General features: G+C 51.6%; 1 protein-coding gene across 17 annotated transcripts; it reads right to left on the bottom strand.

Moving 5' to 3' along the window:
* Positions 1-19,059: 19,059 nt before the first annotated feature.
* On the bottom strand, positions 19,060-213,074 carry NFASC (neurofascin). 17 transcript variants are annotated; one of them, XM_045841370.1, is made up of 34 exons: positions 212,959-213,055; positions 203,101-203,237; positions 124,072-124,217; positions 97,733-97,911; positions 89,466-89,483; positions 88,592-88,697; positions 86,656-86,852; positions 86,103-86,225; positions 83,473-83,643; positions 78,941-78,991; positions 73,639-73,750; positions 73,043-73,227; positions 71,405-71,536; positions 66,983-67,126; positions 66,273-66,384; positions 65,743-65,909; positions 65,111-65,258; positions 61,874-61,998; positions 60,990-61,034; positions 59,704-59,805; positions 59,211-59,408; positions 58,353-58,423; positions 56,811-57,033; positions 54,716-54,831; positions 52,934-53,138; positions 51,650-51,772; positions 50,465-50,638; positions 47,636-47,650; positions 42,234-42,455; positions 38,744-38,860; positions 37,386-37,538; positions 30,399-30,530; positions 28,255-28,324; positions 19,060-25,184 (listed from the first exon to the last, which is right to left on the bottom strand). In XM_045841370.1, exons 4-34 carry the CDS (start codon positions 97,821-97,823, stop codon positions 24,953-24,955), a joined length of 4,080 nt encoding a protein of 1,359 aa, XP_045697326.1. In that variant the 5' UTR covers positions 97,824-97,911; positions 124,072-124,217; positions 203,101-203,237; positions 212,959-213,055; the 3' UTR covers positions 19,060-24,952. The 17 variants fall into 17 exon arrangements, with proteins under 17 accessions (XP_045697326.1, XP_045697327.1, XP_045697333.1 ...); XM_045841371.1 differs by lacking the exon at positions 203,101-203,237 and having other exon boundaries at positions 212,959-213,074; XM_045841377.1 differs by lacking the exon at positions 42,234-42,455.
* Between the last annotated feature and the right edge of the window lie 34,533 nt (positions 213,075-247,607).

The following is a 247,607-nucleotide window of genomic DNA, read 5'->3' as shown; positions in this document are numbered from 1 at the left end:
CCCAGCCCAGAGTGTGGCAATGTGTCTTCCGGAGTGGAGGGGGCGGCAGGGGCCCGGGAGAGCCCCGGGCTGAGTGGGAGAGCCTGGAAAAGGAGGAGCTGTGGTGTCGGGGAGTGCCAGTGGCCCAGCCTCCAAGGCCCGGAATGCCTGCCCAGGTCCTGTGCTCTCTTTCCTCCTGTCTGTCCGTCCATCCCTCTTCTCCCCTGCAAAGGGCTTTCCCAGCTCTGGGAACGTCTTCTTTGTTTCAGATAGAGAGACATCTGTGCTAATGACGTTTTTTCAGCTTGGAGTGCCTCTGCACGAATCCCTCCCGGGCGCCTCTCCTTTCCTGCCTCTGCCCACATTGTCCGTGTCTGTCTGTCTGTCTGTCTGTCTTCCTGGGGCTGGCGCATTGGCCCTGAGCTCCTGTGGTGGGTCTTGCCCTCAAGCACTGCCTGGCTCATCCCAGGCTCTGCAGAGAGGACTTAGAGTTCTCTCCCAGCAGAAAACGGTGCGAGGGGAGGCACACCTGCCGTGGTGTGGCTGAGGGCCAGAGGGCCCGCTGACCTGGGCCGAGGCTTGGAGCTGCCGGCAAGGGCTGCTTTACATTGAGACAGCTGTTTTGGTGACTATTTTCGGACAGCCACTAACTTTGTGGCAAGGGCGGGGTCCTTGAGGAGGGCCACACTTCCCCCGCACCTTGGCTCAGGTGACCCTGAGCCTCAGGTCTCAAAGCTTCTCAGATTCCTCTGCAGCCCATCTGCCCCATCCCGCCCCGCCCGGGGGGCTCCTGCAGCTGCAAGCAGCGACAACTGAGAGCACTTGCTCAGCAGAGGCCTGGGCCCAGGAGACACTTCCCGAAGTTTTGTCTTCTCACCAGTTTGAGGCTCTCGCCTAAGTCTGGTGTAGTTGGTTTTGGGGGTCACCACCAGCCTCTGAGGCACTCCTGCTTCTGACAAGAGTGGGTGGACATTGGGGGGTGGGCTGAGGTTTGCTTGTGGGGTCCATTAGTTTGATAATGACCAAAATGTTTTATAATGTCACTAATTTTTCATAAATTATTAATAACAATTTCAGTGTCTCCAGTCCAATGTGTCAGGAGCCGTGCTAAGTGTTTCACCTAAATCGCCCGCCCAAGGAGCGTGTGTTATTGTCACTGCTTTCCTCCCACAAGCAGTGCACGGGGAGATCAGGGGCTCGCTCCCAGGGAACAGTAAACAGTGGAGGCTGCCGGCCTGGCCCCGGCATCATGGTTTGACCTCGGTGCTGTGTCTCCCACCGTCTGCTGCCTGCCCTTCTGAGGTGGGCACAGCAGAGCACAGGACGGTTTCCTTTGATGCGGTGCCTGCCAGACCCCAGGGTCCCCCCAATACAATTGAGTACAAGGGGCACCGCCACTCTCTGTGGCTAACCAGTGTCTCCATGTTGTACAGAGAGGAACACCCCATCCCCAAGTGGAGTCTCCACAGACTCCCAGGTGGGGCAAAGAAAGGCCGCTCATTTGCCTATGAACAGGAGGTGACTCCAGAGTGGGAACTCCCAGAAAGCATCCTGAGGGCCACCGACCCTTCTGAGACCGTGTGCTCCTGCCTCCAGCAGCCCCACCAGATCCATGGCCCCTGGGGACAGTGGGGAGGAGCTGCGGCCTGCCAGGGCCCCGGGAGGGCTCAGACCCATGCGGATATCTTTCCTCATCCGCCGCAGCCTCACGTCTCCTTTCCTGGCCTCTCTAGCTGCCAGCACCTCTGTCTCTGGTTTCAGACTTCTGCTTCTTCTCTAGAGCTCCCATGAGGCCATGCGTGTATGGAACAGCTTCTCTGCCTGGAACAGTGGGGGATTCAAGGGCCATAGGAGGTAGTCTGTCTTCAAAGGGCCTGTAATCTTTCTGGAAGCAGCCCGATAGTGGTGCAAGAACTGTTCACCTGTAACTGTGGGGAAGAGCGACAAGCAGGCTGTGCAGAGCTCTGAACTCAGACCAACTCAACACATTGACCTGCTACTCGTGAGCTGTATGGCCCTGGGCAGCCACTTATCTCTGTGAAGCTCCAGGTTCCTCATCTGGAGAACCTCACCGAGTGGAAGTGAGTGTTGCATTACATGTGAAATATCTATCGTGGTACCAAGCACGTAGTAAGTGCTCAATAAATGTCTATTCTTCCCTCGGGGCCATGTTGGCATCCAGCCTCCCCGTGTGCAGCGCAGGGATGTGCGCCTGCTACGGGCCCTTCTCTGCCCTGATGGTTGAGATGGCGCAGGGTTTGTGGTCAAGAGAACTGGACTCCTCAGCCCTGTCACTCCTACCTGGATGACATCGGGCAGGTCACTGAAGCACACTTAACTGAAGGGGGAATGTATTTCCTCGTCTGTAAAATGGGAATAACCCTACTCCTACTTAGCACTGTTTGAACACTTAGCCAAGTGTCACACGCAAGCCTGATTGCTACTCCCTGCGCAGTGTCTGAAGGCAGTGGCTATCTCATCGTTGCCACTATTTTCCCAGCACCCCCTCCTGCTTAGCACAAAATGATGGAGACTCGGTGAATCTGGTTGGCTGGCAGTGAGGTGAGTGGAGGGGAATGACCACTGTAAGAGCTCAGATGGTGGTGGGGGAGGGAGCTGGGAGTGGGTGGCGGTCTCGGCTGGGGTGGGGGCGCATCTCGCACTAGGCCTGGACAGGTAGAGTGGAGGTGAGAGTGAGGTCCTGGCACGGGCTGCAGGGGGCTGGGCAGAACAAGGCCTTTGCAGGGCTGGGAGGAGCCACGTGGAACTGAGCGGGGGTGCGGGAGGGCAGTCGAGGTACTCTGCCTGTATTTGCCTTTCTAATTTCACTGGAGGGCCCAAAGGCGTCTGTGGCCTGAAGGGCCTAATTATTCTCTTAGCCTTTTCTACCCGGGGCTCTTGGAGCTTCTTTTTCAGGTTTATAATAGGCAATGCTAATGTCATTATTAATATTTAATAGTAATGATGCTAATAATGCTTTGCATTTATGTGGTCTCTCCAAAGAGCTCAAAGAACCCTGTGTTCTTTTTTTACGGAATAATTTGGCCAGTGTGAGAGGTCAAAGAGCGGGGGGCGGGGGAGGGAGAGTCACAGAGAAACCAGAGCCCGGAAGGTCAAATGACTGGGCTAAGGTCACACAGCAGTGGAGGTAGACCTGGGCGAGGGTTGGGCGCGTGGTTTCTCTGGCGGGAGCTCTGCCGTGGACTTCGCTGGGCCAGGTCTGAGAAGACGTCCCTGAGGGGCAGCAGCTGTGGCCCTGGATGTGGGCTAGGCTGCAGAGGGCTGGCCTCTGAGCGTTTTGTATTTTATTTTATCATCTCTTATCTTATTTTATTTTATGACATTGACTAATAGGACCACAGAGATTTCTGAATGTTCTTTACTGAGCCTGCCTAGGGTGGCCACCGGGCAGCCGTGACACATGGGAGCAGGACGGGGCGGGTGGAGACAGTGGGAATCCGCGGCCAGATGCTGCAGGGCGCCCTGAGCCTCCAGCCCTGCCCTGTTCTCCCTGCATCTGAGGCATAACCTCTTGGAAGCAACTTCAGTCAACCCACGCCCGAGCACAGACCTCTCTCTAATTACTCAGCCTTGTACCGACTCTGCTATCTTTATATTTCCCCACTACAGTTTGTCAGGGCCAAAAACATACCCGAGATATATAGTTACAAAAGAGCCAGCACATTAGAACTTCCTGGCTGAGTTTACATAAGAACAGTGGTGGGGGGGTGCCCTGGAAGGAGCCGGTGAGGAGCAGAGTGGAGGACGGCAGTGAGCTTCAGAGTCAGACGGTTCCGGTTCCACCCACCCCGCTGACGGGCCACGTAAACTTAGGCTTTCTCTGCGCCTCACTATCCTCATCTGAAGAGGCAAGATGTGGCTTCAGAGGGCTGTGTGGACCAGCTGAGGTGATGAGCGGCAGCGGAGGGGCAGTGGGAATCTCAAGGTTCTGGCTCCTTCGGAAGGAGTGTCCAGGTGAGGTGGTGTCAACATGGGCGTCCAGTGAGGGCCGTTCCCGAGGTGTAACTCTGACGTGTCTCTCCTGGCTGGTCTCCTTCGGTTCCCGCCCATTTCAGAGTTGGCTTCTTCAGTCTTCCCATTGATTCTGCAATTTACCTGATGGACTCCTGGTGAAGTCCTTTTCTGCTTGTGGTGGCCAAAGTCTGCTTCTGCGGCCTGCAGCCGAGAACCTGGTTTAGCCCCGGTCGGCGTGGCTCCGTTGGTTGGGCCTTGTCCTACAAACCAAAAGGTCACTGGTTACATTCCTGGTCAGGGCACATACCTGGTTTCAGGTTCCGTCACTGGCTGGGATGTGTACAAGAGGCAACCAATCAATGTCTCTCTCTCACATCAATGTTTCTCTTCCTCTCTTTCTCCCTCCCTCTCTCTCTACAATCAAAAGAAAAAAAAAAAGATCTGGGTTTATTCAGGACTTAGAGCTCCTAGCACCGAGCCAGGAACAAAGGAGTGCCCGCCAGAAACGGTCAGAAGGCTGTGGCATCTGCCCTTGTATCCAGCTACCCACCCATCCGACAAGCAACTGTCGAGTGCCTCTTGTGCCAAGCACTGGACCACGGGCTGGGGACCCTGAGGAGAATGAGACTTGGTCTATATTCCTGAGATCACAACAGAATGATTGGATGACACGTGAAAATGATCAAAATACCATCCAGTAAGTTCTGTAACCCAAGTTTGCATGAACTATCATGCCTTGGCCCAGTGAGGCTCAGAAACAGAAAAACCCAAACCATGTTAACTGAGCCCTGAGCTGACTGGGCAGAGCAGGCTCCTGTGGCCCGGGCTGGGAGGGGGAACAGAGGGCGTGGCTCCAGCAAGAAGCAACAGCTGATGTGAAGGCAGCAGCACCGCAGGGCACAGTGAGTTTGGGGAAGGGCTCGGTCAGCGGTCAGCGTGTCTGGAGCTGAGGGTGCAAGGGGCCAGCGACACCGAGGGAGGGAGTCAGGCCAGTGCTCGAAGAGCCTTGTGAGCTGTGCAGGGCCTTTCTCTGAGGGCAGTGGGGACTGCTGCAGGGGTCTGAGCCAGCAAGAGGCGGCCGAGGGTTCACTTTGGGGCGGCAGGGAGGGTGGGATGACCAGGGAGCAGCTAGCCAGGCAGGGCCTGCGGGGAGGTGCGGGGACTCCGGAAGCGTTCTGGGGCCTGGGGCCCGGACCTGCACTGGCCGGTCAGCCACCTGCACCTGGATGCTCCAGGGCCTCTTGCGTTCCTCCGTGGGACCCAGACCCCCACTCCCGTGGTCAGCGTCACGTGTCAGCGTGGCTGGGCCACAGTACCCAGTTATTTAATCGGATGCTGAAGGAGGTGTTGCTGTGAAGTTATTTTGAAGATGTGGCTAATATCTCTAATCAGTTTGTCGTAAGTAGAGATTTCCTGCCATAATGTGCCTGGGACTCAGCCAATCAGCAGAAGGGCCTTAAAAGCACAACTGAGGTTTTCTTGGGGAAGAAGAAATGCTGCCCTCGAACTGCAGCGTCAGCACTTGCCTGAGTTTCCAGCCTGCTGGCTTGCCCTGTAGAAAACGAATTGCCAGCCCCCACAATTGTGTGAGTCAATTCCTTGAAATAAATCGTGCGTGGATACATATATGCACACACACACACCCACTGCTCCACCCACCTGCTACCCTGCCCTCAGGGGGGCCTTCCAGACAGGCACCTTTTCTGTGGCTCCACCCCCGACCCCTCACCCCTACCCGGAACCCCGTGGCAGCTCAGTCCTGCGTCTCTGCCTCCCAAAGTCTCCTCCTGGGCCTGCCCGCCACCCCTGCCTTCCCCGCCTCCCTCACACGGTCTTACCTTTGACCCTCACCAGTTTCCACCTGGATTCTGAATTTTCACTGTGGGCTCCTGGGCTCCACGGTCAAGCCCTCCCACCGCCCTCCAGGCTCCCTCAGAGTCAGCAACCTAAACTGCAAGTCAGGTCACTCACTCGCCTGCTCAGGAGTCTTCAGCTTCCCTCACCTCCACGTTTCTGAGCCCCTTCCTGGGACGCAGGTCTCACTGTCATCCCTTGTTCTCTCTGCCCTCTTCTCTGGCCTTTCGCCAACTCACTCCAAGCCACATCGACCCGCCTGCCCTTCTGGAAAGGGCTGGAGCTTCTAGTTTTACTCTCTTAGTGCTGTTTCTTGTTTGGAGTGGCCTTCTCTCTTCCTCCGGCGTACCTAGCCGAATCCTCCTGGCTCTCAAACACTGGCCCTGCCCTGGCTGGGGCGCGGAGCTGGTTAGAGCGTAGTGCCCAATACGCCGAGACCGTGGGTCTGACCTTCGGCCAGGGCACAGTTCAGAACAAACCAACGAATGCATAAACAAGTGGAACAACAAACTGATGTCTCTTTCTCTCCCTCCCTCTCCCCTCTTTTCTTTCTCTCAAATACCACAAAATAAAAATAAAAGAAGAGGCCCAGTGGTCCCCACTTCAGGGAGCCGAACTTGCCCTCACTCTCTCTTAGGCACACCGTGTGCCCCTTCAGTTCTTGTCACGTGGTAGGCATCCCTCTCACCTGTCTATACGGCGAGGGGGTCTTCGCCCCGCATCGTGTGCCCTGGCATGGTGTCTGCGGCTCCATGTCTCTTTCTCACAGGGACCGACGAGCAGGTCTTCTGTTTGTCTGCGGGGATTCACATGTGGGTGGAGGAGACCGTGTTCTTTCCCCCACCCAGGGCACCCTGGAGGCAGGGCCCCTACCAGCCCATTTCGTGCAGACTCCCACAAGCAGTGTGACATTGCACCGGACGCACAGCTTGGCAAAGGGAGCAGGGCTGGCTTCAACCCCCATTCGCACCCTTGGCTGGTGTTAGCGCGCAGGGCACAATCACAGGGGCAGCCCGGCCTGAAGGCCCAGGGCAGGTGCTGTCCCCTGGGGTCAGAAGACCGACCCCATGTGCCGGTTTCCTGTCTGGCAGAGGCTCCACTGAGCAGGCCGCTGCTGCTCCTCCTGGGAGGAGGCTGAGGTCCGGCCCAGCTTCGTGGGTGTGGCAGCCCGTGAGGCTGCACAGGCTGTTCTGCGCAGGCCCCTTGCTTGGTTTAAGGCTCTCTGGCTGCTTTCGGAATTATTAATAACTTTTTGAAGCAGGGGCCCAGCGTTCTCCTTTTACACTGGACACTACAAATTATGTAGTCCATCTTGCTGAGATCAGTGGGGTCGCCCCACTAAAAACAGTGCTGACGACTTATTGGGCTGAAGGGATCTGGGGTGACTGGTTCCCTCATGTCCTCAGAGGAACAGGACCCCATTCACAACATGAACTGCGCCCTCGGCTTTGTTCCGGGCTCTGCTGTTGGAGCCTCTGAGGCCCTGGACGCCCGAGGTGTGGTGGATGCGCTAAGCATGCGTTTTACATCTTCAAATGGTTGGGAAAAGATACAAAGAAAAATGTTTCATGACACATGAACATAATATGAAATTCAAATGCCCGTGTCCATGAATAAAGATTTATTGGAGCACAGCCACGCCTGTGCACTTACGTATTGCTGGGCCACTGCCTCGCCACCCCAGCCGGTGGGCAGTCACAACAGAGACGGCGCGGCGTGCAAAGCTGGAAGCGTGTGCCATCTGGCCTGCACAGGCAACGCGGGCCCACCCCCAGCTAAGCCACTCCTTTGTCACCTGGAGCCTGGGAATCAGAAATGGGGCGGTTGGGGTGTCCGTCGCTGACACTCAGGGTTAGGATCCTTTTTTGGCTGTAGTTCAATGACTCTCAACCAGGGGACATTTGGCAATGTTTGGAGACATGTTTTGGTCCTCAAAATACTTGTGTGACTGGTCTCTAGTGGGTGGAGGTCAAGGATGCTACTAAATAGCCTGTAATGCGTAGGGTGGCCCCAGCCTAGGAATCACCCAGCCCCAAACGTCGGTAGTGCCGAGGTTGAGCACCCGCTGCAGAAGCTCGGGACGGTGGGGCAAGCCAGATTCCCGGTAGGGCTTTTGGCCCGAGGAACCAGCCATAGTTTCCACTGCCTGGGAAGTGAGCAGCCCGAAGTCGGCGAGCAGGCCCCGTGCCTGGAGAGGGACAGCGGTGAGGACCGAGCATGAGGCTTCCTCTCTCCTCGGCCCCCTGAGGCCCCTACCTCTTAGGGGCCCTAGGCAGGCCTTGGTTGGAAGAATCGCCCCTTTCCCGGCGGTCGCCTGAGGAATGGGACAGGCTGCTCTCTGTTGAGGCAGGTGGGCTTGGTCCCAGAAGGGGGGATGATTATCAAGGCTGCCAGTCGTGGCCATGGAGGGGCGGTGGCGTCAGGGGACAGGAACGCAGAGAGGCACCGAGGTGCTCCCAGGGGACCAGGTGAGCGGCACCCGCCCGGACGGAAGGAGCGTGAGGCAGGAGGAGCCTCAGGGAAGGGGCTGGCACGGCTCCCACCCGACCTTCTGGAGAGTGAGAGGAACAGATGCTGTGATTGTCAGATGAAATGCTCCTGGCACTTTGGGAAATTGCAGAATTAACAAAAGGACGGTTGCTTTCAGGGAACACAAGCAGGGGCGCAGTGCACACAGCTGGGCTGGGGGGACTCCCTTTCCTTTAAGGGCAAGGAGCGGGGGTCCTCCTGCCTGGGCCCTGGGCTGACTGTGGGTTGGGGCGGGGTGGGGGGAGGGCAGAGGCAGAGCTATTGGGCCTAGGGGTAGAAAGAGGTCAGGTTAGAGTCAGGGCCAGGGTCAGGGTCAGGCCAGGCTGCACAGAGCTTGGAGTTTGGGACGTGGCCGGGCTGTCTGGAGGTCATCTCATCTGCCCTCCTGCCTCTGGGTCCAGCCCCAGCAGATGGCATCTTGCCAGCTGAGGATCCAAACAGAGGGGCCCTCAGCAGGAATGAGAATTCACCAGCTGTTATTTGCAAAACCCTGAAGAAGCAGCCAGCTCTCTCTGGAAGATTCACGGACAAAGAGGCATGTGTCTGGGGATCCGCAGGGAGCCTGCACCTTCTCCTGACAGAGGGTGGGCAGCGGGAGTGGCCAGCGCTGCTCTCCCCTCATCCTGGCAGCTCACCAGTTCACCAGCTCACCGGCCTGTGCTGGGGCTAAGGAAAGTTCCAGGTAGAGCAAGCTAGAGGCAGGAGGAGTGAACTCCATGCCCCTAAAACCTATTAAAAGAATGGGAAAAGAGGACAATAAGCAATATCCCAAGGGGGAATGGCTTTAATTGCAATGTAGAGCTAATTTAGACCCAAAGAAACTGGTTCTAACACTGCGGTGTGGGGTGCCAGGTAAATGACAGAGAAGCTGCAGAATCTCTCCCAGGTGCCAAGGACCTGCCTGCCTGGTCTGGTGGCTGAGGCTCACTGAGGTTCTCCCAGCCAGATGGTCCTGGGGCGCAGCTTTGTCCTTATTTGGCAGACCCTCCGCTTCCTTGCCCCCGGATTTGCAGTAGCCAAAGCAGAGATGAAAGGGAGGAGGGGAGCTTGGTGCACTCTGGAGGCCCCTGGGTATTTGCCAGAGAGCCCCCCAAGGAAAAGTTCACCCCATTTGTCCTGGAAGGGCTCTGGCCATCCACTGAGGGGCAGCCCCTGATTGGAAGGGCTGGCAGGGCCAGAGGGGCAGCAGACAGATGCAAGGGGTCACGCCCCTCATTTGCTGGAGTGCCATCCCTCTCCCTGTCAAAAGTCTCTCCAGGGGCCAGCCCGCCAACAGATGCGTCTCGGAGGAGGGGGAGTTGAGACGGGCCTCCTCCCCTTGGCCAGCCAGCCCTGGCTTCTTCCCCTTTCCAGTTTCCCTGGAGCCCTTCTAGATTGTTAGCTGGCGCCCCAGGGGACAGACTTCAGATGGAGGGAAGCGGGTGTGTGTTTTGTTTTGTGGGGGGAAGTCTCTGAACCAAGAACCTATTTGGCTAATGAAGTCGTAATTACTCCCGGGCTCACTAATAGGATGAAAGCGGGGGCCTCCTTTAAAAGCCACTGATGGACCCACGAGAGTGCGCCTGACAGCTCTGGAGAAGGGCCGGGGGTCGGAAATGGAACTGGTGGATGTCAGGGTGGAGGAGAGAGAGGAAAGGGGGCTCAGAGACTCCGCCCTGGTCTGGGGTCTGCCTGCGCGTAGAACTACAGTTATGTCTACGTGGTCTTCAATATAGCGTCGGATGAGATTCCTGAGAACTACCACATTACCTCTTCCTGTCCCCAACGTCCCCAGGCCCAGCACAGCCCCCACTCTCTGCTTTGGCTGGAGGATGGAGGGCCCCAGAGTGTCTAGGGCAGCTGAAAATCCGGAACTCTTTCTATCTGGCTCAGAATGAGTACATTTGTGAGTCTGTGTGTGTGTTTTAAGAATAATAAAACGAAATCATTGTTTGTCTGAAATTTAAATTTAGCTGGGCAGCTTGTCTTCCTTCATCAACCCACTTCGGAAGTGACATTTGTCAGGACCCTTTCACTTTCTCTCCGGGTGGCATCTAGGCAGAGGGGGAGCCCCACTGCATGGCTGTGAGGCTGGGGAGCGTCTCGTCCCCACGTTCATTCTCTGCTGGCTCCTGGTGGCCTCTGGCTGAGGTGAGGCTTATCTTGTACCCTGTGGGTGTGGCTTTCTGTCTTTTTTGATCCGCTGATGAACTTGTGTGGCTGCCAGAGCTTGGGATCCATTGTCTTGGCCTGAGCTGTGCAGAGACAGCTCTGAGAATCCCACTGTTGCTCGCTGATGCTGGGTTCTCCCTATGGGTGCTGCTTGGGGACCCGGGAGCATCTTCCCCGCTGCCCCAGCCAGGGGACCGCACGGGCACATCACTTTGTGCTGTCCCTGCAGCCAGGGAAGAGGGAGGCACTGAGCTGGACAATCAGATTTTTCTGATGAAATCAGTGGTGACACTTACAAATGGAACTTTTTGACATCAACTCACTCGCTCTGAGCTCCAGCCCTGGGGCAGCGGCTCAAAAGGTGCCAGGGACATACAGGGAGGAGCTGGACTGTCCGGCTTCAGGACAAGAGCTGGAGGAGCAGCTTTCTCCCAGGCAGAAGTGCTGGCAGAGGCCAGTGCGCCTTTGCTGAGCCCTCCGCCACGGAGACAGCAGGCCAGCGATGTGTCTGAGTCTTCATCAACCTCAAGTCTGTGCATTTTTTTTTTTTTGAGAAAAACTCTCAGCCCCTTCAAATGCAACCTGGTCAGCCATAATTTGAAATGTGCCCATTATTTGAAATTCCTTCCCAAAGAGCGTTAGTGGATGTGGGATGGGGGGAGATACACTCACTGTGGGTGAGGCGGTTTCAGACTCAGCATGTGATGTGGGGAAACTGCAGAACGAGGGGCTGGGCCAGGGCTCACCCCAGCCCTGCAGTTCCGTGCCTGAGGCGGGCACGTGACTGCGAGGCCACGTGACTGCGAGGCCACTCTGAGGACCCTGCTGACCATACTGGCCCGATGGCCTCGTGCACAGCCAGTCTAGCCTGTGTCCCCTGCCTGCAGTTAGCCTGTGGGCCCGACTGTCCCCACCACACCAGGGCACAGCCCTGTGGGAAATTTGGGAGGGAGGCCTATGTGGTTCAGGACAAAGGACTCTGGGTTTATTTCCTGCTCTCCTGGAGGTCGGTGAGCAGCACTGGGAAGGAAAAGGAGTTCTGACTTTAGCTCCTCTGAACCTTGGAGCTGTTTGCATGGATGAGGCTGCATGGAGCTCTGTCCATCGCCCCTTCCCTCGGGAGAGGTGCCGTCTGCGGGAGGTTCTCATCTTACGCCTGTGGCTGGGAAGACATCTTTCTCCTGTGCTTAAATGTGAGACTTGGTCTCCTAAATCTCCAGGAAAAAGACCCCAGGGAGGTCCCTACGCCTAATTATTCCATCTGGGCCAGGACAGTGAGAGCTTGTGGAGGGGGCGTTGACCGAGTCCTGTCCTGTGGTCCTTCTCCCTTGGGACAAAGCCAAGCCTTCTGGAGATCCAGCCTTATTCCCCTCTGCCACATGGGTAGAGGGCTTGCTGGGTGCTGACAGCCAGGCTGACGCTGGATGGGGCAGAAGGAAGGTGAAAGCTGGACAGTCCTTTCTGATAAACGAGCGTGGGCTCCTAGGCTTGAAAGAGAGTCACAAGAGCACTTAGGGGGCGATGGGAAAGTTAATTAATGGGGCTGTAGAAGAAACCTCCAGCTCTCAATACTCATCATGGACCCTTACATCTGGCCACTTGGAACGTGGTAAACTTGCTTCTAAGAGGACAAATACTGCCTACCCCCCCCCCCAATCAACACCAAACCACTAGCTGGGCAGTGGATGCAGCAGTACAGACAGCTTGAATACAAAGGGGCCCCCTTGCCCTGTGGGGACCACTGATAAATCAGTGGATGATCCCATTGCGTGAGGTACAGGGCTGGGCGCCACAGACGCACAGGAGGATGAGGCATTGGTCCTGCCCCCCAAGAGGGTTGTTGACTGGCCAGGTGTGGAAGGGACAACTTGGGAGTTTATGCCGAGGGCCAAAGGGTGGGGGGAGCAGCAAGAGCAAGAGGAACTCAGGGAGAGACAGCCTTGTGTGCCGAGGTAGTTATGAAAGGTGGGTGTTGGGAACCGTCCTGCCTGGTCTCAGAAACTGTAACCCCCATCAAGGCTAAGGCTGAGGGAGAGAGCGACCTTGGACCGTAATCCACCAAGGAGACAAAAGCTTATCTCCCTGGCAGGAGTGCCACTTCTGCTCCTTTTACTTCACCCTGCCTGGCCCCCAATGCTTGGTCGGTTAGCCAATGATGGGTAAGATTTCCCAAGGGGGGAATGATCTAAGACAGGCACGATCACGTGGGAGGCCCCCAAGGAAGGACTTGGGGGCTACAGCAAAAGGGGGTGACGGACCCTCGCCCCTTGGCTTTGACATAGCCTGAGTCCTCTTTGTCTGTGAGAAAATCTCCTAATCTCTTGGCTGCCTTACTTCCCTTGCTCCACCTAAGCCTGAAACAATGACGGAGGGTGGTGCAGCCCTGTGCTGGAAAGGGCTGGTTGCCTGGGTGATCAGGCCTAAGAAAGAATATGTAAAATCCTGTGAAATGTTTAGAATGCTTTCAATTAACTGATAAGGGTCCAAGCAAGAAGTAAGTTTGTTCCTCAAAGTTTTACAGCTCTTTAGCTATCTGACCCTGACTCAAAATAGGCCCTCAGAGTTCTTTGTTATCTATTGTTTAATCCTTACTTCCTGGCAATGATTAATGAGCTTTACCTGAATTCCTGTGTAAAGGAACTCAATAAAAGCCCATTGAGGAACAGGCTCCTGGCCCTTCTCCTTTGAGAGATCAACCACCTTTCCTCCCCAAGCAGATCATGTCTTGGTAGACTTATTCTCATCCGTGGCCACAGGGGAGGGGAGGGAGCCCTGCGGGCAGAGCCCCCCACAAGTGGGATCTGAGCCTGCCAGGAAGGGCGGGGAGGACTTTTGAAGGAAGAAGGAGAGGCCAGGGAGAACATTCTAGGACGCAGAAGAAGGGGAAAGTATAAGAGATTCATTCATCCAAATTTAACAAATTATTACCCAGTGCTTACTATGCGTCAGGTTCTCTTAGAACTTTTCACATTTCAGTGGATTTGATCCTTGCAACAACCTTTGAGGTAGCTACAGGTATAATCCCTGTTCTATAGATGAAGAAACAGAGGCAAAGAGAGGTTAAGTAACCTGTCTGAGATCACACAGCAGGGCCTGACCTCCCTGCAGGGCCCTGGCTCTTCCTTGGTGCTCAAGGCAGCCTTGGAGAAGGGAGAGCACCTATGGCTTTGCTGCCCCTCACCAAGTGACCATGACCCGCAAGGCAGCACGACCTTCCCCTGGGCTCTCCTGGGGGGAGTCAGTAGCCTGAACGTCCTACTACAGCAGAGCGGAGTCGTGAGGGCAGAATTGTTCTCGGACGTTGGAAGAGCTGGCAGGGGCTGCTCTGGCACGATGCCTTCGAAGCGCAGACGCTGGGCTCCTTCAGAGAGATGCCGCTTACACCCAAGTGCAGTGGTGAAAGTGGAGGTTTCAGAGTCGGACAGACCTGGCAGCTGGCTCTGGCTTTGTCAGTTACCTCGGGCAAATTATTCAGCCCATGGAGCCCAGGTTTCCTTGTGTGTAGTAGGATGTAAAGCTACCCGTGTCAGAGGGCTGGTGTGAGGGTTAGCAGGGACAATTAGCATAAAGCGCACAGTGCTTTGCCTCACACAGTCAGCAGCATCCCTATTATTAGCTCCCCTTCTCCTGGAGTCATTAAAAGCATTGTAGCCAAAATACCATCTGGTGCCCCCTTGCCTCTTTGACATAAATGTACATTGCTTCTTTGGTGTCACTCCCTGCCAATTCCATGGTCTGCGGAAGTCAAAGTCTCTCCCACAATTTTGCTAGTCCCTGGGGGCTTGCTCTCTGACCCCTACGTTCTCCAGTGGTCTCCGCTTCACCCTGCATTAATTTGGACATAGACCTCACCGACTTTGCTAGTCTGTACACAACATCTACTCACATGAGGCAAAGGTATTAGCTGGGCAGACGGACAGTTTGGGGGCCATGGGGAAGGGTCACGTCACAGAGTGCCCATCACTCTCATCGTGTCCCTGAAATCCAATGGTCCTCCAACTTCAGCCTGGAGTGTTGTTAAAACATAGATCACAGAGTTTCTTTTATATATATATAATCTTTATTTATTCATTTTTTATTTTTAGAGAGAGGGGAAGGGAGAAAGAGAGGGAGAGAAACATCGATGTGTGAGAGAAACACCCATTGGCTGCCTCTCGCACGGGTCACAACCGGGACCCTCCACAGCCCAGGCCTGTGTCCTGGCTGGGGACTGACCTGGGGACAACACTCAGCCAACTGAGCCACTCGGGTCAGGGCTAGATTCCAGGGTTGCTGACACGGTAGAGCCGACAGGGCCCTAAAATTTGCATTTCAGAAGCTCCCAGGTGATTCTGTGCTGTAGGTCTAGGAACCCTACTTGGAGAGTCAGTACTCTGTCTAGTCTTACCTCTGCTGGTCTCGGCTTCTCCTCTGCACCACCCACCCCCATTGCCCAGGAGCTCCGGAGTCCCGCCCTCTGTTGCACTGGACTCTCTGCTACTGGGGCAAACTCCCTCCCACATCGAACCCTGGACCCTCTGCTTCAGCCTTGTTAGGGGCCATTGTGATGTTAAATATATGCTGATGTCAACGTAAGAAATGTCCAAACCTGTGAGAACTTTTATGAGTTTATTTGAGCCAAACTAACAACTGCCAGGAAGCAAAACTTCAACAGACTGAGAAAATACTCCAGAAAAACGGCAGTTTTGCACCTTATTTTATACAAATGGAAAGAGAAGACATAAGGGTGTTCCATGAAATCCATTGGTCATAGATCAGGGAGGCGACCCCTGGGACTGGATGAGAAGTAGAATGATAGACATGTACTTTTTCTACACAGGAGGGGGGGGCAGTTAGCAGTCAACAACTAACACAGGAACAGTAGCAGCGTGGGGGGGTTCACGGTCTCCCTTGGGGCTGTGCCTGTGCTTTCATGGGTCTGGGGAAAAGGAAATCTGAAATTCCCAATGCATGTTATCCTAGATGCGCAAAGACAACACACGGCTCAGTTAAGGTGAAGACTGACTCCGTCAGGGAAGATTCCAGCCTAGGACGTGACTGTCCTCCGTGACCTGCCTCCGGTGAGAAAGCTTTTAACTTCAGGCCATCCCGTGTGCTTGCTTTAGGTCTCCGAGCGTGCAGGGCCATCGTGTCGGCCTCCCCTGAGCTTGTCAGGTTTAATGCGTGGCCCCTCATGTATGTATGTATGTATGTACATATGTATTTATGTATTTATCATCCTTACTCAAGGACTTTTTTTCATTGCTTTTTTAGAGAGAGAGGAAGGGAGAGAGAAACATTGATGTGAGAGAGAAGCATTGATTGGTTGCCTCTCGTATGTGCCCAGACTGAGGATCATACACGTCCAGACTGGGGATCGAACCTGCAACCTGTGTGTCCTGACCAGAAATCAAAACTGCAGCCTTTTGGTTGTGGGACGACACTCCCACCAGCCGAACCACACCGGCTGGGGCAGCATGTAGACTATCTTTGCCCACACTAAGTAATTTTGTGGGTTTTAGGGTGAACTTCTCCCCTGCCCTCTAGCCATAGGTCATCCTCTGTGAGGATGAAGGGTCTGAATTGCTGTTCCCACTGAGTGTGGGGAAGGTGAGCTCCTACTGAACCCAAGCCAGGGCTGAGAGTGTTTGCAAACCCTACCAGACTATTTCCTGGTCCACACAAAGCCATGCTTCTGTGCTGAGGGGTCTGGGGTTGATCAGCAGCAAGTTCTAGGGCGGAGGTGGGGGCTGGGGGCTGGGCAGTTGGGCCGCAGCTGTGGCTCCAAATTGCTCTGAGGCCCACTGCCTGGCCTGTGCTCCAGCAGGAGCTGACATCAAACAAATGGGCTCTGATGCATTAAGTGGGGAGGAGGACGCTGAAATGGGCCTCCCTGCCTTCCTCCACCTAATGCGGGCGGGCGGTGAGCAGTAGTGGCTGCCTTGGTAAAGGGGGCTGTAATGAGTTCCCAGATTCCATCCCTTTGGGGGCAGCTGGGCAAGACAGGGTACAGCCTTCACTCTTAATAAAGATTGGAGATGATGGTCCCCTCCCACTGGGTGGGTTAATCCAGCGCTGAGCTGGAGATTAGCATTTCTAATGGGCTGGGAGGCGCAGCCTTCAGGAAACAGGGATGAGCGATGACAGACATTCTGGGGGTCCCTGGGGCTTCGAAGGGAGGCAGCGCTTTGTTTGGCCTCCGTGGCATTGAGGTTGGCTTTCTTCAGATAAGAGGCTCGCTTGTCTCTTCACTTCTGTCCCCGAGTCGTGGCTCCTGCTCTAAAATTGGGCCAGCGGACCCCCCCCCCCGAAATGTCACATCCAAGTCCAATATCCGAATGTCCAACATCCAAAGAGGGGGACACAAAAGTCTTGCATCCTCCCAGCTACTGCTTTCAAAGGAATGGTCGTCTTGCTCACTCACTCATTCATATTCATTCCTTTTGTCCTCGCTTTGTGCCAGGTACTGGTCTCTGGGCGGAGATGGAAAAAAGGCGTCTTATGCTCCGATGTTCACACGATAGTGAAAGAAATGAACAATAAATGTATGCCTACACCCTGGGAGAGACATAAAATAGGCGTTCCGGGCACAGCGAGGGGCTCTGTATCAGACCTGGCAGGTGTGTCTGTGTGCACTTGTGCTTGTCGTACCAGGTATCAGGGAAGACATCCTGAGACAGTGTCACCTGAGCTAATTGCTCAAGATGTGGCCCAGGGCAGAGGCCGCAGCCTGCCCTCAAGGAGCTCAGGAGAGATGATCCATAAGGAGAATCCGGAATGAGAAACCGGAAGGAGCCTGAAACCGTGGTCACGAAGCCTGGTTGTGGGCATCTGCGCCAGAGGCTGCGATTTTCCAGAAGAGCAGGGGCACCGAAGGTCAAGGGGAAGCTGTTCCAAGCAGACCCACCTTTGGGTCAAGGTCCATTTGTTGAACCCGCCTTCATCTGAGCTCGTCCCCGACACTGTAACACTGCATTGGCTTATTTGACTGTCTCCACAGCACTCTGAGCTTCCTGAGGACTGGAACTTTATCCTACATATTTTATGTCAATTGGCCGAGTTGGTTATTAATAGGTGCTTTTCAGTTGAATTAAGTTGCCAAAGCTGAGAATTACAAAAACGTATTGCATATCAGCTGGAGCTGGAACTTGCTTGGTGTGGCCGGAATGTGGGGTACGGGTGAGGAGTGGTGAATGATGGGGCCACAGCAGTAAAGGGCAGGTCGGGAAAGGCCTGAGATGCCAGACCAAGGAGTTCAGAGTTTGTCCTGTTGCAGCAAACTGCAGGTATTACAGCAGACTTGCAGGTTTCGAGTAAAGGAGTGACACACCGGATCTGTATTCTAGGAGCTGCTGTTGGCTGCGGTTACAAGGTGCAGTAGGCCACACAGGAGGCAAGGAGACCAATTCAGGACAAGGGACTGGAGTCATGGTGGCATAGTGCAAAGGGACATGAGGATGCATTTCAGAGACCGTGAGCTTGAGAGTGATGAGAAAGGGTCTTTCTCATATTTGAAGGTGAGAATGGGAAGAGTGAGAGGTGTGTGTCACATACCCAAAGATGTTACACAGACCCAAAGAGATACCCAACGATTCAGGAGTCAGACCTGGAAATAAAGTCTTTTTTTTTTTTTTTTAGATTTTATTTATTTATTTCTAGAGAGAGGGGAAGGGAAGGAGAAAGAGAGGGAAAGAAACATCGATGTGTGGTTGCCTCTCACCCAGCACCCCCCCACCCCCCGGGGATGCAGCCCACAACCCAGGCATGTGCCCTGGCTGGGAATTGAACAGGCGACCCTTTGGTTCACAGACCCGCACTCAATCTACTGAGCCATACCAGCCGGAGCTAAAGTCTTATTTTAATGAAGCAATAAACCCCTCAATGCTCTGTTCTGAGGACTTTTGAAGGGAGAGTAACCACAGATAGGTTGGATACTTACTTGGTCGTTCTTTGCCTAAGAAAGTTGAGTTTGCTTTTTCAGGGAAATCCTTTTGCCCCTTCACCCCCAGTACTGCCTACAGACCACCAGTGATCAGAGCCTTCTCCCAGCCCTGACCACTCCCGAGCCCCCTCTGTCCTGAGGACAGGGAGCCACATTGCGGGGGGTCGCTCACCGTACTTCCTGCCTGGGTGGCACTCCGGGGCCACTCCTCAGTGAGAAGTAGCACACCTGTAGGCCCCCCAACCTTCAAGTCACAGGTGTAGCGAAAGAAAGGTTAGTAGTCCCTCTCCACCAGCAGCCCTCGCTGTTTCTTTCCCATTTCTATTTGCTTGTTGATTGAGATTCCTTTGAGTCTATTGAGAGGGGCTTTGGTCTGTTGTGAGTTTTGATTATGCAGCCAGATGAAGTGTCTTCTGTGCCAGCACAGGGCAGGCCCATGCTGGCATCCTCTCGTCTCAGGGCAGGGTGCAGAGGGAGGGGTAGCTCTGCCTGCTCCCCCACCCCCCTTCCAGTCACTGTACGACAGAGGCCTAGAGGCACGTGCTGTCTGGCACCCGTGAGGAACCCTTGGATCTGTTCCTGTCATTCACCCCCGACATCATCCCTCTCCCAACCACCAAGGAAAATGAACACAGGCCCAGAGTCCGTTTTGAACTTTTATTATACGTTTAGTGTTCTCTATACAAAAGAAATCAGTGTTTTTCTTTACAGTGGTTCAAAAAAAATTCTGAATAATTTGGCCTTTTCTTTGCTCATGCAGTCAGTGTATAAGTCCATGTATTAGACGGTCCTCCACGGCCGGGACGTCTTCCCTGCTGAAGGTCGTGCGCGACACCCTCAGAGACGCATCTGTCGCTGACAGCGCTGGTTAATGCAAAAGAACTCACAAAAGGAAAGGACACGATGTGAGAGGGGTTAAAACAATGTCTGCCACAGCGAGTTAAGTATTTAACCAATGGGAAACAGATCAGACGTGGGTGTGCACACAGGTGAGAAGGGATGGAGACACTGGGAAAGCCTTTTCCCACCGAAAGGAACCAAGTGGGATGGCCCCGCGTGGGTGGGGGTGGGACCAGGACGGAAGGCGGCACGTCCGTCGCAGGCGACCGACGCGCAGCTCAGAAGGGGTGCGCAGGAGCTGGCGAAGAGCAGGGAGGTGGGCGGAGGGCCAACACTGACTGAGGACGTGGCATTGGGATCAGAAAAAAGAGCAGCAGGGCGGGGTCATCTGATCTGCATCGTTTTAGAAAAAGAAACAGAGCAGTGCACAAAGTTCCGGGTTGCTCGTCCCGGATTTTTGTGTTATTGCTTCACCGAAGTCTCTGCGTGTGCTGAACCGCAGCCCAGCAGACCCCAGCGTGGTGGGGCTTCACGGGCCCCGCTGCCCCTCGCGGCCAAGGGTGGAGTGGACAGAGAGCCCTTCACACCCTCACTTCCGAGGGGCACAGCATGCTGGGGGGCCGATGTGTTACAGGTCTAGGCTTCACAGTGACAAACACCAGCTCCCTCGTCACCCTTCTCCTGGCCTGGGTCTGCCCTGAACACCACAGGCTACCACACACTGACTGACCCTGGACTCAGAAAAATCCTGTGTCTCCCACTTTGGGAGGATACGGGGATGTGGAGAGGGGGGTGAAGGGGTACAGAGGGCGAACTGGAAGGACAGTTAAGTAATGCCTGTTTCCAAGGAGGCGCTGGAGGAGATGCAAGAACACTAGAAAAGGAGTGATGGGGCCCGTGCTCAAGCCATGACCTCACCTCCATCTACTGGCTGTGTGACCTTGGGCAAGTCCCCCCACCTGTCTGGGTTTTAGTGCCCTTGTCTGCACGAGGAGTCACTTCAATCAGACCAGCTTTGGACTCCTTCATGTGCTGAAATCTGAACCCAATCCTATGCTAGACGCCTTTCCATCTGGTTCAAGTTCATCCTTACCGTCAGGGAACACCCACTTAATACTAACGCACTGGTAGGGGAGCACTGGTTGGGCTGCGGCCTCCCTGGGTGGCTGTGCGCCTTTCCCGCTGACCCTTCCCTGCGCCTGTCTCGGGAAGGCCTGTTCCGGGCATGGGGGTAGGGACAGGTGCTGCTCTGGCTTGGGCCAGGCAGGCTGGGAGCTACCCAGGGGCTGTGTGCTGCCCAGAACACTGAATCTCCTGACACGTCAAGCTGTTTTGTTTGACTCTGACTTAAAAAAGATCAGATGCCTCCTACATGCTACCCCTAGGTCACCCCGCGAAGCTCAACCAGGATCCACGGGGATTTCTTTCTAGGGGCCCTAACTGTGTGCTTGGCAGACTCTCCCGGGGGCGTGATCAAGGTGTCATGATGGGGGAGAGTGCTCTGTGCCTGTATTGCAGGCACTTGCCACCCCCCACTGAGAAGGGGCTCCCCGGCCCCGGCCCCTGGGGACCAAGGCCCAAGGAGCCTCAGCTTGTCAGTGTTAGCGAATGAGCCTTGTAAAGGCAAAGGCAGAAGCATGTCAAACCCCTGCTCAGTCACGGGGCTGTTTGTGCTGCTCTGGGACTCGGCCCTGAGTTTGCAAAGGGCCCCGGGAGCCTTAAAGAGCCACTGCTTGTGCTGTTCCTGGGAAAGGTTCACTCTCCCTTGCATCAGACTTGTTCTCTCTTCCTGTTGCCCTCTGGAATCGCCCAAACGGGCCCAGCCTGGGCAGCCTTCCCTCTGCCCTGAATCGGGCGCTGTGCCCCACACAGCCCTTCACATCTTGTCTCAAGTGGGCCAGGGTGTGGGCTCGGCCCCTCCAAGGCACCGCCACACTCTGCACCGTTCCTTCTGCGCAGCCATTCTGCAATGCAGTCTCTTTCTGCTGTGCATGTACCCACGCCCTTGTGAGGATGCTGGGTGTGGGTGGGGAGAGGCAGTCCCTCAGCTGGGAAAGCCAGACACTCTTGGTCTGTTTCTGTCCCTTTGCTAAGGCCAAGCGTGTTCGGGAAAACAATAAAGCTCTCTGGTCCCAGGGGGCAGATGGCCCTTGCAGGTGAGCAACGCTGGCACTGGTGGCCGCGCAGGCAGGTGGGCCCTTCTCCGGGCCTGGTTTGCTAGGAAAGGGGTGAACCAGATACTTCCAACACCTCACGGCAAAGGCAATGGACAAAGGAAGGAGCCAGTTTGGTCTTCCCTTTAGCTTAAACTCAGCCCTCTCCCCAAAAGCAAGGTAAGAAAGAACAGGTCCCATTTTCCATAAGCCAAGCGAGGTGGAAGGCTCCCCAGGCACGAGCCTCCTGGCTCCTCAGGTGGGGCCATGTCTCTGTGGAGAGAGGCATTCAAGGAGGGACTGAATAGGGGAGACTGAGGCACTGAAAATACAGACAGTTTAAGCCCCTTGCCCTGGGGGTGCAGAGCAGAGGGCTCAGGACGCAGGGCTGCTCCTCCACTGCCGCCCCCCCTCCCCCCGCCCTGGAGCTTGGATGCCCTGTCTTGCCCAGCCTTATAGACCGATTCTCCCTCTGAAGGTTCTCCCTTCCAGCCTGAGGCCACTGGAAGTTCACATGCTCAGAGTGCTCCCAATCAATGCCACTGTGTCCCAAGACTCAGGTCCAGGACTAGCAGCCCTGAGAGGGCAGGGGCCACACCTGACTCTTCACCATGGCCTCCAGGGCTCTGAGCCTGGTTCACACCGGATGTTCGAGGGTGGATGCTGAGCAATCAGTGGACAGATGAGGGCGGACAGAGGAAGCCACAACTCTTGCCCCCGGGCATGCACAGCAATGGGACTTCTGGTCACTGTGAGAGGACCTGTACTTCTCCCCCCGCCACCCCCCAGCCTGGGTCCCCCAGCCAGATGGGCCGAAGCTCCAATGGTACCTCCCTTTCCAGCACTGGTGGGTATTTTGGGGGGTTGCCTGAGAGCCCCGGCTGGCGGGGAGTGCGGGACAATACTGCTCTCCTGCTGAGCTGGGCGGACTCCGGCATGATGCCATGAAAAGTGGACTTCCTTCTCCCCAGAAGGGCTGCTTCCCTAACCCTAACACTGCAACCCACACACCTTTCTAAGGACCTGCCACCTTTGCTTGGGAACAGCTCGGTTCTTCAGGCCCAGGTGTGCTCTCACCTGCCAGGGGGGCTGCGGAGGCAGGGTGGTGTGGGCCGCCTCCTGATGGGGCCAACAGCGCTATCTTCACACGCCATGAGGGATGGTGCAGAGCTGGGCAGGATGGGAACGAGGAACGAAGACGGACCTCCCCATCCCGAGACCCAGTGGTGGCAGAGGGTCCTCCCTGGTCATCAGCGTGCGGCAGGCCTTCTAGAGGCAGGGGAGGGGCACGGTGACCTCTGCAGTCCTTCTCTGAGTCCTAAGAGACTGTGTTCAGCGCAATTAAGTTCACTAGTGCGCAAGGCGCAGCATGGACTCAGAGCCTGAGAAACTGCCTGCCTGGCGCAGATCCAGTGTTTTCTGAAAAGGCTGGTCTTCCCTGCGGCTCGCAGGCACACTTCCCCGGCAGTCCCCCAAGGACCCTGGGCCTGGGCCGCAGGAGTGCCCAGCTGTGTCCAGGCAGAGGTCAGAGCAAGCCAGGCAATGGGACCCCTGAGCTCACCCCCCAGCCCCCTGCTATTGACCTGGTCCCTGTCACCATGAGATCTGCTCCTTGGGCTTCTAGGCAGCGAACCTGACCATGGCTAAGGCCAAAGGACAGTTACTTGCTCTCAGGTTCAAACAACGTAGTTGGCTGAGCTCTGGGCTATAGTTTCTTTCCCGCAGGCAGAGTATGTGTATCTATGGGTGTGACCTTCACTGACTGCTTACGAAGTGATACAAGCACTGCTAACACCTTTGTGGCTTAAACACGTGGCAAATGATGCTTTCCTAAAGTCTCTGAAGGACGTAGCTCCATTCCTGCCCAGGTCCCCTGGCAAGCAACTGGTGACCCAACTCAGAGGCTATGTCTGTGGCAGGTGGCCCATTACTGGGGTCAGCTTCCCCCTCCTGAAATCGACGCGAGCTGCAGCTACAGGATTACTCTTGGGCTCCAGATCTCCCTCCTCTGAGACTAGGTACCTTTGGTTTCAAAAGTGGATTAGGTGGGGTGGATGAAGGCCGTGCCTTCGGTCGCTGAGAACTGCAGGTCTGCGAGTGTCTCCGCCAGGGGCAACGGCTGCAGGGCTTGTGTCAAGTGGTGCTTCTGGTTCTGCTGTGACGCTTGCATAGGCCGCCCTGTATCCCTTGAGACAGACGTCGCCAGAGGCTTCAAGGCTTGCGGGAAGGGGCTGGGGACCTGGGAACCGCAGGGACAGAGCAGAGTTGCATAAGGCATACGAAGAGCGCCGAGTCCTCCAGGCCAGGCTTCACAGCACTGTCAGGGCAGCGGCCCTGCCGGGTCCCCTGATAGGAAAGGACACCGGTGCAGTCTCAGCCTCAGCAGGGCCCCGTCTGCATGGGCCCCAACCTGACGGAGCTGACCGAAGAGATGGCACCTGCCGGAGGTCCAAGGGGCGCAGTGCTTCACGCTCCCAGATGCACCAGCAATGCTTCTGCATCACAGGGCTCCATCTCCTTGAGGCGGCAGTGCCGACCCCTGACCAGGCAGGGGGCACCCTCTACTCTGGGTGCAGTGGGTGTGGCCCTCACTCCTACACCCTGAGTTTTACTGATGGAGAGGAAGGAGTCCAAACCCAGTCTTTTTCTCCTGTCTTGAGGCGAGTGTAGCTCCCCAGGAACCAGATGCCTGGTTTTCTGCTGCTTGAGGTACGGGTCACTGGAGTCGGAGCCCCTCCCACCAGTGCCCATTCTTGTGCCCCACGCTCCCTCGTGGGAGTGGGTGCAGCTCTCCTCTCGGACACTCTGGAGGGCGGGGCAGGGGAAGAGCGAGGAGCAAGAGGGAAGCCCACCTCCCACCTGAGCCAGAGCGAGGCGAGGTGCCCTGTCCCCCCCTCCCTGCCAAAAATACTGTCATTTTTCCAGAAAGGAGCCAAGCCCAGCTCAGCAAGTGGCAAGGCTGAGGTGGACGGGCTGTGGGCACAGGGAGGCATATGGCGAGAAAGGCATCCTTCGGAAATACATGGGCCCGGCGCGGTGTGAATACTGCAGCTTTCCCCTGTGTTCTTTTATGGACCAAACTTTTTTGCCTATCTTTGCAGTTTTCAGGGGGCGAGGGGACGGATAATCCGCCTATTTTTTTTCCAGAGATATTTCAAAAGGAAAATAAAGAGAGACATTAGGTCTGGAGGAGAAGATGCATAGAGCAAAAATAAAGACAATGAGAAGTATCAGAATCAACAGAAATTGGTGAGTGTGTGTCAGGGTCAAGGGCAGGCAGTGTGGGAGGAAGGCTCAGGGTGCCTGTGAGGCTGAGCGAGGGGCTCAGGCTCCCTCCAGCTGAGCTTGGCCGTGGGTCGAGCTCTCCCACACAGACAGCACCCAGGCGTGTGGGGTCATCGGGAGGGGGCTTGTGGTTGGCTTGGTGGTCGGTGGTCCTCACAGCTTGGCAGACCCCCACGTTGTACCCTTGTCCCTGAAGGTGGTAGCTCTGTCCCCCCATCTCTTCTCTCCCCACTTGCAAAGTCGTGGCGGTGCCTGGGGGGCTCCGTTAGGCCAGAGAATAGATGGCGTTGACGGGCGACGTGGCCTCTGAGCTCTCGTTGCCTTCGGTCTCCTCCTTGTCCTTTTTGACCGTGTACTGGCCGATGAAGGAGCCGTCCTCATTGAACTGGCCCTCGCCGCCCTCGCCATAGTCCACCAGGCTGTCGTCACTCTCCTGCTGCTTGATGGTGCCGTCCAGGGACGTCTGGCTCCCCTGCAGGGGCTTGTTGTCCTCATCGCTGGCCAGAGAGAGACAGAGAGTCAGGGCCTGGGCCGGGCCCACGCTGCCCAAACCCAGGCGGGTTCTTGCCGAGCACACACACTGCACGCGCCACACCCCTCAGAGAGGACAGGACCTCAGGGGCCGCCGGGGCCAGCCCTCCCCTGTCCAGCCAGTTCTACAGAAGGGAAGCTATGGCCTAGAGGACAAGCAGCTCCCTGAGGGAGGTGGCAAGCTGGTACAGAGCTGGGACAGGAGCCCACACTGGGGGCTCCTGGTCTGCAGTCCTCTTCATGCAGCTGGGCCGCTCTCTGGGGCGGACCAGACAGGGGACTGCCTCCCTGAATCAGAGAGAGCCAACTACTGTGAGGCCAGGCAGGACGGGGAGTCAGGATGGAGGTCTAGCCACCAGTGTGTCATTCTGTGGTCCTGTGGCCTTGGCAAAGCCCTTTCACTGGGTCTCGGTCTTTCCATCCAGAGGGGTTGGAGCAGTGATCTGTGACTTTGTCTGCAAAGGCTCTGCCCTTGCCAAAAAGCCAGGGTCTGGGCCTTAGAGAAACCAGCCTCTACTTGCCCCTCTCCTTCTCGTCTGATGCCGTTTCTCTCAGCTCTCTCTGGCTTATGTATAAACAGATGCTGTTGCTCTGTGCCTGGCAAGTGAAAGAGGGTATGATGTGCAGGTAATAGGTGAGACCAGAGTGTCCAGCCAGCTCCCTCTGAGGCCCCCAGGTCCCATCCCTTATCTCCTTCTGGGCCAGAGGGTCCGGGAGGCTGGTAGTTAGGCAGCTACCCACTGTGCCTGCCATGCCCCTAGCAAATGAGATGCCCAAGTGAGCCAGGTGTCTGCTCAGGCACCACATCCTGTCTCCTGGCTGGAGAATGCTCTGCCCTTTCAGCTCAGAGGGTGGCCTGGGTGCTGCTGGCTGCACTTCAGAGGGGAAACAAGCTCCTGGGCAGGAGGCAGTGGGGCCAGCAGTGAGAATCTGGGTCCTGGTAGGCAGGACCACAGCGGTGCCAGGTGGTCTGAGCAGACACACTCTGCCCCAGGCTACCTTCAATACTGGGCATGTGGAAAACATTATACTGGGCAGTGGGGCTCTGGCTTCTAACAGCAGTGCTGGGCAAAGACAGGAGAGGGTGAGGGCAAGAGCCGGAGGACCTGGGCATTAGCAGAAGATAGAAAGCTATTCGCCCACTCCTCCCAGGCCACAAGTGAACGCAGCCCTACAAATGCAGCCTGACTGTGTTCTCCGACGGGAGCACTGTGGGAGATGTGTGCTGAGTGAGGGCTGTGGGTCCATGGGGTTTGTGCAGGAAGTGGAACTCACCTTTTGAGAACCAGCAGATTTTAAAAAAATGTAAAGGTCTAATTGGCTTTATTGAGTGGCTCATGAATGGGGCTGCATCCCCTCTGGCAACTAGAAGCGTGCCCCCAAGAAGTGGCAGGTTCTAATTACCAGGCTCCTTACCCCACCTGTGAGGCTTTTTCACCTGCTGTCCCTCCCCGGGCCCTCCAGCCCACCTGCAGACACACGAGGACTGTGTCTTGGATTTGAGGGAATTCCAGGAACCTGAGCTCAATGCAAATGCTGGACAGGAAAGGGACGGTGCCCTCCAGGCGGGAGGCAGACAAAAAGAGGACAGACCTTTCCGACGGGAAGCTTGAAAGAAACCGGAATGACTGGGAGCCCTGGTCGAGTCTCCTGTCAGCCTGCCTTCCACGGGAACTTCACGCACCGGGTGGGCAGACAAGGGAGAGGGAAGCAGAGGGAGCCCCACTGGGAGGTGCTTTGGGAGCCTGGCGACAGAGTGGGGCAGAGTGCCCCCCACCTTGCGCCCAGGCCTGTCTGTCTAGAAATTTGGTTTTTCCTCTGATGTATCCATTTCAGCCCTTTCCCAGTTTAGGACTCTTGGGCTCATCCCAGTGGGGGCTCTAGGATGGATGCTGCAGACCCCACCCCCTGCCCTGCCTGCGCCCCGCCCCCAGACCCAGAGCTGGGGGGCGGGTGTATGTGCATGTCCAGGTGCTGGTGTGGTGTGTGGCCCACACGTGCCTATCCAACCTCAGTGTCAGGAGGGCACGGTGGGTGGGGAGGAGGCAAGGGTTTTGCCCACCAGCTTTGGGGTCTAGGGGAGTAGAGGTGCCTGTGGAAGCAGCTTCTTACAGCACGGCCCTCTGATCCTGTATCTGAGGAGGTCTGTGTCCCTCCTCTGAGGCTACACTGAGGGTCGGGGAGGGGGCAGAAAGCCCACAGCCCTCGGAACCCATGACCAGGGAGCAGCTCTCAGCTGATGAAGGAGCTGGGCCCTCTCCACGGGTCCTTGGGACAGTCAGGGGAGGGGCCTCTCGTGCTTGCCCTTTGGGGGGCTTATGGGGATGTTAGGACTGGATGGATGGACGTGGTCCCTAAGCCGCCAGACAGGCTCCAGTGTGGGCTGCGGCTGTGCTGCCCACTGACCTGACCCTGTGTGCCAGGCTGCTGACGGGCAGAGGGGCGGAGGCCCAGGAGGGAACCTGGAGGTCAGAGGAGGACAGGGGCAGCCTGGTCCCAGAGAGTGACTGGGTGGGGTGGGCCTATTTTAGGCTAAAGGCCAGAGATATTGTTCAAGTTCATGAGGAAAAGGCCTAAGTCCCCGCCCCACACACACTGCCCTTCATCCTCCCCTAGTCCATGCTTTCTTTAGGACAGCACAGCTTGCCTGGGGCATTATTGCCAGGTGGGGTGGGTGCTGGCAGAAAGGAAGCTGAGAGCTTCTCATTTATCAGCAAAGAGGCCCCGGAGCTCATTTTCAGAGTAAAAGGTGGGAACACATATCAGGAGCTCAGTGAATCTGAGTTGTCAGCTGAGTGGTAAGTGCCGTTCACTGAATGCGTGTGTCAGGCCGTGTACGGGCTGCCTGGGCTGGCACAGCCAGGATGGGCAGGTGCTGTCGGAGAGGCAGAGGTGACCGCCCACGGCAATGGGTGAGGACGTCCGTGGGGTGGCCTGTGGGCCAAGCCCAGTGCCCAGAGGGCAGGGCACTGCTCAGGGCAGTGAGGGCGGTCCACCAACAGGGGTGTGTGAACAGGAGCCAAGGAGATGACGCACCTGTAGTCAAATGAGCCATCCTCTTCTTTAGGGTCTTCAGGGCCAAGGGGAACATCCTTCTTTTCTCGCACTTGATCAGTAAGAGAAGCAAAGACAGAGAAAGCATGACTGAGCATGTCCCTGCTCTCCAGAGCCCTGGCCACAGAGCCGGGAGACACCACCTTCGGGCTCAGTGGCACTCTCCCTTTCAGGGAGGCGCCATCGACGCCTCCCTTGTTCTTGTTCCCACGTCAGTCAGTTGCTGAGTCGAATCTGTCTCCTCCTCCTCCTCCTCCTCCTCGCCAGGGCCTTCCTTACATCTCCAACTGACAACAAAATTCTACCCCCGCCTGGCTCCCCACGCCTCTACCTGAGGTCTTCCCCAAACACCAAATGGATGTGAGGCTTTCCTGGGTACCTTCCTTGTTCTGCTCTGCATTATAATCACTTGCGTGTATCTCTCATGCCTGTGATGAGACGCTAGCTCCTTCCTTGAGGGTGGGGAACTAACCGCGTGTCTCTTCCCGGCCCCGAGCGAGCGTTGCGACCTCGCCCGTTTGTGGGGCTCCCTTGCCCCAGGCCTCCCCCGGGGATCGGAAGCTGCCGTCAGGGCCCTGTCTTGTGCTGTGGTCTTCCTTCCGCAGCAGCGGAAACGTCCTCGAGAGGGAGATCAGCTTTCCTTCTAGAATCCTTACCGCCCTGCACAGAGCCAGGCACTCAGCAGACACTTACATAAACGACTCTTTCTGTATCTTTTTTGGGGTGTAAGAAAGGGTAATCAACCCCATTTGAGGGGAGGAAAACAGACTGTGAGAGGTGAAGATCACCTCACGTGACAAATTGGCAACTAAGTCACAAACAAGGACGTGGCCCCGAGTTCCCTTATCTTTCCGATGGACTGGGGGTAGGGGTGACCCGTGGCTGGAGCGGGGGAGGGTGGCTGCAAGAAGAACTGGAGCGGGTGCTTTCTAACGGGCACAGGAAGGCTCAGAGTGTGCCTGCTGAGTTCTTCAGGTGTTCCAGCTCCATTTGGAGCAGGGAGGTGAGCTCAGTCAGACCGCCCATCGCCCTGACTCTGGCTTTCTCCCTGATAGAAGAACAATCCCAACACAGCACAACGGCGTGGAAGAAAACGTCATTCACCAAAACAAGAGTGGTAGTTTCTTGCCCTCCCTCCCTTACTTCAAGGGGAGGCCTCACTCTGCAGATACCCACAGTCTGGGGTAAGAGGCAGGGAAAGGGAGTAAATTGCATCTCCTCTCTCCGAGTTTGAGGCGGGTCCTGGAGGAGGGTCTGTTCACAGAGGCGGGGGTAGTGGGCATTTGGGGAGCACAGGACACGTCTGGCTGCTGGGGCTCTGTGGGGCAAGGAGCAATTTCACTCTGCAGCCCAGCAGGACTTTTGCTCTCGGGTCATCCATTATCCTGTCTCCTGTCTCCCTGCCCAACCCACCGCACACAGATGGCTTTCTGGCCCGTCTGAAAAACAATCAATATTTCTAGAAATGAGAATGTCAGAGGTCCTTGTCCGTGACCTTGGTTTATCTGGGCTGAAGGATCTGAGGCCCAGGGAAGAGAAATACCGCTTTGGGACCCAAAGGAAGCCCAAAGCCCTTGAATGGCCAGGAGGGTCCCTACCCGTGCCACCTGCCCCTCAGCTTCTGCCTGCTCCTCACGAGGGAGCTCCTGTTCTCTGTCAGGGTGTTTGTAACGATGCCCTCGCCACCTGGAGTGCCCAACTCTACTGCTCTCCCGTGGGCGTGCTTCCTCTGCCCAGACCCCTCCTCACCACATTCTCTCACGGTTATCTTTCCTGCCTCTCTTCCTTCCTCCTTCCCTGGGACTCAGGATTCTAATGAGATTCAGTCTGAAAACAAATCCATTGACTGAGCGGATGGATAGTGAGTCAAGGGAAGGGAAGGTCATTCTTAATAGGGACTGGCGTTCCTTCCTTCCCCTCTCTGGAGCTGCCTGGACCGCTCCACCCGCCCACCTCAAGCAAACTTAATTAAGTTAAGTGCTTTCTGGCAGATCTAAGATACACAGAACAGGCAGGAAGAGGACTGCTTTTAAGCTCGGCTGGGGTTGGGCTCGCTGAGAGAACAGCCCGGGCGCCCCGGCTGTGGCAGCGGACAGTCCCCAAGCCCCCTCCCCCGACACTCTCACCTGGGTACTTGCCACCGCGACTCCTCTTGATGAAGCAGACGATGAGCAGGATCAGCACCAGGAGGGCAATGGCACACATGAGCCCAATGAACCAGCCCTGCGTGGCGATGTCGGTCTGGTTGTTGGTGTAAGCTGGGGGGCGGGGCACAAGCAAACACGTGAAGGGTTTCGGTGGGGAAGGTGAGGAGGGAGACGTGAGGGAAGAGCCTCGGCTACTTCACATCCATGTTCCTGCTGGAGCCTAATGCTACTACCTAGCAGCCCTCTGGCCCACACGGCCCAATACAGGGACAAAGAGAAAATAATTAAGGAGCCAAGGTCAAAGGTCAGAAAAGAGGCAGAGGAAGTGGGGACAGGGAGCAGAACAAGCAGGCCTGTTAGGAAGGGGAAGTTTCCCTGAGAACAAGGCATGGCATTTTGGTAAACCACATCCGGTGAGAGCCTGGCGGGGACTGAGGGGAGGTCAGGACCGGCCACAGGGGTCCAGTTCCCCGTCAGTGAGCCAGGAGCGAGGAAATGGGGCCTGTGTGCTGCCCACCAGGGAATGCGGCCATGGTCACGATGCAATGCCCCTTGTAAGAGCACCTTCGGGGGCGTGCACGGGCCCAGGACACCCATGCTTTCTCACACCTCCCCAGCCAGACTGCACACTCCCGGAAGCAAGGACAGGCTCTGTGCTGGTGGCCTAGATGGCCGGTGGCGAGGCTGGGGCCACGCCTTCAGCGCACCCCGTGCCCCTTCGGACCACGTCCACATGGAAGACCCACCTCCCCTGCCGCAGTGGTGACAGTTACCTGCTGCCCCGTGACAGTGAGTCTCTCCAGAGGGGCAGACCTCTGTATGACTGCAGGGGCATGTGCGTGAGTCTAAAAGACAGGCGTTCAGGCACCATCTGAGGGTTCCTGGGTGACCCAGAGGCTGGGGCTTGGGCTCGGGAGGCAGTGTGAGCTGGGTAGGACCCACTCGCCATTCTCCTTGCTATGGACCAGAGAATGAAAGCGACACCTCCAGGCACGGGCCTCCTCCAGGGGAGCAGCACGGGGAACAGAGTGGGTGCTCCAGGGTCTTCATCAAGTGCTCCCTTGTGCAGCAGGTCCCACCTTTTGCTCCCCTTGGGCTGAGAAACCGTCTTCCCAGAACCCAGCCAAGGGCATTGTACCAGGACGGCCTCAGTCAGTGGTGGAGACCGACGACCAGGCGCTGCCATGCTCTCCGTGCCCTGGCTGAGAGGCAGGCGAGTTCCCCAGAGCATGGCCGGCTACCTTGACCTACACATGCTGCGGGGGAGCTCCCATCCCTGCCCCCACTCCTGTTCCCACAAACCAGCCCCCACAGAGTCAGAGGGACCCTCCCCCAGTCCCCTGTGAGACCAAATCACTACCCGCTCAAACCTCTGCTGCGTCTCATCACCAGTGGGAAAACCTCCACTCCCCACGCCGACCTGTCAGGCCCCGTCCGAGCGGGCCCCGGCGCTCGGGGCCCCTTCTCTGAGCCCTGGCCACATGGCCATGCTCGTCCCAGCCTCGGGGCCTTCGCTCATTCTTCAAATCCATCTCAGCAAATGCCAGCTACTCAGAAAGGCCTTCCTGGATCTTCCAGCTAAAGCAGAGTCCCTCTCCCTAGCCAGTCACTCTCAGAACTCCATCATTTTCACAGCACTTGTCACCATTTGACAGCCACCCAGCAGTACCCCTTGTCTGTCACTCCAAGACCCCAAGTAGGTGCCTGAAAGTGTGGATAGTACCAAACCCTACGTTTTTTCCTATACATATATATGACCTATGGTAAAGTATAATTTACAAATCATACATAAAAAGAGATTAACAACTAATAATAAAATAGAAGAATTATAACCACACACTGTAATGAAGGAGATGTGAATGTGGTCTATCAGAACACCTGAATGCACTGCACGCTCCCTTCCTGTGGTGGTGCGGGACGATGCACGCCCCCGGAGGTGAAGTGTGGTGGACGGCGAGGGCGTTGTGCCTTAATGTGAGGCTCTGCTGGCCTTCGGACAACACGACAAAATGGGGACCACCTGCTTTGGGGATCCTGGGCCATCGAGCTGAGATGCTGTCAGTGGCTGGAGAAAGGTGGTATTTTCGGACCGCAGTGCCCACAGACTGGGGGCACTGCGGGATCACCACCACCGCCGACAGCGCGCTCTTATCAGCACCCCCTACGGGCTGTGCTCGCAGTCCTTCCCCACACTCTCCAGCACACCCCTCGCAATCACCCCACGGAGCGGCGGGGCTGTGTCGTGCTCCCTGTTTCACAGGTGAGGAGACTGAGCCACGGAGGTCAAAGGATTTACTCAAGGTCACAAAGCCAGTAAGCGGTTGAGTTGAGATGCGACCCCTGTCTGTGCCCATTCCCACTCTCGTCCTTCCAGCCAGAAGACCAGCTCCTTGAAGGGGGATGTCAGGTTCACTATTGCCTCCCCAGTGGCAGGACAGAGCCTTACACTCAGAAGGCACTCAATTCACGTCCACTCAGTGGACGTGCCCTCCGCTTCCTTCCCTTCCCCGGCCCACTAGCCCTCCCTCAGCCAGTGGGGCCTCTGTTGACCTTAAACACCTCACTGTCCTTCCTTCGTCGCCCATCCCTGCATTTTTCAGCTCGTGCCCTGGACGCTGCTGGACGGAGACGTGACACACGGCCGCACGGCCACCCCTGCCTCGTCTCCCACGGCTCCTGCAGACTGCTCCCCCGACACGGCCCCCGCCCCAGGCAGCGCTGACCCCCCTTACCCCGCTGTGGAGGCCAGTGCGGCCTCGGCCTCCACAACCGGCCCCTCAGAAGCCACTCCTCCCCAGCGGTGAGACCCACCCTCACTGCCCTGGCAGCTCAGTCCTGAGAGGATCGCTGAAAATCCTAACGTTTTCATTTTCCTCTTTTGCTGTCTCCTCTCTTCTGTTGTTACATACATTGAAGTTTCCTGTATCTTAAAATAAAAACCCTTGAGGAACCTGCCAAGCTTTTCAGCTCTGTCCTGTCCTTTTTTAGGTAAAACTCAATCTTCTCTTGTTTCCAGTTGCTGCCAACTCCTCTCTCCACCCCTGACAAGCCAACTCAGAGCCCCTCTGTGCTCACTGGCGCTTCATCCACCACCAGGGCGTGGCCTTCCCAAACCCACCTCCGTGTCCTTGACTCTGACCTTCAGTCCTCCACTCCCAGCATTCCAAGGGATGATCCTTGTATTCATCTCTGTGTCCCTACAGCCAGTTCCACACCATAAGCCCAGTGCCTCCTCCCTCCTTGAATGGCCCGTATGCTTGAAATTCAACATGGGTCTTCCTTCCTGCTCCCTGCTCCCGCCAGTGACCTCACCATTCTCCCGACCTCTGAGAGTTACCAGTTCTCCTTCCAAACCGTCTCTCACATTCACCTCACTGCTCCATTCCAGAGGGTTCCCCTCACCCTCTGCCCATCAGATCCTAGGGTACAATGACACATTACGCTGTTCTGTTTCTAGCACACTCCCATGAAGGCCAAGCACCCTGGTCTTTCCCTCCCTGCCTGAGGGCACCTGCAAAGCCACCCCTCTTGCTTTCCTCCCTTCTCCCTCCTTCCCGAATCTCCCATTGCTCCAGCTCACACGGATCTCTGAACTCCCTTTGCTCACGTAACATTTAATTGCTCTGTTTCCTGGGTCCTGATTTCCAGTGACCCTACTAAAGGCTTAAGAACAGGGGATTCTTTGAGCCCCCTAGTACTTAGCATGTATACTTAGTCAGTGACTACTTATTAATTATCCACTTAACCCTAATGTGATATGGTTAACTGCTTTAGTTTCTTCCCTGATGCCAGCTCGGGGTCACGGGGCTACCAGCTTGCCTGTGAGCCACACCTGGGCACTGGGGTGAAGGAATCACTTCACCTTGTGTGGACGGTGGTTCCCCCTTTCGCAGAGAAGCTGGCGCACATGTCTGTGGTGGCCTGGTCGCCCCACCCCCTTCCTGATGCCGGCTCTGATGCGTGCTGACAGCTCTCTCTACAGACTCCCTTTTCCATGGGTGGGGGGAGTAAAAATTCCAGGAGAAGTGCCCACATGGGCAATTCAGAAGCAAATTTAGCTTTCCATTCCTGACTTTACCGTGCAAAGTTCAAATGCTATCTTCAGTCCTTACCAAAATGGTCAAAGAATTTTCTGTGCAGTTTGCACACATAAGTCTGTTCAAACTTCAGTGAAGTTTATAACTAGGCTTGGTGACGGACATTAATGTGGTAATCATTTCACAATATATACAAACAGCAAAGCATTATGTTAAACATCTAAAACTAAGTGATAAATGCTATATGCCAATAATGTTTCCATTAAAGATAAAAAACAAACCAAGGGACGAGGTGGGCTGAGCCTGGCAGACACAGGCGCCACGCCCCTGACTCTGGGCCAGAGGCCGTTCGCCGTGTGTCCTCCACACCACAGCCTGCAGCCCTGCCCAGAAACACACAGGTCATCCCCAAGGCGGAGCACCCGTGGCTCCTAACCAGTCAGGAGGAATTTGGTTTGGCCAGTCATTGAGGTCAGCAGAAGTATGTTTCAGAAGTAAGGCCGGATGAACAAATAGAACAGGCATGGACTTTCTTCAAGTGCAATTTGGCTCGGCTGCTCTCGCTTACGCGTCAGTTTACACGCCCCACTCCCACCTTGCCCTGCCCTGGGTCTCTCCCCAGCACAGCAGGACGAGGCCGACTGCAGCCAGGGCCCTGAGTGCCCCCGCCCCCAGCTCTCCTGAGATCTGAGGTGGGCTGCTGTCTTGCTGACCCCACCGTCAGATCCACCACGCTACTGCCTCCCCCCCGCACCGCCCATCCACGATGGAAGAGCTGACTGGACTCTTGGAGTCCAGGGCTATGTGTCTGGAGCCCCTCAGGCTTCTTTGGCTTCAAGAGCTTCAAGGAGGTGATTAACTCCCCATGGGGGATCTTTCTGGTGAGGAGCAGGGAGCCCATCAGCATGCCTAGTGTTTTCCGCCCTTCTTTCCTGAACCACTAAAGCATGTGTGAGTCTGTGCACTACAGTGATGGCCTGTGGTTGCCTAAACGACCAGGGGTCAGGTCCAGAGAGGCTCACAGACTCTTACTTTGATGAGACACGGGACCTGGGGGAACCTGTGAACTGGGCTCTGGAGCCCACCCACAGGAAACACTGTGTTTAATTGCTCTGCACAGGCACACACGAGCTTCAGAAAGTGACAATGTTTTCTTTCCCTATGTAATTTCCAGCTCACCAGGGGGGTAAGCGAGCACTTTGTGCTCAAAGCTAAGGTCCTATATTGGCTCTTTCCAGCTTGCAGTGGAAGGAAGCAGGAAAATGTGTAAGTGCTAAGTGCCTCACTGTAACAGCAAGCTATCAGGCCCGGCCTCTTCAAGTCACCCACCGGAAGAGAGAAATGAACATTTGAGTCAGTGCTCAGAAGTGTATTATCAATCATCATTTTTTTTTTACTGGTGAGTTTAATACCTTGAAGCAGATTGGGACACCCCTTTCCTCTCTGGCTCTTTCTTCCCACCCCCACCCACGGCACTGGGAGAAGTCTCTCTCTGCAGCAGGCTGCGCAGGCTTCTGCCGCATCCCCAGGACGGAGCTCAGTCCTCGAATCTTGTCTCTGCTTCCTGCCTCTGTGCTGGACCGGACTTTGTAACGAAATGAACGCACTGGTGAGCAGCAGCTCGGGACCCCGACCGGGTTACAGAGTCCAGCCACCTGCTCCGCTGGTCACCTGTCCAGTTCCCTTTCCCGGCTCTAGGACAGCCTGGCCGCTCAAAGACCTCCTGCCTGCGCGGGCCTGGCTAGCTCCAAGCAGCCTCTGCATCTCGATGGCACAGACATATGCAGGACAGGTGGAGCCACAGGGAGGACAGGATGCCCAGGCTAGGAGGGGCTGGGCTAGAAAGGCAGGAGAAAGACATTTATGCAGATGGGCAGTGTCTCACAAGCTGTGACTACCAGGATCAGCCTCACAGGTCCAGGCACAGGAAGAGCAATCAAACATTTCAGTCAACATTCAGAAGTTCACACAAGTCACTGGGGTGGTTCCCCCCGCATCCTTGTCTATTAACCTGCATCTGATTAAAACTTCCCTGGGGGCAGAGACCAGTCCTTTTCTCCCCCTCCCCCACTCTTTAGCCCCAGGGCTTAGCCTGCCACCTGCCTGTCTGATTCTAAAGATCCACAGAAACGGACAGGCAAGCACACTGCTCTGGCAACTCCAGATGGCCAGTGGCCAGCCCGGCAGAGAGGCTTCTGAGCCTTGGACCCTTTAAGACCCCCGCCGCCTGCCCACGTGGCGCCATGAAGATGCTCCTCCGTTTGCCGCTGGAGCCCGTAAGAGCCAGGCGACTCCAGTCCAGCTAAGCTCCTTCCCCTCCCTCAGCGTGACGAGGAGTCACCCACTTCGAAGCCATAACAAACTTAGGACAATAATGAAATCAAAACAAATCCCAAACAACTTCTATAACACAGCTTGGAATTGTTTAACAGCAGATGACAGTGGCAAGGCAGAGACATACACACTGACCTCTCCCTTGGTTCCTGGGGAAATCCCTAGGGCAAGGCCCTTTTGGATGACCCTGTCCTGGAGTCCCATGGGCAGGAAGCTAGCCTGTGTCCCCCGGCCGGGCTGTGCTGCACGCCAGCAGCCCCACACCCACCCTCGGGGACCACGTGTGCACACACACCAAGCCCCTTTGTTTTGAGCACAGCGGGGAAGGCAGGTCGCCCCCTCGTCCCTATTCTGCGTTTCCTTGTGGCCCCACTCATCCCCACAGGGTTAGAAGCACGGTTGCCTCTCCACTGTGCATGCATTTTTGGCTTGTCTGGTTGGGAGCTGCAGAGTATAAGAGCTGAGAAACGCCATGCAAGGTGGGGAATGGGTGGGGAGGGGTCTTTTTTCTGAGGAGCAAATTCAAGCAGGAAGCTGAGAATGAGGATGAAATGCCCATGCTTGCAGGGGACGGCCAGGCCGGATCCCCTCTCACCTGTACTGGTCATAAAGGTGATGATGGCACTGCTGATGCCCTCGTTGTCCCGGGAATAAATTCGCAATGTGTATGTCATCCCGGGATAGAGGTCTGTCAGCTGCACAGGCTGGGCCTGGGCCTTAACAGGGACAGTTTTTTTCGTATGGTTGCCTGGGGAACAGAAACCTCAGTCAGCCCAGGGCCGGGTGTGAGCAGCTGGAGGGTCAGTGCTTAGGTCCCCGCCACCTGTCGAAGGTAGAAGCGTGGGGGAAGGGGCTGGGGCTGGCAGGGCCAGGCCACCGCACGGACCAGGAGGTCGCCAGGCGGCTCCTGCACCAGCACCTCTGGGCAGTGCCGACTCCCGTACGGGGCAGCCCTTCAGCAGAGGGCGCTGTTCCCTCTCCCGGATTGTCTTCCCTCACCAGTCTTAGTACTACACCTCCTTCCCAAACTCTCAGGGTGTCAGCCAATGCTGTTACCCTGAAGAAGGCCAGTGGGCCAGGCAGCATCCCCCAGTTTACCCGGAGATGCCTCTTATCTTTCCCCACGTGCAGAACGCACCCACCAGGAGGAGAGGGTGCCTGCGTGTCCGCGGCAGTGGGTGGGAGGAGGCTGAAAACGTGCAGCCCAAACTCGGGATTCTGGGCTCTGTGGATGTGGATCCTCTCCACCCACGGAGAACGAAGGGCTGTCGTTTTCCCCCTGGAGGCCTTCGGGTGGCCAGCCCCGCCGGGGGAGCTGGCCTACTCTCTTACTGTCCACGCCGAAGAGGCCTGCACGGTGGGCCTGACCCTTAGAAACAGGGGCCTTCCCTCTACAGTCCAACTGACCTGGACCCATGGTCCCAAGATCTAGCAAAGCATGAACAGCTCAGCTCAAGCTACTGGCTCTGAGACGAATTACCCTGGTCTGTGTCCCCATGGCCACTGGCACCCCTCTGAGCAAAGCACAGCTGCACCCCGAGTCTGACCCAACCCCGGCTATCTAGTGGGGATATCAGAAAACATGGATTCTGAGTTAAGGAGATCCACGCAGAGGCGAGATTTGGCACATCTGGGAGGCTGTTCAGAACCCTCATCCTGGGCAGGAAGTGGATGGAGGGCCCCACTGCCCAGGGCCTCCCCAGCACACACAACCCCAGACCTCGCTAATGGCTGCAGAATCCCCTTCCTTCCCCGTAAGCCTGCGCCTCCCACCTCACTGCCGTCTGAGCACACGTCAGTTCCATCAAGTCAGTTAAGCCAGGCCAACAGGCCTCTCCAAGCCTGGGGGAGTGCACAGGCTCTCTGGAGGGGCTCTCTGGAGCGGCACCTGCGCTGCCCGCTGCAGCGGCCGCCGCTGCCGCTGCCGCCGCCACCCCACACAGCAATGCTTACTGTCGATGTACTCAACCACAAAGTCAGTTCCGGGCCCGAAATTGTGCTTCCAGGTGATGTTGGCCCATTTACTGTTGGGGAGCACCGTGACGTTCCATATGGACTGCTCGTCGGGGGCTGGTGGGCAGGTTAGAAGAGGAGTTAGTGGTGAGGAGGGAGGCAGCGCTGGGGACAGAGAGACAGACAGACAGACACACACACACGGCCAGGAAAGGGAAGAGCCACGAGTGGCTGTGCACAGGGCCCGACAGAGCTCCAAGCTGCAGCCTTGGAGGCCAGGCCCGAGGTTGCCATCCAGGTGCAAGCAGGTGCAGTGGGGGTGCATATGTGAGGGAGGGCTGTCAGTGGTCTGTATGTCCACCCAGGTGGGGTGGGAATGACAGGGTGAGTTTTGAGTCACATTACTGCAGGCTCTAACTTGGGCTCATTCCCTTTTAGATCAGCCATGGATGTGAGCGGCGTGGTCAGAGGGGCCAGGGAAAGCCTTGCTGGCTCAAGTGCAGATAGGGCGAAGCAGTGTGCCCACCACCTTCCTGCAACTACGGGCGTTCTCCGGGAAGGAGGAAGGGACCTTTCAAAGAGTCACGGTGAGATTTGCAGGAAGGACAGGACCAAACATGGGAAAACCTCTATGGGCTCCTAAAACCGGAGGAGGAGATGGTGACCAGACAGGGACTCTGGTCCGAGGAGCCCCTGGGGTCGTGCTCAGCCACGAAAACCCCGGACGATGTGGGGAATGGCCTCAGGTTGTCTGCGGGGACTTGGGGTCTTAGCATCCCGAGCAGGGACAGCATGAGCCCTTCCTCTCCCTCTCATGGGCAAGGCGGGACCAAGAAAAGACGACTGCTTTTCGACACCCAGCCCTCAGTGGTCCAGACACCAGAAGAATCCCATTCTGTTGCCTTTGCAGCACCACAGCCTTTGAAGCTCGATCTCCATGCAGCACAGAAGACATTAATTATCTAGTTCCTATGAGCTACTTTATCAAAGCCACGGCACTGTCTGCAACCATAGCCTGTGGACAGCAGAACGGTGCTAATCTTCAAACATAATCATTTTTCAAGAGTCCCAGCAGTCTGATTACCTCATTTCCGAGCAAAGATTTAATAGTGGAGTGCTAGCATGGGGCCTTGTATTTCAAAGACTTTATAAGTATGGCTCCTGTATATTTTATTAGCATGCAAGGGGGCACTGTCGCCAACAGCCCCGTCAAACACAAATGGAGTACATTGCTGACGCACCTACTCATTATCTATTTGACGTGTTACTGAGTCTGCAGGGCTGGGGAAGTGATAAAAGATCTGGTGTTCACTTCAAAGAAGTGCCTTCTCTCCTACAACCTTGTCGGCTTCGGGTTGCCCCAGGTGATTATGATTCATGTTCCGTGACAGACCAAGGAAGAGTGTTCGCTGACGGCACCGCGGGGCACTCTCCTGGGGGAGGGCAGGGGGCGGGCTTCTTTACCTATCTCCCAGATGCTCCCGCCGCGCTGGCTGCTCTGGGCCACCCTGACCCCCGCTCTGGGGGGTCTCATGGTTTTTGTTAGTGAGAGTGAATTAGGATTAGTCATAATTAAGGGACTTGAGTTTCCTCCTCCTTGGCTCGGGGGCCTGGAAATAGCCCGAGAATCAGGTTTAATCAGTTTGGCCACTAATACAACATTGATTAAAATCTCACTGTCTTAAAGGTCAGGTAGATTGGGGCACCATCAGCAAAGGTCGAGTGACGGGAAACCAAAACAGCTTAGAGGTGGGAGGTGGAGGAAGGCACCGCCGTACAGAGAGGCCAAGGTGATGACCACTGAAGACCCGAGAAGTTCAAAGAGAGGGACCAAGAGGGAGAGCTACCGATTTCCGACGAAACAAGAAGGCAAGGGAGGGGCAGCAGGGATTGTTCTGCTGACTCCTAGCAGGTGAGAATTGGGGAGAATCCCTTGAAATCTGAAAGAGACGGTACAAATAAAACGTCTAATTTTACCCTGAAAAAAGTAACCTTTTTGTCCTAAGATGGAAGACATGATAAAAATGAAAGTTTCCTTTAAAAATCCTGGGCAGCAGAGCCATCACGCTGCATGAAGGGAAGTGAGGATGGTGGAGGGGGGTTCCCAAGCTCTAAGGGCAGGATTGGGGGCATGGCCGGGCCCCCGCAGTGTCCCGGCAGTTCGGCAGTTCGAGGTTGGGCTGCGAGAGTCCGCGAGGCCAGTCCTTCCCGAGGGCAAGGGACGGCTGGTGGGCGAGCCCCACTCTGTGCATCCCCCTGTGGACTGGGGCACTCCGGTGGGATGGCGAGTCCCACTCTAGTGCAAAAGGCACTTCACTGCAGGGCTGCAAAGAACAACCAGCACCAGGTGCTGGTGGCAGCTTCTAACAGCCTAGCAGGTTTCTCCTCACCCAACCGCTTCCCCAAGTGCATGTTGTTCAGATTCTGGATATTGCACCTTCAAGGCAAATCCGCGTTTCCAAGGTCCTAGGAGCATGTCAGCTACAGGTGTCATCACTCCGTGTCACTGAATTAAAGAAGACACGTGCGGACGAGGCCTCCATCCTCACACTAGGAGAGGCAGGTGGGCGGGAGACAGGCCTCGGAAGGTGAAGGGACTTGCGCAGGAAACAGCTGCTGGAGGAAGGTTACGGGTGCTTCCCACCAGCCCTCTGGCCGCATCACTGATTTTATAGCTGGCCCGTGGGCTCTGCAAGCTGGAGGCCCCCCTCTGTGGTAATAAGAGTGTTCAATGCTCCGTTCTTAGAAACATGGCTGGATTCCCGAGGGGTCTCCTCACGCCCGAGGACCAGAACGGCCTGGCCTGGCTGGGCGACGCAGGGGCAGCACCTGCCCGGGCTCAGCAGGCCAGCCTGCGGTCGACTCTCGCCAGGAGCCCCTAGAAAGGCTGTGATTTTCCCAAGTGTGCCTGGGGCGGCGTGGGGAGTGTGAGTGGGAGGGAAAACAGGGCACCTGCAGGCGGCACTCTCCTGGAAGCTCTGACTTCTCAAGAGAAAAGTCTGTAAGTGCGACCTGGGGAGAGAGGGGCTGTGGAGGAGCGGCCCTGGGGACAGAGCTGCCCGGGAGGCCGGCCACATGCCGCTCCTCAGCCCTCCGTGCTGCAGGGTCAGATGCGACTCAGCCAGGCAGGGAGCCTTCTCAGGACAGTTGGCCAGGGTCAGGCTCCTGTCCTTCCTGGAGCACTCAGCCCCAAGCTGACTGCTTGGCACACAGCTGGAGGCTGCCCTACTGGGTGGGACCCAGGCGTCCTGCCTGAGGCGTGGCCCTCTGTTAAAGGACAGGGATCTAGGGCGAGGACGAGGGAGATGAAGTGGTGGAGAACCATCTAAGGGGTGGGCGGGGCTCCCCTGTGCCACGACGCTACCAGACTGAGAATCCAGTTGTGTTTCTAAAGTAGGAACAAAGGGGGGCGCTGGTTACCACCATCCCAGATCCTCCGGTCTGGGGTGCCTGCGGGTGGAGGGCGGGGAGCATGGACAGTGGGCAGTACCGGATTCGTGTGTCTTAGTCCCGATGGCGGGAGGACTCTCCATGGTGGCGGCGGCGGCAGTGGTTGTAGTAGTTGTGGCGACGGTGGTGGCAACGGTGGTAGGTGCGACAGTTGGGATGATGGGGACTGTTGTGGCTTCGGTGGTGGCAGCAGTGGCAGTAGCATCAGTACTGCCCACGGTGCCTGTGGCACCCACTGTGGTCGGGGGCAACGTGGGAGGAGCTGAGAGGAAAATGTAAAACAGCCGAGTCTGGTTGGTTTGGCTGTTCCCAGCCTGGACACATGGCCCCCGAGTGGCTGGCAGGCAGGCAGGCAGGCAGGCAGCCCAGTGACGCGATGGAGCCTAGTAATCAGCTGCCTCCCCAAGCATGACAGACGGGCTGGGTCACATGATCACAGCGAAAGGACAGACCATGTGACAGGAAGAGAATGAAGCCCTATGTGCGTTTCATTTTCTTCTCATGGTCTGTGGCTCAAAGCACCCAGCATGCATCTAGCCAAGGCAGGGATGAGGATGGGAAGGGACATGTACGGAATCGCTCAGACTTCAAGCACGGCGGCACGGGGCCCCAGGCCGAGACCACCCAGACACAGGCCGCACAGCACGTCAGCCCAGCCCCCCAGCCTGGACCTGGAGATGGGCCGACGGCCGGGTCCTGTCCCACAGGAGCCCCAGGAAGCCTGCCATTCCCAACCACTCACTCCAAAAGCACCCTTTCCCCACCTGCATGAGCTCTAATGCCACCAGAGGAAGCGGTCTCCACCCTTTGGAGCCAGCAACATGGTTGCCTCCGCCGCCCCACAGCGACCCACCTGGCCCCTCCTCCCTTCTTCCCCGCCCAGTGATGGTCCCCCCTGCAGTCACCCATTCCACCCTGGACTGTGGGACCTGCCTCTCTTTTCAGGACATTTAGGGTCCAGGCATCATGAACGGAAGCACCTCTTCCCAGCCCACAGCAGACACAGAAACCCCAGGACGCAAGTGAGATCTGTGCTGTATCTTCTTTTTTGCACAGATCTTCAGGGGGTTCAAGTGTGTGCTGACTCTCCTGCTCTCCTCTTCCATCCAAATCAGGCCGCCCACACAGGTCAACCCTTGGGGCTAAGTCTATGGAATGTGACCTGTTTCCTCCCAACCAAGGGCTGCCCTATTACTCTCTGCTGCTACAGCTTGAGGGTAAGAGAAGAATAACGGGGCAAATCAGAGACACAGCTGCCTCGCCCTCTCCCAGCGCTGCGTCTCCTGGCACCTGATCATGTCTACTTGCTAGTGTCCATGCTAAGAGGCTGTAGGCAGGAGGTTAAGACACAAGTAGGCAATTCTCACTCCCAAGGAAGAGTGACATGCCACCCTACCGCAAATATCCATAGGTTCGGGAACACGATGTTCCCACCTGTGCAACAGGCGGCCACGCCAGGGCGGGAGCCAGAGAGAGAACTGTCTGAGTGCTTTTTTTTTTTTTGCAGGGAGAATTAAGAGATCCTAAGCTTCCTCAACAAGAGCCTGACCAACAAAAGCCTTTTCATTCCCCTGGGCCTCCAATATTACAAGACCCCACAGAGCGGGGACTGTTCCTGGGCCCCTTGCTACTCCCTGTCCACAAGATCAGAGGCATTATTAGGCCCGGAGGGTGCTCACCACGGAAGTCACGCTGGGCAGCCGATGAACGCGAACGCGTTCCGGAGATTCCCGGGCAAAAGTCAAGCAGGCAGTGCTACGCTCCTCCAGCCCCAGTCAGCTCTCGGGCCTCGGGAAGGCGTGTGGGGGTGTGGGGTGGGGACAAATTCCCTCCACAGTCATTATTCAAGGGTACATTCTGTCCAAGGGGACCCGGGCCTGGGAGGCTCAGGGCTGCACAAGCTCAGCATGAGGGAATTCGTCCGTCCCACCCACGAGACAGAAAGGCAGACGTGGAAGAGCTGAGAGGTCGGCGCTCTCCCAGGCCCGGTCTGGTGGTTCCCACGGCCGTGGTCACACCCGCGCCGTGCTGTTGGACGGAACCTCCAGACGCTGCTCTGTCCGGCTGGCCCAGGACTGCCCCAGTTTGGTTCCTTATCAGCAGTGCATTTTCTAATAGTTTCTGGCAAATACAATGCTTTTCGATGATCATTTTAAAGGTACCATTAAAAAACACCTTAAAAGACTCCCTTTTAACTTCAATCACCCCACCGTGCATGGTGCAGACCTGGGCTTCCCTGCCCGCACACACTGGGCGGTCACAGTTCCCAGACCATCCATTCGCTCACACGCCCCTCAGTCCTCGCACCAGCCGAGACACACACACTCAAACGCACACAACCAGGCTCACACACGCCACCCTGTGTGTCCCAGCGAGCAGCCTCAGTGACAGGGGTGCCGAGATAGGCGGCGTTAGAGCGAGCCCTCCCGGGCCGGCTAGTCAGACGCCAGAATGACAAATGGCTTGAGGACGCTTCCACCCAGCTGCGTTCCCTCCCTCTGGGGGTCCCTTCTGCCAAGTGGGACCGAAGGGAGTGATTCTCTCTGGTGCTGGCTGCCCAGTTGCTGCTCCTTTGCTCAGGGGCACAGTTTCAGGGCATGAGAGGGACCAAAAGGGACTCGAGAGGGAAGGGAGAGCAAACGTGCTTGCTTCCCAGGCACCACTGGAGTGACCTTGGAGGACACAACCTCAGCTGCCCCAGGTAACAGCTGGCAGGCAAGCATTCTCTGACCACTCATTAGTTGCATCTCTTGTCCCATGGCTGGACGGGGCTGGAGAGACGGAGGGCAGAGACAAGGACAGGCTCCAGGGGAAGGGACAGAGTCAGGTGCATGAACTGTCAGAGGTGTGAACAGACAGGAGGGGAAGGAAGGTTTTCCATGGGGAAAGCGTCCTGCGCTCGGGTCAAAGGGGGTTCACGTGACTTCGTACCCTGGGGTGGGGCTGGGCTAGAGGACAGAAGGGGAATAAAGCACAGAAGTGGGGCTGACATAGTGGCCCCCAAGCTAGACAGACAGACTGCCAGAATGCCGCTTCTGGCCACAGCAGGAACTGCAGGCTGGAGAAGCACCCTGGTCACTGCCTGAAGGACCGAGCCCCTAGCCTGGTGACCGAGACAAAGGGAGGCCCGCAGCCGGAAGCAACGGCCCCAACCTGAAGGCGGTGTCCACCTAACGGGTGGCCTGACACCCACGGGTGGCACCCTGCCGCGGCCGAAGGTTTCCCACCAGTTTGGGAACACCGAGTAGGAGGTGGGGAAACAGAGGAAAGATGACGCGTCTCTTATTCGTCTTCCTGACCCTGGAACCCGCCACGGAACTCCCTACCACACGCTTGCGGATCTGAGTGCAGTCAGAGACAAGGACAGCCGTCTGCAGACACTGCCAGGCGGAAGGCTCAATCCAAACATGCCCGCCTGGCACACGGGCCGCTCTGGCCAAGTCACAGATGGCCGGGACAGATGGCCGGCTGTCCTAAGAGACAGCAGGTACAGCTGCACGACAGGGATCATCTCCACTGGGCGGGATACAAGCAGACCAGTTTGGGGACAAACCACCCAGGTCTGGGGAAGATGAGAGGGAATGCAGCAGTGGGCCGGAGGCCGGGCCCACGTCACACACGTGGAACCCGGGCTCCGCACCTCACACCTGCAGGCCGTGCAGAGGTTCTCGTGCATTTGAGGCTGAGAGCAGCCGATGATCTCGGCACCTGCCTTTACAAAGAAGGGTGGCGCGCCTCTCCGACCTCGTCCCGTGGAAGCGGGAGCCTGGGAAACGTGCTGACCAGCGGCTGGAATGTCTGTGCTCACTCCGCACACCACGAACCTGGATCTTTTTGAGGGACGCACAAAGTGGGGCGTGTGGATTCACACCCATCACCCTCACGATGGCCACTCACAACAGGGGCAGCACAGACTGGCATGATGCCCTGCACCCAGACCCACCAGCCTTGGGTCCCCAGGTGCTAGAATGGGGGAGGTGGCCCAGGAGCTGCTAGACCAATGAGCTTCTAGCTGCTTCTCCTGGTGCCTTCCCCGTGTCTGTCTTCCCTAAGCCTGCTCAGGCTGCCTTGCACCCTGCTGTTACAGGCCCCGGAGAGACCCTTCTGCAAACTTGAAGCAGGAGGTAGGAGCAACCCCCAGAGCGTCAGATCAGCTCTCTCCCCAGTCTCTAGGACATCTCTCTCGTGCCTGGCAGAGGAGTTCCGGCCCTGTGGGGAGGCCCTGGACCCCTGCCAGCCTGGGTTACTGGGGGTGGAGGGTAGGAGAGGGCTAGGGCAGGGGAGGAGGGTGGCAGCGCACCACCCAGGGGTCTGGCTGACAAACACAGGCAAGCCGAGGAATTAGGTGAGCAACAGAAACAGAACCAACCTAAAACGGGGCGGGGGGTAGATGAGCGAAGGTGGGTAGGAAACCAAACTGGGCAAGGTGGGACGGTCTCCGTAGCCAGCCCTCAGATTCTTCACCTGAGTCTGTCTCTGTTCGCCCCCACTGCCTAGAGCCTGGGCGACCCCTGGCCTTACACCCTTTGCTCTGCCAGGCGCTCTCCTTCAGCTTCACAGGAGGGCGGGTGACGGAGCCCTGCGGCCCCCTGTCTAGTGTCTCTGGCTTGATGCCTGGCCTTCTGCAGTGCAGCGCCCCTAATGTCCCTCAACCCCGCAAATGAGGACTTGAGAGGAGGAACACGGTCAGCAGGCCTGCTTCTGTGCTAGGACCTGCCGGCCTGACTCCACACTCCCGTGCACCAGCCTCCCAGAACCCGACATGGAGACTGTTCTTAACGCTGAAGACTGCTAGGAGCTGGGTTTCTGAAGGGCGAGGAGTCACTCAGCCCACAGGGCCCAGCGACTCCAGATCCTGGAGCACCCGACTCTATCCGAGGATGTGCTCACGGTTCTCACTGACCAGAACCCACAGCAGGTGACAGAGCTGGTGCCAGGCCCCCATGCAGCATGCAAGGCCAGCATGCACGGCGTGCTCACCCACAGGTCACCCTTTCAGGGCATGGCAACCTGACCAGAGGACAGGGGCCAGCTGTGCCCACTTGCAGCAAAGCATTCCTTCTCAGGGCACCGCTGGCCACTCAAAGGCTGCCGACCCTCTCTGTGCTCTGAGATGTCAAGCCTAGGCCAGGGCCCAGGTGTTCAAGGGTGTAATCACTCAGCTTCAGAGAAAGCTCCAGCTCCAGAGAACAGTCTGCAGCCCATGTGTGCGGGGCCCCTTCTCAGTCACTCTCCTTCTCAATAGGGGCAAACAGTAAGTGGAGGGAGAAGACTGTGTTGGATTCTGGTCCCACCCTCCTGGGCGGTCTGGCTTCCCAAGCACCGAAAGGGTGAGTCTGGAGCATGCTTTCATTTCGAGCCTCTCCCTCCTTCTCCGCCTTGGCCGGGCTCCACCTGCATCACCCCATGCCATGCCCATTACCTCAGCTGCTGGTACGGTACCTGCGGTTGGAGTAGCTTCAGAACACAGCGCCCAAGATGGCCAGAGAGAGGGAGAAAGGATAAGAGAGGGAAGAGAAAACAGAACATAGGTGAAATCACAGGGCAAGCAGGCAGAGAAGGTTCTGGCTCAGACCTGACCCAGACAGTGTGGCCAGATGCTGGCCACTGCCCTGGGGATGCCAACTGGTATTCAGGGCTCATGTTCAACTCCACTGGGATCTGGTACGTTTCTATAGAAAACTTGCCACCTGGGTCTGGGAGACCTTTCTGATACACTCTGCTTCTACTTCTGTTCAAGGACTAGCAACTAAGAGGTGGCAGCAGGCACAGTCCACCTGGAGTGCTGCGTTTCGAGGTCTTTCCCCCAGAAGATGTCCTTCCCTGGCCAGCTGATCTTTATGATGCAGGCTGGGTGATGCTCTGTGATGCCAGGAATTGAGGGCTCACGGTGTAGGCGGTACGGGAGAACACCAATCCTGGACAAAAGAACGGTGCCGCTATCTTTGGGGGATGATGTCAGATAGTGTTGGGGAGGATGGCAGGTTGGGGAGAATGTTTGGCTGAATGCTCCTCCCACAATCTCAGCCTTGAAAGGCCTGGGAATGGTGACAGACTGCAGCCCCGAGGCCGCTGTCTTGTTTTGCTGGCCCAGTTCTTTCCCACCAGTTGTACTTTATGAAATAAGAAATGCAACTGTGGACTGAGCCCCAAAAAGAATTCCTGAATTTCCTGCAAATATCTGAGTTGAGAAGAGTCTTTGTACTCCTGCTGCCTGGGGCTGCAGAACTTTCCCTGTGTGGTCCCTGGGACAATGCGTCTCCATCTGATGCTCTGCATTGGGGTGGAGGTGGACAGGAGGAGAGACTCTCTTCATGTATTTCCTTAGAGTTAAGTAATCAAGTGAGTGCATCAGCCGTGGCTGGTGTGGCTCTCTAAAAGGCTGCTGGTTCAATTCCCACTCAGGGTACATGCTTGAGTTGCGGGCCAGGTCCCCAGCAGGGGGCATGCAAGAGGCAACCGATCAATGTATCTCTCACACATTGATGTTTCTTTCCCCCTCTCTTCCCCTATCTAAAAGTAAATAAATAAAACCTTTTTAAAAACAACATTTAAAAAATGATAGCTCCCTGGCTGGTGTAGCTCAGTGGATTGAGCACAGGCTGCGAACCAAAGTGTCTCAGGTTCGATTCCCAGTCAGGGCACATACCTGGGTTGCAGGCCACAGCCCGCAGCAACCACACATCATTGATGTTTCTCTCTCTCTCTCTCTCTCTCTCTCTCTCTCTCTCTCTCTCTTTCTCTCTCCCTCCCTCCCTTCCCTCTCTAAAAAAAAAAAACAAACAAAAAAAACCCCCAACATTTAAAAGAAAGGTGCATTATCCTTTGGTGATAAGGCACATATCAGGTGCTGACCCAAAGTCCCCTAGCCCTAATTAACTACCCAATGGGTTGGAAGGCCCAACTAGAGGAGCTTGTCGTGTGGCTCACTCCTGGTTTAGGGGACAGGAGAGGGCCACAGAAAGGACTGCAAGCCTTTCTCCAGCTCCTCCCACCCCCCACCTCGCTGCTGGCCCACCGGCCAGGGAGCAGAGGCAGCAGGGCCTGCAGCCCAGGACAGGAAGCACTGGTGCTCTGCTGGATGGTGGCAGAGGCCCTCGGAAGTTCTGACTTGGGCCAGGATGAAGCTGCTGAACCCCAGCCTCCTGGAGAAAGCACTAGACATGATAGCCTGCTGTCAGCCTCAAGGATCCCTACTCACTTCATCCTTTCTTTGGAGGCTTCCCTTACAGACTTGACCTCCCCTGCACCACACAACCACAGCCCCTTCCTTGCCTGAACACAGCATTTCTCATGTTAAACTGCAACAAGCTACTCTTGCCGACGTCTCCCTTTCTAGACTGCGTGTGCTCATTACCTAGGAATCCCCCATTTTCGGCACAGAGTGTAGCACTTCACATTGTGGGTGCTTAAGAAACGGCTTTTGAATAGACCACTGTACCTCTGGAGAGGCTGTGGGGTCCCGCTTTCATAGGGGACCTATGAAAGCTCCTGCCCATATCAAAGCTCCTATAGTCCGGAACCCCCAATAGGTTCCTGGATGTCAGTCAGCCTGTGCAGGTGGGCCCAGAGCTCCCTCTAGTGGAGTCCCCATGCAGGTGCAGCTCCAGTGGGGATTGCTAGGCTCCTGGAAGATGTCAGGACCCAGGAGATGAACCCATTTGCTCTTCCTGAAGCTAGTTTGGCCAATGGCTGTTTCCCAACGCCCTTTCCTCTCCGCAGCTGCAACTCACTCAGTTCAGGCTGCAAGGAGGGACTACATCTACTCACAATCCGGCCAGGTAGCTTCAGTCAAGGCTATTTCCCCTCCCTCCTTGGCCCCACATGCCCTTGGGAAAAGAAGGGGTGTCCCTAGAGCCCTCATGGGCACTGCCAATATTCACACCTCCCTCAACAGGTAAGCATGTTCACTAGTCCTTGAGGTTCATTAGCATATTTACTTCCAACACACTTTCCCTCATCTCATCTCCGCTCAGAATTCATGCTCTCTTCCATATTCCCCCACTAGAGCGAAAGACGACAGATGTTAAGTAGCTGAGCAAGTCAAGGCCAAGTAGGGACCCAGGTCTGACAGCAAGTCTAAGGAGACCCGAGTTCCGCAGACACATTGCCCGTACCTACCTGCCGGCACACGAGACGGGCTCTCTGCTTCGAGGGCCGAAGGGCCTGTGGCCTCCTTCCCGCCCCATGCCAGGAGGCCGGGCAGCCAGAGGCCAGGTCAGAGTGTCTCGCTGGGGCCTGCTGTCCCCGCAGCTGCCACAAGGCACCTACCTTCATTCGGGGATGCTGGTGACTCCTCCGTGACTGCTTCCCCAGAGCCCACCTGCGTCCGGGCACTCAGGGTGAAGCGGTAGCGTGACACAGGGTCTGCTCTTTGCACCGTGAACTTGGTCTGATTAGGAGAGAAGTTCTCCACTATCTGCTTTCCTAGTTTGGTTCCATTAACTGGGGAGAGATAGGTAAATGAAATCGAACTTTGGCAACATTGACCATGGAGGAGCAAACCTCCCAACTCTGCTGGAAAGGGCTGCAGTGAGACCTGGCCATGCACTTGAAGACTAGGGGATGGGAGACTTGGTTCAAGGGCAGAGTTCGGGGCAAGAACTCCTTTCCAGCGCTTGGATGACATACCAAGGTTAATACTCTTTCACTGAACTGGTTCTCTCTATCTCACTGCAAAGTTATGTGGCAGATTCTGAAAGACTCAGTGTGTAATCTCCAAGCCTTTTCAACAAGGACAAAACTTAGGAGTTTCTTTCTTCCTTTCAAAGAGAACTAGGGCAAACCCACTAGAGCTTCAGACAGTTAATGCCTCCTTTGTAGCAAGCCTATTCAATGTACCTCAAGGTTGGCTCCAGAGACGGATCTGGAGCAGCATGCAACACACAGTTGGGTATTAAAGTAGTCAACACAACACCCAAGCCTTTGAGAGCCCAGTGGGGTACAATGTCACCTACTTTAGAAGGCTTAATGTTTTAAAAATGTAATGACACTTCTGTCCCCGCATGGTGACACTGACCGCCCAAGGTGAGGTCTTCCTGACTCAGGCTCCTGACAGGGTCACTCCAAGTTAGGACAGGTCTATACACAGCTACCCGACACCTTGTTGGGGAGTCCCTGAGTCTCGCGTGGGCTCCTGTGAGGGACTGTCTGCCCCATTGGGTGGCCGTGCCTCCGGAGAGGAATTCCCCTAGACTGCCAGCGTTGGAGACTAAGATCCCCGAAGGCCGGCGCTGGACCAGAACTTCCTTTTGTCTCCGGGGCCAACGGGAAGCTCCCTGCAGGAGGGGCTGTGTCAGGAAAGCAGGGTCTCAGCTGCTCCCCTAATCCCATGGGGGGCTTTCTCCCTGGCAATGTCCTGCACCACAGGCTCCTTGGTCCCTTAGGAAAGGGGGTGAGAATGGGGTTCCTGATCCCGATTACCTAAGAGAAAGATTATCTAAGAGCAAAACGTACAGGCCAAATATCTGAGAGAATATCCAGTGAGGATCCCATTGGGGTGCTCCGGATGGTCCCATTCCAGGCTGATTGTCTGCAGGCTGGGCTGCCGGACTCGGAAACGCCTGGGGGCACTGGGTACTTGGGGAAGGAGAAGAGAGTGGGGAAGGTGAGGGCGAGGTGGGAGGCGGGCAGGGCAAGGAAACAAAAACAGAGCACAAGTATGAAGGTGCTGATCCGAGGCTGCCCCCCCTGCCAGCCAGCTGCTGTGCCAGAGGCCACGGCCCACCCGGACCGGATGGCGTTTCCCTCGTGCAGGGCGAGCACGGCTCAGACGCTGTTTAAATGGAGGAAGGAGATCGAGGGTTTCTTTAGTAACTGCTGTGGATTCTGCGCATTCGGTTTTGATTCTGCAGAGATACCTCCCAGCAGGGCAGAGCAAGTCTCAGGCAAGGAGACAACTGTCACTGTTTCCTACAGAGGCTGCAGCTCTGGATCCTCAGACAAGGATTTCACTGCTGGGTCCAAGCAGCAGGCGCGTGCCTCCAAGCTGAGGATGCTGGGTTCAGGGCGGAGAGGAAAGCAAGCCCAGATAGAGCTCGTGGGCAGGTGAGGGGCAGGAGCACTGGGAAGAGGCTGATGGTGAAACACGGAGGAGGAAAAGACAGGAATAAAGAAAATAAGAGGGAGACCAAAGGAGAGTGGAGAAAGGAGCAGGAGTAAGAAAGTGAGGAAAACAACAGTCGAGAAGGGAGGGAGGAGAACCAGACACGGGCGGAGCAAGTGCCACACTGCTGAGAGGACTGGCGAGGACAGGAGATGATGGGGGGAGTCTGTAGGCATCAGCCCCCCGGGACCAGGGTGACTGTGAGCTGCAGAAGGCAGGCGCCCCTCTGCAGGGTGCTGCACCCATGGCCGACAGTCTCAGCAAAAGCTTCCTGCTTGCAGTGGTGAGAGCTCTGCAGGTCGTGGGTGCTGGTACACAGACCGGGTGCCTCTGGGTGTCAGGGCAGCAGTGCTTCAGCCTCAGAAGGCGGCAGGCAGCCTAGGCTCCTGCAGGGCCTGGGTGTAGCCCATCTGGGGTTATGTCATACAAGTCTTCTCTTGAGGTGCAGTCTCGTCAGGGCAGGCCACTGAGGTGACACAGTGCTCTGTGGGAATGGTGGGAGCTGCTCAGCTCACGGGTGGTCAGCCCCTTGAGGTCAGGCCGAGGTCGACTTGTGCTGTGGGAGCTGCTCCAGGTCCTCCTGACTGTGGCGCCCTTGTCCTGCCCCACCCTGAGGGGCTGCAGGCCAGACCTACCTCCTTCCGGGGTGGTGAACTCCTTGGTTTCACTGCGAGGCCCATCGCCTCTCCCATTGACCACAACCATCTCCAGCTTGTAGTTGCTGTAGGGAAAGAGGCGGGACACCACACCCCGGAGGCGGTCACCAGGGAAGCCGGCTTGCTGTCTCTTCTGAGACACCCACAGGCTCTTCAGTAAGCTGCTCTCCCTCCAGTAGTAGGCCTTCAGGACAGAGGCAGGCCAGTGAGGGCGCGGTCAGGCAGAGCTGGGTTAGTGGTTAGTGGTGGTGGTAGCGACCGGTCTTCCCTTTGCTTGCCACAGGCTCCAAATCCCAAAGGACCTGTCCGTCCCACATGGGGCTGGGGGAGGGGCCTGAGAGTCCCCTTCATTAGCCACCAGTGAGTGTGCACTGATGTCCAGCGAGAAATGCGGTTTTGGTTCAACCACCTCTCTGGAGGAGGGGCAAGTTGGCCCGGCGGGCACTGCACTGCTCCATCGTGAGCCTTATTTCCAAGCCAGGGAGCAAGTTGCTCAGGGAGCTGGTGCCCAACCACAAATACGAGCCAAGGGCCCAAGCGCGGAAGGCTTGGCGCTGCGCTCAGAGGCCACAGCCGCTCGAGGCAGAGTGCAGATAACCCACTGCAGCAGTGGGTTATCCCTGGAAGTCTGCATCTGAGCAAGGGTGGATTTAATCCTCTGAGGTCAAATGTTTCTCTTAATACTGTCTGGAGACCTTTACAATGGGAGAGACACGTGTCAAAGCGAGCGAGACTCCAGGCTGCCCGGTGGCAGGAGCTCGGCTGGGACGGCCTGTGGGAGGCGGCAAGTCACAGACAAGACTGAGAGAGTTTTGGACGCAAGGTCTGATCAGCGGTGGGTGAGAAGCTCCAGATCAGGCTGCCACACCAGCGTCACCGAGGCCTCCAACGGCAGCACCAGGAGGAAGCGCGGACTTAAGAGGGGGACCCAACGGGACCATTAGCCAGAAACATCTCCAGGCAAATGGGTTAAGGGTGCAAGCCAGTGGTTAGGGAAGGGCTTCCTCAAGTGTGCACGTCATCTTGCCTGCCATCCCCTACTTACCAAATTCGCTTCCCAAGAGGAGACTGACATCCTCCACTCTGCTCCTAATTACCCATCAGCCCGCACTCCATGACCGCTGAGGTCACAGAGCCCGTTGTTAGCCCCTGCTATAGCCTCACTCACTTTCCCGGCAACTTTTAAATAGCACTGCCCATAGGAGGAGACTGTGCACTCTGGGTGTTCTCACTCTTTCCCCACCTCAGCTCACCCTTTCAAAGAAGATTGAGATTGAGCAGATACTGCTCACGGCAGGAAGACCAGAAGCCGAGAGCCTCGGTAATGCACATGCCGGATAACTGGGAGTTGGCTGCGACAACAGGGAAGGCGTTTGCACCCTTTCAGTGGTTACCCCTGTTAGTTGGGACTTCACACAATCAGACTGGGTGAGGCAGGCAGCCCAGAGGGGCCACTGAGGAGCAGGCAGGGTGTAGCTCAGTGATGCATCACCAGAGCTTCTGAGGATGCATGCACGTCCACTCAGGCCTTCCCGGCACCTATGAAATGTCCACCCAGACCCCCCACCCTTCACGGGATTCCCTGCTGAGCAGAATCTCTCAGCATCTGTTGTAGGACACGTCTACATTACGTCTAACCCTAGACATCATCTTGAATCAACTCTGGACTCCTTCCGAATATCTCACGGCCTGCATCTGCTACCCCCTTGCCCTGGTTATTGAGCCGGGTGGTTAGGCGGGGCTGGGAGCTGGCTTCCTCACTCGGTACTCTCTGAGCTGGCCCTGCACCGTGTCGGAGTAGACGCGGTTCCACTGAAGGCTGATGGCTGTGCTGTTCAGGACTCGGACTTTAACGTCAGTGGGCGCAGCCCTGGGATCTGCAATGTGTTGGGACAGAGAGCAGGTTATGTGGCAGGGCTGGCCCAGGACCTCAGGTTCCCCTCGACTTGTTCTCTGCCACCCATATCTGCACCCCATTCCAGGCCCTGGGTACACCATGAGGGCAGGGACCACGTCCCCTCCACCAGACTGTACGTGGAGCGGTGGGGAAAGGCTCAGAACAAAATGATAGCAATCCAGGTAGAAGGGCAATTATTTGCTACCCTTACATGCTGGTGGTTTCTGCTTGCCCCCCGACGCCCACGCCATTCTCCAGCCTTCCCCGCCCTGCTCCATGTCCCAGGAGGCTGCCCTTTCTGGATCGTGTCAGCTGGGCTCCCTTGTTCTCAGGTTTCCAGAAGGGTTTGCCCAACAGGAAGCACGGACAGGAGGTCCTGGGGCAGAAGGGAAGGTGGCTGCTCCCCTGCCTGTTGCAGGCCTGAGGGTTGACAGCTGTTGCATTCTTCTGCCCAAGGCCATGGCTCCTGTGGACGGCCCTCAGTGGGTGTGGTGACTCACCCATCCCTTGCCCCTTCATGGCTCAGGGTCCTATAGTGGCGTCCCGCTGTGGCTAGCCCTCCGGCGGGTTCACCATGCCTTGCTGTTCTCCCTCTAACCCTGTTGTCACATTAGAAATAGTTCCCATGAGGGGCATTTGTTTCCTGCCTGGAAACATTACCACCAGACTAAAGGTGCCCTATCCGTGGCTACCTGGAAAGGGAGGGCCACTCGCTCCCCCATAACTGACTCCCAATCCCCCCTCCTCCATTCAGGTGCAGCCCTGCCCATCCCTCCACTCCGTCAGAGCAGGGGCCACAGTGGGAGGCAGATGCGATAAAAACTGTGGGGTAGCCCATGAAGTTCACGACCAGATGCTGCCCATTCCATACGTACCCTCCAGTACTCTCCTGTCCAGAAGTGTCTGCGACCGTGGAGGTGAGAAGTGGAATGGACAGAGGGCCTGCTGACCCCTCTGCTTGTCTCCCAAGTGGGTGCAATCGTCATGACCCCCAGGAAAGCAGGCACAGGGCCCAGCCCTCAGCCGTCCCACCTCGTCCCACCTCGTCCCACTTCGCTGCTGCGAGCACAGTCGGCCCGACTCTGGACCCAGCGCTGCGCCTGTGACTCTGCCCCTCCCCAGTGCTCTTCCCACCCCCCGCTTTGGCCGCTCCATGATTTCTCCTTAGGTCAGACCCAGACCACTGGGGTGCAAATCACCCTGACCTGGGGGTGGGCTTCACTGACCCTCCTACTCTGCCTAGCAGCCTACTGGATGCATGGGGACAATGATCTCACCACCATCTGGGAAACCAGTCGCACACTTCCACATACATGTCTAGAATCTTACTGATTCATCCAGTGCGAGCCTCCAAGGAACTCTTTTTATGCTCCATTGAGAGGGCCAAGAACATCACTGGGAAAGCTGCCAGGAGGCTGGTCTGGGTGCTTCCAGTCTGGGGCTCAGCGGACCTTCTCCAGCCCTGAAGGCCCCCTCCCCCCACACCCTGGGGAGCCTGGGGAGGAGTCTGGCCCGTGGCCCTGCTTCCTGTGCAGGAGCCTAATTATGGCTCTTTGGGATTCCAGTCCCGACGTCTTTCTTGGTGCCAGCAAGGGTTGGCAATAAGGCAGGTCAGAGGGGCCAGTTTCTTTTTCACACCTGACGTTTGCTACTGTGTGATCTCGGCAAGGGCTTTCCTTGCATGGTCTCAGTTTTCACATCCGTCACATGATAGCATGGGACTAGGAGATGGCGCTCGGCAATTTCAGCCAGTGGTCAGATGACGAGACCTCCACTCCTGACACCATCAGGGGCCCACCTGCTACTAGACAGGTCACCATGGGGATTTCTTTTTCCTGGGAACCTCCAGGATGTTCCTGGAGGTCCCACAACCCACCTCAAGGCTCCTAGTCCGTGAGCATGGCTCTTATGGAGCCCAGTGGGGAGGTCCCGGGTAGAAGACAAGAGGAAGGTACTCACAATCTTCTCCAGAGTAACCGATGACAGTCTCCGGCTCAGGGCCCTTCCCAAAGTCGTTCTCAGCCTGCACTCGGATCTCGTAGGGCACGTAGACAGGGGTTGGCCCTACCACGTAGCGGGAGCCCCACACCGTGACATTGTTCCAGCTCTCCCGAGTCTCTCTCCGCCGCCACTTGACGATGTAGCGCAGGTTGGGGCCAAAGGCGGAGGTGGCATTCATGGGCTGAGCAGGGAGAGACGAAGGCAGGAGTGGAAGGGCAGGTGGGGAGCCCAGACTCACCCACTGCGCGCACTCTCTTTCTCCGCTGGGCACCCCTTCCCGATCTGCCCGACGCTGGCCACCCCCTACTCCGCTGAGTTCTCCGGGAGCCCAGAATCCTACAAACCCACCCCCTACCCCGCTGAGTTCTCCGAGAGCCCAGAATCCTACAAACCCAGCGGCATGTAGATTTTCTGTGACAAAAGTGTCACCAAGACCTAGTCACTGTGACTCCCACATTGGCAAGTGCATAGGAAGCAAAAGCTTTATTTTTGGCAGGACTCTTTCTTATGACGGAGAAACCAGAAAAAATACGGATGACGATATAATACTCCCCAAAGTCAGAAAGGCACGACTTCTGGTTGAACCCCTGCATGCCTTCTGCCAATGAACTCAGAACTGCAGAGCCGACTACTAGTTCCACGGAGCCCAGGTGTGCCCACTCTGTCCTTGCAACAGGCCAGAGTGCTCTGAGGGTGGGCATGACTGTGCTCTTTGTTCCCTGAGGGCCCGTTCCAGGAAGCAGCCCCCTGGAGCGGCAGGATGGAACGTAGAGCACGAACTGACCCCTGCCTGGTCCTGAGGATGTGCCTTGGCGCCTGGCGCCTGGGCTTGGCCTCCTTCTGAGGCTGCGGTGAGACCAGGCCTTCCCAGCAGGGGGCGGTCTGCATTCCCAGCACGGAGTGTCCTGTTTCCACGACTCACGGCAAGAGCACAGTGGTGCTGATATTTCAGCAGCCGGATTTACACCTCTCAGACTTGGAAGTGGTTTGCGGAAAACTCATTTTGAGGTGACATACCCACTTTTGATTTGGAAAATGTAGTCAGTGAGCCAGAATGAGCGTGGGATTTACTAATCCTGGCCTGGAGTTGTCTAGTCCAGTCCCCTCCTCGACTGACAGGAGAGCTACATTGAAAACGCCATGGCGAGCGGTCCCGCCCGATCCCAACAACCTCGGGTGAAAGGACCCAGAACACAGTGGAGCGAGGGCTGGTGTCTGTGCCGAACCTTTCCCAGATCCTAACCGCAGTCCCTCCTGAGGAAGAAGTCCGTTTTACTTTGCTGGCTCTATGATTGTGCCAGGCACCTCTGCTCCTCTCTCCTGTCTCAGATCTTGTTCTAGACACGCTCCTGCTTGGTTCCGGGATGCCCAGTGCAGAGAGGAGCGGCCACCAAACCCACCAGCTAGGCTGAGCCACCCTGTGGCCTGGAGGTGACAGGGCTATAAGGGGCGAGGCGGCGCGGGTGCCCTTTGGGGGCTGCGCCGGGGGGGGACACTGACCGTCCACGTGATCTCCATGTTGTTCTTCCTGGTCCCCTCTCCCTTCACGTCGCCGGGGTTGGACTCGGGGGCTGGAACCCAAATTGACACAAAGTTCAAGCCCAATCTGTGCCTGACCGGGGCGTGGTGAGCACTCTCTGCTCCTCCCACCGACCAGCCTCTTCCAGGCTTTTCCCCAGCACCTCTCTTCCCTTGTCCCATGGGCAAATGGGCTTGCTCTGCCATCTCTCATGTGGGGGGTGCGCCTTCCTAGCTAAGATGTAAACCCCCCAAAGCAGCACTGACTTCTTTTCAATTTTAATCCCTTACCAGATGGGATTTATTATGAGCTTTTTAACATTTTAGATGGCCGTGTAGCCGGCTCAGTGCAGATTAACCCCTTTTCGAGTTACCGCTGAATATGTTTGCTATGAGCTGGTTTACCTCCATCATTTAACATTTTGGGGGATGTCACCAAGCTAGTGTGATTTCGGAAATCTAAATATTACCCAGGAAAAGAAATCCAGTAGAAGAGCAGATTACTAGCTGTACTGCAGATCTTTGCTGTAGCTCTTCCCTTTAAACCGTATCATCAAGAATTATTGATAACATTAGGAATAATAAAAATGACAGTGAACATTTATTGAGTGCTTACTATATGCCAGGCATCATGGTAAGTGCTGGAATTGCATTTCAAATGCCATCCTCACAACAGCTCTATGCCGGCAGGTGTTGTTGTGACTCTGTGTTTCACAGGTGAGGAAGCCAAGCCCTGGAGAGGGTAACTTGCCCAAATTTACAGGGCTGGGGGCTGGGGAAACTCGGTTTGGACTCAGGGTGTCTGCTTCCAGCGTCCGCCGTGAGCGCCCCAGTACTCACGTGCCCCGCTGGTTCTGTAGCGCTCGGACGGGAGGCTGGGGTGGCTGCTGCCAACCTCGTTGACGGCAATGACCCGGAACTGGTAGTTGACGTATGGGGACAGCTGGAGGACGGCAGAGTTGACACTGCCTGGGAACTTGGAATGGTCATGCCAGACTCCTGGCTGGAACTGGTCCTCTTCAAACTGGACGACATAGTCTGGGCGGGCAAGGAAGACAGAGCTGCTTTAGGAGCTGAGTTAGCAGACTTCTTCCTTGCGAGCACTCCCTCATGGCTTCCACTGGTCTCCAGAACCTCCCTCGGGGAGACGAAGGCACAGGGAGAATTCCCATAGAGACACCGAAAGGGAAACCAAGGCTTCCATGTGCTCTGCCCACAGCCCAGGGCACAGGTCAAGAGAGGTGGACGTGGGACTGGAAACCTGGCCGAGGCCTCCAGTCTCCGGGCTGCTACCACCCCTCGTCCCTGGGTGGCAGCAAAGGCCCTGGCTGACCTGTGATGGGGCTGTTGTTGTCATCCCCTGGGATCCAGGTCAGCCTCACGCTCCTCTCGGCCAGGTCGGTGAGCTCCAGGTCCCGGGGCCGGTCTGGCCGTCCTGGCAGCAGAGAGAGCAGACGCCACGCGGGACTCCTGAGATGGAGCCAGCCCATCCTTGTGCTGGCCCCAGCCCTGGACACTGTCCTATGCACAGGTCCCTGGTGGGCTGAGGTCACCACAGCAGGTGCCATCCCCAGCCTGCCCTGCAGGGTTGGCACAGGGACCACCCCTTCCCTTGGGTATTCAAAGAACAAGAAAGAGGAAACCCCGATTCTTCCACCCCCAAAAGAGGATCAAAGGATGCAGGGCACGCAGAGAAAACTCGGACCAACCCATCCCATTTCTGCAGGCAGTCTTAGAGTGCAAGCATTTGGAAATGTTTTTCACTAGACACGGATGCTTCTGACACATTTAGGAAAGCCAGGGAGGAAGAAGTGAGAAGTTCTGTCCCATTTCTCATCATGATTATTCCCTAGTCTGCATGCCAACGCTCCGAGGGGCAGGAGCCCGCGGGTGTCTGGAGGGCTGGGTGGGGCAGAGAGGCCCAGGGGATGAGAGGGACAGAGGGGACCGAGCCAGGAAGGGGATGGGGACTTGGTCAGGAAGTTTCAGTGACAGAAGAGGACAGAGGAGCCCCAGCAGGCTTCCCACCAGGGGCAAGACTGCACCTTTTGGGGGCTCCAGTCTCACTGGGTTGCTCAGTGGGGTCGGTGCCTGGGGATAAAGCCACCCCACCACAGACTGGTGGGGGCAGGCACACTTTTCCCCTCTGGCTCCTTGGACGAGCTATTTCCACATTTTGGCTGATTCCTGGGAGACTGGAAGGTGAGTCACGTGTGCGTGTGCATTTGTGTGGGCACGGATTGTACACGGGTACCCAGTACTGGGCAGGGCCAGGCTGCAGGGAATGTGGGCCTGTCCGACTGGACCACACCCACCTGGCGCCCAGCTAGGGAACAAGCCGCCCCGTGGGCGTGGTGAGTGGCCAGAGGTAAGGATGCGGGAGAAGTGGTAGCCAAGAACCAAGCTCAACTGCAAATGGGGCAGGAAGTCCGGAACAGGGCTGTGACGCTCAGGGAGGTGGCTGGGGACACTTGAAGGAGTCGATTTGGCAGAAAGTGGGGAGGGAGTGGGACCCACCGCCCACACACAGCACATCTGGCAGGCGGCACTCTCCTCCTGGAGCCCACCTTCCGTGGGCCTGGGGAGGGCTTGGCGAGGGTCCCGATTAGTATAAATTACCTTTGGGCAGGGCAGCCAAACGGTTAGTTGGAGTGGTCTGATCAGCTGCAAAGGTAAGACGGGTTATCCAGGTTAGCAGGTTACCCAGAGTTAGCAGGTTATCTAGGTGGTATTCTGGAAGGGTGGGAGCAAGCAGCAGAGGCTGGAAGAGTGGCCCCTCTGCGTGTTTCTGGCAAGCTTCCCCTCCTTCCACAGGCAGCCCCACCCCTTCGAGAGGCCTTCCTGTGCTTCCTCCAGCTCCTCCTCGCCCCAGCGCTACAATCATGCCCAGCTCTCCATCTCTTGCAACCATGTGCCTCCACTGAGGAAGGGACAAGACACACCAGAGGATTGGCTGTGGGCGCCCCAAGACTGGACAGAGGTGATGAAGGACAATGGGGGATTTGCTTCCCTGGGTGGGGGCAGCTCCCTTCCCCAGGTCTGGGATGCTTTAGCATTTGTGGTTCCGCCTGGAGGAGAAGGGTTCACCTTGCTAAGTGCAGAGCACCCTGTGAGGTCCCATCAAGAAGCGGGAGGGGAGTGAGGCCGGAAGAGGTGTTGGAAGGACAAACACAAAATTCAGTCTTGCTTCAGTGACAGGTCCTTTCAATGAACTTAGTGGTTTAGAGTGGCTGTAAAGTTGGTAAAAATGACCACAACAAGAACCCTGTCCACCTTCCCTTTCTCATTCAGGCAAGGGTTTGGCGAGTTAATAATTCCACTTAGAAGATAAATCATCCAGCGCAGCTTGTTTTGAAAGGAGCAGCTTCCTAAATAACCCTTAGATCAAAGGGCAGGAGACCACCACACCTGGCGGGCCCCCCAGACCCCCCCAGACCACCAGCCCAGGGCTTCCCTGGCTGCGGGAAGGGAAGGAGGGTCAGCACTAGGACAGTGGCAGTTACCTAGCACGGTGAGGTAGGCCTTGGCCAGGTCCTGGTCCAGCTCCGTGCTGGCGACACAAGTGTAACTGCCCTGGTCCCGCTCGGCCACGCCGAAGATGGTCAGGGAGTCGTCTTCCTTCTTCATCCTGCAAAGGTACCAGAGGGGCTGGGGGCAGGGCGAGTGGGGAGACAACGGGGGAGGGGGAGGGCCGGGCACTGCTTGCTGCTTTCTCCCTGCCGGGCAGCTACAGCCCCTCCAACTTGATGCTTTGGGGGAGAGAGGGTCTTTACCAGCACTTCTGGTGCTTTTAATGAAGGGGAAAAGAAACCCGGGGGAGGCTGATGTGGCCCTGAGCCCAACTGCACACTTCTCTCTGTGCCTTACTTGTGCTGTGCTCCCCCAAATTACAACGCAGTTAGACCCAACCCCCAAAGGGCAGATGGAGACCCCTCCCCTTCCCATACTCCAGCTCTATCTTCGGCCCAGACCAGTCTCTGCACCTGGGCTTAGGACAGGTGCCAGGTCCCTCTGAATGGTCTCCCAAAGGGGGAAGGCACCAAGAGCATCTGCCCCAAGGGTGCACCCCTGAGAAAAACAGGTGGATGCTGGAAACAGCTTGTACCTATGGCCAGCTTCAGGACCCCTGAGGTGAGAGGGTACAGCAGAGAGTCCTGTGCAGGGAGGCTGAGGCCCTGGCTGCACATTAGAAACACCTGTGGGGCTTCCAGACAAGATGGAGGCATAGGTAGACACACTGTGCCTCCTCCCACAATCAAAATAAGGACGGCAAAAATTTAGAAACAAAATAACAACCAGTACTGATAGAAAATTGAACTGTATAGAAGTCTGACAACCAAGGAGTTCAAGTAGACACATTTATCCACATCAGTAGGAGGGGTGGAGTCGGGGAGCTGGGTTGGAGAGGGATCAAGGCAGGGTGGCTGACGGACCTGGGGCACACAAGGCAGCAGTGGGTGGACCCAGTGAGGCGGTGGATTGTGGAGGGGCTTGGCACACAAGGCGGCTGGCGGACTGGGTGGTCCCACATTCAAGTGCAGATAAACCAGGCAAAACTGGAGAGTGAGACACACTGTGCAACCCAGGGTTCCAGCGCTGGGAAATAAAGCCTCAAAACACTGATTGAAAACACCTGTGGGGGTTGAGGTGCTGAGAGATACTCCTAGCCTCATAGGGGAGTTCGTTGCAGAGCCCCAAAGGGTCCTAGAATGTACACAAACCCACCCATATGGGAATCAGCACCAGAAGGGCCCAATTTGATTGTGGGAAGCGGGGGAAGTAACTGAAATCTGGCAGAAAGTGGAGCAAGTGTCATTGTTTCCTCTTGAACCCAGCCCCCACATACAGTGTCACAACCCAGGGACTGGATTGCCCTGCCCTGGTGAACACCTAAGGCTCCACCCCTCATATGTAACAGGAGTGTGAACACAAGAAAAATGCCCAAATGAAAGAACAGATCAAAGTTCCAAAAAAAAAATACAACTAAGCAATGAAGAGACAGCCAACCTTTCAGATGCACAGTTCAAAACACTGGTAATCAGGATACTCACAGAATTGGTTGAATTTGGTCACAAATTAGATGAAAAAATGAAGGCTATGCTAAGGAAAATAAAGGGAAATGTACAGGGAACCAATAGTGATGGGAAGGAAACTGGAACTCAAATCAATGGAGTGGACCAGAAGGAAGAAAGAAACATCCAATCAGAAAAGAATGAAGAAACAAGAATTAAAAAAAAAAATGAGGAGAGGATTAGGAACCTCCAGGACATCTTTAAACGTTCCAACATCCAAATTATAGGGGTACCAGAAGGAGAAGAGGAAGAGCAACAAGTGGAAAAGTTATTTGAACAAATAATAAAGGAGAACTTCCCCAATCTGGCAAAGGAAATAGACTTCCAGGAAGTCCAGGAAGCTCAGAGAGTCCCAAAGGAAGAACACACCAAGGCACATCATAATTACATTAGCCAAGATAAAAATGAAGGACAGAATCTTAAAAGCAGCAAGACAAAATGAGAGAATTAGCTACAAAGGAGTGCCTATAAGACTGTCAGCTGATTTCTCAAAAGAGACTTTACAGGCAAGAAGGGGCTGGAAAGAAGTATTCCAAGTCATGAAAGGCAAGATCTACATCTAAGATTGCTCTATCCACTAAGCTTTCATTTAGAATGGAAGGGCAGATAAAGTGTTTCTCAGATAAGGTCAAGTTAAAGGAGTTCATCATCACCAAGCCCTTATTATATGAAATGTTAAAGGGAGTTATCTAAGAAAAAGAAGATAAAAAACATGTACAGTAAAATGACAGCAAACTCACAATTAACAACCACACCTAAAACAAAAACAAAAATAAAAACCAACTAAGCAAACAAGTAGAACAGGAACAGAGCCACAGAAATGGAGATCACATGGAGGGTTATCAAAAGGGGAGCGGGTGGAGGGGAGAGGGGGGAAAAGGTACAGAGAATAAGTAGCATAGATGGTAGGTAGAAGACAGACAGGGGGAGGGCAAGAATAGTACGGGAAATGTAGAAGCCAAGAACTTCTAAGTATGACACATGGACATGAACTAAAGGGGGGAGAATGTGGGTGGGAGGGGGTGTGCAGGGTGGAAGGGAGGTGAAGGGAGGGAACTGGGACAACTGTAATAGCATAATCAATGAAATATATTAAAAAAAATAAACACCTGTGGGGATGTGTACACACTATCAGTGCCTGGGCCCTCTCCCTGCACCAACTGAATTTGGGTTTGAGATGAGGAAGGGGGCAGGCTTCAATCTAGTAAATGCATCCCAAGTCCAACAAGGGCTGAGAACCACACTAAGGAGAGTGGTCATTGTAGGCTCAGGCCAACCCTGCCCTCTGCTGGAGAGCAGGGGCACTGCGGGCAGGGCTGAAGCGGGGGTAGGGCTCCTGGCTCTGATGGGGAAGAGGAGGAAGAGAGGGGCTCACAATAAAGGGAGGAGGAAGAGACGAGGAGTGAGGGGAGAGAAGTGAAGAGAGAAAGGGGCTGGAAAGAGGAGGAGGAAGAGAAGGAGACAGCTGATGGGACAGAGGGAGAAGGGTGCATGGTGGGGTCTCTCCTGAGCTGGAGGGCGTCACTGAGGCCATCCTGACCTCCTCGTCAGTTCCTTGGTGACACACACAACCCAGGATTCCTGTCCCTGGGCTCTTCAATGTGTTGAGCAAGGAAAAGAACAGGAACCCACACTAGCTCCAGGAAGGGACAGGGCAGGAGAGGAGACCTGTTCCCGATGTAGAGAGGCTCGTCGTCCTTCATCCAGGAGACCGTGAGCTTCAGGGAGGGGTCGTGCTTGACCCGGCACTCCAGCTGCACTGTGGTGCCCCTTTTGACAACCTGGTCCTCCGGCATCCGGTAGATCCTGGTGGGGTCTGTGGAGAAACCCCGGCGTTCGTCACTGACACGTTCTCTGGCCACCATTCCAACATGGACACAGCGTGACATGCATAACCCTCAAGGTTAGGCTAATCAAGAAAGGTGGCAGAAATACCATCCCCTTGTATGAATGGGGGAGGCCTGATGAGGGTGACCCCAAATAGTGAACAACCCCTTAATCCCTCCTATCCAGCTCGGGAAGATACGCTGCAGCTCCTGCGGTGGCGAGGGAGGCGGTGTGGGTGGCAGGTTCCCCTTCCTAAAGCTGCCGGGACCAGGCTGATAATGACTCAGGGTTCCCAGCGCCCAGGCCAGCTGAAAGCCCTGGGGGGACACACAGGCCCACAGGGAAGATCCCACGAGGGATTAAACGTTAGGTGTGTGCATTTTCAAAGTGGAAAACACACGTGGGTAATGTGGAGAAGACAGCTTCCTTCCCGAGTTCCACCCTGCCTTCTACCTATCAACCCTCTCCTTTACCTTTGACCTCTAGGCGAACCTGGTTTTCAGCTTTGCCCAGGATGTTGGTGGCGACACAGGTATAGATGCCTTGGTCCTCTTTGCGGATCATCTTGATTTCCAGACTGCCATTCTCATAGACGTGGTAGTTGCCACCATCCAGGTTGCTTCCTTGCCCATTCTTAAACCTCACAACACAGCAGCAGAACACACAGCATACTGAGAAAGGACTGGCCCAGGGGAGTGGGGGCCAACCACTTGAGAGATAGTTTGGGCAGTGGAAGGAGCCCCACACTAGGAACCGAAAGCCCTCATCCTTGTAGGGTCTGCCTCCAACCACTGGGTAGCCCTGGCAAGTTTCTGCCCGCCCTGGGCCTCAGTTTCCTTCTCTGCATAATAAAAGGGTTGACCCAGCTGATCAGCCAACTTTCTCCCAGCTTGGACCCTTTAAGGTTCCTGGGTGTTGCTGAACACCTATTATGGGCCAGATGGGAATGAAAAAGATGAGATAGATGACCCCTACTGGGGAGGCCTGGGCTCCTGGAACTTACCATCGGAGCGTGGGGATGGGGGATCCAAAGAAGGGGCAGTCCAGCCGTGTCCGGTTGTACAGGATCACCCGAATGAGCTGGTTCCGTGGTGACAGCATCCGAGGCGGCACGTCTGCAATTCCCAGACAACCGATCTTGGGTGGGGAGTCAGGCTCTTCCATTTCTATCCCTTTGGTCTTATCTCTACATGCCTTCTCTGTATAGCAGCTTTCCAGGTGCCAACACACCTTCCCCTATCCACATGCTTCCTTTAAAAACCCTCTAAGGGTTAGGGGAGGATGGAGGAAGCTTCTCCATTCTCAACCTACGCTATATCCAATCCAGCTTCTGTGGAGTTTCCTCAAATTATCCGGCAGATTCTGTACCTGCCCCTCCCACAGCCCCCTTCCTGCTCCAGGACACTGTGAACATCCTCAGAACTGTTTTCTGCTGTGTGGCCCACTGAGAAGCCAGGAGAGTTGGTGTGGAACCTCTAAGGAGACAAGACAGGCCCACTCTGTCTCATCAGGGGAAGGAGGGACCATGGCTGACTTCACTCTGTCTACACACCCAGCTCTGTGGGGATTTATGTCCTCTCTTCTTCCCACAAATCTCATCTTCAGTCTCCACACCTTCGCTGCCAACCCAGCTGCTGTCTGGAGAAGAAAGTGTGCCCAGGATATGACAAGCCCCAAGGAGCAGCACTGCAGGGGAGTGGAGGGGACACTCACCCAGCACGCTGACGAAGGCATTGGCCAGCAGGTAGCCGTGTTCGTTGGAGGTGTTGCACTGGTACACGGCCCTGCTGCTGATCTGGGTGTCCCGGAAGATGATGGTGTCCCCCGCCACCTCACGGTTTGGGTTGGGTGGTGCCGCTACAAAGAGGAAGGATGCTCCATATGAGAAATGAGGGTGTACAGATGAAGGGAATCTGCCCAGGGCGTCCTGGGCTCCACAGCAGGACTGGGTGCCAGGGGAGCGGCAGTGCTATGTGGCTCTCAGAAGACTAGGCTTCCTGCCCCACCACTGCGTGGCTGTGTGATGTTGGGCCCATTATTGAACCTATTGGAGTTTATTTCTCAGTCTGTCCAGTGGGGATATGAATCCTGCTCAACCAACAGAGCAGTGGGGCAAGTGTGGCTTAAGCACTAAGCTGTGGCAAGAGAAAAGGGTTTGAATTCTAAGCACATTTCTGCCAACGTCAGTCTCCTTGTCAGCAGTACACGGACAACTCACCTCATCGGGTTTTTGTGAGGATGGCCTGAGCTTTTATGCATGCATAAAGTTGTTGGGCAACTTCTGACCAAGATAGAGGCGTAGGCATATACACTTTGCCTCCTTGCACAACCAAAAGAAAAACAACAAATTTAAAAACAAAAATCAACCAGAACTGCCAGAAAATGGAACTGTATGGAAGTCTAACAACCAAGGAGTTAAAGAAGAAACATTCATCCAGATGGTAGGAGAGGCGGCGAGGGGCGGCTGGGATGGAGAACACTCACAGCAAGATAGTGGTTGGAGGACTAGGAGGTCCCATGTTTGACTACAAATAAACCAGGAGGAACAACTGGGGAGTGAGACAGACCACACAACCAAACCAGGGTTCCAGTGTGGAGAAATAAACCCTCAAAACCTCCGGCTGTAAAAATCTGTGAGGACTGCGGTGGCGGGAGAAACTCCCAGCTTCACAGGAGAGTTTGTTGGAGAAACCCACAGGGTCCTAGAATGTACACAAACCCACCCACCTGGGAATCAGCACCAGAAGGGTCCAATTTGCTTGTGGGCAGTGGGGGAAGTAGCTGAAAGTGGGGTGAGAGCCAAGTAAGTGGCATTGTTCCCTCTTGGACCCCTCTCCATATATAGCACCACAACCCAGCAACGTGGGTTGCCCAGGCCTGGAGAATACCTAAGGCTCCTCCTCTTACAATGTAACAGGTATCCTGAGACAAAAAACCAATAACAACAACTAAAAAACCATTGTCCAAACAAAAGAACAGATCAAAGTACCAGAAAAAAATATAGCTAAGAGATGAAGAGATACCACCTATCAGATGCAGCATTCAAAACACTGGTAACCAGGATACTCACAGAAATGGTTGAGTATGGTTGCAAAATAGAGGAAAAAGTGAAGGCTATGAAAAGTGAAATAAAGAAAAATGTACAGGGAACCAAGAGTGAAGGAAAGGAAACCGAGACTCAAAGCAATGATTTGGAGCAGAAGGAAGAAATAAACATTCAACCAGAACAAAATGAAGAAATAAGAACTCAAAAAAAAATGAGGAGAGGATTAGGAACCTCTAGGACAACTTTAAACATTCCAACATCTGAATCATAGGGGTGCCAGAGGAGAAGAGGAAGAGGAAGAAATTAAAAACTTACTTGAACAAATAATGAATAAGAACTTCCCCAATCTGGCAAAGGAAATAGACATCCAGGAAGTCCAGGAAGCCCAGGGTCTCAAAGAAGTTGGACCCAAGGAAGCACACACCAAGGCACATCATAATTATATAACCCAAGATTAAAGAGAAGGAGTGAATTTTAAAAGCAGCAGGAGAAAAGGGGACAGTAACCTACAAAGGAGTTCCCATAAGGCTATCAGCTGATTTCTCAAAAGAAACCTTACAGGCAAGAAGGGGCTGGGAGGAAGTATTCCAAGTCATGAAAGGCAAGAACCTATATCCAGGATGACTCTATCCAGAAAAACGATCATTTATAATAAAAGGGCAGATAAAGTGCTTCCCAGATAAGGTCAAGTGAAAGGAGTTCATCATCACCACATCCTTATTATATGAAATATTAAAGGGATTTAAGAAAAAGAAGATAAAAATATGAACAGTAAAATGACAACAAACTCACAACTATCAACAACTGAACCTAAAAATAAACAAAACAAAACGAACTAAGCAAACAACTAGAACAGGAACAGAATCACAGAAATGGAGCTCACATGGAGGATTACCAGCAGGGAGGGAGAGGGAGGAGAATGGGGGAAAAGGGAATAAGAAGCATAAATGGTAGGTAGAAAATAGACAGGGGGAGGTTAAGAATTGTACGGGAAATGGAGAAGTTGAAGGACTTATATATATGACCCATGGGCATGAACTAAGGTTGGGGAATGCTGGTGGGAGGCGGGGTACAGGGTGGAGGGGAATAAAGGGGAGAAAAAAATGGAACAACTGGAATAGCATAATCAATAAAATATATTAAAAAAATTGTTAGCAGAGGGCCTGGCCCACACTGATTATTACTGTTGTTATTTTAATCCAATGTGCATACACGTAAGTCTGTTTTGAAAAGGACAAAGCAATGTAGAACTGGATGGGCCCTGCCACTCTCCCATCCTCCGAGAAGGGCATTCTGAAGACATTCGCAAAGCTAAACCTGAAGGCTGGTGCCCGCTAAAAACCGCACGTGTCCCTCTATTTGCCAAAGCTTCCCCATGGTCCCAGGAAGGGTGCCCACGCTCAGAGAGAACATTCCTCCCTCCCATTCCAGACCCAGTGCATCAGGCTGGGCCCCAGGGCAAATCAACACGTCCTCTGAGGCTCACCTCCTTCATTGTCAAATGGGGGAGAATTACTCCTATCATTCCCTCATCTAGGGAGGGTTAAGAGAAGAGAAAGATAATGAGCTGTACAAATAAAGGTTTTCTAGAAACATAGGAAACGCCACTTTTCTCATCTTTCATCACCAAAGGCGACTTTCCTCTGAGATTTCTGGGCTGGGCCAGACGATCTGTCTCACAGGGTCCGTGAACTCACCCAGGATGGCAGACACACAGCGACAGTCGGCTGCAGAGGACCCAGGGTCTGGCCCCACGGGTGCCACCGCACAGACAGCAAGTCTGAGCCCAGAACCAGGGAATCAGCAGACGGTGGACGAAGACAAGGTCAGCATCCTTATTATCACCCTTCCCCGCTCAGCAGAAAGGCACGAAGGAGGCAGGCAGTGCCAGCGGCTCCAACGTCTCCCAGCCCAGCTTTTCTCACAGACCCAACATCCCCCCAGTCATTCCCCGAAAGTGACGGGCAACCTTTCCAGCCCCGGCTCAGCTGCAAGTCCCGGGTGCAGTGAAGTTTAGAGCCTCTGTTTGCCTTGTCTCCAAAGACTGTCAGGACAGGGACAGCCAATGGCAGAGGATAGGCCATGCTCCTATCTCTGCTGCATCCAGGGGAAAGACAGTCACGGGTAATAAAGGCACTTGGTGCTAGATGGTACGGGCGTGTGGTGTTCTCTCAGCAACCTGCAGCTCTACCACCTACTAACCCCGTGACCTCAGGCGATTCATGGCGCCACCAGAGCCTCGTTTCCTCACCTGTAACGTGTGAGGTGGAAGAGAGAACAGGGATGCAGCACGCAGTGCAGGGGCTGGAACGCACCACACGTCTGGAAAGGTGCTCCCCCACCCTCTCCTGCACCTGTCCCCGCTGCTTCCCCCCCCCGGTGCTCTTGACTTAAGGCTCGGAGTTCTCTCCAACTATTTTTTGGCCCATCTGTTGGATATCACCTTTTGCATTTCCTCTGACTCCTTACAGAAAGTAACAACAGGACATTTTAAAAAGTAAATGCAACTAGACAGACCATGAGGTGAAAATTTGACCAAGACCTCTGGCTGGAAGGGGCCGTGTGCCCACCCACTCCAGCCCTCTAGGAAGGATGGCATCTCCCCAAAGTCTGTGCACGTGGAGTAACTGCACGGGTGCATCTCTGTTCTCACAAGGAAGTGCTCCCTCCTATCTAACCAGATCGTTCATATTGTCATGCAGCCCTGCCTCTTATTTGCCCTCAGCAGAAAACGGGACTCCGGCAACTGAGGACAATGGGTTATTGAGGTCTACTCTGTCTTCAAGCTCTAGGCACCACCCAGAGCCCAACTTCTCAGGAGATGCAGCTGCAGACCCCAGGCCTGTTGGGCTCTGTAGCTATTAAGGGCACAAAGCAGAGATTTATGAAAGACCCAAGGGAGGAGAAAATAACCACAGCCTCCTGTTCTTGCATATAGACATGAGGAAGATTTCCTGCCTCTTGAGGTGTCCAGAGAGATGGCTGCTCCCTCACTTCTGGAACAAGTAGGGCTGCCCACAGGGAAGGGGATTTGGGGCCGTCAATGGCAGAGAGAGCAGAATCAGGGGAGACGATGGTTTGTTACTCACATTGCAAAGGTTCCCCATTCACCATCCACTGGACAGTGGGTTTGGGGTTCCCATTGGCTCGACACACCAGCCTCCCATCCTCGCCAGGAGCCAGGATAAGGTTCTTGGGTTCGTCTAGCCAGTAGGGAGCAGCTGGAAGACAAGAACAGCACAGGCAGGGGGTTAGATGGCATGGGCAGGCAGAAGAGGCCAGACAGAGTCCCTCCAGGATGACAGGAGCCTCTGAGTGCCAGCCCCCGGCCCTCACCACCTGCCCAGGGCTCATCCTCGCGGGGTGAGTCAGTCCAGCCTGCCTTTGGCCAGCTTGATACCAGAGAGGCCGACCTGCCTGTTTCGAGTTCACAGAACATGAGTTCTAAACCAGGGCTGCTCATGAGAGTTCCCTGAAGAGCTCCTAAGGAACAAGGACGCCAGAGCCATCTCAGCCCTACTGAAACAGAGCCCTTGGAGGAGGCTCTGGCCGCAAATGCTTTAAGAGGCCATGGTGTGCACCCAAGGGCCCCAGCCAGGGAAGGTGGTAAGGCAGGACCTGGGTTGGCCCTTCTGGATTTCTGTTGTTGCTGCTGCAACATCAGACCTTTCAGGGAAGGCCTGATACTTATTCTCCTAGGCACTGAGTTTTGGTTAGAGCAGACACTTAGAGCTGGCCACCCCTTTCAAATGTTTGGAAATTTTCACAAACATGTGGATATGTGAATTTTTCTGAGAAGACGCCTCTTTGGATCAAAGCTCTTGATATCCCTAAAAGATTCAGAACCTCTGGTTTGAGTGTAGTGCTGAAACCAAGATCCCAAGTTCAACTGAGTATGTGCTAAGGAAGTTCTTACACTATGGGATCAGACTTCACCACCCAATCACCCATTCAGCCCGACTGAGAGGTGACTGGCGTACCCACCACCCACAGCTGAAATCCATAAAGGCACGTGTTCTATTGCTTACTACAGCTCACTGGGCCAGCTATGCTTGGGAGGAAAGTGATTTTTATTTTTTAATTTAATTTTTTATTTATTGATTTTATAGAGAGACAGGAAGAGCAGAAGGGGAGGAGGCAGGGAGAGAGGAAAGGAGGGTGGGAGGGAGGGAGAGAGGGTGAGAGATGAGTTGCTCCACCCACTGATGCATTCACTGCTTGGTTCCTGTATGTGCCCGGACTGGGGTTGAACCTACAGCCTTGGCATATCGGGATGATGCTCTAGCCAACTGAGCTACCTGGCCAGTGCAGGGAAGTAATTTTTAAAAAATTAATTTGGGCCATGATGACACCCCCTTTTCAAAAAGAACCAAGCACACACAGTACACAGCACAAGGCGAAGACGACACACCACCAACAGGAAGGCAGAATGAATAAGGAGAAGCTCTGGGTGTGACTCAAACAGACCATGCAATTCACCTGCTGAGGGAGCCTGGCTGGGCAACAGTCAGGGTGGATCTTCTTCCCTTAATACACTCAGCGCACGCGTGCACACACACACACCCACACCCAGGGGGTGACACCATCCCTGAGAGGTCACTATTGCCACTAACCAGTGTGTTGAAAGTATCCTCCACTCACCCTGCCTCCAACCATCCTCAGAGGAAAGGGTGGTCATGGCTTTAGGGCTGGGCAAAATCATCGTAATGAGAATACACACAACGTACCCTTTACTCTCACCGAGATCGTGTGCCGGATGCTGCCCATCTTGTTGGACGCCAGACAGAAATATTCCCCAGAGTCCTCCTCAGAGACGTTGGTAATACGCAGAGCCTTGTTAAAGTTCTCAAACTTGGCCTTGTGAGATGGGAGGTCCCCACCTTTCTTGTACCATGCGATGTCTGGTGTTGGGCTAGGGGAGGGACCAAGCAGGAAACAAGGATTTATTTACAAACTGTCCTTCAGTGGAGCCCAGAACACCACGGTGTCCTTAAAGTGTGCTTGGGCTCAGAGGATACAGGTCCTCAGACAGCTGATCTCTCTCCTACCCAGAGGGGCTGCACAGCGCAGAGCATCTGAGTGCCGCATCTAAGGCCACACAAGGGTCTAACACATGTACAGGATGCCCGCCCGTCTCCTTTCCTCCTTGTCCAAAAGAGAGACAGCCAGGATGGCACAGAGGTGACTACAATTTGCAAAGTCCTCTCACAAAGGACCGTCTGCTTTTCTTTTTGTTCCCATAAATGTGGCAAAGCAGAGCATGCACAAACTCCCTCCCCAGCCTCCTGCGGGCCGGCCAGAAGTGGGGTGAGACGGTACGTACACCCCAGAGGCGATGCACTCCAGCAGGAGGTCCATGCCGCGGAGCACCATCTGACTGCTCGCAGTGCCCAGGGGGTACATGAAGGTTGGGGTTCTTTCTGCGACTCCTCGGGCTGAAATAGGTCAGAACAAGCTGGCATGAGCCTCCTGCCTTGGGGGCTGACTCAGCTAGGCCGAAGCTGTCAGGCTGGAAAGAAACATCATCACGCCTCTGCTCCCTCCTCACCTCAGAGGCACGAAGGCCTGGGCCCTCCCAGCCAGAACCACCCCAGGGCTGGGAATCATTAAGAGAGTGTGTTAGGAAGCTTGGAGCTTCTGGGCCCCACTGGCACATGTGTGTGAGCGGCTCTAAGTTCTGAAAGGACCTGCCAAGAGGAGCCCAGCTTCCCTCAGTTCCCTGGAGCGGGGGATGGGGCTACCTGAGCACCAAGGGTCAATTATTCCCCGAGCATCTTGTGTTGGGACCCCCTGAGGCCAGTTGGGTGGTCCCCGGGGAGGCCGTCTCAGCAGTGATGGAAGAAAGAGAAGGCACAGCACGTATTGGGGCCACGGGACAGGAAACCTGCCCTTGGAAACCCTGGAGACGAGAGTTTGAGATGAAGCCACAGAGACCCAGATGAACAGTCAGAGCTGCAGGAGCGTCCGTCATTAGTGGTTTAGCAAAGACATGGAGAGAATTAATGAGCAGAGATGACAGGAAATCACTTCTGGGGCCAAGACCATTCTGCTGCTTCACTGATGACTTTGGAAGGGGGCTGGGGAGGAGGGTGTTAATTGGATGTGAGACACTGGGGGAGGGGTGAGAGGCAAGTAGCAGCCAAGATGCAGGAGGCAATCTACAATTCAACTAGGCTGGAGCAGACACAGGCTCTGAAGTTAATGACATGCACACAGGTTTTGAAGCAGGTGGCCCACAGAGACCGACACCGCCAGGGTGGCTGTTTCCTAGCAGAAGGGGTCCTGCAAGTCCAGGCACCCACAGCTGAGTGGAGCCCACCCGTCTGAGCCTCACGGCTCCCTCCGAGCTCTTTGTACCGTTCTGTGGAAATGGATATGACGGACAGAAGAGGAACGAGGAGTTTCCAACCAGCAGGGAGACTGGAAGAGGCACCCCTGCCCAAAGGTGTATGACTGTAAGTGAGAGGAGTTAAAAATAAGCATGGAAGCTGAGCCTACTCATGGACTCCAAGGAGAGTTGAGAGGCGGGAGGAAGGCAGCGCTGCCCTGGGCTGGGAGCCCTCAGCAGAATGCCTGTGGGGAGAACAAAGGTGTTTTTCTGGGCAGGGGCTGTTAATGGATGCTGGCAGAGGGAGAAGAGAGTGGCAGGGGGACCTCTGTCTCTGCGACATTGGTGTCTCCTACAGGAGCTTGCTGGACCAGCTGGTGCCTGGCTGGATCAGCAGGGTCCTGCCCTAGGGGCACTCACTCAGCTTCTTCCCATACGCCAACAGGGAGGGCGTGTCCTAGAGTCTGCATCTGTTCCATCCTCTAGTTGGGGAGGAAGTGATGAAACACATGCAAAGGTGGGCTGCGGGCAGAATGCGTGGCACATGGCAAGTGTTCAAAACGTTTGTGGGATGGATGAGTGAACCCAAGGGGAGAAGAGAACAAAAAGAGGGCAACAGCTTACCCCCCACCCCGTGTTATTTCTCCTGTAGATGTCCTCATCTGTCCCACCAGCACACACATATACAACAGTGGCCACTAAAGGGGTTAATCCATTATGTGGTTAATTGGTTACCATCGTATATCTGTAACTCTTATAGCATCCGGCTCTCAGCACCAAGGAAGACTGACACCAAAGTAGCAGCTTCCTCCAGCCCGTCGTCATGGAATCACCAAAACAGTCAGACAACACAAGGTCAAGGGCACCATGAGGAGAGGGAGATTTTGAGTAGGAGGTCCTGGTGTCAGGCTGGTGAATCTGTCGAGAGCCAGGAACCCTAGGATTATGTGGAAGAGTTCCCAGCTCTGGTGACACACTCCTTCCCGCTGGGGCACAGTCTGCAGGAACCAATCTGTGGCCCTGTGGACATTAATTGACACCACAGCACGCAGCACCAAAAGCACACATGACCAGCAAAGCATTCAGTGTGGGAAGGAGGAGAAGTGAGCACAGTCCCGCTGTGGCAGCCCCGACACGCTATAGCTGTGATTATAAACAGGTTACAGCAATGCCTCACGTGCAGGATGCGGGCTGGCACGCACAGGATGACCCTGAAAGGGAAGAAGCTACTGGGACATGAGCCAAACTCAAAAATGTAGGGAAGAACATCCTGGAAGTCAGAGGTAATCGTCGGGGCCGCCATCTGGCAGGCATTCACTGTGGACCAGGCACTGAGCTAACGGCTCCATCTCCAACATCACGTTCAATCCTCACAACAAACCGGGGATGTCGCCCCCCTTTTCAGCAGAGAAAACAGGCTCAGCGAAGTCAACAGACTTGCCAAGGTCACAAGGAGTGAATTTTGGATTCTGGACCTTTTACACCAAAGCTTGAATCGTAACGTCTATTCTATATTGCCTCTCTCTTTAAAGGTGGATATTTCACTTATCCATACTGCAGCTTAGGGAATAGGTTTCATTTTCAAACAAACAAAAAATCCAAGGGCAAAGGAGATAAAGGAGAAAGATATTTTTGTCTTAGTGAGTTATAATGGGGAAACTCTTCCAATATTGTTCTCACTGTCTCAAGATAAGATTCCATCTCTCCTAGTGACTATTACATAAACTCAGGACCAAGCTGAAGAAAAAATCTGGGTTGGGAGCTAAGAGGCTCCAAAGGCATCTCAACTGGATTCTTAAGGCTATGAAAGGCTTGAAGAGGAGTCAGGGTGACACGTGATACCATCTGGGGACCGGAAGGCAGGATCCAAAGGGGAGGTTGTGGAGAGAGGTGGTCAGCCACAGCAGGGGGATTCAGGTGACCATCTGTGAGTGATGATCCAGGTGGTGCCTTTGGTATCCACTTCTCCCAAGGGAGGGCAGCTGATTCCTTTCCCTGGAGAAGTAGGCCCAGCAAGACTCTCTGAGACAAAGGTGATTACTACCTGAGACTCCATGAGGCTCTATGTGGTGGAAGATCCAGTTTCCAAGGATGTTAGAGGACACCCTCCCTTTGACCATGGAGGCGGGGGTCCCTGGAGAGCCTATCCAGACTGCTGATGCTTCTCTTACTCTCCCTGTCCGGGCTGGTGTCCACCCAGTACCTGATCAAACCTGGAACCCAGATGCCAGGGCCAGCTGCAATGACTGATGATGCCCAGCCTTAGAGCTGACCAATCAGTGGAGACCACCACCATCAAAGGGCACTCCTGGAAAACTGATGAATATTCTATTAAGATCCTCCCCTGAGACCTCCCCTAAAATCCTGGCTTTGGAAAGCAGATAAAATGCCTCAAGACAAAGAAGTCAGCTCATGCTCTGCTTGGGACATTCCCACTTGAATCTCCTTTTTGAGTGCATTGTTTTTCTCCTAAACTCTAAGTGTCCCCAAAAGACGTGCAATCAGGAGAGTGACGGGCAGCCCTGGGCTAACCCCTGAATCTGTCTCCAAGCCCCACTTTTCTCTGACTCTCCAGAGCACTGACAGCAGCCCAGTCTAGTTTCTCTCCTTTGCTTCTTTGATCGTTAAGTCCTCCTGGTTTCACTGCCCCCAGCTTTAATAAACAATCACCCAGACTTGTGAAATCTTTCCTGCACAAAGTCAAGAACCCACACCCTACAGGCCAGCCCAAGGCAGACCCACTCCAGCTGGGTCCCTTTCCTGTGACAATGTGAGCACTTGAGAGTTTTGCTTGGTTTCATTGCCCTTGATGGTTCTTACAGCCCCCACTCATTCCCCTGTTGTAACACCCACCACCGACCACAGACGGGCTTAAGGGGTTAGAATCACTCAAACTTATTCCATTGATAAAACAACTCTCCGTGCACAAGCCCTGAACGGTTTATCTCACACAAAGCGAGGAGCTGGGACCAGATGGTCTCTGAGGGACTTTCCGGCTCTGATACACTCCAGCTTTAGGAATACCTCTATAATAGATTACCTGGAATCCAATTTAGAAAAAGGCACATTCCACACCAGTGTGCTGGGGCTCTTGACACAATTGGCCCCATTATTTTGAAAACAAACAATGCCCAGAATCCAAAAAGGGCCCTCTGCTTCCTCAGCCAGTAAATCCCTTTGGCAGGATCTCCGTGTGGCTGCAGCTGCTTGGTGCCAAGTTAGAGCCTTTGCGTGTCTCCCTGGCTCTCACTCTCTCTTCCCATCCCCCACTCCAGACTCCGATCATTGTTTATATTAGCACATGACAACACAGACACTTCCCATCTAGATGAGCCCACAGCAACCCCCCTGGGGACCCGGAGCATCGGCTTTGCAGGCATAACTGATGACGGGGGCCAGCTGTCTTGCCAGAGCCAGAAAATGATGATTCCTCTGGCTGCTGAGGGAAAACAAGACGTTCTTGAACCGTGGTGGGATTAACTCAGGTGTGGAAATAGCCAATTACTCTACTAATCAGCTTGAGCGGCCAGTCGTGTGATGAGTGAGAAATACGCCGCATGGAAACCGCTCCGTGACTTGCACACCTGGGCACTGGTGGGCCCCGGGTTTGCGGGCACTCCCAAAGGAGAGAAGGGGCCCAGGTGACAGTATAGCTTCATTTATAATCTTTGGAAAAATTTGTTTACTGATTTGAGAGAGAGAGAAGGGAGCGAGAGAGACAATTTCATTTATAACTCACCTTGGAAAAAAACTCAAAGTGGACTCTCACTCTTATTTCCCAGACAGATTTTTAAAGGGACAAGAGACCTGTGACATGGTGTCCCCAGCAGCTGTGGCTAGACTGCAATGCAGCCAATCCACATCGAGACACTTAAGAGTTAGTGACACACACACTGCAAAGCTTTCTGTGATCTTTAAACCACTAACAGGATCAGAATTGCTGTTTCCTCCTTACCTGTCCTCAGACATTCTCTATCCACCTACTCCTAAGTTTCTATTGAACCCTCCAAGAAACTCTTTTGAAGTCCTACCCTGGTTTGACCGACTTGTCCAGGATTCCGCAATGGGAGGCCCGCAAATATGAGGAGACCACACCACCCCATAAGCCACCTCAAACTCCCCAACTGGCCACCGTTTCCCTGGCAAGCGGGGTTCTGGAGGTGGCACTTCGGCACCCTGGCCTGGCCAGCTGTCAGACCTGGCCCTCAGCACAAGTTAATGACACGGTGTCAGTCACGTTAGGCAAACGGGGGTTAGGACAGGCAAGGTTACTCCCAAGGTTACCACAGCGACTCACCACTGTACATGTCAGGGTGGTTTCTTAAGGACGAGTCATTATAGGGGTGGTCTGCAATAAACAAAAGAGGGTGAGCAAACAGGAGGCTGCGGGAGGGCACAGAGGCGTCAACGGGGAGAGAACAAACAGAAACAACGCGAAGCCACAAAAACCAGTGGGGAGAGCACCAGTGGCCTTTTGCAAAGGAAAGACATGGTGTATTTGGAAAGGAAATATGCTTGGTGAAGAACAAGCAACACAAAACAGCCCCCCAAAGGAAAAAAAGGTTAAATCCTGCAAAAGAAGGCCATAATAAATTTCTTTTTAATTGAAACAATTAGGCTTGACTCTTAATTGCTTGGTCCCACTATATTTTCAAACAAATGAGGTAAGGATTAGTAGTGTCCTGTAGCAGTCTTATGAACAACTGCCTCTCATCAGAGTCACAGTTCCCAGGTGTCTGGATCGGCCAGCTCTCGGGGCACTAGAGAGAAAGGAGGGTTAGTGAGCCCTGCGGAAAGAGCAGAGTCCTGCCTGAGCAGAAGCTGAGTTGCAAGGGGTGGGGGCGAGAGGAGACATTCCAAGAGAAACGGTTCATCAACAGAGTGGGAGAGGCGGACCCCTGGCAGCACACGACAAATGTGTGCTGACCAGCGATAAGCACCCCTAACCTGACCGTGGGCACCACTCTGGTCTCTGAGACGGGTCTGTTGGCAGAAAGGCCTCCTTCTGAGGAGGCTAGGAGTGGTCCAGGGAGGCGGGAGAGCTAGGCTGAGGTTCATATTTTAGGATCAGAGAAAGTTTGGGTGGGGAGAGGGGAAGAGAGGCAGAGGCAGAGGGAGAGAGGTGTGTGTGAGAGCGTGGAGTTCTGTTCGGAACCGCCTGCTGACTAAGCTGGAGATGCAGAACTCTCTAGATGGCCTCGGGGTGAAGATATTCCTTAAGGAGCAAGACCATGGGCCTCAGCTCCAACATTCAGTAATTAAAGCCCTTGGGCATTTAGCCTCTAGTGAGACAGACTTTTTGAAATAGGGCACATGATTGTGCCAAGATGCTGCAGTGGCTTTTCACTCTTCTGCTACCAGTCCCCTCCAGCTACTGGGTTCAAGCTCTGACAGTGCCACCGAGGGCAGGTGGGGTGGGGCAGCTGACTGCAAGCTGAGGTGCTGTGCCACCATATCTGCGTATTCGAAGACAGTGCCAGTCCTGTTACAACTGGTCATGGAGACTCTGAGCTCTTTTCTGGGGCTGCATTGCATTGCATCCCCAATCTGCTAACACCCAGGAGGATTTCAGTATTTGGATCTGTCCCTTAAGATAGGGCTTGTGGTAAAAGACCTAGACCGTGTTTGGGAAGTCAGCTTGGGCTTATCTGGAGCGAAGGGTGGGGCTGGGCCTGCAGAGGAGGAAGAGGCCAAGCGGCAAGGGGTAAGCAGGGCTACAGCTGGACTGGCGGGGGCGGGGGGGGTGATGGTCCTCTCCTGGCGGGGGGTAGGGGCACACACAGCTGACGGGCCTTGTGTCACGCCTCCATCCAGAGAAGTGACCCAAGCTCAGCCTGCACCTCACAGTCTGTGGATTCTGGAGCACAGCTGAGAAATTCAGGGAGACCTTTTGGACTCCTGGAAGAGTGTTGCCTAGACAACAGGCATCAGCAGGAAGCAGGGTTAGTGCTCTTTTGTCTCTGCAGGGAGACCCGGCCTCCCTTCCCACTGCTGCCTCTCTGTGGCAGAGGCAGCAGGGGGGACACGGCTGCTCTGGCCTGGGCAAAGTGGGGTGGGCACGTCTTTGTAGCCTGGCTCTACTGTTTGTCTTTGACTGCATCCCAAACAAATTAAATTAAATTAATTTAATTTAATTTTTTAATCATCACCTGAGGACATTTTTTCCCCATTACTTTTAGAGGGAGAGGAAGAGAGGGAGGAAGGGAGAGAAAGAGAAACATCAATGCCATAGAGAAGCATTGATTGGTTGCCTCCTGGATGTACCCAGACCAGGGATCATATGGGTCTGGCCCGACCAGGGATCGAATCTGCAACCTGGGTATGTGCCCTGACTGGGAATTGAACCTGCAACCTTTTGGTTATGGGATGATGCTCCAACGAATTGAACCACATCAGCCATGGCTCAAAACAAATTTTAAAAATGCTTTTAGATTGCATGCTACCGTGTGTTAGATACCCCTTCCTTCATGAGGGTAACAGAAAATTGACTGTGATGAGGTTTATTTCTTCCCCAGTGGGCCAGCTGGGAAAGAGGCCCCTGGTGCGACCTGAGTCTCTGAAGCTGTCTCAGTTGGGCCGCTGGGCCTCCCACCGCAGACCTGGTTCTGAGGGTATGAGAATGACCAGGCCTTCCCCAGCAGGGCAGTGGAGCGAGCGCAGCTGTGCCCCAGCGGGGGCCGGCGCAGACAGACGCCCAGGACTTGCTCCCGGCCAGAGCTGCCCTGGGGAGGCTCCAGGAAGCCGGCAGGGCTCTGTTCACAGAGCCCAGGGTTCCTCAGCATTTGGGGGAGTTTTCGGTGGCACAGAAGACCCAGAAATGGGGCCGAGACAGATGTCCTTTACTTTAATGAAAAGAATGTTTCTGGAAAGTACAGCTTCTAAATGTGGCTGAAATTTCTAACTGCTTAATCCACAGAGGATGGCTGTTCACCACCTCCATCTCCCTGTGTCTACAGAGCCCAGTGGAGGCTCTGGCTCAAACCACAGGGGGCCACCTGACTCAGTCCTCAAACAGCAGGCTGACTTCAAGCATCGCCCGAGCAGGGAGAAAGGGGCCCAGGTGATGGCACTGCAGGCTGTCTAGCCATCGGCTCAGGGAGCATCTTGCTCTTGCCATCCCTTCCCCCACACCACCTAACACTGCCATCTCTGTTGTGGCTCCCAAGGCCACTCTGAGGTCCTGGGCAGACCACGCTGTCCCCCCAGCTCAGCCAGCTGGCAGGCAGTCACCCTGACATGCACTGGGGAGGCACCTCAGACAACCCAGCCTTCCTCTCCAGGACTCCTCTCTGGGCTTATGCCTGGAAAAAGAAAGTCAGGGAGGGGGCAGCAAGCAGACTGAAGGCGGGTGACCCTGCCAGGAACATGCAGGGCTTGTCCCTGGGTTTCTGGCTATCCTGATGGCCGTCAAATTATGACAGCTCAGAACAGTGTGTGGGGACCTGCAGAGGCAGGAGGGGAAGGATCAGAGGCAGGTAAAATGGGGTCAAAGACAGAGAAGATGAGAGAGAGGGAAAGAAGAAAGAAAGAAAGAAAGAAAGAAAGAAAGAAAGAAAGAAAGAAAGAAAGAAAGGGGAGAAACAGAGAAGAAGGAAGTGAAGAAGAAAAGGGAAGAAAAGAAGAGAAAGGAAAAAAGAAAAAAGGCCACAGTAGGAGAAGGGGAAACTGCTTCTTATGGATCCACCCAGACGCCACTGCGGAAAGAGGGTGGGGTTGGGCTGACTCTCAGCACTGCCTGTCCCCTCACCACCAGGGCAGGGGCTGACGAGGAAAGGAGGGCACGAGGGAGTCGGCCCCTACTTGTCCTGAGCGAGCAGTCTCCCAAGCCTCTCCCCTGCCCCATCCGCCCAGGAGGCGCTATCAACCACCTGCCCGTGTGGGCTTTAGGAAGCCAGGTTCAGCCTCTTTTCTCCAAACTGCAGAAGCTGCCAGAGCCCACGTGGTGACCTCTGCCTGGCCTCCCTCACAATCGCCCCTGTCCACAGTCCTGGAAACATCACTCACAGCTGAGTCAGGCAGATGAAGGTCTTTGGGGAGGAGGCTCTTCCATGGAAAGCATATACTATAAATCCATGGGGACACCAACATGGCCACCTTCAGTGTCCTGAGCAGGCCGAGGACTTTGCAGCCAAAGCTCCAGGCCAGCAGGTCCCTGGCAAGAAGTGTGCCTCTGAGCTGCGTAGCTTCTCCCTCCTCTGTGGAGGGCCACCAGCGCTACAATGGGTCAGGAAATGCTGGCCTCCTTTGGTACCAGTCAAACAGAATCAGGGAGTAAAAATGAAAACAAATAAAACTAAACATAAACCTGCAACCTGCAAACACAGCGATTCAATACGGTCCAACTTATACATATCACAGACTCAGATGCGGTTCAGATAGGTTCACCCAAGAAGTTAGATATCCTGTGCCGTGGCTTTATTCTAGGAATAAAGATAACCAAACAATGACTAGAAATAAATGAAATCATCAAGCTGAGCACACGAGAGGATGCCGATGGCCACCTGAAGCAATGCTTCTCAGATTTGGGTGTGTGCCCAGATCCCCTGGGAGCTAATGAGGCGGAACAGGGCTGGGACGGCCTGGGGCCAAGGGCTCCAGGTGAGTCTGGTTCCCACAGAGCCTGAGAAGCACGGACTTAGAGCAGGACCAAGCTGAACTCGGAATCAGGAGATATTTAAGAGAAGTTGAAGTAGCTCAGGCACGGTGAGCTGCAGGACTTCTAGGTCAGCCTTGGGGACGAGTCTCCCCCAAGCCCAGGTACCCGAGGCTGCTCAGGCTAGGTGGGCTGCTGCCCCTGGCTCCCAGCCCCAGGCAGGGGCCTGTACTTACTGGTGAGGACCTTGAGGGTGAACGGGTTCTTCTGCTGGATGGTGTGGGTAAAGTGGAATCGAGCATTGCAGCTGTAGTCGGTCTGCATGTCCTGCACCATCACGTTAGAGAAATACAGGTCCCCGTTATGGCCCTGGGAGACCCGCTTATCTTGGGTGATGGGCTCCATGGCTATAAGGAAACAGAGGTGTAGCAGGAGGTTAGCGTAACGGTGACAGTAACAGAAATCACGATGTTCCCGCCAGTGAGCCCCTGCAGAGGGCCAGCGGGACCAGGAGCTCCATGTCATTCAGTCTAGTCTGACTCCCAACTCTGAGGTGGGGCTGATTCCCGTTTTACAGACAAGAAACAAGAGGACGTAACTGTTGTTGGCTGCAAATGCAGTGAGGGAGAGCAGGATTCAGATTCAACCTGCTCGCCTACCACGCCCATGCCCCACGACCAAACTCTTCTATCTCCCATTTGCACCACAAAAACATCAACTGACCCAGAGGCCAGAGGGAGGGGACATGATCCTTCAGATGCTCCCAAATCAGGAGCCAAATTCCCTTGTTTTATTCTTTACCCTCTACTCCAGCCCCAAGACAGAAAAAATACAACTGCAAGATGCATATCAACTAACACTGCACATCATTAGTTTTAGGATGCCTTTCAATTTTAGAAATGGGGAAATATGAAAATGTGTGCTTCTTTGAATTAACGACATCACAGGAGTGGCTGAGAAATCTGGCTACTTTATCTGTATTTTTTTCAAGCACTGTATCTGATGTGGATGCAAATGGCCAGGTTTCCAGGCTCTCTGGTTTGTGAAAGTACACTTCTAAGGTTGACTACCCGTAGCAAACTCTTTCCTATCCTCCGCGAGTGTTAAGTCACCATTTCTGAAAACACAAGGTTAATGATGCCGACTTTCCGACAATGGGCTGGCCGGCTCTGCAAATCATGTCTCAAAGATTTCCTGTAGGCTTACTATGTGCAGACGCTGTGCTAGGTACTGTAGAAAGAGAGACAAGTGAGAAAGACAGCGCCTGCCATCAAAGAATCTGGTGTCTAGTAGAAGAGATAGCGAATAAATAAACAATGGCAATGCAGTGTGATGAGTGGGAAGCCCAGATAAGAAGGGGATGAGATGGGACAAGGAGCTGTGGCTTGAAGGCTGTGTGGTGTTTACAAGGCAGAAGAGAAAGGAGCTAAGAGGGTCCAGTGCAGCAGCAGCAGCAGGGTGTGTTAAAAGCAAGAGCACCTGGGAAGGCGGGTGGGGTGGGGATGGGGTGGGGATGGGCAGGGGGCGGGAGGAGGGCTGGAGAGGCAGAAGGGACCTATCGGGAAGGGAGATGTGAGCCAGGGAGAGGAGTCCGGACTTTGTCCGAGGTGATGAAGGATCCAGTGAAAGGTTTTGAGCATATGAACGAACTGTCACACTCATGTTTTCAGAAAGACCAGGAAGGCCAGTTATGGGTAATTATTGTAACCCAGGGAAATGCTGATGGTGGCCTGTGCTGGGGAGATGTTGGCGAGGATGGACAGAGAAAGATCATGAGACCCGAGCAGGAGGTAAGAGTGTGATGCAGGGGACGAGAGAGGAGGGTCTGAACTGTTCGCTAACAGACCAACGCCCCGCCTGCGGCCGGGCAGCCTTCCCTACACATGTGCACCGTGACGAGGAAAGACACGGACAATGACTGGGCACAAGGCCACTCTCGCTCTGCAAAACAACCACGTGCACAAGTGACACGGCAGCCTCTTTTAAAAGCAGGCTGCTAGGAATTCAGGAATGGAGAGAGTGACAGATGATAGGCAGGAAGGGCTATGGATTGACAGATGGATGCATATATAGGGAACCAGGAAAGGAAGGGAAGGGAGAAATGGAGGAGGGGCGAGAAGCCAGGAAGAGAAACAGCAGTCCCTCTATTCACCTTCACAATGCACCCCCTATAGTGTGATTGAAAACAGAGGAAGAAACTGAGGGAAACTGAGGGAAATTGAGGCCCAGAGTGGTTAAATAAGCCTCCTCCCCAAACTGAGCTAGGACAGCCCTGAAGGATGGTACTCTGTCCCCCTGCCCCAAACACCCCATTTTGCCATCACTCTGTTATCAGAGGCTTCATTCCCACGCACCCCAGTCTGTCCTGACAGGAGAGAGACTCCAGGCCAAACCGAGAATTAAGAGAGGCCTGGTACCAACCTGCCTCCAACTGGCCCACTGAAGAACACAGTTCGTCCTCTTCCTCCCTATTCCTTTTTCTCTTGCTCTTCATCATCATCACAAATATTACTGAACACATACAGTGTGTCTAGCACTGTTGTAAGTACCTTGGACATAGTAATTTATTTATCCTTTCAATAATTCTATTAGATAAGTATCAGCCCCATTTTTCAAGAAGAGGAAACTGAGGCCCAGAGATGTTAAGCAACTTGCTTAAGATTGCACAGCTAATGGCAGCTGGGCTTAGGAAATGAACCCAAGCAGCCCTCTCTCTACAGAGCCTGTCTGTAGCCATGTGGCCACCTTACATCCGCTTCTCACAAGTCAAGGTCTTCCAGCCTCAGGCAGGTTCCTCCCTATTTAACACACCCACCCCCCTCCCTAAGATTAAACAGACATAGAACACCGGGTCCCCCAGACTCACCGCTGCTCATCCAGAAGATGACTGGGGACGGAAGTCCGGGCGGTGGGTTGCATTGGAGTGTTAAGGGGGCGCCTTCTTGAACCACCACCGGGTCCAGATTTTCCTTAGGCCACAGGGGAGATTCTGGGAAGAAACACGGAGGAACACAAAATGAGGGGCACGGCTGGGGCAAGGAGTGGGGTTAGAGGCCGGCAGTGAGGGGGGGAGGGGACAAAGGAGAACAAGCAGGACAGGAGAGAGGGCCAGGGCCCGTGGGCCCAAGCAGGCAGAGGACAGAGGCCTTTTGTCTTAGAGGATGCGTGTCTTCAAAGATTCCTCTCCTTCCCCTCCTCCTGTGCTCAGAGTAATGCTGTTCAAGACTCTGGTTTGGAAACTTCCTTCTCAAGAAATCTTTTTGATGTGCCATGTTCAGAGGCAGAAAAGCAAGCAGGACATGCAGGGCCCCAAAGCACCACCAGGTCAAGGGTAGGGTGGCCCTTCTAGAATGGCCCTCCGTGCCCTCCCCTCCATGTGCCCAGAAGCAGGATACCTCGACCTGCCCCATGCTACTCACTGGACACCTGCAGGCGGATCCTATTGGACAGGGCTGTGCCAAATTTGTTGCGGGCAAAGCACTGGTATTCCCCCTCATACTCCTCCGGCCGCCCGCCACTGCGGAAGTCGATCACCAGGGTGCCAGACCTCCTCCTCATTGACACCCGGGGGTCCTTGGCGACGTTGAAGAACCTGCTGTTGCGAGTCCAGTGGAAGCTGTGGACAATGGGAAGGGGTGGGGGAGGGCAGGGGAAACAGACAGTAATAGGGTGGGTTCCAGGCACCAGGTGACAATCTCAGGGCCCTACCTGGACTCAGTCACAAAACCACACCTTCATACCAGTGGGCTCCAGCCCGGGCTGAGTGGCAGAACCTCTTGGAATCCTGAACGTAGTGTCCCAGTCCCATCCCCGTGAATCTCCGGGGGCAGGTCCCTGAGAGGACTTCGGCCCGACCAATGCTGGGAGTCACGGTTTTACACGACAGATACCCAAGGAGCCCCTGGGGGTGATGTTCTTTGGGGGGGGGTAGGCAGTGATTTTTTTTTTTTTTCAAATCCAGAGTCAGCTGCTACTCCCATGCCAGGGTATTCCCAACCTCCAGCTAGGAATACCGACCCAAGTTCATATTTCCCCCAACCCGCTCACATCAAGAAGCTGGCTCTGCTCCTCCGGCCTCCTTGTTTGATAATCAACTCTAAAGCCAAAGAGGAATGGGGGGTTCAGGTTGTCTGTGCCCCTGCCCAGTGACCCGGGCGGAAACTGGAAGGCAGTGGTGGCACATTATGGAACCCAGAAGGGGCAACTTTGAAAAAAAAAAAAAAAAGCAGCCTTCCTAAACCTGAGCTCCAAGGGGAAGGGACTAGCATGTCCCTCTGCTTTTCCTGGGGGGAGAGGGGTGTGTCTGCAGCTGCTCAGGACATAACCTTAAAAGCAACAGGGGCGGGAGGGCTGCTCAGCACTGTAGGTGCGTTGTTCCCATAGAGGAACCATGGGGGGAAGCCCACATCTCAGAAGCAAGGTCACCCAAGCCCGGCCTGACCCTTTAGGGTGCCTCCTGCTTCCCCCACCATAGGTGAGGGGGGCTCTGCTTGCTCCAGGCTCACCACTCTGAGTCTCACAGGGCCATGCAGACTTTGGTGGGGGGCGGGGGCAGGGCAGAAGGCGGCTGCCACACCCCTGGGGCTCCACTCTGCTGCCTTTCTCCTGCTGAGCTGTCCCCTCACATGGGGTCTTGTCATGCCTGGGTCTGAGCTGGGCATGAGTCTCCTGAAAGGTCCAGCTTGTGGCAGCTGCTTTAAAGATGGGGGAAGAAGGACAGCACACCACCTCCATGTTGCTGAGGCTTACCAGTGGAAACAAACATGGCCTGGGGTGTCCCAGGTCTGGGTTCAAATCCAGCCTCTGGCACTCTCAAGCAGAGTGACCTTGGAAGAGGTACTGAGCATCCTGTGCCTGCATTTCACTGCACATCACCAGCACAGAGGTGCTTCCCCGAGGAGCAGTGAGGCGGCTGAACAGACAGCGTGAGGAACAACGAGCACACAGCCTGGCGCACGGCAGGCTTTCAGCTCGTGTCTGCTGACGCCCCCGTGATGCTGACGTGCCCGGAATGGAAGACTCGGGTTAGCCAGGGAGAGGGACTTCCTATAAGCTAACCATGGGGAATGGTGCGAACATGAGGCAGTGCTATACCAAAAGTCAGAAAACATTATCTGGTCCTGGCTTTTTGGTGTGACCTTAAGCCTCTTAAGTTTTCTGGTACCCAGTTCCCTCATCAGCTAAGTTACCTAATTTTCTAAATTGTGCTTTCTATCTACTGGGGGCTGAGTGGATAAATTTAATTTCTCACAGGCCTCAACTACCATCAGGCCCGGGGCAAGGGAGTAGTTTAAATGCCTTCTCTGTGGCCCCCTTCCCTCTGCCCAGCTTGGATTCTCCCGCCAGTGCACTCACCTAGGGGCAGGGTTCCCCTTTGCTTCACACTCGATTAAGATGTTATCTCGGGGGTCCACAATGTGGTCCTTCACCGACTGCTTGGTGATGGTCGGGGGCTGGGACACTGCAACAGGGCAAACAGTAGGCAGTCAGGGCTGCAGGCACCGGCCTGGGTCCCTGTCTTGGGGAACAGCCGAAATGAACAGCGTTGGGAGCCGCACAGAAGAGCAGGCAAGCAGGGGGTGGGCAGTGCCCATTCTAGAGACCACGGGAGAGGGACTCATGTCACAGACCGAGCGTTAAGAAGAATCGCTAGAGAAGGTCAAGGTGTCCCCATGAGAAACTGAAGGCCAGGCTTCTGTTTGACCCACTGTTACGCCCACTGCTTTGTACAATGTCTAGAGCACAGTAGGTATTGAGAAATGTTTGTTGAACGAATAAAGGACCAAAAAAGCAGCTAGATTTTTAGAACTCAGGGGCTGTGATGGCTCTGAGCCCTGGAGGGTCAGCAGATGGTCAAAATGTGGTGAGGATGGAGCTGGAAGAGGCCTTAGTCCCCAGAGAATTTCCCAGGGACCTGTCCACAGGCCAAAGGGCAACGTTCCCTCTCAGTCCTGAGCTGCGCTTCTCCCTGGCGCCACCACCTGAGGATGGGGAAGCAGCGGCCCTTCTCACCCAGCTGCCTTTCCACAGGCTGAGCCTCCTCCCTTCCCATGCCGTAAGAAACCTCACTACACAGCTCTGCTGTCAAGCAGCCCCAGCATGAAGGTGGAGAGGCTGAGAATCCCCCCTGTGTCCTCACCTGGCCTTCTCCTGCCCCTCCTTCCTGCCCTCTGACCTCCCAGAGGCACAAGAGCAGAGAGGCGCCCCCCCCTCCACCCCCAGGACTTACGCTCATTCTGAATGCTGGCTGTTAGTTCCGATGGGTTAGCATTGTAAGGGGAGAAAAGAAAACACCAGTTATTACACACGACCCAGCGCCCAGCACATCCTCGCGCCCCAGCACACAGGAGGGAGAAACGGGCTAGTGGAGGGCACTGTGCACGGGCTCTCTCCTGCCAGCTGCGGAGCCCAGGGGAAGAGCCAGCTGGAGGGCAAATGGATCCAGCAAGAGCTTTGTGGAGAAGGCAATGCCTTCTCCAGAGGCCAAACCATAAGGTGGACCAGAAAGACCACTTCTGACCAAATGAGATGTCACCAGGTAAGTCCAAATGTCAAAAGAGGCAATGCTGCTCAAAAGAGGCTGGGCTCTGAAGTCGGCACCTGTCACCTCTAGATGCTTTTTGGCCAACAGGGCCGTGGTGAGGCCGAGGTGCCAGAAAGGAGTGGATCGGAACCACTGCTACAGCACAAACCCCCACGGGCCCTGCAGGCCCACAGACCTCACTCCTCCCCTGCCCCTTGTCCTCTTTCACACACAAAAGCACCTGCTTTCCTCGCCGTTTCCGTGCATTTACAAAAGGGGCGGGGCACACACCTTCCCGGCCTGCACCTGAGATGCCTGTGTACAGGTGTGTGTGTTTCTCAAACTTTGACTAGCCTGTGAACCACCTGAAGGGAGTGGTTAAAATGCCAATTCTGAGTCGGAGACCCTGCAGTTCTGACGAGCTGCCGAGTGATTCGGACACTGGTGGTCTGTGGACCACACTTTGAACACAAAGTTTTAGATGGAATGTTCCTTGTGGGAACAAGGTCTTGGCTGAAATGCGTCTGCAGAAAAGAGGACACCTGTTGCTGTAACTTTTAAAGCTATTCTTTCCTTATGACCAGAATAGAAAATAATATGCCTCTCTTTTCATGCTGGTGTGGGTGTCGGACATGGTGCTGACGCCAGGGCTCATGTTTTCAGGGTGAGCACTTCCTGGGGGAAGCAGAGGCTGCTAGTGAGCCACGGTGACCTTGAAACTCTCTTGCTTTCTTTTTTTAATCCTCACTTGAGACCATGCTTATTGATTTCAGGGAGAGGGAAAAGGTTAGGGAAAAGAGAGAGAGAAGCATTCATGCAAAAGAGAAACATTAATTGGTTGCCTTTTGTACGTGTCCCAACTGTGCACAGAATCTACATGCGTGCTCTGACCGGGAATCGAACCCACGACCTTTTGGTTTACAGGAGGACACTTGAACTGAGTGAGCCATACCAGTTAGGGCAACCTTGAAGCTTTCTGACTTGACCACAGTGAGATGTGGAAGAGGAGACTGGGGACTCGGGAAGGGGGCAGTCTCTCAAAAGGGAGGAGGCAGAGGTAAGACAGGACCAAAAGCTGCACGAAAGTCACAGAAAGAGAAGACAGACACCAGACAGGGAGGTGGAGGGGGGCAGGAGTGAGTGTCCTACTATACACGCCATCCGTCCGTGCAAGTCTTGAGAGGAAGACCCACGAAAAGGTTCAAAATAATTCAAGTGGGCCAGGTGTCTGTGGCCTGCTTGGGCACAGAAACTCTGTCTGCTTTACCATTTGCTTGGCCCCCACGTAGTACACAAAAAGGGATGCGACGGCCAGGGCCAGCACAGAAGTCCGTGGTTTCTGAACACAGGCTCTGCAGCTCCCCCTCCGGCGCCCCCAGCAGCACCTTCACCCACCCAGGACTGCCGGTGAAGACCGAAAGCGGTGGGGATGGTTTTAGAGAGTGTCTTCGCACGGGGGTGGGGAGGTTGAGGGAAGGGGCCACTTTCAGGGGAAGCAGGGCTGACACCTGACCCCCCGCCTTTGACCACAGCCCAGACTCTGGTTTTTCACCTCAAGATACAGGCGGTGTCTCCTGGGCGCTCACATACAGTTGACGGCCCCGGCCTCGCCCTGGAAGGGGAGGCCAACAGTGGCTCTGCTTCGCCCATGTGGGCCTCAAACCTCTCTTCTACCTAATCAAATGCTGGTTCAGTGGGAAGATCCCTACACATTGTCCAGGGAATCTCAGACTCGGGAGGGAAGTCATCCGGTCAAGATCACACAGGAGGTCTGTTGCAGAACTGGAATGAGAACCAGCTCTTCTGCTGCCTGGTCCAGAGGTCTTTTTACAAACCCACCCTTGGCCAGGTGGGGCTTTAGCACTCTGTTCTTCTTGACATTTTGGACAAAGGTGCATGAGAGGAGAGACCTTGAGGGGTGGAGGCTCTCAGGGCAGTTAGAGCCCCACATTGAAATCAGGCCGGGGTGTCTGGAGAATCGACCTGCCTAAAGAGGTGATGACATCTGCAGCCACCAATGTGCTACCGAGGAATTCATTGCAGCGACACAACCTCTCCAGAAGACAAGCTGCCACAGGGAGAAGACAATGGGGACTGTCTGCCTAGGGTCAAGGGCGTGACCTAGTCCTGTGACCACCCCCATCCCCATCCTATGTCACACTACCTGCCCCTCTCTCCTATGGCACTTGCTGGGTGACAGAAGTAGAGTGGAGAGTAAGTTTGTTCTTTTGGCTTCCAAGAGGGAGGAAAATCTTCCAACAGGCTCTGCGGGGCAAGGGCAGACGCTGCCCAGTATTCACGCACCTCTTTCCTTCTCCAACTCTGATCCTGTGGCCTCGGTACTCACCCTGTGGAGGATGGAGTGTGAGTGTGTGTGAGTGTGTGAGTGTGTGAGTGTGTGTGTGTGTGTGTGTGTGTGTATGTGTGTGTTGAGGCTATCCTGCAGTGCTGTTTGGTATGACGAGGAGGAGGAAGTATTTCTCCCACTCCATTGCCCTCCCCTGTGGGTGTCTAGGAGAAAAATGCTGAGTCCCTTGATGTGGGGAGGGAGACAGAGGGGTAAGCTGCCAGCAGACTCACTTTTTGGCAAATCTCTCTGGTTGATGAGGTGACTCTTTGCATTCTTCAAAGGTCACATTGTTCTCCTTGAGGCTGGTGAGGGGGAGGTGGGTGCGTGTGACTCCGTTGGCAAAGCGGTGGGGACCGGAGGCTGGGCACTTCAATGAGGGACTGTGTGGCAGCCCAGGGCCCTGTTCCTGGGAACCTGCTGCGCCCCAGCTTCCTGGAGCAGGAGCAGTGCCCTGTCTCCAGACACAGATAATGCCGCCTGAAGGGGCAAGGGGGCGGAAGGGCACACCTGGCAGGGCAGCCTCTGTGCTGAGCCCTCCAGGCTCCCCTCAACACACAGATAAAGCTAAGAGTGCCTAATCTTAGGCTGTTCCCATGCCTTGGCTATTGGGAATCAAGAGGGGGTGCAGCTATCTCCTGCCCTTTGCCACAACAGAGATGGACCTTAGGGCATTATGCTAAGTGAAATAGTAAGTCAGGCAGAGAAAGACAAATACTGTATGTTCTCACTTATACGTGGCATCTAAGAAAGTCAAATTCAAAGAACAGAATAGAATGGTGGTTGCCATGGGCTGGGGGTGAGGGATACTGGTCAGAAGGTACAAACTTCCAGCTATAGGATAAGTTCTGGGGATCTACTTTACAGCATGGCCACTGCAGTACAGGCATGCCTCGGAGACATTTCAGGTTCGGTTCCTGACCACCACTAAAGAGCCAACATTGCAATCAAGTGAATCATGTGAATTTTTGTCTCCTGGTGCGTATAAAAACTTATGTTTATACCATACTATGGTCTATTAAGTGTGCAGTGGCATTGTGTCTAAACACAGTGTACATACCTTAATTTAAAAATACTGTATTGTTAAAAACATTGCAAACCGTCATCCGAGCCTTCAAGGGCCTTGCCTTGATGTTGGTGGCCACTGACTGGCCAAGGTGCTGGTCGCTGCAGGCTGGGAGGCTGTGGCAACGTCTCAAAGAAGACAACAAAAAAGTCTGCCACACTGATGCGTCCTTCCTGCCACAAGCAGCTTCTCTGTAGCACATGATGCTGTTTGGCGGCATTTCACCCTCAGCAGAACTTCTTCCACAGTGGGCATCAGTCCTACCAAGCCCTGCTGCTGCTTTAGCAACGAAGTCTAGGTCGTACTCTGACTCCTTTGTTGCCGTGTCAACAGTCTTCACAGCATCTTCACTAGGAGTAGATTCCGTCTCAGAAAATCACTTTCTTTGTTCATCCGTAAGAAGTAACTCCTCATTTGTTAGTTTTATCATAAGACTGCAGCAATTTGGTCACATCTTCAGGTTCCACTTCTAGTTCTTTGCTATTTCTACTATATTTGTAGTTACTTCCTCCACTGAAGTCTTCCAAGAGGGTTGGAATCAACTTCTTTCAAACTCCCCTTGATGATATTTTGATCTGTTCCCATAAATCATGAATGTTCTTAATTACTCCTAGGATGGTGAATCCTTTCCAGAAGGTCTGCAATTTATCCTGCCCAGATCCACCAGATAATCACTATCTATGGCAGCAATAGTCTTACAAAATATATTTCTTAAATGATAAGACCTGAAATTAAAAATCTCCCCTTGGTTCATGGACTGCAGAATGGATGCTGAGTTAGCAGACACGAAAACAACATTCATCTCATTGTACATCTCCATCACAGTGCTTGGGTGACCAGGTGCATTGACAATGAGCAGTGATACTTTGAAAAAAGTCTTTCTTCTGAGCAGTAGGGCCCAAAGGTGGGCTTAAAATATTTAGTAAACCATGAGGTACAGAGATGTACTGTCATCCAGTCTTTGCTGTTCCACTTACAGAGTACAGGTAGAGTAGTTTTAGTGTAATTCTTAACAACTCCAGGATTTTTGGAGTGATAAGTGAGCACTGGTTTCAATTTAAGTCACCAGCTGCATTAGCCCCTAACAAGAGAGTCAGCCTGTCCTTTGAAGCTCTGGAGCCTGGTATTCACTCTGCCCCTCTCACTGTGACACTCTCAGGTATCGTCTTCTTCCAATAGAAGGTTGTTTTATCTTCATCGAAAATCTGTGGTTCAGTGTAGCCTCCTTTTTAGCTAGATCTCCTGGCTAACTCGCTACTTGCTGCAGCTTCTGTTGTACACCAGCACTTGCTGTTCCACATTGCACTGTTATGTTATGAGGACAAGATCTTTCCTTAAATGCCACGAGCCAATCTCTGCTATCTTCAAACGTGTCTTCTGCAGCTTCCTGACCTCTCTGACCTCACAGAACTTAAGAGTGTTAGGGCCTTTTTCTGGATTAGGCTCTGGCTTGAAGGAATGTTGTGGCTGGTTGGCTCTTCTACCCAGACCACCAACACTTCCTCCACATCAGCAATACGGCTGTTTTGCTTTCTTATCATTTGTGTATTCACTGGAATAACACTTTTAATTTCCTTCAAGAACTTTCCTTTCATTCACAACTTGGCTAAATGGCACAAGAGGTCAGGAGGCTACAGAGGCAGCATCTGACGTGCCTTCCTCATGGAGCTTAATCAGTTCTACCTTTTGATTTAAAGTGAGAGATGGGAGGCTCTTCCTTTCACTTGTACACCTTGAGGCCATTGGGGCATTATTAACTGGCCTGACTTCAATATCGTTGTGTCTCAGGGAATCAGTGGAGCAGTCAGAACACGTGCAATGTTTATCTTAAGTTTGCCATCTTACATGGTGTGGTTTGTGGTGCCCCAAGGTGATTTCAATAGTAACATCAAAGGTCACTGCTCATAGATCACCATAACAAATACAACAATAATGAAAAAGTTTGAAATGTTGCAAGAATGACCAAAATGAGACTCAGAGACCTGACACAAACAAATGCTGTTGGAAATGGTGCCAACAGACTTGTTCAAGGCAGCGTTGTCACAAACCTTCTCTCTGTGAAAAACGCCGTATCTGTGAAGCACAATACAATGAGGTGTGCCTAGTGTAGTGTACTTGAAAGTTGTTTAGACAGTAGGCCTTATAAGTTATCACCACCCACACACAAAGGTTATCACATGAGGGGACGGACGTGTTAACTAACTCTACTGCGGTAGTCGTTCCGTAATACATACATGTAGCAAATCATCAAGCTGTACTTCTTGAACTTACACATGCTATATGTCCATAATATCTTGATGAAGCTGGGGGTGGAAAGGAATGCCTGATCTTTCCCCAGCCCTTCCACTGGGCCTGAGCCAGGGTGAGAAGGAAGGACGGACTCAGGTAACCTGGGAAGTGGGAAGGAGAAACCAGGCTAGAAAGCACCTCTTCTCAGGGCAACTGGAGGGCTTGCCTCACTCTCGTCTTGTGGTCAGCTTCTGCAGACTCATTCTGGAGAAGCTGCCCTGGCCTGGGGCCTGCAGTAACCAGGGAGGTGCAGGAGGCAGTACGAGTTTCGAGTTTCGAGTTTCCTAAGACAACCTGCTGCACCAGACTGGTGTCCCAGATGGACTCCTCTCCTCAGTCAAAGAGGCGCCGCTCTCTCGCATACTGGCCCTGCCACTCAGGAAACAGCTGGAGAAACAGCTTTATGTCTCTACACCTCACACTTCGGACCTGCCAGCTAAGGACCACACATACTTCGTGGATTAGCTGTGAGAATCGCAGGAAGTGACACCTCCAAAGCACTTAGCTCTCTGCTGGGCACACGCAGCTCAGACTCTGGGTAGTTCTAAGAACTGAATGGAGGCAGGTTTACCAGGGTTGGTGTGGGGCATGTCGAGTGCAAAATTGGGGGTCGCTAAGAGATATGGCTTCTTCTTGTAACTCCATCACCCATCTGCTGTGTGACCCTGACCAAGCGAAGGCCTGAGTCTCCACGTACAGAATGGGCGGACCCTCCAGGCCCCTCCTGTGGGGAGATGGCTGCTCTGTGTCCACAGGTGGTACTTTGAAGAGACTGACTGCTCGGTCCCCGCCTCTGGCTCTGGGAAAGCTTCAGAAATACAAGTCCTAGCATAGGAGCAAAGCCGTCTGTAAGTTCACCTTGTGGAAACTCCTCACCTACTAGCCCTGGAGATCCAAGTGGCAGGTGAGTGAGCGAGGACAAGGGGCGGAAGGGAGATGAGCCTTCACCGTTTCCTCAACCACCCAGTCTCCTCCGCTGCCCCCTCCCCTGCACAGGTGTGGAGCCTTATCATTAGACGGCCTGTCTGGGCCTGCTCACGAGAAACTCTCCTTGAGCCCGCAGTACAGATGGTCCCTGGAACAGCTCCGCCCAACAACCCTGGCCCCTCCCCGAGTGTCTGAGTGTATGTGTGTACACATATACACTCACATACTCGGGCCACCGGGAGGGCAGCAGGGGCCTGCCCACTTCTGGGCCTACCCTGTGGTTTCTCCGGGCCTTCTCTCATCCAGGAGCGCCCTCTTCTCTGGGTCAGCTATTATGGGTGGAGAGGGGTAGCAGGGGGCTGAGACACCTGCAGCTCTTCTCTAAGCTCTGCTAACTCCACCCCCCAGGGTCTGGCTTTGGAGAGCTCAGGGAGACTTCTTGGAAGCCGTGTTACTCTCCTACCCACGCCCCTCCCTGGATATGTCACCTGGAGAGAGCCCAAGTCAACCTTGGCATCATGTGAGTTCCATCTCTTCCTGGAATCAGGGGGCAGGGGACAGAGTTGGTGTGCCCACCCACATCTCGGTGCTGGGATGCAAGACGTCCTGACAGGAGCATCAGCATTGTGGCAAAGGTGGAGCACAGAGAAATGCAGAGCCTAGGAGTGGCCGCCAGTCTGTGGCCGTTATGAATGCACCCACGGATGTGGCTGGTGCGATTCTGTCAGATCAGCACTGTAAGCCCCTTACTTTATGATTCTGGTGGCCCAATAATGCGCCTACCATGGAAACAGAACGACATGGGTTTCACTTTTCCACTTCACTGTGGGAACGACGGAAACAGCAGGAACTGGTGCCTGGTGCCCCCGCAGCGGCGCTGCACCAGGGCTCTATGTAATGTCTCATGCAGCCAGTCTTTCGCAAAATCACCCCCTTGCCACCCTCTCCCCCCATCCTTCCTTCTGATCAGTCCAGACTGGAGGGCCTGAGGGATCTAGATCAGGAATGAGAAAGGCAAATAAGAACCATTCCCTCACTTGGTCCCTGGAAACTCTGCTTTGATGGGCAAGTCAGGACCACAGAGAACACCCAGACTTCCAGACTGCACCCGTCCGGTCCTGCTCGGTGGGCTGCAGGCAGCCCAGGTCACTCGGCCACAGCGGGGAGACCTCGCTGTGGACTCACGTCTCACCTTCCAAAGCACTGGCCTGCTTGCTCCCATTCTGGGGAAACCCAGCTCTGCATCCAGGACCCACTATTTCCCCTCCCCCAACATTCTTTGAAAGTTGGCCCCGACTGTCCTCTGCCCCAGATCAGGGGAATAGAAGAAGGGACAGAACTCACGATCCATAGGAATCTCGATGGCCCCTCCGAGGCTGAGGAAGCAGAGGAGGAAGGCTGCGTGGACCCAGGGTGGTGGCTGCGGCCTGGCCATCTCCGCGCTGGGCGCCGCTCCCCGTGCCCCGGCCCGCGGGGTCTCGCTGCCTCCAGCTGCTCTAACTCGGCCTCTGGACAGCGCTCAGCTGTGGAAAGAAAGACGACGAGTGAGTTATTTCTTAGACTCGTGGTTTGTTCTAGCAATCCTACAGGGCTGGAAGAAGGCAAGGGTCCCCGTGGTCACAGACCAATGTTCTAAAACAGGGTTTCTTACCCTCGCACTGTTGACATTTGGGATCCAACAATTCTTTGTGTGGGGAACCGACAGTCTTGGGTATCGTAGGATGTGTAGCATCATCCTGGCCCCTACCCACCAGAGGCCAGCAAAGCCCACTTCCGCCACCAATCAAAACCGTCTTTAGATATTGCCAACTGTCCCCTGAAGCACAAAACCACTTTGAGTTGAGAACCACTGTTCTAGAAGGAAGGGCAACTCTGGGTAGAACAGCCATGAGAACAAACAGTGGCCCACAGGCCCAGCACCGAGGAGACGCCACGCGCCCGGCCAGCACAAATGTGCCCTTCGCAGCTCCTCTGAACATGCTGAGCGGCCCCCGCTGGAGTGCCTTTGGGGCAGGGGCCTCAAAGTGAGATCACACCCGTGTCCTCCGGTCCCGGTCCCGGGAAGGGCGCAGGGTGGGGGTGGCAGCACTGGGGATGAGGCTTAGGCAGGTGAAACCTGGCTGCCCAAAGGACTCTTTGAGGTGAAGGATTTCTGCAGATACTTGTGCAGCTAACATATGCTGTGTCCCTCTACAGATCACGGCAGTGCCGCGGTGACGGCTCAGGAGAAGGGGACTCGAGGGCGCTGGTAGAATGAGCAACAGTATGAGAGCCCCACGTTTACACCCTCAAACACAAGAAATCATCCCGGAGCCTACAGGGGCTGAGAGGGGCGGTCTGAGGAGCCCGGTGGGTCCTCCTGAGAGACAAGACCAGGAGGGGCCTACAGCTGACCCTGAAACGAGAGCTCTGAGATGGCTGAGCTTCTGAAACACGTGTCCTAAACGCTGGTCCGGTCTGTTGTTCTGCCACGGGGTCATGTCAAACAGGACGACAGGAGGAGGTCCCCCAGAACTCTTCCAGCTTTTGTGAACTAACCCCAACCTATCAGAATGAATACACTGTTTCACTCCTGTTTCACCTGGCAGCAACGGGAAGCCCGCTCTTCTCTGTACACCCACCATCTCCCCTGCATCCTGATGGAGGGTCCAGGGTGAAGACCGGGGCTCCGGGGCCTCTCCTGGGAGACAAGCTCATGCTTCTGGAGACCTGGGTGCTGGAGCAGCCCCCGCGCCAGGATGTGGGGCAATGCAGAGGACTGTGGCTCAGATTTCAGCTGTCTCTTTCCTGGAAGCTGGGCCCAGCACCAGCCCCAACCTCAGGATATTTCTGGACTCCATCCTCGCCCTCCCTCCCCATTACTTCCGCCTTGGTTTTGCTCACCTTCATTTCATGCTGGTTACTGCTCTTGCCCCTCCAATTCATTCTCCATCCATAACCAGTGTGGTTGCTTCCAAAGTGCAAATATAAACATTTCGCTACTCCCCTACAGTCAAACTGACTAGCTCACTACTGCCCGAAAGTTAAAGTTGTTGACACGGCTCAGAGGCCCTGAATGACACAGCTCCTCTGCAAATTCACTCTCATCACCCCCCGGCCCCCACCCCCAGGGTTCTGTGCCCAGAGATATGGGGCTTCTACCAGGTCTCTTCGTGCACCACGCTCTGGGATGCTGATTGGCTTCTGTGCAGATGAAGGTCTGTCTAGAACGCTCTCTGAATCTGCCTACTCTCATTAGGATTTGCCGAGTATGACTTATGTGCCCCTTATCGGTCTGCCTGAACACCATTTATGCTCCTACCACAGCACTGGTCACTTTGTACTGACTCCAAAAGCCACTCTGCGCCCCTGTAAAAAGGCTCTATAAGGGGAGGTGTCTCATCTTGGTTATTCCTAGACTCTCACAGAAGTGCCTAAAATGTAGCAGGTCCTCAAAAATATGTGATAGATGGATGAAAATGGACAACTGACTGACTGATGGAATAAACCACTGAGATGGTGTGTGGTTTTTGAAACTGCATATTCCCACAGTAAACCACCAGGGGGAACAGGAGAGCACAGAATGGCGCAGAATTCGGACCTGAGCGGCAAACTGGGAAGACAGCAACCAGCAGAGGTAAAGTCTCCCTCTGGACACAGGCACCGCACTGGGGAGCGGGAGGGCACAGGGTGGAAGTGGGGGGTTGGGTGAGGGGGTTGGGGGTGGGGGGTATCCTCTGTCTAAAAGGCATCACAGGAGGTATTTGGTTCTTCCTCCTCACTCTCTAAGATGGTCCTTACACTGTCTCAGAAAGTCTGTTCCTCCTCTCCTTGACTCCCACATGTCTGGACCCCGACTCAGGTTACCCTGCTGAAACCTTAGTGCCGAGAGAAGCTGCCTGGGCGGAAGGCTCAGCGCTGCTCCAGGGAGGACAGCACGGAGGGCTCCAGTCTTGGCTGCACTGTGTTCTGTTAAAGCACTGCCAAGCCGTAGGAGTGATGGGGAAGAGAAGGATACCATATTCTGGGAATCTTGGTGGGAAAAGGAAGCCAGAAGTTATTCATTAACTAGAAACATATTGGTAGGAAACCCCCCCAATTATTTAGGGTGCTTTTAACTCCCATTTTAAAAGCAGTAGAAAAAGAACGTAGAGATAACCACATTGAGCTGTCTGACAAGTCTCCCTGGAACCCAGTTTTCTATGCTCCCTGACTGGGGATTGAACCCACAACCTTTTTGGTTTGCAGGATGACACTCGACCAACTAAGCCACTTGGCCTGGGCCCCAACAAACTCTTAAAAGATGAAGAGAATTTAAGAATTATTAGGTTTATGTTTTTCAGATGAGGAAACAAGGGCCCCAAAAGGGAAAGCGATTTGCTCCGGGTCACACAGCTGGTTAGCGGACAAGCTGGGAAAGGAACCCAGGTCTCCCGAGCCTTTCCACCTCACTCCCTGTCCCTCGATACGCAGGGAAGCTCCTGAATAAAGTTACTATTTAAAAAATGTATTTTGGGAGAGTTCCTAAAAAACTAATTACCATATGACCCTGTATGTCTACTTCTAGGTATATGCCCCAAAGATCTAAAAACACATTCTCAAACATGCACACATACACACATGTTCATACCGGCCTCAGTCACAATAGTCACACGGTGGAAACAGCCCAAATATCCATCAAGGGGAGAATAAATTGACAGGTCGCAGTGTGTGCGTACCATGAAACGTGACTCAGACATGGAAAGAGTGAGGTACTGATATGTGCTACACTGCGGATGAAGCCCAAGGACACCATGCTGAGAGAAGCCAGACACAAAATGGGGTGAATGCTCTCGTTTACATGAAACACCAAAACAGGCAAACCCACAGAGACAACACCGATCGGTGGTCACCAGAGGCAGAGGGGAAGGGAGACGGGAGCCGCTGTGGAACGGTGCAGGGTTTGCTCCTGGCGGCCATGATAACGTTGGGAGCTCGAGTGAGGTGAGGTGACAGCCGCACACACTTGAATATACCAAATAGCCCTGAATTGGTCACTTTAAAATGGCTAGTTTTATGATATGTGCATTTTACCTTAGTAATAAAGAAATACACAGCATTGATCTCTAAAAAGTGCTCCTAAAGATAAAAAAGGGGGGTGAAGAGGGTGGGTTATTCCACATGGGCACATGCGACCCTCGGTGCCCCAAGCCAGGCCCACTCAGCCCATTTTGTACATAGCCTGCAATCCTTCCTGTACATTCCAAGGAAATTCTCACCCAAGTCAAAGGAAGGGGGAGTCAACAGCTGTCTGGGCATGGGGGGTCCAGGGCAGTACACAAAGAACCCAGTGCAGACTGAGGACAGAGGTGCCCTGCATGAAGGTGCTCCAACTCCACCACCAAGGCCATGAGTTCCCCCACTCTCATAGCCAGAAGAAAGGGGTGAGGGCAGGGGTTATCAACCGAGAGTGAGTGAACTCACACTTCCAACCAAATCTTCTTGCCCTACCATGTGGGATGTGTGGTCCAGTCACATGGTGTCACATTCCTTTCCTGGCCTTCCCACCAACATGAGACTGTCACTAGTGGTGCAGAAGTACAGCACCCAGTGGGGGCTGGAGGGGCCTGAGCCCTTCAGGGGACTGCGGTCTAACTGCGGAGCGTCCTGAGGAGGAGGAAGGAAACTGCCATACCCTGTGTGTGTGTGGATGTGGGTGGGGGGGCTCAAGGCTGCAGAAGACGGGGCACGAGGGACTGTCTGGAATGCTGGAAGGGGTGAAATGTTTCTGTTTAGCTCTATGGGGGCCAAAATAGGATGAAAGGGGAGGAAGTTCCAGAGAGGCAGGAAAAAAATGAAGAGAAATCATGAGCAGACTGATGGTGTACTAGGAACTGGGGAATATGATTAATTCCATTCTTGAGGGGCCTCCATGTCTGAGGTCCCTCCTACCCTTTGCGTGAAAAGAAAAGGAAGGGAAAAAAGGGAGACAGAGCGACAGAACGGAGCCATGTGGAGTCATGAACGAAAATGCTCTGCCAAGTGAAGCAGTGAGCTCATCGTTTCATAGAGAACCCAGAGCATCTATCTGGTCAGGTGCGCTGCTGACAACGCGCCCGCACAGGAAGGACGCTGAAAGCTTATCCGAATCACTCAGGCACTGTAGAAACACAACGACCGCTGGACCCTCAAAGTTCCAGGCGGGGCCAAATCAAGCCTGCAGATTAAGAAAAAATTGGGGGAAAGCTGAATGTCCTCCAGGGGTGTCCAACCCTTTGGTGTCTCTGGGCCACACTGGCATAAGAAGAGTTGTCTTGGGCCACACATTAAATACATCGTGACATGTAATCACACACAAAAAGTCTCATAATGTTTTAAGTAAATTTACAATTTTGTGTTGGGCCACATTCACAGCCATCCCGGGCTGCATGTGGCCTGTGGACCACAGGTTGGACACCGCTGCCCTGGAGTCTGTTATCTTACACAGGGATGCTTCTCACACTTAGGCAACTTCCCTGAACTCTAGGCCTTTAAAATTCACAAGGCTGTGAGAGATTCAAATACAAAGTATCTGACAAGGGACCCAGAAAAGCTTATGTGAGTTGGGTGATGATGAGCCATGGGTGGGGACCAATGACAGCCTGTCAGTCAAGGCTGAGAGCATTGGCTGAGAAGCAAGGAGGCCTGGGTTGAATCTGGTCCCCACTGATGAGGTGGAGACCTTGTATTAAAACATTAAAAGGTTTATATTTCTCCTCTGAAAACTGCAAATAATATAGCAACTACTGCAGAGGGCTGCTGTGATGACTTAGTATACAATTCCTATAAGAAGCACTTAGCAAAGAGTAAAGGCTTAATAAGTGTTAGCTGTTGCCAATAAGTACGCTCTGAACTTAAGGGGATGAGGAAGGTTGTGGCTACCTACAGGTCGTGACCAACAACAGCAGCAAGTAGTAATAACTATTCATCCACAATCACAGCCTGCCTTTCTGTTTTCTTTTTTTTTTGGGTCCTGGTTGCTTTCTTTCCCCAGACTGGGAGCCCCTGGTGTTGATTCTACAAGCTGTCCCTGGCAGCTGGACAAGAGGCCCACAGCTAAGCAAGCTGTTGCCATCAGAGCTCCCCACATTCCCACAGCCCCACCCTGGGCAGGCTGCTCTGCTGGTCACAACACGTCTGAAGTGATGGAGACAAAAGACTGGTGGAGAATGGCTCCGCTGGCAGCTCTATGTCCCTGGAGCAGAACCTGCCTTGGACTTTGGGATGGTAATCAGTGCACCATTCATTCAATAATAGACCCGGCAGCAGGCACTACTCTAGAGAATGCACACAGGGACAACAGAGGTTTCTTTGCTCTAATGGAGCTCATGTGCCAGCAGAGAAGATAGGAAATAAACATTGACTTCTGGTCGAGATGGCAGCCTAGGTAAACACAACTCAGATCCTCGCATAATCACATCAAAATTACAACTAAAATATAGAACAACCACCACTCAGAACCATGATAAATCAAGTTGAATGGAAGTCTGACAACTACAGAATTAAAGAAACCATATCCATCCAGACTGGTAGGAAGGGCAGAGATGCAGAATGAGTTGGTTCCACATACATATGTGGTGGATAAAAATTCAGGAGAGACGGCTCGGGAGTGAGGAGTCCCAGCCCCACACCAGGCCTGCCAGCTCATGGTTCCAGTGCCAGGAAGATAAGTCCCCATAACTTCTGGCTGCAAAAACCAGTGGGGATTGAATCAGTGGAAGAAACTTCTGGAGTCCCAAGCAGTTTCCCTTAAAGAACACACACACAGATTTCAACTCACTCCCTCTAAGTTTTACCACCGGGATAGCAGCTTGAAAGGCACCAGTGGCATAAGGGGAGGAAATGAAGTATCTAGCATCAAGGCAGGAGCTGGGGCAGAGCTTTCTCCCAGACAGAAAGACAGGCAGAGGCCAATGTCCCTTTTCTGAACCCTCCCCCCAACAGAGCTACAGAGCCAGCAGATGGGAGCCATACCTGAGACTCCATCAACCTGGCTAACACTATTTGCCCCACCCTGGAGATCCCCTGAGACTCCATCCCACCCAACTTACAGGCCTACCCAAACTGTTAACTGTGACTTTTCCATAGGAATGGCTGGTCTTGACTCATGCTTCACAACTTTGTAAACCCCCTCAAATAAGCAACAGCCGGCCTCAGCAAGCCCCCAGCCCCTATACCTCTTGCTAAGCGGCTCAGCCTGGCACTAGCATCAGCCAGCCTAAATTCTCAGCTTGGCTACCCTGGGAATCTCTAAGCCTAGCACGAGCAGCAGCCATCTCAAATTGCTTTATACCTCAGGCAGGGTGGCCACAGGCAGAACACAGGTGAGGGCTGGCTTTGGCCTGCATCAGCCAAGAAACCCCAGGGCCAGTGCACCCAGTGGACAACTACAGATCATGTTGAAGCGCCACCACCCTGGCCCTGCACAGATGATCTTCCACGGAGGGCAGAGGTTGGTAGTCAGTGGTCACAGCCAGTCTGTGCAGCTGACTGGCCTGGATAAATCCCTCCCATTGACCTACCAACAGCAACCAAGGCTCAACTACAAGGGGAGGGTGAACTCAGCACACATGAAGGAGGCACCTCAGGTACCCAGCTTGGGTGATAGGGAGGACTGTACCACTGGACCCTGCAGGACACCTACTACATTAGGCCATTCTACCAAGACAGGGAGTCATATCACCTCTTCCTAATACCTAGAAACAAACACAGGGGGGCTGCCAAAAAGAGGAAACAAAGAAACATGGTCCAAATGAAAGAACAGATCAAAACTCCAGAAAAAGAGCTAAACAAAATGGAGATAAACGAACTATCAGATGCAGAGTTCAAAACACTGGTTATAAGGATGCTCAAGGAACTCAGTGAAGACCTCAACAGCATAAAAAGATCTAATAAGAAACGAAGGATGCACTAATGGAAATCAAGAACAATTTACAGAGAAACAACAGTAGAGTTGATGAAGCCAAGAATTAAATCAATGATTTGGAACACAAGGAAGCAAAAAACAACCACTCAAAACAAGAAAAAAGAATTTAAAAAAATGAGGATAATGTAAGCAGCCTCTGGGACAACTTCAAGCATTCCAATATTTGCATAATAAGGGTGCCAGAAGGAGAAGAGAAAGAGCAAGAAGTTGGAAATCTATTTGAAAAAATAATGAAAAGAAAACTTCCCTAATTTGGTGAAGGAAATAGACATGCAAGTCAGGAAGCACAGAGAGTCCCAAACAAGATGGATGCAAAGAGGTCCACTCTAAGACACATCATAATTAAGATGCCAAAGGTTAAAGATAAAGACTCTTAAAAGCAGCAAGAGAAAAGAAGTTAGTTACCTGCAAGGGAGTTCCCATAAGACTGTCAGCTGATTTCTCAAAAGAAACTTTGCAGGCTAGAAGGGATTGGCAAGAAATATTCAAAGTCATGAAGAACAGGGACCTACAGCCAAGACTGCTCTATCCAGCAAAGCTATCATTTAGAATGGAAGGGCAGATAAAGTGCTTCCCAGACAAGAAAAAACTAAAGGAGTTTATCATCACCAAATCATTATCACATGAAATGTTAAACAAACTTATTTAAGAAAAAGGAGATCAAAACTATGAACAATAAAATTGCAATAAATATATATCTATCAACAATTGAATCTAAAAAACAAACTAAGCAAACTAGAAGAACAGAGACAGAATCATGGATATAATGATCATTTTGATGGTTGCCAGATAGGAGAAGGATGTGGGAGAATGGGTGGAGAGGTGCGGGGATTAAGCAGTACAAATAGGTAGTTACAGAATAGCCATGGGGATGGCTATTCCTACAGTATAGAGAATGGAGCAGCCAAAGAACTTACACGCATGTCCCACGGACATGAACAATGATGTACAATGGTGTAGGGACTGCCTGAGGGAGTTGGGGGTGCTGGGTGGAGGGTGATAAAAGGGTAAAAATTGGGACAACTATAATAGCATAATCGATAAAATGTAATTTAAAAAACATTGAACAAAAAAAAATCAGGCAGCAATAGGTGCAGTGAAGAACACAGGATCTACCTAAACACAGATGATTACGGCAGCAGCCTTATTTATGATTGCCAAAATTTGGAAGCTACTGAGATGCACTTCAGTAGGCAAATAGATAAATAAATAAACTTTGGTACATCCACACAATGGGCTATTATTCAGCACTAAAAAGAAATGAGCTATCAAGCCATGAAAGACAAAGAGGAACCTTAAATGAATATTACCAAACAAAAGAAGCAAATCTGAAAAGGCTACATACTGTATGATTGCAACTGTCTGACATTCTGGAAGGGTAAAATGATAGAGACACTAAAAGACCAGTGGTTGCCAGGAGCAGGGGGAAAGGAGGAATGAGCAGAGCACAAGGATTTTTAGGGCAGTAAGATGTCTGTATGATACTATAATGATAGACACATGTCATTATACATTTGTCAAGCCCATAGAATATACAACACCAAGAATGAACCCTAATGTAAACTACGATCTCCAGGTGATAATGAATTGTCAGTGTAGATTTATCAAGTTAACAAATGTACCACTCTAATGCGGATATTGATAATGGCTATGCATGTGTGAGGGTGGGAAGATGTGGGAAATCTCTGCACCTTCCCCTCAATTTTGCTAAAAGTGTTCTAAAAAATTAAGTCTATTTAAAAAGAAAGAAAGAAACCACAAGAGGGTGATGTGATAAAGAAAGGTGAATGGTCAAGAAAAGCCTCTGTAAGCCAGTGACATCTGACCAAGACCTAAATGGAAAGAAGGAGCCATTGTAAAGATGGGTAAGAAAATCATGCCAGGCAGGGTCCAATGTTCGTGCAGAGGCCGTGTGACAGGAAGCAGACAGAAATAAGCAAGGAACTGAAGAAAGCCAGTGTGGGTGGAGCTTGAAGCCCATGAGAAGGACCTCCTGGAACAAGTTACAGTCAGAGAGCGAGGCATGGGCAGACTCATGGAGGGCCAACATAAAGAGTTTTAATTACATGCTAAGCAGGGTTGTAAGCAGTGCGTGACCTAATGAGGTCTGTTTGTAAAGACCACTCTGGCTGCTCTGTGAAGGGTGGGATGTAGGCAGGGACACCAGGCACCAGTGGAAGCAGGCAGACCCTTTAGGAGGCTCTGCAGCCTCTGGGGTGAAGCCAGACTCTTAGCTTCTAAACCCAGAAATGTTACCACCATTCAGTGAAGTCATTCAATGCAGCAGCCTCCTGGCCACCCTGGATTCCACACAGTGTTCATGGTGATGAGGATGAAGCTGGAAGACAAGGTTGTGGGTTTGATCCCCAATGAGGGCACATACAAGAGTCAACCAATGAATGCATAAGTAAGTGGAAAAATAAATCAGTCTTTCCCTACCTAAAATCAATAAATAAAAAATTTAAAAAAGAATCTTTTAGTGCTGGGTTTTCACATTGGGTACAGAGAAGACTGGTTCTGGGAAGTGCCTCAGGGGCTTTCTCCAGGGGAGGATGGGGGATTTGGGAGGGAGGTGCAAGTGGGACCCAGGCCCCTCCACTCCACTCTCAACAGAGCAGCTTCACAGTCCCTTGTTGGGAACCGCCCTGCCTGGTTTCAGAAGCTGTAACCGGCCCGTGGCTAAGGCTGAGTGAGTGACCTTCTGACCCTAAGCCAGTAAGGAGACAAAGCTTATCTCCCTGGCAGGGGCGCTGCCTCTGCTCCTTTTTCTTCACCCTGCCTGGCCCCCAGTGCTTGGTCAGTTAGCCAATGACAGGTAAGATTCCCCAAGGGGGAAATGACGTAAGACAGGCACGATCTTGTGGAGGCCCACAGGGAAGGACTTGGGGGGCTATGGAGAAAGGGGGTGATGGACCCTCACCCCTTGGCTTTGACAAAGCCCGAGTCCTCATTCTGTCTGTGAGAAGTCCCCTAATCTCTTGGCTGCCTTACTTCCCCTGCCTGATTTAAGCCTGAAACAAAGACAGAGGGCGGTGCTGCCCTGTGCTGGAAAGGGCAGGTTCCCCAGGCAAAAAGGCCTAAGAAAGGATATGTAAAATCCTGTGAAACCTGCTTTGCTTAGAATGCTCTCAATTAAATGATAAGGGTTCAAGCAAGAATTGAGTTTGTTTTTCAAAGTTTTGTAGCCCTTTAGCTATCTGACCCTGACTCAAAATAGGCCCTCAGAGTTCTTTGTATGTTATCTATTGTTTGATCCTTGCTGCCTGACAATGACTAATGAGCTTTACCTATATTCCTGAACAAAATGAACCCAATAAAAGCCCACTGAGGGAAAGGCTCTTGGCCCTTCTCCTTTGAGAGATGGGCCACCTTTCTTCCCCAAGCAGGTCATGTCTTGACAGACTTATTCTTATCCATGGTGGCTGGGGGGGGGGGGGCCTGCAGGTGGAGCCCCCCCACAGTCCCTGCTTTTACATCGGGGTTTTGCATAAAGTTTTATTTTAAAGAAAGGATTTTATTAGTAAAACAAAGAACTGAAAACCCTTGTGCAACAGTCTACATTTTCCAATGCAGAACCCTGCACCACATGGCAATCGTGCAATGCAGGGTGTGGGGAAAAGACTCTGGGCTCTTCTTATAAGGACACCAGTCATACTGGATGAGGGTCCACCCTTATGACTTCATTTAACCTGAATCCCTTCTGACCAAGATGGAGGTGTAGGTAAGTACATTTTGCCTCTTCACACAACCAAAAGAAGTACAACAACAAATTTAAAAACAAAAAACAACCAGAATTGCCAGAAGATTGAACTGTATGGAAGTCCAACAACCAAGGAGTTAAAGAAGAAACATTTATGCAGATTGGTAGGACAGGTGGAGATGGGCAGCCGGGGCAGAGAAGATGCATGGCAAGGTGGTGGCTGGTGGTCCCATATTTGCGTGTGGATAAACCAGGAGCAACAACTGGGAGCGAGATAGACTGTGCAACCCAGGGTTTCAGCACGGGAAAAAAAGTCTCAAAACCTCTGGCTGTAAAAACCTGTGGGGGTTGTGGCAGTGGAAAAAACTGCCAGTCTCATAGGAGAGTTCCTTGGAGAGACCCACAGGATCCTAGAACATAGACATGCCCACTCACCTGGGAATCAGCACCAGAATGGCTCAATTTGCTTGTGGGTAGTGGGGAAAGTGACTGAAAGCCAGGCGAGCGCTGAGCAAGGCAGCATTGTTCCTTCTCTGACCCCTCCCCCACATATGGTGCCACAATGCAGCGACATGGGTTGCCCCCGTCTTGGCAAATATCTAAGGCTCCACCCCTTACAATGTAACAGGAATAAATAGACAAAGAAATACGGCCCAGATGAAAGAACAGATCAAAACTCTAAAAATAGAACTAAGCAACGAAGAGACAGCCAACCTATCAGATGTACAGTGTTTTCAACTCTGCAGGTAATCAGGATGCTCACAGAAATGGTTGAGTATGGTTGCAAAATAGAGGAGAAAGTGAAGGCTATGAAAAGTGAAATAAAGAAAAATATACAGGAAACCAACAGTGACAGGAAGGAAAGTGGGACTCAAATCAAAGATTTGGAGAAGGAAGAAATAAACATTCAACTAGAACAGAATGAAGAAACAAGAACTCAAAAAAATGAGGAGAGGATTAGGGACCTCCAGGACAACGTTAAACATTCCAAAATCCAAATTACAGAGGTGCCAGAAGGAGAAGAGGAAGAGCAAGAAATTGAAAACTTGTTTGAACAAATAATGAAGGGGAACTTCCCCAATCTGGCAAAGGAAATAGACTTCCAGGAAGTCCAGGCAGTCTCAAAGAAGCTGGATCCAAGGAAGCACACACCAAAGCACATTATAATTACATAACCCAAGATTACAGAGAAGGAGAGAATTTTAAAAGCAGCAGGAGAAAAGGAGAGTTACTTACAAAGGAGTTCCCATAAGGCTATCAACTGACTTCTCAAAATAAAACTGGCAGGCGAGAAGGGGATAGAAAGAAGCATTCAAAGTCATGAAAAGCAAGGCCCAACATCCAAGATTACTCTATCCAGCAAAACTATCATTTAGAATGGAAGGGTAGGGAAAGTGCTTCCCAGAAAAGGTCAAGTTAAAGGAGTTAATCATTGCCACACCCTTGTTATAGGAAATGTTAAAGGGACTTATCTAAGAAAATGAAGAACGGTAAATACAATAATAAATACGAACGGTAAAATGACAACAAACTCACAACTATGAAAAACTGAACCTAAAAAACAAAAACAAATTAAGCAAACAACTAGAACAGGAACAGATTCACAGAAACGAGATCACAGGGAGGGTTATCAGTGGGGAGAAGGAGCGGGGAGAATGGTGGAAAAGGTACAGGGAATAAGAAGCATAAATGGTAGGTAGAAAATAGACAGGGAGAGGTTAAGGGTAGTATAAGAAATGTAGGAGCCAAAGAACTTATATATATGACCCATGGATATGAACTAAACAGGGGCGGGGGGTGGGGGAGAATGCTTGTGGGAAGTGGGGTGCAGAGCAGAGGGGAATAAAGGGGAGAAAACATGGGACACCTGTAATAGCATAATCAATAAAATATACTTAAAAAAATAAAGGCTCTACATACAGTCAAAGGCTCCAAATATATAATTCAATTAATAGTAGTAGTCATATTTTTCTTTGGAGAATTCATCTGTACCCCTTTCTCAGAGTGATCCTACCCTAGTTCCAGGGTTGGGCTCTGATTAGTTTAAGCCAATTACTATCCCCTGCCCTCTCACCTCCATGATTGATTTAGGAATAGATATCCAGCATGAGGCAGTGTGCTTCATGGAGACTTTTGCTGAGACCACTGGGAAAGTTCCCCTTCTCTTCCAAAAAAGACCCAGTGAGGACCTCCCATAAGTGGAGAGGATGGTGGGAGTAGGGGTTGACTGTGCAACGTGAGGATGACCCAATGCTGCAGAAGGCAGAGAGGAGACAGAGGAAGCCCGGATCCCGTGTGCCACTGAGTTACTGCTGATAGAGCCTTCCCTGAACCAAGCCCTACTTGTGGACTTTTAAATTACATATGCATTTACATTAAAAGTTCCCTTTGATTTTTAATCCAGTCAAAGCTCTATCACATGCACCTGACAGCACTATCAGAATCAGAAATGCCCCCAGGTGTTGGTTGGACACATAAGCCTCCCACTGTTTCCATTTTCTCTATTAAAAAACATGTCCCTCCCTCCTCCTCCTGGTCCAGCCCCACCCCTCCACAGAGACCTGCCCTTGACCATCAACTATCTGCTCTTTCCTGAACTGGAAAACTTCTCAACTGGCTTCTGCCTCAGCAGAGAAATGTCTTCAACTTTCACTCATGACAAAGCAAAAAGATTGTTCTCTGTATCCACAGCCTCCCTAATCACACCTGAAATTTCCCCCTCCATCTCATGAAAGTTTGCTCTTCAAAGAGGGATCCAGGCTTCTGACTTGACTTATTTAGTCCCACCCACTCCTCACCCAGCCACACTCCAGACCTCCCAGTGGCCTCCTCATGGCCACGCCCAGTGCTCTTAGCTCTGGTCCTGCCAGAACTCTCCACGGCATTAGCCACTGGTAACTGCTCCATCCATCACTCCTGCCGTTCTCTCCTCCCTGGCCTCTGCAACAGTGCTCGGGCGCCTCCTCTTCTCTCTGACTCTGCCAGCCTCCATGGCAGCACCGGTCATACTGCTGGATCCTCTTGTTCTGCCTGCTGTTCTCAGTGTCTCTGTAGAGGTCCTGCCCCTCCACCTCCACTCCCCACCTGTGATCTTTGTTGGTGGTTCTCACCCAAGTCATTTAAGCCAGATACAGGGATCTCCCTGAAATCCCACCTCTTCTCATGCCCTGGCACCAGGACGCTTGGCCTGTCTCTTTCCCAGTGTCTCTCATTCCCCCTCTGTCTCCACATTCCCACCCGCCTCACCTTTGATATGTATCACGTCTTATGGGCTCCTTCCAATCCATTTTCCATGGTGCTATTACAGTGATTTTTCTAAATCCCCACCTGATCATGTCAGTGCCCTGCTGAAAACTCTTTCATTATCACCCCATCAATCTGCTAAGATCAAATCCAAGCTCCCCAGTGTCTCACACAAGGCTGAGATCAGGCTCCTGCAGGCCTTTCCATGTGCCACTCCCCCCCCACCTGCCGCCTCCTCCACACACACAGCAAATGCTTCCTAATTGAGTGACATGTCATTTTCTAAGCAAGCCATTCCACTTACTACCTCCACTCTTTACATGTGCCATCCTCTGTGTCTGAAAAGGCCTTCTCTCCTGGCCATGCGATTAATTCCCACTCAGTCCTCAAGACACCACTGTTCAGACATGAACATGCCCTGTGGTCCCCCAATGCCCACCCCAGCAGAGCTCATGAGAGTCCTTCTCCACTGCTCCTTAAACCTGCCTCCAAACCTGGGGCACTCAGTGCACTGCGGTAAAACCACACGCTTAACCTAAGGTTGGAGACCTTTTACGTAAAGGTCTAGGCAGTAAATATGTATGCCTCATGAGACATACATGTCTGTCACAACTGGCCATTGTAAATGAGAGCAGCTACGGACAATAAGGGGGCCTGCACACGTTCCACTAAAACTTGACTTACAAGCAGGCAGTGGTCTGGAAGCAACTCAGTTCGCTCACCACTGGCTTGAACTTTCCCCCTCTGCGGAACCCTCGGGGCTCATACCAGGCCCTGACCGTTCTCGTGTCCCCCGTGACAGATGCGGTCCCTGGCGGGGAGGAACTATGGAACGGAAGATTCAAGCAAATGTCTCAATCCTGCCATGCAAGTTTTATAAATTACTTGCTTCCCAAGCCTACTTTTTAAAATCCCCAAAATGAAAATAAATATTTGTTTTGCCTGATTCAGAGGGTGGTCATGAGACCAAATGCACAATGCACAGGAACACGAAGCATGATACAAATGTCAGCGTTTCACTGTCCTGATTGTACTCCTTTCCAGGGAGCCCGAGTGACTCTGGTACATGCAGACCTCTATGTCTGCTCTGAATCATGGGTAAACCAAAGTCCAAGAGCTGGCCTGGGATCTGCCCAGCAGGTGGCTGGTCTGGGGCTTAGCCGCAGGCCGCTCGCTGCCTTACAGCATCCCCCTGCTCTGGGAGTGAAGGGCAGGCGAGACCATGTCTCCTCTCACTGCCACTCCACTCTCCTTCTCCCAGAGTCCAGGTCCACAGATGCCCTTGCACAGGGTGTGAGAGAGTGAGTGAGACCGATGGATGGCTTAACAGTCTCCAAGGCTGCCCTGCGATTTCAGGGTAGTTTCTGGGCTGGCGTCAGCAGGATCTGATGATTGTCTAGCAGTGGCCAATGAGAAGGATGGCGTCAAAATTTCTAGGTTGGGAAAGTGAATTAGGATGATACTAATAACTGGCATAAAAATACAGAAGGAGACTAAATCTGGTGGGGGTTGGGGTGTAGGGACGTCATAACCTTGGAATGGAATGTGTTCGGTTTGAAATGTTCAGAGCCACAAGCGAAACAGTTCTGCAGATGCTGCGAGGCTATGCTCCCGAAGTAATGCCTAAGGACGCACCACCACACGAATGCTACAAAGCCACACGCCAGCAATTAGTTCTTAGAATAAACCATCAGATGACTGAAATAGTACTGCAAGAACCAACGAGGGAACACAGTCACCCATCATGCCACAGGATATGGTGGGGGCAAAGAGAGATAATGAAAGCCCAACAGAGCCAACACAAAACAGCCATTCTGCAAGATAAAAACAAAACACAAAAAACACAGCAGACCTTATGATCATTATAGCTGCCCGGAAGCCACCTCTTCAGAAGTCGGAGAGAGGAGCTGAAACAAAGGAGGAAAGAGAGGCGCAGGAGCTGAGGGGAGGGGAAGGGCAGGCGGGCAGGGCTGAGGAGCTCAGACGCACCCGCAGTGGGCAGACAGGCAGGCCAGCCCTCAAGTAGTGTTCCCAATACAAATCAATTAACAGTAGCAGATGATTTATACATAAATGTATACCAGAGTGGCTCAGGTTACCACAACAATCATGTTCTCCCTCACTTTTCATTTCTTTCTTGAGGAAAAGCACAGTAAGGGCTGCGTGTGGCCGCCCCTATCACATTCGCCTTGGCAGGAAAGGCACTGGCCTACCATGCAGGACAGACAGTTTCTGCACAGCACAGCACCAGACCGGGTTCCCGCCTCTCGCCCCTCCCCAAACAGGCCATCTCCCCTTTGCTCCTGCTTTGCTTAGGACAAAAATGCGGTCCCTTCCTTCTCCACAGTGCAAATTGTGTCCTCGCCAAGACCCTGAGCAGCAGCAACCCCCCGGTTGCCGTCCCTGATTTCCCACTGAGAGGAGGCTGCGATCTCCCTCACGGGCCCAGCAGGCCACGCGCTCTGTCCAGCAGTCATTTGTTCCTCCTGTGGGGTTAGTTGTTCTCATGTCTGTCTCCTGCCTCACACTCTGAACTTCTGGAGCTCAGAGTCCCTGTCTTGTCTCTCTCTGTAGTGAGAAAGTATAATAAACATTCGTGGGATGAGTGAACAGCTGTCTTACCAAAGACTTCCTATTACTAGGAGATATTTATCCTATGAACAAATCAGCATGTTATAAATCCTTGGTTAATATCCCATTCAACAAAACTGTTGTTACAGTATCAGCCTGACTGATAAAGAATACCGGTAACAACCTAAACTTACGATATCTGGTCAGCATACTGCCACAGACCGTGTCCCTGCTCAGCAGACCTGCTTCCTTTTTTTCTGAAATCTCTCCTTCACTCCCTCTCAGACCTTCCCGTCTCACCTCAGCCAGGGCCACCCAGCCTTCTCCATCCTGCACGCAGATTCTCAGAATGCAGGGATTCAGCTGCCCCAAGCATTAGCCCCACACCTGCCATCAACTCCGTTCCCAGCCTCCCCTCCCCCTTATCCCGAGGGCCTCGTGAGCTGCCCTGGGTTCTGAATCCACTTTCAGAAGAGGGACTGTCCCAGGACTGGACACTATGGGGGCCTCCCTCCCTTCTCCCCTCCAGCCCTCTGACACCCCTGCCACCTCCCTCCAGTCACTCATGCCAAGGAAGGAACGATGCAGCAGAGGCCGACCCGAGCCTCCTGCACCCCCTCCACTCACAGGCTTCTGAAGGCCAGGGGGCTGGGTTTCCCAGGAAACCTGCAATGCCCTCTACTGAAGATCAACAGCCTATCCCAGAGAGATAGCACCAAGGAAGGAGAAAGACAGAGGGGACTCTGGACGAAGGTAAAATGAGAAGGAGAAGCAGCAAGGAGCTCCCTGGCTTCCCCTTCAGAGAGCACCTGCCAAAGAGTTACATTTCCCCAATCTTCCCTTCACCCCCACAAAATGGCCCGTGTCTCAGCATCTTCAGGAAAGGCTGTTCACCTCTATAACCCTCCCACTTCTGCTTTTGAAGGGCTGTGGAACAACACTGAAAGAGTCTCCGGGGCACAAGGACCTCACAGCCTAAGAAAGCACTCACCAGCCTGCTTCTAGATCTCTGCCTCTCCCCATGCCCAGGAGAGAGACCCGGCTTCCTCGCCTGTGTGGGGAGGAACCCGTTGTCTTCTGGGATTTTTCAATACCCAAGGAAACCTCGTATAGGGGGTTCAACTCCCCCTTCCCCCTCCTTCCTTCTCAGGGTTGGAAGGAGGTGGGCTCCATCTGCTCCGTGGCTGTGTTTCATTCAGGCTTGGCTCCCTTTCACTGTCATGGGGAGAGATCTGGGAGGAGTGAGGGGCTGTGTGTTTAACCACTGAGAGCGATCTGCTTAGTGGTGGCGGTGGTGGCAGGGGCTCCCCGCAGGCCTTGCTCCTCCTCTCCCTGTCTCAGCTGAGTTCGAGGAGGCCACAGGCTCTCAGGAGTGTGAGTGTGGGGTGTGTGTGTGTGTGTGTGTGTGTGTGTGTGTGGTGGGGCGTGGAGGTGCGGGGAGAACAACGGTATCAGATGGCCCTGATTCCCACCTGGGGAGGAGGTGGAGGGGGATACCTGGGTTTAGGATTAGCATTTTGGCTGAAAACAGCTGTTTCCTGCTCAACACCCAGAACTAATCTATAGGTTGAAACCTGAGCGGAGTGGCAATTAAATTGGGGGCAAGGGAGGGAAGGAGCGGGAAAGAAGAAAGGGGAAGAGACCTTTCCATCAAGATGATCACTGAGAGTATCTAGTGTCCACACAAGGCTCCCCAGGGGCACAGAGCACTCACAGGGCACCCCGGTATTCACGACACCAGGCGGGCTGAGGCCCCCAGGAAGGATGCACCCGTGGAGAAACCGCAGCCACTTCAAGGGTGGGAGGGGCATGCATCTTGCTGCCTCCTTACGACTGATGGAGACATTAAGCCACAGCCCTTGGCTGCAGAGACACGCTGCATTCTTTCTCACGACTGCGTCCTGTGGGCCTGCCACAGAGTTTTTAACCGCCTCCTTGGAGTGGACTATAGGCTGTCTTCTTTGTTTTCCCCGTTTCTACAACACTGCAACGCACATCCTTGAACATGTACCCTGATATATGAGGAAATGGGCTATTGCACTAACTGTCTCTTTGAACCCAGGCCAACTGGGCCTGGCACATCTTATCTTGGCACAGAGAAGAAGCTTAAAGTGTACAGGTGGCCTGGTCCACAGCCCAGCCCTGCTGACAGCCCGCCGTACAGGCCCGCGGTAGCTGGGCACCCTGGGAAGGACGTTGTGGTGCTGCAATCCAGCCAGATTTCTCAAGTTCTTTGGGGCTGTGCATCTGCTCATTATTACTGCTTATCCAGTCACCCTCCGAGGGGCAGGACGAGGGAACAGAAGTGGAATGAAAGAACTGTCAAACGCAGTCAGTGTAGCTGCCGACAGCTGACCTACACGCTGTGCAGGCAGGGGCTGGCATGTCTGTGAATAAGTGAATCAGTGCACATCTGTGAATTTCTACTACTCAGGTCCCGCTGACTGGTCCCGTTCATGATTAACTGAGTTCTCACCAGTCTCGTTCCTAATAAAGATTAGCAGGCAAAGATGGTTGGAAAGATGGTTGGAAAGGAAACAGCAGTTAACACGCAGGGTATGTGGGCAGCTCCCACCGGGAGAAAACCAAGGCCTGAGAAGAGGAGCAGGAAACGGCCCCACTTTTGGGGGATTCTGCCCTCCGGGAAGGGAGGAGCCCCACCTTTCCACAACTCAGGAAGCCAGCTTCTCTCTGTCTGGGCTCCCAGGCTTCCACCCTCAGGGAGAAAGTTTCACAGCAATTAGACACACATCTTTCTTCACAGCTGGGGAGAGAGGGTTGTCAACCTCCCCACCCCCTCTTCAGTCGGGTGGAAGAGACACCCGGGAGAGCAGCAGCTGTCTCCCCAGGGCCTGTCATTAAAGGGAAATGGCTCAGAGGAGCTGGAGGGGGAAGTGATCATAATTCTGTGTGACAAGTCTCCAGGGGCGGGACCCAAGGTTTGGGTAGGGTAAGAAGGGGACCCCGGGGGGAGAGAAAGTGGAGAATGAAGGCAGAAGGCCAGAAAGGGAGGCGTGGGTTCAGTATGAAAAGACTGAGGACTCCTCAGCAGTGAGACAGTGACCGTGCAGCCCACTAATTCCACTCCTGCGCATGTGCCCGAGAGAACCAAAGCCATGCGTCCACAGGAAAACGTGCACATGAGTGCTCGTGACAGCCAAAAAGGTGAGACCACTGCACACCCATCGGCCAACGCAAGGAGAAATGCAATGGGGTGTACCTGTGCACTGGGATGCTGTTCAGCCATAAAAAGAATGAACTGCTGACATCTGCTATAACACAAATGAACCTCAAAAACATCATGCTGAGTGAAAGAAGCCAGACACAAAGGAACACATATGGGATGATCCCATTCATGTAAAATGTGAGGGACAGGACGACAGGAAGACCAGCGTGGGGGGAAGGGGCATGGCTGCTAATGGGTGTGGGGTTTTTGAGGGGAGAAGGTGAAGAAAATGTTCTACAATTGTAATGATGGGTGCCCAGCTCTGTGAATAAATTAGAAATCATTGAGTTGTTTGCCTGGAATACGTGAATTGTATGGTATGTGAATCATACCTCAATAAAGCTATTGCTTAAAATATTAACAAGAAAAAAGAATTACATTAGCACTGGGAAGACTTTGTTACAAAACTGTAGTATTTCAAAAAGGAAAGGAAGAAAGTCCATTGTGACAGCCATTCGAGAGCAGCAGCTGTAGTCTGAGCTAGCCCATGGCCATGGGCCTCCACACGGGCCACAAGATGGCCAAGGACACAAGCACCCCAGGAGCAGCCGCCACAGGGGCCTCCCCAAGCACGCCAAGTTCGCGTGGACAAGATCCGAGGGGTGCGTGCCACACAGCTGCCCCAGGCCTCCAAGTGGGGCCTGAAATCCATCAAGAAAAGGGCGAGGATCTCAACTATAGTTGAAAACTAAAAGGATAAAGGAAAAATGATGGGAAGGGTGGGGACACTCATCCCTACCAAAAGGAAGAGAGAGAAGCTGAGCGACATCCTGGTGGCCATGAGGCAGCGGCCGCAGCCAAGGACAGAGCCGTCCCCCGTGTATGTAATGAAATGTTCTCAGAAAGAAAAGCAAAGTGGATGATTAAGTTTATAAATGCAGTTTCAAATGTTCAAAGCAATTCATGAACTAAGTTTATTAATGGAATCAAACACATGCTTGTTAAGATTTGAGATTTATGAAGAGAATTAAAAAATCTGTCAGTTGGAATGAAAATGTTTTGGGGTTTGTAACTTTAATATATTAAATACTGATTAAAAAAAAAGACCCAGGGCTAAGTTCTTGCACACCACCTTGAGAGAGGGACGAGCTGTACGTTTTGGAATGCTGCAGAAAGAACAGCCTGCAAGCACCATCTCTGCCCCCTCGGCATCTTTCCTGAAGACACCGGTGCAAATCCCAGCCACCTTCCTTTCAGACACAGCCTCCTGGCCCCGGGCGCTGCCCAGTGGGCTCCCAGGCTCCCTGAATGGGCTGTCCACTTAGAGACTAGGTCACTGTCCATCCACTCACGATGTCCCTCATGTTAAGCTGCTTACTCCAACCTCTATTTGTGGGATCCCAGCCTGATTTCAACAGAGTAAGGCTGTAAAGCCATTTGAAAACCATACACTGAGCTAACGCAGGACAAAAATAAGGGGCATGACAACAGGAGAACTTGGGGTGGGGGAAAGAAAGAGAGATGACCTTCACCCCTTAACCAGACTATGAGCTTCCTGAAAGTGAGTGTCTTCCACCTTTTTTCTGTGTCCTTCATGGGAGCAAATGCCACCAAAAAGCAGAACATGACTGGGCTTAATAGACGCGAAAAAAAACTTGGCTAGGAAACTGCACAGGCCGGGGGAAACACATCTATATGGATTCAGAGATGGCGCGTCAGGAGGAAGTGACTCACAATCCTTCCGGAACACGCACAGGGCACGGACACAGAGCCACACGCCCGAGTCTCAGTCCCACCTCAGCCACTTGCCTGCCGTGTGGTCTTCAGCAATCTGTTTACTCTCTTAGAGCCTCAGTTTCTGGTCTTTGAGTGGAACAGGTACTTATTGTAAGCTTGTGATGATTATTAATTAAACAAATTAAATGTGTTAATTCATCTTATTTATTTTTTGAGTTAATTTGTTTTAATGAATGGGGTTGTGTGTATATGTGTGTGTGTATATATATATGTATATTTCTATATTTGTTAATAGATATGTAAAATTATCTAACCCAAGACCTGACAGACACTTGGCATTCAGAAACCACTGGTCCCTTCCCCTTTCCCCCAAGCTGCAGCTGCTATATTGCTCTGCTAAATGGCTTTGGACAAGCTTGGCTTTCAAATCTACAAAACTACTTTGTAGATCTACAAAGTACACAATGTCTGTGCAAATAACCGCATGCTGGCTCTGTGACCCAGGAGTTATTATTTATTCTTAGAGCCAATGTACGGTTATCCGAGGAGGCACCAGAGAGAAAGGGAGGCTCCTGCAAGACCCCAGACCAGCCAAAGCGGCGGTGGGCTCCCCTCTCCCCTGCTTCTGCCAGAGTCTCCTTAACCAAAGCCCTTTACACTCCTGAAGACCCTCACGCCTTCTTCATGCCAGCTTCTTCCACCAATGCCCATGACCTATGACAGCAAATGTACTTGGATGGAGTAGGCCCCAGAGAGGTAGCTGGCTCAGCTCTTCAGAAGTGACTTCTACCTGCTGGCAATATTGGTTTAGCTGCTGATGGTTCCAGGATAGCAAATCCCCGGTTGCATTTTTAAATTCCTTTCTGACATGATAAGGGGGCCCAGGGAGGAAGGGACGAAGACAGCGGGAGGGAGCAGCATCTGTTCCTCCTCTCCTCCCTCCAGCCCTGTGCATTTACATCCAACACAGACATCAGTCTGGACCCAACTGCCATCCTGGCAGGCTGCTAGAGGCTGGAGGAGATGTGAAAACACAGGAGCCTGGAGGAGGGGAGGTGGGACAGACAGGGGAGGGCTGTTTCATGCATTGTATGTACCACTTGTCTAGGAGTCTGGTGCAAAGCGCAGGCAACTCCGATTCTTGCACCAGACACTGCCGGCTCCAGTGGTGCCGAAGACAGCTTTGTAATGTGTGCCCTGAGCAAGCATGCAGAAGGGCCTCCCTTTGCTACGGTCCGTGGTCCTCCCATGAGAAACAGAAACTCTGTGTTGTGACATGCCATTCCAAACCCAGCAGCCCAGCCTCCAGTAAGAAGGTGGGTTTATCAGGCATCAGGAAAGGCTGAGAGCAGTGAATCACTTTAGCAGAAATGAGGTGATAACACCAGCTACTAAGGGGAACAGATTTCACGGCTGCCACCCACACCCCCTCACCTAGTCCTGTAGATCTCAGAGCTCCCAGAAGAAAGGGGCCAAGCACGGGTGCTGCCTCAGCGGCCTGGAATCAGCCGTGGGCAGGAGGTGGGAAGCAATGTAGACCATTCCTAATGCAGCTCCATGGGTCTGCCCCCCCCCCCGCCATGGCTCTGTGTCCTGAGCCCATGCTGCCTGCGATGGCCTGTTGTAATGTTTCTGAAGGAGAGAGGCCCATATTCTCCCCAGCAGGCGGGGGGCTTAGGAGCGTGAGTGCAATTAACCAAATGGATCCACTTGGGAAATTGAAGGCCTGGGGAAGCTGGTCTGCAGACTGCTCCCAATATGCCAGAGGGCAGGTGTCCACTTGGGGAGGACCAGGTGCTGAAGCACTGGGGGTGGGGAGTGGAGGAGGGGAGAGACTGCTGTGAGCGCAGGAAGGTGCTTCTCTGGAGCTGGGGGTAGGGGTGGAAGAGTGTGCCCCCGAGCAGATGCCTGGGGCAGCTCCAGATGGCAGTGGCCTCAGAACAAAAGGACAAGAGCCAGAGGGAAGGAGGACCACTAAATGGAGGACTTGCTTTTATGAGGCTTCCTAAATGGAGAGGCAAAATTGGATTTCCACCTGGAAGCCAGTAGAGGCTTGCTCAGAAAGTTATGCAGGGGTTCCAGGGAGACTTGAGACAAGCCACTTGGAAATACACTGTGGCTGGAACCCAGTGGTCAGCGGTCAGCGGCGCGGCTCCCAGTGCGGGGCTGTGGGACTTGAATTCAGGTGCTGCACTGGCTTAGACAGGGAGCTGAGAGCACGTTCCCAGTCTTTCTGTACTTCCGTCACCAGGAAAACGTGGGCAATCACGGGCCCTCTCTCACTGGGCTGCTGTGAGGAGGACTAAAAGGAAAGCGCAGGTTGAGTACAGAGCACGTGGCCTGGTGTGGGGGGCATGGCCAAAATGTTGATTATGATGATGATGATTATGATCCTCCAAAGAAACCTGGATCAGCTCCCCTTCTCTCAGAACTTATTGTTCCCTCAAAAGCCGCATGTCTCTGCTCTCGGGCATTCTCTGCGCTCCTTTTTAAAGCCTCTCGCAATGTGTGGGTGCTTCCACCCCAGGGAAAACAGCCCACCACTCATGCGTCTGAGTGTAGTGCGGCCTCTGTTGCTAGTTAATTCCGTGAATCTTAGAGAAATAACTTTTTGGGTTCATTCACCAGTCCAGCAGGAATGATGGCGCCAGCCTTGCTCCCGGCACAGCAGGGTCAGCAAAGTGAAACGACACAATGTAAATGGACACACGGCAGAACTGAGGCTCTGAACCAACACTGGGGTTTCCTGATTAGCTTCACATGCCCAGAGTGTGCTCTGCGTCAGGTGGGACACCTAACGTGACTCCAGCTGCCCACAGGTGTGCTGTGGGGGGAGGGTCTCCCGGGGTCCTTAGGCAGCCAGAGTGTTTGTGCCCAGGGAGGGCTGTGAAGATGGTCTGGGGGGAACAGGGATAGGAAGTGGGGAGGGTACATGAAAAAGTGCCAGGAGAGGGGACACGGTGACACAAAGCTGGACTAACTCCCAGTTCTGTCACAAACAGGGGATCTGTTCCCACATCGTTCTGCATATCTTTACATGTTCATTAAAATAACCTGGCATACCACTTTTGCAGCCAGAGTCCTCCAAATACACTACAACAAAAGAATGGGGCCCCTCCCCACCACTGCCAGCCGGTATATTCAAGCTCCACGTTCAGTAACAACATCCGGTGAAAAAGCCGTGTGGTCAGGTGGGGTCCCCAGGTGGTCCCTACAGCCTGTTCTAAGCATGCTGCAGCCCTAATGGGCCCTCACAGAAGCCACCTTAATAGACAAGTACATCTGAGCTGCTGTTGTATGATAAATAATAATAACCTTCATTTACTGAACACCTGCTATACGCTAGGCGCTGTGCAAGGCTCTTTATATGTTTAAACTTTGATTTAATCTTTACAACAAGATGTTCATTATTAACCCCATTGTATAGACCAGCAAGCTCAGGCCTGGGAGTGATTAGAAATTTTCCTGTGGTCACAAAGCAAGCAGAGCGGGATTCTGTCTGGATCCCACACCCATGTCATTCACACGTGTGCTCCCACCTTGCCACCCGCCTCCTGCCCACGGCCTCCCAGCCCCATCTCCAACTCTCTCTGGGAGAAAAGAAGACATCTGGAAGGGGAGCTGGAGTGAGAAAGACAAATGGCAATGAGGCCCAAAGTCAAGAAGAGGAACACCCTTCTCTGTTCAGGCACCCAGGAAGACTCCCCCGCCTGCAGCCTCCAGGCTGTGAGCGTGGGGGTCCACTGTCAGTTACTTCTTGGTTAGAACTGTAGCTCTCACCTCTTGCACGTCCTCCCCTGGCTTGATATTAAAACAGGAGATGCTGGGAGCAGCAGGAAATTCTAACCCAGATGGAACAATGCAAACCCTGGACATGGAGTGTGGCTTCAGTGATGTCAGCCTCGGCTCCTTACTGCTCCCGGACAGCTGTCCATCTGCCAGGGCCCAGCACCCTGCCAGGAGGAGGGGTCCTCAGACTGCCCCCAGGAGTCCAGGACTGTTACTCAGGAGGCTCTAGTCGTGGAGGCTGAGGGGGGATGCTGGTTACAAACAAAGCTGCTTCCCGAGTTCTCCACTAAGGGGAACTGTGGTGACAGGGGCAAGGCTCAGCCAGCTGACGGCATGGGGAGGGGAAGGGGCAAACACTCTCCCAGCGCCAGCCTCCCTGCAAAGGAGGGCCTAGAAGTCTGGCTCTGTGGCCAACTCTGGGGAGAAAGAACTTCCCCCCCGCCAGAAGATTCTGGGGTCCAGGCAAAGAACCTCCTCTTGCCAATGGAGCAAGAGTCAGGGACTTCCCCCGCCCTCACCCTCCAGGACAAGCCCCAGGCCCAAGCCCCACTCACCGTCTCTGCCTCATTCAGCCTCCTTCTTGCAACACCAGGGGAGGCCCCCTCTCAGTCTGCAGCGGGAAGGACACCTCCGGTGTCCCAAAGTGCACATATGTCAATCAACGTCACAAAGCAAACACAAAGAAGACCCCAGGGTCACTCTAGGAAAGAAAAAGAACAGGCTTTGTGGTTTGCTGCTTGTCCATTCACTGGGAAATGACATCTGGGCCCACCCTTACTGGGAAGATTCTGCATAGCATAACTGCGTCTTTGTTCAAGGGAGTTCAAAGCGCTCTGCTGAAACGGGGCAGCGTCGGCAAGGTGCCTAAACATGTGAGACTCTGGGCCGGTGGGGGGTCATCTCTCTCATCCATAAGCTCATTATTGGTGCCCTGACACCGTGATCTAACTGCTGAGTCCCTAGTCGCCTAAAGGAGTTAAGGCATATCTCAAAGAATCTCTCCTACACCCAAGGGAGAATTTACTCTTAATTACCGCATTAATTTTCTTAACTTACTTAGGAGAACTATTAGGTTTTTCTTCCCCATCTACAGATAATCAGACTGAGTTCACCGTAAATAAATCTGTAACACTTTGAAAGGAGATCTCATTTTAGTGCCAGGGGACACCGATTTGGGTTCTAGCTTATTACGTCAGGCGAGGTGGATCGCTGCCCTCCCACGTCTCAGGTTCTGTGTCTGTACATGGGAAGAGGGCACAGGAGGGAGGGTCGACCACAGGGCCTTCAGTGAGGATGCTGCAGGTCCGCATCCCAGCTACAGTCCTTCTGGGCAATCACTTAAACTTTTTCAGTACAGGTGACATAGCTCATTTAACTATTTGCTTTAAAATTAAAATGTATCTGCAGGAAACGGTAAAATCCGGGTCTGTAGAGGGGAATGCGGCACCATCTATCAAAGTAAGCGTGCTCACTGTCTGACCCAGACAGCCCAGGCCCAGTGTTCTGTCTGGAACACGCCCTGCACAGCTACGCTGTGATCTTCAGGATTGCTACCACGTTGGAAAAAAAGGAAAAAATGTGTTTACAATACTACCATTTGTTTAAGAAAAAGGGAGGAACAAAACATATGTATGTATTTGCTTATATTCTTTTAAAATACAATAAAAGATAAAACATAAAATTCCAAAGGCCTACAGGGAGGGGGAGGAATGAAGTAGAAAGGACAGGGAGAGAAGCTGGACTTCGAATACACCTTGTTTCGTGGATTTGCTTTGGAACATGTATCTGACAAAATTATAGAACACATCATTTTTAAGAGCAATCTCTAAAATAAACATAAAATGCAATGAATGAGTCTGTCTCTGTGTCTAGTTGGTCGGCATAACTGCACAGAGGGAAAGGCAAACACAGGAAGTGCACTGCACAGCCTCAGAGGAAAATGCCGGAAGGGCAAAAAGAACTGCCCCCTACCCTGAACTGTTTTCAATAATCTATTGCTAAATACTATGGTGGTGGTATTATTATTATTATTATTATTATTATTATTATTATTATTCTGAAACTTTTGTGATTTAGGGATAAATCAAATGAGTAATAATACTGATGTTGCTGAGAAACAAGAGTTTCTTGTTGAAAGGGGATACAAATGTAAGATTGAGATCAGGCCAAAATTCTGTAGCCCTGATTGTGAATGGAAAGTATCAGTGTGTTTTATCTTTCACACACACACACACACACACACACACGTGTGCGCGCTTGCGCTTCCCAGCTCTGTTCACTTGAGGCCTAGAAACAAGGATCATTCTAGTAGGAATGAACACCCCTACCAATCAGATTATGAATTCTAATCACCACCCCCCACAAGGAAACGCAGCTTCCTTGGAGAAATGTCTGACGCAGCCAATGTGCAGGCTGAGCCCAGAACACCGCGTCACACCAGAGCAGTGAACAAAGGTCAGCGACGACGGGAGCTGTGCCTGGAGGACTCAGAAGCCAGCCCGGAGGGGGCTCCCCGGCCAAGCTGAGCCCCAGTGAGGATCGTTGCTGCAGGAGAATGAAGCTAGCAAATGTGTTTAAGCCGCAGAAATCCCTAATAACATTTTCTAAAACTCCAACCAACCCATGAGTCACCTTTTGGGGATGTTACAGAAATACTTCATTATTCTGCAAACTGGTGAATCAAGCAAAAGAAGGAGTGGGCAGAGGTCCAGCTGAGTCGAGACTGGCCTTGGACTGATAATTGTTGAAGAGAATAATGGGTAGATAAGGTTCATTGAATTATTCTCTCCTCTTCTGCAAAATATTTTCAAAATAAAAATAAATTGTAAGCACCAGAACAGGTTGAAAAGTCATTAGAGTGCTAATTCTCGCACACTCATTTAATCTGAGCAGCACTCCAGATAAAGACAAGGGATACTGAGACCACTGCCCCCAGTCTACACCAGAGGGACATGGGTGTAAAGAACCCCTGCGTCAGGATTCGGTCCCACGTGCTCTTACCCTGAAGGCCACTGCTCCGCAGCTGCCTTGTCAACACCCTCATTTGCATAGCTGGGCAAATACAACTTTCCTTGCCTATATGCCTAATAATTCTTTGTACATATATTTTACTGGGGTCATTTGAAAACTGGAGGTCAGATCTGTTCTTTGGGGCTGCCGTGAGGGTCAAATGAGAGCTCTGATTTGAAGACAGACAGACGGATATAAAGACAGACAGAAGCCCTGGCTGGCATAGCTCAGTGGATTGTGCGTGGGCTGCGAACCAAAGTGTCGCAGGTTCGATTCCCAGTCAGGGTACATGTCTGGGTTGCAGGCCATGACCTCCAGCAACCACACATTGATGTTTCTCTCTCTCTATCTCCCTCTCTTCCCTCTCTAAAAGTAAATAAATAAAATCTTAAAAAAAAAAGACAGAGAACCCTTACAGACAAGTGAGACCACAATCACCACCAGCACTTTTATGGGCTAAATGACAAGTGAGACTTCAAGCCCAGGAAACAGCCTCTCCACCTGACCCAGCAGGGATGAAAGGCTCCAGGAAGGATACCTGATGCTCTGGGGAGAAACACGGATGAAAAAAGATCTGATATCCTTGAAGGCTGCAGGACCAGTGGCTCCCAGTCACTGATGGGTGGGACCGGGGCCAGGTGCTGGGCGCCTGGGGCACAGCCTCCAGACTCGGGAAGGCCAGATGACTACTGGGTTCCTCCGAATTCGGCCTGGTCTGGAGAGTTGAGTAATGCCCAGGGGAGGGCGCTCACCAAGGACAAGCGGACAAGAGGAAGGCGCAGAATGTCAGGCTGAAGACAGAAAGGAGTGCCTGGGTTGCTCACCAGGTCCCAAACTGCTCTCTTGGGGTTCGTATCTTAATGTCTGCCTGGGGAGCATTTAGAGTCCTTCTCAGCAAATGTTCATGCTCAGACTGTTCTCCTCTCTGCCACAGAACAAACGCTGGTCTGGGAAGTCTCCCACACTTTTTCTCTTTGAAAGCCTTTGATTCCATCGGTGCGTATATCTGGAGAAGCACAAAATAAACTTCTTCTGGTCCTGTGCTTCTGCCCCTGATTGTTCAGGGTGTGCTCGGGGGGCCGAGACTCAAACACTCGTTCTATCTCTGTCTCTGTTTCTCTCTCGGAGTTCTTATTTAAGCATTTAAAAATCATTTTACTTGCTATTTGAAGAGTTAATCATTCACATGATGTGAAACTCAAAAGACACAAAAGAATATACAGTAAAAGTGTGTGTGTGTGTGTGTGTGTGTGTGTGTGTGTGTGTGTGTAACTTTCTCTCCTGAACCAGTCCACTGCTTTCCAGTCCCACTCTGCGCCTCTCCCGGCCAGCCACTGTCACCAGATTCATGTGAGACTGTCTACGCATACACAGATACATTTTTTAAAGCCACAGCAAAACATGCACAGGACTTGCATGCTGAAGACTATGCAACACTGATGAAAGAAATCACAGATCTAAATAAATGGAGAGACATTGTGCTCGAGGATTGGAAGACTCAACAGAGTAAATACGCAAATTCTCCCCAAATGAACATACTTGTTGAATGCAATTTCTATCAAAATCTCAGCAAAAGTTTTAGTAGATATAGATTATTCTAAAACAAAAACAGGAGAAGCTTTTTGAAGTCTAGGGCTAAGCAACAGTTCTTGGATTTGATGCCAAAAGCATGGCCCATCAAAGGAAAAATGGATAAAATGAACTCCATCAAAATCAAAACCTTTGCTCGGAGAGAGAGGGTGGAGAGTGGTACCAGCCACGTGTGTGACGGCAGCTCTAGGAAACAGGAATAATTCTCAAAACTCAGCAGTGAAGACCCAAACAGTTCAAGGAGAACGTGGCCAAAAGACAGTTCACTGAAGCAGATATTCAAACGGCACATAAGCACTTGAAAAGATGCTCAACATCATTAGCCATTAGGGTAACGCAAATTAAAACCACAATGGGAAAAAGCAAACAAACAGTGAGATATACACCTATCAGAATAGCTAAAAAAAAGTGACCTAGTAATCCCACTATTAGCTATTTAGCCAAGAGAAATGAAATATATGCCCACACAAAAGCCTACATGTGAATATTTACACCACATTTATTCATAATTGCTAAAAACTAGAAACAAGCCAAAGACCTATTAACAGGTGAGTTGATAAATGAACTGCAGTAACACAAAGAAATACTATTTACCACTAAAAAGAAATGATCTACTGATATATGCAGCGACTCAGAGGCATCTCAAATATACCATGTTAAGTAAAAGAAATGAATCTCAAAAAGCTACATACCGTACGACTTAGTTTATGTGACATTCTACAAAATGTGAACTCGAGGGACGTAATAGAGATCACTGGTTACCACGGGCTGAAGCTGGGAGGAGAGGATTAGCTGGAAAGCGTACAAGAGAACTTTTCAGAATGATGGAGAGATATTCTGTATTTGACTATGGTGGTAATTACACAACTATATAAGTTTGCAAAATTCATAGGATTGTACACCTGACTAAGCTGAATTTTATTTTATGTAAATTATTCCTTTGTAAACCTACTTGGAACTCCCCCCACCCCTTAAGGTACATGTGAAGACAGGTTAGAACCTAGGAGAAGATACTGAGTGTGCACACACCTGACAAAGGATTACTCTCAAGAACATGTATAAAGAAGGACTATTGTCAGAAAGACAACAGAGAATAAGTGCTGGCGAGGATGTGGGGAAAAGAAACCCTTGTGTGCTGGTGATGGGGTTATAAATTCTGTAGCTACTATGAAAAACAGTATAGAGATTCCTCAAAAACTTAAAAAATGAAACTACCTATGATCCAGCCATTTAACTGCTGGGTATTTATCTAAAGAAATCAAAAACACCAATTTGAAAAGATACACACACCCCATGTTCTCTGCAGCAGTATTTATGATGGCCAGATACCGGAGCAACCTAGGGGGCTGTCGATAAGATGAGTGCATAAAGAAGATGTAGTACACGCAGGGGAGGGCAAAAGGAGGTTTACAGTTGTGAGTACATGAAACAGAGTTTGTTCTTGTACTATTAGTTATTAACTACTGTATTATTTATTTGCATTACAACTGTAAACCTCCTTTTGCCCACCCCTATACACACAATGGGATAACACTTGGCCACAAAAAAGAGGGAAGTCTTGCCACTTATGACATGGATGAACCTAGAGGGTGTTATGGGAAGTGAAATAAGTCAGACAGAGAAAACAAACACCACATGATTTCACTTATGTGTGAAATCTGAACAAACAAACTAGCAAACCAACAAACCAGAAACTAACTCATAGATACAGAAAATGAACTTATGGTTGCCTGAATGGGATGAGAGTGCAGACGGGTGGACACAGTGAAAAGGGTTAGAAAGCAGAGACTTCCCGTTGTAAAATAGGTCACGGGGGTGTGAAACACAGCACAGGGAGCACGGTTGATTGCTCTGTGTGGTGCCAGATGAGCACCAGACTTACGGCACTGGGCCTCGTAAAGTATATAAATGTTGTGTATCTGAAATTAATAGAATGTTTTATGTCAATTACAATCTAAAAATAAATAAAAAAGAAATGTATAAAGAACTTCTTTAAGTAAATAAGAGGATAAACAAACCAACTGAAATAAAAGCAGGAGATAAACAGAAATACTTATGACAAGTAGATATACTGGGGACCCTGGCTCCTGTGGCTCAGTGGGTTGAGCGCTGGCTGTGAACCAAATGATCGCCAGTTTGATTCCCGGTCAGAGCACATGCCTCCTCAGAGGCAACCGATCACTGTTTCTCTCGCACATCAATGTTTCTCTCCCTCTTCCTCCTTCCCTTCCCCCTTTCTAAAAAATAAATAAAATCTTTTTTAATAAAGACCATAATGAGATATCAATTGGCAAAAATTATGAAGTCTGACTATATCAACCATTGAAAGAGGTTGAAGACCCACAGAGTTTGTCCTACAACCATTACTGAAGTTTTACTTTGCTTTCTAAAGTGGACAACAGGACTTTCAGCCAAGATAGACAGGTAGGTAGACACACTGTGTCTCCTCCCACAACCAAAAGGACAATAACAAATTTAAAAACAAAGAACAACCAGAACTGACAGAAAATCAAACTGTATGGAAGTCTGACAACCAAGGAGTTAAAGAAGAAACATTCATCCAGACCAGTAGGAGGGGCAGAGACAGGCAGCCAGGGTGGAGAGGACTCCCAGCAAGGCAGCGGCTGGTCCTACATTCACATGCGGGTAAACCCAGAGGAACCACTGAGGAGCGAGACAGACTGCACAACTCAGGGCCCCAGCACAGGGAAACAAAGCCTCAAACCTCTGATTGAAAACACCTGTGCGGGTTGAAGCAGCAGCGGGAGAAACTCCCAGCCTTATAGGAGAGTTCATTGGAAAGACCCACAGGGTCCTAGAATGTACACAAACTCACCCACCTGGGAATCAGCACCAGAAGGGCCCAATTTGACTGTGGGTAGTGGGGGAAGTGACTGAGATCCAGCAGAGAGAGGAGGAAGCACCATTGTTCCCTCTTGGATCCCTCCTCCACATACAGCACCACAATGCAGTGACTGGGGTGCCCCACCCTGGTGATCACCTAGGGTTCTACCCCTCACTATGTAACAGGCGCACTGAGACAAAAAAAAAGGTCCGAATGAAGGAACAGTTCCAGAAAAAATACAACTAAGTGACAAAGAGATAGTCAACCTATCAGATGCACAGTTCAAAACACTAGTAATCAGGATGCTCACAGAACTGGTTGAATTTGGTCACAAATTAGATGAAAAAATGAAAGCTATGCTAAGTGAAATAAAGAAAAATATACAGGGAACCAACAGTGACAGGAAGGAAACTGGGACTCAAATCAGTGGTTTGGAGCAGAAGGAAGAAATAAACATTCAGCCAGAACAGAATGAAGAAACAAGAATTCAAAAAAAAAATGAGGAGAGGCTGAGGAACCTCCAGGACATCTTTAAACGTTCCAACATCCGAATCAGGGGTGCCAGAAGGAGAAGAGGAAGAGCAAGAAATTGAAAACTTATTTGAACAAATAATGAAGGAGAACTTCCCCAATCTGGCAAAGGAAATAGACTTCCAGGAAGTCCAGGAAGCTCAGAGAGTCCCAAAGAACTTGGATCCCCAGGAGAAACACACCAAGGCACATCATAATTACATTACCCAAGATTAAAAATGAGGACAGAATCTTAGAAGCAGCAAGAGAAAAGAAAACAGTTACCTACAGAGGAGTTCCCATAAGACTGTTGGCTGATTTCTCAAAAGAGACCTTACAGGCAAGAAGGGGCTGGAAAGAAGTATTCCAAGTCATGAAAGGCAAGGACCTACATCCAAGATTACTCTGTCCACTAAAGCTTTCATTTAGAATGGAAGGGCAGATAAAGTGCTTCTCAGATAAGGTTAAGTTAAAGGAGTTCATCATCACCCAGCCCTTATTATATGAAATGTTAAAGAAACTTATCTAAGAAAAAGAAGATGAACAAAACTATGAATAGTAAAATGACAACAAACTCACAACTATCAACAACTAAACCTAAAAACAAAACCAAACTAAGCAAACAATTAGAACAGGAACAGAACCACAGAAATGGAGATCACATGGAGGGTTAGCAACAGGGGAGTGAGAGGAGGAGAGAGGGGGGAAAGGTACAGAAAATAAGTAGCATAGATGGTAGGTAGAAAATAGACAGGGGGAGGGTAATAATAGTATAGGAAATGTAGAAGCCAAAGAACTTATATGTATGATCCATGGACATGAACTAAAGGGGGGAAATGTGGGTGGGAGAGGGTGGGCAGGGCGGAGGGGAATAAAAGGGGAGAAGTGGGACAACTGTAATAGCATAATCAATAAAATATATTTAAAAAAATAAAAATAAATAAAGTGGACAACAGGGTGTTGATGGTGGGTGGGAGAGTATAAGAGCACCAAATGGCACCGGGCAAAATATAACAAAGACTATATATTTAAAAATAAAATGGAATATTCACAAACTATCATTGAGCAAATCTACTCCCTAGGCACAGACCCCCGAGCCACTTGTGCACATGTCCAAACTGTTCCTTCTGGCATTAGTTGCTGCAGCGAAAACCTAGGGAAAGCCCCAAAGTTCAACAACAGAGAAACTGATAATTAAACTGCATTAGAGTCAAATGATGAAATGCTATATTACACAGCAGGCAAAATAAGTGAATTAGAGTGCTATGCAATAAAACTGCACAATAAGCAGAGGGAATAAAAGAAAACAGGATGTGGGAAACTGTTACTACAACTCAGCAACAACAAAACAACCCAATTCAAAAATGGGCAAAGAACTTTAATAGACATACAAATGGCCAACAAGCACATGAAAAGATGATGAATATCACTGATCATTAGCAAAATGCAATTAAAACTAAAATGAGATACCACCTCACACCCATTAGGATGGATGTTATCAAAAACACAGGAGGAGGAGAGAGGGGGGAAAAGGTTCAGAGAATAAGTAGCATAGATGGTAGGTAGAAAATAGACAGAGGGAGGGTAAGAATAGTATGGGAAACGTAGAAGCTAAAGAACTTACGACACATGGACATGAACTAAAGGGGGGAATATGGGTGGGAGGGGGTGCAGAGTGGAGGGGAATGAAGGTGGGGAAATGGGGCAACTGTAATAGCAAAATCAATAAAATATATTTAAAAAAAACACGGAAAACAACAAGTGTTGGTTGAGTATGTACAGCATTGGAACCCTCCTGCAGTGCTGAAGGGAATATAAAATGGTACAGCCTCTATGGAAAACAGCATGGCAGTTACTCAAAATATTAAAAATAGAACTTCCATATAATCCTGCAGTTCTACTTCTGGGTATATAACCAAAAGAACTGAAAGTAGAGTCTCCATGAGATATTTGTACACATCTGTTCATAGAAACATATTCACATAACCAAAAAGTAGAAACAACCCAAGTGCCCGTGGATGGATGAGCGAATCAACGAAATGTGGTATAAACATACATCCGAATATTAGTCAGCCTTTAAAAGAAAGGAAACTCTAACACATGTTACAACACAGAGAAACACCAAGGACATCATACTAAGTGAAATAAGCTTGCCACAGAAGGACAGCTACTCTATGATTCCACTCACAGAGGTACCTGGCACAGTCACACTGACGGAGACAGAAGGCAGGATGGGCGTGCTCGGGCCCGGGGGAGTCTGGGGACGGGCGTTGCTTTTTAACAGGCACCGCACTGCCGATTTGCAGGAGGAAAGGAATTCTGAAGATTGGTTGCAAAACAATGTGAGTGTCCTTCACACTGCTACTGAGCTATATATATGAAAATGGTTAAGATGGTAAATTTTATATCATGTATATTTTATCACAATTAAAAATAAAAATTTTTAAAAAGACAGTTACTTCCTGTAGTGGGGAGGCAGAGAGGTGGTAGTGGGACCGTAAGCTGAGAGACTTGCTAGTTATCAAAGTTTTGTCTTTTGTCGTGGGTGGTGGGTTTGCAGGCACTTATGCTATTATAAATTAATAAGTAAAGAGATGAATGGGTGGAGGAACAGGAAGGCAGGAAGGCAGTTAAGAGGGAGGGAAGGAAAGAGTTGTTAAGTGGGAGGAGGAAGGGTGCAGGCACCAATGAGAATGAGTCACAAGCCAAGGATTGTAATACTACCCCAATGCCGTTCGCCTGAGGTCCCCAAATAAAAGAAAACATGTTCTGACAATCAAATTCTAGATGATGTTATATAAAAGGGATCTCATAATTCTCTGATGGAACTCCATCACTCAAGGTGATAAGAAAAGTGATGCAGAGACAGGGGAGAAATGCGGACGCAGCTCTGAGACGTACGTTCAATGGCCTCTCTAAAGTCACGTGACGAAGTCTAGCCCTTTCCAGCCGTGTTTGTTAAAACAGCAGCAGCGAGGAGGGAGAGTTAAGGACAGACACCCGTTCCTGCACTAACCATTCCTTTCAATGCTTACATTTCTCTGAGGAAGTCATGATTATCCTGACTTTACACATGAGAAGTCTGAAGGACAGTGAGTCAAGCACCTAGCCTGGGACTTTGCAGTGAGTGAGTGGCAGAGCCAAACTCAAACCCAGGCTGGCCCCCAAGGCCCACACTCCTTTCATGCTGTATGGGAACCCAGCTGACAGCAATGCAGCAAAATACCAACTACTACCTTGTCAAAGGCTCTGTGGAAGACACAAAGATTAGCAAACTACACAAGGGATTTCTTTAAAACGTCTCTTTGTAATTATCTCAGAAAATTGTTATTATTCCCAAGGGGGAAAAGGTGCAACTATACTTAGTTTATATATTCAGTGTCTGGGTTTACAATACACTATGAACCAGACACAGATTGGTACTGGTAACATGACCCAGTGAGAGAAATGCTTTTGTTTATGAAATGTCTCTTCTTAAAGTGACAGGACCCCCGTCCTGTGACTAGGACCCAGAAAGAAATGATCCAATGAAAGACAGGCTCCTGCTTCAGGGGGACAAGTCCGAAAGACCACACAATGACGGACACAGGAGGGGCCGAGGGGAGCACTCTACAAAGGCTGAACTATAATCGGGGATGTGGGAGACACTTGCATCTTTAGCTGCTGCTTGGATTCCCAACTGGGTCTCAGTGACTTCCTCCACTGGGCAAGCTACCCGGAAGAAGGGGGTCTGATGTGGCAGCCACTGTTCAGCGAGGCGGAACATCACACCTTCCCCAGCTGCACGCACGCGGGGAGAGAACACTCAAACCAAGGTGCCCCTGCTCAGGACCGGAGGAGGGGAGGGGCACGGGACACAGGCGGTTCGAACCACTTCTATTGCCACCTTTTCTTTCTCTCATAGACACAACCAAATAAATATTTTTTCTTAAAATTGTGGTAAAACATATGTTACACGAAATTTACCATTCTAACCATTTTAAGTGTACAGTTCTGTGGAATTAAGTACATTCACATTATTGTGTAACCAGTATCATCCATCAAAGAACTTTTTCATCAAACCCAGGTGAAACTGTATGCATTACACCATCAACCCCCACTCCCCTCTTTGCAGGTACTTGTGATAGAGCACTATATTTAGTCAAAACATGTGAATGGACTGAGGAATAAGCTAGTCAAATTAGCTGTGAAATCTCTGAAGCAAAGGCAGGGCCCTGGTTCCCCAGGACTTCAGCGACATGATGGGAGAACGACCTTCTCCATTCCTCAGAGTCGGCTGGTCAAACCCACAACTCCGCTTAAACTCAACCTCCACCTTCTCTGCGTTTGCACGCGTGCAGCAGGACATGGCTGGGGAAGGCGTGCCCCCTACGCGGTAGGGCCTCCCTCCCCACTCGTGCTCTTGGGTCTCTCCTGTGGTCCCTTAACGGCGTGCGACAATCAGTGCATCTCCCCTTGTGTGCTCTCCGGGATGGCAACTCATACCTCCCCCTTCTGGTAACCCCCCAACATCTCCTTCCCCATTCTCTTTGTCCTTTGTTTACTTTTTATTATGAAGTAGGAAAAGAGAGAGCATAATGCATCTCCGAGTGCACGTCAGCCAACACCAACAACACTGACCCGGCTGGCAAACGTCACCCAGCCCTCCCCCACTTCTCCTTGCCCTTCCACGGGGTTATTCTGAAGCAATACCTGCCATGGTACAATTTCATCCACAGACATTTCAGCATTTCTCTCTAAAAGACAATTGCCCCCTTATAAAACCATCTTAGTAAGATCACATCTCCAAAATTAATAATTTTTATCAAATTTCCAAGGATATCACAAATGTCTTTTTTTACTATTTGCTTGAATCAGAAGCCACATAAAGTCCACACATTAGTTGATATGTGTATTGTCTCTTTTAATCTGTACATTCCATCTCTCTTTTTTCTCTTACACTTCATTGTTTCAAGAAATGGGTGTTCCCCATCCTTTTGTCCTCATCTGATGGTCATGTTTATTCTTCGATGGGAAATCGAAGCAACCAAAGAGAATCTCCAGAGGCCTCACCGGCCCATTAACCACCTGCCTGCACCTGTGCCCGAATGCTCCGCCTTCCCTCCTGCTCCTGTGGATGAACTGTCTGCTCCAGACCCCGTTCCTGCCTCTCATCCCGCCTCACCAAGCCCTCCTGCTTTACCGGATCGCTCCCTCCGGCTTACAAACCTGCTACAATTTAGCCAAACATCAAGAGCCTTCCCTCATCCCCCCACTCCCCTCTGGCTACTGCCCTATTTCTCTTCCCCCTTCAAGAAAGCTGCTTACAAGACCTGCCCACACTGATGTCCTCCGATTTCTCTTCTCCAAGTTTCTTTCAAGCCCATTCCAATCCAGATTCTGCTCCCACCCCGTCCCACCCCCACCACACAGCACTCAGCCAACACTGGTCGTATCAAGGTCACCTCAACAGTGTAAATAAATTCCTGGTTCTCATCTTTCTTGACCTAGCAGAAGTGAGCGCTCCGTCCTGGAAACACTTCACTTGGCATCTGAAACAACACACTCTCTTAGTTTTCTCCCTTCCTTTTTGCTGCCCCTTCCCAATCTCCTCTGCTGCTTCTCTAACCCTAACCCTAGCTCTTCTCCCTAACTTCGAGTGTTGTCCTTGGTCCTAGAATTTCTTCTCTACTTGCACTCTCTGCCTTGGTAGTCTTGCCTAGTCTCACAGCATTAAGTGGCACTTATATGCTGAAAACGCCCAGTTTTAAATCTCTAGCTCAGATCTTTCCTCTGAACTTCTGACCCATATATCCGATTGCCCACTTGGCATCTCTGATTGTATTTCTTTCCTTTCTTTCTTTTTTTGTAATCCTCACCTGAGGACACGCCTACTGATTTTACAGAGAGGGAACGGGAGGAAAAGAAAGGGAGAGAAACATAGATGTGAAAGAGAAATGTTGATTGGTTGCCTCTCATTGGCACCCTGACCAGGGGCCAAACCCACAGCCTAGGGATGTGCCCTGACGGGGAACTGAACCCACACCCCTTCAGCTTATGGGATGATGTGCCGTCCAGCTGAAACAGGTGTCTCAGGGTCTGAAACTCAGCTCCTACTCTCACCTTCTTCCCCTTACACACAGTCTTCCCAGCTCACCAACACACAGCCCTTCCATTTTACTTAATGGTAACTGTCCTTCTAGGTGTTCATGACAAAGCTTCAGTTTTCTGTGGCTCTTCCCTCTGCCTTCCTCCCTCTTTCTTACTTTACACTGGAGTTTTCAGCAAATCCTATTGCCTCCACCTTCAAAGTCTGGTCTCCTCTCACTTCTCTGCTGCTCTTCTGACCCACACCTCCATTCTTGCCTACTACCCTTTTTCCTCCCGTGGTTCCCATGTCCCCTTCTCAGTTAGGAATTCCCTAGCTGCCCTGTCTAGAACTGCACCACCGTCCCAACACTGCTTATCTGCCTCACCTGCTTTATTTTCTAACTCCTTAGCTCCTATTACCTCCTTATGTGCCACACATTGTAACTTGTTTTCCTTGTTTATTGCCAGTCTTTTCCCATTAAAGTGCAAGCTCCTTGGAAGACAGGAATTTTACGTTTACTGCTGTATCTCTGACATCTAGAACAGCACCCAGCCCAAGCAAGTGGCCAAAAAATATGTGTGCGTAGGAAAAATTAATACATTTATATGTGCAGACATAATAAAAAGTGTTTCCTCCAAGCAGACTTCCCTGATTGCTTCAGGACACCACCCCCCACACACACACACTCAGAGTCTGAAGTGCAGCAGTCAGTATTATGTATTACTGCCACCATTCTTAGTCTGTTTCTCCCACTGGACTTTGAGTTCCCATTTACCCTTTACCCCCTCTCTTATTCCTCCTACTGCTCAGGTTCTCAAGCCTGAGTGGACTCGACACTTATTTTGGCTCATGTGAATTTCTTATATTTTAATAAACTTTTTGTTTTCATATATGATCTTCCCCCCAGTATTACCAACACCACACTATGTGAGGAGAAAAGGGACAGGGAGCTATCTATGGCCCCTTCAAACGCGGCAAGAGTGACGTCTCAGCCTCATGGCAGAGTGAGAAGTACCCTTGGCATCTTCCTTTACATCGACAACTGGTCAGACATCTGTAACCCAACAAAGGCTCCTGTGCTCAACCCACGAGCACACCTGAGCGACCCCCACACCAGTGCGTCTTTGGGTGAGCACCCTGAAACACGCAGGGGAGGCGGGACGAGGGGAAGGACAGGAATGGTGCCCGCAGATGCAGCTCCCCTCTCACTGGGGCCGAGCTGTGGCCCCAGCTACTGCAGTAGCAGAGGAGGGTTTGGGGTGTGGCTCCCACACTTCAGTCCAGCAGAGGGTGAGAGGGGTGGGAGCAGTGCCAGTGCCTGAGACTCGGGCTCTTTCCCCCAACTGCTAGCAGCTGAGCCAGGTAGCAGGAACAGCCACATGTCCATGGCCTCCCAGCTACACCACAGCAACGGCACACAAAGAACGAAGTTGCTGGGCTTAGGAACCCAGCTTCCCGTCACTTGCCACATCCCCCCACAGAGGTGGTGATGACTCAAGACCGAGGCAACCCAGACACAGCAAGGACACTCACCACCCCAATCACCCAAGCAACGAACGGCTCTGGCTCCTCCCGTGACCATAGTGATGCCACCCCCACCCCACACCCCAGGAGGTGCAAGTAGCGCGGGTAACAGAAAACAAAAACTTGCTCCATAGCACCATCTCCTGGAAAACAAAAGGAAGACATCTAATTATCAGTCAGCTAAACTGTTAAAATCAAAACAGTACCTACATAAGTGTTCACTACTTCAAATATGCTGGCATTTGAACAATCCATCAACCACCACGAATAACAAAGGTAACACTAATATGAAAAGAAAACAAAAATTCTCAAGAAACCAAAGTCAAAGTCATGGAAGACTGTGATCTAAATGATAGAGAATTCAAAATAGCATTCATTAAAAAAACCTCAGTGAAATACAAAAGAACTATAAAAGGCAGTTCAATGAGCTCAGGAATAACATTAATGAGCAGAAGATATTGAAACTATACAAAAAGCACCAAACAGAAATTCTGGAACTGAAGACCTCAGTAAATGAGAAAGAATGCATCAGAAAGCCCTGGAAATAGAATAGGATATATGAAAGAGACTTAAAGAGCTTGAAGACAGAAAGCTTAAAATTATTAAGATAGAAGAAGAGAGAACTAAGATTTTTTTAAATGAAAGAACTCTGTGAGAACTGCCTGACTCCACTAGAAAGGGTAACGTAAGGATCCCGGGCATTCCAGAAACAGCCTATGCAAAGAAATACTTGACAAGCACTTCCTAACCCAGGGAAGGAACTGAGCATTCAACTACGAGAAACTAACAGAACACCTAAGTATCTCAATGCAAAAAAAGACCTTTTCCAAGACACTATCAATAGCCAATGATAATTCTCAAGGCAGCAAGGGGGAAAAAGACCCTAATCCACAAAGGAAACCCCATCAAGTTATCATCAGATTTCTCACCAGAATTGTACAGGCCAAGAGGGATTGGAATGACATATTCAAAACATTTGAAGACAGAAACTACCAGCCAAGAATAATATATCCCACAAAGCTATCCTTTATAAATAAAGGAGAAATAAAGGCCTTCCTAGACAAACAAAAGGTGAGGGGATTTCCTACCACATGACCTGCACTACAAAAAATATCAGAATGCACTCTTTTACTGAAACAAAAGACAAAAATACACAAAACATGAGTAAGGGGACAGTTGGACAGAAGCAGGGCATTAAACACTTAATTATAACATTAAGGTTAAAGGGATACAAGCATTAAATATAACTGTAGTTACTGCTTTTGGTAATGAATGCAGATATAAAAAGGGACAACTTGTGACAACAAAACAAAAAAAGAGAAGGAACAGACAGAATTTGTATAGATGAAGATAAAATGCTATCAGAAGGAAAAGAAGTATTTTATCTATGAGACATTTTATACCAACCTCATGGTAACCACAAAACAAAAACCCAGAGCTAAAATACAAAGCATAAAAAAAGAAACACAAGAGAAAATAAACAGTGGAGACACGGAACAGTCAGAAAACAAAAGATAGAATGGCTGTGATAAGTCCTTATATATCAATAATCACCCTAATTGTTAATGGACCACCAATCAAAAGGCACAGAGTAGCTAGCTGGATTAAAAAATACGGCCAACTATATGTTGCCTAAAGGCGACTCAACTCCAGAGATGAATGCAGGCTCAAAGTGACAGGGTAGAGGATGATACTCCCAGCAAATAATGTCCAGAAAACAGTGGGCGTAGCCGTACTTCTATCAGACAAAGTGGGCTTCAAGACAAAAGGTAACAAGAGACAATTATGGACATTTTATAATGATAAAGGAGACAATTCATCAAAAAAATGTAACATGTATTAATATATATGCACCCAATTTGGGAGCACCAAAATATATAGAGCCACTATGAACAGATCTAAAGGGAGAAACAGACAGCAACACAGTAATAGTAGGAGACTTTAACACCCACTCACACCAATGGATACAGCATCCAGACAAAAAGTCAACAAGGAAACATTGGCCTTAAATGACACACTAGACCAGATGGACTTAATAGATATACATATAGAACTTTCCACCCCAAAGGGACAGGATACACATTCTTCTCAAGTGCACATGGAACAGTCTCAAGGATAAAGCATATGCTGGGGCACAAAACAAGTCTCAATAAAGTTAAGAAGACTGAAATTCTAACAAATATCATCCCAAGCACAATGGGGTAAAATTAGAAATCAAGTACAGGAAGAAAGCTAAAAAGAATCTCAAATATGTGGACATTAAACAACATGCTACTGAATAACTACTGGGTCAATACAGAAATAAAAAAACACATAGAGACAAATGAAAATGAAAATAAGACACACCAAAACCTTTGGGATGCAGCAAAAGCAGTACTAAGAGGGGAGTTTATAGCAACACAGGCCTATCTCAAGAAGCAAGAAAAATCTTGAATACACAATCTAACATTATACATTAAAGAACTAGAAAAAGAAGAACAGACAAAGCCCAAAGTCAGCAGAAGAGAGGAAATAATAAAAGTTAGAGTGGAAATAAATGAATGAAGAATAAAAAGACATTAGAAAAATAAAAATGAAGAGCTGGTTCTTTGAAAACATAAACAATATTAATAAACATTTAGCTAGACTCACTAAGGAAGACAAAGACTCAAATAAGTAAAGTCAGAAATGAAAGGGGAGAAGTTACAATGGATATCATAGAAATACAATGGATTATAAAAGAATACTGTGAAAGGCCATATGCCATCAAACTGAACAACCTGGAAGAAATGGAAAAATCCTTAGAAGCATAGAATCTTCCTAGACTGAATCATGAAGAATTAGAAAAACTGAACAGACTAATCACTAGTAAGGAAACTGTAATCAAAACCTCCTCCAAAACCCAGAAGTCCAGGGCCTAATGGCTTCACTGGTGAATTCTATGAAACTGAAGTGAATGTTTGCTAACTCACCTTATGAGGCCACCATTACCCTGATACCAAAATCAGGCAAGGACATCCCTCCCCTAAAACCAAAACTACAGGCCAGTATCTTTGGTAAACATAGATGCAAAATCCTCAACAAAATACTAGCAAATTGAATATGATACATTAAAAGGATCACACATCACAATCAAGCGGGATTCATTCCCAAGATACAAGGATGACTCAACATCCACTAATCAGTCAACACGAATCACCACATTAACAAAATCAAAATCATGATCATCTCAATAGATGCAGGAAAAGCATTTGACAAGATATAACATTCATTTATGATTGTAAAAAACTCTCAATAAATGGGTATAGAAGGAAAGTACCTCAACATAACAAAGACCATTTTTGACAAACCCACAGCCAGCATCATTGTCAGTGATGGAAAACTGAAAGATCAAGAAAAAGACAAGGATACCCACCCGTACCACTTTCTTTCAACACAGTACTGGAAGTCCTAGCTAGAGGACTTAGGCAAGAAAAATAAATATCCAGGAAAAAAATAAAACTGTCACTCTTTGTGGACAACATGATTTAATATATAGAAAACCCTAAAGATTCCACAAAAAAATTATAGAAGATAATAAATGAATATGGTAAAGTTGCAGGATACAAAATCAATACACAAAAATCTGTTGGATGTCTATATACTAACAACAAACTATCAGAAAGAGAAATGAAAAAATTCCATTTGCAATCACAGCAAAAAGAATAAAATAACCAAGAACAAATTAAGGAGATGAAAGACTTGAACACTGAAAACTACTAGACACTGTTGAAAGAAATGGAAGACACAAAGAAATGGAAAGATATTCCATGCTCATGAATTGGAAGAATTAGCATTGTTAACTTGTCTATAATATCTAAAGCAATCTACAGATTCAATGCAATCCTTATCAAAATCCCAATGGCATTTTTCACAGAAGTAGAACAAAAAAATCCTAAACTGTGTATGGAACCACAGAAGACCCTGAATAGCCTAAGCAATCCTGAGAAAAAAAGAACAAAGCTGTAGGTAACGCAGTTCCTGATTTCAAACGATACTACAAAGTTATATTAATCAAAACAGTATGATATTGTCAGAAAAACAGACACATGGATCAATGAAACAGAATTGATAGCCCAGAAATAAATCCACACATTTATGGGCAATTAATTTATAACAAAACAAAGTAGCTAAAATATACAACGGGGAAAGGAAAGTCAATATAAGTGGTGTTGGTAAACCTGCACAGCCATCTGAAAAAGAAAGAAACTAGAACACTATCTTCCACTATACATAAAAATTAACTCAAAATAAATCAACAACTTGAACGTAAGACTTGAACACTGAAATACATAGAAGAAAACTTAGGTACTAAGTTTCTGGACATTGGCATTATTGGTGTTTTTGTGAATTTGACTCCAAAGGCAAAGGAGACAAAGCAAAAATAAATAGGATACATCAAATTAAAAGCTTCCACACAGAGAAGGGAACCATCAACAATAACAATGAAAAAAGGAAACCAACTGCATGGGAGAAGATATTTGCAAATGACACTTCTGATAAGGAGTTAATATAGAAAATATATTTTAAAAACTCATACACCTGTGCTGGCTGGTGTGGCTCAGTTGGTTGAAGTGTCATCCTGTAACCAAAAGGTTGTAGGTTCAATTCCTGGTCAGGGCACAGCCCTAGGTTGCAGGCTCCATCCAGGGTCCAGAAGCATATGATCCCTGGTCCAGGTGTGTATGGGAGGTAACCAATCAATGCTTCTGTCTTGCACTGACGTTTCTCTCTATCCCTTCCTCTCTCTCTAGAAGCAATGAAAAAATGCCCTCTGTTGAGCATTAAAAAAAAAAAACCCCTCATATAACTGAACAACAACAAAAAACAAACAATTGGATTTTAACATGGGCAGAGGATCTATATAGACATTTACCCAAGGAAGACATAGATCTCAACATCACTAATTAGTAGGGAAATACAAACCAAAACTACAATGAGGTATCACCTCATACCTGCAAGAATGGTTAATCTCAAAAAGATAAGAAATAACAAGTGTTGGAGAGAATGTGAAGAAAAGGAAACCCTTCTATACTGTTGGTGGGACTGTCGATTGGTGCAGACACTAGGGGGAAAAAGTATGGAGATTCCTTAAAAAAATTAAAAATGAACTACCATAGGATCCCTCATTCCTTTCCTGGGTATTTATTTAAATAATATAAAAACACGAATTTGAAAAGATATATGTACCCCTATTTTCACTGCAGCATTATTTACAATAGCCTAGCTGCAGAAGAAATACAGGTGCCCACTGATGGATGAATGGGTAAGAAGATGTGGTGTGCATCTATTAAGGAATATTACTCGGCCTTGAAGATGAAAGCTGCCATTTGCGACAACATGGATAGATCTTCAGGGTATCAGCTAAGTGAAATGAGTTAGACGACAAAGGACAAAAACCTTTTGATTTCACCCGACAAAGGACAAAAACAAAGTCACAGACACAAGCGACAGAAGGGTGATGGCTGGGAGCGGGGAACTAGGGAAGGGCAAACTGTGCAAAGAGGGTCAAATACATGGTGACAGGTGGAAAGCAGACTTGTGGTGCTGAGCACACAACAGAGTATACAGATACTGCATTATGATTTTGTGCCCCCGAAATTTGTGTAATGGCATTAACCAATGTTACCTCAATTTAAAAAACCACACTGGTTATTAAATGTTTAAAGTTTCAAAGTTTCTCAATATATTCACTGCAGTTGATCTTCGTAACGACCCAGTGAGGCAGGTATTATCATCATTCTCATCTTACAGGTATGAAAACTAAAGCTCAAGTAATTTTAAAAATCCCTTATCTGAGGGAAAAAAGAAGCCCCTTAACCAAGGTCATGCAGCTAGGAGCAGTAGAGCCAGAAATTGGACCTGGGAGTCATGATTTGAGATCACATGATCTCCCTGTCCCCCACGCTTCCTTAGTTTCATGCTGATGGGAGCCTGGTGGTCCTGGTGGCAGAGTAAAGGAATGGAGGAGAATTTGATCAAGGTGACAAGTCAGTCATCTGTGGGACAAAAGCAAGGACGTTCTGTAAGCTGACGTCCCTTCCAGTAGACTTCAAGTTTTCTTTCTCAGTCGACACCAGCAGTCACGGGTCTCCAGGGGAGGTGCTGGGGAGGAAGGGCTGGCAGACAGGACTCCATCTTTGCCAGGGTCAGGCAAGTGCAGCACATGCTGGACAGTGCTCTGGAACACAAGCTGGAAGGCACAGCTTCTCTCCAGAGGCAGGACCTGGCAAGTGTGTCACCCCACCCAGGCCTTGGCTGTGCAGCACAGTGTGAGCTATGGGTAAAGTTGGGGTTTGGATGAGGGGGAAGGGAAGAGGTGGCTTGACCCAACTACCTGTGTCAGCCTCAGGGGCTTCTCCTTTCAGGGCCACAGGTAGGAACCTAAAATCAACCCTGAGCAGAAAACCCCTTAATTCAGAGTAGTACCGTCTGGGATATCATGCTCTTCACTGGCTTCTAATTTTGCAGATGTGATGAGCACTTGTTGCTTTTGCAGCTGGTCAAAAAAAGGTAAGAAGCAGCAAACTGTCATATTGCAATGTCCTCTGGTGGCAGTGAGGAGCCAGGAGTGCTGTGACCTTTTTTATAGCTTCGGTAACTTGGATCACTGTGCACTTTTTTATTCTCCTATGTCTGTGTTCTGTCTCTCTGTCAGGCAGGTGTGTTTCTCCCATTCGGTCTGGACTTCATGAACATGGGAGCTGTGGCTCCCCCATCATACTCGGAGATGTCTGAAGGCAGGGGCTGTGCCTCTCCTATCAGACCAGAAGCCTCCCCAGGTTCAAGGTCCTATCTCCAACAGCTTTAGAATCCTCAGAGCCCACAGGGCTCCCATCTCCTCTTTTAACCTCCCGCAGCACCAAGGAGGGGTCTGCTTTCCCCTCTCCCTGGAGTGGTTGGCCTGGCCAGTCTGACCTCTTAGATATCGGTGAACCACACAGGACCTGGGCTCTCTTGGGAGGAGACAGGGTATCTCAGCTGATCTTCTGAGCTGGTGCCAAGGCCAAAATCTCACATGTGGACTGAGATGTGCAGCTCACAGGCTGTACTTGGCCTCTCCCCTCCCTCCTGCCTTCTGGCCCGTGAGCACTGCTGCCCACACTCGAGCAGCGAGAAAGGACCCTACCAGGGCTCGCTCAGCCTAGTCACAGGAGGGAAGGAAACAACACTAGCTTAATCAGAGTGCTTATTCTCACAATTAATCGTTAAATGCTTCCTTTTGCAGTTTAATGACAAGAAAAAGATTATTTCTGAGAAGAAAGTCTTTTATTTTTTCAGATAACAAGAGTTAACTTACCTTGCAGTGTCTCCTTTTATACCATATCTCCTAAGAAACTTAGGTGGGAAATCTGTGCTCAGATGGAATTTATGTCTCCTCTTGGTTCATGTGTTTTATTGTTTTATTGCAAATTTCATCCTCTTATTTTATTTAAGCCATTAAAAGATTCTTCAGGTCCTAAATTATACAGACGCATTAAAATTATATTATGCATGTATTTTGTCTTCTTAATGTCCCGAGAGGACAAAATTATGTAGTGGTTGAGAAAATGGGCTTTGGAATTAGAGACCTGGATACACATTCCAGCTCTTATTAGTTTACCAGTGAGTTACTAGGTAACTGTGTAGCCTGAGCTTTCGTTTCCTCAGCTATTCATGGGAGACAGTACTTCTCCTTAGTCCATTCTCACTGGGCCTAAATTCTTTGCCCTGGTCCACAAGGCCCCCCCCCGCCCCCCCGCCACTGCCCCTGCCTCCCGCTCTGCTCTGCCATCACACTGGACTCACAGGCCCAGAAGGCCCACAGGCTGCCACCCCAACCCATCATCTCCTTTCCTGCTGGGTCCTCATCACAGCTAAGATTTAAAGTCACTGCCTTGGAGAGACCTTCCTTCATCTTCTACTTCAGACCAAACTAAACCCCAAACTTCAGTGCACACAGAAATAAATTACCCAATGATCTTGTTAAAATGCAGCACATCTGGGTGGGGCTCTACATCTGTTATTTCTAAGAAGTTCCAGGTGATTTGCTGAAAAGAGCACCCTTGAGTGTGGCAAGGCAACCTGGCACACCAGCAATTACTTGTTTAACGTTATCTATCTTTCCCGCTAGAACTAGCTCCCTACCCTAGCCCCGAGTACTGTGCCTAGACGTGAAGCACTCAAAAAATATGTGATGATGCCCTAGCCGGGTGGCTCAGGTGGTTGGAGTGCTGTTTCATGCATCAAAAAGTCACAGGTTTAATTCCTGGTCAGAGCCCATACCTAGGTTGTGGGTTCGATCCCCAGTTGGGGAGTGTACAGAAGGCAACCGATAGATGTTTCTCTCTCACATCAATGTTTCTCTCCCTTTCTCTCTCTCCATTCCCCTCTCTCTAATAATCAATAAACATATTCTCAGGTGAGGATTAATTTTTTAAAAAAGAGCTCCCCCCCAAAAAGGAATGTTTGATGATTAAACTGAGCAATATCTATAATGTCTCTAGCCTGGTTTCTTGGTCAGAGTAAAAAGGATTAAATAAATGGTGTCAGCCATTACTATTAATAATATTATCATATACTGACTAGGGATTCTTGAGGCAAGAACCATATCTTTTACTTCTTTTCCCTCCCAAATAGTTCTAGAATGGTCCTGGACACAAAACCAAGGCCTGGAACGTGCTTGTTGAATGGATGCCTAAAGGACCATGTGAATGAGATGCCCTGGTTCATGGCCCTTTATGAGTCCAGCATAAGCAGAACGGCACCATTAAGTCATCGCCGGCCTTTCCCATAAGCCCAGAGTCTCCCTTCTACCAGTTCCCACATGTGGCTAGGGGCAGAGTTCAAACACAACAGAGACCAAAGAGTTACTGAGAAATCCTCGGAGCAAACAAACAAGTGACGGCCCAGGAAGGAGGGCACTGTTTTAAAATTTATTTCCTTAGTCCTCAAAGAACTGGAACAAGGCTGGATTGTGCTGGCTGCCTCCCCTGCAAGAATTCACATTCTAGGCCTGTCTAAATGCCAGTTTAAATGCTACTCAGAATACAATGACTAAACCCAACAAGCAGCAGCCGCAGGCGGGGGCTGCAATGTTCCCCCTCCCACTAATTTCGCAGCGATTTCAGGCACTGGGCCTCAGTTCTCTGCATGCGGCGTTTGTGATCGCCCCTCTCTGGCTCTCCTGCCTCCATCTCATTCCTGTTGGCCCACTCTGTGCTCTCTCCTTTCGACCAGAGAGTGGGCAGAGATATGTGCAGTCAGAAGCTTCTCGACAAAATAATCGCAAGGAAACCAGTGACCAGGCCACTTCCAGGTGACCTGTCCCCTTTGCAGAAGCGATCCCCTCACTCTGAACCTCCTGCAGATCAGAGAGGGAAGCAGGTGCCTGAGGAAGGCTCTCGAAGACTGTGCCTCCAAGAAGGTGATTATGGGGTCAGCAGTCCCTTACATAAAAGGAGGTTGAAAACACAAACCCTCAAATTCAAAGGGCTTAAGTATTTAGAAAAAGAGAAAGTCTGTGAGTGCTGTTTTGAAAATAGAGCTATGAAGGAAATATAAGGAAACAGTTTTAAAATCAAACCACCAAATATGTACTGAGAAAGACACACACTGTCCCTTTTCGACCTTGAGATGAGGGTGCGGTAAATAGGAAGCAGTAACAATGTGGCACTTAAGTAGTGCTTCAAGTGACAACATCGGAGACATTATCAGGAAGTAAACATCTAAGACCCGAAAGAAAGAACGGTTCAGGTGTACCAGTTCATAGGCAATGCATTTCTGACATCTTAAAGCCCACTTCTGTAAGTGAAATTCTGTCTCAGTCACTCCAGCCACATTTAGTGCCACCAGCAGGAATCAGAGAGTGAAGGAATAAAGGCGGCAAGAGTGGATGCCCCGTCCGGCAGCACAGAGAGCGAGGCTGGGCGACACACAGACGTGTCTGGAGTCCTGATGGACAACAGCGAAGTGCAGCCGGAGTTCAGGGAAGGGGAGGCCGGGAAGCTTGTGGGGTGGGGTGGAGGCTGCAGGAGGCGGAAGGGGCTGTTGGCGAGCTCTTCCAAGTTTCGGTCTTGGAAGCTTTACAAAAGGGGCAGAAATTAAATACTGTAGTTTTCGGACTATAAGACACTCCCCCGCCCCCGCCCTGCCACTTGGGAGGAATAATGGTTATTAATGCTGCTGTTGAGTTCTGTTTATATTTACATTGGTGAAATATTATATTGCATATGTTATTAAACATTTTACCACATTTTTTGCTTCAAAATTTTTTTTATTTTCCTCCTCTAAAACCTAGGTGCGTCTTTTAGTCCGAAAAATGCGGTAAGTCAGGACGGAAGGGCATAGGTCATTTCACATCACGTTGTGTTTTGAGCAACAAATTAAGGCTCGGGGGCAAGAAGGACGTCGGTTGGAACAGGGAGGGAAATTCATGTGAATAGTGGGAGAGGAGCTGGAATGCGGAAAGCTCTGCGTGCTAGGTTAGAGGGTTTTGTTTTGTTCTGTTTTTTATTGTGTAAGCAACACAATACATTCTTGCAGTGAGAGACTCACGGAATACAGATGACATTAATGAATCCCTCATCACCCTCTCGCACTCAAGTCACCTCTCCAGAGGCAACACTGCTAACGGCCAGGAAGGTATCCTTCTATCAGGCTAGACTTCCTGTGTCAGGCAAGGGGGACTCACTGGAACGTTCTGAGCCAGGGTCCGTGTCCAAATCGGGGACAGTCAGCAGAGGTGAGCAGATGACTCCTGAAGAATGGAATAATGTGCATCACGAGGTGGGAAAGAGTGAACAGGGTAGGGAAAAAAAGAAGAAAGTGAACCAACAAGCTTATAGGTGACATCGAGACTGACTGATGGAAACTGAGACCAAGGGGATGGAGACCAATCAAAGACAGAAAGGAGACCAGGTGATCAAATACTTTCAGGGGAGGAACTGAAGGCGGGTGGAGAGGACAAGGTCCACCAGGAGCAGAACAAAGGTGATGGGAATACAGGATTTTCAAAGTCAGGGGTAGATACACCCACCAATATGGGGGGAAACGGGCCCTAAGATCGGTTTGGAACTGAGAAGATCCTAGAAGGTCGGTTCAGTTTTCAAGCAGGAAAGACCTCCAAGGATAACAGAGGCCAACAGCGGGTAGTAGGAAGGGCATCTCCTTGGGAATTTAAAATCTGACCGGTGGTGAAATAACTGCCCTTGATACATAGTGAGCACCCAATAAAGGAGGAACTGGAAGACACCACTACCACTGGTTTTCTACCCTACAGCCAGTCCCTCTTCCTGCCCTAGTTTATGAGACCCCAGTTTGCTCGTTTTTTGGTGGTACCATGTTCAGGGAAGATGGCTCTTCCTCCAGCTCCAAGGGATGACCGTGACGTGGCTACACTGGCATGGTGATGCCGTTCCCCTTTGCTAGCGGTTGGTTTAGGGATGGGCATTATGGCCAAGTTGGCCAATTAAGTGTACGAGAAAGTCAGCTGGGGAAACTTCTGGCAAAGATTATTTTCTCTGTCAAAAATACAGTGCAGGCCTGACACGGTATTCCCGCCAAGAGCTTGGATCCTTGAGAACACGATCCTTGGAAATATGGCTGCCATCTCATAACTGTGAGGTGATAAACCTCAGGACTAAGAGTTGACCAACTAGATACCAAAGTGGGAAAACCAACCAACCAAAGGCCTGGATCCTTTGTAACTGACGTCCTGCTCCAAACCTGAAACCGCCTACCTTCGGAATGTTTATTATGAGAGCTAATTAAATGTCATTTGAAGCCTATTTTCTGGGCATTCTGTGCAGTCACCTGAAGGCAGGCAAATGGTGACTGGTGAGGTAATCTGCACTGTCTGTCACTAAGGCCCTGAGATGTTTCTTCGGACAACAGAGTTCCTGCTGCATCCTGGACTGAGTGAACATGAGGAAGGAACGGGGCAGCAGCTGGATGGGGTGGGTGCCTAAAACTGCAGGAGCAACTCAGGGAGCAGTAACTCGGTTCAGCTCAAATCAGTGCAGTGCAGCCCAGTGCAACTTAATCTAACTTAATAAACATTAACTGCACATCTTCTATGTACAAAGTCCTTCGGGGAATAAAAGGATAAACATGGCCCACTGTATTCTAGGAATCTTTCTCCTTTTCTTTAGTAGTTACAGATCAGGGCCCTGTTGCTAGATTACTTGTTGGTCTCCTTCAAAGTTTCTGTTTCCTTTCCCTGCACTTCAAACACAGCTATTTCCCAGGGCCTCACTCTCAGCACTGTGTTCTTAATCCCACCATCCCCCTGGAGAATTTTATCTCCATCAATGGTTTCAACCACCTCCTACTGAATAGTGACTCCCAAGTCCATTTCTCGCGTCCTTCCTTCTCTCGCACAACTAAATCCTTGTTTCTGGCCATTTACTCAACTATCTCCACTTAGATCTCCCATTGGTGCCTTAGAAACGCAAGACCAGGATCTTCTCCACCAAACACCCCCTCCTCCTTCTAGTCACGTTATCAATGGGTGGCACCACCACCCAGCGGGTTCACCTGGCTAGACCTGAGACCCAGACTCTTCTCTCTCCAAGCCTCCCCATCTAATTCCTATGTCTTTTGGCTTCTAAGTGCCTGATTACTCTGTTCCTTACTGTCCATGCTTCCTGCTGTGCTTTAGTTCAAGTCTCATCCGGATTACTACAAAACTGATAATTATTTTCCTACTGCCTAACAATATTTATCGTTGAGCTTCTTTCTGCAAGGTGCATGGTACAGTTCTGCTTTGTTGTGGCCACAGGAGCATTTGGGCCTGAAAGCCGTGAGGGTGTGCTTTAGCCCAGCCCAATGACTGTCAGTAATAATGGTCTCTGCTTCTTGCTCTTGGTTCCAGGCTGGTCGGGGAGCCCTGCCGCCAGGTTAGCCCGCCTGGTTGGGTCAGGTGAGAGAACCTCAGCTGCAGAATGCCGACAGCTGCAGAATGCCAAAATGCAGGACTCGGAGCTGCAGCATTTGCTTCTGGTGCTTGGACTTGAGAAGAAAACGTCTGACTGCCTGTGGCATGAGGGCATGAGCTGTGAGAGGCACAGAGAGGGGGTTTGGGGTGTCCAGAAAGGGGAAAGTACAGATGGTCCTTGGGATTCAACCAGCATCAGCGAAGGGCATGAGCAGCATGGCTAGGCCCTGGGCAGCAGGAGTCCTGGCTTCTCGTCCTCACCAAGTCTCTTAACCCGCTGAGCTTAAATCATCCTTCAGTGATTCTAGATCCTTCCACCACAGTGACATGAATGGGCCAGCACTGAGAGGTAGGGCCATACATCTACTTCATTATTTATATGTGTAAACTGTGAAATATAAGCCATTGTTCCATTTGTAATGCAACTATACATTTCATTCATATGGTGCAACACTGTCCAATAGAAATATAATAGTGCAAGCCACATACATAATTTTCAACTTTCTAGCTGTCATATTAAAAAACTAAAAAGCAGGTGAAATATTTTAACATTTTTTAATATTCTATTTAACCCAAATTTAAAATATCATATCAACACATAATCAATATATAAAAATTATTAAGTGATAATTTACATTAGATATAGTGACTAAGTCTTCAGAATCAGAAATAAAATGTGTATTTTACATTTACGACACATCTCAAATCAGGCTGCCACACTGCAGGTGCTCAGTGGCCACCTGTGGCTGGTTGCTACCATGTTGGACAGCACGGCCCAGACAGACCAGGTGACAGCAGCTCATGCCAGACATCCGAGGCTGTCTGAGATCATCCAGCCCCATTTGGGCCACCAGCCCCATAAGTGGCATAGGCGTGACACCAGAAGAATGCCCCAGCCAGGCCTGGCTTAAATTACTGACCCATAGCATTACGAATAAATGAGATGGTTGTGTTAAGCCCCTAAATGTGGGGTAGCTTGTTGTGTAGCAATAGATAACTGATACAGAAGTAGACAGTGGCACTACTTTTACTGAAGAATGGGAAAGTCTTAGGAGTCCAAGGAAGGAAGGGATTAACTGTTCAAGAGTGTAAAGAAGGGTGAATGTCAACTAGCAAAAGCAATGTTCAAACGTGGAGTCAGTGTCAGAGAATTCATGTTTATTCAACATGTGTCATTTGGCCAACCCTGGGCCATCCTGTTATGCTTATATGTGGTTTGCCATGGGGATCGCTTATTTACTCAAATGTTTAGAAAGTATCACATGCTTATACCAATACGAGACATATCCTTGGTGCCCAGTATTAACAGAGGAGCCCACAGCACCTTCTTCCCCAGGCTGGGTTTGGTGCAGGGCTGAGCCCAGGATTGCAGAAGATGATGGTTTCTCAGGTTAGTTTGCCCAGAGGTTTGGCCACAGCAGACTAAGTGGCAGCTGCTGTTGCTTACCTGGGCATCTTTCCCCTTCACCTCCACTGCCCAGAGAAAACCAGTACTGCTTCCTTGCCCACCCCACCCCAGCCCCACTCTAGGCCCCGCACACCTCCAGGTAGTAGAAGAAAACCTCTCTTGCCTCCTGTCCACTGTGGTGCGTGCAGGAGTGTAGTCAAGCGCCCCTCAGCCACACCTGTCTCTGCGGCCTTTGGCCTTTCCTCCCAGCCCCAGACACTGCTGTAGGGACCAGCTCTGTGAGAGCTGCCCCTTCACACAGGCACCGCCCTACAGTGCCCAGACCTCTGCCTACTTCCTGTACCTCTTGCTTCCAGCCCTGGGAGTTCCAGTTGACACTGAGGGGTGAGACAAAGCAGACCTATCCATGTGCAAGCCAGAATGGCAGGGGACTTAATGCCATTCTGGATTTGTTCAGCAGAACAAATCTTTGACTGATGGGAGAGGGCAACCCTTCCTCTCCTGACTGACTGTCCCGAGGAGCGGTCATTTCCTACAGCCCTAAAGCCCAAGCCATTGGTTGGGCTTGATACCAAGTGGTGGCCAGATTGCTGACAGAGCCTCACCTTGGCTCACTCTCTTTCCCTGCCTCTCTAGTCTCTTCCTCACTGTTCTCTGGGGCTGCACTCTCTAGTGAAGGTGTCGCACATAAGCCCCTGCAGTCCAGGGACTCCAGGCCAAGATGTCAAGTAATCTAGCATCCCGTCAGAGAGGAGAACTTGACATTATATCCTAAAATATGACTTCAGGCACCTTGTGTCAAGCTGCATTGATGGAGGCCCAAATTTCTTTCATTCTCAATTGAAGTAATACCTTCTGTGCCTGTCCCACTATGCTTGCCCAAGAAGGCCTGGCCCACCACTGGGCACCAGACCACCTGGCCCACCACTGAACATGAGACCACCTGGACCACAGTGGGCACCAGACCACCTGGCCCGCCACTGGGCACCAGACCACCTGGCCCGCCACTGGGCACCAGGCCACCTGGCCCACCACTGGGCGAGCACCAGCAGATGCCTGCACTGTTACTCCTTCTAATACCCCCCTGAGAAAAGGGTCTTGCTTTCCAAAGACACAGATGCTGTTTTCCTTAAGTATCTTTACTTAGGAGGCTTCAAATGTTTCACCTCTCCCCCTCTCCTGTATGCCTCGTTAAGGAGCAAGAGCTTGGGTTCCACCCATTCCCTTTACTACCTATGAAGCATGAAGCACAAGGCCAGTTGCCCTAAGGCCTGCCTTGTGCCGCTGCCTGGATTTTCGGGTAGAGCAGTCCGGTTTCCCCCGGCACAGTGGAGGCTCTGCAAAGGCATACGCCAGGCCTCACGCAGCTCTGACCCCAGGCCCGCTGCCACCGCGAGCACATACTCAGCGAACACTACCTGGATGAACGGATGGAAGGAGATGGATGTTACCAAGGAGACGTCTCACGGCCTCCATCTCAGACCACCTGAAGAGCTGAATAACGAACTCTTCCTGCAGGTCCTACAGCGGCGCGTCAGCCAAGTCTGCCTCGTTTTTCTGCCGCAGAGGCAGAGGGCAGCCCTCAGACAGGGGAGCCCACCAGGACCTGGCTGGTCTCATTTGATGGCCCCGATACAGCCTCAAGGAAAGAAACCGGCTCTCGTTTTCACACACAGAGCAACAGGAAAGGGTAGTCAGCTGCTAGAGGGGAACTGCCTTTTTAACAGCAGAATGATGCTGAGATACGGTGGGGTCTGGTTACAATCAGCCACAAGCATGGACGTTAATGGATTCCACACATTTGTACTTACTCAGAAGACCTGATGACCAGTCCCAGCAGCCAGAGAGATAGCACCTATTACCACCCAGGGACTTACCTTCCCTGGTGGTTCCTGGCACCTGGGACCTCTTGGATGCCTCTATTCTAACCGAAGGAAAGGAAACAAGAGTAATATACCTTGGAGAGGACCTACCCACTCCTGGGAAAAACGGCCCAGAGAAAGAGAAACACACAGCTCCTGGATCTGACAAGACAGTCATTACTGTGTAAAGGCATGTGTGCAAAAGTGAATCGTAAACCATAAAACTCGATACAGAAAGGCAGTATCATCTACTGATAAAAAATAAATAAAAATGTTGCAATTCTGAGTCCACAGGGATTCTGTGGATTAACTACCATCTGCTCCACTTCTCCCCTCTATTAATCTGGATAATGGACCTCGGAAACATGACCAAAAGAGTAATTTCTGATGACATCAATAATGGGTATCTTACTGCTTTAAAGTAAAAAAAATAATAATTAAGTACCTGGCCACTCAGTTAACTGCCTCAGGGAAGAAGGGTGGAAAAGTGATTGGATACATGCCTTTTGGGAGTTGCACACCTGGCTGCGATTGATTTAACTTCATTGATAGGAGGAATGTGTAAGTCAACCAGGAAGAGAATGCTGTGCCATCCCAGTTTTCCTTCAACTTAAAAATATCATAATTTTGGTTTTGAAGTGTCACAGTATCCTCGGGTCAGCAGAAGAGACCCTGAATTTTTGCAGACTTGACCTGGGATGGTGAGCTGACAAATCGAGAGCCTGTTCTTTCTTCCCCTTCAGCTACTGATTCTGGGAGTCACTACTCTAGCTCTGGCCAAATGAGGGTGGACCCCAAGGAAGGCACATGCTCCAACCCTCCAGCTGGCACTCATTTAGAAGCAGAAAGCATTAGGCTTCCAAGTGGGTCCCTCTAACTCTAGGGCAGCCCAAGGTTCCCTGGAGGTGGTGCAGCCCCCAAGATCGTTGAGCAGTGGTAAAAACCAACCCAAGTAATTGGTTATTTCTTGTGAGATGCCTTAGAACCCAGCCTAACAGCACTCTAGCCCCCTTGTGACAATCATTCATTCATTTGGTAGGTATTTCTCGTCTCTATTACACGTGAGGTCTCCCCACCCACTCACCCCGGCACGCTGCCTCCCCCACCACAGCGATGCTCCACCTAGAAAACGGAAGATGCAGTGGAATGGGGTTGGCCCCAGCAGCTCCGGACTTCATTCTGCAGTGCGGTGGGCCGGTTTGGGGGCCGGCAAGACTCGGTGGGCAGGATTACATATAAAAGCCCCAAGACAAAGTGGGAGACAAATCTGGCAACAGTGTCGTCAGAGCAGAGCCAAGGAGCGGCGGAGAGAAAACCAGGGAGCCCACCTGCAACCTCTGGCACTGAACGTGTGGCAGGGCCACTTTTCCACACGGCCTCAGGCAGTGACTCATCTTCCACCCTGAGCGCCAGGTGGGTAGGTGCCAGGGACTGTCTGGGCTCGGTCCCCAACTCGACTTACATGATCGACTTAAGATTTTTCAACTTTATGATGGTGTGAAAGTGGTGCTTATTCAGTAGAAACCAGCCAGGCGGACCTGTGATGTTCAGCATATTAGATGCACTAAATGCATTTTCAACTTAATGATATTTTCAACCCACATTGGGTTTATTGGGCCGTAACTTCACCATAAGTCAAGGAGCATCTGCATTCATTAATAGCAGATCCATATTTCTTAAACTTTCAGAATCAAAAGCAAATCAGGTCCCTGAAAAAATTAAACATAGCCCTGGCCAGTGTGGCTCAACTGGTTGTAGTATCGTCTCATAAAACAAAAGGTTGCAGGTTCGATTCCCCATCAGGGCATGAGCTTAGGTTGTGGATTTGATGTACAGGTGGGACACGTGCAAGAGATAACCCTTCGATGTTTCTCTCCTCTTTCTCCCCGTCCCTTCCCCTTTCACTATGTCCTTCGGCAAGAATAAAAAAAAATTAAACAGAATTGCCCCATAATCCAGCAATCTCTCTTCTGGGTATTTACCCCAAGAACTGAAAGCAGGAAAAACAGCCTCAATAAAAGAATTGAAAGCAGGGACTCAAACAGACACTGGCACACCCATGTTCACAGCAGCATTATTCACAAAAACCAAGAGGAGGAAGCAATGCCAAGTGTCCAGCAGCGGATGAATGGGTAAACGATATGTGGCACATTCACACAGTGGAATATTATTTAGCTTTCGAAAGAAAGTAAATTCTGACAGGTAGTACAACATTGATGAACCCTGAAGACATTGTGCTAAGTGGAATAAACCAGTCATAAAAGGACAAAAATGGTATGAATCCACTCATATGAGGGACCTAGAGCACTTAAATTCACAGAGACAGACAGTGGAACAGAGGTTGTGGGGGAGGGGGGAGTGGGAAGTTACTGTTTAGTGGGTACAGACTCCCAGTTTGGGAAGACAGAAAAGTTCTGGAGATGAACGTGGTGGTGGCTGCACAGCGATGAGGTTGTGCTTAATGCCACAGATTGTGTAGCCACCCTTAAAATGGTTAAATTTGGGGTTGTATATATTTTATCACAATTTTAAAAAACAGTTTATTTTTTATCACAATTTTTTTACAAGGCAATCGGGCATAAGCTATTCTCATGGTGAAGAAGAAATCATGACACGATGGTACTGACGGGGTTAAGAGACCAGGTTATTTGAAATCAGGAAGGTCCAGCAAAACTCTGAAAAGGTTAATGAGTCCAGTTAACGAGTCTCCAACTAGACTGGACATATTGAGTGCCTGGGTTCCAGTCCCAGCTTCGTCACTAAACTAGTCATATAACACTTGGCACAGGAGTCGCTTCTCTGGGCTTCAGTTCACCGATATGCAGGATAAAAGGGTCAAGTCAGATCGCCAAGGCCCCTCTGTCTGCACCAGGGGCTCTCCAAACACGGTCCTGGAGCAGCACCACCACTGGGAGTATATTAAAATGCAAGTTCCTAAGCCCCACCCCAGACTCACTGAGTAACATGGTGCAAGAACCCAGCCATCAAGGTTTGAAAACCACTGAGACAGGGTTGAGTGCTGGCCTGTGAACCAAAGGGTCACAGGTTCGATTCCCAGTCAGGGCACATGACCAGAAATGAATAGGATAATTACTTTTTAAAAAACATGAGGTGTAAACATAAAGTAGCAAATTCATTTTTAAAAATCAGAATTACTGTATCCAACTGAGTGCCGTCCTTAAAATTTTAAGCTCCTACCATCTGTGTTCTACGGGATGCAGCTCTTGCTCAAAACATTTTTGAAATTTTATTTGGAACCAACTTCTGAGTCAGTTCAGAAGCCAAATGAAATCAGCTTCATTTGTTAGAACTAAAAGTATCTCCATTCAGCCTGATCACATACCTACTGTCCCAATAAGGTTGCTTCCAGAAATCAAATCGCCCCTGAAAGGAAAAAGATTGCCCATCACTGAGGATAGGAAAAAAAATGTGCCTTTGGGCAAATTCAGAATCGAACCACAGAGTTCCGTGCTTGGCATCCCCGGCACCCAATCTGGAGGGGGCGACTCTCGCTCATCCCACCTCAGACTGAGAGCCGGAGGGGGAGCAGGGGACCCTCGTGTCCGCACTTGCCGTTCGGAGGGAGTGGGACTGTCACGGCCGTTTCACAGGGGAAGCAGCGAGGGCCAGAGGGGCCGAAGGTCTGTCGAAGGCGAGGAGACTGGCTGGTGCAACCAGACACGCTCCAGAACAGGCTAGTCACCTCTGGACCCAGCAGTGGACAGGAATGGAAGCCAGGCCGTGATGTCAGATCAGAAGAGGAGGCTCCAGCCCAGCCACTTTCTTCATCCAACAAAGGGCTCTTTTGAATTAACTGAATATTCTGGCACCAGTCCTGGTCGATTCTTTCTCCTTTGGTGGGTTGAAAAATATTTCTAGCATCCTACAGAGTCCAGTGAGGGCAAAGAGGGTGGAAGATTCTTTCCCCATCTAGCCATGTGGACCTTCTGGTCCTGGGGAAGGGGGCACCCAGTGGGCTGCTACCCGCTGGAACTTCGGCCCGGCCCCTCGGCCGGAGGCCTCCCTCTGCTCCACCCGGTATTATTCTGAAGCATTCACTTCAGGGGAGAGTCAAAGGGGAGATACCAAAGGTGGAATATTGGTCCTGGCTGCTGTGGCCTGCAAACTGAAAGGTCACCAGTTCGATTCCCAGTCAGGGCACATGGCTGGGTTGCGGGCCAGGTCCCCAGTTGGGGGGCAAACTAGAGCAACTGATAGATGTATCCCTCACACATCGATGTTTTTGTCCCTCTCTTTCTCTCTCCGTTCCCCTCTCTTTAGAAATAAATAAATAAATAAAATCTTTAAAAAGCAAAATAAAAGTGGAATGTTATTTGAATCTATATCAACCTTTTTCCTAATCTCACCTCAATTCCTCAAAAGACCTTTAAAACCATCCTCCCTTATGGCTCTCTCCCCAACACCCCGTGGTCAAAGCTCTGCATTTTAGTTTTATTTATATGTATGTTTTGCACTGTCCTCTCTTTTGTGTGTAATTCTCTCTCTGGCCAAACGCCCTGCTCAATGGCTGATGTGTGAAGTTCTGTTTTCTGTAACACCCGGCACAGTGCTGGGCACAGAGCAGACAGCTGCTGTGTGGGGACGGCGGCCATGCTGGGTTCCAGGGGCCGTGTCTCCCCACGGGACGGGACAGGGCTCTCGCCCAAGTGCTCTGCTGATGGGTATCATCTCAGGGAATCCTCATCACAATGCAATGTGTGAGGTGCTGTTACCTCCACTTTTCAGGAGACTGAGGCTCAAAAAGGTTAAGCCACCTAGTCAAGGTCAAGGGGAGGAGCTTGGTGCAAACCTACCTCTCCTGGACTCCAAAAGCAGAGCTCTTAACACTTAGCCACTGCTCCCTCCTCCAGATTGCAGACTAAGGAGCGAGAACACCCCCTCCTTGCCTCAACTCATGTGCCCTCCAGGCCCCAGCCAGGCTCTCTCGCCCTCCAGGCTGGGGGAAGGGCAGGAGGTGGGGACCTCAAAACCTGGGAACCACTGACACTGGAAGAACTGGGGAGGAGCAAGGGAAGCTGCCGCTGGAGAAGGGCAGTGCCTTGCTGGGCACAGACCTTGTCTTCCTTAGGCCTGGCTGCCTTTCCAGTGTGGGGCCTGGCTGCCTTTCCAGTGTGGGGCCGCTGCACACACAGCCACCACCTACAGGGCTGGGAGTCCCCAAACACAGTCTTGCTTGAAGTCTAATGCCTTCCATCATGCCTGACAGGCTGGGAAGCCACATCATAGTCACATGTCCAAGAAGAATAACTGCCACTCCGGTAGAGAGCAGGATACATTTATTTGAACCTCCCAAAGCAGAACTTCATGCTTCTGAGGGAGGAGCGTGTGCAGAGACTGAGGTGCTGAAGTGTTGTCATACAGATCCCACTGCCCACCTGGGTCCTGTCCCAAACGGGACGTGGCCGGAGAGCGCTGAAGTGGGCACTGGACACCCAGGTTTGGGTCCCAGCTCTTCAGTAACTTTCTGGTCCTCGGGCATCTCAGCCCTACAACAAGGAGGTGACTGCATAGCTTTAAAGGCAGCTCTACGGTCCTGTGACCAGGCTGTGGGAGCCGCCTTGCCAGCCACCCGCTGCTGGCACCAGCCAGGCTGCAGACAGTGGAGAGCTGATGCAGGAGATAGGCCCTTATCCTGGCCCACTCTGCGGGAATTTGACCCTGCTCCTCCTCAGCCACAGGCCAGTGCTGACAGCCTTCCAAGGAAAATGCTGACCTCTGGCCCAGCTGACTCCCAGTCAAACAAAGGACCGCAAGCTGGTGAGCTGGGAGCATCCTCCCCGAGAGCTGGGTCATCCCCCACCTGCCAGCTGACTCGCACACACTCCACGCCCAGCTGCACAGGCCACAGGAGGGGGCCCAGAGCTCCCAGGAGGGGCCACCATGCCAACATGACTTCAGTGAGGTGTGAGTGATGGGGTAGGAGGGGCCAGAGAGCAGAGTTTATGGGTCACCGCACCAGTGCGTCCCGCCCGGCACAGCTGTCACTCCAATCAGGCCTTCAGGGCCGGAAGTGCCCTCACTGCTTCACCCCATTCTGGCCAAGCTCAGACTCCATCTCAGCCAGGCGGATGTACTACCTGACGGCCCACAGGGGCTCTCAAGCATCAAAAAGCCAGTCACCCAAAGCTCTTTCACACCTGCTCTTTCTTTCCAACTATTGCTCAAGATCTGCTTTCCAGAAAGTCCTCCCCCGTCCACCCTCAATGCACTCTACTTCACGAACACGTATGTACATGATTTTCAACAGCTACACGTGAGTTTCCCAAACTTGACAATATGGAGACATCTTCCAAAGGAAAAAAATATCCCCAAATGCTCGACTGTATCTAAGAACCCCCAGAGGTCTGTATACCCCAGTGTGAGAGATACTGTCTTAAAAAAACAAAATCCAATTTTAGAAAAATTGCCTTTCAATTGCAAATCAGAATGGCAAACAAGTTTCATCTTTACTAGTAGAGAGCACGTTGTTGTAAACTTCTCACAGAGTTCGATGTTCTCCATAAGATGCACGGCTGTCACTCATTCATCCAATATTTATTGAGCTCCCACATGTGCCAGGCGATGCTCTTGGCAATGGGACTTGGTGGTAAACAAGACACTGTCCCAGCCCTGGAACAGCTGACCTTCCAGCAGGGGAGGCAGTACACGGAACAGTAAACAAGTAATGTAAGTGCCGACAGAGAAAAGTGCCATGAAGAAAAGTAAAGCAAGGAGAGGGCAAGTGAGGACGTGGGGGGGACAGAGGGCTGGTTTGACAGAGGATGGTCGGAAAATGATATCACAGCAAGGGCCTGAATAAATAAGGTGAAAAGTGAGAGTGAGCTGGGAAGGGCGAGGAAGGGCCCCGGGCAGGCGGGAGCCAGTGGAATGGTGGGCAAGAGCCCAGAGCCTTCTGCTGCTCTGGCAGAGCCCGGGGAAGAGTGGCAGCAAGGGCCACGGAGGCGAGTCTGGCTTTGTGGGAAGTGTGGAGGGAGGCCGCTGGAGGGTCTGAACCAGAAAGTGCTGGGTTTTTCCTCCTGTCTTTGCCCACTTCCTATGCCACTCGTGTGTCTGGCTGTCCCACTGGACTGGGAGCTACTGGGAGCTCACTGATGGCAGGAACTATGTTCTCCTACCTTCTGACACAGGGCCCCCCACACAGCATAGCTGTGCTGGGTAGCCTCCAATCCAGAAATGCGCTCCTGGGGCAGGGACGCTGGTAGCATTAGTTCTGGCCGGCTCCAAAATGAGAAGAGAGGAGAGAACTGTGCACCTGTCCTGGAAGGATGGGCCTCTACCGGGAACTGTGCCCCAGCAGCCACCTAAAGCCCAGCAGCTCTGCACAGGTGTGGCCTACCTCAGATGCACACACCCACAGGGATGGGCCGCCTGGGGGCCTGGGCAGCCTGGGTGGAGGCTCAGGCAAGGCTGGTCCCCGCCCCCCACTCTCCACGCTGGGCTCCATCGTGGGCAACCACTGACTCCAGGCGCCGTGTCAGCATCATCGCAACAAACAACCTCTCCCTCCACTACAGCCACTACCCCAGGGGAACCTCAGTTGCCTGTATCCATAGCAACCAGTCTATGTGAGTTGCGTCCCGGAGGGAGGGCAGCGGCACTCTGTGCTGCTCATTCTGAGAAGCGTTTCTGCTGGGGGGTTGGGGAGCGCCCCACCCCCGCCGGCTCCCACAGGAGGTGTCCTCATCCACGCTCACCATTCCCTCTCTCCAGCGGCGGCGGCGAGGTGCAAACGGAGACCACGCAGTGCTGCGAGGACAGGGTTTTCTCTTGGGTTGTACTTGAAGCTGATCCTGCACTAAATCTTGCTTTTAAATTAAAGCCCAGGAAGTCAGGGTCAGGAAACCAGAAAATAAAACAAAATCACAGCTGGGAAGAACTTCAGATGTTCCATTCTCCCATGTCTCAGATGCCACCTCTCCCCACTCACAGAGACATCCCAGGTCTTTACTTTTTAAAACATGTTTTTTTTAAATCCTCACCTGAGGATATGTTTTAGTATTGATTTTAGAGAGTGAGAGGAAGGGAGGCAGGAAGGGAGGAAGGGAGGAAGGGAGGAGGGAAGGAGACAGGGAGAGGGAAGGGAGAGGGGGAGAGTGAGAGACGGACACCGACTGGCTGCCATTTCGGTGTACGCTCCAACCACCTGAGTCCCCAGCCAGGGCCCAGGCCTTTTTTTTCCAAATGAATTAAAAATTAAAATGCCAACCATAAACACTTTGCTTTTTCCTCAGTTCCTTAAAAGAGATCCCAGCCTGGGACCCTCACTTCAATGCTCACACCCTTTTTGGTGGGGCCAGCAGAGCCTTCTAACTCTGTCTGCACCCGCCAGGTGATGGTTTAAACATGGGCAGGGATGAGGGCTGCCTGAGGCGAGTGGAAAAGAGGTTCACAGGTTTTGTTTTAAAATAAATCATTCACTGCCCCTGCTACAGAGATGCTAGCTGAGCCTATTTTCCAGCCCTAGAGAAACGTGTTCAAATTCCCGAGGCAGGCCTCGTTCAGAAACTGGGCGCACCGAGCCAGCTCCCCCTAGGAGCAGGATGGCACCACCATCCTGCTCCTGCAACCAGGGCCCACCTGCCCCGAGAACCCCAAACCACCTAACCACCAGACAGAACACGCCCCCCCTTCCTTCTACTTAAAGCGAATTCATTCTTGCAACTTCTCTCTCGAAAGATGCCAAATCTCAAAAAAAAAAAAAAAAGCAGAACAAACAAACCAACTCAATTGTCTTCTATCCCTTTCTGCAGGCTAAGGAAATAACTCTCAAGTTCCAGTCTTCACTCTCCCTCTCTCGCCCAAGAACTGCCCTGTCTTCGGAAGAAAAACAAATCCCATAGTCCTCCACAAAGGAGAGAGGGAGCACTGCTCCACTGGCCGCCACCAATCCTGTGAGGACGCACGCCCAGTGGGATGTGCAGAGGCAGACACCTGCAGCCTAGGAGGGGGTCCCCCACCCCCTCCACACTCCCCTCCTCTGTCCGTCCTCCCCACACTCCTCACTCTGCACAGACAGGTGGGGTGCAGTGAGCCCCGGCCTCCCGCCTGGAGAACAGAGATAAGTGAACCCATCCAGTTGTTCTGGGGGGATAAAGGGACAGTGTGCGTGACACACCAACAGGGTGTGACACGCCAATGCTGGCTGCTATTGGCTCTTCTTTAGGGGGACCACGGACTTCCTGAGCGTAGACACCGTGTACCACAGCCTAGTTCGACATTTAGCTCACTACCTGGCATGTGGTCAGTATTCTAAAAACTAAAAATGAAAATGTTAGAGCTTGTTGAAGAGGCCCTAACAATCTTTTCTGCTGGTCCCTGCTCTGTCCTCAGAATGCCTTGGCTTGTTCCCTTAAGGCGACAGTTATCCTCACATAACCTTCTCTCTTCCCATTCAGAAGACTTCCAATGAAATCAACCAGTAAAATGCTCTAAGAAAGGGAAGTCTCTCTGCATCCCACCCCACCAGGTCTTGCCGGGCCCCTCTAAAGGTGTGCCCCCTCCCTCTGCCTCCTGGGCGGTGCTCAGTGACCAGCAGAATAATAAACCATCAGAGGGGATTCCAACCGGTGGCAATTAACACTCTTCTAGCCGGGAAGAGAGGCAGCTACAGGGCACCCAGATCTGCGGATTCCCTCCCCTCTTCTGGAAAACACCCACTGCCGCTTGCTACACCCATGGGAGGCCCCGCAGACCAGACAGAGGCACCCAATGGGCCAATGAAACAAGACTGGCCAAGCGGTAATGACTGTGGCTGAGTGATAGGACCATAGGGATTCACGTCACTGTTCTCTTCATGTTTGTATATTTTGAAAAATAAAACAAAGCCATTAACTAATTAATAATTCCATATTTTACCAGAACTACAGCAAGAAAACCCAAAGGGTATCCTTTTCAAATCATAGGGGAACTCCAGGCCTAGACTTCGATTAGAAAGAAAAGGCCCAGACAATTTCTCTGGCTTGTTTGCACGTGAAGGACCAGGAGGCATTTAGGTGGTGCATAGAAATGACATCAGCCCCTGTGAGCATGGGCAGTAACTTACCCGCTCTGAGCCTCTCCTCGGCTTCCTTACCCTTGAACTCAGATTCTGTTCCTGCCTCACCAGGCTGCCTTATAAACGAGACAACCCTTGAAGTGTACCTAGTAACACACAGTGCATGCTCGATAAAATTTAGGTTCTTTCCTTTATGAAAGAAAGATGTTCTGTTGTATTCTTGTATTAAGAAGCTTAATGAAATCAAACTCCAGAAGTCAGCTGGTGGTCAAGAGTAACCAAGATATACTGAAAAGAAAAAAAAAGCTTGTAGAGAAAGGAACTCAAGACTCCATTGCCTGGGAAGGCTGAGTCCCAAGCCCCACCGAAGACGGAAGAGTTTGAAGCACACCGTTCGCACGGGCACTGAAGCAGAGGGTACAGAGTAGCAGGCTGGGGAAGAGAAACGCCCACCACTCTGGCGGCAGGAGGTTTAAACAGGTGGCATTGCTCGGAAGGGCTGCTGAGCATTTAAATACCATAATGACTTGAAGAGATATTTGTACACAAATGTTCATAAAAGCAGCATTGTTCACAACAGCCAAAAGATAGAAGCAACCCAGATGTCCATTGCCAGATGAATGGATAAACAAAATGTGGTCTACCTGTAAATGAAAGGTTATTCAGCTTTAAAAAGGAATGGAATTCTGATACTTGCTATGTCATGGGTGAACCTGGAAGACATTATGTTAAGTGAACTAAACCAGACACACAAATACTGTGTGATTCTACTTATCCGAGATTCCCAGGGTAGTCAAGTGCAGAGAGAGAGAGAAAGTAGAACAGAGGGAAGAGTTATTGTTCACGGAGCAGAGGACTTCCGCTGAGGAGGATGGAAAGTTCTAGAGACGATGGTGGTGATGGTTGTACATGTGAACGTACTTAGTGCCACAGAGCTGTGCACTTACAAATGGTTAACGTGGTAAATGATACACTGTGTATATTCTACCACAGTGAAAGAATAGTAGTAGGAAAAAATACCATCTCGACAACATCTTGATTGAGTTCGTATCCTTTTCCCGAGGGCTGAAATCACCCTAAAATATCCCCGCTTGTAAAAATGGGTCGGCCGGATCCCAGAAAGGCAAAGGGCAGCAAATCCTCAGCACTGCGTCCTCCTCAGAAAGGAGCTTCCCAGGATCGCTGCCACCATGGAAGAACCAGGCTTGGCGGCTGCCCTTCCACTTGCCCAAGCCGAGGAGGAGCTGCAGGCCTGGGCACAAGCAGGGCGGCAGGGCAGGGCAGGACGGGACAGGATGGTAGCAAGGTCAGCGAGCGAGCCGAGGGCCCTGCCCCTTGTCCTCCAGCACCTCCCTGCCTGGCAGGACACAGCCTCTCTGCCAGACCCTTCTCTCTGGCACCCAGCTGGAGCTGCCCTCTGAAGTCTGTTGTCACCTCCCTGCCCCTCCATGCCCTCAGATGGACCTGGAACTCCAAGGCAAACGGTCCCCAGGGAAGCAGCCCTCACACCCACCTGGATGCAAAGAATGGCAGTGACAGTGGACACTGGGGGCAAAGCCTATGGCAGGAAAGGACATCCCAGCTGCCCCGCACCCCCACATTACCCAGGCTTCCCTTCCCAGAACCATCCATTCCACATTCCCTTCTATGTCCATTTCCTGGTTGAAAGTCACCCCCTGCATCTTGAGCTCCTCGGCTATAGGCCAAAACCCGCACAAGTCTCCCCTCTCTGCTACTTCCTGGGACTGAGTGCTGGCGCAGGGGAAGGGACATTTTCCTGCCGCAGAGCCTGGTACACCATGCCCACAAACCAGGGAGAGAGAAGGCCGAGGGCTCAGGGCAGGGTGAAGAGGGTGCAGAGACCAGAGGTGTGAGTCTCAAGTAACTCCTACTCTCTCCTGAGGCTTGTCAAACTCTGGAAGAGGCTCCGGGAGACCACACTGCACACCCAAGTATCTGGAACAGTCAAAACCGACCTCTGTGGCAGCCGGGGCCAGGGGCTGTGGGAGACGGACTGTGAACGAGATGTGGGGATTTTTAAAAAAATGTTTTTAAATTTATTTATTTGTAGAGAGGGAAGGGAGGGAGAAAGAGAGACAGAGAAACATCAATGTGTGGTTGCTGGGGGCCATGGCCTGCAACCCAGGCATGTTCCTCGACTAGGAATCGAACCTGTGATGCTTTGGTTCGAAGCCCGCGCTCAATCCACTGAGCTATGCCAGCCAGGGAGATGTGGGGATTTTTTAAGGGTGATGAAACATTCTACATCTTGATCAGAGTGGGCCGGTGGGGGGGAGTGTTACAGGGGTGTATACATTTGTCAAAACTCAGTTGACTATACTCTTAAAATAAGTACATTGTATTGAAATAAATTGTACACCAATATAGTGGATTTTGAAAGTTAAAGAACAAAACTACCAAGAGCTTGGGCATGAGAGTCACATGCTTTAGTAGTGATTTAGAAGGCAGACCCTACAGGCTCAGGAAGGATGACACATCCCAAATGACTGGGTTTAGCCCAAGAGGCCTGCAGGCTCCTCCTGCCTCCACTGCTCCCACCGCACCCAGAATTTCCGAGTCGGGCAAACAAAGACCCCATCAGACCTCTCCTCAGGCTGACGGAGGCTAGAGCTCTGAATGCTCCTTGAGAACTAGTTAATAACATCCTGTTTTAGTTGGGGATTTGTGGAGGGGGCACCAGAGTGGCAGGCACCTACCACTGGCCAGGCTTAGGCCCATTACCCTGTCACTTTTGTCCTCCTGACAAAATGCCCCCAGCGGGGAGCTGAGGGCCCCGGGCGGGTGGGGAGAGTGAAGCTCTGAGAAGGGCCCAGCCCAGGATGGAAGCAGTTATATCTATGGCCTCTGCAGGTTCCAGCCCTTGGGTCTCCCACGTGACCTACAAAAATTTTGCAGAATAGTCCCTCACAGCTTGTGTTTAGGGAAGGGAAGTACTCCGACTTTATAATCCTGTACTATTCTGGCACCTCCAGGTTCCTTATTCTGTTTTTCTTTCCCCTTCTTATGGCAAAATATAGTCTATTCTCAGGCATGTGGACTCCTGGGGAGCTGGTGGCTTCGGCAGGGTCGCACGCTCCTGTTCTAACCTGGAGGCTCCGGAGAGCGGTGAAAGTGGGGTCTCCCCTTTTCCCTGCAGAGGTTCGCAGCCGAGGGATGGACACTTAGGGAGAAGGGAGAAGGGGGAAGGGCAGGACGCGTGGATTTGCTCAGAGTCGGAAACCCAGCTCTAGGGTAGTCAGCACTCAGGTGCGTCTGCACCAACACTCTCTCCAACCACCTTCTTCTGGAGGCTGTGTGGCTCCAGGGGAAACAAAGACCCCACACTCGAATTCTGGGTTTCCCACTTAATCCCGGTGTGACCTCAGGGAAGTCACTAACCTTCACTGTTTTGCCTTCTACAGACAGACCGGGGACTGTGGCACCTGCCTTACCGTAGGAGGGACCGAATGAGGGCACATATCCAAGGCACAGGGCGGTGACTGGGGTGACTGGGGACGGCCAGAAAGCACACGCCACCCTCCACTGACCCTCTCACTCTGACCCTGCCCACTCTAGAGCAAAGCGGAAAGTTACCTCGACTTTTCAAAAGTGAGTACATGTGTGGGCTGACCTCATCGCTGGGCTGTCCTCTCAGTCTCCAGCACCGGAAGGAGAATATGCTGTGTTCGCACAGAAGTGAAAATGTGAGCCTTTAAGTCTTTCTAAATGTCAGCAGATGTTTGCTTCAGGCATGCAAAGTGTCCTGGCATTCCTGAGATGTGCGAACTGGGTGGCGCGCAGACCAGGGATGAGGCCGGGTGGGAGGAGGAGCCGGGCGCTGGCAGAGAAGGGGAAGGCTCTGGGGCGGATGCAACCGTGAAGAGGAGCCAAAGGTGGGGACAGGGAGGTGGACGCAGGATGGTGGGAGCCTGTTGCGGGCCGGGCAGGAGGGGGAATAAGCCATGACTTGATCCTCAGGCCCCAAATAGCTGGACACCAGCTGGGCTGTGAGGAAGACCCGTGAAGTCAGAAATGAGGACTCTCTCCTCCAGAGACCAGAAACAAGTGGGCTGAAGGCAGCGGGGAGCAGAGGCCTGGACCCGGAACACCTCCTCCCCACTGGCTAATGGGGAGGATACAGCAGGAAGCAGGAGGGACCGAAATGACCACACGGCCTTGGGCAGAAGCATCTTCCTCTCTTCCTCCTGCACTACATGATCTCACGGAGGTGTCTGTTTACCTTCACAAAGCCTAAGAAGCAGGTGCTATTAATATCACATTCGACAGACAAGGAAACCGGGAGCCACCCAGCTAGGGGTGGAACTGGCACTGGAGCCCAGGCAACCTGGCCCCACGCCCACATGCCTGACACTCCACCGCCACCTCCGGGTGCTGGCTGCACCCACTCGTCACTGCAGCAAGTCCAGGGAGGAAGGGCCGCTCGAGCACCAACACCAACACACACACACACACACACACACTGTCCCCTGAGACCGAAGACTTCTTTCTGGGTGACGGAGACACGTCGGGCAGGAGGGAGGAAAGAAAACTTCATGAATCCACAGGCTGCGCCAGAGCTCCTGGGTGGTTTCTCTCTCGGCCTCCTCTCTCTCATCCTGGGCAATTCGCTGGCCTCCCCGGCCTTTTCCCACATCCAAATCTGGTCGCTTAGTGTACCCAGAAGCTGCTGGTGGCTACCCCTATGTTGCTGTTCCATGGACTGGCCACTGAGACAAAAGCCCTTACGTGGTCATCCACGCAGAGTGCAGCCTGCAGGAAGAGCTAGATGCCCCTGGGGGATCCCTGTGGAAGACGGACCTTCTCACTCCCGGGACATCTCTCCTTGCGTCTGACCTCATTCCTTCTTGTGGCCGCTAGAACAATACGTGTTGTTGCCTTCTACTGGGAGGCAACAGTCACTGACAGTGTGCTGTGTGACTTCTCTGGGTCTCAGTTTTGTGGGTTCTAGAAGGAGGACAGCATAGGTAGTCGGGAGGTACACACAAGAGGACCGGCATGGAGTGCTGGGAACAGTGCCTACCCCCCAGTAAGCTCTGCACGAACAGCCGCCACTGTGACCGTCGCTGCTGGTGTTCCCATCACTGAAGAAGGCCACCTTCCTCCTGGCACACCATGGGCGGACAGCCTCAGAGAGGGTGGTGCCCACAGTGTGACTCAGCCTGCCTGCCCCGTCGCTGTTCCTGGACCTTCCAGGGACTTCCCACAGCAACTGACAACCACAGCCAGCAGGATCCCCAAAAGCTTGGTGGAGGATGCTGGGCCATTCCTCCAGGCCAGCTCTGCAGGGCTGAGACAGGTGGGCTGACCACATACACCCCCACTCCCACCTCCAGCGGTTCCACCAGCTTGCTTACCCTCTCTAAGTAGAAGGGCATCCAGCCTGGCACATACATTGAAGACACAGTGCTCTCAGGAGCATGCAGATGCTTCTAAGAATAGTCACTGCTTCTTCAGACTGTAGGAGGGGGAAGGGAAGCGAGTCTCCACAGCATCTGCAGCAGTGGAGGGCCCGAGCAGGAGCTACACAGTCTGCAGAGCCTCCTCCTCACGCCGCAGCTGAGGCCAGGCCTGGGCGGCCGATGCCAGGATGCTTGTACCTAAGGAAGCTGCACTGTTTGCTCGGGCCGCAGGAGTGCGGGAGCAGCCTGCAGAGCCCGGAGTTCCTGACACTCTGTCTTTGGGGTGGGGAATGTTCCAGCCTGTCCTCTTCTGGAGTGAGCCAGGAAGGCAGTGTTCCTCCAGTAACCTAGAACCAGACCCTTCTGGCTCTAATGCAGCCTCAGGTCCTCCGGGGTTAAACAGGGTAACTGAATCTTCAATCCAAACAAAAATTTAAAGCCACTGGGTCCAAACCCCTGCCACAGGAAGCCCTATACATAAGGAGGACAGGACAGACTGTCCCAACCACTGGCCTCCTTTCCCTTTGCAAGTCCCAGCCAAACCAGCACACCTCTCAGCAGAGCTGTCTCGACATAAAAGGGTTTCCTACTTCAGGGGAGCTCTGGGCCACAGCCACTTGCAAAGGTCAAAGGGAGCAGCATCAGCTCCTGGTGGAGCGGGGTGACCCAGCCTACCTGGGCCCTGGCTTTCTCCTTGGTTTGGTTCAGCACTAAGTGACAGAGAACCATGACTCCCCTGCACCAGCACCTGCTCTGCACCCCTAGGAGCCAGCTGAGAGCAAAATGACCTTTTCTTATTTCCTCCCAACCAGTAGCTTTACATTCCTAGCTTCAGATCCAAAAACAGACGGACTGAGAGGGTTGGGCTGGCTGGAGAGAGGGGGCTGGTTTGGGATGCTGGAGACTGCAGCAGAGGGCTGAAGGAGAGAAAGGGAGGGGCTCAGTGTCCACACCAACAAGTCCCAGTTAACGCGGCCTTTGCAACTAGACACATAGCCCTGGATTTTGCCTCCACCCAAATGCTCTTCAGCACCTCCCTTTTCCAGACACCTTCACTCCTCAGACCAGAGTTCGCCTGCCCACCCACACCCAGGACTGGGAGCCTTGTCCCTTGCTTCTCTTTTCTTAAATTCAGCTGATTCACTATGATTGCTTCTCTGTCTTCTAGCCTGCTTGTTTTACATTCCAGATCCTAACACCAAACTGGTCCACTTATTGACTATGAAGCTTCTTGCAGCCCTTGTACACACACACACAGTTCCAGCATCATCAGGAAATTATGCACAATTTAATACATGACAATTAAATACATGGCAGCCTTTGAAAGCCAAACCAGAAGGACTCACCCAGAAGGGGGAATGGGTGGGGACAGAAGGCCAAGAAATAGGATAGAGCTGACCATCCTACCTCCCTCCTGATGGGGTCGTGGTCCAGTTCATCCAGCGTCTTCTCAGTCTCCCTCCAAGGGGACAAGTGTGGATGGAAAGCTAGGCATCTCCTAGAGCCCGGGCCATCCAGCGGGCAGGTGCAGCCCTGAATCAAACTCCGGGAGACCTTCCCTTGGATGATGGCCTCAAAGCAAACACAGCAGCCCGGCCAGAAGTGGAATCAAAATAACCCCTGGCTCCCCAGCGCCTCGCCACGCCCACCTGCCACCTCCCCAGCCCTCCGCGGCATAAACAGGGCTTTATTATCTCAAGCCCACCACGTCCTCTGAGAGTGCGGTGAATGGAACTCCACACAATACACTTGTTTATTAATAACCACTCACCCCGCCACCACTCCGGCTTGCTCACTCGCTCACCGCTGGGTCCCCCTCATGCATAATGGAGGAGCTGAGTGGCCTATGACACAAGCCAGGCTGTGCTGCTCAGGCTCCAAGGGGACAGACGGACAGAGGTACCAGGCCGGGCCAGGCTCCCTGAGGTGGGGGTAGAAAGGGAAGCTGATTCCTCAGCTAAGACTCAGAGACGTAATGCTCTGTGGGGGAGCAGCGTGGCAAGGGTGGTACCAGCCCTCCCCCACGTGCGCGCCCTGCACAAGCCCTAGCCAGGGACGGGGGAGCAGGGCGTGGACCATTTGCGACATGCCCCCATCCGTCCGTGGCCGTGTGCAGCCCTGAACAGGACAACGGCTTCCACCACTTCAAACGCAGCCCACTGGTCAGCCTCTGCTGTTGGGGCTTGGGATTCCTCTACTCCACAGCCTTTGCATGTTCGGTTACAGCCACAAGTGCGGCCCTCACCCCCTCCAACGCTCTGAGTCTCCTCCCGGATAAATAACTCCAGTCCCTTTAGCCACACCTCAGGAAACTACTTCCGTCCACAGCACCATCCTGTCCTCCCTGCGATGCTCAGACCTGGTCAGACTTGGGTGGTCGGGCTTCCTCCGAAAGTGCCAGGCCCAGTCCTCCCGCCATGCTGGTGGGAGTGTGCTTTGACACACATCCTTCTGAAGGGAAGTCAGAAATACACTGAAAAGCCTGAAAAATGTTCACGCTGTTTGTTCCATAAATTCCATTTCTGGGAGTAGATGTTAAGGAAATAATCAAGGATAATTAGAATATTGAATTCACACAAATGTTCATCAGAATATTGTTTATAATGGTAGAAAATCAGAAACAACCCAAACAGCCATCACTATAAATAAACTATGGTACGTCTGTGGTTCAACAGGCAAAAGAGTGTGGAAATAAGGGTCCTAGGGCCAGATGAGCTATGTTCAAAATTTGGCTCTGCCATTTATTGCCGTGTTACCTTGTGCAAGTTACTCAGCCTCTCTGTGCCTCACTCTCCTTATCTGCATAATTGGGATAATAATAAGAGTATCAGTCTCAATTTACAAAGAATCAATGAATGTGCCTGGTACATATGGTAAATGCAAAGAAAAAAATCTTCAATTACTGCCATCATGTAAAATGATGAAATACTATATAAGAATATTTTAGTAATATAAAAAATTAGTAAGTGGAAAAATAGGTTATAGTAATAGGATAAAAATGGGAGTGAAATTATTGATAATCTGTATTCTTTTCCTTGTATTTATTTATATTTTCTAAAGTTTCTGCAAAGAACATAAATTGCTTTTGCTAACGAGAAAAAGTGTCTCTAATGTGCGGTGCCCCGAGCAGAGTACACTCCCCAGCGCGGAGCACAGGGCGGCCCTGGCCCTGGCCCTGGCCCTGCCCTTCCCCGGGGAAGCTCACCTGACTCACTGTCCGGAACATCACATCACATTGCTGCTTCGCACTGAACTTCCAGTCAACAACCCAGCGCCTGGCCCTGGCCCCCTCTGGCCCCTCGCCTTGCCCCTGCCTGGCCTTTTCAGCCACTTCTCCTGCCTCGAATGGGCACGGGGTCACGGAGTCTGTGAGGGTGTGGGAAGGAGAGGTGAGGAAGGCACAACCAGAGCGGAAGGGGCTGGCCTCAGGTTCCGCCAAAAAGGAGGGATGCATCACAGGTGGAGGGTAGAGGCAGCCTCTTTCCCGCATGGCAGGGTATAGAGAGGTTCATGGAGGGACTGAATTTATTCCACTTTGAAGAGGAACATATGGAAGTGAGATTCTGAGAAAATCAGGCGAGTACCCATGTTGGGGGTGCCCAGAGGATAGCTGCCTTCCCACCCCCCTGCCCCACCCCCACCCACCCCATTGCTTCCATGGTTCCCTGGGCTCTTCTCCTCAGAGGCAGCCATGCTGGCCAACCCCACAGCGCCACCTGCAGATAACAGCTGCTTTCTCAACCCGGGGAAACTGCCCCAATGGTATCAGGGAGTAGGGAGGGGTGGGCAGCCAGATGGGAGGAGAACCAGCGGGGCGGAGAACTGCCACGGCTGTGTGGACGGCCTGAAAGTGGGTCATGTTTGCAGAGGACAGCCCGCAGCAGCACCCACAGCTGCAGCAGCAGCTGGCATGCCTCGGGGAGTTCCGTGCCTCCCCAGCAGGCCCCAAGTAGTACTCCCCACACCAGCCGGCAGGACCACTCCCCTGCCAGCCGCTGCCCCTCCTGAGAGGACTGGTGGGCCGTGCCCAGCCCTCCCACTCTTCCACACCAGGACGTATCAGCAATAAAATGACCAGGGGGACTGTGGGGCTGGGATGTCCCACAGTGTGGCTAGGGATGACACACAGAAATGAGGGGCCAGGTAGGGCTGGGAGGGCCTGAGGTCCTCAAACTGTATTTGTTAACTGTTAACTGCCAGGGCTAAGGGTCCAGTTTCATCTCTGGGTGCACAATCCTCACTTCCCAGAATGGGAAGCAAATCCTATTCCAACAGGAAACTTGCTGCTGTGAAGTATTCTGTCTGAAGCATGTAAACAGAGGCGGGGGAACCCTGTCAGAGGAACTGTGGAAATCTCAGTGCTGAGTGGGCGGTTGGGTAAGAGCACCTCCGGGGCCTGCCTGCCTAGCACTGGGAGCCCGGGGTCACCCAGGCTGGGAGCAACGGGCAAGAAGCAAGTCAGTCTGAGCGAGCCTCTGAGGAGAACGTGAGGGCCCCGGAGCAGCGTGGCCTGAGTCTGTGCGAAGCCACAACAATCTTGAAAGAAGAACAAATCAGACAAAGACTCATATTTCCCAGTTTCAAAGCTAATATAAACCACAGTAGTCAAATGGCTGTGGCACTAGCATAAGAATAGGTAAGAACAATGGAATAGAACTGAGAGTCCAGAAATTAACTCACACATCTATGGCCAGTTGATTTTTTAAGTATATTTTATTGATTATGCTATTACAGTTGTCCCATTTTTTCTCCCCTTTATTCCCCTCCATCCTGCATCTCCCCTCGCACCAGCACTCCTGCCCCGCCTTAGTTCATGTCCATGGGTCATACATATAAGTTCTTTGGCTTCTGCATTTCCTATACTATTCTTAATCTCCCTGTGTCTATTTTGTACCTACCATTTATGCTTCTTATTCTCTTTACCTTTTCCCATTCTCTTCCCCTCCCACTTCCCCACTGATAACCCTCCATGTGATCTCCATTTCTGTGATTCTGTTCCTGTTCTAGCTGTTTGCTTAATTTATTTTTGCTTTTGTTTTTTAGGTTCAGTTCTTGAGAGTTGTGAGTTTGTTGTCATTTTTATTGTTCATAGTTTTGGTCATCTTCTTCTTTTTCTTAGATAAGACCCTTTAACATTTCATATAATAAGAGGTTAGTGATGATGAACTCCTGTAACTTGACCTTATCTGAGAAGCACTTTATCTGCCCTTCCATTCTAAATGATAGCTTTGCTGGATGGAGTAATCTTGGATGTAGGTCCTTGCCTTTCATGACTTTGAATACTTCTTTCCAGTCCCTTCTTGCCTGTAAGGTTTCTTCTGAGAAATCAGCTGATAGTCTTAAAGGAACTCCTTTGTAGGTAACTCTCTCCATTTCTCTTGCTGCTTTTAAGATTCTCTCCTTATCTTTAAACTTGGGTAATATAATTATGATGTGCCTTGGTGTGTTCCTCTTTGGGTCCAACTTCTTTGGGACTCTCTGAGTTTCCTGGACTTCCTGGAAGTCTATTTCCTTTGCCAGATTGGGGAAGTTCTCCTTTATTATTTGTTCAAGTAAGCTTTCAATTTCTTGCTCTTCCTCTTCTCTTTCTGGCACCCTTATGATTCGGATATTGGGACTTTAATCAGAGGTTCCTAATCCTCTCCTCATTTTTTCGAATTCTTGTTTCTTCATTACATTCCAGTTGAATGTTTATTTCTTCCTTCTGCTCCAAACTGCTAATTTGAGTCCTAGTTTCCTTCCCATCACTGTTGGTTCCCTGTATATTTTTCTTTAAAAAGAAAACTTTATTTATTTATTTTTAGAGAGAGGGAGAGGGAGAGAGAGTGAGCGAGAGAGGGAAAGAAACATTAGTCGGTTGCCTCTTGCACATGCCAGACCAAGACCAAACCTGCAACCCAGGCATGTGCCCTGATTGGGAATTGAATCACTGACTTTCTGATTTGTTGTATGATGCCCAACAAGCTGAGTCTCACTGATTAGGACTATATATTTTTCTTTATTTCACTTTGCATAGTCTTCACTTTTTCTTCTGTTTTGCGACCATACTCAACCATTTCTGTGAGCATCCTGATTACCAGTGTTTTGAACTCTGTATCTGATAGGTTGGCTATCTCTTCATCCCTTAGTTCTCTTTTTGGAGTTTTGATCTATTCTTTCATTTGGGCCATATTTTTTGGTGTGGGGGGGTACCTGTAACATTCTAAAGGGTGGAGCCTTAGGTATTCACCAGGGCGGGGCAACTTATGTTGCTGCATTGTGGTGCTGTATGTGGGGGGAGGGGTCAGAGAGGGAACAATGCTGCTTGCTCGGCTTTCAGCAGAATCTCAGTCACTTCCCCCACTACCCAAAAGCAAATTGGGCCCTTCTGGTACTGATTCCCTGGGTCAGTGGGTTTGTGTACATTCTAGGATCCTGAGGGTCTCTCCAATGAACCTTCCTGTGAGGCTGGCAGTTTCTCCCTCAACTGCAACCTCCACAGGTTTTTACAGCCAGAGGTTATGAGACTTTATTTCCCCACACCGGAACCCAGGGTGGCGTGGTCTGTCTCGCTCCCCAGTTGTTCCACCCAGTTTATCTGCACACAAACGTGGCACTGCCTGGTCCTCCAGCAGCCGCCTTGCTGTGTGTCCTCTCCACCCCAGCTGTCCACCTCTGCCCCTCCTAGCAGTCTGAATGAATATTTCTTCTTTAACTCTTTAGTTGTGGGACTTCTATACAGTTCAATTTTTTGGAAGTTCTGGTTATTTTTTGTTTTTAAATTTGTTGTTGTCCTTCTTTTGGTTGTGCAAGGAGGCAAAGTATATCTACCTACACCTCAATCTTGGCTGCAAGTGACCAATTGGATTTTGAAAAGATACAAAGTCCACTCCATGGGAAGGAGCAATTTATTAGAAAAGTGATGCTGGGATAGCTGGATTTGCACATGCAGAAGCGTGCAAAGAGCTGAAACCATAAAGTTTGTAGAGGAAACCGAGAGGTAAATCTTTACAGCCTTGGCTTTGGCAACAGGTTCCTAGATGTGATGCCAAGAGCACAAGCAACAATAACAAAATAGGTAAACTGGGTTACATTAAAGTTTAAAGCTTCTGTGCATCAAAGGGCATTGTCAAGAAAGTAAAATGACAACCTGTAGAATGGGCAAAATATTTCTGAGTCACACACCTGGTGAGGATTTAACACACAGAACATAAAAAGGACCCCTAAAACTTCACAACAAAAAAACCTGGGCAGCCCAATTTAAAAATGGGCAAAGGAGACACGTCTCCGAAGAAGACATACAGGTGATTAGCAGCAAATAAAACAGTGCTCAATATCACCAGTCATTAGGAAAATGCAAATCAAACTGTAATGAGATGTTACCTCATAATTACCAGGGTAGTTATACTCAGAAAAAGGAGAAACAGCCAGCACCGATGCGGATGCTGGGACACCCAAACCCCCCACACCGCTGCTGGGGAGGCCAAGTGGCACAACCGCTGTGGGAAACAACGTGTGGTGCCTCAGAAGTCACACATAACATGCCTTATGACCCAGAAATTCCTGCCCAAAATAATTAAATATAGGGACTCAGACGCACATATACCAGTGTTCACCCATGCATTTCCCACAACAGCCAGAAGGCAGGAACGACACAAGTGTCCATCATCCCAGGAACAGATAAATGAAGTGTGGTCTCTCCACACAGCGGAATATTATTTGGCCATAAAAGGAGGAATGAAGTTCTAACACATGCTGCATCAATGAACCTCCAAAACATTATGCTAAGTGAAATAACCCAGAAGCAATGGGGCACATATTGCATAATTCCACTTAGTGCAAATGATCTAGAATAGAATTCACAGACAGAAAGCAGAAGACGGTTTGCCAGGGGTTAGGGGACTAGGGAATGAGGCGTTACTGCTTCACGATTACGGAGTTGTGAATTGGGGTGGTGGAAAGGTTTGGAAATAGACTAACGATGGCTGCACAACTCTATGAATATACTAAATGCCACTGAATTGTACACTTAAAATGGTTGCAATGGAACATTTCACGATATATACCACTGTAGTGGCCTTCTCTGTTTTGCTGTTAAACCCATCAATATCTGACCCCAAATAAATCATCGCTGGGACAAGGGAGAAAAAGACACAACCCGTGTTCAGAAGCGGCACTTCCCTGGGGAAAACATTCTTCAGACCCTGGAGCGGGTTTCTGTGGTGACGGCATTGCGAAGGGGTCTATGCTTGGCTCTGAGATTCTGCTGACCTTGTCATCCATCTCTGGGGCCTCGTTATAAAATGGGGACAGTGTCACCAGCCTTCGACCTGTCTCTGCGATCTCGTAAGAGCCAGACTACACTTCTCTGACCCTTCACTGCTGACTTCAGCTTTCTGAGCCACGAGGAAAAACACCACCATCCAGCAGGTCAAAGACGCCCAGCACACCAGTCCAGTGGCTTTGCCCAATGCTTCTTTGCAGGACTTCCAAAGCTGGCTAAGTATTTAGCCTTTAAGGACAGACCTGGGTTGTCCAGGCTACCGCAAGAGACATGCTACTTTTAAATTTTTTAAACTCAATTCACCACGGTCCCAGCAAACCTGTACTTCTCAGCAGCCCCCCTTTTCCGCACACTGCTCCCCAAAATGGAGAAAATCAAAATGCGAAGTCTGTACACGGTCCTTTCCCAGCCAGCCTAATGGCTGGGATAACCAAACTGCCCCACTGACCCTTACAGAGACGGAGATGCTTGCTCTAAGCCTATGGGCTGCTGCCAGACCTGTCCGTCCTGATGGTTGGGCAATACTGCTTTGCATTAACCATCCCAACACATTCCCAGGTTGTATTTTGGACTTCTCCCTAAAACTCCTAAAATGCACCTTTTTCTTGGGTTTCCCGAAGGTGTACATAATTCAATAACTATTCACACTATCTTTCTGTTATATGTGTAAAAAACCTTCTGACTGACCTTGTACATGAACACAAATCAGAATTTATACATTGGAATGAGTGCTGTCTCTTCAAAGAAGTCCCCTCGGGAGGCTACATGCCTATTCCAACAACGCACTGCCTGTGCTTAGAACATTTCTGAAGCTTCCTTTGGAACTGCTTTCAAAGCCGGTAGCATATTCTTTTGATGGGCCCTGTGGTGGCACATTTTTATCCTACGAGGGTAGACTTGTTTTTTTTTTCTTTGCCTAAATTGAAAAACAGAGCCAAGAACAGGAAAGATGGTGGGTGATGCAGCTGTGAATACTGGTCAGAGTCAAAGTCAAAGAACGACCACCAAGGAAAGATCTCTGAAGACCATTCTCAGGGAGGACAAAGCGAGGTTCTGAGCGCTGGCTCCCCTACCACCCCCAAACGGCGCAGCTGCGGAGGACAGCACATGTGTGGGTACGAGCTGGTAACACCATTCAACACAATTAGAAATCACCCTGGCCAGGTGGCTTAGACGGTTGCAGCCTCATCCTGTATACCAATAGGTTGCAGGTTTGATCCCTGGTCAGGGCACATACCTAGGTTACAGGTTCAATCCCCAGTCGGGGAGTGTACAGGAAGGCAACTGATCAATGTTTCTCTCTTATTCTCTCCCTCTCTCTCGTCTTCTATCCTCTTGCTCTAAAATCAATAAACATATCCTTACATATCCTTGGGTGAGGATTTAAAAAATACAACTAGAAATCACTTCACTGTCACCTCTAGATTCCTTCAGTTTGTCCACTCATGTTTTGTCCACTCATGCCATGTCTGGACCAGGGGCTAAGAACTAGAAAATTTCCAAAAGTCGCTGCCAAAGGTGAGAGTCTGGAGTGGGGATCGGGAACAAGCTGCTCTTCTCTCAAAGGAAGACAGAGATTGGCCCATGTAAAGAAGCAGGCAAACTCTGGTGATTGCTCCATAAATTAAACAGTAAATTACCATGTGATCCAGAAATTCATTCCTAGGTATAAACCCAAAAGAACTGAAAACAGGTGTTTAAGCAAAACCATGTACAGAAATGTTTATAACAGGACTATTCACAAGAACTTGAATATCTGCCAGAGGAATGGATACACAACATGTGCTATAGCAGACAGTGGAATATTACACAGCCACAAAATGAAGCGTGTAGTGACACGTGCTACATTGTAGCCAAACCTTGAAAACATTAAGGTAACTGAAAGAGGCCAGACACAAAAGGCCACATATTGTATGAAATGTGAAATACTCGGCATAGGCAAGTGGGTAGAGACAAGAACAGAGGAGTGGTTGCTAGGGACAGGGGGCAGGGAGAAGGGGGTGCTGCTTAGTTGGCAGGGAATTTCCTTTTGGGGTGATGATAGCGTTCTGGAACTTGACAGTGATGATGGTGCACAGTGCTGTGAATGCACAAAATGCCACAGAATGGTACGCTTTAAAAAAGTTAGGTGGTACCCTTTACATTTGTGTATTTTACCACAAAAAAAAGAAAAAAGAAAAAAGCAGGCAGAATTTCCGTGCTTATTTCTGGCAGGAGAGTGTGGAGGGCAGCAGCAGGGGCCCTGGTGGGCGGAGCTCACGGGTGGCAGCGCTGAGACCCTCACAGGTGGAGGGAAGACAGAGTGGAGCAGGGATGCAGGCCCACAGACCAGCGACAATCAGCGGTGCGCCCTGGCCCTGCACCACAGCACAGCTATCGAACTCACAATAAACACTTCTCAGTGAGGATTCAGTAGAGCCATGTGTGGAGAAATGTCCCCTGTGGGGAGGAGCGGGGACATTTCTTGAGATAAGCCCAGAGCAAGACATTTCTAACACAGTGGGTTCTCCTGCTGACTCTAATCTGGGCCCGCAGCATCGGGACCATCTGATCAGGGCATCACCGCCGTCTCCTTGGGCCAGCAGGGCCCTGAGCCTGTGGGCTGAGCAGGGGGTAGGGCCAGAGCTGCCCTTTCCCTGGCGACAAGGCTCTTCCTCCAGCAGCTGCTTGTCAGGGGGCCACCCAGGCGGTGCTCCTCTGCCAGATGAGGTCCCTTCCCTCCCTCCCCCACAAGGGTTCACACCAGCTCCGGGGCCAGGTCTGCATGCCTAGCTCCAGGCTCTGTCAGGAAGCTCACACACCCGCCAGACAGCTGAGACTGGTCTCCAGCTCCCCAGCCCCCTGGGCAGCCTCCAGCTTGGGGGTATGTTTTCTTAATCTTTGTGCATGAGGGTTTACAAATTCAGAGAACAGACAAGACCCTTAACAGCAATTACAAGACTAATAACATTAAGTCTTAAACGGTTATTACAGACCCAGAACCCTTATTAGTTGTGACAGCCAGTGAATCAGGGGAGCAGTGAATTGTAATGTGTATGAAAAATAACTTTAAAAATGCAACAGTCTCAGTGGCTGAGGCTCAGCACAGCTGTCGGATGTAAGGCCTACCTCCAGGAAGGACTGGGAGAGAGGCCCCTGAGGGAGCCTGCGTGGCACAAGGGGTGCTTCTGACGCCGGCGCGCTCCGAGGCCTCGTTCGGCCCTCCCTTCTAAGTATTGCGCACCACAGCCCAAATGTCCACTGGGTCCCTCTGTGCAGTCCTGGGGCGTGTACAGCATGCTGAGAAGTACAACTTTCTGGTTTGCTGCACGCTCCTGGCATTCTCCTGTCCACCAAGGCCAGGGGGAAGAAACGAAGGGCCCACTGCTGTGGCCAGGGATGGGCAGCACTGAGCTGACTCACCCAGGGGCTGAGGCAGGCGAAGGTCCTGCCCAGCTGCCCTGCTTGAGCGGATCTCTCTGAGGACAAAGGCACCTAACATCGAATGTGGTCACAGGGCGATGCATCCAACTTGTTAAAAGATGTCGAGGAAAAGTAGCCTTCTGAGCCCTGGTACTAAGGCAAAACACCTGGCAGTTAGAACCAGTGAGATGACTCTGGAGGGTCTTTCCAAAGAAAGGAGTCAGGCTTTGACCCTGGTCTCCTTCCTGGGGTCACGCAGGGGTGGGGAAGAGGAGGCTGCCACTCTTGTGAACCACCCCACACTGAGGGCGGGTGGGCAGGTTCCACTCCACAAAGAGGCACACAAGAGAAATGAGGGGGCAAGGGAGGGAGGGAGGAGGGAATCGAGTGAGGAGCAGCCTCTGAGAGGCAACTGCCAGGCCATCCACTCAGAGCTGGCCTGTTGCCATGACAACACCCTCCTGCGTGGTATCCAGGAATAAATTATTGATCATGGATACTGCTTTCCCGCCTCCCCAAAGCCCCCAGTGCCCTCTTCGCTGCCACCATGGCTCTCCCCTCCTCCCCACATTCCACGTTCACCTGAGCGTCACTCTGAAACAAAAGTCACTCTGAAACAAACGGGAGCCCAGAGGAATCCCAGCCCCGCTCCCGCCCACCCAGCATCTCTGCCTCCCTCACCATTAGGCGTCCTTGCTGCTCTGTCCACCTGTTAGGGGCTAAAGTGAGTCCCCCACAACTCATACACTGAAGTCCTAACCCCCAGAACAGCACTGACTGTAGACCGAATTTGGCCTTTTATAAAGAGATAATTAAGAGAACAAGCAAATGGGATTATATCAAATTAAAAAGTTGCTGCAGGACTAAGGAAAACATCAGCAAAATGAAAAGGGAACCAACTGTATGGAAAAATATATTTGCCAATAATACCTTGGACAAGGGTTTGATCTCCAAAATATATAAAGGACTCACATGACTCCACACCAGGAAGACAAACAATCCTATTAAAAAATAGGCAAAAGACCTGAACAGACACTTCTCCAAGGAGGACATACAGAGGACCCAGAGACAGATGAAAAGGTGCTCAGCATCACTAGCCATCAGAGATGCAAATTAAAACCTCAATGAGATACTGCTGCACACCACTGAGAATGGCCATCCGTCATAAACAAATCAACAAGTAAGTGTTGGAGAGGGCATGGAGAAAAGGGAACCCTAGTGCACTGTTGGTGGGAATGCAGACTGGTGCAGCCACTGTGGAAAACAGTATGCAATTTCCTCAAAAAACTAAAAATGGAATTGCCTTTGATCTGGTAGTTCACTGCTGGGATTATATCCTAAGAACCCTGAAACACTAATTCAAAAGAACCTATGCACCCCAATGTTCATAGCAGCCCAATTCACAATAGCCCAGTGCTGGAAACAGCCTAGGTGCCATCAGTAAATGACTGGATCAAAAAACTGTGGCACATTTACACAATGGAATACTACATAGCAGAAAGAAAGAAGGAGCCCCTATCCTTTGTAACAGCATGGATGGAACTGGAAAGCATTATGCTAAGTGAAGTAAGCCAGGTGGTGAAAGACAGATACCATATGGTCTCACCTATACATGGAACCTAATCAACAAAACAAACAAGTGAGCAAAATAGAACCAGAGACATGGAAATAAAGAACAAACTGACAGGGACCAGAGGGGAGGGGGAGGGGATAATGGGGGAAAGAAGGGGAAGGGTCAAGTCAAGGAACATGTATGAAGGACCTGTGGTGGGGGGAGGGCTGCATGTGGGAGGTGGGTGGGAGGTGGGGCAGGGGAAGAGTAATGGGGGGGAAATGGGGACAACTGTAATTGAACAATAAAAAAACTTAAATAAAAAAGAGGTAATCAAGGTTAAATGAGGTCTTTGGGGGGGTTCAAATCCGATATGACTGGTGTCCTCATAAAGAGAGAACATTAGGTCACAGACACATCCAGAGGAAAGTCCACGCAGGGTACAGGGAAATGACTGTGTACAAGCCCGGGAGAGAGGCCACAGAAGAAACCAAGCCAGACAGCACCTGGCCTGGCCTTCCTGCCTCCAGAACCGTGAGGAAGTAAGCTTCTGCAGTACTCTGTCATGGTACTTCCAGAAAACCAACACACGGCCACCTGCGCTGGACGCCCTGAAAGCCGGCTGTTGTTTTGGGGTGCCCAAACAGATTGAACGCATCATTCTAGCAGCAGAATTAAAAACTGTGAGACCCCACACCTTCACATAACGGGGTCCTGGAGGTGGGGTTGGGAGGCAGAAGGCTGTGAGAGGACGGACAGCCCAGCCCCAACACCAGCACTGCAGCTGTCCTGAGTTCCTCTGCTCGGCGTGACCATACAGAGGCCACCAGCTCTTCCAGGTCCAGTTCCCTAAGGGAACCAAAGCTGACGAAGGCAGAACCAGCCAGTGTGAGACACGGAGTGACGAGCACTAGAATCAGCTAAGGTGCCTGGGTGGGCTTAAGAATCTATTTTGATGATCGTTTCCTTTGCTATGCAAAAACTTTTTAGTTTCATGAAGTCCCGGTTGTTTGCTTCCCCTTTGGCCTCCCTCGCCTGAGGAGATACATGACAAAAAATACTGCCGTGAGCAATATCTGAGATTTTGCTGCTTATGTTTTCTTCTACAATTTTCATGGTTTTGAGGCTAATGTTTAAGTCTTTAATCCATTTTGAATTTATTCTTGTGTGTGGTGTAAGAAAGTGGTCTAGTTTCATTTTTCTGCACATATCTGTCTAATTTTCCCAACACTATTTATTAAATAAACTATATTTAGCCCATTATATGTGCTTGTCCTCTGTCAAGTATTAATTGAGTATAAAAGTATGGGTTTGTTTCTGGGCTCTCTATTCTGGCCTATGTGTCTGTTTTTATGCCAGTGCCCTGCTGTTTTGATTACTGTGGCCTTAAAGTATAGTTTGATGTCAGGTAGTATGATTCCTCCAACTTTGTTCTTCTTTCTCAAGATCACTGTTGCTAACTGGGGCCTTTTGTGGTTCCCTATAAACTTTTGAAATATTTGGTCTAGTTCTGTGAAGTATGTCATTGGTATCTTGATAGGAGTTGCGTTGAATCTATAGATTGCTTTGGGTAGTAAAATAAAAAGACAACCCACCAAATGGGAGAACATATTCGCTGACCCATCTGATGAAGGGTTAATATCCAAAATTTATAAAGAATTTATAAAGCTCAACACAAAAAAATAAAGAATCAAATTAAAAAATGGGCAAAAGACCTGAATAGACACTTCTCCAAAGAGGATATACAGATCACCAATAGACATGAAAAGATGCTCAATATCACTAATCATCAGAGAAATGCAAATTGAAATCACAATGAGATACAATCTCACACCTGTCAGGATGGATATCATCAATTAATCAACAAACAAGTGCTGGTGAGGATGTGGAGAAAGGGGAATCCTTTTGCATTGCTGGTGGGAATGCAGATTGGTGCAACCACAGTGGAAAACAGTATGGAGATACCTCAAAAAAATAAAATTAGAACTGCCTTTTGACCCAGCGATTCCACTTCCAGGAACTTATTTATTTGAAGAAACCCAAAACACTAATTTGAAAGAACATAAGCACCCCTATGTTCACTGTAGCATTATTTACAATTGCCAAGATATTGAAACAGCCCCAAGTGTCCATCAGTAGGTGAGTGGAGGAAACAACTGTGGGACACTTACACAATGGAATAGTACTTGGCCATAAAAAAGAGAAAATTTTACCCTTTGGGACAGCACAGATGGACCTGGAGAACAGTATGCTAAGTGAAATAAGCCAATCAGAGAAAGACAAATGCCACATGATTCCAATCATATGCGGAATCTAATGAAATAAGCCTACAAGCAAAACGGAGGCAGGCTCACAGATAGAGACCAGGCTGATAGCTCTGAAGGGGCAGGGTAGGGGGTGGAGGGGTCCAGCAAAAAGAAAAAAGGACTCATGGACACCGACAACAGTGTGGTGAACAGACATTCACACACACACCCTCCTGCATCACTCATTGGTACTTTTTAAAAAAATATTTTATTTATTTATTTTTTTAGAGAGGGAAGGGAGGGAGGGAGAGAGAGAGAGAGAGAGAGAGAGAGAGAGAGAGAGAGAGAGAGAAACATCAATGTGCGGTTGCAGCGGGGAGGAGGGCATAAGGGGGATAAATGGTGATGGAAAAAACACAATTAATGATTTAAAAAAAAGTATTCTGAGAGCCCCTGCTGTACTAAGTCTAGCATGTAGAACTGTGAGATCTTCGAATCAGAAGATAAGCACTAGTGCTGACTGGCGTGGCTCAGTTGGTTGGGCATTATCCCACGAACCGAAAGGTCACAGGTTCGAGTCCTAATCAGGGCACATGCCTGGGCTACAGGTTCAGTCCCCTGGAGTGTACACTGAAGGCAACCAATCGAAGTTTCTCTCTCACACTGATGTTTCTTGCACTCTCTCTTTCTCCCTCCCTTCCCCCTTCTCTCTCTGAAAAAAAAAAAAAAGATAATTGGGAAGATGTGGAACCCCAGCGCATTGCTGGTGGGAAGGTAAAATGGTGGAGCCGCTGGGAAGAACAGCTGGGCGGCTCCTCTGCGAGTTCAACGCAGGATGACCACAGGACTCCACAATGGCACTCCCAGGTATAGACCCAAAGAGATGGAAATCGGCTACGTAAACAAGTACATGCACACGCATTTTCATAGCAACACTGTTCTCAATAGCCAAGATGCGGCAACCACGCATGCGCACACCGATGGACGGATGAACAGAAAACCGCGTTGTGCACACACAGTGGGTTATGCCTCGGCCATAAAGGAGCTCAGCCCTGACGCACGCTGCAGCATGGACAGGTGAAACCCGGCGAAAGAAACCAGGCGCAAAGTCAACTTATTGTATGACTTCTTAAATGTCGCATGTCCAGAACAGGCACGTCCGTATAGAGAGAAAGTGGATCAGCGGCTGCCAGGGGATGGGGCGAGGGGATATGCGAAGTGACTGCTTGATGGTTACGGGGTGTTTTTCTGGGGTGACAAAAAAGTTCTGACACTATGGGGAGGTGGTGGCTTGCAACATTGTGAATCTACAAAATGTTACTGAATTGTTCACTTTAAATTTGTGAACTTCTTGTCATGCTAATTCCACCTCAATAAATTAAATACATGAAGGATCATTCTAGTCTCTCCACCTTTGTGTCTGATGGACATTCAACAGACATTCACACACACACCCTCCTGAATCACTCATTGGTACTTTTTTTTAAAATATTTTATTTATTTATTTTTTAGAGAGGGAAGGGAGGGAGAGAGGGAGAGAGGGAGAGAGGGAGAGAGGGAGAGAGGGAGAGAGGGAGAGAGAGAGAGAGAGAGAGAGAGAGAGAGAGAGAGAGAGAGAGACACATCAATGTGCGGTTGTTGGGGGTTATGGCCTGCAACCCAGGCATGCACCCTGGCTGGGAATCGAACTTGGGACACTTTGGTTCCCAGCCCATGCTCAATCCACTGAGCTATGCCAGCCAGGGGTTAACTGGTACTTTTTTTAAAAAGATTTTATTTATTTTTAGAGAGAGGGGAAGAGAGGGAGAAAGAAAGGGAGAGAAACATCAATGGGTGGTTGCCTCTTGTGCGCCACCCCCACCGGGGTCCTGGCCCACAGAGCAGGCATGTGCCCTGACTGGGAATCGAACCTGCAACTTTTCAGTATGCAGGGCGGCACTCAACCCACTGAGCTACCTACACCAGCCAGGGCACTCACGGGCACTTTTGCAACCATCTCCATCAGGACTGGCAGCCTCCCTGCCTGCCCCTCACTCATGTCCCTGAAGCCCACCTTCCACCGTGAAGCTTTGTGTGTGACAGCCCATTCCTCCCAGTGACTCATCAGCGTGGCCTTTCTCTGTCCTAATCCCGTTGCTGTCTGCCAGGCCCCAAGGAGTCAGTTATGTTCAAGCATGCAGCGGGGTTTTTGAGCCTTTTTCTACACGTGTTAGCCTTGCTCTGCATTAAGATTATGAACTTGAGGGAGGGACTGAGTCTCACGCTCTACCTGCGGAGCACTAATGCTGCAGCTGTGGTGGCAGGAAAGGCCATTCCTGGGGCCGAGCAGGCTGAGAGCAGCTCCTGGCTGGAGCCCTCCCTCGCTGACTGAGCCCGAGTCCCAGGGGCCCTCATCCAGGCTCCCAGTCAGAGTTCCTGCTGTGCCACAGGAGCTCAAATGAGGCTCTGAGGATAAAAGAGCACCACACAGCACAAAGCGTGAGGCAACGTGAGACACGACTTTTTTTATCCTCGCCTGAGGATAAGTGTTTTATTGATTTGAGAGAGATCAAATGTGAGAAAGAAACATTGATCAGTTGCCTTCTGTATGTGCCCAGACCAGGGATTGAACCCACAACCTTTTGGTGTATGGCGTCCCATACAACTGAGCTACCTGGACAGGGCCACATAAGACACAATTCTAAAGCACACGCCTGATCACGGCCTAAGGAGTTGCGTGAACGCACCTTGCACACCACGCTCCAGGATTCCAGCTTCCCTGAAGGGGATGGGTCTGGAAGGGAGGCAGTCAGCCCAGGGAGGGTTCAGTGGAAAACTGCTTCTCACCGAGGACTCCCCAAGAGTCCAAATGGCTCCTGTCTGGACAGGGTTCAGAGGGGGCCCTGGGGAAGCAAAGACTAGGGTTTCCAGCAAATATACCATCTCCTGATGATCCCACCGAGACAGGGAAAGAGTTGCCAGGCAAGGCAGATCTGTGCTAAGCTGAGGCTATGATTCCGTGTGTCCCAGAGATGACCAAATACCTCAGGCACGGCTGACCAGCCCGGAAGAACTCCATCGGGGCTCACTCCCACTGGTTGGCAACGTGAAGGGAATTACTTGTCCCGGGAAGGCAGCGACCAAAGTGTTAATCCCGGAGTGGCACACACACCCCTTCCAAGGATCCCCCTCCCTCCTCAAAGTGCAGTCTCTGCTGAGAATCAACAGCCAATAGCTCTCCCTTGCTAAGGTAATTAGGTCAGCTTAGAGGATTTCCCAGGTCAGAAGGGTGGGGGGAGGCAGCCCAACCCTTTTTTCTCTCAAGCCAGGCTCCGGGTGCTGAGCCAGGCTCTGCCCCAGGACAGGCCCTCACCTACTGGGTGAAGTGTCGGACACAAAATTAAGGGGCCTGGGTGGGGAAAACGGAAGGAGATGAAATTACCTACACGAACCTGCACTCATGGGTCCCCTGGACGAGCCCACTGCCCAGGGACGGGACAAACAAGAGAGCTTGTGAGGATTCTGGCTCTGGCTGAGCACCCGTGAGCAGGTCAAACAAAGGCTGAGGGGTGGCAGTGGGGTGCACACTCTAACACGGCAGTCAGCGAGCAGCCCAGCTGCATGACCAGCTCACGGTTAAGTCCAGGTGAGAGCCAGACAGGAAGGCAGACCGCTTGGAAGGCAGGGCAGAAGTCAGGCCGCTGTCCTGTGGCTGGCTCTCTCCTGCCCCTGCCCCTGCCCCTCCCTAGGGCAGGCTCCCCCTGCCAGCAGCGATCCAGGACTGTGCCTAGCTGACCCAGTTGCAGGCAGGAAGGCTGGTGTGTCCTGAGAAGCCAGGCTAAGAAACCCATTCACACCCTCACCAGGGGACTCCCTTCTCCTTCTCTAAGTGGGCAAGCCCAGGGCACCAGAGACTTCTCTCAACTTGTCGGTGAGACATGGAGGGGCTGGCACAGGTTCAACAGGATTCCAGCAGGTATGGGCCACGTGATCGGCTGTGTTCAGGACACACACATACACAGCAAATGTCTCCCCAGACAGCACTAGAACACTAAGAACTGGCTCGGGGTTATGAACCCTCTGCTTTAGTTGGTGTCACTTTAACTGCACCTCAGAAGAACATGGGAGCCAGTTACTGAGCCCTGGTATAGAAAGGTGCAGAAGGAAGGCTCCAGGCTGGGGCTCCAGGGGGCCAGTTAAGTCTATATGGGGGTATGTGGGACCCACACACACTCACGCACAGGGAGTAACCATAGCTGAAAGTATTAACATACAAAAACATCAACCAGTGTGATCACAGGGAACTAAAAGCAGTTCTCAGTTATCTTCAGGACAACTTATTTCTGAGCATGAACACATTCTGGGTTACCCACCTTTAATGCAGACTCCAAGTGTATAAAAGCCTTTGTTTTCAGCCTCAACAACAGAAAAATTAGGAAGGATAATCAGAGTAAAAATGACATCCAGGAGATCATCCCTGAGCCAAACGTAGGCTGCAGATTATCTGGGGTTTGGGCCCTCCACGGCATCGCTTCCCATCTGTCAATGTGGCGGAAAAAGCAGCCAGCCGGGGCGGGAGGGGTGGCATGCAGACAGGAGATGCTCTGGGCTGGGTGGCGCCTCATCTATGTCCTGAGCCTCAGTCCAAGGGCCTTTCCTCTAGGCCAGGCCATTAGCGCCTCTTTCAAAAGCTGCTGCTTCCTCCCCCCCAAACACTTCACTAAAATCCTGATGCCACTATAGACACACCAGCCAGCTCACCCGGACGAAAGTGGGAGCTCAGGGCGCCACAGCAGTGCCACCAGGGGTCCCAGGCCTAGGCCTGGGCTCATTCGTCCACGGACTGGCCTTCACCAAAGACGAGTTTTAGCTTCTGGGAAAGAGGAGAGAGAGCACTATCCCCCCGGCCGCCCTTGTCGGTGAGCCCCATTGTGGGCTCCAGCTCGGAGGCCCACGGAGCAGGTCATCAGCCCTGGCCTGGGGTCGACCAGCCTCCGCCTGAACATCTAACACACCACTCACTCCTCACCAGGCTACTCGCTCCACTTTCTGTTTGGGGGGCAGCTGTAACAGAATCAGATGGTGTCTAATGTCCCTCCCAACTCCGAAGCCCAGTGATTTTCATGGTTAGAAAGGTCTTGGGTGGTTCGGACAGAAAGCTGCTCCCCAATCCTAGTTCTGACATCTGGACTTTGAAGTGTGTGTCTAATTCCCTTTCCCATGACGGCCTGGGGCGGAGGGGCACACTGTGCCCCACCCCCGGCCAGACCGTTACACTCTCCTGTTCTTCTTCAAGGGTTTCCGACCCTGAACCACCCTGGCATCCGAGCATGTCAGAGCCAGAAAGAATCTTAGAGATTGCTAAACTCCCCATTTTCCTAACTTGTCATCACCCCCAAGGAAATGCTAACGTAATTTTTTTCCATATTTTTAAGTTTAAAAATATGCTATTTTAGGTCAGCTCATTAAAATGTTTATAAAGTATAGTCTAATAATACAATCTTTAACAGTGGTTATTACATGCATAAATTCAACCCCCCACAATTAACAAGTGGTACATACTGTCCAATGTGGTTAATTAACGAGATAAGAAAAAACATGGTTTGTTAACACATTTTTAGATGTCCTGTATCAAGTTAGGCTGGAGGATCGAATTTACTTTATAACAATTTAATCAGAAGTCAAGGTGTAAAAATAGTCGAGTGGTACCCTCACAGCCTCAAGTTGGAAATTCTTATCTTTGATGCTCTGTACATTTAAAATTTTGCTTCTCAGAGAGAGGAGCTGTTGGGCTGGTTTATGCGCACTTCTCTGTGAGGTGTGGACAGTGTTCATTCCGGTGAATGGAAGTCCGCCTGGATGTGACTGTCACTTTCTGTTTCGAGTACCAGAGGCATCTTGAAGTGCTATATAAAAATTCTGGTCAAATGAATACAATCTGGTAATCATCATCTTCAGGCAAATTTGTAGAATTATTATTGTTATTACTATTTTAATTATCGTGTTCCTCCCTAACTCTGCCATATGTCTCCGGTCTCTAGTCCCGATTCATCATGGGTAAACTGAACAACAGAGAGACGATTAAGAAAAGCAAATTACAGCCACGAGGGAAAAACCACCCCTGCAGTCAGCAGTGTGCAGAGATAACACCCCACCCACCTGCTCGCACTCCTCACACCTTGCACACCAGGAGACCACCGGTCTGTGTCATGTGGAGGAGGAGAGATGGAATAAAGGTATTTATTGATTGATTAAAAACAGAGATGAAGTCAGATGCCATTCTAGCCATCTGAGAACCCCCAGAGTTTTATCGCAGAATCACAGGCTGGGAGAGGAGTCTTGCTCAACCACTGAGTGCCTCAGTGAACTTTCTAGTGACGACACTCAGGCCCACAGAAGAGAAGGATCTGCTGAGGTCACCTGGTCAGAGCAGAGCAGGGGCCAGTACCCAGCCTGCTGACTGAGCCTCTCTCCTCGTTGTGCGCCCCGCAGTGCTGGGCTGGCTCCAGAGCTCCCTGGAGGGTGCGGTGGGTCACAGGGTCAGGCAGGAGGAGATGGGAAACAGCTGCCACCCAACCAGACTTTGCCGTGTTTGCCTGGTCACCCCGCACAGCTCTCTTCCCGCAGGAGGTCCTTGGTGAATGTCCCTTGGAGGGATAAATGGTAACAGGGTCAGGATTTGTGCCCCGGCAGCTCTGACAGTCTGCATCCCGCCTGAGTAAGGGGATGGTGATCATGGTACAAGCGGACACTTGCAGGGTCTCAGCACCAAGGACTCTTCTGAGCACTTCAGGCAAAACAATGCAACGGCCAGCAGAAGTCAAGCCAGGTAGACGACCTCAGACACAAACGGTTGAGGCCAACACGCCCAAGAACGGAGCCACATCCTCCCACTTCGTGGCTCCTGCCCTTAAAGCCTTGTTCGTAAGCCCCAAAGGGAGGCCTAGAAGCAGACACCAATTCAGACAAGTGTAAACACAGCATTTACCCAGGCCAACTGGTCTCCCTGGGGACGTGCCTGCCCCGCAGGGCTCCCTGACTCTCATCCCAGCCCGTCAAACCTGACTTTTGTATTTTGAACAATGCAGGCTGTTCAATAAATAATGACCTGCCAGTGTTATCGCTGATTATTTGACTTCTAAACAGTTGGGGCAGGAGAGATAGTGTTTCTAAGTTGCAGGTGAACATCAGAAGGCAGGCTATAGCCGGGACCAGCAGCAAAACCACCCTGACCAGGGGCAACAGATCCTCTGTGACCCCGTCCTTACCCTCTCTGTCCTCAAAGCTAGTTTTTAGCAACAACTCTCAAATCAAAATAAGATGAACTGAAAACATACACATTAAATATTAACAGTTATTTCCAAAGGCTCGGAGTGGGGTGGGGGGTTCTGTGGGGAGTTTTTTCCTTCAGATTTTATAACTTTATCACCAGGAAACCAACATTTAAGAAATAAGCCCTGGCTGACTACCTCAAATGGTTGGAGCATTGTCCCAATACCCCAAGGTCATGGGTTTGATTCCCAGTCAATGCACATACAAGAAACAACCAATGAATAAATGAATAAATTTGTCTCCCCTCTTTTTCTCTCTCAAATCAATAAAATTTTTAAAAGAAATAAGAAGTATAGATTTATATATTTTACTGTATGTTTTACCTTAATAAAATTTACCCCAGAAGTAATAACAACAGGGACTGCATCCAACCCACTGCCGCCCCTCAACCCCCACCAAGAGCCACTGTCAGTTCCTGGGCAGACAAGGGATGAGAGGGAGGGGATGCACCCTCCAGGCCCCCCGGAGGTGGGGGTTCAGACCCTCTGAGTCCAGTGTGCCCCTCTGAGAAATGGGGATGTTACCACTGTTTCCAGTGGGCTGCTGTGCAGACAAAGGCAGAGCACAGGTGAGTCCCCCAGGCCCCACACCGCCCTCCACCTTGTCTTTGTCGTCATGTCATCGACATCATAGCTCTGATTAATGCACTTGAACTCCTCCATCCTCCACCCCCCGCCACGGGACCGTGTCAGCATCCACCTCAGGAAGGGATGGGCAAACCTGGTAACGGCTGCAAGCCCTCCCTCCCCAGGCCTCCTGCTCACAGGGACAGTGGCCCGCCTTCAGATGCAGGTGAAGGCACATCCGACTTGGGGCCAGGAAGGAGCCACTCACGCCTACGGAATTTTCTGGTTTGTGGCATTTTCTGGAGATGAAAGGGAGAAGGGGTAAGAGTGGCAGGAGGGAGTCCAGTGCTCCACAACCCCTGACTTCCTGAGCACACCAGCAGGTGAGGGGCACAAAGGAAAAGAGGCTGGTGGACCTTTGGGGGAAAATCCCGCTGTGACTGTCCATTGCCCAAGCACACAGCGAGTCACGGCCTGGTGGTAAAGGACCATTAGGCCTGGCCCTCCTCCCTCCCTCCGGTCTCAGGCAGGCGTCTTGGGCAGGTGGGCGGAGCGGTGTGGGCAGCAAAGGCACTCTACAAACAGACAGTGGGGGAGAACCTGGCACAGCTGGGAGGCGGGGCTCCCCTCCTGGCTTGGCCATCAGGCTGCTGCACAGCTCTGAGTGAGGCCCTTTCCTGGGCTTCATTTTCTCCTGTGCAAATGAGGGACTTGACATGGCCAAACCCCAAGGCTCCCCAAGCTCACACTTCTAAGACTCTCATGAGATATTAAGAGCTCCTTGTAACCAAGGAATCCATCAGCTGGTAAGACTTTGCCTGGTCCTACTCAAGCAGGAGGGAACAGGTGGGAGGCTGGGTCACAGTGGACTCTGTGGCTGGGAAGGAAGGCTCCGCTGAGCACTCAGGACAGCACGAAGGTCAGGAGCTCAATCTGACTGAATCATATTGGGATCCGAAGATCTGAACCAGAGTCCCCATTGCCCAGCTTACTGGCTGCGAGACCTCAGGAAAAGGCAGTCAGGTCCCAGTGCTTTACTTTCCTGTAAAATGGGTGACTGGAAACACATCCTAAGTGGACAATGGGGTGACACGGCATCTATTAAAACCCCTTAGCACACTTTCGAGCACATAGTAAGCTCTGAATGTCTGCTAGCTGCCATCATTCTAACCTCACTCTTATTACTGCTGCTGCTGTTGCTATGACAATGACCAGGGATGGGGGAGGCATGGGCCACTCACACCTACAGCCTCTGACCATAGCACGTCTCCTGTCTTCCTCACTGGCGGTCAGGCTGAAAACCATGGTCATCTGCACGCAGCTGCAAGAAGACAACAGGGGTTCCCAAAAGACAGCCACGTATCTGTTTGGAGTCCCCTCAACCCAGAACCAGCCCCCACTGGACAAAAAGGTCTACAATTTCAGGAAGCTTTTTTTTTACAGTTATCCCACTTTCCCCGCTTTATTCCCCTCCATGCTGCACACACCCTCCCACCCACATTCGTCCCCTGCCTCCTTAGTTCATATACCAGGGTCATACATATAAGTTGTCTTCTCCATTTCCTATACTATTCTTAACCTCCCCCTGTCTATTTTCTGCCTACTTATTCTCTGTACCTTTCCCCCATCTCTCTCCCACTCCCCCACTGATAACCCTCCATGTGATCTCCATTTCTGTGGTTCTGTTCCTGTTTTAGTTGTTTGTTTTTGTTTTTGTTTTTGTTTTTTTTTAGGTTCAGTTGTTAATAGCTGTGAGTTTGTTGTCATTTTACTGTTCATGTTTTTGATCTTCTTTTTCTTAGATAAGTCCCTTTAACATTTCATATAATAAGGGCTGGGTGATGATGAACTCCTTTAACTTGACCTTATCTGGAAAGTACTGTATCTGCCCTTTCATTCTAAATGGTAGATTTGCTGGATGGAGTCATCTTGGATGTAGGTCCTTGCCTTTCATGACTTTGAATACTTCTTTCCAACCTCTTCTTGCCAGTAAGGTTTCTTTTGAGAAATCAGCTGATAGTCTTATGGGAACTCCTTTGTAGGTAACTCTCCTTTTGTCTTGCTGTTTTTAAGATTCTCTCCTTATCTTGATCTTGGGTAATGTAATTATGACGTGCCTTGGTGTGTTCCTCCTTGGGTCCAACTTCTTTGAGACTCTCTGAGCTTCCTGGACTTCCTGGAAGTCTATTTCCTTTGCCAGATTGGGGAAGTTCTCCTTTATCATTTGTTCAAATAAGTTTTCAATTTCTTGGTCTTTCTTTTCTCCTTCTGGTACCCCTATGATTCGGATGTTGAAATGTTTAAAGATGTCCTGGAGGTTCCTAAGCCTCTCATTTTTTTTGAATTCTTGTTTCTTCATTTTGTTCTGATTGAATGTTTATTTCTTCCTTCTGTTCCAAACCGTTAATTTGAATCCAGTTTCCTTCCTATCACTGTTGGTTCCCTGTAGATTTTTCTTTATTTCACATAATGCCACCTTCATTGCTGCCTGGGTTTTTCCATGCAGTTTAAGTACCCAGTGAGTTCCTGAAGCATCCTGATAACCAGTGTTTTGAATTGTGTATCTGATAGATTGGCTAGCTCTTTGTCACTTAGTTGTATTTTTTCTGGAGCTTTGATCTGTTCTTTCATTTGCAGCATTTTTTTTTGTCTCGGTGCTCCTGTTACATATAAGGGGCGGAGCCTTAGGTGGTCACCAGGGCGGAGTAACCCAGGTCACTGCTGTGTTGTGGCTCTGTGTGTGGGGGAGGAGTTTGAAAGGGAACAGTGCTGCTTGCTCTGCTCTCTGCTGGTTTTCAGTCACTTCCCCAGGTGCCCACAATCAAATTGGGCCCTTCTGGAGCTGATTCCTGGGTAGGTGGGTTTGTGTACATTCTAGGACCCTGTGGGTCTCTCCAATGAACTCTTCTGTGAGGCTGGGAGTAGTTTCTCCTGCCGCCACCTCAACCCCCACAGGTGTTTTCAGTCAGAGGCTTTGAGGCTCTTGGTCTTGGGACCTTGGGTTATGTGGTCTGTCACGATCCCTAGTTGTTCCTTCTGATTTATCTGCATGTGAATGTGGGACAACCCAGTTGGCCAGCCATTGCCTTGCTGTGAGTCTTCTCTGCCCCTCCTATTAGTCTGGATGAATGTCTCTTCTTTAACTCCTTGGTTGTTGGACTTCCATACAGTTAGATTTCTATAAGTTCTGGCTGTTTTTGTTTCTAAGTTTGTTATTGTCCTTGTTTTGGTTGTGCAAGGAGGCACAGTGTGTCTACCTAAGCCTCCATCTTGTCCGGAAGCCAAATCAGGAAATTTGTACCTTCCTCTCCCCTCCTCTCTCTCTCTCTCACTCACAGGAATGCTTGCACATTCATGCACACATGCATGCACGAATGCACATACATGCACCCACAAGCCAGCAGTCTTCCATCTGTACCACAGAGAAGTCTACGGCTGAGTGGGGCAAGGCTGAGCAGGTCCCAGCTTCCCAGCTGCAGCTGAATATAGGGCTCAGAGCAAACTACACAAAACAAATGAAAAATGAACAAGCAAGCTAACCAGCAGCCACACAGCCAGTGGTAATGCAGGAAGACAATGGGCTCTTCCCAGGCCTGGCCACCAAATCCTGTGGCTGCTGAGACCAGGACTTGGAACCTTGCCTGGGCTGGGGGCGGGTGGTACAGTGATGGCCACATAGTGTTCTGGGCCAGGGCTGCTTGACCTGGATGAGGTCTTGCATGTGGTAGATTCCTCTCCATCCCCCACCTAGGGATCCAGAGTTACCATATCCTAGACACCAGCCGATACCTGGATCATAGAAGCCCAAGGCGGAGCTAGACTAGGAATTGATGGTCAAGGGTCAGTGGGCAGATACTCGACTTCGCTGCCCCGATTCGTGCTGCCTCCTCGACTGGCCACCCACTCCCTGCACTTTGGGTTCCCTGCCTCTCCAGTGGCGATGTTACCCTGTTTTGTTGTGTATGATGTACACCTACTTTTTTGGCCCAAACTTTTAGGAAAAAATCTTTTGTTTCAACTTTTTATTTATTTATATTTAGAAACAAAACCAATTATTGTATTCCAAGGTATTATTTTGCACATGTATATCATTATTTCTTGCTACAGTTATAATTTTAATGCATAAGCATAAATAAAAGAATTAAAAACACTTATATAGATACAGAATTAGTCCTCCCATATATAATGTGCATCCTTATTTTTACCTTAAAATTTTGGGCAAAAAGGTGTGCATTATACATGGCAAAATACAGTATATTAGCTTCGTGTATTCACTCAGTGTGGTCAGGGGTATGACAAGGACATGACTAGGTCAGGGAAGACAAGTGAACCAAAACTGCTTCCTGTGAAAAACGGACTCTCATTCCTTGGTCTGGGATGTGCATCTCACTTCTGCCTCTGTTTTCCTGACTAACCTTCTTGTGTTGGTTTCCTCAGCCTCAGAAAAGCTGTCCCTTCTTCCCCACCATCCTCTTTCCCTGTGCGTGCGACCAGCATGAAATTAGGGCCTGAGGATAACTGGGTTGCCCATTTCTTCTAAATTCCCACCCATTCCTTTTAGAGACCCTTCCTAATGAGCTTGCTCAGAACAAGAGATCCGTCTGTCAAGGTTCCACTCTGTCTCCTGCCTGAAGTCTTTCCAGGGTACCATAGATTAAACGGACTCTATCCCCACTAAACTCCAAGAGCTCTGTAAGCTGAACCATCATCTGCATTTCTCCTTGATCACACTGTGTAGTTAGCACTCTCTACCACCCATGGAACCTGGTACACTTCCTCAACTCATGTGCAAGGTATTTGAGAGCACGAACTGCTTCTTCTCGTCCACTGTAATTCTCACAGTACTTAACACAAAACTGAGCACCTACCTAGAGCCCCAAAATAGTTTATGATTGCTCACCAAAGTTGCCAGGTGTACCTGAATAAGGCAGTGCAGGAAGCTGTTAAGAATAAGGGAAGTAACAACAGCCACTCACTGCCGAGGGGCCCTTCGTAGATGCCCGGCACCGTGCAGCGGGGTTCACGTGCACCACCTCATCTGATCCTGATGACTCCATACAAGGTAAGCACTATTTAACTTCCCAGTTTACAAATGAAAATTAGAGACGATTTAAGTCGTTTGCCACAGATCACGCAACTAGTGAACAGAGAGCCCATCTGAGCCCAGGAGGTCTGATTCTGGGACCTAGCTTTGCACTGCATCCTACTTCCGACACCAAACGCAGGCACTCCATTGCGTGAACTGAGACAAACAAACCTGGGGAGGGAAGAAGCAGGAGAAAGCAAGTTATCTGAGGACAAACGAAGGGGCCCGACCAACAGCACATCTTTCACGACCAGTGAGTAGTCCTTGGCCTGTTTTACTGTCTCTGACACATCAGCATCTGGGCAGACCCACATGCCGTCACCAGCCTGCCGAGAAACAAAGCATTCTTGCTCTCAGAAGCCCCAGCTGCAACATTTTATGGTGCCATCTAAAAGCGCCCTATTTTCCAAGGTTACAGGAACACAGAAGAGCCACAGGATGTGTTTGGAGAGGGTTTTCCCAGTCTGACTCCACATGGGGCCAGCTACTGACCCAGGCCCTGGCCCCACTCCTGCACCATACTCCCAGAACCTTCTAGCAGGGCCCAACACAGAGCATTCACTGTCTTTTGCCACATCTCCTTTAACCTCAGCCTCCTTCTAGGCTCCCAACTGTCAGTTCAGCAAAACAGCTGCCTGAAGACCCTGCTGCCGAGGGCAGTCAGCCATCACAGAAGAAAAAGGGTCAGAGACCTGGGAGGGCTGGGGGTACCAGGGAAACCCATCTAAATCCCAGAAGCCCACTGGGCTTCATGCTGATTCCTCAAATACTCAGGATGGGTTGTGCTGGAGTTGCCATGGTGTCTGTGGAGTAGAAAGATCAGGCACTAAGACCTGCGACCTCTCCGGTCAGATGCGGTGTTTCATGGCGTCACACACACAGGTCACGGCAGCCAGACTTCTGGTGACAGGGCCTGCCCGGGAGTCTTTCTTGCTATCAGAGGGCACCGCGCTGGCCACGCAGAAGCAGAGAAGGGAAACGGTTCTCAGAAACAGAAAACCCTGGGGATGCTCAAAGAGAAAGAAAGAGAGGGCAAAGAGCCAAAATGTAAAGTGGGGTTTAGCAGAGAAAACATTGAGTAAACCCTCTGCACTTAAAATTAAACTTTGAACAATCCATAAACAAAGCTGAGGAAAGTTCTGGATGTTGAAACACTGGCCCCGATACAAGAAAGCAGCGTCCTGGCACAGAATCTCGTGGGACACAAGGGAGAAAGTCAGCCAAGTGAGGACACAGCAAGAGGAAGAAAGTGGCCCAGACGGGGCCGGACGTGGTCACGGCTCGGCGGGGGCACTGGAGGTGGCGTGAGAGGCCCGCCCTGCGTGTCCGCAGTCAGGCCCTCGAGTCCTGTCTGCTGAACTGCACGTCCTTCTCCTCAGTGTGGACTCGGTCAGCCTCTGCCAATAGCTGATGAGGTCCAGGGTCACAGAGCTCTTCCAGGCACAGACAGATGGGCACCTGGACCATGCAAACCAGCCCTCCTCGCTCTTTCAGTGACCAGCTTGGCCAGACTGACTTCTGCCAGCATGTCCCTGGTAACAATGGCAGCATTGCTGGAGCTGGAGAGGTGGGCAGAGGGCTGCAGACGCTGGGGCCCCCTCTCAGCACCAGCCCTCCTGGGGGGAGAACATGGGCCCCCACCAGGCTGGGAACACAGGCATGACAGTGTGCTGCTGACATCACATCTGGACGGGGGGAGGCCCCTTCCGTGGGATCGTTTCCCTTTTATGTTCCCAGTTTCTTTTAGTACGAGAATGAAAAGGAAACCTATAAAGGCAGGACAGACAAATAAGAGTTGGGTCCTGTGCCTCAGTAGCACAGGGGATCGTAGGGACAGACGGTGGTTCTTCTGTGGGGAGGGTGTCCCAGCCTCTGCCTTGGGGACAGAGGCTGTACAGTGCAGTGTCGGCCAAGGCTGAAAAGCTTTGGTGCCCTGAGTCCCGAACATTCCTGTGGAAGACTGGAGTTTCCATGAGACCCAGACTCTTCCGTCACTCTTCAGTACAAGTCACTCACAGACAAAGGAGCTTCTCAAACAAAGGAGCCGTCGGCCTGTGCTGGAACCCAGAGCTGCCTGCTGGGCAGGGAGCCAGGGTCAGACCCGGGAGTCAGACCCCGTCCCAGCTCTGCCGCTGAGCTGTCCCACTTCGGGCAAATTGGCTCCCATTCTGAGCCCCTTTTCTCAGTGTGATGTGAATAACGTCCAACTCAGTGAGACGACAAAGCCAAGCATCTAGCACAGTTTCTAGTACTCGGTAGGCGTCCAGCAGAAGGGTGCCCTGAGCTCCTGGGTCTGCAGACAGAGGCACATGTGGTGGGAGGGGCCCGGGAGGCTCTGTCAGAACGGGGCTGGAGGACGGATAGCCACGACTTAGCGCTGCCCCTCCGTGTAAAAGGAGTTCTTACCCAGTTGCTCACGTGCACGTCGGTAGCACTGACAGAGCCCCTTCTCCTGTATTATTATTACTGTTTAAATAGCCCTGTTAGGTAGGCATCATGGTCCCCATCTTACAACTGGGAAAATCAAAGCTAAGGAAGGTTAAACGACTTACCTTTAGATCCCGAACCCTCTGGCCTTCCGATCCTTCACCCAGGGCCCTTTCTGCCCCCACCCTGGAATAGTCAGCCATGGAATACACGCTTCCCGAAAGTCGACCAGGTTCCAGGCGCTGGAAGCCCACTCGGACTCGTCCTGAGAGAACTGGCCTGTTCCAAGCCAGACACACGTGGATCCCTCGTGGTTCGTGGAGCATCCCCAGAACAGAGCCCCTGGGCATCACACTGTCACCTGCACACGCTGACTGAGAACTACTGAGGGCCAGCACCGGTTGTATGATATGAGGCACCGTCTGCCTGCCAGGCCCTTCTAGTCTCACGGGGTCGGGGAGGTGAAGTCACGGGAAACATCTGAGGGAGGAGGAAAGCCACCCAGAGAGCCAGCGGTTCCCTACCCGGCCACGTATCAGAGCCACCCGGAGGGCCTTTACAGCATTCCGGCGCCTGGACCCGCCTCTCAGAGATGGTGATGTACTCGGTGTAGGGTGGTCCCAAATCAGAGTGTTTTACAAATCTCCCCAGGCTGGGCTGGCATAACACCAGGTCAAGAGCCCACGTGCACGGCCCTGCCAATCAGAGTGTGGTTTGCCAATGGGCAGTTAGTTACCCAGCAGGTTTTCAGAAATGCAGAATCCCAGGCCCTATCTGGGCCTACTGGTTCTGCATCTGCACTTTAACAAGGCCCCAGGTGATTCCAGCACACGTGGAGGATGGAAAAGGACACCAGAGTCAGCTAGAGAAGTCCCTCCCTGGCCCCAGGTGGGAGACGCAGACCACCTGCCACTCAGTGCACATTCCTTGAGAGGACAGCAGGGGGCTCAGGTGACTGTGGGGAACCAGGTCACCACGGTCTGCTTCTCGTCTCCTTCAGAGCTGTACCTGGGCACCATGAACAGGAATTGCTGGAGTCCCAACAAGCCCCTTCTGTGACTTCTAGGAGGAAGTCTGAGAGCTAGACCCTGCCACCATTTAAGTGACAAGAAGAAAAAGGAGTTTCTTTCCCTTCCACCCAGTCCCCTGGCCCCCTTCCGGGGTGCTCCTCACCACAGAGAAGGCGAGCCCAGGACAGCGCCACTTCAGCACCCCCTCCCCTCAGCGCGGCAGCGAGCTGCCTGACCCACCATAAAGGCCGCGCTGTCCCTGCCGGCACGGAGGTGGCTGGTACCAGCTGAGCATCATGGAGGAGGGAATCCTCGGGAGGCCAGACAGAGACGCACACATAATCTAACCCCTCAAGCACATTGCACCCCACCCCCGCTCCGTATCCCAGCTACCACCTCTTTGTTTCTATCAGTCGTGAATGTGTGTGTGTCATTCTTCACACACGCCTGCCTTGGCTCTCCCATTAGCCGGAGAGCAAGCGTCCTTGGCTCCTCCTTTGTCACTGTCCACAGCGCCCAGTGCGGAGACTTACACCCAGCAGGGGCTCCATAAACGTTCCTTGTGTTCACGTGCACATGCTTCCCGGGAGTCAGAGCCGCGGCTCCAGGCTGACAAAGAGCTGCTCACAAGCAGGTGTTTATTAAGGATTACTATCAGCACGCTGAGATTCTACAGGAGGAAACAAGAAAACCATATGACATGGCTTCAACAAGCACACACTCTAGTTTAGGAAATCAGATTTATACGTGGGAAACCACAGCCAGAGACCAAGGAAACCAAGCATGTTCATGACAAGGTCAGGAAGGCCTACGGGCACCGGCATGTGCCAGCACAATGGATGCTTCCTGCTCCTGTCTTTTGACAGGTTATTATGACTTACTTACTGATTGTCATTTTAAAGCATCCCCTAAGCACCTCTACTACTTACTCAGCCCCCATCCTGGGACATGTCCACTACACCAGTAAATAGGATGTAAAGACGCCTACAGTCAGAAGGGGACATGTGTGAAGACTGGACCGGACACCCACCCAACACCACGGGACGTCATCTGTGCGCCACTTCGCCCCAGAGCCCCACTTCCTGGGCCATCTACACTGCATTTCTCGCCCATTCAAGGCTCCGAAACGTCTTGGCTCGGGTCCTGGTACCGCAGCCAGAATTCAAGGAGCCTGCTCTCTGCCCTTGACAAGAAAACTGCAGTGTGTCGTGGATGGTTGTTGTCACTGTGGTGATGAAAAATGAAAGTCATGGCAAAACTCACAGGCACACACAGATTTTCAGCTCAGAGTCAGCGTGGGGTTCCCTAGCAATGCTCAAACTCGCCCCTTTCCAAAGTCTCCTGACTCCGCACCACAGAGTGCTGGGTATGAGGGACCAGAGAGCAAGGGCAGATGGCAACAGTCAATATTCTGACTGTGAGGCTGTACAGTACAGCACAGCATCCACTAGCCGCACATGGCTATTTAAATTAAATTTAAATAGAAATTCAACTCTCAGTCACATTAGCTACATTTCAAGTGCTCAGTGGCCACAGGTGTGGCTAGTGCCACCATGTGGGACGGCACAGGGACAGAATGTGTCCACCATCACAGAATGCCCTGCTGGACAGCACTGATACTGAACATCCACACGTGTTATTTGAAATAGTTCGTAGGGTCTTCTGGGAACTTCTGTACTCTCTCCATGTTCGCCGGAGAGGTTTCAAGTACTCTGAAATGCCGAGTAGGAGTGCATTTTTCACCATGAAAGACTCCATGTGCTAAGATTCTCAGGGAAACAGAAAGACTCTCAGACAAAACCTGCAGGGCTGCAGACAGGGCCGTTTTGCAGGGACAGGTGCACACATGCCTCCCCCAGCCCGCAGGTTTGCCTCCATCACAAGGACTGTGAAGTCAGAGGCTGTAAACCAGTTTGTGCCAGGAAGGGCACATGCAACTAGTCCTTGACAGAACTGTTTTCTGGATTCCTCTGGGTGGTTCTGAACCTTCCCTGGCGTTACCTTCCAGCCTGGGAGGAAAGTCTTTCACAGGGCAGGTCAGCACCCTGGACAGCAACAAGCTCCCTACTGGGGGCCCAAAAGAAAGCTCCAGCAGTCCCCTTTTCCCCAAACCCCCTGCAGAAGGAATGATTCCCAGACACCACCAGGTGCCTGCGAAGGGATTTCCCATTCACATCTCCTAACACCACAACCAGCGCAAGGGCAAGCTCAGCTGAGAAGCTTTAAGCACTCCTCACCAACTCCATGAAAAAGACCAGTGCCTCTGTCAGTCAGGATTCTCTGCAGTTCCTGACCCTGCCGGTCCCTCCAGCCACACCTCCCACTGCTCCAGCCTGGCCTATCCAATGGCTGGCCACAGCTGCCCTCCTCTACACCCTTCATTAGGCTCCCTCCCCCCACCAGAACTACCCAACTCCCCATCATTGCCAATTCAAGTCCTACCCATTCCTAGAGACCCAAACCAGCCCCTGTTTTCTTCTAAATCTTCCCAAAGGACTTTACATTGACTTCCTCTCTTCTCTGACATCCCAAAGCACTTCTAGTTTAATGATGCTTTAGGGAACTTCATTACCTATTACCTTGTGTAATTACTAGGTTCAGATGCAGTTTTCTAAAGTTCCTGGTGGTCCAGGGTGTGGGAGGACTAGCTCTGCCACCATTAGCCACGCAGCCCACAAGCAGGTCACATCACCCTTTGGAGTCTGTTTCTTGATCAATAAAATCATGATCTTGGACGAAACCAACTCGAACAATCTAGGAGCCAAGGATTCTCTCAAACAAGTTGCCTAGATGGGTGCTGTGCACGGAGCAGAGGCATCAAAGCTGCAGGTGAAACGAACACTAGGTAGAACCGACCCGCAGCACAGCCCAGGACTGGGGCCAGCCGGGACCCTGGGTCACCTCCCAGCATGAGTCACCAAGGCTTCCATTCCACCGTGTGATGATGAGAGAGATCCAGTTTCTGTCCTCACCTGCGTCAGCACAGGAAAACTGCCTGTGGCCTCAGAGGCATTTTCCTTCACAAAGAACATGTCACCTGCGGCATGTGGAAAAACACCACACAGTGGGTGTCAGAGCCGGGGCATCGTCACCGTGTCTCTCGTGCAAACACGCGAACGGGCCGGCCGACACCTGGCAGCAGTGCACCAGCTTCACCAGCGATGACGCAGAAGCCCAGGCAGATGATGGAGAGTAACAAAAAGCATAATCTTTGTGGTACCCAGAAATAAAATTCTGGCTAGTCTCATGGGCCAAGAAGTTACAAAGCACAGGGATCGATGAATTAAATTTCAGCTTAATATTACACTTCTTGTCAACAATGATAGTTATAATACCTGTCCATGTTTAAAATCCTATTCTCAGAGCATTCAGCTTATGAATATACACACAACAAGGAGCACACTGGGACCTAGAAATGTTTGATAACGTTTGTGTTACAAAGATCAAATTAAAACCAGAGTCTAGTCAGAATAATTTCACACACAAACCTGCACATGCAGCCCTGGCGGGTGTGGCTCCGTGGACTGAGTTCCAGCCTATGAACCGAAAGGTGGCTGGTTCAATTCCCAGTCAGGGCACATGCGCCAAGTCCCCAGTTGGAGGTGTGCAAGAGGCAACCAGTCTGTGTTTTTCTTTCTCTCTTTCTCCTTCCCTTCTCTCTCTAAAAATAAACAAATAAAATCTTTTTTAAAAACCCTACACATGTATGCACACAGTGCACACCAGAGAACTCTTAGCAATATAAAGAGATGAGTTAAGAAACTCACTGACCCTGGAACTGGAAGTTCCACTGATCACTCACTTGCACAAAATGCTACTGCCCAAGCAAAGTGGCCAACATCCATAAAGAAGGGGAAAGTCCTTGGAGTTGCTCTGCTATCCACTCACTCTCACCCCACAGAGTCACAAGATCTGTGGACAGAACTTAGCATCTGGTCAACCCACCCCAGGTGGCCTAACTGGATCCAGGACAGTGAGCTCAGCATGACGGCCAGAACAGTCCTGTCCCAGACCCTTCACCAAGCTGGCCACCCGAAGTGCTGCTCAAAGAAGGAAAGCGGGGAGACCCCAGTACAACCAGGGCAGAAAAGTAAAGACTCCAGTGCCCAGGTGCCTCTATGATTATGCCTGAATATACTGCTACAATCCTGTCCACACTTACTAAATTACATGCACCCGCCCCCCAAGCCATATCATTTATTCATCGAAATTCAAAGATCCCCTGCACATTCCTGCCTTTGCACCTGCTCTTCCTCCAGCCATTCTGATGATTAAATCTCCAAGGCTGCATGTCTCAAGACCCACCTCAAGTACTTTCTCTTACAAGAATCTTCCACATGGCCCAAACACAACATAATCTGTCAATCCTCTGGCATTTACTGTCTGGAATTAGCAAATGTTTCTTATATTTGAACATATGTCTCTGACCTCCTTTACGGCAGAGACAGGGTCCCACAGCCTCCACATAGCTCCAGACAGGGGCCCTTACTCACACAGCAGGTGCTCAGTGAATGCTTGGTGATGATGGTGGGAATGATCAAACCTTCTCCAGAGGGTCAGCTGCCACCCAAGGGCAGAACTGGGTACGAAACTCAGTGCACGGGCTGGGTGGGACAGACAGAAACGTCCCCAAAGAGCACCCACCGGGGCGACAGTAGCTGACACAGCCTTCTGCCAGCTCTGAGTTGGAAATCCTCTCTTCCTACCCCTGAGCTGCGGATCCCAGGCTGTTTATCTCGTTAACCCTGTGTATTGTGATCCCCGTAAGAGGTTCAGAAGCCCTCCAAGCCCCTCTCTAATTAAATTCATTAAAACAGATTGGGGTTTTCCTTCTGCATCTCAGAAAAATTAACAACACGATTAGCATCACAATGATGGGGAGAAGGGCTGCCGGGGAGGGGCTGGCCCAGCCAGGCAGGGGAAGAGTGAGGAGGAGCAGGTGAAGGAGGAGAAAGCAGATGCTCCAACAGCTGCCTCCCAGAGGAGGGGAGCTGCAGGAGGCAGAGGGGATGGGAACAGCCCCAGGGGGCGACCGCACCTGGCCCCAGGCACTGCGACTTTCTCACGGCTTGGCGTTAGGGAGAGGAAAGATGGGACAAGAAATTAACCAATGATATCACTTCCAGAGACATGGGCTTCTGGGACAAGAGGCTTTCAGCAACCTTTTAGTTTTATAAAGAAACACATTCCAGCTGTTCACGATGGGGCCGGAAGTAGAACACAGGCCCTCATGTTCTGAGGGGTCCTCAGAAGATGGGGCTGGGCATCTCTGTCCTCAGGCCCTTTCCCAGTTCAGCTAGGGGTGTTTGTTGAGACCTCTGCTCAGGTGTATGTCCTCCAAGGATCTCCCCTGCGCACCGCTAACCACCCCCATCTGGACTTTCCTAATGACCCCCACTGACTCGGACCTCCCCAGGACCCGGGGAGAGCAGACAGATATGGCAGGTCACTTCTTTCCCAGAGCACCTGAACCCACCAAAAGTTTGCTAAGACACGTGGTGGGTTCCCTCATCCAGAACGCCCTCCTCTTCCCTCCATATCAAAATTCTACCGGCCTGCAAGGCGCGGCTCCATTCCTGCCTCCTCCGTGGACAGCAGCATGGGATGAGCATTTCCTGCCTGCGTGGTTCTGTGCTGGGACCTTCAGTACCTTGTCACATTCAATTCTTGTATCTCTGCACGGTTCGAATTAATATCCCCACTTTACAGACTGGGAAATTACAGCTCCTCAGCTAGTAAGTAGAAGAACCAAAGTTTGAATGTAGGTGCGTCTGACCTCAAAGGTAAGTCGTTTCTAGGAGGCCCTGTCACCTCCCTGGCTCCAACAGCCATGCTGAGGGATTATTCCTGCCTTTGAAATCCTACTGTCCAGGGTCTGAAGACTTAATTAGACGATGTCCTGTATTATGCCCAAGGGGTTGCACACGTTTCTGTCTTCTCTCCCCTATCTGAAAGCACAAACCACATTTCTGTATCCCTCACAAGGACATAGCAGGCCTTCAAAAATGCATGCTAACTGAGCCAACAGAGTTTTCCAGAGAGTCTTGTGCAAGTAGATAAAGAACATTCTGGTTCTTACTTTTCCACCAGGGGGGGAAGCTCAGTACAATACATTAGGGTAGGAGTTTTGACGTCAAACAAATATAGGTTCAAAGTCTAGCTTCGAAACTCACCTGTTCTATACTCCTAAACAAGTGACATCTGCTCCAAGTCCATTTCTTTATCTGTAAAACCAGTGTCCTAACAGTATCTCTTCATGTGGGGTTAACCCCTATGAACATTAAATGAGATGATGTATACAAAGCACAGCCGGGTGCCTAGCATGTACAACAGTAAGCACTCTTTAATGATAACTATTGCACTATGCCACTTTATTTTTCCTGGCTTGCCTCGAGACCTAATAAAAGGAGGATGGCTAGAGAGTTCTCTAGCTGGCTGGCACAATCTGACCGACGCGCCCAGTCAGAAAAGCTGCAGAAGTGCCTGCTCGAGCACCCACCCAACACAGCCATTAGCTCCCAGAGCCGTCCCCTGTGGCCACAAGGACCAGGCCATAAGCATCTGGTATCGGCCCTTGCAGCCAGGTCTCAGTCTTAGCGGGGCGTTTTGAGTCAATGCTGAAAACTTTAACATCAAGCTAGCCAAAGCCAGGGTTTATCTGAAGAGTTTGGGGCAAACGCTCCAGTCCTGCTGTCCACCGTGACCCCTTGGCCAGGCTCCTCCAGTGACAGGAACCACCTGACCTCTGTTATTTTGGGCCCTTTACCATGTCTGTTACCACGTATTGACTTAATCTGTCACTTCTGTATCTCCAACTTGGCTTACACGCCCAACATCCTGGGATGTTCCCAAAAACATGGTTCCAGGGATGTTCCTGGGATGTTCCCAAAGGTTGAGGACACACTAATGAAATGAACTTACTTAGAAGAGGAGGGGGTCCTGAGAAGATGGGGCTGGGTGTCTCTGTCCACAGGCCCTTTCCCAGTTCCACCAGCGGTGCTAGTGGTGGCCTCTGCTTAGGTATACACCTCCTGAGGATCTCCCCTGTGCACCGTGAACGCATCTGGACTTCTCTGATGACCCCACCTGACTCTGACCTCCCAGATTCCAAGACCCTTCCACCCACATCGGAGCTCGCAAATTTCCATCCACCTTGTTTCTGAGCACCCACCTGCCCCTGACTTGCTATTTCCCCATCAGATAGGAGCTTCCCAAAGCAGACACTGGGCCTCTTTCCTCTGACTTAGACTGGCATGCTAAGCATATCCTGGCCACACTTTGCCCTTCAAATACAAGTACTTAGGAAACAGGAATGGGTGAGTCGAACAGCCTCAATCTCATCCTAGAGTTCCCTGTGGGTGCCCCCAGCAGGGTGCAACTACACCAAGAACCCCCTCTCCACCCCCTAACGTCTTTCGTCTCACCTCCTCCATCACCCTTTTCCTCATGGTCCACTTCAGAGCCAGCCCTGACCCCACCACTCAGGAAAGCACCAACCCAGCCCCCCTCATAGCTGTGGGGGAGAGGGCCCTGCGCCAGTCCACAGCCCTGTCCACCCTGGTCAGACATGCTCGCTCAAGCTTATCTGGGTTACTTTTCTGAGGACTTGCTTCTCTTTCCTTTGCACTGGAAGCTCTGAGGGATCAAACCCATTTTGCTTTTTTTGCCTCTAGGATCCCACCACCCGGCAGAGCAGCCCGTTGTAGGGGTTAATTAGTGTTTGTTAAAGGAATAAGTGTGTAACCAGCCCCAAGTTCCTCTCACTTCCTTCTCCCCTCCTCCCAGGGGACAGACAGAAGACTGGACTTCTCTGCCGCTTCCTTTCTGGTTTTCTAAGGATTTCTATTCCTAAAGACTAAGTGACGATCCGCCCACCCCAGCCCTGGGATGGTTTTGGAAGAGAGCGGTGATGGGGACGGAAACAAGCAGCAACGCCCCGGCGACGGGAGCCTTGGAAGCCTGCCCTCCATCACTGCAGGAGCAGGACCTCTTCTGTGCCTCCGCCCCCTCAGCCATCCAGAGCAGACCCCGCCCCCAGATACCAGCCGCCTCCTCAACGTGTCCCCGAAAGAACCAGCACTGCGACCCAGCCCGTCGGCCCACGGGGAGCTCTCTGGAGAGAGCTGGCTCCTTTTGTGTGCCCCCGTGTGTCTCTGTGTAGCCTTCCTGAGGTCAAACAAGGCATGCGGGCTGGGAGTCATTTCACGAAACTAGGAAATGTGTACATTGTTATCAGAATCCCCCACTTAACCTGAGCCCCAATCAGACATTTCAATGGCAGAACCTTAATCCAATCAGCGCTCGAGGATGGCTCCAGGTGATGCCTCCTCCCGGACCAGCTTCCTGCCCCACCCCCATTCTAAGGCAGGGGGCACAGAAGAGCGGCAAAGCAGGGGCAGCTAGTCCCCCAGCAGAATGCCCCTCTGCCAGGTACTGCCTGAGTCTGCTTTGGAGCCGTGACACAGGAGTGGGACTCAGATTTGTGAAGTGAGGAAGCCTGGCTGAGAATGGATCGCAATTTGCTCCTAACCTCTGATTTAAGCCTCAGGGTTTTAACTAAGGTCCCTAAGGCAGGAATTGGGGTGTTTCACAGGGCAAACACAATTTGTGGGGGTACATGCAGGTGTCCCTTTCCTCATTTGTGTTATTCTCACCCCCCCTCTACACACACACACACACACACACACACACACCCTTCAGCTGAATCCAAAGACAAGAGGGAGAAATTACTCTCGCAGAAGTGCCAGCTCAGTCAAAACAAAAGATAGGAAGTACGAGATGTGCAGCAGACCCCCATCCCACCCCCAACTCATCTCCTTCAATTCTTCCTGCAAAGCAATTCCACCAGATCCATGCACCCCCAACCCAGGGGGAGGACGTTTCTACCTTCCTTCTTCTCCCTGCCCCTCACTCCCACAGCTGGTACAGTCCCTCTCCCCAGGGGATCCCCCTTCCACACATATTTTCCCTGGGCTTCTCCCACTTACGTCTCAAGTTTGGCGGGTTCTGAACTTGCCAGTCTCTGGCTCCATTCAAACAAGCCAACCCCTACCCTGCAAGTCTGCCCTTGCTGGAGGTTTGATTAAGGCCAGCAGGGCTCACCACAGCTCCAAGAGTCGAGAAGACGCACCAGGCCCTCATCCCAGGGAGAGGACAGGCAGCAAAGAGGCACTGTCATGCACCCCTCCAGGCTGAGGGAGAAGGCATCTCCACCCGACACACTTGCACACCGCTGCCAAATGCCCAGAAGGAACCAGGAGCCGGACCTGGCTCAGGCGGGCAGGAGAGGGGCTGCCATGGGGACCAGAGTCTCGGTGATTCAGCACTCTGCCCACTCTCAGCCCAGCCCATTGGCCACACTCTTGGCAGCTCTTAATGCCAAAGTGCTGACTCGGAAGCTGAGGAAGAATCTTTCTAAAATCCCAAATTCTCCAACCCTCCAGTGGGGCTCCTCATCCACGCCTGTGCACCCCAGGGCTCAGAGCAACACCAGCAAGCGGCTACTCAGCCATTCCTCAGACCCCAGCTCTTCCCCATCCTAGTTTCCTTATGCCAAGCACCCCCTCCCCCAGTCCCTCTAGGACACAAACCTCAACCACTAAGGGAAAGGGAACAGAAGAGGGGCCTACCAACCCCATGCACCCTTTGCCCCCAAACCATGAACAAGATCGCACATGTAGAAAGGGGTTATAAGCAGCAACAGTGAGTACATGGGGCCTGCAGAGCCGGAGGCCTCCCAAAGCAGGGGCTCAGTACAAGCCCTGTGGCTACAGGCATCACCAAGAAGGGCAGGTGGGGAAGGTGATGGAGGGCAGGCCAGATAACAGCCAAAGAGGAGAAGATGGGGCTCTCGAGAGGGGCTATGAGGCATCTGGGAAGGGGCTGGGACAGGGTGTGCAGAGGGGACCTGGAGAGGACTGTGGGGGAGCTGATGGAGGGACAAGAACAGAGTCCCCGGGGAGGGGGGAGAGCAGGGGAGGGCAGGCAGAGGGGCTGGTGATGTACGGGGTAGGTAAGATAGAAGGGACGGGGTGATACAAAGTGGATGTGGAAGTAAACAGAGGTATCAGGGCACGGCTCACCGAGACAGGGGCAGAAGGAAAGGGGAAAGAGGGTAAGGACTCGGAAAGGGGGGAGGGATGCAGCCAATGAGACAGAAAGGGTGTGGGGTGTGCAGAGGGGTCGGGAGTGGGATGCACATATGCACAGAACAGAATGGGTTCAGAGCAGGTGACTGTGTGGAGAGAAAGGTCGGGATGTGGACGGAGGGGGATGGGGACAGGACCAGGGACAGAAAGGGGAGGGCGGGAAAAAGGGGGTAGTCAGTAATTAGGTTTCCGTGATCCCCTAGTGCCCCCACATCCATCTTTCTGGTGTCCGAGCTCGCCTACCTCCAAGGGCTGGGTTCCGACCCTGAGCGCAGTCCCTGCTGTCGGCTGCCGGCGCTGCCACTACCCCGGCGTTCCCTGCAGCGCCTCTTGCCGCCAGCCGCCGCATTAGGGCAGAGACCAGCCGGCGCGCGTCCCCGGCAGCGGCGCGCCCCCAACACCTTGCGTGCGCGCCCTCGTGCCACTCCCTTCGCAAGCAGAGCGGGGACCCGGACGCAGCCGGGGGAGGGAGGGATGCTCCAGCGCGGCCCCGCCCAGCGCGTCGGGGGACAGTTCGCAGGTCCTGGACCGGAAAGGCCCCCATCTTTCTCTTCTTACGGACCCACGACCTCTCGGAGGACTGGCTTTGAGAATGATGTTAATTGGCGCCCGTTTCCGTTCGCTGAGCGCCTACTACGTGCCAAGCGCACGGGAGGAAACATGCTGAAGCCCCAGCGATTCACAAGATTGTCCTTTGTATGCGCCACCGTCAGACTGACTTCTTGGGGGTGGAAATTTGCCTTCTGAGGGTGACCTGCTTGTGGTAGACTCTCCAGGAACTGTTGTTGAAGAGTCGTTGGATCCCACCTGGAGATGTGAGGGAGGTCGTGATACCTGGGGGGTGGGGTGGGCAGAGTGTCTTATAAAAATGGGACGTGCCCTCTGCCCTGAGGGGGTTCAGATCTCGTCCCTGTATTTGGGTTAGTTGGAAGAAGCCAAGGCCTGGGAGACAGACAGGAGATCCGCGTGCTTCTCCTGGCTGGGTGACTGACCTCTCACATGGGCCAGACACTTCTCTGTGAGCCTCAGTTTCCTCAGCTGAGCAATACAGAGTTGATTAGGTTATCCCTTCTGGTCCCTTCTAGCTCAGACATGGAGAATGCACTAGGATCGGGCTAATATGCACCGGCCAAGACCTGAGCTCACTTATGACCCAAATCAGTGAAAAAACCTGGATTGGAGTAGAATTTTAGGCTTGGAGGAGCACTTGGAAGTCCAGCTCCCTATCCCAAACCACAGTTTCCTCAGCAGCCTCCCTCTGAGGTCCCATTCAAGGCTTCCTTCTCAGCTCACACAGCTCCTGCCCTGCCTGACACCACCTTCGCTGAGCTGCACCCCCGCCTGCCTCTCTGCCTGTGAGCCCTCCCCAGTCCTTGAACATAGTAGGTGCTCAATAAATACTGGCAAAATGTTCCACTCTTCAGTTAGGTGCTCTGAGACCAACAATTATAACTACTGGGCAAAGACTATGCCGTGGAAAGGGGGAAAGGTGGCTATGGCAGGTTTGAGAATGTAGTCTGCAGCCATACCACCCTGAATGCACCCGATAGCGTCTGATCTCGGAAACTAAGCAAGGTCGGGGCCCTGTTAGGATTTGGTTAGAAAACCAGAATGTAGCTGCCCACAGGTGCCAGGGACTGCAGGCAAACGTTTTTGCAGGGTCCCTGTCTGTACAATTTGATTTCACTCGGAATCTTGTCTCAGCACCACTTTGGCAGCCCAACTGTGCACAATGTGGTGGTTGTAAAAGCACACTGTGAACAAAATAGTGTGCCCTCCTGGAGCCAGCCCTGGCCACAGGGCCCTGGGATGACCTCATCAGCCGGTCCAGGGGTGCTTCTGGGATGTCTGGAGAGACGCAAGGGCAGGTAAAGGACTGAAAACTTCTCCAAAGGGCAGAATCTGGAAACTGGGAGCCCTGTCCAGATGGCACCACTGGCCTTGCCCAATCCCTGCCACCAGGGTAGGAGAAAAGGGGGACACTTAGAGAATGTAGAGGAAGGTGCACCAAAGCACTAGGGCCCCTCGGGCCTGGACCCATTACTTCCTCCTACTTTCCTCACTGGGAGCGTGCAGCTGTGGCTGGCTCCATGGGATAAAGAAAACAGCTTTCCTTTTCTCAGCATGTCAGCCACAGGTTTTCTTGCATAAATTATTCCCTTGCTTTTTACAGCGCTAGGAGGTAGCTATTTTATAGGCAGTATTGCTGAGGTTCTGTGCCACCAGCTCTAGAGGCAGCTCACTGGGGTTCAAATCCCACCTCCACCACATCAATCTGGGAGAACTTGGGAAAATTATTTATTGATTTTCCTTTTATTTCTTTTCTTAAAATTACCATTAAAGCTCTATAAGTACATAGTTGAATCAGTGTCATCTTTCTATAAGATTTCTCATAAAATACATTTCCCTGATGCTTTCCCCTGTCTAAAAGTTAAACTTTGAGCTGTTTCTCTGGTTACTTACCTTCATATTTCTAAATAACATGCCCTATCGCTACTGCTTGCTTCTGGTTCAGGCATTGCCTTTTGACTGCACCCTGTGAAAGATTCTTTTACCCCCGTGTGTCTTCTTTGGAGAGATGTCCTTTCATATCTTCTGCCCATTTTTTTAAGAGCTAAGAATGGAGATCTGGAGGGATAAAAGACTACACAGTGATTTGATGGTTAAAACTGAACTGGAACTCAAGTGTGGAGAAATTAAGTCTGGGCCTCAGGGAATGCAGAGCCTCCAGGGTCCCGGTGGGTGGAGAGGCAGGAATGTCAGAGCTGCCTGCAGGTCCTGGTCAGGGGAGGGGCACCACCTGCTGGTGACGGACTGGGGTGAAGTGGCTTTGACTTAAGCACGCCGGCCTGCAAGCCTGTCAGGAAAAGACTCAGTGCCAAGGGCACACAGTGGTTGTTTTTTTCTCTCCAGACATTGGTCAGGCCTTCCTGCGTCCTTTTCTTCTCTGAGTGTGTATCTCTAGTTCTGGCTGAGACCCTAGCCGGCAAGGATGCCACTGACCTCAGACCTGAAATCTCAGTCACTGTGTCCTCTTGTCATGGCAAATGACAAGTCTCAGCTGACTTTTACATTTCCTGGCAATTCATAGCTCCCAGCCAAATGTCACCACCCCTGCCTGCCTTGTGCTGAGCTCAGGCCAAGCGACAGCCCCCAGGCCCTGAGTCTCAGGTGTTTGCAGAGGACACTCAGCGTGTGCAAGGATGGACACACGTGAGCTGAGGGACAGGGCTGGACCCCCAGCATCAGTTATACCTTCCAGGCCACCCTCCACCACATGGTCACCAGAAGGTGTGGGGAACCAGGCAGTTGCATACAGTTTTGGTGGAAGTTTAACCTGTTATAGCCTTTTGAGAGAGCAATTTGGAAATACCATCTAGACTTGGGATGTACCTTTTGACCTGTCAATGCCACCTCCAGGAATCCAGCCTGCAGAAACACTGGCATGAGTCACACAGGTGTGTGCACACGGGATGTTCCGTGTGGCCCATCCAGAGGACAGTGACCAAATACACTGTGATAATCTCTGCAGAGCCGAAGTGTGGACGTGCTGGGTTTTTAAACCAAACAGAGGGATGAGCAATACCCCTCCCCAGCCGGGAATCCTGGCATTTAGAAACCTTTGTCAGAGAGCTTTTTCTTTCAAACACATTTGTAAGAACAGCCTTGAGAGTGAGTGCGAACTGCTAACCACAAAGACATCCATATCGCCATAATCAAATGGCTGAGACATATTAAACAATCTCTTTTCCTGAAGCCTCTCATTCACTTTATCGCTGTGGAGCATGTGAGCCTATTTTAAGACTCAGTTTAAATGTCTGTGTAAAACCTCTCGTTCAGCCAGACCCAGCCTCTCTGAGTAGCTGAGCACACAGTAAATGCCCCCTCAGCACTTCACCACTTTGTGTTTCTTTATAGGCATGTCTCCCCCACTTGACTGGAAGTTTCCCGAGAGCAGGGAGTCCTGCACCCACAGAGCACGGTGCAGCATGCTGCTCACAGCTGAAGCTCCGGGAACATTTGTCCAAGAAATGAATGAATGCGGGAACGAAAGCAGAGCTGTTAGGAACATAGACTGTACTGTTTGAAGACGGTAGCCACTAGACTATTTAACTTAACAAAAATTACAAATGCAGTTCTTCAGTTACGCCAGCCACATTTCAAGGGCAGGACATTTCCATCACGGCTGAAAGTTCTGTTGGCCAGCACTGAACTGCATCGTGGCCAGCACCTCCTGGAGCTGCGCAGGGTCCGGCCTGCCCAGTGGTCTGGAGCAGGCCTGTGTGAGCGCAGGGCTCCATCCGTGTGCTGCTGCGCTGGAGGCCGGTCAGAGAGGCACACAGGCATCTGTGGTCTAAGACAGGCACAAGACATATAAAAGCGCACTGAAAGGGTGTCCTCTTGATGAATAAATGCAGGCCAAGTATAAAAAAATGAACAGACCAAAGGAAGGACCTAAAAGAGATTTGGTGTCCTTGTAGCCTGAAAAGTGGTTTCACTTCTTATGTTTAAAATGGACGTGACTTTGCCAGAATTATTTCTTGGAGAAATAAACATATTAGACAGGAATAATCATGCTGGCTATTGAAATACAGCCAAAGAAAATATTTGTCTTCTTCTGGCAACCACAGAAGATCTCTCACTCGGCAGCCACTGGTTTCTGGGTGAGAGTTCCTGTCGTTTTCCATAAACCACTGACACGCCTCGTCCATTGCCACATGGCAGCCTCCAGACTCTCTGTCTGCCACTGCATCTTGCACACAGCAAACACACAAATATTTTCTGACTAGGAGCATGGGTTTTCTATCAGGAAAATATACCTGGCTAGTCCTTCCCATTTCTGCCAAAGGAACTGTCAGGGCTGAGGACGCCTCCTTCTGCACTGGACCAGGCCCGCCAGGCTGGGGCAGCAAAGGAGGCATCACTGCACTTTGCAACACCCCGGGGGCCCTGTGCTCCAGACCCCAGGCCCCAGCCTCTTCTGTTTCTGCCCCATCCCCTGCCCACTCCCTCCTACCCCCTCCTTCCCCTTCCCCAAATAATTCCCTATGGCTGCCAGGGTCAGCATGAGCTGGGAGCTGGGAGGTAGCAGCTGAGGATGCGGCCTGTGGGCCTGACTACCCCCAATTACTTTATCTTATTAATGCCAATTTATTAGCATGGACCCCCTGGGAGGTGATCAGGAGGTGTCTGTTTTAAATATGTGTCTATACTTCATGTCTGTAAGCTTTACACCTGAGTTCAGCGGGAGAGGCCAGGCCCGAGATGGGTGCCCTCCTGCCTCCCACGTCCCCTGGGTGGGTAGGCCTAGAGGAGTGGATGTGACCTGGCAGCTGGGATGGAGAGCACTTCTTTTTTTTAACTGATTCTAGAGAAAAGGGAAGGGAGAGATTCATCATTGAGAGAGGGAAACATTGATCGGTTACCTCCTGCACTTGCCACAACTGAACCTGCAACCCAGGCATGTGCCCTACTCAGGATTTGAACCCAAGACCTTTCTGTCTGCAGGTCCATGCCCAACCAGCTGAACTGCACCATCAGTGAGCCTTCTAAACACAAGATTTGTTACAATTTCATGAATGTTTGTACAAGCTTCCTACTAAAAGTCCTCTAAGAGTTTGTTTACAACAAAGAATTTGTCTATGAAATAACAATAGTTTTATAACAATAGTGTTAATAATTAGAGTTTGCTCCCTCTCAGGCTTCAGAGAGACTAACTCCTTTGGTTCTGAAGTGTTAGGAGCTGGGGGAAAGGCCGTCTCCCTGCCAACGAGTTCCTGGTTTGTAAAGAGTCCTCCTTATTCACGCCCTCAGTGAAACTGGGGCTCAAGTAAGTCGTGCCACGCCCTCTGGGACACCAGGCAGCTGATGAACAGCCATTATTTGAGATTGTTCAAGCACCTGAGAAACTTTCATGGGTCATAAGCTGCTTCTGCTTCTTAGGGGCTAAGTGCCAGGACCAGGTGGGTCTTACCTGCCATGGTATGTGGGGGCAGGGGCAGAACCCCCCACCTCAGGTGGTGTTTCTTCTTTTACCAACACCAACTTGAAAACTTCTGAAAACTTGTGACCTGGCAGATGGGATGGTGGAGAACAAAGCTCCCGACCCACTCCCCACCTTCCCCGGGGAGAACCGTCGCTTGGACAGGCATCTGGGTGTTGTGTGGGGGTTTTGTGTGTGAGGAGGCGGAGGATGGATCTGTCTGAACCAGAGATGTGCTGGTTAGTATTTAACGGTTGATTCACTAGGAAAAGAGAGACGCGCTTTGTGCAGGGTTTTCAGTTTCCATGGTGTGAAGTCTCCCACCGTGGTCAATTTCAAGGTCCTTGAACGTGGAGTTGGGAAGAGACACACAGTAGCTCACCATTACATAGTATTCCCACCATACCAATACAGTCGATGTAAATCAGCTCAAGAAAGTACAGTGTAGTAGCATAATTAGGAAATGATGAGTTTGGGATGATTTATACTCTTGTTTTTAATATAATTATTTAATTGTAAGCTTATATAATTTGATTTTTAATAATGGCTGTGACTCACAACCAGTTTACAAAGCTCCTGAAAGTGGAGCGGTCGGCGCTGGGAGCCGACTCAAGCTGGCGGCAGCACGCTGTCGCCCTGCAGCCACTCGGCCCCGCGTCCGAGGCCCTGTTGTGGCCGTTTCTCAGCCTAGAGTTTGTTTCAGGGCTCCCACAGCAGCCTCGGCGTGGTCAGTGTGCTAAGCCTGTGTTAAAGAAGTGGCCACTGCATTTTTGTACACCAACAATGAACTATCAGAAAGAGAAACTAGGAAAAAAGTCCCACTTACTATAGCAACAAGAAAAATAAAGTACCTGGGAATAAATTTAACCAAGGAGGTAAAAGATCTATACTCGGAAAACCCTACAACATTAAAGAAAGAAATTGAGGAAGATACAGATAAATAGAAGCATGTACTCTGTTTATAGATTGGAAGAACTAACATTATTAAAATGTCCAGCCCTGGCTGGTGTCACTCAGTGGACTGAGCACTGGCCTGAGAACCAAAAAGATCGCAGGTTTGATTCCTGGTCGGGACACATGACTGGGTTGCTGGCCAGGTCCCCAGTTGGGGACATGCAAGAGGCAACCAATTGATGTTTCTCTCCTTGTCTTTCTCCCTCCCTTCCCCTCTCTCTGAAAGTAAATAAATAAAATCATTTTTTAAAAAGCCATACTACCCAAAGCAAGCTACAGATTCCACACAATCCCATTAAAATACCAATGGCATATTTCACTGATCTAGAACAAATACTCCAAAAGTTTATATGGAACCAAAAAAGACTCCAAATAGCCTCAGCAATCATGAGAAAGAAGAACAAAGTAGGAGTGATCACAATACCTGATATCAAACTGTATTGCAAGGCCACTGTAATCAAAACAGCCTGGTATTGGCATAAGAACAGACACATAGATCAGTGGAACACAACAGAGAGCCCAGAAATAAACCCATGTCTCTATGGTCAATTAATATTTGACAAAGGGAGCATGAGTATACAAATGGAGTGAAAATAGTCTCTTCAACAAATGGCATTGGGAGAACTGGACAGCCACATGCAAAAAAAATGAAACTAGGACACCAACTTACACCAGACACCAGAGTAAACTCAAAATGGATAAGCCATGTAAGTCGGTTATGCTGAACAGCAGGTGGGGTCTTGCTGCCTGCAGCCACCCTCTAGGAAAAATTCCAGAGGCAAAGTTTTGGTGATAAAGGAAAGGAGTCTTTATTCAAAAGCTACACAGTTTTGGAATAACAGCTTTCCACAGGCATTAGTCACTTACAGTTTTAATCACTTAATTAAGCCTATCAATTAAAGCCAAAATCTTTAACACCTGAGTTCTCCTAGTGTTTCCCGTTAGTTGTTAATTCTCTTATTTCTATAGGGTTAAATTACAAACTAAAACAACATAAGATACAAAAACTAGACAGTGGAAGAATGGCAGGCTTCTGCCTCAGAGCTCATCCCCTTGAAGACCCACAGAAGAGTAATCCTGCCACCCTCTGCCAGGCCAGCAGGATCCTAGGCTGCGCCTGGAGTTCCCTCCCATCCAAAACACTGTCTGTTGGGAAACGCAGGCAGCCGCAGCACCACTGTTACAGAACAGACCCAGAGGTGGGGGGTGAACGATATGCTATTACCGAAAGGATCCCCACTTTTTCTCTGGGGATCCCCTCCCCCGTACTAGGTTCGCCTTGCCCGCTGCCAGAGGAAAGACGTCTCTCAATGCCAGAGACTGGTGAAAAGGAAAGGAATTATTTATTTAAAAGTTATACAGACTTAGAATAATGACTTAATGTCTTCATTAAAACACTAAATTTCTTTAGAATACCCACAAATGCACACAGTCCTTTCTTCTCCCCTTTGTCCAGTCTGGGGTACCATATCTCAGGAAAAGAAGTAGAAGTCTGTGATTCAGGCTCCCAGCACCATCAGCTGTGTCGCTGGCACAATCTCCAGTTAATCCAAAGCCATGTGGCACCTTCTCATGGCCCACCAGCAAGAGTCTTTTCACTCCTTTTCTTCCAGGCAAGGTCTCTCCTGCTTCCTAAGCCACGTGGCAAAAAGGAGCACCCCAAGGCCATGTGGTCCCAACTCCTCCAAAGCCGCGTGATCATGACCTGGTGGGGTTGCTATGCCTGAGTTTTAAATCCCCACTCCAAACTTCCTCAGCAGCCCCATTTCCAACTCCTCCCACAATCAGTCACACCTGCCAGCACTCCTGTATCCTTCCAGGTTTACTGGACTGCTATAGTAAGTCTGGGCAGGCATGGCCCCATGGCACAGAGCCAATCATCTCCAAGCTCTCACGCAGGTGCTGTAACCAGGGGGAGTTGCTTCCCAGTTGTATCCTGGGTTGAAGTCACTCCCATCCCCCTGGCTCAAAGCAGGGCCACAGCTATTTAACATATCCATGAAACCAGTTAAAGGCTATAGATATATTAAGTGGCCATGCCAGAGGTTAGCAGCAAAGTTGTTGCTCTGCAAAACAGCTCTCAATGGCCCTGCTCCATGTGTCCCATCCCCCAGTCCAGACTGGTGGGGGTGAGGACATCATATAAATAGTTTCCTCTAATATTTCCTGGACACCCTGAGATCTGGACCACGTTACAAATCCCTATTTGGGGCCCCCCCCCTTGGCTGCACCCTGTTACACCACCATTCAGGCATCCTTGAGGAAGAAGAGCCCGAGAGCCAGTCTCTGCCCTCTTTTTATTTTAAATTTTCTGGCCCATAACTCCATGCGCTCTGGAGGCATTTGGATTCTCAGCCAGTCCTGACCTAGACTGTTTACCATTTCCCCAGGTAACCTCTTCCTATGGCCCCTTCCTTCTCCCCCCAGATCTGCAGAAAACATAGGCAGTAACACTTCAGATATCCCACAAAGCAATATTTTTGCTGATATACCTCCTAGGGCAAAAGAAATAAAGGAAAAAACAAACAGATGGGACTACATCAGATTAAAAAGCTTCTGCACCACTAAAGAAAACATCATCACAATGAAAAGGGAACCAACCTTATGGGAGAACGTATTTGCCAATGATACATTGGACAAGGGTTTAATCTCCTAAATATATAAAGAACTCAGGCAACTCAACACCAGGAAGAGAAGCAATCCAATTAAAAATTGGCAAAAGAACCAAATAGACACTTCTCCAAGGAGGACATACAAATGGCCCGTAGACATGTTGTGGGAGGCTCAGTTCTTCTTGCCAACACAACACAGAATTACAGATGAGCAAGCCTACTAGCATGTAAGAAAAGTTTATTAGTGATATGTCCTTAAGAAAGAGAATGGCCTAGCTGAGGTGGGTGGGAAAGACATAGGCGCTGGTCTGTTTGTCCTGAAAATTTATATAATTTGTGGGGTGGGGTGAGGGAATTACGTATTGATTTGGTGCAAGAAGGTGGTGCACGGTCCTCCAAGGGTGGCCGTGACCTCCTAAGCATAAATATGGGTGGAGGTCTGTTAACTCGGATTTTTATCTTGCTCCAGACCACCCCTGGTTATCGTGTGTTGAAAACCAATGTGTAGCCAGAGGCAGTTAATCAAAGTTACTTATGAGCTTTTTTGTAAGTACTATGGGCCCCCTTCCACCCATCCTCCTCCTAAACTTCTACCTAACAAATGAAAAGATGCTCAGAGCCATTAGAGAGATGCCATTCACTGGCCATTAGAGAGATGCAAATTGAAACCACAATTAGATATCACCTCACACCTGTCAGAATGGCTATCATTAATAAATCAACAAACAGCAAGTGCTGGCCAGGTTGTGGAGAAAAGGGAACCCTAGTGCACTGTTAGTGGGAATGCAGATTGGTGCAGCCATTGTGGAAAACAGTATGGAATTTTCTAAAAAAATTGGAAATGGAACTGTCTTTTGACCCAGTGATTCCACTGCTAGGAAGATACCCTAAGAATCCCAAACATTTCAAATTCAAAATCCAAATTCAAAAAACCAATTCAAAAGAACTTCTGCCCCCCAATTTCATAGCAGCGCTATTCACAATAACCAAGTGCTGGAAACCGCCTAAGTGCCCATCAGTAGATGAGTGGATCAAAAAGCTGTGGTACATTTACACAATGGAATAGTACTCAGTCATAAAAAGAAGGAAATCTTACCTTTTGTGACAGCATGAGTGGAACTGGAGAATATTATGCTAAGTAAAATAAGCTAGTCAGTGAAAGACAGTACTGTATGATCTCATTTATAAGAGGAATCTAATGAACAAAATAAACTAATGAGCACAATAGAACCAGAGACAAAGAAACATGGAACAGACAGTGGCCAGAGGGGAGGTGGGAGGGGCATAATGGTGGAACAAAGAGGAAGGGACTGGTCAGAGACCTTGTATGAATGAGCCATGGACATGGACAACAGTGTGGGGATTGAGTGTGGGAGTGGGGTGGGCCTGGTGAAGGAGGGCAAAAGGGGAAATTGGGACAGCTGTAATAGAATAATAATAATAATAATAATAATAATAATAATAATAATAATAAAAAGAAGTGGACACTGGTCCTGTCCGGGTGGCTCAGTTGGTTGGAGTGTCATCTCGTATACAAAAAGGTTGTGGGTTCAATCCCTAGTCAGGGCACATACCTAAGTTGCAGGTTTGATCCCTGGTTGGGGTATGGGAGGCAACCAATCGATGTTTCTCTCTCTCTCTTCCTCTCTCTAAAATCCACACTCATATCCTCAGGTGAGGATTTATAAAAAAATTTTTTTAAGGAAGTGGACAGCAGATACAGGAGATACTGGTGATCACCTGTGCAAGTCCACTTTAGTGGTGGGCGCTCCCGACCCTGGCTGCAGAGATGGCAAAGGCCCCACCTGTGTTCTTTCCTGGAGGCCCACTCTGGCTAACAGGAGCAGCCTCTCTCTCTCCCTGAGACACCTGCAGGTTGCAGTGGCCAATGATAACTCGTGCAGAGTACAAAGCCTGGCCCCGTGCCTCAAGGACGACTGTGCTGTGGAGGGCATTACACCTAGAGTGTCTGGGAGCTTGGCAGCCTCCTCCACAACCAGCTTCCCACATTCCCTTGTCAGAGAGTCCTACCTCAGTGAGTCATATGCACCCAGTCCCTGCCTCAGGCTCCGCTCCTAGGGAACTTGACCAAAGACACAAAGCTTCAGAAGGACTTCCTGATGTCCCACAGAGACCAAGGCAAATGTGAACCCAGATCTTCTGATTTCCAAGTGTTCTTGCCATCATCTCACAGCTGCTCCTTCTATTCGAGGCTCCTTATGATGGGGGAACTCAACAGTTAAACATTCTTAGCTTTAGCTATATGGTTAATAGCCTAGTGATTAATGCATGCAGGAAGCTGTTGTCCCAGGAGCTGGAATGCATGACCAGACCTACCCTGACTCCAGGAGGCCCGTAAGCAACTCAAGCTCTGTGCTCCAGACGGAGGACTGCGAGCCGTCAAGATGGTATCTGAGTCACTATGTTCCAGGGAGAGAATCTCCACCAACCAGGACGCAGATGAAGAATCACCGGTCAGCGGACGAAGGGGTGCGAGGGAAGTCACAGGACTGCAGCTTTTATCTGATTAACCTTTCCCCTGAATTCCAAACCCCTTACCTACCCTTTTCTTGTTATAAGAAAGGTTGGTTTGAGATGAACCAACCTGTTAAGATGGTTTTTATCGTACAGAGCTCACTGTCTTCTCAGGTAGCTGGCACCTCAATAAAGTGCCCGTAAAGATTCAATCCTTGGTTCTACTTACTGGCTCTGGTAGTGACAGGCAGCACGAATGCTGACTTTCGGTTTCACTTGGTCACTGTGCAGTGCAGCTGAAGCCCAAACACCTGAGTGTGCTGTTCAGGCCTCTAATGCTTTGAGCCCAGCCTTCCTTTCTGCCTTGCTTCCCGGGTTCCCTCTGCTGACACCTGGGACTTCAGCCAGAACAGACTGCCTTCTGTTCCTCAAACCTGTCCTGGGTCTTTTGTCTCCATGCTTTTGATCCTGTTGTTTCTTTTTCAAGGTAAATAAATTTAAATGTAGTACTACTGCATTCAAGGCATTGCGCTCTAGAAGAGCGATCCTCGAATGGGGTCTGTCTGTCCTTGCAGACAGCAGAAGACTTGCCATGAAGTATGTGCACAAGGCTGGTTGTAAGGGAATTGGTTCCTAGTGTTTCCTGGACGGGAATTGGTCCTGGAGTGAGTCTGCCTCAGACCAGCCCGTCGTGTGTGGATTCCTGACTCCACGCAGGAAACATTTCACAGCATGTGTCCAGGTGATTTTGAGAGTATGCTTATTAAAGCCGGGGACAGTGACACAAGGAAGGGCTTAGGACAGAAGCAGCGACAGGAAGGAGCAGGGGGCAGGCTCTGGCTCCCTGGAGATGTCAGAGGAAGGAAGTGAGCCGGGGTGGGGCTGCCTTGGCTCACTGGACAGTCAGGGGAAAGCGGGCCGTGGGGACACTGTGGAGACGGGGTCAGGAGATTAGCCTGGGATGAGCTGTGTAGGGCGAGTGGAGGCAGTCTGGGTAACTGAGGGAAGCAGTGCTCCCATAGCCTCGGAGGGGCCTGATAACCAGTGTCCTCATAGCCTTGAGACTGGGTCCGATAAACTGTTCCCATAGCATGAAGTGGGCTCTCAAGTGCAGAATTACGTTATGTTACGTAATGTTCTCCCATTTTTCTGGCTTTGTTCTCCTCTAGTACTTACACAGGTAGGGACTCCCTGCTGGGGGCGATGATGATGAGACACACACGAGGGGACTGGGGCCACAATGGGTGCCATGCTGGGGAGCAAGGGCCGTGACATGACACATGCAGACAGACACGCAGCTTGCAGCTTGTGTGACTCCGCCACCCGTGAGTAAAGGCATGCCAGACCTCCGAACGGCTCCCTGGATATTATTCTGTTTGCTCCACAACCTGCCGGCCTTGGAGGGTCTCGACAGGAGCTGCTGCCACCCATTGCTCCCCTGCTTGCCAGTCTCGGAGGGACCCTTAGAATTTAGGAGATGCGTCCTGTGGGGGAGACTGGGGGAAGGAAAAGGCCTGGGCGTGCCCCAGGGAGGGAGCGCTCACTCTGGGCCCTTCCCTGGAGGGTTTCAGAGGCTGGGAGTTTAGAGGGGGATCTCGATAGAATATTCATCAGCTTTGCTTGAAGCTCCCAATGAGGTTTATTCTCTGCTCCCCTCCCCCCTCCTCACCCTCACATTATCTGTCCTTGGGTGTGGTTGGCACCAACGGCACTGATTGGATTTCTGCTATCTCTCTGAGAAGGGAAGGAAAGTGTGAACCCTTTACTCTTAAGTGTCCTTGGTTAGGGAAGACGGGGTTCGGGGATGTACTGATGGCTGTGAGCTGCTTGGACACTGAACTGCCTCAGTTTCCCTATTCCCGTCCTGGCTGACTAGCCTGTCTCTCTAGGTCCTCAACTTCCATAATTGTGTTTTTCTAAAAGTGTCTGCTTACATTAGAAATAGTCCTTTTTCCATCTTACGAAAGAAAGGAAAATCCCTCACCTCCCTCAGTTTTTGCGAGGGTGCACTGCCCTAGAATATAAAAATGGGCGCTGTACAACACTGGCTCCGGGGAAGGCTCCTCTAGTGGTTGTTCGAGGTGCGATCACCCCTTGGCGTTCGTGGTCAGCAGAGGCTGTGACCGGAGCCCATGGTGGAGCAGGGAGGGCCTGGCTCCGGGCCCCACGTGCGGCTCAGCCTGGGCACCGGAGGCAGTGAGTGGGGTCAGCCGGCCCCAGACGCCCAGCGCAGGGACTTGGTGGGAGCTGCTGTAGGGTCCAGCTTTCCCGTTTCCATGCTCCCCGACGTGGGGCCACGAGTGCTGCGTGAGCGTTCCAGAACGCGGCGTGTCTCCAGGGATCGTCACTTCTGCTCAGACTTGATAGGAAAGAGAGGGTGGGGGAAGTTTAGTGATGGAGTATAAGTAATCTTATACATTTTTATATTAGAGCAATGACAGCTCACACAGGCAGTGCTTACTGTGTGCCTGTCCCTGGTCTGAGAGCTTGATATCTGTTAAACACACGGAACCGTTCTGCCCTGGCCGGGAGGAAACGCAGGCTGAAAACACGGGTGACGTCCTTGACAGATGGGAGATTCCCAGCGGTGCGCACGGCTCTGGAGTGTGTGCCCTCAGCACTCGGCCGGATGTCTTAAGGCCAATGCAGACTGATTTGAAAGTAGAAAGGGAAATTCGATGCCCGTTTAAGGTCAGATGAGGTTTTCAGCTTTCTGTGAACTGCTTCCTTTCCTAGTGGTGGGGGGGGGGGTGTGTTGGCGGGGAATGTGGGGGCGAGATTCGATCACTCTGCTATGTAGTTGGTGGAAAGACTTTTTCCTCCTCGGGTCTCTATTCCTTTGGGCGGGGATAAGATGGGAGCAAATGGAGAAGAGATCGAGGATGTGGCGGGAGGAAGAGATGCAGGCAGACTCCAGTCCTGGGCAATGCCACCTGCATGTTCACGAAGTTCATTTGCTCTGTTGTCCAGTTCCTGGGGACACTGGGAAGCGCAGGCGGGAACACCTGCCTGAATCAGGAGGGCAGGGACACCTGGGTCACCACCTGGGCTGCAACTGTTCTTGAGAAGCCCTCCATGGAGAAGAGCGCTTTGTCTGTGCCCGCTGGAACCAGCTGGGGAGGCCGGGGGAGGGAGCCGAGGGGCCGGCCAGAGTCACGGTGGAAGTGGGACCTGAGGCCCAGGCCGACTTGCCTGGTGAAGGGAGCAAAGAGGATTATGGTAACATGTGAAGGGATGAGAGTGTTTCTCTATGTTTCAGCCAATTAAAAACATGCTTATGAAGAAGTAGTGGTGGGAGCTCACAAAAGCACGAGTGATTGTGTTCCCCTGCCCTAAATTCTGCTTTTCTCAATTAAGACTTTATTTTTTAAAGAATTTTTAGGTTCAATGCCCTGGCTGGCATAGCTCAGTGGATTGAACACGGGCTACGAACCAAAGTGTCACAGGTTCGATTCCCAGTCAGGCCACATGCCTGAGTTGCAGGCCACGGCCCCCAGCAACCGCACATTGATGTTTCTCTCTCTCTCTCTCCCTCCCCCTCACTTCCCTCTCTAAAAAATAAATAAATAAAATTAAAAAAAAGAATTTTTAGGTTCAAAATTGAGAGGAAGAGACAGAGATGTCTCATATGTTCCCACCCCCACGCACGCACAGCCTCCCCCACTGTCGCCAGCCCCCCCACCAGAGGGGCACGTTTGTTACCACCAACGAGCCTGCGCTGGCCGGCCGTTGGGACCCGAAGTCCCAGTGTGCACTGGGGCTGGCTCCCAGGGCTGTGTCCCCTGGGCTTAGATGAACGGATCACGGCATCTGTCTGCCCACCACTGCAGTGTCACACAGAGTGGTCTCACTGCTCTGGGAGTCCCCGTGACCCGCCCAGTCATCCCAGCCACCACCCCAGCTCCCAGCCACCACTGGCGTTTCCACTGTCTCCACAGTTTCGCCTTTTCCGCAAGGACATGAGGTCAGAATCATACGTGGTGCAGCCTTTTCAGACTGGCTTTTTTTCTCTTAGAAATATGCATTTAATATTCCTTCATGTCTTTTCATGGATTGTTAGTTCATTTTAGTGCTGAATATTATTCCATTGTCTGGAATACCACAGTGTATTTATCCATTTATCTCCTGAAGGACATCTTGGTTGCTTCCAAGTTTTGGCAATTGCCAATAAGGCTGCTATAAACACCTGTGTGCAAGTTTTTGCATGGATGTAGGTTTTCATCTCCTTTGGGTAAACATCCAGGAGCACAACTGCTGTACCATATGATTAGAGTACGTTTGGTTTTGTAAGAAACTGCCGAGCTGTCTTCCAAAGCAGCCGCCCCACTTGCACCCCCATCAGCAGCGACGAGAGCCGCCCTCGCTCCACCTCCTCGCCAGCATTCGCTGTCCGGAGTTTGGTGTCCGAGTTCCGGCCGCTCAGTAGGTGCGTGCTGCTGCGACTCCGTTGCTGCTTTTATCGTGCTGCCTGCTGACACACGAGGTGGAGCCTAGCATTCTATTTTTCAGACGTCCTTGAAGTTTTCTTTTTCTTGTTAGTAATAAAAGAAAATACTTCTTTTCTAAGGAAAGGGGGAACATAGGAAACAAAGACAAAAGTTTTGACTTCCGTCCAGAACGCTTGGTGTTCTCTGGAAATGTTTCTTCCTGAAGTTTTCAGATCGCTGTGCGTGCGGCAGGTTGGGAGCAGCCTTCCCCCGGGAGCTGGGGAGCCGAAGCCCGAGGCAGGGCAGCGGCTGGGAGGCCTCACGGGGCCCACGGGGCTTCTCCACTGGTGGGGCTCCAGGCGAGTTACTACATAGGATTTCATGAACTCATTGCTGATGAACTGTCATGTCCAAACCATCCTCTTCATTCCAAAATTGGACTTGTGGCTGGGCAGTGGCCCAGAAGCCAGAGAGGGAGGGTGACAAATGGAAATGGGACCTCTGACCGGGTGCCACTGGAAAGCTTAGGGAGTCACTCTCGCTCCCACGCCTGTGGCCCTCGACCTTGGAGAGGAAGAGAGACCGGCAGCCACAGCACACTCGTCCACACAGCGCGTGCAGCTGGTCACGGAGGCACGTGAGACAGGGGACACGCGGAGGAGCGAGGGTGGTGCGGTGGGGCGGGGGCTGGGCACTCCAGGTGGGTCCGTGTGGGGTCTGGCTTAGGGAAGGAGCTGGGCTGCAGAGCCCCGAGACTACCTGCAGGTTTGGTGACTGCCTGGAGGGACTCACAGACTCAAACAGACAGTTACACTCGCGGTTACGGTTTACTACAGGGAAAGGAAACATGACAATGAGCAGCACACAGGGCAGGGCCAGCAGAGACCACAGCAAACCTCCAGCTGCTCCCTCCCAGTGGAGACGTGGACAGGGCTGGCCTTTCCCAGCAGTGGGACATGGTGCCACGTAGCACAGAACACTGCCGGCCACGGAAACTCCCCCAGCCTAGGTGTCCGGGGTGTTTCTCACTGGGGGTCAGTCATGTAGGTGTGGCTGACTGTGCCCACGCTGACCTTGGTGTGCAGCCCCTCCAGAGGTCAAGTGGACACTATGTGGCCCAAGGCCCCACCACACACCTCATTGTTAGCGTGGACTATCTGGCATGGTCCAAGGCCCCCCAGTCAGTGAAGACACTCTTCTCAGGCTGAATATTCCAAGGGCTTAGAGGCTGCCTCCCAGGAGCTGGGCAAGGGCCGAACCTTCCCTTGAGCCAAGTTAGTCATTTTCCGCACAGCGACCAACCGGGGTCCCTGGGGTGCCCAGAACCAGCGGGTTTCCTCATCTCTCATCCCTGTGGCCCTGCCTGCAGAGTGAACCTTTCTAGAATCCTGTTCCAGTTCAGTCTCAGAGGCCACACTGGACCTCAGTGTGGAGAGACTTCGGTTGTGCTGGCTTCCGAGTCTGCAGCTCAGCCAGTGGGCAGCCTCACTCCCGAGACCCTGCGTCTGCCTTCGGCCCAGGCAGGAAGCTGGCCTTCGGAGCTGCCTCCGCCGACTGAGCTCGCGTCCTGGCAGCCTCTTGGCCCGCGGCCCTGGCTGCCTTGCCTGTGCCCCTCTCTGGGACCCAGCCCTGTCCGCACCGCCTGTCTGGGGCTTAGACCTTGCTGCCCTCCTCTTGGCCTGGGGTTCCCACTCTTGGGCGGGGGCCCAGTGCTGGGAGGACTGCTGCCTGTGGCCAGACCCAGACCTGATGAGGGTGCTGGCAGCGGGGCAGGGGCTCAGCACCTGCTGCAGGGACTGTTCCACCTTTGTGGGCTAGTGTGGCCTCTCGTGCCCTTTGACTGACACTGTCAACGCTTGTCACACCATATCCCAAGTTATGTCATGGTGTTCTGGAAGGTTCCCCAGGCGAGCTTGGTCCAGCGCTCTGCAGCAGGGGAAGTTCAAAGGGCCACAGCTGACTGACCACACAGGAGTGCTGGGCCTCTTACATTGGTGTCTCAGGGGTCATTGGGAGGCTCTTTCTGGGGAGTTCTGGCTTTCCTGCGGATGTGAACCTCAGGGCTCTGGGACTCCCTTAGACCAAAAGGACTTAAGGGGATACAGGTGTCCTGTCCCTTATCGGAAGCCCTTGGGAGAATGAAAACCCTCAGATCGGATGTATTTATGATCACAATGACCAGGTTTGTGTTCTCATTACAGTTCAGAAAAGTTCGGATGTTGGGAGGTAATTGGGCGTGGATGCCATGCGCCGCACCCAGTGACGTCCGGGGCAGCGCTCTGTAGGCCAGCACATCGGTGCTTCTGCAGCGAGGCCTATGAATGGCCACACTAAGCGCGATGGATGAAGTTATAAGTCACAGCCTTATGTCGGTTCAGGTCAGGTTTTGCTTTGAAATGATTTCAGGTTAAATTCGGTTGCTATCACATGTTATGAAAAATTCAGTTCATAGAACTTTCTGGGAAGGTTAAGTATTTCCCATGTATCCTTTACTTTCTATAATTCACAAGCATCTTGAGAGAGGAACTGTGTCTTACCTTTTTATCCCTAACACCCCCTCCAGCTCCTGGCACACCCTGGACACTCAACCGGCGCCGTGTGGACAGGAGGGTCGCTCTTCGGGGGACCAGGCTATCTTCTCCCAGGGAACACGTGGGCCCACTGGCCCTCCCTGCGATGGGTCATGCCCGGTTCCTGGCCGGCCACCGGGAAGAAAGCTGGGCGGGGTTCCCAGCCTCCCCTTGGGTCTCTGTGGAGTCTCAACAGTCCACAAAGCATTCACTCCCCTCTTTCTCTCAGGAGCGAGCAGGGGCCAGGGCACCGACGGGGACACAGAGGTCCGAGGGGAGCGGTGGAGCAGGAGCAGGAGCGGAGATGACCCACCGGGTGGGGCTGGAGACCTGGGCTCCTCATCCCCAGGTGTGCGGCCAGTCCTTCTTGCACGGGGGCCTCAGTTTCTTTACCTGCTGGGTAAGTGAACCCCAAAGTTGTCAATTATCATAGCCACCTGCAGAGCTCTAACAACACAGATTCTGACTTTGTAGGTCTGAGGTGGGGTGTAGAAATTTGTGCTTTAAAAAGCTCCTTGCTATAACAATGATACCACCAAAGAGGAGGGGGAGGGGAAAAAAACCAGATTTATGAAAATGTATCACTGGAACCAAGCCAGTATAAAGTGGAAGCTGGTTCTGAAACTGTAACTAAGAAAAGTTAAAAATCCTTAAATAAATTGAGATGCTACATTAAAAGATCCACTTACTGCAAAAGAAAGCAGTGAGGGAGGAGCAGAGTCATGTGAGACATGAGACAGAGAAACAAAAAGTGAAACACAGATGTGAATCCATAGATCCACCAGATACTGAATGTGACTGGATCAAACAGCCCAATCAAACGACAGATTTTTGGAGTAAATAAAAGTGACATGAGTATATTCTGTCTACAGGAGCCACATTTTATATTGCAAGACAGAAATAGACAAAGTGGAATGGAAAAACATCTATCATCCAACCGCAGGAAAGCTGGAATGTCTATCTCACTGATATGAGACAAAACAGGCTTTAAAACAAAAAAATGTTACTGTAGTTAAAGAGGTACATTTCAGAATGACAAAAGAGTCAATCCATCAGAAACACAGGAATTATAAACATACACCTAATGGCAGAGCACCAAGATGCATGAAGCAAAGCCCTACAGGGACGGAGAAATAGACAATTCAACAATAATAGTTGAAGACGTCAATATCCACCTTTCAAAACCAGATGGGAAAGCCAGACAGAAGATCAACAAGGAAGCAGAAGATGGTAACAGCACTGTAAACCAGCTGGGTCTCACAGACATCTGCTCCGCCCGAGACCACAGAGCGCGTCTTCTGCTCAGCGCGCGGCACACTCTCCAGGACAGACCGTCTGCCTGCCGGGCCTAAAACGAGCCTCGACTGTGCTCCTGGGCATTTGTGTCAGAGGAAAGAGAGCTTGCGCTCACACAGAAACCTGCATGGGAATGCTCATAAACCTGAAACACCCCAGATGTTCTTTAATTGGTGATGGTTAAACTGTATTTTCATCATAATTACAAGTGTTATTATTATTGAAAACCCAGAAATCTCGCCAGCCAGAGAGAACTGCAGCCACCTCTCTGGTGACATCCGAGCACCCCACCGGCCGGTGGGCCCATGCACACCCCCAGCAAGCCCCTACTCTGTTCCCTCCCAGCATAAAAAAAGTTATCAAAGGAAAGCTGGTCTCCCAGAGGTGCATACCAGTTTCCTGGGGCGAGGGGTCCCAGGAGGCTGTGTGGTATGAAACTCCGAGGTGGCTCCAAATGACTCCCTTCCTGGGGGAGGCGCCCATCTCTCCCACCACCACCTATCCAGTCCTGGCAATGTCACAGAAACCAGGTCGTGGACACAGGCTATTTTTGTAAACACTTTTTGCATTCTATATCATTATATCTAATGGCTGCATAGCATACTTTTTTTTTGTTGTGGTAGCGGCAGAATTTTAAAATTAATTCCTTGTTGATATAATGTAGATTTTTTTTCATTAAGAGTACAGATTTTTGTAGTGAACATCTCTGTATATATAGTTAGCACCTTATATTAAATTCTTATTAGTTAAATTTCTGGGTCAGTGGTTTTGAACATTAACATATTTTTAAACATAACGACAAAATATGGATTTATATTCCCATTGACCCTCATTCAACAAATACTGCATCAGGCATTGTTCAGTCACAAGAATACCCCCTACCTTGAATCTCTGAAAGTAAGTTCTAAAGATATTTGATAAAATTCTGCCTCTAGGCTTCTGACCTCAAGCGGAGATGCTGATGCTATTCATTTACCTCTGAAGTTCAGGCACCTGCCAGGAGCCAACCGCACCCTTTTTCCTTATAAGGAAGGCCATTTGCTTCTCTTTACTGTCGCCTTGTGGTGAAACAGAAGAAGTTCATTATGGAAGGACCTGAGGGAGAGGACAGCTGACAACCCCTGACTTCCGGTCATGAAGGGGCCTGCAGTCAGCTACTGATAACCTGTCCTACACGGATCAGAGCGACCGACCGGGAGACCTCTCTGGGCTTCAGTGCGGGAACCTTGCGACAGAGCCTGGAGGACGCGTTGGAGTGAGGGCAGAGTCCTAATTCCAGATCCGGATCTGCCTCTGATTTGCTATTGGGCAAGTTTGTTCTTTCTTTGCTCTGTTTCTTCTCCGTGAAGTAAAGGGTCTGCCTAGGTCAGTGTCTTGTAGACTGCAGGTGGTGACCCGTTAAAGAGCACTGAGTTCTGTTTATTAAGTTGTGGCATTTTTTTTTAATGAAAAGGACAGGATAGAAAACAATGGAAATGTCAAAGCGCAAAGCGCATGGTGAAGCTCGGTGTTGCTCCTGAACCCTCTCCACACAGGTGGAGGGCCACCAACTCAGGAGGTCCAGGGTCCTCCCAGCAGGAGCTTCCAGTGCTGACTGGGCCGGGACGATCCGATCCGGGAGGAGGCCCCGCCACCACGGGGCGCTTTGGTGCTGTGCAGACAAGGTGTGTACTATTCCCCCCTCTCTCAGCTGCCCTGCCATGACGGCTCTGATGCCCAGCTCTGATGCAGACGACTGGTGAGGGCTTCCAGTGGGGCTCCAACGCAGAAACCATGCGCTACAACTCTGGTGTCAGAATCCCCTCGGCGCAACTTTCTCGCGGGGGTTGCTCGGTGTGGGGCCGACAATGCAGGTGCACATACCACTGATCTATCAGGGACATTGGGTGGGGCCACCGTGCCAGGGAAGGACCCGTTTGCCGTGCCCATCACCACCCCGTGGGAACTGCAGAGGGCAGTGAGAACCCATGAATCCGGGAGGTGGAGGGAGCAGCAGGGCCAGAGGCCTGGACGCTCTGACCTGCCCCCCACCGCCCCCCTCCGCTGGGTTCCAGAAGGGTGTGGTAGGAGGGAAATTGTTTAGCCCTGGCGCCTCTCTGACCTACCGCGGAGCTGCGGGACCTGCGGTGGATAAAACATTCAGGCAGCCGCAGAGGGCAGGAGCTGCCACCAGGGGGCAGCAGAACACTGATGCTGGAAGAGTGGGTTCTGGCTTTGGGTGGGAAACAGAGGAAAGGGGACTCAAAGGCACCCGGCAGCAAAGGGACTGCAGAGAAGAGCAACCTTGGGTGCTCTTTCCCAGAGGGCTGGGCGGGGGGGGCAGAGGGTGGGGACAGATTCTGACTTGCAAGATAAGCACCCACCAGGGGTGTGTGTGCTGGAGCTGGCTCAGCCATCCTTAAAAATTACAATGAAATTAATGAAAAATAATAATAAACACAAAATTCACCACTTGGTGTTACACATCAATGTGTCGTCATCATCATCTGTGTTCCTGAGGCATTTATGCTTGTTCTGTCTGTGCAGTGGCGATGCTATGTAACAGTGCTGTGGCGCGGTCACTGCGCACCGCTAGCCTGAAATGGATCGCGGTGCGAGAACTGACACCACAGAAATCAGCAAACACTGCAGATCGGGGCGCCTTCCGTTGGAGAGCTTGTTGTTAAGCACTTACCAGCTCCAGTTCTGGGATCTCTACCCCAACCAGTCAGTCAGAGTCCTTTTCAGAGTTAGGGAGATGCAAGACACGACTCTGACTCTTGGCACTGAGAAGATTCATGACCTAACCTACACAAGCAGAGGTGGAACCTTACAAGACTGGAGTTCAGAAGGAGGAGGCTGGGGCAGAGCAGCGCGCTTCTGCTCTCCCTCCCTGCCCAGACAACCCCAGCCCCCTGGGGGCCGGCGCGGAGGAGACGTTCAGCCTGAAGAACAAACACGTGAAAGGCAACTGTCTAGCAAGGGCCTGAAGACACGTGGCTGACGGTTCAAACCTGATCCATCGAGGTCCAGGGCCATGAAGAAGCTCAAGGGGAGCCACACAAGGATGGAATGAGACGGTCTGTAGGACCTACTTCCTCCCCAACGGATAGGCTGTTAAGAGAGAATTTAAGAAGGATACAAGAAGTCCACTAAACTCTTGGTGCTCAAAATGTGGTCCACTCGCAAGCATCAGAGTATCATCCGGGAACTTGCTAGAAAGGCAGGCTATGAGGCCCCACCCAGACCACTGAGATGGAACCTGCGTCTGCGTACATAAGATGCCCATGTGACTCGTAAGCACACGATTGTCTCAGGAGCTTTAAACTAAATTACTTGTTGGCTGTCTTGGAGGGGTCACTCATCCCGTCGCTGTTTATGATGGCACATCACATGGAAATAACATCTAATGCTGGGCACTGGTTATTAAAGGACCACAAATTCATATGTAGAACTATAGACACAGTAAAAGGGTGAGATGACTTTCCTATACTGGTAAGACTAAGATCCAAGCTACATTGTTACATGGGAAAGGCAGAGTCATTCCTACAATCAAAATTTGTTCTAGATCATCTGTCAAACACTTTAAAACAAGATGGAAACTCTACAAGTGCCAGAGAAAATGTGAGAGCATATGTTTATAATCTTAAAGTGTGCAAGATCTAACCACGTCCCAAACTTAGAAGTCATAAAGGCTGATAACTATTTACAGTTGTAAAATGCTTTAATTCTAAACTTCTAAAAAATTCAATCAGAAGGAGAAAGTTCTCCATGGTGAAAGCCAAGCAACCAGTACTTTGGGGGCATGAGGAGATGGAGTGTCCTTGGGTCTGCCCTGCTCTCCTCTTCTCTTCTCTCCCTCGTTAAACACCCTCTTTTCTTCAAGCTTCATTCAAGCCTCTGACTCCCTCTCTGAAGCTGCACTAGGAGCTCCGAGAAGGTGGGGGACTAGGCCCACTCATCTCTGTGCCCCTCTCAATGCCAAGAGCAGAGTGGGCACTCCAGAAAGATGTCTTAAGTTCTCAGGTGATGGATGGTCCTTCACCGTAGAATACGAGACTGCTGGCTTTACTGGCCACTCAGCTCACCCTGGCACTTGGTCCTGGGGGACCAGAGCATAGTCACTTTCTACACTGCAAGGACTGTGGCCTTCTCCCGTCGTGGCAACAGCACGCCAGCAGAGAGGGAGCCTGCAGCTGGCCTCATTCCACAGGCTCTGAGCCCTGCACCTCCACCCACGGTGGCAGCCCCCGTTCCTCGGCCGCACCCTTCCAGCCCCCAGAAAACATGTGCAAATGCAGGCAGGTCTCCATCGGCTCTGACTGCCCCTAGCCCCCGCCCCAACCATTACTACACGTATACTGAAGCTTACGCCTTCTTCTGAGATTTCACAGACTCAGGGGAGCACCCACCGATGCTTTATGGAGAGCCTGTTATATGTCGGACACTGCAGTGGGCGCTCTGACTTCAAAAACAGAGAAACAGTGCAGGTCCTGCTCTCCAGGAGTTGACAGTCTTTTGGGAAAACAGTCACGTGACCAGAGTTAGTAGAATGTTGTTAGTACAACGACAGGGTGTTACGAGATCACAGAGGAGGAGGTTACCCTGGACATGTGGTGAGTAGAATGAATGCAGGGCATTTTCCTGGAGGAGAAGCTTCCGTGGCCTGGACTTAATGACAAGTGAGCGTCTGGGGCCCCCAGCCCAGCTTTCACAGCTGGTTGTCTTTTCAGCCTTGATGGTCGTGATCCCCCTGCTGCTTCCTTTCCTCCTGAGCAGAGGAGCTGTTTGAGTCGGGAAAGGAAACCGGATTGGCCAAAGGGACAAAGGAATGAAATTAAGTGCTGGTAGAACAGCCGTGCAGCCCACGGCCTTGCTGGTGGTGCAGGTGGTGGCCCAGGGTGCAGGGCTGGGGAGTTGCATCTTGCCTTGTCAAGAGTCCAGCCAGAAGTCATCACACCCCCTCCTGGAAGCACTGTCCTCTCCAGTTCAGGCTTCACCCCTGTGCGCGCTCCCAGGAGAGGGCTGCCCGGGCAGGCGCACTCCAGGCTGGAGGCCCAGGCACACAGGAGGACTCTCTTACGCCCTCTCTCACTCCTGTGCCCACGCCCCTCAGCACCCCTGTTAGAGTCCAGAGGATGCTGTTCCTCCTGTCGCCAGATGCTCAGAAGAATGGTCACACCGAGGGTGCTGGCTGCCCAGCATCAAGGGGAGCTAATCCCACGTGTGTGCAAGCTCTTGGCCACACCATTCGAAGTTTTTGAAATATCTGCATTTTCTGAAGTGTGTGCTGAGTGCTGGGGGTGTGGTGGGCTGACTTGATCCGGGGCTGTTTTGGAGGCTGGAGGAAGCATCTCGGACTTCCTCTCTGGACTCAGCTCTGTAGGAAACAGAGACCCCAAGGCTGGTAGGAGTAAGAACCCTCTGGTCTACCCTCTCAAAGGGCTCAGCTTCAGGGCAGCTGGGCGAGGGGCACATCAGACCCTCTGATTGCAGACCCTTCCTCTTGCAGCCAGGCCCTGCAGAGCCAGGGAAGGACCTCTTGAGTAAAAGCCTCCAGAAACGGATTGATTCTCAATCCCATATAGCCCAAGGGCAGCTTCCAGCCTACCTCTGTTCAAGTTCAGACACCTGGCTGCTGCAGCGAAGGGCAGGCCTGCAGAACACTCAGAGAGGCCAAGAGGCGCCTCTCCTGTGCTCACATTCACAGCTGCCTCTCCAGGACCCCTCCTCAGATAAAAGCCTTCTTATGCAAAACGCTCCCGTCTGAAGCACCGGGAATCCTACCAGCTGACTGCACTAGCTGCATGTCATAAATATTTACGCTCCTGCTGACGTGTGTCAGAGTGTGTGTGCAGCAGGGGCCGCCTGCCGGCAGACACAGAGAAGGCAGGCTGCAGGACGTGGAGGAGAAGGATGCTCTGACCCTGCGCGCTGTCTGAGGCTCCGTCATCTGGTGAACCTCAGCCCCTAGACTGGATCAAGCAGAGGCAGGGTGGCCATCCTTGGGGTGCTGTAATGGGAATTCTTAACAGGGTGGGAGGAGAAATCGACACCCCTCAGCCCTCTCTGGCCCCAGATGCTGTGGTTCTGCAGAACGTAACTGGTCACTGTGGTTCACGCTCAAGTGCACCAGAGGCCCAGGGCTCAGGCGTCATGGGCCCAGCACCGGACAGGGCGTTCACAGAGGTCATCTCCTTCTGCCCTGCATATGCCCAGAGCTGCTCCCAACCATTTGCACAGCTCCCAGAGGAAAAGGAGGCTCAGAATGGTGACATCGTGTGTCTGCAAGCAGCAGAACTTGATTCAAATTCAAGTTCTTGGCTCCAAGACCAGCGCTTATTTCTCTATGATGGAACTGCCTGCCCAGTCAACCCTGCATACTGCAATGTCATGATGCTGCCTGCAGGGGGCATGCCACCTATCCTGACGACTTGCAGGCATGCTCTGAAGATGGGATGGGGGCACTGTGAGTTGGGGCTCAGCACTGAGACCTGGAAGGAGCCTCACCTGATCTGACACCCTGATTGGAAGAGCAGAGTGGGGAGGGTAGTAAGGCTGGACTCGGCTCACCTGTAGAGGTCAGCTGGTGATCCACAGGGCAACCCCCAAACATGGCTCAGGTATGAGACCAGGAACAATCCTCTCCTGTCCCTCAGAGCAGGATAGCCCAGGGCAGCATGAAGGGGGGGCTGGGGGAGTGCTTTGGACCCCCATCATCTCCACCCATTCCTTCAGAGCTCTTCTCCGCCTGGTGAGATAACTCAGTGGTGCTGGGGAGAGCCGATCGTGTGCCTGTCTTCTCAGCTCTGCCTCCTGCGCCTTCATGCTGGCCCATGAGGCTGGTCATGGGGGCGAGTCCGCACTGAGGACACCACATCCCACAGCAGGTTGTCGGCCGTCTACCTCGGACCACTGCACGTGAGAACAGAGCCCAGCGAAGCCCCGAAAGAAGTCCCCTCCGCCCCTCCGGTGACCGTCCCTGAGAACCTTCTGCGCAGAAATCGGGCCCACGGGTGCACTGCTACTTGCTCTCAGAGTGCCCTGTACTTTTTTCCCCTCAAAATTCATATACAAGTATTAAAAGTGAGGTTTACGTTTAAAATAAAATACGTATTTTAATTACATGCATATAAACATTTACATAATTTTTTATTGAACGGCTGTCCTGCGCTAGACTGCAGCTCCACGGAGGCAGGGGCCTGCCTGCCTCGCCTGCTGGCACAGCCCCAGCCCCAGTCCCCGGCGGTTAGGGGCACGAGTGCTTGTTGAATGAACGAGTGAGCGCATGCCCGATGCCCGCCCCGCCACTGCTGCCATCCGCTGAGTGCGCTGCTGTGGAACCAGAGGCCTGGGTTTAGAGTGACCCTGCCCTTTGTCTTTTGACCTTGAACGTTTGCTGAGCCTCTCAGAGCTTCCACAGAGCTAGAAGCTGTCCTGCCTTCCCACAGAGCTGTTTTAAGGAGTGAGTCGCCGCATGCACCTGAGGTGCCTCAGACAGTGTGTGGCACATAGTAGGCACTCAGCAAGCAGGGACTGAACAGGAGCAGGTTTCATGTCCTCCCCCACCTCTCCCCAGGGCCGACCCTCTGATCTGGCCGGGCTGCCTCCTCCATGGACCCCGTCCCCTCCTGCCCTTCCCTCTCCCCACCTGGAAGAGCCTCCCTTCCTCTCTGCCTTCACCAGCCCCTCTCCACACGTCCTTCAGCATCCCACCGGTTTCCTGGCACCGTCTCTGGCAGCCTCAGTCCTCACTGCTCTCCTCCCAGAAAGTCGTGAGAGCAGTCTCAAGGTTTCTGCGTAGAAGGTTCTCAGGGATGGTCATTGGACCGGGCCGAGGGGACTTCTTTTGGAGCTTCACTTCGCTGTACAACCCTTGCTTGATTGTGGACTGTCTCAATCTCCTCTGGTTTGCCCAGGAGCCTTAAAGGCAGGGACGGCGTCTCTTGGGGCTCTGAGCCCAGAGCCGGCCCAGGGCAGCTGGTGTGTACCCCTGTGGAAGGAAGCAAGCAAAGGTGCTGCCTTCCCCCAAGGGCCCTTTGTCTGGGCCCCCCAGCCTGCCAGGGATTGGGCCAGAGCAGGGCTGTGAGCTCAGAGGCTCACCCTCTCTGAGGAGAAGAGCAGTGAGAAGCAATCACAGGCCAGGTGACCAGGCCGTGCTCAGGGCTGCAGTGTGCTCTGGGGGCACAGAGGGAGCTGGGAACCGGTCTGTGCTGGCAGAGGGGGGAGGATGTGGATGGGACAGAAAGGGAAGGTGAGGAGGAGGGATTCCCCATCTCAGCCAAGAAAAGAAGTTTGGTGAAGGGAAAGGGCATTTAGTCATCTTTGCTTCTTGCAGACTCAGAAGAGAAAAGAGGCCTTGTCCCTGGCTGACAGGTCGGCGAAACTCGTTTCCTGTATGTCCGGGACTAGGTTGAGGCCAGGCTGGGCGGGGGATGCCCCCTACCCTGGCCCCTGCGGCCTTTCCGTCTACCTGCTGGAAGGCGTCACAAGAAGACGCCCAGCAGTGGGTCCGGTGGGCTGGAGCCAGAAAACTATGTGTCGAGGGGCAGCAGCTCAGGGGTCTTACTGTCTTGGAGTGGCCCCCCATCTTGGAGCCTCTTGAAGTAACTGGTTTGCAGGCCCCTGAGAGCCTGGAGAGCCCCAACAGACCAGATGCTGGCAACTGGCAGCTCCCACTTAAGTCTGCCTTTGCCCACGGGGCCGGGAAGCGAGGTTGGGGACCAGGCCCTGCAGGAGGCGAGGGGAGGGGCTTTGGGGCAGGTAGTCTCTATACGGGGGCAAGTGTGTGGTGTCACAGGAAGCTCTCAGGGGCTAGAACCCAGGTCTCCCATTCTGCTAGCTGTGTGAGCCTGGGAAAGTCACCTGCCTTCTCTAAGCCCAGAGTCTTGGTCAAGAAAGGGCTGTACAGTGGCCCACATCACTGGGGAGCTGCGAGGTTATATGAGAGGCTGGCTCTCTGTGCAGGCACCTGGCACGGAGCACCGCGGGCCACACAGACTCAGCCAGCATCTGCTTGTGCGTGCCAGACCTGGGCCCTGCTCACTGCCCAAGGCCCCTTGTCATCCTGCCATCTCCGCAGACTTTCTGCAATGAGATTGCTGGGGTCTAGCCCTGAAGATCCATCAGAGCAGGAGAGACGCCGGCGAGTCTGGGCTGGTAGAGGCACCATTGCCTCAAGTCATGGGAGGTCCCTGCCAGCTGGTGGCATCCAGAAAGCTTTACACATATGTTTGCCTAGGAAGCTGCCCGGGGCCTGCCAGCTGGCACCAGTAGGGCCACTCTGGGTGAGCTAAGGGGACCAGAGCTTCCTGGCTTGCAGTGCCTGGACCTAGGAGAATGCACATAGCTCCGAGTGCAGGTATGGTTAGCAGGGGAGGGTGGGGAGGAGTCAGGAGGTCTCGGAGGACCCAGAGGAGTTCACCCCGCCTCCACAGCCCAGAAGATCAGCAGGGCAGCCAACAGGAGGCCCTGAAGGCCCCAGCCCCCTCCTGCCCTCACTAGGGCTCCCACCAGAAGGCTTCACATGTGGACAGAATGCCAGCTTCTGCTCCCCACAAGCCAGGATTTGGGCAGCAACTCAGGCTGGGAAATTTTGATCCCAAATACTGAAAACCTGCAAGTCAGTTATCTATGCCAACAAATGCAAGCCAGAGAGGCTGAGTGACATGCCCAGGCATGCAGAGGCAGCTAGAGGCAGAGCTGGGGTGGTCAGTGGGACAGCCTGCTGCCTCTTGCCTGGGGGCGTAGCCTCAGGAAGCTGCCTGGCATCCCTGAGAGCAGCAATCACTCAGGCTGCACACAGATACAACGCTGGGCCAGGCACACGGACTCCGTCCAACTTGGAGCAAGGCAGGAAGGTGAAAGGACAGTGGGCGGGCCTTCGTTTTGTTTGCAGTGTAGTATAGCCCGGGTGCCTGGATGTGTGCCTCCGTGCATGGCGGGTGCTCAGGACACTCAGCGAGCAAACGGGTGAAGGTGTGACAGCTAAGATTCCCGAAGAAAATGGCTGACATGCTCCAATAGGGAGAATCTGAGGAAGACTTAGTAAGGGGAGGGTTGCGGAGGTTGGGGAAACCACAGGCATAGCACAGTGGGACGCCTCTCGGTTAGTGCCCGACCCAGCAGGCTGTAAGGCAGGGAGCTGCAGACGGCTGGGGCTGGCAGAACCTGTAAGGAGAGACCGTGGAGAGCCCAGCTCGAGAGGACCTGGAACAGCAGTTGAGGATGCAGCCAGCCTGAGCCAGAGACAGCCTGGGGTCAGGGCCCCTTCCTTGTACTTCCTGCCCTCTGACCCTCTGCTGGGGCTTTCCTTGGCTGCACAGAGCTGGAAGCTTGGGGCCGTGGAGGGGGTCAGGCAGTGGAGGGGCAACTGGAAAATACTCGGCGCTGAATGCACACTCCCCCCATCCTGAAGTCGGACCCCTCCTGGGGACACCGGAGACATCCCTTCTTCCACATTTCTCTTGCTTCTCCTGCGGCTTGAGTGGGAGTCCCAGGCCCTCCTGGCAGCTGAGGAGATGGGTCCTCTCACATCTCCTTCCTGGCCAGGTAAGAAGGCTGCCACCCTCGGTACCTATGAGCCTCTGCGCATCTTCCCTTCTAAAACTAGCCTACCCTTAAGCCTCAGCCTTGGCACTGTTGACCTTTGGGACCAGATCATTCTTGTGTGGGGGCTGTGTTGTTGGCTGTTTATTGGCACCCCTGACCCCTACCCACTAGGTGCCAGTAACAATGCCAGGCGCTCCCCTCCCTGCCTGAGTTAGGACAACCAAAAATGTCTTCAGATATTGCCAGTGCCCTCTGGGGAGCAAGACCTGGTCCAAGTTGAGAGTCGCTGCCTAAAACGGACTCTTCCAAGGGCAGACACCTGGGCCAACCCTGCCCTTTCCACCGAAAACCAAAACACGCTGTTTCCTTGCTTCCTGGGTGCTCCTCAGAGCTCTCAGCCTGAAGCCCAGTCAGCCACACAATTAGAGCGCGCGAACACAGCCATTTGCAGGCATCAGCAGGCAGTCGTTTTTGGAAAGAGAAACACAAGAATATATACATACACAATGGGAAGCTGTTTAAATACAGATAGGATGCATTTATTTATTTATTTTCTATCTTGTTCCAAAATAGATTTAAGGCAACTTTAAGTAAATTAAAACCCATGTGGGGAATGAGACCAAGGGAAAATAAGACCGAACATTTAGATGGGGTTTCGTATGAAATGGACTATGTGCTTGCTAAAGATGGGCCATAAATTTAGCTCCATGCTCTTAGTATCCATCTCAAAATGGGAAGCAAAACTAGTCACCAAGACCCTTAGGGCTCACTGCACTGACGTCTCTTTCCCACCGCAGACTCACTGTGGCAAGTGGTCAGCAGGTCAGGGTCCAGCAGGTCAGGATCCAGCCTGGAACTTCCCTTGGGAGGGGCCGACCGAGATGCCCTTCTTTTAGGAGCAGTTGGGATGGGCAGATAGCGCCATCTCCTGGTGGCTCTAGGAGTGGAACAGGGCACTGAGTCTTTTTCCCTTCCTCCTAGGTATTGTTGTGCTTCTAGCATAAAATTCGTCTCACTTGGGGACTGAGCACACAACGCCTACTTTACAGATCAAAATAATAACTAAGGTTTATTGAGCACTTAATATGGACCAGGCCCCTTGTTAAATGCTTTATGCACCTAATTTTCACCATAACCCAATAAGGATGCTACAAATGAGAAAATTGAGGCTTACAGTAGGACACTGGGACTTACAAAATGTTAAGCCTTGCCTGTGTCCTGTGCGCCAAAAATTTGCAATGCATACAGGAGGCAACCGATTGATGTTTCTCTCTCACATTGATGTTTCTCTCTGTTTTTCTTCCTCTCTCTTTAAAATCACCCATATCCTTGGGTGAGGATTAAAAGAAATAAAAGAAATAAAACATTAAATCCCTACCCCCAAATCCCATAGCTAGTAAGTAATGGAGCAGGGACTGAAATCCAACCGTGCCTTACTCTGGAGCCCCTGAGCAGGCTGCCTGGTGCACCTGCCTCTAGTGGGAAAGATGGAGGTCAGAGAGAAAAGGAGTTCTTTCCCTGGCTGGTGCAGCTCAGTGGATTGAGTGCTGGCCTGTGAACCAAAGGGGCACCAGTTCCATTCCCAGACAGGGCACATGCCTGGGTTGTGGACCAGGTCCCCAGTTGGGGATGTGTAAGAGGCAACCACACACTGATGTTTCTCTCCCTCTTTCTCCCTCTCTTCTCCTCTCTTTAAAAATAAATAAATAAAATCTTAAAAGAAAAAGAAAAGGAGTTCTACCCAAAGCTGAGGGGCCAAGATGGGCAAAGTCCCCATAGGAAGTCCCAGGAAGTCTCTTCCTTCTGACTGATTTGGTCTTTATTCAAAACTTAGATATTTTGTTCATTATGGTTTTTTTAAGTTAAATTTTATTTTTAAAAGTAGTTCACTAAAATATCATTCATTTTGACTACTGAGATTTCTGGCACCCTCTTAAATTTTGCACGCCAGAGGAGAGTGCCTCACTCGCCTCACCGTAGTCTCCACTCCAGAGAGGCTGACACTGGCTTCACCCCACCCCCCCAACTCCCAGCTCCGCTCCTCGCCCCCACACAGCTGTTTTCCTTGTCCTGTGAGAGGAAACAGCCGTCTCTCCTCTGCCTGACAGGGCTGACAGAGAACCAAGGGGAGAGGAGGCTGGGAAAACAAGCCCTGTGGGGCAGTTTCTTCCCCTCATCACACCAAGCACTCACGCTCCACCCTGCCGCACTAGCGGCGTTACCGCCCGTTTTACAGGTGGGAAACTGAGACCCAGGGCCAGAGCGCCCCCCTCAAGCCCGCACGCCCAGGGTGGCACTCCAGGCCCAAGGCTTTCCCCACCACCCCGCCCTGCTCCCAGTGCCGGGCTACGCAGTTCCTGCGGGAGCGCAAGGCTGGGGTGGCTCTTGTCCTTGACCCCTCCTCTTTGCGGGCTGCAAGGCCAGTCCGATCCAATCTGCCGGGAAAGCAACTGGGCTTTATGGAGCACACAGAGGACGTTGTCTGACTTAATAAGATAACAATGTAATGTTCTGTACCCTACCCCAGCCTCCATTTTAAACAAGCTAGCAAGTGTTCACAGTTTGCCTTTAAATGATTTAGAAAGAAAAGGCATTTGAAATTCCCATCAGCCCTACTCCCCAACCAGCCATGTTTCTTGTCACCAGCTAACAGCATTTAAAATATTTACAGCCCTTTCTTTGCCCTGGGGATGTATCAGAATAAATCATTGCTACCAACAATAAATCAAAAATTAATCTTCAGAAAGCTTGATGCCTGTCCTATCCCGCACATTACAAGTAGCAGAATCTGTCCTAGGGACTTGGCATCAGCTGATCCCGTGTTTCCCCAGCATCTCCAGGGAGCAGGTGAACGATAGGCTAAAGAGCCAGGGCTCCACATTGCCCCCTGGTGGAGCTGCGCTAGAGCCAGTGACCCAGCCCTGGGATTGGACCTCCTGCCAGCAGTGCCTCACAGACATTGACCCCTGGCTTGCAGCCCTAGTTATACCAAATCCCACCGGACACCACAGACCCTGTTCACCCTGAGAGAGCGAGCCTCTTCCATCCTGGGAAGCACCTCTTCCTTTGCCTTTGTTTTTTCTCATTTATTTTCCCCTCCACTTAGACGTCCCTCCTCTCACTTCTAGTCCTTCTCTTTTCCCTCTTATCCAACTCATTCCCTAAACTCTTTTTCCTTTTCCTTTTTCTCTCCCCTTCCTTTGAAAGCTCCCCTCCCCCCAACACACACACTTCTCACCTTTCTTTCTTGCCTTGGAATAGCAGGATAGAAGGGTTAGAAATCTATCATATACATTATATTTCAGGTACGGTGCTAAGACTCAGAAGGGCAGCAATGGAAGTGTCACAGGTGGGCACAGGTAACCAGGTTCTTGGTGATCGCGGACCAAGAACTGAACCGAACACATGGAGTTTATAGCAGATAGAGAGAGAGCAGATTTATTAAGCAATAGTACACTCCACAGAACATGGGAGCGGGCCAACTCTGAGCAGAGACTGACCTCAGGGGCTGGAGGGATTCTATTCTTGTAGGGCAGATATTTCCTGGCTAGTGTTGGTGGGCTTTTTATGCATGTGCAAGTAGTTATATTACTTTAAAACCACTGCACATGTGGTCTCCCATGATTTTCCTTGATTGGTCATGGGGGGGTTGCACAATGTTAATTTATTATAATGCTATTATAATGAAGCAGGGATCATGTAGCACCTCTGCGCAGGTGCATTCACGATTCACTATGATTCAGCGCTTTTCCAGAAAGCGGGAACAACTGGTCTTAGAACAGGGGCTCTGTCCTGTATCAATGTCCTTTGTCCTAGCCCTGGGGCGTCTCTGGAGTTTCCTCCTTCCTGACTATCTCCTGCCTCAGAAGAATTTAAGAAAGATCACCAAGAACAAAGACTGTCATTAGAGACCAAGGCTGGGATCATCCACACCTTGTATTCCCAAACCCTATGCGTGAATGCCAAAGTTGGACAGTGAAGAAGGTGGCTGATAGGAAAAAATTGACCATTATAAACATGATGTTGGAGGAAAGCTGCAGGGACA

The sequence above is a fragment of the Phyllostomus hastatus genome, unplaced genomic scaffold (genome assembly GCF_019186645.2).
Source record: "Phyllostomus hastatus isolate PE091 unplaced genomic scaffold, TTU_PhHast_1.1 phas_contig_36, whole genome shotgun sequence".
NCBI lineage: Eukaryota > Metazoa > Chordata > Mammalia > Chiroptera > Phyllostomidae > Phyllostomus > Phyllostomus hastatus.
Note: the sequence above shows the minus strand (reverse complement) of the source record. Positions and strands in the feature narration are given on the sequence as shown.

Coding starts and splice junctions, on each gene's coding strand:
- NFASC (XM_045841371.1), bottom strand. CDS start 97,823: ATGGCCAGGCCGCAGCCACCACCCTGGGTCCACGCAGCCTTCCTCCTC. Junction 73,228..73,638: donor GAGTGCATCGCCTCTGGGGT/GTACGTACCGTC, acceptor TCCCTCCCCTAG/CCCAACACCAGACATCGCAT. Junction 30,531..37,385: donor CACCTTTATGACCAGTACAG/GTGAGAGGGGAT, acceptor CCCGCCCCCCAG/CTTACACCAACAACCAGACC.